Source organism: Natrix helvetica (assembly GCF_964273705.1).
Source record: "Natrix helvetica genome assembly, chromosome: 2".
NCBI classification, from domain to species: Eukaryota; Metazoa; Chordata; class Lepidosauria; order Squamata; family Natricidae; genus Natrix; species Natrix helvetica.
Window position 1 is genome coordinate 253624568 of NC_138552.1, and position 288358 is coordinate 253912925.

At 40.0% G+C, this 288358-nt stretch overlaps 1 protein-coding gene and 1 long non-coding RNA gene across 5 annotated transcripts; one reads left to right on the forward strand and one right to left on the reverse strand.

The window, feature by feature from the left end:
• The first annotated feature begins 831 nt into the window (after positions 1 to 831).
• LOC309385673 lies at positions 832 to 214371 on the forward strand. Its single transcript, XR_014174272.1, has 6 exons — positions 832 to 952; positions 16669 to 16712; positions 78696 to 78778; positions 126551 to 126677; positions 210047 to 210123; positions 214239 to 214371. It is a non-coding gene; the product is annotated as an uncharacterized lncRNA (long non-coding RNA).
• BCL2L11 (BCL2 like 11) lies at positions 201931 to 241023 on the reverse strand. 4 transcript variants are annotated; one of them, XM_081940336.1, is made up of 4 exons: positions 240928 to 241023; positions 232495 to 232923; positions 214296 to 214408; positions 201931 to 204559 (listed from the first exon to the last, which is right to left on the reverse strand). In XM_081940336.1, exons 2-4 carry the CDS (start codon positions 232898 to 232900, stop codon positions 204470 to 204472), a joined length of 609 nt encoding a protein of 202 aa, XP_081796462.1. In that variant the 5' UTR covers positions 232901 to 232923; positions 240928 to 241023; the 3' UTR covers positions 201931 to 204469. The 4 variants fall into 4 exon arrangements, with proteins under 4 accessions (XP_081796462.1, XP_081796464.1, XP_081796463.1 ...); XM_081940338.1 differs by lacking the exon at positions 240928 to 241023 and adding an exon at positions 234352 to 234515; XM_081940337.1 differs by lacking the exon at positions 240928 to 241023 and adding an exon at positions 234352 to 234475 and having other exon boundaries at positions 232510 to 232923.
• Between the last annotated feature and the right edge of the window lie 47335 nt (positions 241024 to 288358).

The window sequence follows — 288358 nt, forward strand, 5'->3', positions numbered from 1 at the left end:
TGATAGTGGCATGAAACTGGCTTGATGCTGCCTTCTTCCAGGATGTTTTTCTAACTGCCCAATCTAATCTACAGTCCTGATAATTTCATAGTGTTTTCCCTTCAAATGCTAACAAACAGTAATCCTGCTTAATTTTTTCAGTTCAACCAAGGTTGGCTGGGTACTGCCATCTAGCTGGGTATACTAGGTACTGTGTACTTTGAGAAAAATGAAGGAGAAGCAAGTATCTCCTGAATTTTCAATATTTGGTTTCTGCACAAATTATGAGTAAGTCTTCTCTCACACAAAGCCCTTAAACTGCTGTTCCAAAATCAGAAGAAACCATCCCAAGCTAGACGTACTCATGCCTTGTTTCCATTATACACAGAGTACATTCACAGCTATATTTTCAGATTTAATCTGATTAATATTCATTTTTCTGATTCTCTTTTTTTTCCACAGTAGCAATATTTTCTTTATTGAAACATTTATCCCAGATTCCACAAAACTAAGAATTTGATGCCGACTTCCAGTGTGGGAAAGATGGATTCTTAATGTTCCCATGGAGGGGGGAAAAAAATCCCAGACCTCCTTTCTATGAAAGGTCTCCAAGTTCACCAAAAAGGAGAACCATTTGCTTATATTTCTCAGTTGGTTTTTCACTCCCCCAACCTCTTCTTTAAAACACACACACACACAAACAATTAAGCTATTTTTGGTCTCAAATAATTTGGTTCAACATCTTTACTTTCGTATCAACATATATTTCTGTCTCTCTAAAGGGACAGTATTAATGTATATGTGGGAATGATGTGGGAAAGTATTATCCTTCTGTTTCCTTTTCTGCCATCATTCTTTTTCATGCAGGATTGACATGAGACTTGGTTTGATTATTCTCAGGACAAGAGGCCAATTTGCGGTTACATTGTGCTCTGTGTCGGTGCCCATGGAAAAAACTGGGAGGAAATGAAAGGTAAGGAAAGAGCAAATTGCTTTTTATCAAAGTAAGGGATATGAAAGAGCATAATCAGAGGGTTTCACATAAGCTTACCACTGGTTTGCCGCACGCACACATGCTCGTTTCATGAGTGCATGTGCCTTTCGTGCATGTACTTTGCTCTCTCTCGCAGCTTGCTTGCATGTATGTATGCGGCTTAGAAAACATGGCTAAATAGTACGGCACAGAGTCTGGGCAGATGGGCTGGCCCACCCGCAGGTCGTCACTACTACTAGTTTGCCCAAACCAGCTGAATACCACCTCTGAGCATAATGTGAGCACAATACCAAAGAAAGCAGGCTCAGTTGCTGTAACAAATTCTGAAAGAGGAAATCTAGCAGCCCAGCTATTACTTCTTCACAACATTGTCATAGGAGGATCTGCACCGGTTGAATATCCTGAGAACTCTTTTAAAAAGTCAGGCCATAAAGTAGCGAAAACATGGTGGTAATAATTGGTTTACTGGCCATGCTTGCTGTAGGCTGTAGCTGTTGCCAGGCTGCAAAAAGCTGAGCTACACATTAAAAATTGGAAATAACAAATAAAAATACGCATTACTTAGTAGTGTGAGACTTACCTACCCTCAGCAGTATGATTCAATCAACCCTTCTATTTACAAATATTTGAGACTAAGCAAGGACATTCTTTGCATAAAGGAGATCTTGCATTTACTCACTGTTGAAAAGAATAAGGTAACAGCTACTAGGAAGATAACTGTTCGAGACCTTGCTAAATTATCATCAATAAATATAGATAATGTTGGACTACAAAATGTTAATATTCAGACCTGAAATAGCATTTTGCGTGCAATGAGAAATTATCACCCCTTTGAGGTAGACAAAGTCAGAAAATAAGCACTGCAGGGACCACTAAAATCTACTTGATTGTTGTAGGACAGGGGTGTCAAGCTCAAGGCCCGTGGGTGCTTAAATCTGGCCCATGGGGCCAGCCTGGAAACAGCAAAGGACTGGCCCACAGTCCCTTTGCCAGTGAACACAGAGCTCAGGGGAGATGTGTGTGGCGCCCCTTGCCCTGTTTTCACTGGCAGTGGGTTATCCAAATAAACTAAAACCAAAACAAAAGGAGAAATGTTTCTGCTTTTACATTTAAGCATGCAAGAAGGAAGAGGAAAGGAGAAAGGAAAAGAGGAAAGACAAAGAAAAAGATGGGAGGAGAGAAAGGAAGGAATAATAAGGAAAGAGGGGAAGGAAGAAGAAATGAGAATGAAGAGGGAAGAAAAAAGAGAAGGAAGGAAGGTTATAATGAGTCTGAGGGAGGGTCTCAGGGAGGTCTTGCCGTAGGTACCCCTGACTTGAGTGACAAGCTGGCCACACCCACTATGGCCACGCCCATCCCGGCAACGACCCCCCCCTGCCCTCTGAGGTCAAACACAATCCTGATGCAGCCCTCAATGAAATCGAGTTTGACACCCTTGCTGTAGGGCTGGGATGGCGAACCTATGGCACGCGTGCCACAGATGGAACGTGGAGCCATTTGTTGGGGCACGTGAGGCGTTGCCCTGTCAGCTGGCCAGTGCGCATGCGCGCTCTGGCCAGATGAGTTCAGTCTTTTTTAAACCTATTTTTTGCTCTCCCCAGGCTCCAGAGGCTTTATAGGAGCCTGGGGAGGGCGAAAAGAGCCTCCCCGCCCTGAGGCCCTCCAGAGGCTTCAGGAGCTTCCCGGAAGCCTCTGGAGCGCAAAAAAAGCCCCTATGGGCAAACTGGAAATTCGGGAACGGATTTCCAGTGTGCTCGTAGGGTCAGTTTAAGCCTTCCGGAGGCCTCAGGGACCTTCAGGAGGCTTCCCTGAAGCCTCCGGAGGACTAAAAATGTCACTACGGTTTGCTTGTAGGGTCATTTTTTGCCGGGGGCAGGGGAGGCTGTTTTCGCCCTCCCCAGGCTCCTATAAAGCCTCTGGAGCCTGGGGAGGGTGAAAAAAGCATGCAAAAAATGGGGGGAGCGCCTCTCAAGCGCCCTCCCCCCCTTATGGCATGCGAGCCAAAAAAGGTTCGCCATCGCTGTTATAGGGTATAACAACGGAATCCTGAAAGCTTACCAGAACTTCCCTCTACTCCCTCTTATGGCTTATAGAATCAATACTTTGACTCTTTCCCATGCTCCCACCTTTCCAGGAATGAAATGCCATTTACTTTATTTCGCCATAGAACATCCAGCTTTCGAATAACTGTAGTTGGTAATTCAATACAGAAATAAGTTCTGCAGAAGAGTTTTGGAAATTGTGAAACAATTACTAATATACTATAAAGGTTACTCAAAGCAGTAATTTGATAGCCTGAATTATAATAAGTACTGCGGTTAACTACATTCATATCTGACACTTTGTTTACTAATGATAAAAATGCTATTTTTTAAAATTATTTATTTATTTATTTACAAACATACAAAATACACACATACAAAACTTTAGACGTACACTACATTTACACAATATAGTATGAACAGGAAGTTACTGTTCTTTCTAATAGCAATTGCTAATCGATACAATTCTCCTTATGATATTTCCCCTTCTAGTATATTTCATTTGCATTTCACCATTTTTAATCCTCTTATTTTACTTATCTATCTGCTATATTGGGTGATTACCTCTAGTAAATTAAAACTCTCTAGAAATGCTATTTTTAAACCCTACATTGAGGTATCCTTGTAGTCATCATGAGATCAAAAGAACATATATATTCGGAGACAGCAGTCTAGAAGATTTATATGCCTGAATTTACTCCCTGTTCCTCTTCAATACTTGTAAAAGGGATGTGGAATTTTATCAGAATTTATCTTTTATTAAAATTCAGTAGCTAATTGAATTAAAAAATAGGTAGCCATTTAGGCCTCCATCTAACATTCAATGGGAGTCCCTGATATGCAAATAGATTGTTCCTATTCCTTTATATAAATATTCACAGTACAGATAACAGTCTTGTGCCACTTTGAAGATAACCCAGACTGTCACAAACGCTATACCTACGCTTCCCTATAACTCAACCCCGAACTTACATTTTATTTTAATTAACTTTTAAAAATTTATTATTATTATTTATTAGCGTTTATATACCGCCCCCTCTCTTTGAGAATACTAGTTTTAAGAATGGGTGTATAGCAGTGTTTCTCAACCTTGGCGACTTTAAGTCCTAGGAACTTCAACTCCCAGAATCCCCCAGCCAGCTGTGAATTCTGGGAGTTGAAGTCCACAGGACTTAAAGTCGCCAAGGTTGAGAAACACTGGTGTATAGAATTCTCTGATTTCTGTCAGGAAATTATGATTCATTAGACTTAAAACTTCCCAAGACTTATTTTGGCCACTATTTCGTTCATCACTTTTGTGGTAGGCTGATTTGTGCAAACAGAAGACAGTGCTAGTATAGTTCAAAGGAGAAGGACTACTAGTAGCTAAATATATTGTTCAAGCTTCTATTGTAACTGAACTACACATTATACTAAGTTTGTAGGATCACTCTACATGGGAAGGAAATTTAGATCCCTTTCTAAGCATGATTCTACAAGCAAAGGCTTACTCTTATGTTCCTATAAATTCTACAATGCTTAGCTAACCAATAAATGAAACAAATCCATTTTGACCTTTTGAAACTTTTTAAATTTTTCCAACCCATGGAATGTTGGAAAGTAATTATATCAATGGATTGCTGGAATTGGCTGTCCATTTTTGCCTGTCTGTCAGCAGGAGATCCTTGCGGAAACAAAACATACTTGGGAGAGGGGGAGAGAAAATATAGGTAAAAGAAAGACCCTTTGAAAATGGACTGGATTAGGCTAGGAGTGACTGAAAAAAACATCCAGAAATGTCACTACCAACAATGGAACCTGGTGGAAGAGGCAGGGGTTAAATGCTACCGGTTCGGGCCCATTTGTCTGAACTGGTAGTAAAAAATGCTACCGGTTCGCCCGAACTGGTAATAGAAAAATACTAAGTTTGGGTGATTTAGGGAAAAAAATGCTAAAAAAAGTTTTTAAAAAGTTCTGACGATTAGCTGTGCATCAATCAGCTGTGCCATGCAATTTATTTTTGCTAGAAAGCAGGAAATCCTGTTTTCTAGTGAATCTAAAGGGTGCTGCGTGGCTGTTCTCCCCCCTCGCTGTTCTCCTTACCTTTGCAGTCTCAAAAAAGGCTTCTTAACACCTGTGGTACGCGTGCGCGCGTGAAGCAAACTGGTAGCAGACTTCAGAGCATTTCACCCCTCGGCAAACTGTTTCTAAGCCATCCTTCCCTGCTGCTTGCAAGATTCAGATTGAAATATGAAAATCCCCTTCGTTGTTTCAAATACACACATGTATCTAAGCACAGATGCAGCGTGTTACCTTGTTATTCAGTGGAAAATGCTGCCCTATATGTCACAATTATAGGTAGACCAGTTAGAGAAAAGGTTCTACATACTTTCTATATACTTATGAAGTCAGTAGCCATGAATGACAATGGTGGGAGAAGGAGAGACGTGGCTGGAAAGGGAGAGTATACCAGAGAGGTGGTAATACTCCTTCCTACCTACAATTAATTAAAATTAAACAATAGATCTGGCTACATAGTGTACATTGAAAGATAACATCGTATTTGGCCTTTGGTGACTCAGTAACAATTTTAAACTCAAAGTGTGTTCATTAATTAATTTACTTGAACAGACCTGGTCAGTCTAAGAAGCAAATCGGATAGTTTGGCCATTGTGGTGCTCCAGAAATGAGCTGTTTGGGCCTTAACTTTAATCTCAAGCACCTTTTAAAAATAATTCAGATTTCTTTCAGAAATACCATTTTCCCCTGGTAGGTGACTTCTCAGGCTTGGAAAAAGTGATGAAATCTTTCAGTTGCAGCCCTGCTCAGCTTCACCCAGATCAGTTTGTATGAGTCTTCAGAAAAAAAATGGAGCATTTAACAGGTTTTCCATCCCTTTAAAGGAGCGATTCACTTCACTGCTTATTATTCCATAAAAACCTTTGTGGAGATAGCAATAGTAGCCAGTTCATTCTCCCATTAAGCTTAATATGGTCTTCAGCAGAGGTTGGAACAATGGTTGGCTCAGGAATTCTGGGAGCTAATGCCACAAGTCATAAAAGGGCCATCATTCCCCTGATCTATAGTTATCAGGAGTGGTTTCTGCATTTCAAACAAAAGTCTTTCTTGGATATGCTGCAATTGAAGTTGGGATCTTTGTCCACCCTCATGTGCTTTGGACTGTTGGAAGAAATGTCCTTCTGGGTTCAGTTCCAAGTGGGGGAAAAGACACTGGAAACATGGTGGCTGTTGGAAAGATGGTTTAATGGTGGACAGGACCACATGGTTTGAGGTCCTGGGGAAAAAGGTGATCGCATGCTTCCAGATGTTGGGTGAAGAAGAAAAGAGAAAGAAGGGCTGAAAGTTCCTGTGTAAGAAATGTATTCTGATTGGTTGTCAGACTCCCATGGGGCCATGCAGGGGCAACTCTTAAGGTTGTGCTTTGAGTCCAAGTTTGCTTGAGCATTGCTTTTTCCCAAGAAAAAGTGAGATGGGTAAAAGGCTAATGCTATCTTGCCTTAATCCTATCACCCTGGAGCTGAAGGGGAGGGATCTTTGCTATGTAGAATAGCCTGACCCAGGCTTTTTTTTAAGGCCCATTAACAAAGGTGGGGGCTATTAATAATGAGTCTGTTTCCTGCCCAAAAATATGTTTCCCCATTTCTTATCCAGGGAAATATAATATTGTGCCTTTTCAATATTTCCCAGGATATTTCATTTTTCTAGGAGAGGGGTGGATGCTAACTTCCTACAGGACCAAACTGCAATTTTTAGATTTGCTTTGAAGGCGTAAACCAAGTGAAGTTTGATGAGATGTAGTTTTTTGTCTTATTTCTAAATGCCTTCCTTTTGTTGATGTTGTTTTGTTTGTTTATTGTATATTTTAATTCTGCAATGGGAATGAAAAAGTCTAAATTGATTCAAATCAATGAGAATTTGCTTCCACAGCAGTGGAGACATGGGTTTTTGAAAAAACTTTGATAAGTTGGATATTTAAGGTTCTTGTGTTTCCACGTCAAATAATGGTGGAGTATCATCAGAGGCCAGAGGAAAATTCCCTCCTATATTTTAGGCTTTAAGTAATCAAACTTCAATGGCGTGTGGACCACTGACATACATCTTTCAAGAATAAATAGTCCAAAGAGTTTATCCCTGATAAACAGGACTATAGGCTAAAGATACAGAAGGATCTTGACAAACGTGAACATTGGGCACTATCTAATAAAATGAAATTCAATGGTGAAAAGAGTAAGGTTCTACATTTAGGCAACAAAAACGGAATGCACAGGTACAGTATAGGTGGTACCGTGCTCAATAGTAGTAACTATGAAAGGGATCTTGGAGTCCTAGTGGACAACCATTTAAATATGAGCCAGCAGTGTGCAGCAGCTGCCAAAAAAGCCAACACAGTTCTAGGCTGCATCAACAGAGGGATAGAATCAAGATCACGTGAAGTGTTAATACCACTTTATAATGCTTTGGTAAGGCCACACTTGGAATACTGCATTCAGTTCTGGTCGCCACGATGTAGAAAAGATGTGGAGACTCTAGAAAGAGTGCAGAGAAGAGTAACAAAGATGATGAGGGCACTGGAGACTAAAATATGAAGAATGGTTGCAGGAACTGGGTATGTCTAGTTTAATAGAAAGAAGGACTAGGGGAGACATGATAGCAGTGTTCCAATATCTCAGGGGTTGCCACAAAGAAGAGGGAGTCAAACTATTCTCCAAGGCACCTGAGGGTAGAACAAGAAGCAATGGGTGGAAACTAATGAAGGAGAGAAGCAACTTAGAACTGAGGAGGAACTTCCTGACAATTAGAACAATTAATCAGTGGAACAGCTTGCCTCCAGAAGTTGTGAATGCCCCAACACTGGAAATCTTTAAGAAGATGTTGGATAGCCATTTGTCTGGAACGGTATAGGGTTTCCTGCCGAGGCAGGGGGTTGGACTAGAAGACCTCCAAGGTCCCTTCCAACTTTGCTATTGTATTATTGTATCACCTGAATATAGAACCCAGTAACATTTTATTTATTATTTTAGTTTATTTAAAACATTTATATAGCTATGGGGGAGGGGGAGCGATGGCTTAGTGGATTCAAGACCCGACTGCCACATGACAGTATGAGCTCCCGTTACTTGCCTCAGCTCCCGCCCACCTAGCAGTTCGAAAGCAAGCAAATGCAAATAGATAAATAGATAAGAGATGGAGAATAGCAATGTCGCAAATTATCTGCAAGCCTTCATCCCTCAGTAAGTAGAACATCCTGTTGAAAATATTTTACACATATAAATTAATATAAAGAAATATTTATAAATAGAAGTAATAAGAGACAATCATCATTTTGACACTTGCAATACTTTGTTCTTTTGTAATTTATCTGTGAGTTAATTGCTAGATAGACACTAAATTAATTACCTGTCCCTTGTAAATGAGTACATTTATTGCAGGTGTTCTTATCAACAAACAAGGCAAATGTGAAGGTCATTTGAACCAGCATGTATCAGCACATCGCGGTGACCAGTCTGCTGATTGGTTTTATACAAACCTGCACTTTCTATTACTTTGAACAGAAATTATTTACTGCAGCAGCAGGAAATGTGACCGTTATGGCTTTTTCTGTTGTATTAATTGTTTGGTATAGACTTGTCACTCTGACATGCTGAGACATGCTGGTTCAAATGACCCTTATTTGTGGCTTGTTTGTTACCCTAGCAAAGGCTGATCAAAGAAGTTCTGGTAAACCAATGTCTGTAAATATCGATACTTAACGTAGATAAAGAGAAATATTACATATTCTGTTTCAAAGAGAACAGACAAAAGGTAAAAAGGCAAAGAAGAAGAAAAATTAAGACTAAGATACAATCAGTAGGTAGGCAGAGAAGTTACTGACTTACATTGTGGGTGAGGGATTAACCATAAAAAACAGAAAACATTAAATTACTTTTAACAAAAGGGGAAAGGGTTTTAAAGTCTTTTTTAAATCTCTTGACCTGCATGTCAATTATCTCCACTATGCTGTTTTTCAAAGATAAATCACCTAACAGGAAAAAACAGAAGAAACAACTATTAAAACATTTAATGCTAAATATTAAGGCTCTAACTTCTATTTTATTGTACTCTGATATACATAATTATAAACATTTAATGACATGTATTTTTGATTTCAGTTCTTTAATGAATTCTTTTCCCTTTTAAAAACAATCTAAATATTTGAATTTGCCTCTGCGTACTTCTGTTATGATTTTATACAGTTGGTTTTTACCATTGTTGCATATACACCAATTTTAAGTTCCCAATCAGGTAACATTGGTAACATACCTCTTTTTCTAATATTCTGCTAATTTTATCCCTTATCCAATATCTATCTTATTAAATTTTGTTGTTGATTGCCCTCGAATTATGCCTAATAAAAGAAAAGTGATTTCAATTCAAATTTGGTTTCTAAAACTCTCTCAATTGTGCTCTATATTTCTTTCCAGTACTTTTGGATTTTTTTTTTCATGTCTACTGCATATAGCATAATTCTTTTTTCTGTATCATGGCATTACCAACATTTATTATATTTGATTTATCTTGAGGATTATTGACAGAATTGTATACCATCTGCAAGGAATTTCTATTTACAACTCTTTGCTTTTTACAATTTTTTGGCGTGGCCATTTATTTGGAAGAAATTTTATTACTAGGAACAAGTAGTAAAAAGATAAATTATTGTTGTTTCTTTTCAAACTTTTCTTAATGGTTTCATAGCCACAATATCTGGACATAAGCATGTAATTACCGAAATTACATCTGACTCAGTGAAGTCTGTACAATTTTGTTACACTGGTAATACTTTGATCTGATAAGATTAACCATAGGTACAGTACAGTTCAGTTTAATTCCTAGAACTTATGAGAGATATCCAAGCTGAGTTTTTTTGGCAAAATTGGAAGAATTTACTATTGCTTTTTTAGATGTTTTCCCCAATTTTGCCAGTCTAGTTATAGAAAGACTAGAAATAGCAGTTGTGATATTCCTAGTTTATCTTCCATTTATTATTATTTTTGGTTAAATTTATTTGCTGCCTATGTCATCATGAGACTATTCTAGGCGTCTTACAGCAATAAAAAGGAAGAAGTGATAAGAGTGTAAGTAGAAGTAACAAAATAGAACAATAAAACAAACAAAAGAAACAATGCAAAAAAACATGAGAATATATCAATACGATAACAAAAAGATGGAAATCAGAGAGGAAGGTATGGAAGTGGAGTCTGGCATTAGTTTAGCAGCCACCTTGTTAGATCGGGCAATGAGAAGGCAGACATTGGCTTAACGCAACAACAGCTCTTTATTCAGACAGACAAGTATGTACAATCCAGCAACTGTTCGATCTGACAGCAACCCTTTTATAGGGAGCTGTCAGACCTCTTAGCCAATCAAGTTAAACCTCTGTTCCCGCCGGAACAGAGGACCAGAGTGGAAACTCTGGTAGCTAGTGTTAATATCTAACACCCCTCCTCTCTTGGTTCGGATGTTCCTATTGGTCACATAGTCTTTGAGGTAGGCGGGTCTTTGTTTCGCTCTACCAGACCTGCGCAGTTCATTTGGAACCGGCTTTTCAGGCAGGTCGGATGGACCTGTCTGCTCTCCAGCTCCTCTCTGTGGAACCTGCTGGAACTTACCCCAGGCCGCGGATGGAGTTCCCTGGATTTGCTCACTTGGAGCTCGCTGTGGGCCTGCAACAAACTCAGATACGTTTTCCGGTACCCTCGGGTTTGAGCTGGCTGTGGAAGGAGTGAGCGTTTGCTTCCTTTGGGTAGGGCCTTGGCTGATTTGTTCTGGATTTTCATCTGGTGTTCTAAGTTTGGAGTAGCTCCTAGCCAAGGATTTCATCCTGACCATGCCAGGATGCCCCACATGTAATGCCTCCAATACTGCCTTTCGCAGTTTGCTTGGAACAACCACCCGGTCCCCCCACAGTAAACAGCCCTTCATTACCGACAACTCACCGCGTTTAGTAAAAAACATTTTAAATTCGGCCCCAACAGGCCCCTTGGGCCACCCCCTCCATACCCAGTTCAAAATCTGCTTGATAGTGGAGTCCTTAGGAGAAAAACGGGTAACGTCATTGGGCGAGACAGGTCCAGAGTCCAGGCAGCCAATAAGTAGGACTGGTGTCTCGGGAGTGGGGTCAGCCAGCAGTTCAGGTAGGGGACAGCGGCTCAAAGCATCAGCATGTCCCAACGTAGAACCAGGGCGGTGAACCAGTTTGTAGGAGTAAGCAGCCAGGAACACAGTTCACCTGGTCATGCGCGGAGACAAAGATACCGGGGTAGGTCGGTCCCCAGCCAGTAGCCCCAACAATGGTTTGTGATCTGTCACAAGTTCGAAGTCTTGTCCGTAAAGGTACTTGTGGAACCTTTTGACTCCTGCTACTGCAGCCAAAGCCTTTTGGTCCATTTGGCTGTAGTTTCCTTCAGCGGAAGATAAGATTTGCGAGTAGAAAGCAATAGGGGCTTCCGCGCCATTGGGCATGCGGTGGCTGAGGATAGCGTTGACGCCAAAGGGGGATGCGTCGCAAGTTAACACCACCGGCAGTGTCTGGCTGTACTGGACCAGCAGGGAGTTAGCAGTCAGAAGGTGCGTGACCGCGGCAAATGCAGCGGCCTCGGCTCGGCCCCAGGACCATTTGGTGTTTTTGGACAGAAGGCAATGCAAGGGCTCAGCGACAGTTGCTTTCTGTTTGAGAAAGACCCTGTAGAAGTTAAGGAACCTGAGGAATGCCTGCAGCTCGTCCTGATTGCGAGGTGTAGGGGCTTCCTGGATAGCTTTTACTTTTTGTGATGTCAAGTGAATCCCAGAGCCATTAATCATGTACCCCAGAAACTCAACCCTTGGCATGTTAATTTTGCATTTTTCTTTTTTGGGCCGGAGGCCTTTTTTGCGAATTCTGGTCAAAACGGCTCTAACTCTTTTTAAAAGTTGTGCCTTGTTTGCAGCCAATACCAAGATATCGTCGAAATAGGGGACAACTCCTGGTATCCCCTGCAAAAGCCGTTCCATGACGCTTTGGAACAGTCCAGGGGTGATACTAACTCCGAATTACAGGCGGTGGCATTTGAATGCACCCCTGTGCATCACGATGGTTTGAGTTTCCGCTGTGGTGCCATCTACAGGCACCTGCTGGTATGCCTGTACCATATCTAATTTTGCAAAAAAATTTCCTGGGCCTAGTGAATGTAGTAGGTGCTATACAATGGGTACAGGGTAGGCGCTTTGTTGTAGCGTGTTATTTATTGTGCATTTATAGTCCGCGCAGATGCAGACTGACCCGTCTGACTTGACCGGGGGTCACTATAGGGGTCTCCCAGCATGCATGGTCGACTGGCTCTAGGATCCCCTGGCTCACCAGCTTATCAATTTCCCTATCGATTTTAGGGCGGAAAATGAAAGGTACTCTCCTGGGTTTGAGCCTGATAGGCACTATGTTGGGGTCCAAGCTAAAAGAGATAGGCGTCCCCACATACTTACCGAGACCGGAGCCAAAGACGTCCTTGAACTCCTTAAAAATCACCTCGGCGCCACGTCCTTTACGGAGTTGATTCCGGTTACTTCCAATCCCAGGGCTTCAAACCAATTGAGCCCCAGGAGGCTCCGAGGCGGTGCGCTGGCTACGGTCACGGGAAGCTTGGCGCTGATGTCTTTGAAGTGCACTTGGAAGGTGCCTTGGCCCACGATGGGGACTCAGTTCCCCTGGTAGTCACGCAAACTGATGTCTGGGGTGCAAAGGTGCCGTCTTTTCAGGCTCGGGATGGCCTGCTTCAGGATCAACCAGGATATGATCATTAGGGATGATCCAGTGTCGACTTCAAGCTCGCAAGGAGCGTCCTCAATGAGGACTGTAACCTTCAGCTTTTTTGGCCGCCTAGTGCGGACTTGCCCTATCGTGGTTTGATAGATTACCTTAAGTTCTCTCTCTGGGCGTCCTTGAGTTTTCCACCAGGCCCCTGGGTTGGGCCTCTGTTGGCGGTTTGGAGTGGATTTTGGCTGCCAAGTGGTGGCAGGGAGTTCGCTCCGGCACACTTTGGCAATGTGCCCCTTCTTGTCGCAACGCTGACAGGTCGTGTCCCGAAACCGACAGATAGACCGGGCATGGTCCCCTCCGCAGCTAGTGCAGGGCAGCAGACGCGAGTTGAATTTTCGCACGGCTACTGCGCATGCGGTAGCTGTCATCTTCTTCGCTGTCAGAGGGTTCTTGTTCAGCAGCCTCGTGATGTATGCGCATTTGCTTCTGCGCATTGTGTTGGCACTGTAATGTTTCCGTGGACTTGTCTGCAGATTTGGACGCCCTGGCCTCATCAAGTGTGATCTGCAGAGACATATTTGATCTGGCTAGCAGACGTCTTTGCAGATTAATGTCCCACACGCCGCAGATTAAGTGGTCTAATATTTGGTCGTCCAGGTCACGGAATTTGCAATATGTTGCTGCCTTTCGCAGGGCCGCGACATATTGGTTGATGGATTCTCCCTCCTGTTGATTTCGCACGTTGAATTCATGGTAGCGAACGTGCCTGCAATGGTTTGGGCGCGTAGTGAGTTTTCAGAGTCTGTTATAACGCTGCCCAAGGAACCACTTGGATCGGAGTTGGCTCCGATAAGTCCTTCATGGTCTCAAAGACCTCTCTGCCGCAGTATCCCAGGAAGAGCTTCTCTTTGTGGGTGTCGGGGATGGCCATAAGGTCGTTTGCCTCGAGGAAGCATTCGAACCTTAACATATACGATTCCCAGTGTTCGGCCACCGGGTCATATGGAGTTGGCGGGGCATGCATGGCCATTCTTAGATGAGGTGATTCGAACTTGCTGCTCAAAATGGTAGCTTGATGCTGCGCCAAAGCTCCGGGCTGGATTTACTTGCTAGATGTCTCGTTGTTCGTTTCTTTTCCTATCTGCCTCTCGATCCCACCTTCGTTGTCAGTGTTAGATCGGGCAATGAGAAGGCAGACACTGGCTTAACGCAACAACAACTCTTTATTCAGACAGACAAGTATGTACAATCCAGCAACTGTTCGGTCTGACAGGAACCCTTTTATAGGGAGCTGTCAGACCTCTTAGCCAATCAGGTTAAACCTCTGTTCCCGCCGGAACAGAGGATCAGAGTGGAAACTCTGGTATCTAGTGTTAATATCTAACACACCTCCACAGTGAAATGCCTCCCATCTGGTCCCCAGACCAACTAGCATAGCCAAATCTTCAGGCTCTTGAAGAAATATGGTGGTGGTGGGGGCAGATCTTACCTTAGAAATAAGATTTCCAAAGGGTGGGAAGTGCAGCAGAAAAGACTCTTCTGGATTCTGATAGCCAGAGTTCTTTTAATGTAGGGAGGCAGAGAAATTGCTTTGGAGAAGGAATCCAGAAGCCATTAAGGAAACATCAGGTACAGAAGGAAAAGTCCAAAGAAGTAGGAGAATGTGGCAAAAGGCTCACATTAGACCCCCTCCCCCCACTAGACTTCCTGAGGTATAAGCGGGAAGAAAGGGAAGACATAGGCAGAAGACTTGCAAGATTCTGTTACTGTTTCTGGGGTTTTTTCCTTAAGAAAAAAAAGGAGGTATACATACATACATACATATATACATACCGTATTTTTTGGAGTGTAAGACTTACCAGAGTATAAGACACACCAAGGTTTTGAAGACACAAATAAAAAAAAGTAGGTAGGTAGATAGAGGGATAGAGAGAGAGAGAGCGAGAAAGAGAGAGAAATACAGTAGGTAGGGAGAGAGAGTAATTAGGTAGGTAGGTAGGTAAGTAGGTAGGTAGGTAGGTAGATAGATAGATAGATAGATAGATAGATAGATAGATAGATAGATAGATAGATAGATAGATAGATAGATAGATAGATAGATAGATGATAGATAGATGATAGATAGATAGATAGATAGATAGATAGATAGATAGATAGATAGATAATAGATAGATAAGGGAGGGAGGGAGGGAGGAAGAGAAATACAGTAGGTAGGTAGGGAGAGAGAGAGAGTAGGTTGGTAGGTAGATGTTTCCAGTTGTATTTATCCATGTGCTAGAAAAGGAAATCGCTGACAATCTGCAGCACCTAAGACTTTGTTTCTGCTGGCACAGCACTTGATCAATGTAATTCTCACCAATCACTCTAACTAAAGAGCTTTCTGAAAGGGAAAAAAATAGTTTTTGCACTCTGCAAACCCCCCCAAAACGGCCTGTTTTTCGTGAAAATGGGCCCCTTTTTTTCCAAAACAAGAGAGGCATGAATAGCCTTTGTGGGGCTTGCAGAATGCTCCTGGGGGGGGTGGGGGGGCAAAAACGAACAAAAAACTGCCTTTTTTTTGCTCATTTCTGCCCTCCCCAACCCCCAGGAGCTCTCTGACAGCCTCCTACAAACTATGCACAGCCATTTTGGTGAAGGGATGGGCTTCTGGAGGCAAAAAATGCTGTATTCGATGTATAAAACGCATCCAGATTTTCAGCCTCTTTTTTGAGGGAAAAAGGTGCGTCTTAAAGTCCGAAAAATACGGTACATACATACATACATACATACATACATACATACATCTAATTAAACAGAACCCATTCCAACATACTGTGCAAGCTGATTGTCAAGTAAATTCTGCACTTGCCCAGTCTGTTGTTGATAAATAACCTATCTCAATACGGTGGTTAGAATGCAGTATTGCAGGCTAACTCTACCCATAGCCAGGAGTTCGAGCCTGACCAGCTTAAGGTTGATTCAGCCTTCCATCCTTCCAAGGTGGGTAAAATGAGGATCCAGATGGTTGGGGACAATATGCTGACAATGTAAATCACCCTGCTATGAAGCACTGTTGGATGATATTTAAATCTAATTCTGATTTCTGATTTTTTACGCTTGACAGAAATTGAGCTATACACCCTTTCAAATAAAAGATACTACCACAAATGAAAACTTTTATTTAGTTCTTGGTTCTAATGATCATGTTTTCATTAGCTATTGCTGATATATTTTCAATAACCTTTTTGCAGTTAGGAAAAGTTATTTTTAAAAAAATATAGCTCACAGTATTAATTTAGATGTTTTTATCCAGTAAATGCCTTGCCTATATATTTCTTTGTTATTATGACATTACAATAATATGAATTTTCCCATTTAAGCTATCTTCTTTATATAAATCAAGAAAGCATAAACTATCTGCTGCATGTAAATATTTGAAGCACATTCACAAAATACTGAACGTTTCCTGCGGTACCTGTTCCCTGTGAACCAGAAAAAAATGGGAAGCAATCACTTCTTTCAGATGTAGGGTTTCAGTGAGAGAGAAGGAAGAGAGCAGGATGTCTTTATTTGAACAGTGATGGGAAATATTTCTCTCCCACAGTATGGATTAAAATGCCTCCTTCGTGGAAGAATTTGAGATCCAGAGATCCTGAGAAGTTGATTATTCAAACCCTAAAATATGAATAGAATGTAGGGAGAGGAAGTTGTGGTTGGTGAGTCAGCATGAGTAATTTATTTCAGTGAGCAGGAAGGCTGAGTTGTGTTTTTTTTCTCTCTCTCTTAATCATTTCAAGAATTATATTTTTTAAAAGAAGGGAAATAAATGATATTTTGCAGTAGTTTTAGTTGCAGTACTTTTAATAAAATGCTATCATTTCAGATCATAATTTCTATCTCTATAGATATATTTTTCAAGAACATGGAAAGAAGTGGATAGCTGTCACTGGTAAGCATGATTCTTTTCTTTTTTGCAAACTGTTAAGTATAGAGAATTCTTAGAATTTAGTCGCTCTGTCTAGTTAGCAGAAGTGTAGTTCAGTGTAATGTTTTTATATATACATGCAGTATGGTGTTCTATTGTATATCAGCAATTTGATAATCTAATTTATTATTGTTCCATTTTTAAGCTGATCTCTTTCGCCTTTAAGATCTTACTTAACTGTGAACAGGATTGCAAATAAGTTTGGTGAGCTGAACACAAAACAGATGGTGCAGAATTGCTTCTCTCCTGTTAGGAAAACCTGAATTCATAATCTAGTTTTTGTATATACATTTAGATATGAGTTGGGTTTTACTTGTAGATGTCTCTGATTTTACAAGAACATTTCTTTTAGTCATGTCCTATCAAAGATACAATACAACACAATCCCTTTCACTATATATAAGAGAATGATCTATATAGGTGCACCTGTGATCCTGACATCTTATTTATACAAAACTCAACACTATGCTTCATTAGTAATTTAATTCAATAGGAATGTTACATGTGTATGTTGCAGTGAATGTATTCAACTAAAGAAGTACTATACTGACTGAATCTAGTCTCATATCGGAGCTTTACAGAGCATCCAATCAGATCAAATAGATACTTCCTGGTTTGTGCAGAACAAATCTTGTATACAGTAGTTCACGTAGCTAATTTTATCTTTGTCTTGAAATTCCGAGAGGTGGTTGGTTAAATAAAAACCTTTACAGAACTGTATTTTTGGTTTGTATTTGACACCTTGACGTTGAGTAAGATGCTGAAACTGAAAATATTTTATGTAGTTTGGCCGGAGAACCAGGTGTAGCACCAAGATTTGTGATCATCTTCTCTACTGTAAAGTCTAAATCTTATCAAAAATATGATTAAGTGGACATATTTGTATATCCAGTTTTGCAATTAATTGTCTAAATGTGTGTTTCTGTGGAGATTCTCAGTCTTCCAGGTCATGGTTGTCAAAACATCACCTGGAAGGTGCTTGTTCAAAAGGCAACTGGACTTTGTTTTTCCTCGAAGATGTTTCACTTCTCATCCAAGAAGCCAAGAAGTGTCAGAAATGGAAAAGTTTCTTGAATGAGAAATAAAACACCTTTGAGGAAAAACAAAGTCCAGTTGCCTTTTGAAAAAGGACATTTGGGTCTAAATATTTGTGTTTCCCCTACTTACCTTCGTTCATCAAAGAAGTTTGGGATATAGGATGGAGACCGGCTTCCAGCATTTCATTCCTGTACATCATTTAGCAGATGCTTTAGCCTGAAGAGTTCTTAACTGGGTTCTCTCTTCACTAATGGATAGCATTATAATTTTCAGTTCATTAAACAAGGCTTGGTGTTATACTATCCCTTTTCAATATCTCCTGCAGTTAAGAACCTGTGGCTTCAAAAATGCAGCTGATTAATTCTATGGTTACAGAAGTACACATTTTGCTATTTTACATTCTTGTTCTGAGCAAGAATTTCTGGTATTCGTTATTGCAATATAATTTCCTCCATGAATATGACTTAAACAGAGGAAAACCTCCATGCATCCTGAAAAGTTTATCCGTATTGTTTTTATAAATGAAAGCTATCTTTCATGTATAAAATAACTCTGGAGGAAAAGTATTTTATATGAAGTGCTTTTCTGAGAAGTGATGGGCCTGAATTACAGAACTTGAATCTACATCCTTGTTGAGTCATTTTTATGAACAGTTAAGGGCTCAAGTGCCTTTGACTACAGAGTCACTTTAGGATTTATAATTGGTATTAGTTACAAATGGGCAAACACTTCCAAATAAAATCTGCTCCTAATTTTCTCCAAACTATTTTTTCTTGTTAGTCTGGTTTAGGAAGAGAAAAGTGTTTTTTTTTAAAACTGTTGTTCTTCAGTCAGAAACTCTTATTGATATTCTGCATATCACCCAGATAGAGATACCTAAGTAGCTTCTACCTTCAGAACAGAAAGAACAACAGAGTTGGAAGAGACTTTGGAGGTCTTCTAGTTCAAGCCCCTGCTCAGGCAGGAAACCCTATACAATTTCAGACAAATAGTTGTCCAATAACTTACAAATTTCCAGTATTGGAGCATTCACGACTTCTGGAGGCAAGTCGTTCCACTGATTAATTGTTTTAATTATCAAGGAAATTTCTCCTCTACTTCCCTGGGAGATAGGGCAGTGTGCTATGTAGGTATTTCCAACATGCTTCCTTTTAGTTTCTAAGTGGAATCAGCCTAAATCAGGGGTGTCCAAACTTGGCAACTTTAAGACTTGTGGACTTCAACTCCCAGAATTCCCCAGCCAGCTCTGCTGGCTGGGGAATTCTGGGAGTTGAAGTCCACAAGTCTTAAAGTTGCCAAGTTTGGACACCCCTGGCCTAAATGCTGATGGAAATACATTGACTATCTAGAATTGTTAGCTCACAAGGAAAAGTGTGTTCACATTTCCTCTCTCTTCTGTGGTGCCACTGCTTATAGCTAAATTCAGAGACTAAACCATTTCTATCTTGGCTCATAATAGCTGTGCAAAAAGTCAGTCTCAATTGCAGCACATGGTGTGCTTTGCAGGGGCTCAGTTGATAAGCAGAGGAGTAGCTGACTTGCAAACCAATAATCCAGAAGTGGTTGTAGGTTGACTGCAAAAATAGGAAGGGTGTAGAAGCTACGGTGGCAAAATAGATGAGATGAAAGTTGCCAGTTAGCAAATGATTACACATCATTTTGATTTTCTGAGTGTGCGGGGGTTAGTGGTATTTTTTTGTTGTTTTTGTATTCTTTTTTTAATACAGGTGTGCTTTTTAACTCATGTGGTCGTAGATTATAGTAAATGAAACTAGATTCGCAAGATTTTTGTATGTCAAGTGGGAGGGGGATGTCATGTGGCTATCTGTAAATTCCTGATGACTTAATAAAATGTATTGCTGTTGCCTACACATTCTCATTCCAGTATGTTGCCTTTCAGGCTAAAATGAGTAAGTAGAACATGTTCTTTAAAATCACCTTATTTATCAGCACCTTATTATTGCTGATAGAAATAAAAGATAATATTTCTTCCTACTCCTAAACCACCACCCCCTTTAGTTTGTTTTTTTAAAACAGTGCAATATTACAGTTCTGCATATAATATAAAAGTTATGTTGCAAAGAAAAGGCCACAAAACTTTAAAAATGGATTGATTCATATCAAAGAATTACACATCGGGTACTTTAAATTATATTTTGTATTTATAAGAAATAATCAGGGAGATTTAAATAAGCCATGTCAATTTGAATTTAAAAAATAATGACTTTATAATTAATTATATTGAATGTGTTTATGCTCCAAATACTATAGTCTGGGCTTATCTAAAAAGCCTCTTTTATTCGTGTTTGTTTTGGGAAATGCTTTTTAAAAAACCAATGTGACCAGAAAGACATTCAAATATTAGAATCTACAATACAGTCCTTCAGTTTTGGGGTTCTATAATCTCCCAGGATTGAAATGGACGTTTAGAGCCATCCATAAAAAGGCACAACAATGAATGTTTTTCCTGTGGCAGCTCAGAAAGTTGAGATTGGTCCAGGAACTGTTAATACAGTTTTACAGAGGAATTATTGAGTCTGTGATTTGTACTTCTATAGCTGTCTGGTTTGGTATAGCAATCAAACAGGACAAGTACAGATTCCAACAGACAGTTAAAACTGCAGAAAGAACAATTGCAATCAGCCTGCCTTCCCTATAAGATCTGTATATTGAATTGAATTGCGGGTCAAAGAAGGGCTGAGAAGATACCTACAATACAGATCTTCTCATTTCCTGAACATAAGCTGTTTTAATGTCTTCCCTTGGGACGACACTATATAGGGCATTATGTATTAACGCAACTAACCACAAGGACAGTTTTTCCCTCATGCCATCACTCTGTTGAACACCCAGTTCTCACAGTGGTCCCTAATATACATGTACTGTATACTTACTCATGTAGTGTGGCTGTAGTATTATTTATCTTTCTTATTAAATTCTTTACTTCCCCTTTTATTGGTATTATTATTAATATTGCTTTGCATGTACTGTCAGGTTTGGAAGCCATCCGGGGATAGGGCCTCAAGCCTGCCACATATTCAAACATAGTTTCTATGGGAAACTGGGAGGGAGGATGGTATGGAGCTTGGGAGATGTGTAGCCGTAACAACATTCCTTCTCAGAAAGTCAAGGTCACCTCATTCCTGCACATGGACGGATGTGGATGGGAGGAATCTTCATCCACAGCAGTGACTGACCATTTTATGCACTTGTGGGTGTTGGGGCAGGGTCTTGAACTTTCAAATGGGTGGGGAAAACCTGGAAGCTTTCTGATTTTGGTTTTCCCAGATGTGCCAACATGGCTCTTCTAATAAATTGGTGTTTTGAGGAACTTCTTGCCTTGAGCTATTATTTCATAGAGGATGCTATTTGGAACCCTGACATGTACACCGAGAGCTTCCATACCAGAGATAAATTCCTTATGTGTCTAATCACACTTGGCCAAATAAAGTATTCAAAAGAATTGAAAGTATTCAATTCAATTCCATCCCCCCCCCCCCCCAATTCCTTTTTCTGTTACAACCTGTGGTTTGGCTACATTTTTAAGTGAATCGTTTCTTTAAATCTTGCCAGATTTTCACAAATAGGTGAAGGAAAAATCCTTCATTAATTGGATTGGCAAATTTCTCCTGTTTGATCACATCCACATATAAAAACTTTAAGGATTTACTTTATCTGGACAATTGATTGAATAAAACACATACACCTAAGTATTTAAGAGAAGACTTATTTCTTCTCTCTGTCTTTTAATGTATCAGAGCCCAGTGCACTTTGAATAGTCATGTATATCTTAAGGAAGTTGTTTTACGTAACCCTCTAATTGGCTAATGTGTTAAGATTTTTTTAGCGGTAAAATACCGTCTACAGTTTTATCAATGACACTGACTATAGAACTTTATCTAGTTCACCAGACCTTGAAGTGCACATAATGGTTAGAGCTGAGTGAAATGGAAATATTTCAATGAGAATGGACTTTACACTTTGAAATTGAAAAATGAGCAGTCAGAAAAGCACTCTGGGCTGATGCCACAAGATTCAAATATGTGATATGACTAATATTTTCACAACCCACTGTCACAAGTTTTTCTTTTGCGGGCCTATCATCAAACATGGGTCCCAAAAAGATATAGTCTAAATGGATATCATTGTTTACCTCTGTAGCATTAAATACATCATTGCTATATTTTATTCTATCAAATAGAATTATATTCTACCCTCACAAAATTGCCCATCCAAGAAATCTCAATTTTGTTTTGCAATCTTTCCAGACCTATGAAGATCAAGCAGGGTTTTGTAATATAGTCTTGCTTTGAGTTGCCAGGGTCAGATGAGACTTAAGGGGGAGAAGCCAAATTATGAATCTATGCAGAGGTATGCTTTGTATATGTGCCAGGAATCAGTGACTTTGCTGTGATCTTTTTAAACAGGAATAAGGCTCTGGTTTATATTTTCCTTCCCAAAACTAAGATTTGTAGTAATGGGAGAGATGCTCTGCTGAATATTCATTAACCTCATCGACTGTTAAGATCCTTTGACAGTAAAGTAATGACACTGTACCATACAATAAATGATAGATCAAACCTCCTAGATATAAGCAATATTTTGGAGACCTACCCAGTGGCGGGTTTCTACTGGTTCGGACTGGTTCAGCTGAACTGGTAGTGGCTTGGTGGCCTTGTTCGCTGGAACCGGCAGTGACCCAGGCTGCCACGTCCCTGAACCGATTCCCCAGTTGGTCGCCCTGCCCACCCGCCCCACGCAGTCACTCCTCACCTCCCAGGCGGCTTGCCTGCCTAAGGTGTTATGTGGTGCCTGCCCAGCGCCCCAACTGAGCTGTCTCCTCCTGCCTACAGGTAAGTTTTGTTAGTCCCCCCCCTCCCTGGAACTTGCTGCACCCCCCACCATCCCTGCAACCTTCCCTTCCCCCTCCCCTTCCAGGAAGCCCAAAATAGGGTGTAGGGGGTGCCCAGCAAGCTTCCCTGCAGCTCCCTGGGAGAAAAAATAGGCTGCGGGGGGGGGGGACTTCAATGGAGAAAGAAAGAAAGAAATCCTCACCATTTGGGGATCTCCAAGTGCATGGAGCAAAACTTGGCAAGTTTAAGACTTGTGAACTTCAACTCCCAGAATTCTCCAGCCAGCAGAGTTGAATTCTGGGAGTTGAAGTCCACAAGTCTTAAAATTGCCAAGTTTGAAGATCTCTGGCATGGAGCTTGAATTGAGAGCTTATTGGAAGTGCTGCTAGCTATCCTTGCTGAGGCTAAGCTAATCAATAGTGGAGCTCTAAGAATGCCAGATGACCAATGGGCATGTTTTCAGTTTTAAAATGTCTGGCTTTTCTTCCGCCTACCAAAGACCTGGGGTTCTTTCACAGGAAGGGAGAAAGGAAGGAGGGAGGGAGGGAAGGGAGAAAGAAAGGGAGGGAAGGGAGAAAGAAAGAGAGAGGAAGGGAGGGAAGGAGAAAGAAAGAGGGAGGGGAGAAAGGGAGGGAGGGAGGGAGGGAGGGAAGGGAGAAAGAAAAAAGAGGGAGGGAAGGGAGAAAAGGGAGGGAAGGGAGAAAGAAAGAGGGAGGGAAGGGAGAAAGAAAGGGGGGAAGGGAGAAAGAAAGGGAGGGAAGGGAGGGAAGGGAGAAAGAAAGGGCGGGAAGGGAGAAAGAAAGAAAAAAGAGGGAGGGAAGGGAGAAAGAAAGAAAAGGAGGGAAGGGAGAAAGAAAGAAAAAAGAGGGAGGGAAGGGAGAAAGTTGGAAGGAAAGGGAAAGTGAATGATATATAGATGGATGGATGAATGGATGGATGGATACAGAGAAGGAGGGAGAGAAAAAGGATAGGAAGGGAGGACCACAAACCTGGCACTAGTCGCAGCTTCAGAGGATGCTTTGAAACAGCACAGCAATCCAGATTTGGAAGGGTCCTCAGAGGTCATTGAGTCCAACCCCTTGCTCTAGCAGGAGACCTTACATCATTTTGGTTATTTTGGTGGCTCGAACACAGAGGAGAAATCCCCAGAAATCCCCAAGCATTGCCAACCTCTCCCCCCTAGTAAAAAAAACCCTAGAACAAAAACTTCATGCAGTATTAAAAAGGATAGATAAGGGAGTTGCTGTGTATTGTTTAATGGAGTGTTAAATTGGCAAAATAGATGGCTAAATTGGCCAAATAGATGGCTAAATTGGCTACGCCCACCCAGTCGCATGATCACCAAGCCATGCCCACCTGGCCACATGATTGCCAAGCTACCAAGCCACTCCCACCCAGTCACATGACTGCCAAGCCACACCCAGAAAATAAGCCGCGCCCACAGAAATGTTAGTAAAAAAAATTGAAACCCACCACTGGACCTACCTATATATAAGCAGCAATATTTGGGTGACCCATGAACAGGAAGTTCTGATGTTTCCAACCTTCCTCAGCCTATATTTATTGGAATCCCAAACAATTTTTGGCATGATCTTCCCCCCAGACATACAGTTGTCCTCAATCCTACAGGTCCTTAGGTAAGCATTAGGCAGATGGATGACAAGTTGAACAGAGTCCCAGTGGATAAGTTAAGGAAGTTTTCAGTTCTGTTACTATTTTGAATGTGTTATGCTATATTGTGTTTGAACTGTGTTGATAAAAATTCCTACCTGGTCCATACAGCTGGAGTCTTTGACAACACTGTGCTTATTTTCTACCAATACAACTCAGGATGTACAAATGGGAAAAATTAAAATGATAGCAGGGTCATATTTCTTTTTATGGAGCTAATGTGCCAATCATTGATGCATCTGACTCATTAGAAGATTTTTCCAGTTGCCAGGTACCCGAAGAGGCAGTGTTAGGAAATCCTCAGCCGGGCAAAGAGGAGGGATCAAATGGGGAGTTAGCCTTGTATCATTGCACAGTGGCAAGAGACCTAAAACTGACACCGTCCCCTTCCATGGCACCTTATCTGTTGGTAAGGTAAGGTGAACAGTCTGGGGAAATTCTTGTACTATGGGTAAAACACAGTAGTCAACTTGAATCTTTCACATGCGGATCTGGTTGCTTGAGCCTGTCAGGCAGTCTGGTAAAAACAAAGGCAACAGAAGCTTCTAGCACAGGGGTGTCCAAACTTGGGAACTTTAAGACTTGTGGACTTCAACTCCCAGAATTCCCCAGCCAGCATAGCTGGCTGGGGCATTCTGGGAGTTGAAGTCCACAAGTCTTAAAGTTCCCAAGTTTGGACACCCCTGTTCTAGCATGTTGCTGGCTCTGTGCAGCTGGGATTATTTCTGCTGTCATGGAGTTTTTCTGCTGTGCAGTCTCATACATACATATGAATACCATACCTGAATTAAATTAGCATTACATGGAATTGTGCAATGTCCTTTTGTTAATGTTAGGTTGATTAAAAAAAATAAGGAGACACCTGTAGCAATGAATCATGCTGTGGGTTGACGCCAAGCTTGGCAGGTGGTCATCCTCAACTTTTGTGACTAGATATGTGAAGTCCTCATTACTTAACAGACACGAGTGAATCCTCATTTTAATACTGCCAAGAAGTGTGAAAACAAAACACATGCCACTTGCGGTTCTGTTGTGAAATGTAAATGAAAAGGGCTTATGTCCCCTGCTATATAAAAAACAAATTCTAGAATCAAAACTTGGCATGAAGTGAAACTTGAGCTTGAATTGAAATTTATTGCTGTTTTTCACCAGATACTTTTGTGGGGGTGGGGGTGGGGGTGGAAGCAGATTTCAGGCCTTTTTAAATTTCTCAGCTTATATGATTGTTTTACTGACAGCTTCTGCGGGTATATGTCTATTTTGTTCCCGTTCACAAGCTCTAAAAAATATATATACTATTTAGGATTCCATGGGGAGGATGTTCTTAGATTTCACAATCCCTGATATTTATGCTGAGATCATGCAACACTGACTGTTTCGAGAGGGAGTTTTTTCTACTGCTGTCAGATTGCCCAGGAGATAGGAAAGCTGGACGAGGTGCAACTGTTAATAACGAAAAAGACTTAACAAAAACAATAAGAAGTTTTGGTTTATTTATGACATTGTGCTTAATGTTTTCACCTGAACATAAATACGTTCTGGTTGTCAAATGATAATTCTCATTGAAATTGTACAGAAGAAAAAAAACTGGTACATATTTTGGCACCTCAATTTTGTTCCTGGCACTCAAACTTGCACAGTGGCAGAACAATAGTGTAAACATTTTGCTTGACACAAAGGAATATGATTAGATATAAAACATTAACATTGCCATGTATATTTATTATTATTTGTTCCATCTGACCTGGCGATATGGCTTCCTGGAGGGAGACATCAGGTTACCTACATTTAAAATACACGGTATTGTGCTATCTATGTGCTATGTATCCATGAAGGAGAATGTGGTTTTAATATTAACGCTCTAGAATCAATCTGTAACATGTTTGTAGTAGAAATTGATCTATATGAGATGGTTATCTTATTATATGTTTGTGAATTTAAAGGAAGAACATGATAAAGTGAATAGGTTTGAATTGTAGAATGTTCTTTGTTGCTTTGGAATTGATGTTGGGTTGTTGAATGCAGGAAGAGTATTATACAATGGAAGTAAATCATAAATTCACTACAAATGGAATGTTTAGCAAATGGTTCAATACCAAGTAAAATTTAAGCAATTTTGCTTACATTTTAGCTTAAGTAGAAACCATGTTGTTGACTGAAAACCTAAATGATTTGTAGCAAATGTTAAACTTTGTTTTATAAAAACAATTTATATGGTCACCCGTCTTGCAAACAGTGATTGTAGATGGCTAACAGATTTAAAAGCACAGTTAAAAACAACCAATCATAATTTACAGGTAGTCTTTCCCTAATGACTACAACTGGGACCAGCAGTTCTGTTACTAAGTGATGTGGTTGTTAGGTGAGTCATCACATGACCACAACTTAAGGATTTTACTGATGGTGTCTCCATTGACTCTGCCTGTCAGAAGCTGTGTGCAAATTGCAATCACATGAATATGGGACCCTGGAAGGATCAAAACTGAAAGGACTGGATGTCAAGTTATTTTTTTCAGCATCAGCACTATTGTAACTTTACACAGTTGCTAAATAATGCGGTTGTTAAACAGTGACCCTCTGTATATATAATTGAATTGAGCAAACAATTGTCACATCTGTAATAACTACCTCGTGGATTTGGTTAAACTCTTCACCCTCACACTTGGTGAAATAATCAGTTTTTTAAGGTTTTGTTTGTTTGTTTCAATGCTAGTACCGGTAGAGTTGGGGGCAAGTCAGATCTTCAAATAGAGTCGTAGGGTATTTCAGAGGGTAAGCACCACAGCTTTCCCTCTACACTACAGATGGGTGAATAAAGACATTTAAAGATGTGTAAATACAGATAGAAAAATAGTGAGCAATGTGTGATTTAAAAGAGGATAATAGGGCTGTGTAGAATGTGCATCTTTGCTAAATAGATGTAAGAAATAAAAGATTAGATGCAGTGGGAATGAGTTATATAAGTGTATAAATAGAAATAAGGTAACAAATGAATGGATGGCGAATGAATGTGGACAGAATACAACAGTGAGGGACCATACGAAAGAGGTATGTTGGAATGGGGTTTTTTTTTCCAGTAGAGAGAATGTATGAGGCTTGAATTGCAAAACCAATAAATTTAAAAAGGTGAATGGGTCCAAAGAAGGGGAAAACCAAGAAAGTTGTGGTTAGGTTGAATATATTGAGATTCTCAGAAAGGGAGTTTTGTTTAAAGAATAAAAGATAGCACACCAAGCAAGGAATGCATATGGTAGAAGAAAGGGTTGCTTGCAAGAATAAAATATGTAGAACATAGAATAATGAAGTTAGTAAATACATAAATTTACATACAAAAATATGAAAAGATGTAGCAAACAGTATTTGTGTAAATTAGAATATTTTTTTCTTATCTTATGCACATAATTTCTTTGACCTGTTATGCCTTCCATGCATAATGTTTTTTAGTCTAAAAGGAAATGCATGATTGGTATTTCTGCCCCCTCTGCTATTTTGTTAGTGTCTGCATTTTGCTGCCAATATCTGGTAGCACTACCAAAAGGAGAATGAATCATTGGTTAAACTTTATCCCAGTATACATTGGTTGAACATGCTCAGTGTAATTTGCTCCTATTACCACAATGTGTGTTACGGTCTGGGTTCAGAGATAGACTGAAAGTGATAATCAGGAAACCTTTTATTTATTATTTTTTCCATTCATATAGCCACTCATCTCACTTATGTGACATTATAGATTATTCTGACAGGGGTGTCAAACTGGCGGCTATTTGCATCACATGCACTATTTGATTTGATTTTTTGACAGTCACTATGTGATTTGCGTCACATAGGCTATTTGCGTCACATACAGGCCACGCCTACCCCAGCTCCGCAAAGGGGGAAAACATTGCGAAACATCACGTGACAGCAACATGACACCGCAAGTTTGACACCCATGTTCTAACACAATGAGACGTGAGAGGACTTTAAGAAGAAGTAGGATTATAATTAGGGTTCTCTACTGTGTGCCAAGTTAAACTATTGTTCTGCTGATCTCAACTTTGCCTACGGTGATTCAGAATAATTTCTGGATTTCATATGGGAGTTTCTGAGCCCTACTTCAATATGTCGAGATTAAAGCTTGAACTTTACCTTTATTCTGATAATGTGCTTTAGTTTTGAGCTACAAATCATGCATGTATTTTGAAGGTAAGCAAAATAAAGTTTGTACAGATAAAGATTTTATTTATTCAATTCATTTATTAAATTTCTATACTGCCCATTTCACCAAGGTGACTCTAGCCAGTTTACACTCATTCAATAAAATACCATATAAAACCCATACATTTAAAATTCAGTTAAAATTAAATTAACCAAGATGGAGAGGAAAGGAATGAAGTGCCTATAGGGAGAAGGTGGGATTCGGTCTAATCCATTAACCATTTTCAAGATGTCACTCCCCACCCACCCCCCAAAAAATTAGGGCCCCAGGCCAGCTGATAGAACCAAATTGCAAGAAATTCAATAAAACTTTGCTTTTACAGTGGAAGACAATTTTTGCTGCAGTAGGTTTTAAAAATATGTTTGCTTCCTGGTTAAGTTACTTCTTTTGGCAAGAAAAATTACTAGCTCTTACAGGTAACAATTTAGTAATAAGTTAATAATCTGCCTGCTCTGAGTCAGCTAGAAAAATCTGCTTCCGACATTGTATTTAGTACCACAATAGATATTTTTTTTGTATCAGATATAGTGCAATCAAATATCCTGTATTTTTTATGCAATGTATTTCGTTTCTGCAGTAAATAAAGGCATGGGGTGAGTTGTCAACTTGTAGGAAAAAAGAGAAAAATGGTTTGTGGCACACATTTTGAACAGAAACTTGATCTGCTTAGTTTAGAAACTAGAACCTTAAATATATGGCTTTACACACATTTAGCCAGCTGTCGCTACATCAGCCTATTCCTATAGGTAGAAATACAGAATCCAGTAAAAAACTAGCTACGTCATTTGAAGGGAAGCAAAACCACAATGTTTTTAATGAATTTCTAATTTAGAAAAAGGTTAAAGATATAGGAAAAAAACCTCTTTGAATAAACACTAAGCAGACAAAAAGCCCTAAATATAAGTAAGTAAATTGCTTAGAAAAGAAAACATGAACTGATAATCACTGTACAGTACAATAACCAATTAAAAAACACCTCAAAAGTCTTACTGTGCTATCTCATCATGGAGGGACATGGAGTTCCTGGGAGGAATGAGTAAAAAAACCATGGGAAATGTATGTCAAAAGTAGATGTTCCCAGCAGGATCATTGACTATGTAATGTAAATCCCAGTTGTCCAGCAGCAGCAGCAATATAGGAAGATGCTGAAGGAATCATAGCCAAGGGACTGATGATTTTGTTGAGATTGATGAGCAGGAATTTAAGCCCCTAGAATCTAAGAATAAAGGGCATTTACTAAATTCAGTAGTGCTTTTTTTACTATTTAAGTCAGGACGATAGGAATTAAATATATAGAGCTATAGATTAAGAGAGAATATTTCATTGTATCAGTAAATGCTTCTATATATCCATAGCAAAATAAGTAGATTGTGGCCTCCAGATATAGCCCCCCCAAGGAGATGGCTCTCCAAGGAAGGGAGAGAGAGCAAAACCAGCAACAGCGCAGTGCTGAAAAACTGTTGCTTACTTAGAGGTTTTTAGAATATAGAATAACAGAGTTGGAAGGGACCTTGGAGGTCTTCTAGTCCAGCCACTGCTTAGGCAGGAAACCCTACACCACTTCAGACAAATGGTTATCCAACATCTTCTTAAAAACTTCCAGTGTGGGAGCATTCACAACTTCTGTTCCACTGATTAATTGTTCTAACTGTCAGGAAATTTCTCCTTAGTTCTAAGTTGCTTCTCTCCTTGATTAGTTTCCACCCATTGCTTCTTGTCCTACCCTCAGGTGCTTTGGAGAATAGCTTGACTCCCTCTTCTTTGTGGCACCCCCTGAAATATTGAAACACTGCTATCACGTCTCCCCTAGTCCTTCTTTTCACTAAACTAGATATATCCAGTTCCTTCAACCGTTCTTCATATGTTTTAGTCTCCAGTCCCCTAATCATCTTTGTTGCTCTTCTCTGCACTCTTTTTAGAGACTCCACATCTTTTCTACGTCGTAGTGACCAAAACTGGATGCAGTATTCCAAGTGTGGCCTTATCAAGGCATTGTAAAGTGGTATTAACACTTCACGTGATCATTTTTTCATTGTGGCGACCAAAATTGAATGCATTATTCCAAGTGTGGCCTTACCAAGGCATTGTAAAATGGTTTTCTCTTACTCCTCTGGTACAATTTTTGTAGTCTATCATATTGCCTTGGCTAGTGCAACCATACTTGTAAATAGAGCTTGATCCAATTTTGAAGAGACTGGTGCCACATTTTAGGCTCTTTTCTTTAGGATTCAAGAACATGAAGCAGAAATACTATTGTTTTCAGATTATCTAATTCTTAAGTTTTAATGACACAAAATTGCAAACACTAAGTACTTTTATATACTATTCCTGAAACTAAGAATGCATAACACTTTTCTCTCCTTGTCTGAGTAACCTTACTCTGTGAGTATATAAACTTTAAAGTTAATCAGCAGCTAAATTTGGCATTCCCCAAGCAATTAGTCCATCTGTAGTTTCCAGATAAAATAAAATAAGGCCTACCCTTACAGTACAAATCAATTGACTGTTGCATCCATCTGTGGAAACCTTCAAAGCTTTTGGCAGTTTAAAATTATCGAAATTCACCTAGAAAAAAAATGATAATCAGATAAAAGATTAGTTTTGGCTGCCACTAGAATTGCTACAACTTTAAAACAACTAAAAATAGGCCCTGAGTAATCGGGCATGGCTAGCCCTGAGCTAAGCAGTTTTATAGAACAGAGTCATGGCTACTCATCTCAGCAAGTAACTCTGGGTGACACACAATCTTAAAACCATTGATGATCCATCCTTGCTATATGCAATTTATCTCAGATTCAGAATCCAAGAAATGGAATGTCTTGTGAAGTATTTTAATCTAGTTTTAACCCTCTTTTATTGTGTCTTAATTTTATGCATTTATAATAGTTGTAGCATGCTTTGGAAAGCTTAAAATAAGAAGTAATAATAAATATAGCTCCCAGTTTGACCTATCAGATATAGCTAAAGAAAGTGGTACTTAAAGTAAATGTGCTGATCCCATGGTTTATATTCCGTAGCAGTTAATGACATTCTTGCCTCAGTCCTTAGCTACTGGTAATTACCAGTAACATACATTTAGAAAATGTAAGAAAAATCTATCTCAGCCTTTCATCTGTTTGTTTTTTTTAAATCGATTTGATGCTTTCATTTTCTCAGGTTTTCTTTTGGGCTTCATAAAAACAGTTCCTGTCCAAAGTCTGTAGGGGGTGTTATTAATAAAGGAATTACGTTAGACAAACATACTGTAGCCTGACTCATATCTGAATCTAAAGTGTTTTATATTTTTGTGTAGCATATGCGTTCTTGCACTGCATGTCTAAGAACAGTTTATATTTAGATTATTAATTTTAAATGTTAAAAAGGCTTGTTCGTGTTTTCTGTTTTAAAGAATCAAGGTAATATGCTTGCATTAATAGCAAGCAAAATGGGAAATTTGGACCATTAAGAATACACAAAATTATAAGTATATGGCAGGGGTGTCCAAACTTGGCAACTTTAAGACTTGTGGACTTCAACTCCCAGAATTGAAGTCCACAAGTCTTAAAGTTGCCAAGTTTGGACACCCCTGGTATATGGCATAAAATTTGGTCTTGAAAGATGTCAGTATGCTGATCACCTACCAAAGCTGTGCAATCACTGGACATTATTTACCAAAGAGAAGAGTTTCAGTGTTATTAGTTCCACTGATTCTCCCATTGGGCAAACAGTTGAATCTTCACCAAGTTGAGATTTTTTTTCCTGGGGAAGAGGCTAATTTATATTGGGAATTTCAAAATATTCATTAGCAGCATGTTTTAATTTATTTATTGACTGGTTTGTCCTCCTACCTTACTTTGTTTGCAGTTTTGGTTGTGGCTGATCTTTATTAGCCTTTTCTTCTTTTTAGTATTACCATTATGACAAGGGAAGGCATAAAGTAATTCTGGGTGCATTGGTGGGTCTCAGGATGATTTTGAAGTATGCTAGGACTTTATGCTCTGCTTGGCAACCCTCAGCCAACAGATCCAGGTTGCCTGGATTGTTACCAGGGCAGTGGGGAAGTGCAGACTACAGGCAAGACTGGAAAGCTGGAAAAAAAAACATCCTGGAAGGAGGCAGTATCCAACCACTTCCATATCATGCCAAAACATTGCTTGAGCTTGACTCAAAGGAGTTCTTTTTACTTTTTAAAAGTGAAAGCAGCTGTGTTGACCCTGAGTAATGAAATCTAAAATCCATATGAAGGCAGCACTTTTATGACACTAACTGAAGGTCTGGAGAACAGCATTGTATGCAGTATTTTGAGTTTTCAAGAATCTTTCTTTAGGAAAAAAAAAACCCACCTCCTCGAAGAATGAGAGGTGGAATTATAAAAATTTTAATAAGCAAACTAGAGTAGAGAAAGTGTGACCACTACTTAAAGTTGTTCCTGCCTTAGATTACCATTTTAGAGCTCAGCTGCATGTTCTGTTTGCCTGGCACAAAGATGCCCCAGAAACCATTTCTTGGGGACATAAACTCATGACCATTGTCCTCAACTTACTTCCAAGATGCCACCATGAAGACATCCTCCACTTGTCTTTTATTACAATGCTTCAGAAGTACTGCTTTTCAATTTTGTTGACAACAGTCAGATCAGTCAGTCAAATTGTTCCAATTTCTGTCCAATTTCTACTGCGGCTACTGATGATGTATCCCTTGCTGGGCAGCCAAGAACTCTCCTGGTGTGCCAAAAGATTTCTGTCTCCTCCTCTTACCATGGGTGGCTGGAAAAGGGGAAGAGGAGAGGAAGGAGGCCTGGTTGCCCATTCTCACTGCACTAGAAAAACCCACTTCTTCCCTGCTTCCATTTCCACAGAAGGAGAGAAATGGGGTGTAAGACACTCTTCAGCTCTGGGACTTCAGCACTGTCACACAAGGTAGTACACATATTGTAGAGAAACATCTCTCTAGCTTTGGCACAGCAATGGCCAGGGCATGGGGTGTTTTACTCCTGTCCTTTAATTGCCTAGAAGGCTCCTCGGCAAGGTGATGAAACGACTTCATAATCCCAATGCAGGCTAAGCCTTATAGACCTAAACCACAGGAGAATGGGGAATGAGTAAGAGCAAATAACCTCACCATGAATTCCCAGCATAAACTGTAGTCAGCAGCCCCAGGGTGCTGGCATAAGCAATAGATTCCATTGCATTTCTCTCCCACCACCCACCACCCCTGCCCAAGAGTAATGGGGAGACGTTGATCGAAGTTGATCTACTTCATGCTGGGAGAAGCAGAGTTAAAAACTCTGCTCCTCTCTCTTCTCCCTTTCTATAGGTTCAGAGAATTGATAGTAGGAGGAGGAGTCTCTTCTCTTCCCCAATCTGTCTTGCTATAAAATGGAGAGAAAGACATTAGAGAAGGGCCCCATGGAGGGATTACAAAAGGAGGACTTCCCCACCCTCCCTCTCTCTTCCCCTCATTAGTTTTGCTGAGTCAGTGTAAGGATTGCTCAGTCTTAAATCAGCAGTTTTTTGTTGGCTCCCACGCCAACAAAGTCTGACACCAGACTTTAAGTCTACTGTGTGGAAGAGCCCTTAGCCCAGGGCTTCCCAAACCTGGGTAAATACCAAGAAAATTGGGTAAGTGGGGGAAGTTGGTCTAACCCATTGCTTAGTCATAGCAAGGACATTTAAATAAATACTTTCTGATAAGTGGTTTTGAGTAATGAAAAAAAAGGTTTGGGAAGCACTGCCTTAGATAGATCTGAATATTAAATATATGCCAATTAGGTCTTTTCTGTTACAAAAACTACAAGAGAAAATAGCAAGAAAATATTTTTTTGTGAAGAATTTCCTGCAAAAAAAATCCAGTTAAAAAAATGAAACCCATTCATATTTTTAAGGAAATACATAGAACCTGTAAAAACAGAAGAAATGTTAAGTAGGAACTTTTTAAGTTCTTAAACAAGGTGAAAAGTTTCAGTGGAAAAGAAATTAGGTAAGATTTAGAAGGACATGTTGTAAATGTATTTTCTTAAGGATAAGTCCATATAACTCTGTGTTTCTCAACCTCAACAAATTTAAGGTGTGTGGACTTCAACTCCCAGAATTCCCCAGCCAGCAAACTACGTCCCAAATTCTGCTTCATCAGATTGTGGGGTTTCCAGAAAGAATGGAGGCATTTTTACATCCTAGAGAGGGGATGTCTGAGTTCATTTATTGCATTAAGTCATAGCTTGTTTAAGCATCGTTTATTAAATGTAATAGTATGAGGTCACATATCACTAAAAGTCAAGCATTACAGTTTACAGATTATAATGGCTTATCCCATACAACATTTACCCTTTTTGTGATATATGTCAAAGTCCTTGTGCACTCTGATTTCCAAAGATGTCTTAATTTAAAATTTCATTTATGTTTATCTTCCTACATATCTTATAGTCAAATGTATTGTGTATGTGAGAATTTGTCTATGAAATAAGAGTTCTGAAAACATGCATCCAAACAATAAAAGCATTAAGTAGCCAGCCACTGAGAAACCCATTTATTTTCTCTATTATGTTTTCTCTTCTAGGCTAAGTGTTGTGGAAACCGATTTAATCTCTGCTTAGGAGGCTGATGGTGTACAGTGTTCTGCTTAGCTAAAGTGTATAGCCCAGGGGTGTCAAACTCAATTTCATTGAGGGCCGCATCAAGGTTGTGTTTGACCTCGGGGGGCCAGGGTGGGTGTGTCCAGCTCTATGTCACTCCTGCTGGGGGCGCCGATGGTGGCCCGAGCACTCTGCCACTCTCCCTCCAGAGCTCCATTTTCACTGGCAGAGGGTTGCAGGAGGCCATGGCAGCCAAAAATGAAACCAGGGAGGCCATTTTTGCTAGCAGAGGCACAGCGGGCTGGTCCTTCACTATTTCCAGAGTGGCCCCACGGGCTAGATCTACCGTATTATAAGATGCACTGGAGTATAAGACGCAGCAAGGTTTTGAAGAGGAATCTTTTTTACAAAAAGGTTTTGCACTCTGCAAACCTCCAAAAACTGCTGGTTTTTCACGACAACAGGCTCGGTTTTTTTTTCAAAAAAAGGGCATGAATAGCCCTTAGGAGGCTTGTAGAGTGCTCCATGGGGGGGGGAACGGGCTGTTTTTTACTCATTTCTGCCCTCCTCAGCCCCCAGGAGCTCTGAAAGCCTTCTAAAAGCTATGCACGGCCATTTTGATTAAGGGGACGGAGTTTCGGGAGGCCAAAAAGGCTGTATTCAGTGTATAAGACGCACCCAGATTTTCAGCCTCTTTTTTGAGGGAAAAAGGTGAGGGAAAATACTCCGAAAAATACTAAGTACTCTGCAGGCTGGATCCGGCCCCTGCGCCTTGGGTTTGACACCCCTGGTATAGTCTTTGTCATGCATTTCCTCTCACATAATTCAGTTCAGATAGGTTGGCAGTCCAACTTCCCAAATTCTAAACCAGCGTAGCCAGAGACAGTTGTACTTCTGGAGGACACCAGCTTGAGAATGGCTCTTCTAGTTGCATAAACGAGGAACACACAGTGTGCCTGTTGACCTTTCTCTGCTACCTTTAGACATCCTATTTTTGCTAGTCTCTTATGGGGTGGAGCCCAAAGTTCTTGCATAAGCCTCTGACATGGAGTGTCACTGACATGTGAAAGATTGTAGGATAAATCAGTGAGGAACGTGATATAAAAGGCAGCCCAGTCATTATGCTCCCCGCACTGCCCAGAAGTGCATTTAGAAACATCTGAAGGAAAATTACATATTAGGGACCATGCTTCCATGAAATTTCTGACTTCTAATTCTGGATTCATTTTTTTAAATCAAGGGGGTGGGGATTGAATGTAGAGGATCAATCTGCATTTTAAAATAATTGTGTTTAAAAAATAAAGGAGAGGCAGTTATTTGGAAGAATTAGAGAAACAAGATGGTCAAAATAGTGTTGTTGTTATTATTACAGAGGCAGAAAGATACTGGATCTACCCCACACAAAGAGAGGAGAAGGAAAGATGCATTGAAAATTTGTCTTTATCTTGCCTTTACTGATTTTATAAATAAGGCAAGTGGTGAACATACCTAATATTCCTTCCTCTTTCTGTTCTCCCCACAACAACCTTGTGAGGGGGGTTGGGATGAGAGAGAGTGACTAGTCCAAAACCACCCAATCAGCTTTCCTGCCTAAAATGGATCTAGAACTCAGTCTCCTGGTTTCTAGCCTAATGCTTAACTATTAGATCAAGTTCTATTTTTTATGTATACAACTTGGCTTCGCCCATGGATTTGGTGTTCTGATTGTGTTCCCCTCAATAAGTAAAAGAAAAATGAGTTGCTTTATTGTAGACAAATGTTTTGAAAGGTGTGAACTCTTAGCAGAGTGCGGTAAAACATCAGCTTTAACCTGAGATTCCGACCTTGCAATTATTTGGGCCTCCTAAGCTGTATAAATAGAACATTAGTCCTGGGCGGTGCCCACAATGTCTAGTACTACGTGCGTCTCAGGGATAGAACTGTAAGATCTGTAGGTAGCCTAAAGTCCTTCTAAGGACAAAGTTGAGGCAAAGGTTTTTGAAAACCCGCAGGGTCCAGATTACGTAGGAGCAAAGCTTGATCTCATATGTACTTGCAACATACATATAAACACATAACACAAATGGAAGTTAGATGAGGCTTATTAAGCAGGACAAAAATAAGTCAGATGGCAACAGTTTTATTTACGTTATAGCGCAGTAGGGAAATTGCAGAGAATAAACTTTGATCCAGGAAATCACCCAGTTCCATAGCTCAAAGTTAACCCAAGCAAGCCATTGTCCTCAGCTTCTGTCCCATGTCTTCAATCGGCCATTAATAAAAGTGCTTTGCCTGGTTATTCAGACTATAGGAATTCAGTGATAGTGTATAGGAAATATTTTGAGTCAAGCAAGTATTATTTAAATGCAAAGTACTAACTTTGAATCAAATCATGAAAGAATGACATGAAAGAAGTACATGAACTCATAGGAAAGAGAATAAGTGGCCAAAACCACAAGAAACTGGTTGAGATGTAATGTTAAAACTGTGGTTTAGCTTCTTAACCATACATTCTGTGCTGATTTTTTTCCCCGTTTTGTTTCTTTGGCTTTGAATATTATAGTATATGCAGGAAAACAAGTGCATGTAGATATTTGTGCTCTTGCATTTTCAGTGGAGCGTTCTAAATATGACGGAAGTGTAAACTTGCATATTTACATTCTTCTATAAAAGACTTTAAATTATAGGAAGGTCCATTATAGGAAATCTTACATGGAATGGGGTTTCACAAGATTAGCACAAGTGTTTGTTAAGGTGGTGGTATTATAACACCAAAGAGAATGTTTCAGGTTTTCCCACCAATTTACAAAAACATGTTGGCCTGGAAACTTTGTAAATTTTTGGAAATTTATAAAAACAAGAAGTCTCCCTCAGCATCTTGTGTAAAAAAATGCTTCTTAAGAAAGGTCATTTCAAAAGTTTTTTCCTTTCCTTTCCCATGAAGCACTTGTTGCAAAATTCCATTAGAAGAATTCGCTTGTCTGATAGACTTCCTTTCATGAATCATGATGGCAAGATGAATCTTGCCTATGGTTAGGAAAAATGCTTTTGTTATCTAGCTTTCACTGGGTATTTTTTTATATATTACTTTTATCGATACGCATTTCAAAACATCTGCTTTGCCCACATATGTGAGTAACACAACCTTATAGATGTCTTTTGTTTCCTTTTTGGTTTGACTTTTCTAGTTGTTCCTTATAAGAAAATACGTATTGAGTTTTCTAACAACAGTTTTCTGATCAATTGAGGGCATTGAATATAACATTACTATACTGAAAGCAATAGAAGTTCCAATGAAAGACATTCAACTCATTCAGCATTATGGAAATGTCACTTAAGTGGGATTCTAGACACAGCTATATTTAATATGAATGTCATTTTAAAAATTTACCATGTCAACTGTTAATTTCATTTCAAAAATTATTTGATTTGGGAAGCACATACATTATTTTTTAATTTGTTCTATTGTAATTCTGATTTTAACTTCTTTTGAAAAAAAACTTAGAGGGGTAAATAATGTCTCTTGAAGGAAAGTTTTCATTTTTAAAAATAAACTATCTCTGGTTCTATTTTGTTTTTTTATTAGAAATTTATTTTAATAGTAAATAAAAAGGGCCCTACTCTGATTTTAGAGACTATATGCAAAAAGGATAATTTCCAATTTCTTACAAGGATTAGTTTTCTTCTACTTTCCTTGTTCTGACAATTGCTAACAGGTATGACCATAAAAGTATGTCAAAAAAAGTCAAGGCAGTGGCAGCTACCATGTGGTCAGAGCCCTGCCCCCTTATTAGACGCATTGCTTGTTTATAAATATTAAAAGAATCAGGGCTTCAATCACAATTTATGGACATTTTCTTGATACCTCACCTTTGGCCATCCCAATCACGGGTGTAATCTTAAGACAACTAAGCGATAACTTTGATTCATAGCGGATCAATTTTTTATTTAAGGACATTTTATTAATTCAGCTATTTTAATGTTTAGATAGGACATTTCCTGAGTACATTTGTCTCTCTGAACCTCCACATGCTGATGAGTCTTCCGCATTGCAAATATCTTTAAATACTCAGTTGTACATGCATAAGATATTTCACTACTATTACTTAAAGTATGCCAAACAATATATGATAGCATGAGAAATTGAAGGTTAATGACACGAAGAGTAAAAACATTGTAAATTGCTTTGTAAATTGAAAGCTCCAGAAAAACAAGCAACAGTATTCATAATTTCAGAATTTTGAACTAGGGCAAATACAGAAGCTTCTTAATACTATGACAGCTGTGATCCCAAAGTTTGACTGTTATTTCTACACGTTAAAAAAAAACCACCGCAAGCTGTTTAATTTTTCTCCCACCTTGTCTTCTAGCTGTTTATGTAATCTGAGCCTATACGCTTAATATAATATAGGGTAAAATATCATACTCTCTGGCATGAAAATGCAGCATGTTGTCACATAGTGAATGTTGTTGCTACTTTCCTTTTTATTGTTTTTTCAATTATATGAAGTCAGCTTTAACTATTGTAGATTATCATTTGCCTAATATACTATAAAACAGATTGACTTTGGACGTTGGTTCATGAATATGTTGTTGCTTTGTTTCACTTCGTGGACTCTTAAAGTGTCTGGCCTTTCCAGAGGTGGTATTCAGCAGGTTCTGACCAGTTCTGGAGAACCGGTAGCGGAAATTTTGACTAGTTCGGAGAACTGGTAAATACCACCTCTGACTGCCCCCCCCCCAATCTATTCTCTACCTCCCAAGTCCCAGCTGATTTTGCAGTAACCTGGGGATTTTGCAGTAACCTTCTCCTGCAGTGGGGAGGGAATGGAGATTTTACAATATCCCACCCCTGCCATGCCCACCAAGCCATGCCCTCAGAACCAGTAATAAAACTTTTTGAATCCCACCACTGGACCTTTCAATTTGTTATTAAACAAAATCTAAACAGCTTATGCAATGTGCTTAAACATATTTGTAAAAGGTAAAACTGCCATAGGACAAGAAAGCTTCATTTTAAAAAAGAGAGACCTGCATAAAATATATAATAATTACACAACTCTTTCAATCTAAACAACTTTATGTAGAGCAGAGAAAAAGACTAAAAATACAAAGCCAAATAAAATATTAAAATTAGAAAAATGAATAATAACTGAAATTAATTTATGCCAACATAATTCACTATTGTTTCCCTTGTCTTTCTCTCCTTGCAAACTATCCTTCTTTCCAACATGTACATCCATCAATTAGTGGATTGCATCCTCATCTCTCATCTTGCCCTAACCCTAACCCTGGGATCCATTCACATATCTTTCATATGTATCATCTGCAATGCAGCCCTCATTTATTCTCTGTATCAGACAAATCTTCCTCAATTTTTTTTTTAAATGAGGGAGGGGAAGGTACTTGAAAAAGTTGTTTATTTGTTTGCTTGTTTGTTTATTCTGTCAATCTCTTTCCCTATTCCTGTCACTCCAAACATTCTTTATACATTCATCTGTAAAACTGATCCAAGGGAACATCATATATCTATGTCTTGCTCCCTATTTAGCGATAAACCATTCATTATGCACTCCATTTATTCTCACACATGTACTATATATGATTTTTATCATATTAAGTATCCAAAATTCAGCTTCATATGCATGCAAAGATTACATAAGTGGTTAAGACACCAGGGTAGAAGGTGGGTGACCGTGGGTTCAGTTCTGCCATAGACATGAAAGCTAGTTGGATGAGTTAGGTTCTACATTTAGGCAACAAAAACGGAATGCACAGGTACAGTATAGGTGGTACTGTGCTCAATAGTAGTAACTGTGAGAGGGATCTTGGAGTTCTAGTGGACAGCCATTTAAATATGAGCCAGCAGTGTGCAGCAGCTGCCAAAAAAGCCAACATAGTCCTAGGCTGCATCAACAGAGGGATAGAATCAAGATCACGTGAAGTGTTAATACCACTTTATAATGCCTTGGTAAGGCCACACTTGGAATACTGCATTCAGTTCTGGTCGCCACGATGTAAAAAAGATGTGGAGACTCTAGAAAGAGTGCAGAGAAGAGCAACAAAGATGATTAGGGGACTGGAGACTAAAACATATGAAGAACGGTTGCAGGAACTAGGTATGTCTAGCTTAAGAGAAAGAAGGACTAGGGCTAGGACTAGACATGATAGCAGTGTTCCAATATCTCAGGGGTTGCCACAAAGAAGAGGGAGTCAAACTATTCTCCAAGGCACCTGAGGGTAGAACAAGAAATAATGGGTGGAAACTAATCAAGGAGAGAAGCAACTTAGAACTGAGGAGAAACTTCCTGACAGTTAGAACAATTAATCAGTGGAACAGCTTGCCTCCAGAAGTTGTGAATGCCCCAACACTGGAAGTCTTTAAGAAGATGTTGGATAGCCATCTGTCTGAAACGGTATAGGGTTTCCTGCCTAGGCAGGGGGTTGGACTAGAAGACCTCCAAGGTCCCTTCCAACTCTACTATTGCATTGTATTGTATTGTATTGTATTGTATTGTATTGTATTGTATTGTATTGTATTGTATTGACTTAGGGCCTCTCTCAGCCGAACCACCTCAGTGGGTTGCTATGCTGCACTTTCCAAATTTTGCTTATGGTCACCCTGCATACCATTTCAGTCACAGTTCTGAAAGCATCTTCCCAAGCAGGTTTAATAAACCAATTTCCTGATGTACATCCATCAGCTGAACATTTCTGGCAAATGGGTCAAATTGAATGTAGCTTAATGGTATTAAACCAGACATTTAGGACACTGAACTAACCATCCAATAAGATCCGTGGACAAATTATCAGAGCCAAATCAATTCCCAGAGAGGGCCTATTACAGTAAAGACAGATCTTAGAAATTGAACAACAGAACATCACTTACAGTCACTTAAAGCTCACAGCTCAGATTATTCAAACATAGTAACTAACTGCAGTCCATGCTGGACAATGATACTGCAGACAACTCCTTAATTGGAAGCAGGTTCTTATGAGCAGTTAGAAGCAATAGGACAGTGATGTTGAGACTCTGCTTCTATTTTGCCCCCACATCTACATTAACAGCACCATCACAGGACCCAACAAGAAAACATGCATAACATTAGAGATGCGATCACCTGCAAGTCTATCACTGGTCCCAATCCAGGGACTCAAGATCTCCTCAAAGGTGGGCAGCTTGCCTCCACATACTAGCTGCCAGGAGACAGTGGTGGATGGCAGCATATTCCCACCTTCTGCTTTTCTCTGCACTAAAAGCTTTTGGTTGATTACTGTAAGGAACAAAAATGCTGGACTTTTGATTGGCTTTGGATTCATCTAGAACAGGGGTGTCCAAACTTGGCAACTTTAAGACTTGTGGACTTCAACTCCCAGAATTCCCCAGCCAGCTCTGCTGGCTGGGGAATTCTGGGAATTGAAGTCCACAAGTCTTAAAGTTGCCAAGTTTGGACACCCCTGATCTAGAAGGATGGTTCTTATAATAAAATTCCCTTTCTTCAGGTATGTGCTTCTGTGAATCAGAGTATATCTGATACTCAAGAGCTCTGGTGGCACAGCAGTTAAGTGCAGTACTGCAGGCAAACTCTGCCCAAGACCAGAGTTCGATCCTGATGGGGTTCAAGTTTGATTATAAGTATAAGTATAATCGTTATTGTCATTGTACTTAAATACAACGAAATTGGTTATGATTCAGCCTTCTATCATTCTGAGGTTGGTAAATGAGGACCCAGATTGGGAGCAATATGCAAATAATGCTGACGTTGTAAACCTCCCAGAGAATGCTGTAAGTGTATGGGGCAGTATGAGAGTGTATGGGGCAGTATATAAGTCTAAATGGTATTGCTATTGGTATATCTGTGATGTATGTTGCCTGAGGCTGAAGCTCATATCCAAGAAAGGTGGTGGGGTGGTTGGCAAACATGCAGGAGTTGTTGGTGTCCATAGTTTGGTTTTGGTTTTCTTTACTTCCTTAGTAATCTACTGCCTGATATTTCCAGCTGTTTCTTATCTAAATAATACTTAGGACAAAAATCTAAATATGATTAAACATTTTAAGCATAGTTTTACTATTGTGCTAATTTGCATTAAAGTATAACCATAAATTTTAACTTATTGTTTTGAACTAAATATTTTACGTTCTGTATTGGGATGGGATATATAGTTGATCATCCCTTTCTCTCTATTGCTTGTTGGGTTTTTTGCTTTGTTTTAAAATACATGAAGATACAAGTATCAGCATCACGTTTGAGCAAACAGAAAGATACTATTGGCATAGCACATGTATGTAAATATATAGCACAGATGCTTTGTAGTTTGAGCAGAAAATAAACCTGCACTGGAATAATCAACTTATAATGTAGAGCTATTGCTCTCTGTCTTAGAGTGAATGCTATCAAATACACCTCCCATATATGCCTGTTCCACAACATACTGCTTTTTTGGAAGAATGGAAGTAGTTTCTTTCATAAAACAAAAGAAATAGGTATGACTAGAACAGTGATGGCGAACCTTTTTTGGCTCGCGTGCCATAAGTGGGGGGAGGGCAGGGGGGGTAGTGTGCGGGCCTGCTGCACCCATAATGCAATGCACAACCCTCCCAGTACGCATGCGCGCACTACAGACGTGACCCCCCCCCCCAATTTTTGCATGCTTTTTTTGCCTTCCCCAGGCTCCAGAGGCTTTAGGGAGTGACTTCCGGTTTGCTCGGAGGGTCGTTTTGAGCGCTCCGAAGGCTTGAGGGACCTTCCCTGAAGCCTCCGGAGCAGTCAAAATGACCCTCCGAGCAAACCGGAAGTCCATTCCCGAAGTTCCGGTGTGCCCCTAGGGCCGTTTTTTTGCGCTCCGGAGGCTTCAGGGAAGTTCATGAAGCCTCCGGCGGGTCTCTGGGGGGGTGGGGGGGCTTTTTTCTCCCTCCCCTGGCTCCTATAAAGGCTCTGGAGCCTGGGGAAGGCGAAAAATGGCTTTAAAAAGGTAAACTCAGCTGGCCAGTGTGCACATGCGTGCTGGCCAGCTGACAAGGAAGCGCCTCACGTGCCCTGACAAATGGCTCCACGTGCCACCTGTGACATGCGTGCCATAGATTTGCCATCACTGGACTAGAGGTATTTCCAGATGAAACTTTCATTGCATAGTTGTTCTGCTATCTTGATAAAATTTCACAGGGTAAAAATTATATATTGCCTTCTTACCATTTGCAATCTCCCGGATTCATAGTTCGTAGAGCCCCCTGTGGTTGGAATGTACTAACAAAATTAACAGGGTGCCACTCAGATATTCCACATGTAACTTCATATTAGTAGCTGTGCTGAAAGTGGTGTTTTTTTCTACATCCTGCTCCCTCCTGCTATTTGTGCTCCCCCTTTCATGCTCTTCGAGGCGTGTCTTGTTTTATCCACCAGGAGAGAAGATGATTGAAGCAATAAATGCAGTTGCAGCAGTTATGAATTTACAAAACAAATGTGCAATCTGGCAACTTTCTGTAAAGGGGAATTTTCTTGTAACACTTCTTCAAAAATGATAGTTGTGTTTTCCTTATAATTTCTCTGTAACATTCCCGCTCTCCTTTGTAGTTAAGAGAATCTATATTATTCAGCATGTGTTTGTTAAGAAAACCAGCTGTATTTGTATTCATTTGTATTTATTTGGGATGAAAAACCATCCTGAAAGTGCTAAATCACCAATACTTTTAGGGCACATGCTTCACAGATTCCGCTATTAGCTGTCTTGTATATTGTTGTCTGGATAACCTTTTGCGTTTTCTTGTCAAGAATATTGTAAACAAAAAAAAAGTAATTTACATTTTCTTATCTTCTAAAGCAAGAAAGATGTTTATTGATGCAGTTATAAGAGTGCAACTATTCAAAACAGAATAGAATTTTTAGTAAACTGCAAAGGAATCTTATGACAGTGATATAGATTTACTCAAAGTCTCTATAATAATTGCAATCAAAGTCATTTTAATCTTAATCCCATCAGCAGTAATGGGTGCACCGTTGGAAAACCTGAAAGACCTGATTGGAAACAAATACTCCTGCAGAAATTTTGTGTGGTTGCTATGGGTCAACACCAACTTGATGGCACATCATAGCAATTACTTATTGATGCATTAGAATTAAAGAGACCATGTTAGGGTTTCTATTTTGGTCTTTACACTTTAGGCTTTCTTCACTAAACAATTTTTATTTGAAGTATGCTAAGCAAAAAAACTATGGAAACTATTAGGGGATCTGTTTTTGAGGGCTTACAGTATCTTAATGCAATGTTCTGTTGGTCTCATCCTTTATTGACAGTTTTGAAGAGATTATTCCTGTAGATTAGTTGAAATATATAGATATTTTTAGTATGGTAAACATAGATGGCCTGGAACTTGCATAGAGTGAGTAAGACAGATGACTGTGTATCTTTACACTTCCTGGAATGGAGTTCTAGGATTAATTTAACTTGTACAAGAATTACATATGTTTGTGTGTATGCTGCAAAAAAGCTTTTTTCTTGGCATTCTATATTTTTGTCATTATTTTGGCATTACTTTTTTCTGAACTTGATAGCCATGGTGATGAAATAAGAACTATGAATCAAGGCACAGAATCTCTTCATCTGTGGGAATGGGAATTTTATTCATGCATCTCTTTGACTTTGAATATTTCAACAATCATTGCCACATTCTTTCAAACATATATTAATTCAGCCACAAGACCTAGAAACCTGCTTTTAAAAAAGAGTGAATCCACAAGTTAACATTTGCACTTGCACACTTGACTAGAAGTGGTTGAGGGCATGTTGTAGCTATTCATCTTAGTTCTTCCTTTGTTGGATTATCTGTCAACAAAGATACTTCAAGTCAACCACATAGAAGCTGTGAAAAGAAGCATGTATGAGAAAGTTCCTCTAAATCGCTTTAGCTGAACACACCTTGCTTTGGAAATGCTGCTTCTCTCCCACCTTAACCCAACAGACATTCCAAAATCTGAATGTTTGAGGACACTTTGGACTTTTAAATACAGAACTCACATTAAAATAGAAAGCTGGAGATTTTGTCAATTGGAACAGCTCACATTAGTCTTCCTTTAATGCACATATCCACATTTTTAGAGCCCATGAAATAATATATAATTTGATAAACTATTGTGGTAATTTCAAAAGTGTCTGCCAGCCATGAAGTCTGACTAGTAAAATGGTACAAGCTGGAGACTGACTTAGTGTTCCAAATGCCAGACCACAGATTTGACCTCACTCTGCTCAACCAATTACATAATAATAATAATAATAATAATAATAATAATAATAATAATAATAATAATAATAATAATAATAATAATATTTTTGCTGATGCTTATAGAAACATGTTATCATTTATCTCCAAAACATGAAAAATACCCCCCTCTCCCCAATTTCTTTTTATGAGCTGGGAAAACACACATAGACGCACCAAAGACAATGTATCCCAAATCTCTGGGAATATTCTAGAAGAGAAAAATGCACAAAAAGAGGAGGGAAGCAAGCTGTCTCCCCCCCCCCCCCAAATTTCTTCTAGGCACACAGGAAGCGGGGGATTAGGGGTTTTTTAGTAAAATGTTTTTTAAAGGTTTTAAGGGGTTCCAGGGAGGGGGGGAGGGCTACTTTGCCTTGGGGTATGGACATAGCCAGGTCAACAGGTGGGGTCAGGACGGAAGGGAGCGGAGTGAGGGGGGTGGGAGGAAACACCATTCCTACAAGGGGAATTCCAATTGCGACGGTCGTAGGGAGGGGTGGGCGCGAGGACACTAGAAGAACATACAATCGGTTGGGAGACCGGGGCCGCTGGATACGCCCGGTCGCTTGTACCAACCCCCGCAGGCTAGGTGGACAGGATCGGCAGAGCCTGGGCCTTAGGCTGATGTTATGTAACGCGAGGTCCGTGATTAATAAGGCCCCCCTCATCAGTGACTTGATCACAGAGGGGGAGCCGGACCTCGCAGGAATAACGGAAACCTGGCTGGGCCCAGAGGGGGGGTTGCCCCTCAGGGAAATGTGCCCTCCGGGTTACCGTGTATTCCACCAGCCACGGGCCCAAGGTAGGGGTGGTGGGGTAGCGATAATCATCTGGGAAGATTTGGCACCGAGAGAATTCACTGTGTCGCAGATATCTGGTTGTGAGTCTCTGGGTGTGAAATGGGGCCCAGGGAGTCAGCTGGGCCTGTTGATAGTATACCTGGCTCCCCGCCATACATCAGCGGCCCTGCCCGGGCTCCTCGAGCGGATCACGGAGATGGCGGTTGAAACCCCCAAGCTATTAGTGATGGGGGATTTTAACCTGCCATCGACGGGAGAGGCATCCGGGGCAGCCCGGGAATTCATGGCCTCCATGACAGCCATGGATCTGACTCAAGTAGTTCAGGACCCCACACACGAGGGAGGCCACATACTGGATCTTGTGTTTGTCTCCGACCAGTGGACGAGTGATCTGGGAAGAGGGAATTTAGTCATCACGCCCCTGTCATGGTCAGATCACTCACTTCTCCAGCTGGACTTCCCTGGCGCTGCTCCCCACCGCGGGGAGGCGGAACCAGACTATCCCAGATGGTTCCGCCCCAGGCGTCTGATGGAGCCAGATAGGTTCCAGGCAGAGCTTGGGCCACCTCCTGCAGACCTGCCCCGCCCCCAGGCAGAGGACCTGGTAGCCGCGTGGAATAATGCGGCCGCCGGTGCCTTAGACCGGGTGGCGCCTTTGCGGCCTCTCCGACGGCCACGATCTACCCGGGCCCCCTGGTTTAACGGGGAGCTAAGGGCAATGAAACGCCTTAGGAGACGCCTAGAGAGCAAGTGGAGGTCCTCCCGCTCCGAATCCGACCGAGCACAAGTAACAACCTACGTAAGGACTTACCTTGTGGCAATAAGAGTGGCCAAACGTCAGTATTGTGCCACCCTTATAGCGTCCGCAGAGAACCGCCCTGCCGCCCTGTTTCGGGTGACCCGCTCCCTTTTGTCACAGGGGCAACGGGACCCCCCATTGCTGGGCCGGGCAGAGGAATTTGGAGAGTTCCTGCAGGATAAAATCGATCGGATCCGAAGGGGATGGACCCACCTCAGTGCTCCAGTGGGGACGTCTGAGGCTAGTCTTGAGAGACCATGCTGGGAGAAGTTTGACCCTGTTGTCACCGAAGATTTGGACAGGTTGCGCGGGCGACTGTGAGCCACTACATGTTTATTGGACCCGTGTCCCTCCTGGTTGGTACTGGCCTCCTGGGAGGGCTCACGAGGCTGGCTACTGGGGCTGGTGAACGCTTCGCTGGGTGAGGGCCTTTTACCAGCCGCCTTGAAAGAGGCGGTGGTGAGGCCCCTGCTCAAGAAGCCTTCTCTGGACCCAACGGAGCTAGCAAATTACTGTCCTGTCTCCAACCTTCCTTTCTTAGCGAAGGTTGTTGAGAGTGTGGTGGCTCAGCAGTTTCCGCACCACCTGGAAGAAGCTGATTATCTAGACCCGCGCCAGTCCGGCTTCCGACCCGGTCACAGCACGGAGACAGCCTTGGTCGCGTTGGTGGATGATCTCTGGAGGGCAAAGGATGGGGGTTGTTCCTCCATCCTTGTCCTATTAGACCTCTCGGCGGCCTTCGATACCATCGACCATGGTATCCTATTGCGCCGTCTGGAGGGGTTAGGGGTCGGGGGCTCCGTATTACGATGGTTCCGCTCCTACCTCTCTGGCCGGACGCAATGTGTGTTGGCAGGAGAGGAGAGGTCGACCGCGAGGCCCCTTATCTGTGGGGTCCCACAGGGGTCGATCCTCTCGCCTCTCCTGTTCAACATATATATGAAGCCGCTGGGCGAGATCATCCGTGGTTTTGGGGTGGGATACCATCTGTACGCTGATGACACTCAGCTGTACATTTCCACCCCAAACCACCCCAACGAGGCTGTTGAAGTGATGTCCCGGTGTCTGGAAGCCGTACGGGTCTGGATGGATGACAACAGGCTCAGGCTCAACCCCTCCAAGACAGAGTGGCTGTGGCTTCCGGCTTCCCGGTTCAACCAGCATATGCCATCGCTGACCATCGGAGATGATCAATTAGCCCCGGTGGAAGGGGCACGCAATTTGGGCGTCCTCCTTGATGCCCGGCTGTCTATGGAAGATCATGTGGCAGCCGTGGCGAGGGGGGCGTTCCACCAGGTTCGCCTGGTGCGCCAATTGCGGCCCCTTTTGGACCGGGAGGCCTTGCGTACAGTCACTCACGCGCTGGTGACGTCTCGCCTGGACTACTGTAACGCTCTCTACATGGGGCTCCCCTTGAGGTGCACCCGGAGACTGCAGTTGGTCCAGAATGCAGCCGCGCGGGTAATTATGGGGAGATCGAGGTTCTCCCATATAACACCTATCCTGCGTGAGCTGCACTGGCTTCCTGTGGCCTACCGGGTGCGCTTCAAGGTGCTGGTTATCACCTTCAAAGCGCTCCATGGCACAGGGCCTAGTTACCTGCGGGATCGCGTCCTGCCCCATACATCCCTGCGACCCGTCCACTCACACAGAGAGGGACTACTCCGGGTGCCGTCCTCCAGAGAGTGCCAGAGGGCAGCGCCCAGAAGTAGGGCCTTCTCTGTAGTGGGCCCCACCCTTTGGAATGACCTCCCCCCAGACATCAGGACTACAACCGACCTTCGCTCCTTCCGTATGAAGCTGAAAACCTACCTGTTTCGACTAGCTGACCTGGCATAATTCTACAACCTCTCCAGCCCAGGGCATTTTTAATTGGTAATTTTAGTTTTTAAGGGTTAATTTCACTGGGGTTTTAACTTTTTTAGGTATTGTAACTTATTTATTTATTCTTACCTCCTCTGTACGCTATATAATACTTTTGTACGTCGCCCCGAGTCCCTGTGGGGAGAGGGGGCGACTAATAAGTTCAAGTAATAAATAAATAAATAAATATGAAATGAAAAAAAAAATACATCCACAAACTGCCCCCTTCAAAAAGGTGAAGAAAAAAGATCCATTCTTAGAAAAAATACACAAAAACACAACCTTTAATAGCACATACAGTCACAACAGGCTACACAGAACTTTGAGATACTCTCTAAAGCTCTAGGGACGCAGTGACTAAGACACTGAGCTTGTCAATCAGAAGGTTGTCAGTTCAGCAGTTCGAATCCTTAGCGCTGTGTAATAGAGTGAGCTCCCGTTACCTGTCCCAGCTTCTGCCAACCTAGCAGTTCAAAAGCATGTAAAAATGCAAGTAGAAAAATAGGGACCACTTTGGTGGGAAGGTAATAGTGCTTTGTGCGTCCTATGCATTTAGTCATGCTGGCCACGTGACCACAGAGAAGTCTTTGGACAGTGCTGGCTCTTTGGCTTAAAAACGGAGATGTGCACCGCTCCTAGAGCTGGAAACAACTAGCATGCAAGTGCAGGAGAACCTTTACCTTTTAACCAAATCCCAGACAGTTATGCCTTCGTGCTCCCTCTCCAAAACTCACACAAAAAGTAGACAAGCAATGCCCAGTACACAAAGCTTCAATACACACAGCTTCAACATCCAAACTGTATAAAATATCCCTTGCCTCTGAAACCAGGCAAAAGTCAAGAAAACATAGAAGTGCTAACTACCCTCCCCTTTTGAGATTTCCCCCCTCACCCCAGCTCTCCATTCTTTCCTCCCTCCTCTTTTTTTCAAGTGATTTGTGTTTATCTAGAAAGCAAAGCACCCTGTTCCATCATCATCTTCCTTGTTCTGAATGCCTTGCAGTCAGTCTGGATCTCAAAGCACATTGAAGAAAGGAAAGTGTGTAGAATGCATTGCAGGATCATGGTTTTACTCTGGAATACCAGCCTGTGCACAACATTAAAACAAAGAATGGAAATTACCCCAAGTTTGGCACATAAAGATCACTGAATTGACATGGTTTATAATAAATGTCAAGATTATTATTGTATACTTAATTGTCTCTGACAACAACCCATCCTTTATCCCGCTTCTAACAATAAGTTATAACAGCCTTCTCCAGCCATCACCAGCAGCAACTCCCATGATTTCTCTCCCAGGCCACACAGTGTGTGTTTTATATTGCAAGCTGCTGCTTCCTCTTTTAATGCTGCTAATTTGCTGCCTTAAACTTTGTTGCCAACTCTGTTTTTGGAGCACTAGATAGCTCTGTCAGTCATTGATTTTTTTTCCCATGTGAAGTTGCATTTGCACTAGATTGAGCTGTTAAATTGATTTTGTAGGATGCAGTGAATTTGATTTTTCTTTTTCCTTTTCATCAGAATTGATGGTTTATCTTCCTTTTATGGTGTTTTGTATCATCTTATTATTCAGAGTATTTTTGAGAAGCCTCAGAACACTTAAGATATTGTAAGTGAATGTACAGTAGTGATCATTATAATGCACAAACTTTGTACTGAGAACTTTCTACCACTTAAGAAAAAAACTGCAGTAATGCATACACAAAAGTTGGTATTAAAATAAAATGAATTTTACTGGGGGAGAGATACACCACCTCTTTACTGTGGCACATTTATCATTGTATAATTTGCTGCTACATAAATCATAAGACATTTTAGGAAAAGTCAACCAGCCCCCAAACACACTTGCTTTAATGAGATGAATTCATTAAGCTGCCTCTGAAGTGCAGTGTTAATCAGCTGCAGTGCGAATCCATGCGAAGATCAGCATTCGCTTCTTCAAAGAGTTAGGTCTAAGCAGAAACCAAATGTTTGTGGTGGATGACAGAATGGGGTTTCTCAGAATCCCCAGTGGATTGCAAGTCAGGGGGAGGAGATTCCTAAAGGTTGTACTTCTGCTTTATATACTGTCATATATCTCAGCAAAAGGTTGCCAAAACATGGATAAAAGAAAATGAATACATTTTAGAACAATTAGAATTCGGTGAGGAAACACATGGGGGAATATGTTAACAAAGCATTCCAGATCTTTCCAGTAGGCAATAAAATTGCCTATGAAAGAAACTTTACTGCACTGCCGAAAGTTTTTAGGACAGTGATATTTACTAACCACCTACAGACCTGTTTGTTTTAACTTCCCACTCAGTAAGGCAGTGTTTATACCATTGCCTTTCAAAATCATTCATCCCTCCCACATAATTTTTTCATATTAATAATCTTTCAGCTAGTCTTCAGAATGGAATACAAGTTGTAGAGATTTGGAATTCCACAAAGGAAAGAGAAACCAGGACAGTTTATTTATAAGGTGAGAGAAGAAAAGTGTCATTTGTAAGGGGGTGTGGTAAGACATGCCTAGTCATTTTTGTTCTTTATACTTAAACATTGAGCCTAGATCTTTAATTTTTACTAATCAACCAAAAATGTGGCCTTCACAGAATTGGCTAACAGATTTTTTTTTAATTTTTAAAATAAATTTTATTTGAAAAAACAACAGGTGATAGATACTATTGTATATGAAGCATTGCTGCTCTTTTCTTACCCCAAAGGAATTGTTTATTTGACTGAAACAGGTCCACCAACATGCATACACATAATCTCACAGCAAATCTCAATGTTTCTGATGCTTCTTACTTTGGAGGTTTTCATTAGTTGTTTGAAAAAATATGCAGCGTTAGCAAAAATATTAGCTGATATAAGGTATCCCTTAATCTTGTGGCAGTAAATTAAAACCTTTATTCTGATAATGCCCTATCCATCAATTTATCAAAGGGTAGGGAGTGTACATTTATTAGTTTGCTATTCTTTTAGCTTCCAAGATCTATAAGGTTGTAGTGATAATGCAGTGATGTTATTGGAGTGGCCAGAAAAGATATGGGGGGCAGGGGAGGATGTTAATGACAAATAGAAGTATTGCTCCAGAGGAGACTAACTGTCTTGCTTTGTTACTTTATTTTCATTAAAGGGGTAAACAGAGAGAGAGAGAAATTTTTTGCTGAAAATTGATATTTTTGTTACCAAATTTTGTATCAAATTTTTACTGGGTTTCAGGGGCTACAACCATGGTTTCAGGCATGCATATGCCTCTAATTGTCTATCCCAATCTTAAACTTTTATTTATTTAGTTTATTTCTAAGCCAAATGAGATAATTTAAATACAAATAAATAAATATAAATACAATAGCAGAGTTAGAGGGGACCTTGGAGGTCTTCTAGTCCAACCCCCTGCCTAGGCAGGAAACCCTATATTTCAGACAAATGGCCATCCAACATCTTCTTAAAGACTTTCAGTGTTGAGGCATTCACAACTTCTGGAGGCAAGCTGTTCCACTGATTAATTGTTGTAACTGTTAGCAAATTTCTCCTCAGTTCTATGTTGCTTCTCTCCTTGATTAGTTTCCACCCATTGATTCTTGTTGTGCCCTCAGGTGCCTTGGAGAATAGCTTGACTTCCACTTCTTTGTGGCAACCCCTGAGATATTGGAACACTGCTATCATGTCTCCCCAAGTCCTTCTTTTCATTAAACTAGACATACCCAGTTCCTGCAATCGTTCTTCATATGTTTTAGTCTCCAGTCCCCTAATCATCTTCGTTACTCTTCTCTGCACTCTTTCTAGAGTGTCCACATCTTTTCTACATCGTGGCGATCAAAACTGAATGCAGTATTCCAAGTGTGGCCTTACCAAGGCATTATAAAGTGGTATAGTTAGTGGTATTAATTCATAGTTAGCTGATGGAATGAGTAGAAACCCCTGCCCCACTCGTATAATTACATTTATATGTTGACATCTCACAGTCAAGCAATTCTGGGTGGCTTATTTATTTAGAGGCCCATTCAAGCTTTTGCTAATTGTGCAAATGACTCTGGGTTTACTTTGACTCCTTATCCCACAATGCTTTGTATCAGAAACTTCTTTTCTGGAAGAATATTTTTACACACAGAGAATATTAGTACACAGAGCAAATGCCAGTGAAAAGTATTTATTACTTACTAGTTTCTTTTGTGGTGTTTATAACTAATTCTACTGAGTAAAGGTCAAAACATTCTTTAGAAGAAATAACATTTCACTTTTCAAAATAGATTTGATCTATATCCTTTTTGTCCTACACTAAGGAAGGATAATGAGATAATAGGAACACCATTCCAAAACTGCATATACAAAACTATCTGTCCAAGTGAGATGTTATTTTTTTCTAAGTGGTTTTTTAGAAGAGATATATATTTCATCATACATTTTAAAGCATTATTTTAATTATATTGTTTTACTGATAACTAAGAATTTCAGTTATCTAAATTCTTATTAAATGTGTTTGAATTCAGTATATTTGCCACATTTTAGAATGTCATCATGTTTTCTCTCTTTTATCCTGTTATATCTGCATTTAAGGATGGTTTGCCTAATTTTATTAAATTTGCAGTTTGAGGAAAACTGGCCTAATTAGTATCTCCTATATCAGCGATGGCGAACCTTTTTTTGTTCGCGTGCCACAAGTGGGGGGAGCGCAGGGGGGTCGTGTGCGGGCGTGCCACACCCATAATGCAACACGCGACCCCCCAAGTGCACATGCACGCACAACGCGCGAACCCCCCATTTTACATGCTTTTTTTGCCCTCCCCAGGCTCCAGAGGCTTTATGGGAGCCTGGGGAGGGCGAAAAGAGTCTCCCCCACCCCCTGGAGGCCCTCCGGAGGCTTCAGGGACTGTCCGGAGGCTTCCCTGAAGCCTTCAGAACGCTTAAAACCACCGTTCGAGCAAACTGGAAGTTGCTTGGAGGGCAGTTTTAAGCGTTCCAAAGGCTTCAGGGACCATCCGGAGGCTTCCCTGATGCCTTTGGAGCGCTTAAAACGACCCTCCGAGCAAACCGGAAGTGACTTCCGATGCTCGGACGATGGTTTTAAGCGTTCTGAAGGCTTCAGGGAAGCATCCGGACGATCCCTGAAGCCTCCGGAGGCCCTCCGGGGGGGCGGGGGAGGTTCTTTTCGCCCTCCCCAGGCTCCTATAAAGCCTCTGGAGCATGGGGAGGGCGAAAAATTGGCTTTAAAAAAGGTGAACTCAGCTGGCCAGCACGCGCATGCGCGCTGGCCAGCTGACAGGGCAGCGCCTCGCGTGCCCTGACAAATGGCTCCACGTGCCACTTGTGGCACGCGTGCCATAGGTTCGCCATCACTGTCCTATATTAATGGAGCAGATTTTGTAATATTATATAAGGCTGTGTTACTAAAGAATGGAGATAAATCCTAAAATTATGATAATGGTTGATACGGTTTGATGCCAGCGTCCTCGGTATCAATCAAGTACCTTCTTAAAATATAAGATGTTCCGAGTAGCATAGTTTTTTGCAGTTCCGCTGGTGTTATTGCAGGAAGCTGCAATTTGTTGATGTATCTTGTAAAATTCTTGGACATGGTGCCAAGTGCCCCTATGACAATGGGTATCACTGTTACATGCTTCATCCATAGCTGTGTAGTTTCAATGGCCAGGTCGCGATATAATTTTTTCTAGTTCTTTTTCTTCAACTCTGGCATCTCCAGGAATAGCAATATCAATAAACTGTACATTTTGGCCCTCTAAAACCATGATATCTGGCATGTTGTGCTCCAAATGACGGTCTGTTTGTATTAGAAAGTCCCACAAGATATTATTGTTATTTTTTTATATTATTATTATTATTATTATTATTATTATTATTATTATTATTATTATTATAATATTATTATTATTATTATATCACAGCGGCCAGTTGTTTCGCCGGATTTGGCATTGATTACTAGTCGGGCCCCACCCAGGGGCCTAGAACGTTGTAACGTATTTTTGTAATATATGTGCAGATCCAAGCAGTGCAGCTTTTTGCATTTGACTGATGGTGATTTTGTCAAGTTTTAACTGTTTTAAATGTAATTCCAGTGCTTTTGGAATAGCACCCAGTGCGCCGATTACCACTGGAATTACCACTGCTGGTTTGTGCCATAATAATTGAATTTCAATTTTTAGGTCCTGGTATTTCGCGATTTTTTCATGTTTCTGCTCCTCGACCCTGCTATCACCTGGTATTGCGATGTCTATTATTGTAACCTTATTTTTCTCAACCAGTGTGATGTCTGGTGTGTTATGCGCCAGTATTTTATCCATTTGTATACGAAAATCCCACAGGATCTTGACCATCTGATTTTCGGTGACTTTTTCAGGCTTATGTTCCCACCAGTTTGTTGTTGTTTTAATATTATAATTTTTGCACTGAGTATGTGGTCAACAGTTTCATCAACTTCTTTGCAGAGTCTGCATTTGGCATCATCAGAGGATTTTTCGATTTTGGCCTTAATGGCATTTGTGCGGATAGCTTGTTCTTGCGCAGCCAGGATTAGTGACTAGGGTTTCTTTCTTTAATGTACCTGCTGTTAACTATAACCAAGTTTTTTCACTGTCCACTTTATCTTTTATGTTTTCCAGAAATTGGCCATGCAATGCTTTGTTCTGCCAACTCTCCATTCTTAATTTTATCACATCTTCTCTGTATTCTTGTTTCGTCTGTTGGGCCTTCAGTAGATTTTTGTTCTTTACTTCGATTAATAGATGTTCTTGACTTTCTTTTATATTATTATTATTATTATTATTATTATTATTATTATTAATTTGATTTTTATTTTTACATCAATATCAATACATGAACAGTGTGGCCTCTGGGAATAATTCATTTTGATACAAACAACAATGATGGTGATAATAATAATAATAATAATAATAATAATAATAATAATAATAATAATAATAATTGTTACATTAATCAAACTTATATAATCCTAGCATTGATATACATGATTGTTTTAGAGTAGTTATTCAATATTTCAATGTTCCATTTTAATGCCAATGATTTTATTAAACATACATAGTAATACCATCTTTCAATCTTTCAACATTGATGCGTCTTTTATATATCTTTATAAAATGGATTGCAACACCCCCCCCCCCAAGTAGCAATGCAGCATTATGAAATAGACTATGTCATACAAGTTTGGAAACTACTTAACTGTTTAGCAACGAAAGAAAAGCAATTCCTAGTGAACAAGGAGAAATGTGATTCAGATTATTTTTATTAAAGCTGCTTAAAAAAAAAAGGAAATGGACTCTGATGGAATAAGATTGGTTTATTCTCAATGCAAAGACTAATGGGAACATTTTTATCTCTAATCTGGTGCCAGTTTTTTGTGCTGTAGAACTCAGAAGTAGATAAAGGGTTAGACTATTTTAGTACAATAAAGTCCCAATTGCCCAGCCCATCTTTATTTGTTGCAGGTACAATTTTATGCAACTGTTTGTCTGAATATAATATAATATTACATCCCAGAAATGGCAGTTACCGAACAAACAAACAGTATTTTATATCTTTGCTTCAAATAAAAAAAAAAAAGCTGACAAGCCTTTTTTGCACTAAATACAGATCTACAAGATCTCTTTTCCTCCATGCCTTTCCTTTCCATCTCTTTTTTTCATTTCAGTGGGGTAATGTGGAGGCCTTTTCTAAATTTGAAACTGGCAGGAGCTCGAAGTGAGGTTTCATCTAAAGATAAATATAGACATTTGGGTGTGTCGTTTTAAATGTCAGGTACATATAGCTTATGCTCTAAAAGGCTACTACTCTTTAAAACACAAAAGTTTTTGAAAGAAAGAAAGACATTTAATATAACTCTAGTCAAGCCACAAGGTGTTTTTCTCAGTTTTGTTTTCAGCTATCTTTGATTAAAAGATTGACAACCCGTGCATTATTTGACAGTTGTCCAACAACAGATTTAAAAATAAGTTACTCACAGAAATTGCACTTGAAGCAAATTATATTTTTTTGACTTCCAGGTTAGCCTCAGATATCTTGATTGAGAGGAGCCTTCCATAAGCAACATTTTTTGATTGGCCGAAGCTGAAATGAATCAGTATATCAGCTCTAATAAAGAAATAGATAATAAATAATTGCCAACCACAGTTAGCATTCATTGTAATATTGAATATGAACTTCTATTCTTGGAATATTTATTCTAGAGTCGGCTTATTCATATTTGGTATAGCCAAATATACAGTATATTATTTGTTACATCTGTTTTTTAAACTTTCTTTTCCATCATATGGTCTTTAGCATCTGAACAGTATCTCACTGTCTACTATTAGATAATAAATAGAGAAAAGTAGTGGTCTACCACACACAGGGTTGGTGTGGTAAAGAATGAGTAAGGTCTGTACAGCATATTACTATAAAGCTACCGAAGTGAGTAAGAAACTTTTAAAAATACTTTTTCAATATAGCTTCATGCCACTGCTGTTTTCCAAATGTATGCAAAAATGAAATTTGGCTTAATAGAAAAGCTTTTACATTGAAAAAAAAATTCCTTTTTTGATAATGCAGTTAGCTTTCATTTTTAGATATTTAGATACCTACAAATCTTGATCTTTCTTAGAATGTATTAGTGTGAATTGAGTGAAGTCAGATAGTATTTTAAAGAGATTGCTTTTTGTTATGTATATTATATTACATAATAATATAACAAATATATTATTATATATTTATTATATCCACAAGCATTTCATATATCCCCTATTAACTGATTGATATTTAATATAATTGATTGTTTAGGAAATCTAGGAATGCAAGTATTAGAAGCAAATAAAGGATGAATTATATCTACATACTTTCAAACTGCCTAATACAATCTTAAGCAAATTTACGTGAGAGAAAAACTCACTGATTCCTTGGGGTAGTTATTGCACATTTATGTAAGCAAATGCTTAGTTTATTACTATTTTTTCCTTAATGTGTTTGTGGCTAGATTGGGACAAAATCATTTAAATGTAAGCTTCATTGAATTCAGTGTGATGTACTAAATTTAGTTAATTTAATGTGCCTGTAATCTTTATTTTGAATCACTCTTTGATTAAATCTTTCTAGTGCTTATTGTTGAAACCAGGACATTATAATTGATATCCAGATGGTTGAATTATCTCTCCTGATTTTGTTTTTCTAATCAAGCAATTTTATATCGAACTATGTGGTTAAATGAAAATAGTAGAAAAAATTCTATTCAGTTTACAGTGATCAAATTGTGCTCCCTTCCAAAATAAAAGCTGTATTTGAAAGTAAACAATATCTTTAAAAAGGGATTCCTCTCTCATGTAACAGGGAATGCTTAATGTATCAAAATACTGGTTTTAAACATATTTGGGTGTGACTTATTAAAAATTCATGTGGATCGTAGAACAATAGTGCAGCCCTAAACATTGCTACTCAGAAGTAAAACCTTCTGAGTTCAGTAGAGATTAGGTAAAACCAAGGATAATTAGGGGGTGTTTATCCTAATTAGGCTAATCATCTAGTATTCATATGTTTTTGTGCATATCAATTATTATATATGTTCCACTAATATAGCCATGTTCAGAAATCTCTGGTCTTCTTACTTTTTAAAAATTGTTACTCTTAATAAGCAATTAATAAAATTGTTCTTTGTTACTGTTCTGAATTTAGCTTATTCCTAGAGGTATTCTGAAAAATGGAATAATATTTTAAGTGGAAATTGATGTTGACTTGAAAAATAAACTTCACTCATTTGTAGTTTAGAGCATAGCTATTTATTATTTTCTCCCCTGTACTTCAAAGTGTTGAAATTTTTCTGTAGCATTTCAGGTTGACAGCAGAGCACTTACACATATTGATTATGCAGTCATGCTGAGTTCTGTTCTTACTAAGAATGGGGGTAGGTAAATTGCGTACAGTATGTGCAAAGTAATACATTCACATTTGCAGTACATGTTTTAAGAAACATGAGTCGAAACAATCTTCACAGCGTTTCACAATTTTAATAATGTGGGATGTTCAAAAAAGGGTAGAAGAACTCAGAAATATATTAAGATACTACCAGCTTTCACTTTAAACTGTAGGACTTCGCCTTTGCAGTCACTACTGTTGATTTTATTACTTCATGAATATAGTTTTCTAGGAGCACTTAATAGCCTAGCTTCTGTTTATTTAACTATGTAATGCAGCATTTATTTTCATTGTATTATAATTGTATAGATAAATCCTTTGTTTCCCTGGCTTATCGGTAACAAAAGAAAAATAGGCTTTGGCTAAATAGTTAATAGCAGCAGCAGAAGAAACATGAGGGAGTATAATATTACATTGCTTGTCTTTATTTTTGAGGCACGAGTAGATAAAATGTATGCATAGTTACAGTCATTTTGCCCCTCTGTATCCAACTTGCACCTTCAAGCTCATGCATACACTTACAAAGTTTGTCATTCAGTTAATTTTACCTTGACAGACCGCTAATCTTTCATTAGTAATAATCACAAGAAAAAAAGATAGTGATTGGAGAATTAAAAAAAAAATCTTTCCTAAACTCAGCAACAAAGAAAAAGAAATCAGATTGTCGAATACCACGATTTCTGGGTTAGCGTGCTCTGAATTTAACTGCATTCACTTTTAGAATCCTGTTTTGAACATTTCAGAGACAGTTTAATTTAATTTTAACTTTAGTTATTAGAGAAATGGGAGCTTTAGTGAATAGTTTCAGAATGTGTCATTTTGTCTTACTCACTCCAAGACAGAGCGTGGGAGACCAAACTGTTTTAAAGAGTTGAATTTAAAAAAATAATTATTGCTTCAAGTGTTGCTTAGCTGGGAATTGGATTTTCATAGTAGGTACTTTTCTTAAGTCATTGATTGTCTTTTTCTCAGTAATATTACTTCTAAGTTACAAAGAAAAGTGGTTATTTAGTTTATTGTATTTTGGTTACTAATATAGTTGTTTAGTGCAGAAAAAAAAGAGATCAGGTAACTAGAAGTTAAATAGGGAAACTCTTTGTTTCAACTGGCCAAATTATTGTATCATTTTGTATTTGGTTTGTTTGATCTTTATTTACCTTGAAATAATATAATATTTTTCCATACTTGATTAAAAGATGTTTGTTTCTAAATATACAGTACATGTATTACTTCTCATACTAATACGAGTACTGTGAGTAATTGTAAAATTACAGTAAAAATAGATTTTGAGATGTAGCTTAATTTAAAATGAAAACTCAATATGTTGATACTAAACTACTAATGATTATATAAAGGATACAAATTGAATCAAACATTTTGAACTATTCAGGAAAAGGGACAAATTATGGAAGTGCAAATCGCTTAACATTGATTTGGAATGCAAAAAATTAAATATGCAATAATTTAGATTTCTTTGGATCCAGAAATACATTATCTACTTCTTATTTCAAGACTAAATTAATTTTGAAAAATTAAGCTCTTGAACTGTAGCAGCTTTTTCCAAACTAGTACTTCCAGATGTGTTGAATTCAAATCTCATCTACCCAACCTTTTCAAAAGTTGTGGCTTTCCACCGAATGAGTACACTGTACAGTACATCACATATTGCAAGAAGTTTAGGAACACAGTGTCTTCTGCTAAAAGCTTGAGAAAAGTGCCCACAAATTATAGATAAAACCGATAAGAGAAGCAAACAATAGAATTACAACAAAAACAGCACATTAAAAGCAGAAAGACCACTAGAGGTAGATATGTATATAGGTATGTGACTATTTTCATGTTGCTCTGCCTCTTCACTTTTCATGTGTGTGCGTGTGTGTGTACATACCCACACACAAATAAACGATTCCCCTTCTTGCTAATCGAACTAACCACTGAAAAGAGTCTCTAGTATTTAGATGTTGTTTGATGAATTGCCCTTATCAGAAAAGAAATGAATTCTGAGAATTTCAGTTACATATTCAGCAATCTCCTTTGCACTCAAGTTCTTTTTACTGAATATTTTAAAATGCTTCAAACATATTTATATTGAAGTTGGATATCATTCCTGTACTCTGATTTAAATGAAACATTTATTCCACTTTTAATTGTACAATTACAACTGTGATTGCTTACAAATTTAATTATCTAATATTTATTTTGGTGTCCTCACATATTGTCTGCTGTAATTGAAGGAAATAGCTAGTAATTAAAATGAAAAACTATTGGTGTATGATTAAAGTGTATTAATTATATATTTACATAATCAAAAACAGAAAACACGTTTCTAGTTGCTATTTTCCCCCATTACAAATCATTATCTAGAAACAAGGACACAGATATTCCAAACTATAAAGAAACAATAGTTTTCAACTAAAAGTTTGTAGTATATTGCTGAAATAAAATAGTTGTAGACTATAAAAATCAATATTGGATTTTTGTTTTCATTCTTCTACTTTTATCTTTGTTTTTACAAATAAATACAAATAACTGAAACCGAAACTTGATGACTTTTGGTGATACTAAATGAATAGCCCTTGGGGAAAATTTTCTTCATTTAACATGAGTCTTTCACAACCCACACTTGGTTTCGCTAGGAAAATTGTTTAACCTTTTCAGAAGCAAGAAGCCTTTGAAGTCTAGACATGTTGCAGCATTGGCTCAGAATTCTGAGCTCTTTCCATGATATGCCCATGAAACCCCCTAAAAACCAACCAAAGATATTCTGCATTGTCTTTAGGATGTAGGATGGCAGATGTTAACTCTCATAATTCAGCACCCGCAGTGTAGAGTGTTATCCCAGATAAAAGAACAGTCATGCTGCAGAGGAAAAAATATCTTCTTCCCAATTTCAAAACACACTACTGGAAAAAATAAAGAAGGAAAAATTAATCTCCCAAAGCTTCATGAAAATGATAGAATATTGAAAGATAAGGAAGACTTTTCTTAAGCATAACATTTTCTTTCCCAGACTCTCTTCACAAAGAGTTTAATGAGAAAGAGAGAGGGAGAGAGATTATGATATTCCACAATTTACTGGGAATGAATATAACTGTTTATTTCATTTCTAACCCATTAAATGTTGGGTTGTCCTATCCGTATTATAAAATAAATTCTTATTTTTCATTTAGACTTCCCCTCAGTTTGGAAACTGATATTAATGATCAATTTTATCCTAGCAACAAAGCAAGACTTCATTGATGGGACAATGGCCTTTCTTCACAACAAAACCTAACAGGGCAAGGTGGGGCCATTGTTCTATTTAATACCAATTGTATTAAATGCACTCAATTCTCGAATAGTACCTTATTATTAAGAGTTATAAATACATTCCTTTGTGGGAATAAAGTCAATGTGAAAAGTGGGTTCGTGGGATCTTCAGTCGGCTACTAAAACTTTGCTGGATTTTGGGGTGCTTCTGAAACCTGCAAAACTATTTGATAAGAGATAACAGCACTCTAACAATTCTCTCTCTGGGAATTATTCCTGTATTTTCTCTGCCAACTTCAGCCCTTTAAACATGTTATCTGTTTCAAATACAAAATAATGCAATTGTTATTTTTGCCCTGGAGAAAGATATACAGCTTCAATTTCTTTCTCTTTTGGTGCCTCCCTATCCCATATATGTCTGTCTCCTTGGAATGTGGGTTTCTGATCATCATATATATGACTTTTATCCTTTTTGTTGTAATTATTTGTTCTTATGGTTGCAAAAAATTATTTTAAAAAATGAAATTGAGGATATCCTGTTGACAAGAGAGGGAAACAAGCAAAACTAGTCTGAGCAAAGGACAACATCGTGTTTTGTAACAAAAATAAAATATTAAGGATACTGGAAGTTGAGTTTAAGCTTCTTTCATCAAAAATACTAGTGTGGAAAAAATCTAAAATCCATCAAAATAGAAACTTAAATCATGGGCTTTCTGGTGATAGAAGTGTTCCCTTTTTCCTTCAGAAGTAAGCTGCATTTTTTTTCTTCAGTTCTTTTTAATTAGATTAGCTTAGTATGAGATCATGTTTAGTTTGAGGTCATAAATATATTTAGATTTAATGGATTTAACTGAATATAAGCCAGTGAGTGATGACCACTTTCTGCCTCAACCCTTCTATGGTTTAAATATGTTACATTTTATTATTAGTTGATATGGTATAATCAGTTGATTTCTTAGTTTTGATGACCACACTTTTGAAATCAATATTTCAAAGTCATACATATTTTTTTGATGCAAGCAATCAATACAATTTAGATGTGTCTTTTCCCAAAACATTAGAGTTGTGCAATTACATTTAGCATTAAGAAATAAGACACACAGGAGCCGTCCTGAAAATAATTGTAGTATGCTCTTTTAAAAGGAAGACACCCACAATAAGTGTGGATATTCTTGAGGTACCTACGATCTTTATTACATTTTTCTCATATTTTGAAACTTCTCTTGCAACCATAGGGACTTTTTACTTCTTAAAAAAAGAAAGTTGCTTAGGTCCTCTGCAGGCTGCTTTGCTATAATTTTTACTGTTAGTGGCTTAACAATTCATATTAGAAATTGTTTGTGGCTTCTTGGATGCAGCACGAGATACTTTTTTTAGTTGAAGTGGGAGGTTTGGAGAGGAGGTTTTCCACCTACATGTATCTCAAATATACAATTTTTCCTTTTTTTGACAAAACTGAGATATGGAAGGTAGACTTGGCATTTATGCCACATACACAAGATTCCATCTTTGGGTCACAGAATTTCCAGGTGAAATTTCCACACTTCCTCATTTCTGTTTTCCATTCTGACTCTGCTTACAAAATATGAAGAAATGAAATGTATTGTTTATTTGAAGCCACATTAGGGACACAAGACATGCTGGTTTTGTATCCAAATTGTTTATCATAGATAAACCTATGTGCAAGTAGTATGAACATTGAGGAAAAACTATTCCAGAGAAAGAGTTCTCTTAAGAAAGGTTCTGCATGGTGGTGCAGTAGTTAGAGTGTAATACTGCAGGCTACTTCTGCTGCCTGCCGGCTGCCTGCAATTTTGCAGTTCAAATCCCACCAGGCTCAAGGTTGACTCAGCCTTCCATCCTTCCAAAGTGGGTAAAATGAGGACCAAGATTGTTGGGGGCAATAGGCTGACTCTGTAAACTGCTAAAAACTAACATGTCTGTCAATGGAATAAAAATCTTCACCCTGGTGAATAGTGATTTCTTTCTTTTTTATGTTTTTTTAAGTCCAAATGGCCGTTATTAATAGAGACACAAAACTCTCATAAAAATAAACAAATGTCTGTTAAGTAGATTAAGTTTATATGCAAAGTTTAAAGGAGCTGCAAATTCGAACAAATCTAACATTAGCTCTGTTCATTTCCTAAAGGTATATAGTTTCTTCTTTCTTGTCTATAGAATGGGAAGGGGCAATTTTCCCTTTTCCTATGTGGATCTTCCTCCCCCATCTGATCTGGATGTCTTGAAGGCAGCAGGGGAAGGAAAAGAGGAAGCTGACATTCTGTTGCATTGGATTTTGTTTCTTGTGCCTAGTTTTCATTATATATAGATGATCTAACTTTTCTCCTCTCACGTGTAAATACATTCATTGTAGTCTTATATTTGTGTATTCAGTTCTTTAACTTACTAAAACTGATACTTAAAAGGGTCTACTCCCAAGAGCCTTGTGTGACTGTGGAAATAACCATTTTATAAGAATGCTGTATGTTTACACAACAAAATTAGGGCTTCACCAAAAATCTTACATGTTGACTTTCTGCGATTTGCTCCTCACTCATTTCCTGTGAGGCTGAGTTTGTTTATCATGAAAACTCCTATTTTTAAACCTGTTTCTGCCAATAAGTCATTTGAATGTTAAAGCCAGTTATTTGATGGCGTTTCACTTTGATACATATTAAGGCTCTGCAGCTGCTGCTTTGTGAAATAGGATGTTCAGAAGAACCACAATTTACAGAGATGGGAAAGGAAGACAGCAGACATGTCGCCGAATGTTATTTGAGAGGAAATCACATTTTCATGGGAAAAATGACATCCTAAGGCAATCTAAAGTCAAAATCTGTGCCAAAGGATCTTCTCTGCTGCCATTTTTATAAACTAATGTGTGGTTTACAATACATAGTATGTTTGGCTTGAGTCTTAACTGCAGTACACTTGGCAATTTTTTAGATTGGGACAGACAGTTCTCCTGTGCGCTGCTTGGAAAGTCCAAGTGTGGGTTAACACAGCCTATCTGCCCAAGGACTGAGTTGATTTTTCCCCTGGTCATGCCTCCTTTGCCTCCTTAGGTCCAGTTTTAAAAACTCAGTCCACCCGATAGGACTAGTTTTGGGGAGCTCTCAGTCATTGGACAGATAGGCTGGGCTCTCCAGGAAAATATTATTAGACAAAATTAGTTTAGAAATTATTAGGATTTTTCCCTTTTATTTTATTTTTGTTTTGTTTAGTTACCCTTTGAATTTTAACCTTTATTTTTAACAATTCGCATTGCTTGTAGTCTTCTGAGGCGAGGATCGGGTTCCACCAGCTGCATTTAGTTCGCAGAGGGTGGGACGATTGAGACCGCTGGTCCGGTGACTGCTGGCGAGCGTGGAGATGGCTGCGGCTTTCCGTGTGTCTCCGGCCGGTCAAGAGGAAGGAGTTAGGCAGATCCCTTCCTGAGCGTGTCTCTGCACGATCTGGTGGGTGCGCCAGCCATTTTGAAAGTGACGCATTGGCGCGCTTTCTAACGGCCGCCAATTGGGTGCCGGCTGCTTCCCGGCCTCTCTCTAAGCGCACGAAAAACCGCAGTGGCCATCTTTTTTGCTCGTTTTGGCCATCGACAGCAGCAAATCATCGCGCCTCTCCGCCTCTCTGCACATCGCCGCCAAGGGTTGTGAGGGCTTGTCCGGGCCGCCAGCAAGCCTAATCTGCCCTCTCAACGACCCTCACCCCGGGGGAGGCGGCAGGGAGTGTCCTGGTGCCCACAGCCAGCCTCCAGCTTCAGCTCGATCTGCGTCCGGTGCCCTGCCTGCAGCTGCCTCATCTTCTACCCGGACCAACACCTCTGACTATGGAAGATGAAGGTTTGGAGCAGCGGGAGGAGTTGGTAGGACCACCTGCAAAGCGCATCAGCCCAGATCCCTCAGACCAAGGGAGAAAGAGAGCTAAGGGCACAGGGGGGAAGGCTTCCCATAGCTCTTCTGGGAGCAGGGGCCCCAAACACCACAGGGAAAAGGGACAGGAGACTCCAAAAGAGAGGCCTGCTAAACCCCAGGTCTCTCTGCCTCCTCAGGCCTGTGAGGCTGGATCGAACTCTCCTCCACCCAGACATGAGAGAGTGGAATCTCTCTCTAATCAGGGGTATCAATCCCCTTCCTTCTGTGATAGAGATTCGTTGTCTGGTTCCCCTGTAGCCTTCCCTGGGTTACCCAGATTCTCCTAGCTCTTCTGTGGGAGGGGAATTGGAACCATTCCATAGTTGCTTCCACGCGGAAGACTCCAGGTTCCCCATTAGGAGTGAGAGAGGCCATCCCTCTTCCAGGTCTAGGCCTGTAGAGGATAAAGGCCCAGCTCTGTCAGTTGAGATAAAGGAGGTCTCACTGACCTCCAACTCAACTCTTCCAGCTGATCTATTAGAGGGATTGAAGGCAGAGGATAAGAGGTCGGAAAAGGCCTGTCACAAAACGCATCAGGCGGCCACCTGGGCAATTAAGGCATCCACCTCCACCTCATTTTTTACGAGGGCCTCCCTGCTCTGGCTGCGCCAGCTGAGATCTAAGCCTTCTTCGGAGGCGTCTTGTTGGCGGCACGATCTTAACAAGATCATTACAGCTGTAGAATACTCAGCGGATGCCTCCCTGAATGCAGCAAAGTTCGCATCCAGGGCACTGGCTTCCAACGTGACTTCACGCCGCTTGCTGTGGCTTCGGCACTGGCAGGCAGACATGAAGGCCAAAAGGAAGCTGGCCTGAACTCCATTCAAAGGGGGCTTTCTCTTTAGGGACTCCTTAGAGAAATTCCTGATTGAAACAAAGGATAAACGGAAAATCCTTCCGTCTACCTTCAAGAAAAATGAGAAGAAAGGTTCTGGTTCCTTCAGGAAACAGACCTTTCAGGCGCAAGACAACACCCAGGCCTCCACCTCATCTTATCCCTATCAGAGGTCTTACAACCAGGCTAATGACAAGACACAGGACCGGACCAACTTTACCCCCAGGGGCAGGCAGCATAACCAGGGCTCCTTTCGAAAACCCTTTCGAGGGGGTTCCCACAACCAGCAGTTCAGACGCGGTAAGTGACCTCCAGAGCACCCCTCCCTTCAGAGGCCACCTGAAACTCTATGCAGGCCGCTGGGAGGGAATCACCATGGACTCGTGGCTCCTAAACACCATCAGGAGGGGGCTGACACTAGAATGTCTATTCTTCCCGCCACGAACATTTGTTGATTACCCCTTGGCCAAGAGCCCTGTAAAAAGGTCCCTCATGCAGTCAGAAATCGACCATCTTCTGCAAATAAACGCCATAGAGCCAGTTCCCCCGGAACAGGAAGGGAAGGGATTCTTCTGGGAGAGGGGGCGGTCTAGAAGCACAAAATAAATTGAAATTGGTCCCCAAGAACTCAGAGGGGTGGAGGGCCATACTAGATCTGAAGCACCTGAATCAACATCTGGCCTACAAGTGCTTCAAGATGCAGTCCCTCCAATCCATCCTAGGTTGCATAAGGCGAGGTGACCTGCTCACTTCCATCGATCTCAAGGAGGCGTATCTGCATGTGCCCATCCATCCGGCCCACAGGAAGTTTCTACGGCTGTGCTACAACGGGAAGCACTATCAATACAGGGCCCTGCCGTTCGGACTATCGTCCGCCCCCAGAACCTTTACCAAGTTCCTTGCGGCTGTAGCAGCCCATCTGCGTACTCGTCCCATCCGTCTGGAATGTTACCTAGACGACATCATCATTCACTCGACGAATCGTCTACAGGCGGTGAGAGACGTACAGATCACCATTTGCACCCTGCAGGAGCACGGCTTCTCGGTAATCGTGGAAAAAAGCCATCTAGACCCAGCAACACGTATCCAACACTTGGGCACCATAATGGACTCTGTCTCATGCCAGGTGTTCCTGTCTCCAGACAGGCTACGCAATCTCAGGGGCAAGATTCGACAGTGCCGCCGGGCCACCTCCTTGCCGATCGTCCAACTCTCCCAACTGCTAGGCATCATGATATCCTGCCTCAATGTGGTTCCCTAGGCCGTCTTCACTCCAGGGAACTGCAGTGGTTCCTGCTACCGATGCAGAGGGCGAAGGCAAGCAATTCTCCCAGAAGGGTTTGGCTTCCACTGAAGGTGTCTCGTTCCCTGGGATAGTGGCAGTCAAAGGCGGTGGAGAAGGGCTGTCTGTTCAAGGAGCCCGACAGGATCGTAGTGATGACGGACGCTAGCCTCTACAGTTGGGGCACGCATTGCCAGTCAATTAGCACAGGGCAGGTGGTCGCACAAGGAGGCAGCCCGGAACATCAATTGGCTGGAGCTAAGAGCAGCCTGACTCGCCCTGAAGAGATTCTTGTGCCAACTGGTGGGTCGCCACGTTCTACTGCTCATGGACAATATAGCTACGAAGGCCCACATGAACCGGCAGGGTGGCACCCACTCCAGATGACTCATGGCAGAGGCAGAAGCCCTGGGCCGTTGGGCAGAGATCCACTTAGCGTCATTGAGAGCAGATCACATATCTGGCTCCAACAATGTGAGCGCGGATTGGTTGAGTCATCAGACGATCAACAACTTGGAGTGGAGGCGGCATCCATACCTGTTCAGCCAAATTGTGAGGAGGTTCGGACTTCCGCAGGTCGACCTGTTCGCTACAGTGACCAACACTCAACTCCCGTGATTTTTCTTGCGTTACCAATCATCGCAGGCGGAGGGGATGGATGCTCTAAGGGCCAGGTGGCCTCCGGGACTCCTGTACCCATTTCCGCCCCTTCCACTCATTCTGCAGGTGATCAACAAACTCCTGGCGGAAGTGGCGGAACTCATCCTGGTAGCTCCGCATTGGCCCAGGCGGTCCTGGTTTGTGGACCTGGTCGATCTCTCCGTGGAGAGGCCGTGGAGAATTCCTCAGGAGAACGTGGCTCTGAGCCAGGGGGCCATCAGTCATCCAGAGCCCCAGTGGCTCCAACTAGCCGTCTGGCACTTGAGGGGCAGCTCCTGAAGAACCAACATCTCTCGGACAAAGTCATCCAGACGATCCAGGCTTCCAGACAACCGGCCACGACTCGCATCTACGACGCTACCTGGGCTGCGTTTTCTAATTGGTGCAAACAGCGTAACATAGTTGAGGTTGAGGCATCCATACCTCAGCTGCTGGACTTCCTCCAAATGGGGTTGGACAAGGGCCTGGCGCCCGCCACTCTCAGGCGTCAGGTTGCTGCCTTGTTGACCATTCTGGCCAGAGACTATCACCAGTCCTTAAGTCATCACCCCCAAATTAGGAGTTTTTTGAAGGGGGCTTCCAACCTACATCCTTAGACGGTGCACAGGTACCCATCCTGGAACTTGCTCTTCGTTCTACGGGCTTTGACCACTGCGCCATTCGAGCCACTGAGAACGGTCTCCCTGCGCCACTTGACTCTTAAACCGCCTTTCTAATAGCAATCACCTCTGCTAGAAGGGTATCAGAGATAACGGCTTTTTCTGTCAGGGAGGAGCTGTGCATCGTCCATCCGGACAAGTCATCTTGCTCCGTGACCCCTCCTTTGTACCGAAGGTGAACACGCATTTTCATAGGTCTCAGGAGGTGATACTCCTGAACGTTTGTCCCAAGCCTCGGCTCCCTAAGGAACGCACTTGGCACAAGCTGGACGTGCGGCGAGTGGTTCGCATTTGCATCAAGAGGACTAAGGATCTCAGACACTCGGAATCCTTCTTTGTGTCCTTTCAACCGGGGTCATTGGACCGCAAGGTGTCTTCATCGACCATTGGTCGCTGGCTCAGGGCCTGCATTAAGATGGCTTATGAGCAGCAAGGTAAGGCCGTACCAGGTCGGGTGACAGCGCACTCCACCAGAAGTGCTGCTGCAACAGCGGCCTGGGCAACCCAGGCGCCCATCATTGACATTTGCAGAACTGCTACATGGGCCTCCCCCACTGCGTTAATTAGGAACTATAAGACTGACACCTTTGCCTCAGCCTCAGTCTCCTTTGGAAGAAGAGTTTTGCAGAAGGTTATAGAGGTTCCAGAGACTCAACAGACATCCCGCCCTGAGACACAATAGCTTGGGTATGTCCCACGCTTGGACTCTCCAAGCAGCGCACAGGAGAAAGACCGTTGTCTTACCTGAACAGTCGTTCTCTGGGTGCTGCGGGAGAGTCCAAAACCCACCCAGGGTTGATATAAGAACCAAGACTGTTCTGTAGACTTAGGGGCCTAGGGGCATCCTACACCGGACAAGACCTCGTTTTTTAAACTGAACCAAAGGAGGCGTGACCAGGGGAAAAATCAACTCAGTCCTTGGGCAGATAGGCTGTGTTAACCCACGCTTGGACTCTCCCGCAGCGCCCAGAGAGCGACCGTTCAGGTAAGACAACGGTCTGTCTATATGGCCAATAGTCCTGCTTTTTAAAATTGGATTTTGGAAGCAACCAAGAACCACAGTTACAATAGAATGCTAATATTTTGAGTGAAGCCCCCGCCCCCTTGGATTGGATATATCTACACATTAATTGTAAAATGATTAATTGTATTGTATTCATGGTATTCTTTTTGTGACATGTATTTTTTCACTGTAACACAAAAGAAAGTTTGCTTTCTCACAGATTGGATGACTGTAATGTGACTCGTGAACTTCAGAGTCTTCACCCTCTGTTTTAGACCAATTTAATGTATTATTTGTTTCTTATTTAATGGATATTATCAAATATGGCATGACACCTTCCCAGGTGTAATGTCTTTCAATAGGCCTGTCTTAGGACATGGCCCTGCCTTTCAGCTCTGTAAGGTAGCCTTCCTCAGGGAATAGATTTTTCAGGTATTGAAAAAGAGCAGGGAGTTCACATTTTTATATATATTTTAGCAACAGAGAAGATACTACTTGACTTTTCCTCTTCAAGATCCTAAATATTTTGGGTTATCTGAGGCTCACTAGGTAAGTATACAGTATCAGGTGAAAGACTTGTGTTGCAGGTTACAAGTTCAATGCCAGAGATCTCCATTGAAAAAAATCAGGTAGCAGTAGATCTCAGGTAGAAGCCATAGAAATCTAGTGTCACTTACAGGTAATCCTTGACTTCTGACCACAATTGAGCCCAAAATTTATGTTGTTAAGTGAGAAATTTGCTAGGTGAGTTTGCCCCATTTTACAACTCCTCTTGCCACATTTGTTAAATGAATCGCTGCGGTTGTTAAATTAGCAACATGATCTGACTTCCCCATTGACTTTGCTTGTCAGAAGGTCATAAAAAGAGATCACATGACCCTAGGACAGTGCAACCTTCAGAAATACAAATCAGTTGTCAAGCATCTGAATGTAAATCACATGACCATGGATATGTTGCAGTGGTCATGTGTGAAAAATGGTCCTAAGTCACCTTTTCAGTGTCATTATAACTTTGAACAGTCACTAAGCAAACTGTTGTAAGTCGAGGACTACTTGTATTGTGATCAATAGAAGGCTAGACAGACAAATAGATTAATCTATATGATACAGCTTTCTGTGTTCAATCCAATGGTGAAATTCAATTTTTTTTTACTACTTGTTCTGTGGGCATGGCATGGTGGGCGTGGCAGGGGAAAGATATTGCGAAATCTCCATTCCCACCCCACCCTGGAGCCAGTCAGAGGTGGTATTTGCCAGAGGTGGTTCTCCAAACAACTAAAATTTCTACTAAACTACCAAAATTTCCACTACTGGTTCTCCAGAACCTGTTCAATTTCACCTCTGGTTCAATCAATAAAAACGATAGTATTGTGTTCCAGAAGTTAAGTAATCAGTTGATATGAAATGAAGTTCAGCTTGGATTTTTCTCCCTAAAAATAAATGGATGAACGAATACTCCGATTGAGAATTTTTAAGGGAAATCTTATTTTCTATTCAGGCTTGTGATTTGTATATTACTGTAATATCTTTTCCTAGATCTACAAATGTTCTATCTTAAATTATCATATACTTCATTAATCTCTGTATATTATTTATAATTGGATTCAATAAAAAAAAATAAACTACTGCATAACTTGTTGAATAATAAGCAACTGTAAAAACATTATGCTGTTAACAAAGTGTTCCAAATTTTAAATGTCTTCATAGAATTTTGGATACTGGGTGGCTGAGACGCAAACTAAATTAGAATGTGGAATTATTTTCTGTTGGCTTAGAGCATTTCCACTGCAATATTTTTCACTTCCCCAAGTCCTCAGAAGAAGTTTGGAGATATTCCTTTATAGTCTTCCCATCTCTGAAATGCTAGGGACAACTTCCTGGAGAAAAATATCTTTCCATACTCAAAGAGAGAAGGCTGGAGTGCCTAAATTTTCTAGTGCATTGCACTAAGATTATTGTTGTGAATTTAATCTTTCTCCTTTGAGCTGAGGAACTGACGAAGAGCTTCAACTCTGTTAAGGTACATGCCCCTTTCAAGACCTGAAGACCGGTTCCCTTCAGTGGGGAAAACCCTCAGTCACAAAAACAGACACACACAGAAATTCTTTTAAATCAAAGCACTTCCAATAACAATTCCTCTTGAACTAGAAAAAAAACAGTTCAACTATTCTGATGCTGCTGACATCCAATAGAAGGAATATCTGTAGCTCTGGATTAAACTGTGAAATTGTCTCAGCTTGGTTGTTTATTTGCAGTTGTTTCCTTATTGAATTAGGCAACATCAGTGAATCAATGTACTGACAAGTACAGCACTTGTACCAGTGGTGGGATTCAAAACTTTTTTACTACCAGTTCTGTGGGCGTGGCTTAGTGGGCGTGGCGTGGCTTGGTGGGCGTGGCAGGGAAAGGATACTGTAAAATCTCCATTCCCTCCCAACTCCAGGGGAAGGTTACTGCAAAATCCCCAGTTCCTCCCGATCAGCTGGAACTCGGGGGGTAGAGAATAGATGGGTGCGGGGCCAGTCAGAGGTGGTATTTACCGGTTCTCCGAACTACTCAAAATTTCCACTACCAGTTCTCCAGAACTGGTCAGAATCTGCTGAATGCTACCTCTGACTTGTACCAATCTAAACTCATTGCTAGCTATCTTCCCACTTTGTTTTCTGTGAACTAGCAAAACTGTGGTAAAATTCAAAGTACAGGTAGTCCTCAACTTACAACAGTTTATTTAGTGACTGAAGTTATGACGACACTGAAAAAGGTGACTTACGATTGTTTTTCACACTTATGACTGTTGCAGCATCCCCATGGTTACGTGATCAAAATTCAGATTCTTGGCAACTAGTTCATTTTTATGATGGTTGCAGGGTCCAGAATCATGTGACTACCTTTGTTACCTTCGGACAAGCAAAGTTGAATGAGAACCAGATCCACCCAACAATCCTCTTACTAATTTAACAACTGCAGTGATTCACTTAATAACTGTGGCAAGAAAGGTCATAAAATGAGGCAAAATTAGCAAGCATCTCACTTAGCAACATAAATTTTGGACTCAATTGTGGTCGTAAGTTGAGGACTACTTGTACAACTTTTCTGCTTTGTGATCCTGGAGCTGAAATTCTTTGAGACTTAGGCCTGGACCATTTTTTTCATTTGTAGGACCTCTTATTTCATCTCCCCTCCATCGGACCTTGAAACTATGCAATAGATTTAAAAAATGATAGCAAACTGGACTTCATTCCTTATAGTCAGCTTCGTAGTACCTATTTGGCTCAGTTCAATTTATGCATTCAGAATACCCTAAGCTCTTGCTTTAACATGCTTTCCGGCCTCTTGATTAAAATTACCCCTTATTCTCATCATATAAATTGATATAAAGAAATAGAAAAGTATACATCCCCATTCATAGATAGAGACTCTAGACTGCAAAGTACAATTATGGTTGCAGCTGTTGATAAATGCGCATAGCTATGAAACTCTGCTATGCCATGGTCACTCAATGGGACTTTATATGCATGAAGAGTTAAGCTTTGGTGGCTGGGCAGTTTTAAAGGTTGCATTAAAAAGTGCCACTCTAATAATTCAATTCATGTAATGTATTAACATTCTGGGGATGAGATGGGGGAGGACTCATGAGGCAGTCTGAAAAAGTCACAGCTATTTAATTGGGAGCAGAAAGGTACTATATATAGACAAAGTTCAGAGCACTTCTGAATTATCTTTTGAGTATGCAGAGCTCAGTCAATATGATGCCTTGAGAAAAAGATGGTTGGGACTGAATATGCTTGTATGCTACATATACTGGAAGGCTGTACCTCTGACCTGGTGAATACAAAATAATGACCTTAAGTTATAAGAAGGCAGATTCCAGCTGAATGTCAGGAGAAAAAACTTTCCTATTATAAGAGAAATTTGATATTGGAACTACTTGCAGGATCGCATCCTGCCCCACACATCCCTACGACCAATTCGCTCACACAGAGAGGGACTTCTCCGGGTGCCGTCTGCCAAACAGTGTCGGGGGGCGACATCCAGGAGCAGAGCCTTCTCTGTGATGGGCCCAGCCCTGTGGAATGACCTCCCCCGTGACATCAGGATTATTTCCGATCTCCGCTCCTTCCGTGTACAGTTGAAGACCCACCTCTTTCAATTATCCGGCCTGGCTCAACCGTAATTTTTTCATATTCCTCCTGACTGTCTTTTTTAAATTTTAAATTTTTATTGTATATTGGGTTTTTATTAAACGGGGTATGTTAATGGTTTTAATTTGTCTAAATGTTTTAATCTATTACCTCCTCCGTGCATGTATGTCTTTGTATATATGTATGTTTATATATGTCTTAGTGTACGCCGCCCCGAGTCCTGCCTGGAAAGGGAGCGGCTAATAAATTCAAATTTATTATTATTATTATTACTTATTTAAGCAAGTGCTGAGTTCCCTTATATTCATAGCATTCAAGGAAGGCTGGATAGACATCTATCAGGGATGTCTTAATTTTATTTTTTTTATCTGGTACAGTAGATTGGACTCAAGGGTCTAAAGAGTGTCTTTCAACTATGATTCTCTGTCTCTGTCTCTCTCTCCATCTCTCTGTCTCTGTCTCTCTCTCTCTCTGTGTGTGTGTGTGTGTGTGTAAAAGCATCTCTGACTACTGATGGGAATGGGATATTGGAATAACGGACATTTGGATCTAAGCTAATAGCAGGCAACCTCATTTTGTCTATGTTGTTTGCTTTTTACTGTTTTTATTGCATTTGGATTTTATAAGTCTAAAAGTCTGTCGGAGTGTGCAAGTATAACAAATTTAAATAAACAAATCTAGACATAATTTCTTCTAAGGAATTCTGAAAATAGAATGATATCTGTTATCCTTTGTATGAGCAGACATTGCAGTTCCACTGAAGATATTCAAAAGCCACTACAAAGCTTCACAGCTTTGAAACTACGTTAAATTATGCCCACAATTTGCAAGATGCAGCTCTAGTTTTTACTTGTAACGCAATTATGTCTGTAGTGTTTCTATTTCTATCAAATAATCAAATCTTCCCAGGAAATCTTTTGACTAACAAAAGTTATCTTTGTATTTATTTCTCATTTTTAAGAACAATAGTAAATCTATCTTCAGTTAAACTTTGCAGGTTGATGACCAAAACAAAGACTTGACTATATTCAGTTATTAGTGTGCAAAATGTTTTAAAACACTTCATTTAGCATTCAAGACAAGGCTTTGAGTTCAAAACAACTGATTTTGCATTGAAACAATCCCTTTAGAAGTCTTGAATGGGTCAGTTCTAATTGTATGATAGCTGTGATAGGTCAATTCCAATTGTGTGGTTCTATAATTACTGGATATTGTTTACTCACCCAATAAAAATTGCATGTTTTGAAAGATCTGCCACCAAAAGGAAAGCTTATTTTCAGCAGGAGTGGAGAAAGTAAAGAAACAGGAAATCTACCAATCAGAAGCCATAGTAACCATTATGTGTATCAGTGACAGTGTCATTGCCAAAACATCATCTCCTGATAGCTTTTTCTTAAGCTGGATTCATTTTCTGTCAGCATTGGAAAAGGAGACAAGCTGTTTAAAGCCATTGTGCAGAAAATTGTCCTAAATACTGTAGAGATATTCCATTTAGGTAGTAATCTTTGCAAATTTCTTCTACTACTAATGGAATAGTATATAATGGTAGGATAGAGAACTTCCATCATAGAACCCTGTTAATAGAGAGAAAACTACTATTGTTTGATAGTTGTCAGTATCAGATAGGATGACCTTATGTGAAACATTCCATGATGGGTTTCCTTTAGAAGTAACCTGATTTTGGCCCTTTAGTAACATTAAACTGTAGCAGAGATCCCTAAAATGTTCCGCTCATTGACTCCTTTATGAATTTTTGGATTCTTCATCAACGCCAAACATTGATTATATAAAATATATAGTTCAATAAATAATACTTTAACTTCTACTATTAACAATACTAATAATAATCACAATCCTGGGAGTCAATATTGTCCACTTTGGAGACCTCTGTAATGGTATATGGCCGTGATGGCGAACCTATGACACGCATGCCACGGGTGGCACATGGAGCCCTCTCTGTGGGCATGCAAGCCATCATCCAGCTCAGCTCCAATGGACATGCAGACACACCTCCCGCTGGCCAGCTAATTTTCGGTCTTTGTGGGAGACATGCACGGGGGGTGAGGGTCATGTGCGCATGTGCAGGAGACGGGGAGGTTGCACACACATGCACAGGTGAAAGAGGGAGCATAGGTGGTGCGGATCCCTCCACACTCCATTTTTGTCCCAGGAGGCTGGAGGGAGGCCTGCTAGGCCAAAAGGAGGGCACGGGGGGGGGCATGCACGCATACACGGGGGAGCATGGGGGTTTGCATGCACAGGGGTGCGGGGTGCACAGGGGGGTGTCATGCACACATTGTATTATGGGTGTAGGCACGTGCACATGCTTTCTGCAAACGAGAATAAAAAGGTTAGCCATCACTGGTATATGGGAATGATTTTGAGGGATGAGTGGAAGAGATTCTTCCTAGGGAACAATCAGACATGAGAGGGAGGAGCTTGCAAGAGCTTATCAGTCAGAGAAAGAAATTTAGGAAGGACCCGCTCTAATTTATCAGGCTGTTAAAAGTAATGGGAGGAGATTTGTATTTTCAGACTTGCAAGATTCTGTAATGCAGCCTTAGAATAAAATAGAATTGGCTCACCTGGTCATATGTCCTGTCTGTTTATCTCTGAGGCCTGACATCTATCTGGCAATTTGAAAGTACTAATCTCCTTTGAAGAATGGAGAAGGGGAAAAAAAGATTACTCAGATGAAAATAACTACTATCCTGGTGACAATAACTCAATTTATTATTTATTTATTTATTTCTTCGCACTTCTAGACCGCCCCCTCTCCCAAAAGGGACTCGGGGCGGTGTAAGCCCCGGTCAAGCTTTTGTAACCTCTGAAAAACACTTTGCAAAGTGCTAAACACAGGAGTGAAAATCATCTCAAAGCTATAGTTGGTTTGAATGAAGGAACCCAGGTTTTGGGTGAGAGAGCCATTAAAATGTATTCATGCAGTCTGAACTTCCCAGGCAGGGAGGTCGGAAGTTTCCCCTGTAGAGTTCAGTGGGATCTAAGGGCCAGTGCTTTTCTATTATGGTATTAACCTCTATGATGTCATCCAGGTATATTTGTTGGCCTATTTCCTGAGGGTTAGGCAGTAACGAAGGCCATGTTGCTTCACAGAACTTTCATTTATTTATATTGCTGGAGGAAGGACACAAAGCAAGATGTTACACTATTGTGGATTTTAATTGCTGTGATTATAGTACTGTTGTTTTGGGTGATTTTAATCTATATTGTAAAACTTTTGGAAGAGTTGTAGAAGTATGGTGATCTATTAATTAATGTTTCCCCTCTTCCCATTTAGATTAAGGCAATACAACACAGGACAACAAAACGTCTGTAAATGTACCCAGATGGAAAAGGAATTCTCTGCAGGGACATACAAAGGTGAGAAAGAGCTCTACCTGCTCTTGCAACGTGCACAGAATAAATATCATTAGAAATGTGCAAAACAGAATTGCTGGACTCTGCAAAGATTAGTTTTTTTCCCGCGAGTGTTTCAGATATTGCTTCATGCATTTCTAGCAGTGTGTTGACTGGAACAGCAAGTTGATTGTGGTCCTCCAGTTACTGTCGGGCATATCTTACTCATTTCAGCTGAATGTGTTTGAGGATGTTTTTGAGTAAAGTGGAAAATTACCCAATAGCCTTTGGCAATTAATGCTACTGTGGGTTTAATAATCATTTCCTGGAGTCTTGTAAAGTGGTTTATGGTTGGTTGCTGAGTTTATTATGGCAAATATTGAAAAAATATATCTTTCTTTGGATTAGTGATATTTAAAATACAGAAAACCGCAATGCTTGAAAATTAACAACAGAAAAGAATCCTGAAGAACTTTTCAGTTAAATTCTGTTTTATTCATATTTGCTCTCTATATTTACAGTAATTATGTGCTGGGGAAACTGTTTCTAAGATATTACTTCCAGCCATGTATCATTTGGGACACAAATATTAAATATGGATGTTTAGAATGTAAATCTTCCCTTGATATTGAAGATATATTTTCTTATACTTTCAAATGTTGTATATGTGTTGCTTTACTCTCGGATTATTTTTATTTTCTGTTCTGGGCTATGTTTTTTTTACATTTAGATTTTATAGCATTTATTTAAATAATTTACATGGCAGCCCAACTCATAAAATAGTGACTCCAGGTAGCATACAACAATAAAAACAGAATAAAACAAAATCAACAAGAACAAAGATAATACAACAATACCACAGGCTCCATGCCAACATCTATTATACCTTACAGGTGAGCTTTTCTAATAGCCGCAAAATCTGAAGGGACAGCCAGGTCTTAAAGTCTTCCCAAAGTCTAAGAGGGTTTGGCCAGTCAAGCCAATTTTGTTGAGTACTGTTTTCTTAAGTAAGCATTAAGTATTTAAAAAAATGTAAAAGATTTGCAACATACCCTGAAACGGTGTCTGTAATAATTTGCTAGAAGCACATATGCTTCATTTAACATAGTCTCTATTAGTTAATGGTAAAGAACAAGTGTAGTTATTTTTAAGGAGATAATGCACAATTAATTCATGTTCATGTGAATTGTTTCCAACTTGAAAAATAGCATCACTATTGCAAAATGTATTTCTTGTTCCTTGCACAATCTGAAAACACCTTCCTTTATTTCAAGGCAAAACCCTACGAACAATTTCTGAGCGTGCACTTCCTAATTTTTTTAAAAGTGTCCTGGAATATAGCTCGTAGTACATATTCTGTAGCAGGTACATTGCCAAGTGAAAGTTAATTTGGGTAGGGGTGGGGGGAAACTAGAGATGAACAATTGCATTAGCAGAATTTTTTACAAATATATTTTTATTTACATGCTGAGAAGTTAGTAATTCCTTATGGCCGGGCTCTCCAAATTTGGCCACTTTACGCCTTGTGAACTTCAGCTGCAGAATTCTGGGGATTGAAGTCCAGAAGGCTTAAATTTGCCAAGTTGGAGACCCTTGCCTTAAGGTATTGCTCATTTCTCACTCCGCTTTTACATAGACTTTTATAACATGTTTACTCCTAAGCTCGCTTAATAAAGCATAGTTGGTAGGTTTTCAGGGCAGGCAGTGTAAAATTTATTGCAGTACAATTTAACATGAAGGCCTTATACCACACAACATATTAGCAGTTGGTGTCCCATAATATACTGAATAATAAAGTTGGAAGGAATCGCTAGGAACTGTATTTCAATAGTGCCATAGATATGCCCAAACGCAACTCCCACTTCCTCAGTGATTATCTGATGAAATGCATTACCTTTTTGATGCATATATTATATAAATCCACCAGGCTGAGGAATGCATTTCCTTTTAATACTCATCCCCATGGTTCAGAACTCGTCTGAGGAACAGAAAAAAATTGTGTTCAGCTAGGTTTCCCTATTGCAACAAAATTTGGCTCATGTTTTTTACTAGTGTAGCAAAAATCAGGAGACTTGTTTCTGTTTGTTTAGGTCAGTGTTTCTCAAACTTGGCGACTTTAAGTCCTGTGGACTTCAACTCCCAGAATCCCCCAGCCAGCATAGCTGGCTGGGGAATTCTGGGAGTTGAAGTCCACAGGACTTAAAGTCGCCAAGTTTGAGAAACACTGGTTTAGGTGGTGACTTAAGTGCATGGAACCAGTCTTGTAGGAATTCAAATAGTGATCCAACCAAAACTTCATTCACTTCTGTTTCAAAAAAAAAAGTTCTGGCAACAATAATTCATGCTTAGAGTTACAACAATCTTGTAATTTGTTTCATTAGAGGCAATCTTTGAAGGCAGTTTGGAAATTACACCTGGTCCAAAATGCAGCTGTCTACTGATGGGTGATGATATAGAGTAATCTTGAGGGAGCTGTACTGGCTAAGTTAGGGTTCTGGGTACAATTCAAGGTGTCAGTTGTCACTTGCAAATCCCTTTATGGCTTGAGCCTTTGTTACCTTCAGGACCATCTGTTTGTAGATTCCTTTGTCCATTCATGCAAACCAAGAGAGCAGGGTGAGAATCTCCCTCCCATTAGTTGAGCTGGAGGGAATCAGGAAGGAGGCCTTTATGGTGATAGCTTCTTGACTGTGCAAGAGTTTCTCTCCCCCTCTTTCCGCAAGCTGAAAATGTCTCTCTTTTCTTGTCCTTTTCCTTTTGGAAAGCACTTAAGACTGCATCTCCAACAAGCATTTAAAGTAGATAGTACAACCATTTGGAATGCAGGTGACCCAGGAACTAATTAGTGAAGAGGGGGAGTTGTCACATACAATACAATAGCAGAATTGGAAGGGACCTTGGAGGTCTTCTAGTTCAACCCCCTGCCTAGGCAGGAAACCCTATACCGTTTCAGACAAATGGCTATCCAACATCTTCTTAAAGACTTCCAGTGTTGGGGCATTCACAACTTCTGGAGGCAAGCTGTTCCACTGATTAATTGTTCTGTCAGGAAATTTCTCCTCAGTTCTAAGTTGCTTCTCTCCTTGATTAGTTTCCACCCATTGCTTCTTGTTCTACCCTCAAGTGCCTTGGAGAATAGTTTGACTCCCTCTTCTTTGTGGCAACCCCTGAGATATTAGAACACTGCTATCATGTCTCCCCTAGTCCTTCTTTTCATTAAACTAGACATACCCAGTTCCTGCAACTGTTCTTCATATGTTTTAGCCTCCAGTCCCCTAATCATCTTTGTTGCTCTTCTCTGCACTCTTTCTACAGTCTCCACATCTTTTCTACATCGTGGCGACCAAAACTGAATGCAATATTCCAAGTGTGGCCTTACCAAGGCATTATAAAGTGGTATTAACACTTCACGTGACCTTGATTCTATCTGTTCATGTAGCCTAGAACTGTGTTGGCTTTTTTGGCAGCTGCTGCACACTGCTGGATCATATTTAAATGGTTGTCCACTAGGACTCCAAGAACCCTCTCACAGTTACTACTATTGAGCAAGGTACCACCTATACTGTACTTGTGCATTTCATTTTTCTTGCCTAAATGTAGAACCTTACTCTTTTCACAATTAAATTTCATTTTATTAGATAGTGCCCAATGTTCAAGTTTGTCAACTTCTGTATCTTAAGCCTGTCTTCTGGAGTGTTGGCTATTCCTGCCAGCTTGTGTCATCTGCAAATTTGATGAGTTTCCCATTTATTCCCTCATCCAAATCGTTGATGAAGATGTTGAAGAGTAGTGGGCCTAAAACAGAGCCTTGGGGTACTCCACTACATACTTCCCTCCATGTAGATGCAGTTCCATTGAGGACTACATGTTGAGTGCGGTTGGTCATGATGGATTTTATTTTGTTTTATTTAAACAATAATGTTTGGTTGTATTTTGCATATTTTTTATTTTATTGGGATTTATCTAGATCCCTAGGAGGAAAAGACACATCAATTATTAGAAATTTTAAAAAGGCAGCCAATGAGCTGCACATGGTTCTGAGCATTCTGTCCCAGTTCAAATACATTTTAAAAGATTGTAATGATTTAATTCTGTAGAAGAAGTCATAGGAATTAAGGGTCATTGGGTTCAAGTCCCTGCTCTATACAAGAATTCAAATTAAAATATCCCTAACAGATGACAACTCTATTCCTATTTGAACATTTCAAGTAAAAGGAAGGCCATTTCTTTTTGACTGTATTATAAAAATATTCTTATGAATGTTTTTGATATCATTCACATAGAAGCTGCCTTTCTGCAACTTAAATCTATTATTCTATATCTTGCCCTCCTGAATGATAGGGAAGAGCTCTCAAATGATTAATTCCATATTCAGCTAAGCTGGCAGATGCAGCAATGAATGGTACTTTATACATTCAATGATTGTACACAAGACATTATCCTCTCCATGGATTGTATTAGTAAAGAGGCTTTGCACTTCCCAGTGAGTCTACGATATATATATTGGGATCTGATATGAAATTTTGAGTTCTCCTTCACTAGAGTGGTGATCAAATTGAGATTAGATCATTATTTATCAGAGATGCTGTAGTAGATCCTTTACGGTCCTTTTCAATTTTGTGATTGCATTGACTTTGGTACTGGAGAAAAATGTTGAGAATTCCTTACTCTGCAAGTAAAATAAAATATTCACTACTAGTTAAAGTAAACCAGACTATACACTGAAAGCTCTAATAAGAAAAGTAAACCTTACATATTTTGCCTATACAATGCAGAAGTAAGACTCTGGAGAAACCCCATAAAATTTGAAAGCAATCATAAAAGAGGCCAAGAGCAGACAAGATAGTTACTATCCCTGATGACACAGGCATAAGTTTTAGGAACTCAAAAAAGCAATTACTGACAGACAATCCTCAGGAGATCATCTTCTTTGAGATCAAAAAACTTGGAAGCAATTGAACAGCAATAATCCATCTGTCTTGGGGCTGCACTTTCTGAAATGACTTTGCATAATTAAAATGTACAACTTGTAATTTACCAAGTGGATGAGTCTGACAACAATGTTTGGAAGACTCATGGAGTGGTAAACACCATCGTACCTGCTGTTTAGGTTATTAAATACCAGACAAGCCAAGATATTTTGGTGTCTGACCATGTTTAAATAGGCAAGTGACACGTACAGTTCCTTCGTAAAGACAGAAAGACTCATTTTTTTATATCCAATTTCTGGCATTCTTAACAAGGCTTAAGCTACTGAAATTAAATCCATCTGTATAAAGATATCTAACCTTGCTTTGGATGGCAGTCTGGTACATAAATTACGCATCATTGGTTGGCCAAACGAATGAGGATAGGGGATGCTTTGGTTGGAAGCACAAAGTTATGTTATTCTTCTTGCATTACTGATTTTCACCTAAAATGTTCCCCAGATTATTTTAAAAGCTCCCAGCCCACTCAAGCTTCAAAACAGGAAGTGACCTTATCAAGTAAAGGCAAACAAACCTGTATTTTGTAAGGTACAATCAGTACCGAGTTTAGAACTCCCTTTTGTCTGTTGATTTTTCTCTTCATATGTCTGTACATCCTCAGGCTCTGATTTGAAATATACTATTATTGAGATAATATGCAAAGTCTAGCTCTTAAAGTGCACTTTTAGGTAGAACTTTGTTTACATGTCTCCGGCATCTCCCCAACTGCTGCATGAAATGATACTGGTACATATTTGCTCTTGAGATGAATGGCACTATGTGACCAAGACCTCAGAGAATTATCATTCATCTTTTAAAATAGCCAGTTAGAATCATATCACTTGTTTGTATTTTGGGCTATGTTTTATGTACATTACAGTTGTGTCTGGGATGAAAGCAATAGTATGGGGAAAGTAGAGATTACTGTCAAAATACATACGAAAAAGTGAGATGCTGAGTTTCAATTTAAATGTGGGAAGATGTGACTAGAATATTTCACCCCAAAAAAATCCAGAATGTCGAACTCATGACAGAATGTGGAACCACAAAGCCGATGCGATCTCCACTTAGTATGCTCAATATTTAGGTAAGCAGCTCAGCTCATGCCTCTATTTTAATTATTTAAAATTTGATTTTGCTGTTATTTGTGAGGTTCTAAATTGTAGGTGCAAATTCTGTGTGAGGGCAAGTTGCTTTGTAGTAAGATTGCTTTGTATCTTGTGCAGCTTTCCCATTTCTCTCTCCTCAGTACATTTCCTGTAATAGGGTAAAAGATTAGAAGAAATCATAGGGAAACAGAGTACAGCCTGAAAACAGGGCAATTGCACAATAAAAGCTCATCTTAAAATGGACCTTTGGCTTATCTGGTCCAGTTCTATCTATTCTTACCACCAGCAGCTCTCCAGAGAGTTGTTTTTTTCTTCAGAATTGTCTTATAAAATCCTTTTAGTTCTCCCTGGCAAAGCACGTTCCCTGCTTTTGAAAGGCAACAGAAAAACGAAGAGCTTGTGCCAAGAGACTGGCAAGCCAGCACACCCACAGCTTTTGAACCCAAATCATGTGGGAGTTACTTTGTAGAAAGATAGAAAGCTGTCTCATTTTGACTCAGTCCTTGTAGTGGTTTCTCCATTTTCTAAATTGCCTGGCCACATTCATACAGTACTCATGAAGGAAAGACCCTAATCTGAATATAACAATGGTAGTAACAATATTAAAGAGGTCATGGGACTCCGTTAACTCCCACACCAATGCACAACGAAGATATCAGGAGTCTTTTCATATCACGCAAGTATCTGAAACTGGAATTTGCTATCATGAGACTTAGGACTGTCCCCATAATATAATTACCTTGATTGGCAGCGCAAACATTAGCTGGTTCACTTAATTGCACTGAATTGCATCTGTTTTAATCAGAATTTGTTCAATAAACTACAGCTGTTTGTGTTCACCAGTTACAGTAAGCCATAAACCATGATGGTGTCTGAAATCACACAACATGTTCAAACAAAACAACCAGCACGACATTTGATTCCGGTCATTGTTAGCTACAATCCATAAACTTCGGTTTTAATTGAGACAGAGATGAACTGACCTCATTTTAGTGATAGCAATCTGCTTAATAGAAAGGGAGAAAAGGGTGCCAAAAGAGATAGGATCCAAAAGTAAAAGGAAGCTGAAATCCTATAGCAAGGTTTCTTGCTACATACTGTCAAGCATTCTCTATACTGCATATACTTCCAGTTTGAAGAGAAATGAGTAACAGTCTCTCATACCCCAATCACCTCTAGATTGTACTCCTGTAATGCACAGGGGGCTGCCCTTGAAGAGTTTCTGGATGCAGTGGTGAAGGATGCAGTGAAGATAAAAGATGCAATGGTGTGGGCCCTAAGACAGCATATGTTACACCTCTGCTTTGTGAGCTGCATTGTCTGTCAGTCTGCTTCTGCTCCAACTCAAAGTGCTGTTTTTGACCTTTGAAGGCTTTCCTGGCATGGGATCAAGTTATATGAGGGATTGTCTCTCCTCGATTAAATCAGCCTAGCCAATTAGATCTGGCAGAAAGCTATGGATTCCATCAGCCAAGGATCTCAATTTATTGTGTCTCAGAAGGCAGGTGCTATTTTACCTCCTTATGAGCATTCTGTCATTCCCCAAGTCAGGCTAATTCCATCCCTGCTATTGTTTAGGAAGTCCCTCAAGACTTAGTTATGTCATCAGGCCTGCGGATCACAAGGAACTGGAGACATTCTTAGATAGTTTCATTGGAGGTGTTATTCTTGCTCTCTCTCTGTATATTTTAAATGTCATTCTTGTTTTAATAATGACTTTTTAATATTTTTATAATGATTGCTTTTTATCTGTTGTTTTATTGAATTGTTGTATGCCATCCACTGTTGCAAGTGTGATGCAGGTTGCAATGTAACTATCATTCTTATTTGGAATAGCATGAGCATGCTTGAGTTAGAAGTGAACCTCGGTCATATTTTTGGTATATTGGCACATGCTAATTCTAAGCTTCAACAAGACTTCTTCTGAACAGTGCATCATAGCTTTGGGGAAAATCCCAAGTTCCCTCTGAAATCACACTTGGTTAGTTCATCAATTACAATAATGATTTAAGTGCAAGAAAGAGAAAAACAGGAAGGGTGTTTTGCATCTGAATATTATGTGATCTTATGGGGTAGATTTGATGAATATACTTGGGGAAGTCAAGCTTTAATTATGAATGGAAGTGTTTATGTCAAAAACTATGAATTGATGTCTTTGGATTCCATTGTAGATATACTGCTTAAGGCTGAACACATACACCAAATTGATTTGCAAATATTTTAGGAGCAAGTAGTAAGCAATTATAGATAAGGCAGGCCAAGAGCCAAAAGGTGCAAATCCACACATATTCTAGTAATATTTATAGGACAGCAAGTGCTTGTTCGAAAGTGTTCAGCCCAAAGTCAAAACAAACGACCAGTAGACATAGTCCATAACAATCCAAAAGTCCATTTGATAGGGAGGTTCTTTCGCTGGGCTAGGGTTGAAGAGCCAAGGTTCAGAATGCAAACAGGCACAGTTTCACCACAATAAGAAGGTTTAGCTTAACTAAAGGTATGTGCATCTCTGCTTCCAGAGATGCCAAGCAGAACACCCTTGTTCAGCATTTGGCAGGATGGCCTTTCAAAATTGGGGCTCCTGTCAGTTGTTTTTTCCCACACCAGCTTCAGCTGATTGCTGGCTGGATCAGCCTGACATGGTTGATTGCTAAAGTTCACTACTTTTAGGAGCAGGCCTTTCAGTCTCTAAGTCAGAAGAGATAATAAATTAAGTTCATAGGACTATAGGAATTCATGCATTTTGTGATAGATAGATATCACCACCACCACCATCCCATCATCAGAGTTGGAAGGGATCTTTGAGGTCTTCTAGTCCAACCCCCTGGTCAAGCAGGAGACCATGTACCATTTCAGTCAAATGAATCCCCAATCCTTTTTTAAAAGCCTCCGGGGATGGAGCACCCACAACCTCTGAAGGAAAGCCATTCCACTGATTGATAGTAGCTCATAGACACACGCTATGCATCTATAGTGCATTCAGAAAAGATTCAGACCCCCTTCACTTTTATCAGTTTTATTATGCTGCAGCCTGATTCTACAATTGTTGAAATTCTTTTTTTCCTCATTAATCTACACTCACTACTCCATAACGACAAAGTAAAAACAGAACTTTAGAAAGGTCTGTACATTCATTAAAAAGAAAAAAAACTGAAATATCACATTGGCATAAGTAATCCTTTGCTCACTACTTTATTGAAACGCCTTTGGCAGGAATTACAGCCTCAAGTCTTTTTGGGTATAATGTGACAAGCTTTGCATACCTGGATTGGGGAATTTTCTGCCACTCTTCCTTGCAAATCCTCTCAAGCTCAGTCAGATTGGATGGCAACTGTTGGTGGACAGCCATTTTCAGGTCCTTCCAGAGGTGTTCAATAGAATTCAAGTCAGGGTTCTGGCTGGCCTACTCTGGGACATTCACAGTTCTCCCTAAGCCACCTTGTTGTCTTGGCTTAGGATCATTATCATGTTGGAAAGTGCCCAGTCTGTGGTACCGAGCACTTACTTTGTTCCATTCAGCTTTCCCTGAACTCTGACCAGTCTCCCAGTCCCTGCTGCTGAAAAACTCCCCCACAGTATGATGCTGCTAGCATCATGGTTCACTATTGGGATGATATTGGGTAGTGATGAGCTGTGCCTGGTTTCCACCAGACTTAACATTTAGAATTGAGGGCAAACGGTTCAATCTTGGTTTCACCAGACTAGAGGATCTTCACAATCTGAGAGTCCTTTAGGTGCTTTTTTGCAAACTCCAAGCAGGCTTTCATGTGTTTTGCACTGAGGAGAAGCTTCAATCTCACCACTTTGCCATAAAGCCCAGATTGATGGAGAGCTGCAGTGATAGTTGTCCTTCTAAAACTCTGTCCCATCTCTACACAGGAACTCTGGAGCTCAGTCAGAGTGACTATCAGATTCTTAGTCACTTCTCTTACTAAGGCCCTTCTCACCGATTGCCAGTTTGACTGGATGACCAGTTCTTGGAAGAGTCCTGCTTGTGCCAAACTTCTTCCATTTGAGAATTATAGAGGCTACTGTGTTCTAAGTGCAGCAGAAATTTTTATTATAGCCTTGCCCAGATCTGTACCTTGCAATAATCCTATCTCTGAGCTCTGCAGGCAGTTTCTTTGACCTCATGGCTTTTGCTCAGTTACAGTTTGCATTGTCAGGTGTGAAGCCTTCTATAGAGAGAGATGTATGCCTTTCCAATATAAGTTCCACAGCAAAAAAGATAGCTGCCTAGATAACTGAATCCATAACATGCCTGTTCTATTAGATCTGGTGGGATGGGCAGATGAAATAGGGAAGAGATGGTCCCTCAAATCCCATGCTGTATAGGCCTTAAAGGTCAACATCAGTACTTTGAATTAGACCTGGAAGCAAACTGGTAACCCTGGCAGCTCATGCCGCAAAAGAATAACATGCATTATATCAGAATACACAAAACTGCTCATAGTTGAAGAAACCAAATCCCAAGGGCCAATCCAAAAACCAGGTAGTCCAGTTCAGGTGAGTGCTGCAAAAATCACTCTACTAATGAGACCACTAATGAGACAATCAAGCAGCTCCTGTCTTCTACCATCTTACCAGCAGTTTACTTTAATTAATGGCTTTAATTAAATCAAGTCCACATACCTTAAAGTTAATAAGGTTGCAAATCTAGATGATAAGAGGATATTAGGTGCAGAAGAACCTTAGGTCAGTTTCAACAACTGTTTTGTAAGCCATAAATCTTTAGTGTAATCTGTTTGAAAAACTCCTCCAAGGACAATAGTGGAAAGACTTCTCTGCCCAAAATCCTAAAGCTATTTCTTATAAGTGGATAAACCTAGGCTAGATAGGTTGGATATCATATACTTTCTTTTTTCTGTAGGATGATTGTTTTTATTGTACAAGTTATCTTTCTGGAGATCATTTTTATTTTTAGTAGAAGATAAAGATAATATACATGCCAGAGCTTTATTTATACTAAGGGATTTACCAACAAAACAAAATCCCTGGGAAAGGGACAACATATTTTACAGCTGTGTATTTCACCAACTGAGCATAGAATATTAACTTAGATATATAGAATGTTTCCATCTGTCCTATGAAGTTGAAATATACTTAAATTACGAATGACAGGCGTGATTTAAAAAATGACAACATTCATTTTCATATGTTTCCTCTTCTATGTATTGAAATAACATTGGCCTTAAATGTTAGCTTGGTGTAATTATGGCCTGAAGTACAATGTTGCTGTCTCAGCAGTCTGATTTTCCAGATGGAAGTTTTCAACTAGTTATGCTTTTGTAGCGCCACAGATGGAGTTAGAGAGACTAGATTGCAGACAGCAGAGATGATGGATAAATTAGGCAACAACTGGATCCTGAACAGGTGCTTTTAGATTGGCAATGACAGGTGCCTCCCACAGGGTTGCATCTTTATCCTTATATTGCCCACCATATTCATCAAAGGCCAAATGAAGACAGGGAAATTCAAAACTATTTCCCACTAACTAGGCTAAACTAGTTTGGCAGCCATTTTGGCAGCCATTTTCTTACAACCAGAGCATCCTTGTACACCCTTCTCTTCAATTGATATGATGGGTCATCTAACGAAATATAGAGAAGGGATGATGTTTGATTTTGCTTAAAAAGTACACTGCAGGACAGATTATCTTCCACAGCATCTTTGTCACTGTTATGTCCTAGCCTCGGAGACGTAACCATGTCTTCGAGTCGCGCCTATTGGTCAAGGTGCACGGTGAGAGTGGGAGAGTTACTGAGCAGTGATTGGCTGTCCCGCAGACAGATTGCTTATAAATAGCTGTCAAGCGGGAACTGTTCTATGCTTGTTGGTTCTGGAGTTGCTGTTGCATTAGCTGTGTGTAATAAAGCCTTGTTATTTGAGTCACTGTTTCGCCTCCATCATTGCCACCCATCAAACTTAACATTTGGCAACAAGGATGGGATCGGCTGAGGCATAGGAAGACCTAGGTCACATAAAAATGCATTTTTTTTACACAAGGATATTCGGCTAATCGCTGAGGCAATCTCCTCAGAACGCATCCTTTTCAGGATGGCTAATTCAAACAACTTCACACCATTTGCGCCAGGCTCAGAGTCCTGGGAGGCTTACATTGAGCATTTCAAGTGTTTCCTTGAGGCAAACAATCCGACTGACTTGCCTAGTGAGTTGCCCAATTTCTGAATGCTTGTGGGCGTGAAATGTTTGGAACATCCAGGGCTTTGGCCGCGCCACAACCTGTCCAATCTCTATCATGGGAGACCCTGCTGGCAAGACTGCAAAACCATTACACCCCTGCTCCATCGTGCATAGCTAGGCGCTATGCATTCTGACAAAGGCTGCAGAAAGAGGGGAAGTCTGTGAACCAGTATATGGCTGGCCTCAGGGCTGCGGCATTGCACTGCGACTTTTCTAATCTAGATGATTCCCTACTTGAACAATTCGTGTGCAGTGTGACCGATTTGAGGCTTTAATTTGGACCCTCAGATCGCTCCCATCTGTATCAAGCCTAGGTGGGTTCCCTTGGCTCTGCGTCCGAAGGTGGACGCTGAGTTGGACAAGTTAATTGCCCAGGGCATTTTAGAGCCCATGGATTATTCAAAATGGGAGACCCCCATTGTAATTCCCTTGAAATCTGATGCCTCCATCAGATTGTGTGGTGATTTTAAATGTACGATAAACAAGGGTCTCCAATCGAACCCCTACCCTGTCCCTGTAGTACAGGAACTACTTCATACGTTGGGGTGGGGCTCCATTTTTACCAAACTGGACCTTGCTCAGGCGTATTAGCAGCTCCCTCTGGATGATGCTGCTGCTGAAGTGCAGACTATCGTCACCCACAGGGGAGCTTTTAAATGCTAGCGGCTCCAGTTTGGTGTGAGTGTAGCCCCGGGTATATTCTAAAGCCTCATGGAGCAATTGCTCCATGGCATCTTGGGAGTCGTCCCGTACTTCGACAATGTGCTCATTTCCGCCAGGGACAGCACTGAGCTCATCGCAAGGGTGTGTGCAGTTTTGTCAAAGTTCCAGGAGATGGGGTTAAAGCTTAAGCCCTCTATGTGTCAGATCGGGGTACCCGAGGTTGAGTTCTTGGGGTATCTGATTGATGCCAAGGGCATCCATACCACCACTTCTAAGATAGCAGCCATTAATAAGGCTCCTGTACCTACCAATAAGGTCCAATTGCAAGCCTTTCTGGAACTCTTAAATTTCTACTGTGTTTTTTTGCCCCATAAGGCTTCTGTAGCGGAGACTTTGCATCACCTCCTAGATAGTAAGGCTACTTGGAAGTGGGGTCACAGGGAAGCAGCTGCTTTTGTGGCTGTGAAGGAGCTTTTGACATCCAACTGTCCTTGTGCAGTATAGCGAACACCTTCCCCTGATGCTGACTTGTGACGCATCTCCTTTTGGGGTAGGTGCCGTCCTGAGCCACAAGTTTCCCAATGGGTCTGAGGCGCCTCTGGCTTATTTTTCGAGGACTCTATTCGCTCCAGAAATAAATTACAGTCAATTAGACAAAGAGGCGTTAGCAGCGGTAACTGGGACTAAACGATTCCACAACTACCTCTATGGACACTTCTTTGAGTTGGTGACAGACCATAAGCCTTTATTGGGTTTATTGGCAGGTGATAGACAAACTCCCTCTATTTTATCATCACACGTGTCCCGTTGGACCGTATTTCTCGCTGCTTACAATTATAAGCTGATCCATCGGCCCAGGAAAACAGGTAGGACATGCAGATGCCCTCAGCCGTTGCTCCTTGCCCGTGAAGGGGGCTGACCCAGATCCTGAACCCATGTTTCTGCTGGTAAAGGACCTCACGGTCCCCTTAACAGCCACAGATGTTGCCATTCATTCAGCTAGGGATGCTACTCTGGTTCAGGTTCTGGATTGGGTGAGGAGGGGTTGCCGCAGGAACAGTTTCACTCGCAGTTCCTGCCGTACAAGCACAGGCAGCATGAACTGTCAGTTCAAGGAGGGTGCCTACTGTGGGGCCATAGAGTGGTAGTTCCTCCTCAACTTCGAGAACCTATCCTCCATTGTTTGCACGAGGGGCACCCTGGAATAGTCAGGATGAAGGCCCTAGGCCAGAGTTACGTTTGGTGGCCTGGCCTGGATCAGGACATTGCGCATTGGGTGGCTAAGTGTCAGGACTGCAGCAGTCCCCACCACCTCCCCCTGTGGCAAACCCTAGGAAGTGGGAGGACCCCAAGACTCCCTGGGCTAGGATCCATCTGGATGGTAGAAATTGGAGGAGGCATGTTGATCAACTCCGTGGTCGCCTCTCCCACTCCAATCTTAGAACACCAGACGAAACTCCTGAACAAATCAGCCAAAGCCCTACCCAAAAGGAGCAAACACTCACTCCTTCTACAGCCAGCTCAAATCCGAGGGTACCGGGCGACTTATCTGATTTTGTTGCAGGCCCACAGCGAGCTCCAAACGAGCAAATCCTAGAAGCTCCAGCCGTGGCCTGGGAAAAGTTCCAGGAGGTTCCACTGATCGGAGCTGGAGAGTAGACAGGCCCATCCGACCTGCCCAAAGAACCAGTTCCAAATGAACTGCGCAGGTCTGGTAGGACTAAACAAAAACCCGCCTACCTACGTGATTACGTGACCAATAGAAACATCCCCACTAAGAGGGGAGGGGTATTAGATATTCACGCTATCTGTTATGGTTTCCACCAAGGTCCTCTGTTCAGGCGGGAACAGAGATTGAATCCTATTGGTTCCCTATAAAAGGGCTGCTGTCAGACCAAGCAATTGCTGGATTGTACAGATTGTTCTACTGTTAATAAAGAGCTGTTACCACAAGCCTGTCTCAGCCTTCTCAATACCCAATCTAACAAGGGGAATGACCTGGAAATCCTAGTATGGCTGGGCCTCCCAGTCAAAATCATCAGAGAAGAGTCAAAAAGATAAAGAGGAGAATTTAGTGTATTGAGGAGAAAAGTGCTCTTTGAACCCTTATTGCTAGCAATAGTACACTATCAATAGCAAGAAAATCAGGCCTGAATGTCATTGTTTCTTCTGGGTTTTTTAAATGTATGATCTAATAAGAGGTACTGTTTATTTGTTTTAATTATTTATAATGTACTTTCAAATGATATAAATTATTCCAAGTCTACAATAACCAAATAAACCCCTCTGGAATTTTTTTGTGGGGCAGTTATCCACCATGTTATTGGAGCAGCCAAGCTTATTTATTTTATTATTCGTATTTATAGACCGCCCCCTCTCCCGAAAGGGACTCGGGGCGGTGTACAGTCACTAAAATGCGTTATAAAATACATACATAAAACAGTTAAATAATTAAATACGTAGGTGGAGGAGGTTGCAAGACTGTATATAGAATAATAAATATAGTACATTAAAAACTCTAATAACCCAGGAGTTAAAATATTACCCAAAATTACCCATTAAAATATATCCACCGGGAGGTAAAAACTAAGAATGTGCCAGGCCAGCTAATCGAAACAGGTGAGTCTTTAATTTTTGACGGAAGGAACGGAAGTCAGTGGTAGTTCTAATGTCGGGGGGAGGTCATTCCAGAGGGTTGGGCCCATCACAGAGAAGGTCCTACCCCTAGGCGTCGCCCGCTGGCACTGCCTAGTGGACGGCACCAGTAGTAGTCCCTCCCTGTGAGAGCGGATTGGTCGTAGGGATGTGTGCGGGAGGATGCGATCCCGCAGGTAACTGGGTCCTGTGCCATGGAGCGCTTTAAAGATGGTAATCAATACCTTGAAACGCACCCGAAAATGATGTCGGCCCTAACACTTCTTTGCTACCTCCCATGCTCCCCTGCTTCTTCCATGGGAAAACTAGCATAACTTGGCTTCGGATAATTCTTCTAAGCATTTGCAGCTCCAGTCTCCCTCCTCATGAGTTGTTCTTCCACATGGATACTTAGATTTTGACCTAATTTCCATTGAGCAGAAACTGACTGACATCACCTAGCTAGCCTTGTCTGGTTTTGGAAGCTTTGGACCTGGGTAGTTTCTGGATGTGAGATTAGTAGAACATCTCAAGGTTATAGACTAGATTGGGAAATAGAAATACATTCTGGAAGAAGGTGGTGGCAAGCCTCCTCTATAGCGTTGCCAGGAAAACGATGATTGCACCCATGAATTCTTCAGGAATAGAGCTTGTTTCAAAAGATAATTTCTTTTATTTCAGCTTAGTGAAGAGATAAGTTGACCCTTCCTTGATGCTTGCTAGGCTCCCACACAGACAAACAGATATTTTAGAAAATAGAAATTGTCGATGATACAGTCAAGTTCTTTGTTTGAATAAAGGCCAAGTAAAAAAACCAAAAGATTAAAAAACAGGAGTGATAAAGAGCATTGCAGGATATTATGAGTATTGCAGAGAACAACCTCACCATGACATCTTCTCAAAATTCCAAAGAGGCTCAGAAAAGACTGCCTTCCTTTAGCTTAGTGTGTCTATGGTAACTCAAAAAGGCATATATCAGCGTAAATCCAGACAAATAAGAGCATAGCAGCCTGAATGATCTGAACCAAAATCTATCTAATCTCTCAATCTCCTTTCCTGGAAGTTCCAGTCCCAACTCAATTTAAGGGAAAGACGCTCCTAAGTCATTGGCTATCCCATGTGTTGTTGTTTTTTTTTACCAGTGTATTCCTTAAATTCAGCATTAAGTGTTGTGACTTAAAGGTTTTGTAGTCTGTACAGGGGGAAATTGCATGGGCATAACAAAAACAAAATTATCATGATAGTGAATGCTGTAAAAAACAATGTCAAGAGTTATCATCCCTATGTCTTAATATATCACATTTACAGTACAGTTGCTGATGGTGGAAATAAAGAGTATTTAAACAATGAGTCCTGTAAATAGAAAGAGATTTTGCCATTGTTCTTGCTTAAATTTGACAATATGTTGCAAAGCAAGTATATTTAATTGGCTTTCAAAACTCCAGATAATGCTGTTCTCTCTCATCACACCAGGTTTAAACATTACTGAATATCTTTCAATTATACAAACAAGTTCATGAAGAATTTACATTTATGTCTAAACCTGAGTGAAAGAGCAACATGCATCAAATCATCTTCTTCTTTCCTTCTGCAATGCTTTTTCATACCTGTTGCTTAAGTTAGCAGTTTCTTAGAAAAGGAGATCCAAGTGGATGAAATATATCAAATTTGAACAAAGCATACCTAGGTATCTCAGAAGGCCATAACTCTCTGGTTTTTACAAAGTTTTTTCTGCCGATCACATTTTTTTGAGAGGTTTGGTTAGAACTGTTTGTAAGGGCTGAAGGGCTGAGATATTAAAAATTCTATATTCCATGAGATTAGAAAGAGCAATGCACCAAAGCCAAACCGTAGATATGATCAGAGTCGCAAGCAATCACAGCTATTTAGTCGGTGGATAATCCACCTGATGATTCTGGACCACTGAACAGATGCTAGACTCTTTTCTTTTTGTAAAATAGAAATCAACCCTGGTAGTCCTCATGAAACTAGTTCGGATGGATGGACGGATGGACGGACGGACAGACAGACAGTGTTATCTGATATAATGAAATGGGACTTTCCCACTTACTCAGTACGTCCACGATATACTCCATTGTTGAGTAAACAGTCATACATCTGTTGCAGATGGACAAGCTACATCTACTCAAAATTGCCTACTGCTGCAATTTCAGCTTTAAACTTTAATGCCCAAAACATGAATAACTTTTTGCAAACAAGGCACAGAACTGATTAATGGTGCTGGCTTGCCAATTGCCATATTTAACAACTACTCCCCACCCTGGCTCTTAAACTAACAAAATAAGCAAATTTCAGCACTAAATTATAGAAGAGCGTCAGAGCTTAACAAACTGTAGTCTGAAGGATGTGGTAAATAAGCTTTCATGGCCCCACTGGATGAAGAGATTCAACAGACGTGGTATTTGCCAATGTTTCATTTGTTAATTCATACACAGGAGGAATGAGTGTGGTTACTTGGTTAATTAACCATCTAAAGTACTGCTGCTTTTATAGACAGATAGGGTCTCCCAAACTTGTCAGTACAACGAAAAACCGTGCAAATCTGGATTAATGGTTCTATTAAACATGCTGTAGAATGGAGGTGCACAATGTTAATTATGGGAGAATATCTATGAATGTGACTGCATAATTGCTTGCTTACTTTAGCAATAGCACTTAGACTTATATACTGCTTCATAGTGCTTTATAGCCCTCTCCAAATGGTTTACAGAGGCAGTATATTGCCCCCAACAATCTGGCTCCTCCTTTTACCAACCTTGGAAGGCTGAGTCAACCTTGAGCCGGTCAAAATCAAACTCCTGGCAATAGACAGAATTAACTTGCAATATTGCATTCTAACCATTGCACCACTACGGATGGCTCTTCAGCGCAATTAAAGATGGCTTTTCTTCTGACAGAATCCTTATAATTAAATAATAAGCAAAAAATAGTCTGTTTAAAACCTGTGTTTATGAATGTTTCCATCATAGCCATCCCCCTCCAAAATATGTTTAGGAGCAAAAGATATGAGAAATTACTATCTACCCCAGCTCAGGTCTTAACAATAACAAACAATAACAGAATTACTAACAGGTCCAAGACTATGCTGGGAGCTACATACCAGAGCAATGAGCTAAACGCATTTAGATGTAATCATCTCTCCATTAGTCTCCCCTGTGCTGACTTCCCAGTTGCCATACTATATTCAACAACTACTTGTCTCCTTATGCACATACATATACACATAGCAAGCAGTTTTCAAGTATGGAGAATCTTTATATTTGATTAGGTGACCTCCCAGTTCCCCTTTGATTTATGTTATAGTCTTGCCCGTTGCCTACCTACCAAGAGCTTTGAAATCCTTGTAATGTGTATGATAAGATCAATCATGCTGGATTAGCCTAATGACTCATTTTGTTTCTTAGATTGGCCAACAGGGTGCTAATTGAAACATTCAAAATAAGACTGAAACATCATAACCTATCTAATCTTCTTATTGTAATGATAGGCCTTATAATTTGTAATAGCAGCACCAGTAGCTTATAGGAATCAGCAATAAATAAAAGTGCAGGTAAACTTTCAACAACATTGAGATTGTAGACATCTGTGTAGGGCATGAGGGGTGATAATAGTATTGATGAAGCTTAATCTTCATCTTGACTATTCTTTTTATTTCTTAGTCTACCCTGTAGTTCTGGTGGACTCCTGGTGGTCTCCCATCCAAATACTAATCACAGTCAATCTTCCTTAATTTTTCCATTAAGGGAAATATTTCCTACATCACCATAATTACAATTTATATACTATTACCAGTTTTCTTTTTCCTTAAGTCTTCTTTTATTTTTAGCCTTTGATGTTTTCTATTATTCTTTACTTATCTGTTCCATGTTAACAGCAAATGTTTTCGTTGTTGCTTTGTCATTTTGTATCTACATCAAACTGACATATATGCAGTACAATTTTAATATTAAAAGTAACCCCAACTATCCATATTGTAGTTGGCTAAATTAGCTTTGACATTGCTTATGACAAATGTTCCATGTCCTTTTGCAGAGTTGTAATTTATGTTCCCTTAGGACCAGTTCATACATTCTAAAATTGGCTCTACATTTAAACTGTTACTTTATTATAAAATATATGGTCCAGCTAGAAAGAGATTTGAGCAACCCCATGTACAAAATATAGTGTGCTTATCTTAGAGAAAGACCAATAGAGACCTTCTCAGACAGGAATCTTTAATTTTAAAAAAATGTTTTAACACTTGCTATATAGCACATTTAAAGTATTTATTTATAAACAGGATGTAAGAAAGAAACCGTTATATATAAAAAAGTAGGACTGATATTATTTTAGAGTCATGTTCTTTGCACTTGACTTAAATTTGAAGCTGCTTGGGACAGTCACATACACCCAACTCTCTAAAGTGTTAAGTTTTAAGTTTTCATTTGTGATTTATTTTTCCCCGAGATTGTTCAAGTAAATACGGAACGGTAGAATTAATTCGAAAGGAAACTGGTTCAGATCTCTAGAGATCAGCTGTTTTTCCCTAAGGGGAAGCATCCTTTCCATTTGAGAAATGTACCTTTTCCTTGATGCATTTTTCATGCATTGCATGTTAGCAAATTAAAAGGCAGCAGATTTATAGTTGTTGCAAGAAGTAAATACATAACAGAAGTCAGTTAGTTTATGTCCATGTTTATTTGGGAATGGTAATTGGTTAATAAAGATGCAGTAATCCAGCTGGCAAGCTGGTTGCATGACAAGTCTCCAAAATATTGAAGCGTGTCTTTTTTGTTCTGCCAAGCCCTCATCTCTAATCTCCAACACATGTTATAGTAATAAAAGTCTTATCCGCTGAACACCAAGCCGTAATGTAGCCTTCCCTAAGCTTGTGCCTTCTAGATGTGTTGGGAGCACAATTCTCACCAATCTTGAATAATGGATGTTGTAGTCCCAACACATCTGGAAGGGACAAGCCTGGGAAACTTGGCACTGCTTTTTAACTTACCTGCAGGTGGGGGTTTTTTTTAGTCCTTAGCACCAATGTCAGATCTTATACATGGAAGCTGATGAATGATCTGTGATGCACATCTTTGCTGAAGGCATTAAAAATTATTTTGTTAGGTTAATTTACAATTCTTTTTTCCTCACTGTAAGAACTGGGGCCAGCTTATTCATGGGACATTGTGAAATAGTCTCCATTCCCTTTTTTAATTGAGTAAAAATATTGCTGGTTTCCACATCTCCACTCCATTCATTGAGTTTGTAAAATATTTCAACAACAGAAGAACTATGAAATAAATACTATACTATATTTATTACAACTACATTGTTTGATTTCAGACAATGCCTTTGATTGAACAGATGTAATGGTGAAGTTCAAGAGCCATAGTGGCACAGTGGTTTGTCCACTGCCAGTATTGCAGGCAAACTCTGCCTATTCCTGACGGACTCAAGCTTGACTCCGTCTCCCATCCTTCTGAGGTCAGTAAAATGAGGACCCGTATTGTTGGGGGCAATATGCTGACATTATAAACTGCCCAGGAAGTGCTGCTAATACACTATGGAGTGGTTTATAAGTTTAAGTCCTATTGCTAAGTTGAGTCCATAGCGCAGTGCTGGAATACTTTGCCTGTTAACAGGGCCAGGGTTCCAGTTCTGACACTAATTATTAAAAGAATCTCAGGGAGAATCTAAACATCAACCATGCCTGAATACAGTGATCTAGATGGATTAATGATCTCACATAAGAAAAGGATCCTCATATGTGTTTCTGAATGACAGTTTTTAAGATTTTTGTTTGGCTGCTCATTATTTTGTTTGCTTATTTACCTCAAAAAATGGATACTTTTAAAATATCTCTTTTAATTATTTATTTTGAGGTTGTGTTTCTCAAAAATGAGTTAGTTAAAAACAGAGGCTTATGAATCTGTGTCAGAATTTTTCAAATAAAAACAAAAGCAAGCAATTAAGACTGTTAATCTAAAAGATTCTCCAGGCAGCAGAGATGAGATATAAAGATGCAGGCTGTGAAATTTAGATAAATGTGAGATGACAGGAAAGGGATTAAGAAAATCCTTAGCCTTTGTTGTCATTTGATGGTCATCCAGATGTTTGCTAGACCATATCTGGTAGCTATAGATGAGATTAATTAAAAAGCATCATGGCAACCTAAATAAAGGTTGGGTTTTTGTTAGTTTAAACATAAAACTCCATTAAGCTATCCTCTGATATAATTTCCTCTGAGTAAACATGGTTAAGTAATCATACTAATATTTACTTCAGAATAAGAGAAAGAAGCTTGATAGGTCTTCTATGTAAGTGAAAAATACCCAGGAACAGTCAACTATGTTTTATTATACAATACAATATACAATACAATAGTAGAGTTGGAAGGGACCTTGGAGGTCTTCTAGTCCAACCCCCTGCCTAGGCAGGAAACCCTATACCGTTTCAGACAAATAGCTATCCAACATCTTCTTAAAGACTTCCAGATTATAATGTAGAACTCATCAGCTGATCATGTTTAGTTTATCATGAGCAATGCTTTTATTGGTCAGGGTGTTTTCCTCCAATCCATCTATTTAATCTGACATTTGAAAACACATACAAGTACTTTATTTACTATGGAAATGTAAATCAAAAGTACATGCAGTTTCTGAACCAGAGTTTAATGCTTAGTTAGCTTCCATTAGAAGTGTTGATAAACCCTTATATTTAATGAATCTTTAGTACTTATGTTGATGAGTCCTGAAAAGCACTTCTAGTTTTGGTCCTTGAAAGTTGAAACTGCAGACTTTAAACATTTTAGGAGGCTGGACAGAACACCTCCTGCAAGTTGTTACACTGTAATATGATGATTTAATAAAACAAACTGCTGTGTGATTGTTTTATTACTTAATGTTTTGTATTACAAGTCTGCTGTAAAGCAAAATAAATAATGGAAAAATAATTTGAAATTTGAATGAATATTTTGATCACAGTAAATTTTGCAGTAGATACTAAAACAGTGTATTAGATTTTATTTAGTTTGTTTGGTGAATTTATAAATTAAAAGCTTGCAGAACGCCATATGCTTTTAAAAATATAGACTTCCAAATAGTGTTGTATAAGCAGCTGGACATAAAATAATATACTGGAAGTACATTATCTGTGCCAAAGAAACAAAAATGCCTCCTTTCCCCCAGTTTGGGATAATGAAAAGTATACTCTTGGCATAGACTCGCAATGTTCTTTGCTTGTCCCTCCCACAAGTGTTTTCCATGTCTCTCCCCCCCCCACAACAGTGAAACAACATAGGACTTCAGGATGATGATTTTAGTATCATCACAAAATGGTTCCTGTCAGTCATGCCTACCATCATATTGTAGTTCCAGTATAGGGCTGACAAAGATCAGACCACTAGATAATCACATATTGCGAAGGGAGAGATCATATTTTTCTTTCCTGCATACCTTCAGGAAAAAATAGTTTAGTGATACAGGGCAATTGGGAAGTACACTCTCCTAATAAACGATGAAATAAAACCATCCAAAATTGGATGATGTTATCTATCCTTTCTCTTCCTAATGCACCATATGTTACCTCTTATTTTTACCCTCTTTCTGACTCCTCCACAACCGGTCGTCATAAAGAAACTCTTAGCAAAGATCACAGTTGCTGTTGTTGTTAGACCAATGGTTGCAGGCAATTAAGTCAAGGACTGCAAGTGACCCATGGGTCACAGGTGGTTGACCCCTGTCCTATGGCCTAAGGAATGTGATTATGACAGAACTAGTTTTTAGTCTGCTACCTATATTAGGTTCCCAAATCTGAAAACTCTGTCTAATATAAAACATAGAATGGGTGTAATGTTCATTCCAAAGCGTCTTGAGAAATATCACCCTTAGGAATACATTAAATAGGATTTAGAGACTGGATACTGCCTGTACTATGTCTTGCAAGAAGACCAACAGAAAGCCTGAAAGAAAGATAACAAGCTTTCTTTTTTTTTTTACTCTTTTTTTCTGCCTGCAGTTGGTAGATCAGTTCTAGACCAGCTCTCAGAAGGAGAGTCCTGCCAGGGATCAAAGTGAGCTCATCTGCCTGTCATATTATTGGTGTCATCTCCAAAAGGTTATTGAAATAAGTGTTCATGATCTTTGCAAATAAGAGTAAGCAAGCAAATAATCCAGAATAAAAGTAAGCAGGCAAATATACCAAAATTGTCTCTATGTGTAAATGGTGCAGGGAATTGTAGTGGAGACGACTACAAATTATTCTGTATATTTTGTCTTGAATGTATATTTTTAGCATTTGAGGTCCTAGAATTTTGGAGTTAACCACAGTGACAGTTTCACATCATAACCCAGACAAGCTAAGATATTCATATTTGTAGCAAGAAAAGTCCCTCCCAACAGCCTTCTAGACCTGAGAGAAAGAGGTCATGTAAAGACAGCTTATCCTTGGGATCAGATGGAGAATTGTCTGAACTTAATAAATTAATTACTTTCTGGGAGGGGAGGAGTTTGAAACCTTTGACTCACTCAAACATCTCAGTCGCATAATATTTTAAAGTTGGCAGCTTAATTTGACTACCTGATTGTTACTGGGTTACTGCTTTATATTTGCAGCTGCTTCTGGTGTTAATTAAGTGTAATCTATTTGGTATGAAGTTAGTTTTGTAATGGTCCTCGAAATGTTATCAAGAGCATATTTAAGCTAATCTGGATCAGAGTCATTACTTCAGGTCAAGTAACATAACTTTTTGTTGGATTCAATTTTGATTCATATGTACAAGAAACACCCACTGCCATACCTACATTGGGGCATATCTATGCAGTAATCAGTCTTTTACTTCTTCAATCATAATGGCTTGCTCCAAAGATACCTATCAATTGTCACTATTCTCTGCTTTGGAGGGGGCAGGACAGAGAATTTTCGGTTAAAATTTTTCTCCTTCACCCTTCCCAAATCCAGTTTCCTGGGAAATGGAATTAGTTTTAAGCTAGCTAGTCTGTGTGCAGACATGTCTTTTGTGTCTCTAAAAAGGAGGAGATTTGTTATGCTTTTCTGCAACAGGAGATACTCAACTGTGTCTTTTATTTTTGTCATTTTTTTTCATTCTGTAACACCCTTCCCCCAAACCTAAAAAAACTGGAAAAATTGATTTTATGAAAACTGTTTTTAATACTCACCTGAAAGAGCTCTACGTAATTAGGGGGGAAAGCATAACCATTTCTTAATCAACATACAAGCTTACTTTCAATCTCTAAACAAAATTTGATTTGTGAAAAGATAATCTTTTCTAGATTATCTGAGGGTTTATTTTATGTTTGGCAGGAAAATCCTGATGCACATAATAATACAGAGAGAGAAAGAGACAGAATATGATTTAAAGCTCTGGCAGCTTTCCACAAATATAGGGCTAAGCGCCAGCCCAGATTACCCACTGCCAAAAAGCTTTCTACTACCTTTCTTAGTCCTCAGATCTGACATTTCAGGATAGGGAGAATCTAAGATAAGCTTTGTTGGATTTGGTAATTCCTGGCTCACTGGGTAACTTTCAGACTCAAACAAAAGTCCCTTGAGTTCAGTGAGATTGGCTTGCCAACCTGGTGATTTGGGGAGCAAATGTGCAAAATGATGAGCCCACAGTTCCAAGGTGGGGTGGCAAGGCTCCACAAGTGCATTAGGTCCTTCCCTACTTTGTATCAGAAGAGGGGGGGGGAAAAAACCTTCAGAAAGTCACTCTGGTTAATCATTCCTGATCAATATAGAAGAAAGAGTTTGCACACTGAAATTAAAAAGGGTTTTATTTTAATCAGCCAAGCAGGAGTTCAGCCAGAAGTGTCATGCTCAAGAGGACTTGTATGATGTCATTGAGCTAACAAAGAAAAAAAAAGGCAAAATTAATGGCACAGAGTATACGTTGCAACATGTAAAATGTTGTTGAGGATTTTATCACACTTCTTGTGAACTGAATTGATGGTAGGGAAAAGGCTGCACAGTTTAGCTTATGAATATTTTTCTCTGCCTCTCCCAAAGAAAGATTTTGGATTGTTATATACTGTTAAGGCTTACCTGACACAAATGAAGACCATTTTCATAGCTGTAGTGCAGAACCACGTCACAGTATTAATACATTGGAAAAGGTCTCAGAGTCCTTCTAGTGTCCAATCCTCTGCTCAGCATATGATCAGCTAACCACACTTCTTGTTGTTGTTGTTATTGCTAATACTGTAATAATTATTAGATCATGTGATAAACTGGTTGGAGTGTCAGATTCAGAATCTATGCTTGAATCCCATTTTAGCTATGAAGGCACCTTGTGTGTTTATTTCTTAACACAATCTGCCTCACATGTTTGTTGTGGGAAAGAAGAGGCTGAAGAATCAATATGAAGTTATAGCTTAATAATCTTCATGAAGATAGAATGTAAATCAATATTGTATAGCAACAAAGGCAAACTGATTTTGAATTTTCTTTGGTTTTCCTCTCACTCCCCCCATTTTTCGGATCATTTAATTCATACATCACTCATCTACAGAGTCATCCCATCAGCCTCAGCTTTGTGACCAATAACAATAGATTTTGGGAGTTGTAACTCAAATCTTCTGGAAGTTGCCAAATTGCAATTTTCTAGTTCAAACGTGCTAACTAACCAAATATCTCCGTAGCACCACTGCTTCTTATTGTGATTCTGAGTTATTAGTAACAGAGATTTCTGTGTGAAGAAATATTTTAAAGCAATTAACGCTTGCCTGTGGCAAAGCTGATTTAAAAATTAAGCATAAAAAGTTGGCCATCATTACTTACTCTGGTGTAGTTGAGCAGGTATCCAGATCATCCAAAGCATTCTACTCTCAAAGTCTATATTTTATTTTATATTTTATATATATATAGTTTTCATGCAGAGGTGAAACTTGGCCTATTTCATTTTATGTAAGTGCTCTCCTTTTTTTTTGTAGCAGAATTTTGTTTTTCTTGGAAGTTGAGATATAGCCATTGTACTCCACTTTCTGTGCATAAGCTCATGATGCTGTCAGGTTTTACATTAACTTTCTCAGCAGTTAAGAGTATTCAACATCCTATCTTTGCACTTCAGCCACTTTAATCCTCAAGAAAGGCTTGCCAGGACTGAGAGATTTCAAAATCTGCCACATGCATTTAATTCAGGATTATTCACACATACTCCCTCCTCCAGGTTAATCTGCTATTGAAGGTAAATTGGCAAATGAAAATGTTCTGATACTAATTCTGATACTTTTCTTTCCAAGTACAATGTAACCTAAAAGTTTATAAAAAGTTACATTTTATATAATAGTAATACAAAGCCAAACTTCATTTATACACGCCTTTTGGATTGACCTGTTTTCTATATGATATCCCTCAGGACTTGGACCAATTTTATTAACTTTTGTTCTTTTAATTGGTAACTAAACAATTTAAGTCTCTGTCATTGAGATCCTGTCCCTTCTGCATCAGCATGCTGGGCAAAGAAGATGGGTGAGAGTGACAGGAAAGAGAGAAAAGGATTGAGCTGCTCACTTTAGCTTCACCATCCATCATCATGTATGTCCTGTCAGTTGGAATCTCTGTGTAGTACTTGAGATTTTCATCCCAACACATATGGAAGATGTCAGTTTCAGGATGTCTAAGGCTAGATCCTTTATAAAACATCATGTCAACTTGTTCCAAGCCAACAAAAGAATTGTAATCTAAAGACTTAATGTTTTTCACCCTATCAACATTTGATATGTATTTAAGATCCCTCTAATCAAGTTTTTACTGCTAGTTTTATTTTTGTTCCTGACAGTTTTGCTATTTCTAATGTGTTTATCATTTGACTTTATGCTGAGGTTTCTAACTGTATTCTGTTTTTAAGCTAATCTGTTGCGAAGTTTCCTTGCGAGCTTTTAAATTCAAAAGATGGTAGATTCATCTTTAACATTAAGTTTTTAAAAAGTAAATATTGGCATGCCTACAATAAAAAAATAGATTATTCAGCAGGCAAGAAGGGAGGTATGGACAGTGTGACCATAGAGCTCAATGGCTACATTGTCATGTCTTTGGAATTCCTGTTTATCTCTTCCCCATTCATTTTCTTGCTGTGGCTTAAGATAAACATAAAAATGAGAGAGGGAAGGAGAGAAATAAAATGTTTTAATAATAACTTAAGCCTCTCTGATGGAGATGGAGCTGCTTTTCCTAATTAACATTGCTGAAATGGTTAGATGGATGTCGCCCATATAGAGGATGGTGGCTTAGGGGTCCTAGTCTGCATTTCGATTATGGTACAGAAGTTCTCCAAGTTCACTTATTCAAATAAAGTTTATCAGGCAGCAAGGTTGCTCCTATGTGTGTTTAATTTTGATGTTTTTAGAGTTTTATTGTTTTTATTCTTTTAAAATGTTTTTAATTTTAACTGTAATGAATTGCAAGCTGCCCAGAGTCATTGACTGAGATGAATGGTCATAGAAATGGAATGAAGGAATGAATGAAGGAATGGTATAGGACAGAGATGGCGAACCTATGGCACATGTGCCACAGGTGGCACGCAGAGTCATTTGTCAGGGCACGCGAGGCGCTGCCCTGTCATCTGGCCAGCGCGCATGCGTGCACTGGACAGCTGAGTTCACCCTTTTTAAAAGCCATTTTTCACCCTCCCAAGGCTCCAGAGGCTTTATAGGAGCCTGGGGAGGGCGAAAAGAGCCTCCCCCGCTCCCCCCCCGGAGGCCCTCTGGAGGCTTCATGAGCTTCCCTGAAGCCTCCGGAGCGCAAAAAACAGGCCCTATGGGCAAACCGGAAGTTCGGGAACGGACTTCCTGTTTGCTTGGAGGGTCGTTTTGACTGCTCCGGAGGCTTCAGGGAAGCCTCTTGAAGGTCCCTGAAGCCTTCAGAGCGCTTAAAACAACCCTCCGAGCAAACCAGAAGTGACTTGGAGGGTCATTTTGACTGCTTCAGAGGCTTCAGGGAAGCCTCCTGAAGGTCCCTGAAGCCTCTGGAGGGCTTCCGGGGGGCGGGGGAGGCTGTTTTCTCCCTCCCCATGCTCCTATAAAGCCTCTGGAGCCTGGAGAGGGCGAAAAAAGCATGCAAAAATGGGGGGGTCATGCCTGTAGTGCGCGCATTGCATTATGGGTGCAGCATGTCTGCACACGACCCCCCTGCGCTCCCTCCACTTATGGCACGCGAGCCAAAAAAGGTTCGCCATCGCTGGTATAGGATTTCCTGCCTGAGGTTGGACTAGAAGACCTCCAAGGTCCCTTCCAACTCTGTTATTCTGAATGAATTAATCAATAAAGGCAAATGCTGCTGCTGCTGCTGCTTCTGACCAATTCCCTAGACCTGACAAAGGTCACACTTAGTCAAATAGTTGAAATTGGACATGCGCTTCTACTATAGCAATACAATAGCAATAGCACTTATATACTGCTTCATGGTGCTTTACAGCCTTCTCTAAGCAGTTTACAGTGTCAACATATTGCCCCGGACAATCCGACTCCTTCTTTTACCAACCTTGGAAGGATGGAAGGTTGAGTCAACCTTGAGCCGGCCAGGAATAAACTGCTGCAATATTGCATTCTAACCACTGCGCCAATACGGTAATCCTATGGCCATCATTCACTTTTCCTCCCTTTGCTCTCCACCCCATATTAAAAAGAAAGAGTCTTTGCTGACTTCTTTTTATATAAGACAACGGCATGGTGACTGAAAATGACAGGAGTGCATGATTCATGCTCCCTCCCCTTTGTTTTCATTTCATGAATTTTCTAACATTAGTATGGGGAAGTGAGGTCAAGAGGGCAGAATTCGCAAGCACATTTGTCAAGGAAGGAAGAAAACATTGAACCAGCCCATAGGGGAAAAAAGAACCTTTGCTGTGTCCTGAGTGTATCTCAGAAATTGACATTTTACAGCAAACATAAGGTGGGCCAATATTTGCCCAGCCAAAAGGACCCAATTTCACAGCTGCAGGTGGGTCAGGTTGGGGGAGAATTAATATTTGTTAGGATTAAGGCCACTCTGGTCCTCTGCGACGCTGGCAACCACAATTCTTATAATTCAGAATTCTGCTCAGAACAGCATACGCAGTGGTGGGATTCAATTTTTTTTACTACTGGTTCTGTTGGCGTGGCTTGGCTTGGTGGACGTGGCTTGGTGGACGTGGCCAGGGCAAAATCCCCATTCCCACCCCACTCCAGGGGAAGGATACTGAAAAATCTCCATTCCTTTCCCACCCCACTAACCTGCTTTTCAGCTCTGTTCTCCTGTGCAGGGCAACAAAAGAAAACCCAGTCGAACAGCTGGGACTCGGGAGGCAGCGAATAGATTGGGGGCATGGCCAGCCATAGGTAGTATTTGTCAGTTCTCCAAACTACTCAAAATTTCTGCTACTGGTTCGCCGGAACAGGTCAGAACCAGCTGAATACCATCTCTGAAATTGAGATGCTACAATTCCGAGAATGACAATCTCCTGGAAAAAGTTTGCTACTACTCTGAACCAGCCAAGGATAAATCTGAGGCATGTTTTGCTCTCCCAATTGCTGAGCCAGAGAACTTGCAACTCTGCTTTAAGTTGTGAACTCCAGGGAGTGGAGGACACATGGCTTGCTTGAGATGACTTAGGAATTAAAACTAAAATCAGAACTCAGCTTACAAGTATGGCATTGGGGGTGGGAGGAGGGAGGCATAGCTGTCAGAAAGAATAGTGGTTGGTCTAAATCAGTATTTCTCAGTTAGCAACTTTAACTTGTGTGGACATCAATTCACAGAATTCAGAGTTCAGTTGAAATCTACACATCTTAAGAGTTGCTGATTCTGAGAAACTTGATTGGTCTAAATCTTACTGGTGATCACCATGTAAGTAGCTGCTGCAGGAAGGAAGAATGGAAGACCTTTTCCCAATGGCTCGAGCCTGATCTTCATTCAGCTCTCATTTCCTTTACCCCCACCACCCAGTGCCTGCTATACATGTTAGAAAATTTATTGTGGTGTCATTTTTATGATTTAGGTATGTGATGAAAGGCTTGCCAAACATAGGGCAGTGATTCTCTTTTTTCCCATTCAGTGCAAACGCAGTATATTTCATGATATATCTAGCTTGGTCTAAAAGAAAGAAACCTCCTATTCAAAAATGCCAATAAAGAAACTAGAGGAAGGGGAACAGCCAAACCAGGTAGAAAAGAACAGAGCAGTGGGATGGGGACACCCAGCAGCTGCATCTTTTCTCAGATGCATCAAATTTTGGAAGACAAGTAGCATTGTCAGATGAAAATTTGGAACTTTACATCTGTGCCTCTTGTGTGAATTATAACCAGTTAATTTATGAGAAGAGGGGTTCCAAGGGGGGAAGGCTATGAATTATGGACTGAGAATCTACCTCTTCCCTCCCCTGATTCCCACCTCTTCCATGTGCTGCACAAGATCCAACTCTCTGTTCTGTTTTCATGCTTGGCCCTTTTTGTAGCTTATGTCCTTTTAATTATACTGTTGGCAAAAGCCTTTCTCTCCACAGGTCTGCAAGGGTGAGTAGGTGTGTTTGTGTAGCTGTCAACCATGGGAATGCTTCATGTAGCCTACAGAGCCATCTGTAGTCCGTCCCCGTCGGACCAACACATTTTATCATCACTGTCAGCCACAAAGGAACCCTACTCTGCCTACTCTAGCAGCCACCCCTCAGGTGTGCTCCCTCATTAAAAGGCAGGAATGTGGTTTGCTTTAATCTGCTGGTTGATTTGCACGCTTGTGTATTTGAGTGTGCAAGATTTCCTTTGCTCTTGCTGTTCTTTTGCCACTTTTCAAGTTCCAGGCAAAGCCGATGACTGAAGGCTGTTGTCACATTGTCCACAGCAGCTCCAGTTGATTAGTTTGGGTTTAGACTGGAAGACACGGTACATTTCCTTTCTTTTATTTAGCATGCTATTTGTTCTATTGATAGATCGATCTGCCTGTGGTTTTGACCTATAGGCTATTTCTAATAGGCTGTTATTGACTCCCCTAATATCCGAATCCTCGGGGCAATACAAGCTGCCTTGTAATATGACAGAGGCAAAAGGTGGTGAAAGGTGAAGGATATTTTTAGGCTGCTAGAAATCGAGAGGAGGCTGAGTTTTAAGCAACAAACCTTTGGTGATGGGGTTGTGGTTTGGAGTGGCTGAAGGCCAGAGGACGGCCAAAACTGGCTATTGCTTTTCTCTTATCTTATCTCCAGCTTCAGAGGCAATGAGGCTGTGAATACCTGCCACAGACAGAACCACAATGGTGGGAGTCTCACCTTCAGGCCCTCTTTATGGACTTTTGCAAATGCATTGAACTGTGACTGCTGAAGAAATGTGATGCTGCTGAGCGTTTCGTCTTGTCCACAGGGCTCATTTTAACTTTTTTTCTTCTCCCCAAAGTATGCTGGCTTAAAAATTCTGCTTCTACAGAATCTTGATTTTTGTCCTGTTCTAAAAGCACATGGCTAGTTTTGCTGCTGTACCTTGTTCCGAGCGATGCTTTTACATGATAGGGAGAGGAGATTTGGGATTCAGAATAAGAAAGTCTTCTGCTCACACCCCAAAGAGGAAATTGGCTTCACCAAACAACGGGTATGCCTTTCTGCCACAAAACCATGGGAGTGGATCTAGTCAAGAGCACTATATGGTATGAACGTATTCTCTCTCCTTTCTGCCCCTCTCCCTCCCTCTCCAGTGTATGTATGCGAATATGTGACACAGAGACCAAATTTATGACCTGATAAATCAGCTGCCCGTTTACAGTATATAGTTCTGGTTTGAAGTGCTTTAAATGAAAAATTCAATTCAGACATACAGAGAATAGTCTTTTAGATAAGCCATTGCACGGCATCTCAGACATAAAAAAGATTTTTTTATTACTATCCGGCAGTTCTGGAATGACCTTCCTGACTCTTCAGTTGATTCAGTAGGCATTAGTTAGACCAGGGGTGTCCAAACTTGGGAACTTTAAGACTTGTGGACTTCAACTCCCAGAATTCCCCAGCCAGCCATGCTGGCTGGGGAATTCTGGGAGTTGAAGTCCACAAGTCTTAAAGTTCCCAAGTTTGGACACCCCTGAGTTATACCCATGGAGATTTGTCTCCTCTGGTCATCTAAGCTGGGTATTAACTGCATTATCAATTGGAGATCCTCTGAGTAGGAATCATGTTTATGTTCCATATATCACGACTTTTGGTTAGAATTGTGTTTATGACATGTTCAAAGTATAGAATTGGGTAGCATTGGGACATTTTTATCTATTATATCGATGTTATTCCTTTACTAGGAATGTTACACTATTATTGGAAGTTTACATTTCAATTATTAGAAATGTAGAAAGCTGGATAGTGATAATGGCAAGATGATTTGCCCCAGGCAATAGAATTTATACGGTATATTACCCTTTGGATACTTAAGTATGTGTTGCTTTGAATTGCACATGGTTTGAATGTATGCAACTTGCAGCTTTTCCCAATCTGATACCATGCAGATGTGTTGAATTACATTTGGAGATTCACCATGTTCAGAAAAGACTATACTACTTATTTAAAGATTAAGTATGCATGCTAACCCTGCTCTGGAGGTGAGGGTGAGCTGATTGTGCATAATAACATCTCTTCTGTGCCTCTTTTGGCACTTGGAGAAGAAAGATCAGCTTGCATCTGTTATCTGCAGCATCTGAGTATCAGTAATTTACATTTGTCCTCCAAGTCTCCTTAAGTAAGATCAGAGATACATAAACTAAGGCACCAGGCCTTGTATGAGTCATAAAAGCTTTGGATGCAAGTCCTCCCCCGCATAGTGACTTCCATTTTAAATATTCATTCTTCAGTCATCAGTGTCTGGAAGGGAACATGGGTGGGCATGGAGAGTAAAAATCTTTATTTCCATTCTACATGGATAGGTATTTGGGGGTCTTATCTCCCCATAGACAAAGAACAATTAAATGTGGCAAATCTATCAGAAGAACCTAAACTTCATGCTGAAAGGCTTTAGAATTTTAGTTACTTTAAAGCAGTGCTTCTCAACCTTGGCAACTTTATGTATAGATTTCAACTCCCAGAATTCCACAGCCACCATGCTTGGCTGGGGAATTTTGGGAGTCGAAGTCTATACATCTTAAGAGTTGCAAAGGCTGAAAAGCACTGCTCTAAAGAGTGTCCTATTTGTATGCTAAAGTGTGAAACTATCCCATTTGGCACAGGATGGACACTTTCTGCTGAGTGAGAAAAAATGGCTAAAGCTCTGCAAGCTGGAACTCTGAAGAGAATACTCAGATCTATATAAGCTGAATAAACTTTGCAATCTCTTCCTCAAAATCCCCCATCCCAACTCCCCCCCCCCAACCACAGGCTACACTCTTGATATGAACCATGTGTTTCAAATATTGAAAACAATACAGATCACGTCTGTATCAACAAGAAGAATGTTGCTTTATACTACTTCAATTACTGCAAAAGAGAAGCAGTTCCAAAACTGGCAGAGCACTTTTTAAATGCAGAAATAAACTAGGTGTCACCTGGCATGTGGCCAAAGCAATGACTGGTTAACATCATTGGTGTGTGTTTGCATTATCCTAATCTGACCTGTTTTACAACAGTTGGGGAGCTTAGCAGTGCCTTGTGCTTGGAGCAGCCTGTGCTTTCCTGGTCTCCGTGTTATCTCAATGATTTGCTGTGTACTGACAGAGGCTCTGGTCCAAAATGTAGCATGTGGAGAACCAGAGCTTTGAAGAACGAATGCTGCCTGGTTTGCGCAGTAGAAGCACAGCGGGCAATGAGGACCAGGGAAGTCATTGATCCAACTGGCCTGATGGGAATATCATTCACATTGATCCCTGAAGAGTTTGACATGGGCAGAAACAGCTGGGGGATGGCTTTAGCTTGAATAACTCAAACCCAACATTATGGAGATGACTTCTGAAGAGGTCAGGGAAGGGGAAAATAATTATAAGGAAATTTAGCTGTTTGTTTCTTCTTCTTCTTCTTCCTCCTCCTCCTCCTGCTTCCTTTGCTGCTGCTGCTGCTGCTTTCACTGCTGCTGCTGCTTCTTCGGCTTTTGTTTTTTTTGGCTTCTGCTTTTTCTTTTTCTGCTCCTTCAGCTTCTGCTCCTGCGGCTGCTTCTGCTTCTGCTTCTTTTGCTGCTTCTGCTTCTGCTTTTTCTGCTCCTGAGGCTTCTGCTTCTGCCTTTTTGGCTTCTGCTCCTGCTTTTTCTTCTTCTGCTGCTGCTGCTGCTCCTCCTCCTCCTCCTTCTGCTTCTTCTGCTTTTTCTTCTTCTTCTTCTGCTTCTCCAGCTTCTGCTGCTGCTGCTGCTTCTTCTTCTTCTTCTTCTTCTTCTTCTTCTTCTTCTTCTTCTTCTTCTTCTTCTTCTTCTTCTTCTTCTTCTTCTTCTTCTTCTTCTTCTTCTTCTTCTTCTTCTTCTTCTTCTTCTTCCCCCTTCTGCTTCTGCTTCTGCTTCTCCAGCTTCTGCTTCTTTTACTTTTACTTCTTCTGCTTCTACTTCTTCTGCTTCTTCTGCTTCTCCAGCTTCTGCTTCCTTTACTACTACTACTACTACTACTACTACTACTACTACTTCTTCTTCTGCTTCTGCTTCTGCTTCTGCTTCTGCTTCTTCTGCTTCTCCAGCTTCTTCTTCTCCTTCTCCTTCTCCTCCTTCTTCTTCTTCTTCTTCTGCTTCTTCTGCTTCTCCAGCTTCTGCTTCTTTTACTTCTGCTTCTGCTTTTTCTGCTTCCTCTGTTTCTGCTTTGTCTACTGTTTTTGCTTCTGTTGCTTTCTGATATGGCTTATTCTGTGGCTCCTCCTCCTCCTCCTCACCTTTAACAGGAGCCTAGTTTGTAAAATCAGAACTGAGTTAAGCTTTCTCCATCCACATTTTCCAGGTATAGCCAGGTATAAAAAAAATCACCTCCTGGGGCAGAGAACTGTTGAAGGAAGAGAAGAAATCTTAAGTTAGCACATCTGAATATTTCAAGTTTGGAAGAGTTAGAGTTAAGGTTTGTGAACACCCTGATAGAGTTTAAGAGAGTTGTTTGCTTTATATAGTTCTCTCTTTGGTTCAATTGCTCTTTAATTTTGCTGCCTTTGGTTGTTGTATGTTAAATATATATCCTCCCATGACTTTGGTTAAGTTGTTTGCTTGCTGTGGCAGACTAGTAACATGCAGTGCAGATATACATGGAAGATATGACTGTAGATTATGGAGTCATTCTAATTATCATCTGGCAACAGAGCAAATGCCAGCATTTGCAGAGTTAAACCAGCAATCTGCTGTAAGTGAGAATGTGTTCAGAATGCCAGTGGTCATGGGACATTTAAAACCTGCCCTTCGTCTTGACCTAAATCCATTTGTGTAAATATTCAACTTGTAAACCGAAGGCAATAATGCAGTAAAACTCAGAGTCAAGGCAATAAATTGTGAAGGAGAGGATTGTGCAAAAATCTAGTTTTCTGACTATTCCTTACCTATAAAATCTACTTGGGTCAGAAGAAAGCTCACTTATCCAGAAATGTAGTAATCCACTAGGTACTTCTTGAGAGCTTTTTAGCACTGCCAATCAGAAGACTTGTAGGAGCATTGGCTTTTCAAGGGAAAAAATAAAAGCTGGCAGAAGGATCAGGAAAAACCAAGATAGCTATAAGTGTTGCAAGATAAAGATATTCACATAGGCATATACGTATACTTGATTCTGCATGTAATTCTATGAACTTGCACAGAAGCTCCCTTATTTTCGAGGAATCATGCTAAGAATTAAAATATTAGGCCTTTGGTTTGGCATTGTTCATTTGAACCATTGTGAAATTAGTTTTAAAAATGAGGGTATGCATTAATTAGTTTATTTTGCATTGATCCAGCTTGTATTCCTAAAGGGATGCTAAATGCAAAATTACAATACAAACTGGCTGAACAGCAAGTTAGGTCTCTTTGTCCCACCCGTATGTATTCTGATCTAGACATTTTTTGGTTTAGCTCATCAGCAAAGAGGTAGTGAAAGGAATTCTACTGGCAAGGTTTTTAAATTAGAGAGCTGAATTAGTGGTAATGAAGAAGCCCACACCACTGCATCTTTTTCTTTCACCTTTATTTCTTTGCCTAGAAAATACAGCAGAGTACAAAACAATCACTGCTGTGACCTCATTGCACCGATTAATTTCCTCTCTTCTGCCATACCTCATTGCTTGCAAGAGACAAGGCTGATGAAATGAGCAGAACAATGCTGACACATCATTCACTTGAAACCGTGACATAACATGTTGATGATGTCATGTCATGCCATAACATCAAGATGTGGAGAGGGCAAAGGCATCTTATTCTGCCCCGGACTAGTATGAAAAACAACTGTCTTACAAGGAACATGTATCAACCACCCAAAACATTGTATGGCATTGCATCATAATTACTTTACTGAGAATTGATCACATGCACACAGATGGAAGTTGAATTCAAGTAATGTGAGTGCAGAACCAAGACCTAGAATCGAGTCACTCTTTAGGAAACAATGCCCATCATGTCTTGAATGGCAAATGAGGGCTGGAAGACTTGGCGACTCCAGTTTGCTACTTGCTAATCATTATTTGCACTCTGTGCAGCCATATTTGGAGAAAGCCTCCCTCAGCTGAAATCTATGGCAAAACTCCAGTTAAGTCACCCATTAAGTCTAGACAACAAGATTGAGATCTCTTCTACAAATAAAGTATGAGCAGCCACTAATGAAAGCATTTACTTCTAACAAAGGCAGCACAAAGTGCAACAGTGAATGGCATTGGGATTCTGCTAGCAGCAACAGCAGACGCTCCACAGAGATTTGTGGGGGAGAAAGGCTGCCATAGTTATTAGAGTGGTTAGTGGAATGGAACAGGAAACATGAGGAGGTTATGACATCACCATCTCAACTTGACGTGCATCATCTATCAGGGATGGCTTAAGGATAATGAAATAAATCATAGCCTGATGCAATGAGATGGACAAGATGACCCTACTGCTGCTTCCTTTCAGCAGTAACGAGTCTACAACGAGAAAAGAGTAGCTGCGTCTATCAGACGTGTAGAAATCTGGTGAGCTACAGTTCATCGGTTCTGAGGGCACCATTCTCACGGGTACACAGTTACTTAGTACCTTGAGACAATAAAATGGCTATCAATCCTTTTTGACCTACTTTTCCGATTTTTACATTTTTAAAGTGTCTTTCAGATTTCTCACTTCCCCCACATATTTTCTGAAACGATTCTCTGCAGAGACATCTAGGGGAAATGTCTATGGCAAATATATACAATGGATTCAGACAGTAACTATCAGCAATAAGGAAAGTGGTTTCGGAATCTGTGCTTCTTGTGATAAACACGAGTTTTCTCTCCTGCTACCAAATCCAACTAAACAGGTTTGGCAGGTTTTTTGAAACAAAAACTCATAGAACCTCCTTCAGAGGTTCAGAAGGAAAGTGAGACACTTTTTTTAAGGTGCTTATTTCCCAACTAGCTCCCACTTCCAGGGTTTGGGGTGAAAACTAGTCTTGACTCCAAGCAAAAGTGCTCTTACTTCTCTAATTGTATGTTGTTGGGAATTATTTAAACTCAACTGCAATATTTTTTTTAAAAGCAAAATAAAACCATACAATCAAAGAAATATCACTGAGTGGGAAAGATACCAAAATTAATTCTGTAAGAAAAGGAAATAATATACACTCTCTGCTTGCATCTGGAAAAAAAAATTCCAAATCTAATGAAACTTGTCATTCACTATTGTTTTCTGCTGGTTCACTTATTAAAAAGAGACTTTATGATTTAATAAAACAGGTGAAGATACGCAGCAGGGTGTAGTGGGAAATGAAAAATCTGCTGTGGTTATGTCAGACCTCCTTAAAGGGTTTGTTGGATGGCAATTTAATTTATTGTCTCTGATAGCACAATTTTAATACCTCTGCTTCATGTGGCGAATTTGTATTTTGCAGTGCCAAGTTCTCTATCTCAAGACAGAACATTATATTAACCCATAGTTTTGGCAGAGGATGATCTGAGACAGTGAGGGGAGAAGCAGCAGCATCTTAAACCCATATAGCAGTGGGGGCTTCCTCACAAACAGCTATGAAGTTCATAATTTGGGGGCAGGATACAGAAAACTCTTTGTTGAAAAACATTTCAAGCTGCTTTTCCTCAACAAGGTACCCCACAGATATGTTGAGTGACAACCTGCTTTTTACTCTTAGCATATATAGCCAAAGGGGATTATGGGAGTTATCATATGTACCTTAAGGATACCAGGTCTAGTAAAGTCATTAATCCAAGCAGGCTGCTTAACATATTTGATAAGCTACTTAAAAAGAATGTAAAACTGTAGAAAATTGGAAGCAAGAACCAGGATCTTTCAAGACAACCAAAATAATTGTTTTTCAGCTATCCCTTGAAAGTTAAATACAGTCTCCCTTGAATTGGGCTCAACACCTAGCAATGGCATGGACATTGTAATGATATTTTCTTAACAACAGTTTAGAAATGAATTGCTATTGCCTTTTAATGGGATATTTTTTCCATTTCCCCGCTTAGCATGCTGTCTTGAAATTTCTTGGTGTCTTTCAAGTTATCAAGTCCAAATATGGTTTTTAAAAATCAACTAAAGTTAGTTAGATGCCCTAAAACCCTTCTTTTAGTTTTGAGGGTCCAGTGTTTTGCCTGTTTTAAAGTGTCCCCCTTAGCTTTTCAGTCATTCCAGCAGCCTTTACAATGCATAATATAATACTTTATATATTCTTTATATATATATGTTACTGTGAAAGTCCGAAATCTGGTGAATGTCGACATTCACCGGTGAATGTCGACATTCACATAGTGGCTTGGTGTATGTCCGAAATATATACCCTTATCCTCTCGACACCCTTACCCTAATACCCTTATCCTGTCGACACCTTGGCTCCTCGCTTCCTTTTAAGCGTCTTCTATTCGCGGACTTCTTTTTTTAAAAAACCTGCGATCCTGCGCGGTTAGAACGAGTAGTTTCCAGGACCGCGAATTGAAAAGCAAAAGTAAAGCGTTACGCTGACTCGTTATATATATGTCACTGTGAAAGACCGAAATTGGTATGTGTCGACATTCACCAATTTTGGTCTTTCATTCACCGGTGAATGTCGACATTCACCAATTTCGGTCTTTCACGGTGACATATACATTCTGAAACTCTACATGATGCCACGTTGCTACCTTCGGGTCTAGCTCCTCTACTAGAATCAATTTGCTCAAACCTGATCTGTAGATGCCCATTCCGAGACAAATTAAGAGATCTGAACATAGAAATGGCCTTCTCACTGGTAGCTCCCTCACTCTGGAACAACTCAACCCTGAAGGTAAACTTACCTCCATCCCTTTATCTTTTAGGCAATAGGTGAAGGTCTTCCTCTTTGCAGGCTTCTGGAAAAATGAGAATTATGTTTTAATGTCACTTTAGTTGCCTGAGTTTTATGAAAGACCACAGCATTTTTAATCTTTTAGATTTATTTGATTTTAATGCACTGTTGCAGAATTGTCCAAGTAGGCAGCGTACAAACAATTATAATGAATAAATACATTTCTAGAAACAGGCTATTCCATCCAGCAGCATCTAAGGGAGGAATGGAATGAGGGGGAAAAGTAGAATGATTAAACCAGTGTAAGGCTACCATAGTACTACCCCATCTCATTGTGTAAAAAAGCCAACACAATCCTAGGCTTTATTAACAGATATAGAATCAAGATCACATCAAATGTTAATATCACATTATAATGCTTTGGTAAGACCACACTTGGAATACTGCATCCAACTTTGGTCACCACGATATTAAAAAGAAAGATGTTGAGACTCTAGAAAGAATGCAGAGAAGAGCAACAAAGATGATTAGGGGACTGGAGGCTGAAACATAGGAAGAATGGTTGCTGGAATTGAGTATTTCTAGTCTAGTCAAAAGAAGGGCTAGGATAGCAGTGTTCCAATATCTGAAGGGCTGCTATAAAGAAGAAAGGGTCAAGCACCAGAAGGCAGGACAAGAAGTAATGGGTGGAAACTAATCAAGGAGAGAACCAACCTAGAACTAAGGACACATTTCCTGACAGTTAGAACCATTAATCAGTGGAACAGTTTGCCTCCAGAAGTTGTGGATGGTCCAACACTGGAGATTTTAAAAATATGTTGGGCGTCTATTTATCTGAAATGGTGTAGAGTTTCCTGTTTGAGCAGAAGACTTCCAAGATCCCTTCCAGCTCTGTTATTCTGTAAGTGCATTTGGGATATCACACACAAGTTCTTTAAGGGTGGAGCTTGTGATGCAACACATAGGTCTGCTTATGAAATTTTGATGAAAAGCAGAAAAGCTTCCTTAGATACCCAGGCATTCTTTTCAACACCATAGCAGCTGCTCAACTTAAGGATGGTCCCATTCTTTATCGTTAAATAATACAATATAATCTACATCTAATCCATATGGAACATATGAGATATTTACAGACCCTAACATAATGAAGACATTTTATTAAGGAATTTTTCGTGTTAAAATTGTTTTTGCCCATATCCTTCAGGATCTTTTTGATTGAGCAAAGTTGTCGCTCACTAGGAATTCAGTAGACTAAGGAGTTAAGTCTTGGCAAAAAGTTGCTGAAACATCTTGAGTTTGTTTGATGCTAATCTGGAAATGCTGAGATTTTCCTAATTCTCAACAAATTTCAGTCCCCCTCAACAACATATGTGGTAAAATGTTACAGCCATGTGTAGAAAAGAAGTTTTAGCAGGCTTATTTTTTCCATAGCTAAGCCCATTGTTATCCTCCAAATTGTAATCTTATCATGTATACAAGCTGTTCCATATAAATAGCCCATGTATATTTTCAGTAGTTTCAGCTGAAACCCGTTAAGAGCAGATGTGCCTACGGTTTCCTGGCAAGGCCTCCTCTGAAAAGTATTTTTCCGTTAACAGCATTCCCCCCATCCCATTCCAACCCTTTTCCTTTCTGTTCTGGGAAGGAGTGGGAGAGAAGAAAGGAGGGAAAGAGTTTCATTCATCATTAGAATGATTCTTAAATGTTTTTGAAGCTGGTGTGATTTATGACACTTGTGTTCTGGCCTTTAAGAACTTTGAGTGCTGGGCAAAAGATACCCAGAAATTTGCTAGGAAGGTCTTTTCTCCACTTTTCCCTTTTATGTTGCAGTCTCAGTATTCAAGGCCAAAAGAGATTTCATGCAAAGGAGATCATTGATTTGCAGCTTGAAGATTTGGTTCTCTCTCTCTCTCTTTCTCTCTTTTTTGAAGCAGAATTATTCTCCTTTTCTCCCCTCATCTACACCAGGAGTGAAATCCTCCTGGTTGGGCCCAGTTCAGCCGAAATGGTAGGAACAATTGTCCCTGGTTCTGCGAAGCGGTAGTAAAAAGCTTCCGACCTGCGTGATTGTCGTAAGCTCTTTTTTCCCACTTTTTAAAACATTTTTTCCCCTGCTGGTTCAGGTGAATAGGCAGGAAAAAATGCTTTAAAAAGTGAAAAAAAGAGCTTCCGGCGATCACACGCATCAGCTGTGAGCCATGTGATTGTCGGAAGCTCTTCTTTTCACTTTTTAAAGCATTTTTTCCTGCCTTGAACCGGCATGAAAAAAATGCTTTAAAAAGCGGAAAAACAGCTGATCTGCGCAATTGTTGGAAGCTCCCCCCCTCTCCCCCGCCGGTTTTAAAAGCATTTTTTCCTGCCGGTTCGGTTGAATAGTCAGGGAAAATTGCTTTAAAAAGTGAAAAAACCATTTCCGACGATCATGTGGCTCAGCTGTGAGCTGCGCAATCATTGGAAGCTTTCCCCTCCACTTTTTAAAGCATTTTTTCCTGCCTATTCGCCCAAACTGGCAGGAAAAAAAAATGCTTTAAAAAGTGGAAAAAAAGTTGACCACGCCCACCCAGTCACATGACCGCCCCACCAAGACACGCCCACAGAACCGGTGGCAAAAAGATTAGATTTCACCACTAATCTACATCCTTCTGCTGGATCTGTTGGATCCAGCAAAGAAAAACGGCCACATTTCACATAGCTTGATTAGCTAGTTTGTGTTTCATTTTATTGCACAAGCCAGACTCTTGCCTTTTTTTGAACAATTCCTAGGTTTCCTTCCTTTTAAAACTACTTTTTTGCCCTGCATCTTTGCAGATTGGTTAATGGATTAGGACATAGAAACCAAAAAGACAGGAAGGAAATTACACCACAAATATCCAAGTTTGCGTTCCAAATCAAACCTTGATTTCATACTGGCTTGCTATCAAAACCAAGCTAAAGTTTGTTTAATTACATGGTCACACTATGCTATGCGAAAAAGACAAATTCATAGATTTTAGCACAGTATATGAATGTAGTCAATGTCGATATAAAGCTGACACTCTTTCTTCAGTCTAAATCAGTGGTTCTCAACCTGTGGGTCGGGACCCCTTTGGGGGGTCAAACGATCCATGGCACTGTGTTAAAGGCTCGCAGCATTGTTAAGGTTGAGAACCACTGGTCTAAATTAAGGCATTTGCACTGTCTTAGAGTTAACTCTATAACATGGTTTATAAACCTAGTCAACAGAACAGAATAAGAGTTTAAATTCCTCTTTTCTCTAAAAAGAATGCTCTATGTGTCAAAGCTTATAGTACTGGCTTGATCCCCTATTCTTACAACCTATAGCAATTTGAGAGAATAGGCATTTCAGGTTAGAAGTGTGATTCCAATGTAGCTGTCTCCTTGGGGAAATAGATATAAGCAAAGAGTGAAGGATGTAGGGTTTTTTTTTTTTTTTTTGCTTTGCTTCCCCTTCACTTTTGTCTATCAGAGGCTATAAGAGCCATGGCGGTGCAGTGGTTGGAATGCAGTATTGCAGTCTACTTCTACTGACTGCCAGCTGCCAGCATTGGCAGTTCAAATCTTACCAGGCTCAAGGTTGACTCAGCCTTCCATCCTTCCAAAGTTGGTAAAATAAGGACCAAGAATGTTGGGGGCAATATGCTGACTTTGTAAACTGCTTAGAGGGGGCTCTAAAGCACTATGAAACAGTATATGAGTCTAAGTGCTATTGCTATTGCAATCTCTGGCTCTTCTTTCTTTGCTACCTAGAAAGGCCTAGAAATGCACATACATATGGAGCCTTTTGCTTGCTACTATTCTCATGAAAGGATTTATCTTACTAGGTGCTAGACTTGGCTTTTTATATATATTTATGTGTGTGTGTGTGTGTGTGTGTGTGTGTGTGTGTGTTTTCGTAGATTTTCATGGGTGTAGGTATGCTGGTCTTGTTGTATTTGGGTCTTTTCCCATGTAAGATTGAGATTGTCTTGGCAACGTTTCGGCAAGGTCTCACTTGCCATCTTCAGGCTGGGTTTTGGGCTTAAAGCGTGGTCGGAGCTGCCATCTTTCTGTAAATCTTGGTGAGAGTGTGTGGAGTGCTGGCTTTGTTTGAGTAAGTGGAATGATTGGTTGTGTGATTGTATCATGATTGGATTGGTGTTGATTGGTGCTGGCTGTGTGTCCGTTGTTGTTTCGTGTTGTAATGGCCTGGGTGGTGGGTGAGGCTCGTTTGTTGACTAGGGCTGGTTTCCAGATGTCTGGTAGGTGGGAGGTATCGTCACGTTTATTCACGTTGGGGTGTTTCTCTATTTCGATAGCTTCCATAATTATTCTCTTGTTGAAGTGTTCAGTTTTGGAGATTAACCTGGTTCCTTCAAAATTAATGTCATGTAGCTTTAAGGTGCTGAAAAGGGAGGAAGTTTTTTCTTTTTTTCTTACTGCATTCTCATGATCTGTGATGTGTGCATTTATTCTTCTGTTCGTTTGTCCTATGTATGTTGCAGGGCAGATTTTGCATGGTATTTCGTAGACTCCTTGGTTTTCTAGCTGGATTTTGTCTTTGGGGTTTCTTAAGATGTTGGCTATTTTTTGGTCAGTGTTGAAGGCTGTCTTGATATTGTGCTTGTGGAGAATTTTGCTGATTTTATCTGTGGTGCCTTTGATGTAAGGGAGGAGGGTGATGCCGTTGTCCTGTTCTGTGTCTCGGTTTGGGGGGGAGCCTCCCTTTGGATTAGGTTGGTAATTGTTTTTCTTTGGAATCCATTGGAGATTAATACATTTGTGAGTTTGTGTAATTCAGTTTTCAGGTGGTCTTTGTCGGCTAGGTGTTTGGTTCTGGAGATGAGGGTCTTGGCTACAGAGTTGATCTGTGCAGGGTGGTGATGGGATTGTGCGTTTAAGTAGCGGTTGGTGTGTGTTTTTTTCCGGTAGATGATATGTCCTATGGAGTCATTGGGTTTTTTGTAGATTAGGATGTCCAGAAAGGGAAGTTGGTTGTTTGCTTCTATTTCCATGGTGAATTGTATTTTGGGGTGTAGGCTGTTGAAATGTGTGAGGAAGTTGTCCAGTTTTTCTTTCCCGTGTGGCCAAATCACGAAAGTGTCATCAACATATCTAAGCCAGAGTTTGGGTTTGTGTTCAGATTTATCTAAGGCGTTAGTTTCAAAATGTTCCATGTATAAGTTTGCGATGATGGGTGAGAGGGGCGATCCCATGGGTGCTCCTTCTATCTGTTTGTATCTTTGTCCATTATGGATGAAGTATGTGTTGGTTAGGCAGTGGTTGGTCAGGTCCAGGATATGCTTAGGGGGGGTTGTGTTTGTTCTGGATATCTGTCATGGCTTCTTTTATAGGAACTTGGGTGAAGAGGGATATGACATTGAAGCTCATGAGTAGGTCGCTGGATTGTAGGTTTTATTTCTTTATTGTTTCTATGAAGTGGAGTGAGTTTTGTACATGTGAAGTGATGGATTCTGTGTAGGGTTGAAGTTGTTTGGCGAGGAATTTGGCAAGATTCTGTAGAGGTGAGCCTATGGAGCTGACTATGGGTCTGAGTGGTGTTCCTTCTTTGTGTATCTTGGGGAGGCCATAGAGCTTGGGGCATCTGGATGATTTCTCTCTAGGGATGATTCTTTGCTGGATTTCTTCACTGATGGGAGAGGCTTTTATTTTGGATTTGGTGGTTTTTTCCAGGTAGGTGGTGGGATATGTGTTTAGAGGTTTGTAAGCGGGGTTTTGTAGTAGGTTGGATAGTTTGGCTTGGTAGTCAGACGTGTTCATCACCACTGTGGCGTTGCCTTTGTCTGCTGGTAGAATGATTATGCTGTTGTCTTTCTTCAAGTTGGTGAGTGCTTTTTGTTCTTCTTTCTGTAAGTTGCTTCTGGGTGGATTGCTAGAGCAGAGGACGTTGGTGACTTCAAGTTTGATTCTATTGGCTTCATCTGGGTTGATTTTGGTGAGGGTAGCTTCAACTCCGCATATGATGTTTTCAGTGGGGATGCGTTTAGGGGCAATTGCAAAGTTGAATCCTCTGGAAAGGACATTGGTTTCAGCTGTGGTGAGGGTCCTGTCTGATATGTTGTGTACTGTTTGTTCCATGAGTTGCTGTGGAGGGGGGTTGGGTTTCTGTTGTTTTTCTAGTCTGGAGTTTGTTGGTAAGTGTGTCTGTCTTGTAGGAGGTTTCTGTTTTGGCTCTCCAGAGGGCTAGTTGTTTGGATTTGTCACAGAGTGCTGGGTGGATTTTGTTGCTGAGTTTGAGGTGAAGAGTGAGTAGGTCCCAGTTGGTTTGATCTAGTAGGAATCTTTTTCTGTGGAGTTCGTTTCTGATTAGGGCTAATTCAGTTCTTTTCAGGATCCTTTTGGTGCCTGAGGTTTTAGAATGGAATTTTAGTTGGAAGCATGTGGGGATCACGCTTTTGTCTCAGCAGTTGCATAGGAATGTGAGGTCACATAACATGGTGGCTCTTTGGATTTCAAGTTTCTCGTAGGTCCTGGTGACAGGAAGGTTTCCTTCCCGTAGAGGTAAGATATTTGTTTTCGTAGATTTTCACGGGTACAGGTATATATATAAAAATCTGTGTGTGTGTGTGTGTGTGTGTGTGTGTGTGCGTGTGTTGTATTCGTGCTGATAAATAAATAAAGGACAAATACAACACAAATATAAAAAGGCAACATTAAAAATATGGTTTTCTGCCTGGATGGTCTCCTGCAGTGAGCCGATAGACAGAAAGGGGGAGTAGTGAGTTCCCTCCCATATTTGGGCATACCAGGGGTTGTAACACAAATACATATATGCATACGTACATGCTTGGCATTACAAGATAAGATAGAAAGACCTGCACATGCTTTAGAGAACAAATAAAAGTATACAGTATTGTCAAGAGAGTAAAAAATTGAAATGGAAATGGGCTGGTCACATACCATGTTTTCCCCAAAAATAAGACCAACCCAGAAAATAAGCCCTAGCCTATTTTAAAGCATGTACCTAATATAAGCAGTACCAAAGGTGGTTGCTGCCAGTTCTCCCTGGTTCTCCTGAACCGCTAGTGGAATTCAGGCCTGGGTCGCAGAACCAGCAGCGACCCAGACCTGACATGCCCCTGAACTGGTTCCCTTGCCACCGCTGAACCACTGCCATTTTGGATTCTAGTGACTGCACGTGCGCAGTTCACTATGAATTGTTCTGTGCATGTGTGCAGAAGAATTTATATTGAATAGCGCAAATGTAGCACGCGTCTGGTGCGTGCAGCATGTGTCTGGGCAACACGCAGGTTGCAAACTGGTAGTAAAATTGGCAGCAACCCACCCCTGAGCTGTATCCCCCCAAAAAAGCCCTAGTGAAGGGATGGGCATGGCCTGCACAGGATGCGGTGAGCAGCAGATGGATCGCCGGCTCTCTGTCTGCTGTTGGTCCTGCCATGTGAAGATGAGCCTCCCACAGCCATCCATCCATTCAAGCCCACCAACTCTCAGCTTTCCCACGCCCCACACATCGCGTCCAGATTGCCGGCCTTCCCCCTGCATCTCTGCCTCCGTCTGCTCCTTGAGCAGGGAATCAACTCATCTGTGCAGGCTGTATAGCCGCAGAGGCTTTAATTCTACAGTGAATAGGCAATGGCTAAAATGATGATATAAATCTTCTTCTCTCTCTCTCTCAAATGCACAGCAAAATAGCTGAGAATTTACAAGTAGAATTCACTGGGACCAGGCTGGAGAAAATTGTGATAGTTACCTGTGCAAAACACATATGATGTAGCTTGTTCTTAAGAGGCACACTTGATTGAACAATTAGATTGTTGAATTTAGTAAGCAAACTGGCTATTGGTAAACTCTTTAAAATGTGGGTTTTTCTTCTAAATTACAGTGGTACAAATCAATGACATTTAGATTTATAAGTAGTTTTTTGATTAGAACGTTTCTTTTCTTATTTCCAGATTTCCCAGATGACACACAGATCCATTTCCTTCTCTTGCATCATGCAGCCTCTAAAGTATATGCTTTCACCTAGAACAAGCGACTCCCTTTTTTCACTGCTTGAGAACAGATGATATTTCAAAAGAGGTACTTCCTTATGTCTAAAAATATAATAAAATGTGCAAAGATACGTATGAGTGCAGTAATGTGGGGAACATAGCAGAGGTGCTTTTCCTTGTTCAAAAAACTCAGATGGTGTGTCAATCAGAAATGAACCTGGGTCTAATTGCTTCCAAGGAAATTGTGATCCTATTACTAATGGCACAGTTTCAGTTGTGTTCTATTATAATAGAATGAAATCACATAGTACATTATATGCACTCTATGTCTTTGAATAGTTGGTACCATGAGATTTTGCTTCAACTCTATGTTCACATTTTGGAAAGTTATAAAATTACACTTTGTTATTCAGTTGACAACTTTTTTACTCTGTTTCAAGTTTATAGAAGAGTACTTTCTGTTTTTCAGCTATAAATTGGCACTAACTAATACATGCTTGTGCTTAATGATATGGATGAGATGGAAGGTAGGATAGAATTCATGAACCTTTCTTGAATATTGAATGTTAAGAAAAACTGATCACAGAGATTGTTATCTAAGCATTAAATCAACAGTTCTTGCTAACACGGGAATGGATTATCTAAGTGATATACTATATACTCGAGATCACTTGGCATGGATTAGTTCTTATTAGCACACCATAATCTTAAAGCTAGATTACTCTTTTGTAGTTGTTATTTTAAGTCCTTGAAAAATATCAAGAGCTGGGTAAATAGTAGCAATGCGGAGAAGTAAAATGCTGGTGGTAGCAAGAAATGGAGCAGGGTAATGAAGTGTTCTATTTCCTCTTCACAAATTTGTTAAATCAACTATCATGTTCTGGTCCAATAGAATCTCACCCATTTGGTAAAGTGGGATAACTGGAGGAGGGGTAAAACTGCTGCATTTTTGTTGTTTTACTGCTTTATTTAAGATTTACTATAATGTACACTGTTTAAAATAAAAAGTATGCAATTTAGGAATTAGATTTTGTTATGTTTATCCTGCAAGACTGCTTCTTGTCAATTATAAAAGGTATCTTGCTTATGTTTAAAACCACTGCTTCAGCTTGGCAATATGCCCATTGTCCTTTGCCCTTGACTCTCAAGCTGAAGTATGAGTGTTTTTTCATCTGAAGGTGACAACTACAAGGCTCTATTGGGGAAGCGGCAGTTTATACTTTTCATCCTTTAGAGCCCCAAAGTCTCTGATAAGAGGTATCTGTTCTTTGCCCCAGGCTTCAGTTTTGATAAGACAGAAGGCCTGTAAGAAAGAGGGGGGCAGAGATGGTGGTATAGTGCTTTTTGCCGCTGCAGAGTGCTATCCTCCTCTCCTTTCATTGGCAGAAAACTTTCTTGACGTAAAATTTACAGTCCCATAGCCAATCCCTATCCTGCCTCTACTGCTAATTCCAGTTACTGAATCACTTGACTCAGGACAAGGTCATGAGTAACAAAGCTTAACAGGTTTTGTACACTGTGAAACTGCTGTTAGATGATATCAGAATAAAGAGGAAAAACATTAGCACTGATACAACTAAGAACTCAAGCCTATCTCACAGTTTGAAAATGGGTTAAAAGCAACATCATAAGAACAAGGCAACTTCACCAGAAGTCATCCACAACACAGTCAGTGCTATCTGTCTACTATGCCATGATCTAAAACCTGACCGAAAATGACCCACATAACCTGTTTCCTCCAGGCCTTCTGGAGCTGCAACCTACCTTCTCAAAAACCTTTCCTGAAAGGAAGACTGGATGGAAATTGTTGAGTTCAACAATTACTTCCTGAAGAAGGATAATATATAACCACCTCCTTCAAGGCAGGACCACTCTTTCCTCCAAGGAGGATAACACCACTGTATGGATTTAATCACACTTCAACTCCCAATTCTCCTTCCCAAAGCTATGAGGGGGATACATCCCAATCAGTAAATGGCTGAAAACAATGCTAACTGTTATCCAATATAAAATGCTGATATATTGTGTGTGTGTGTGTGTGTGTGTGTCTGTGTGTGTAGTCTCTTTGGGTTTATACTGTTAGTCAGAACATCTGTGGATATGGAGGTGGAACCTTTGCAGTTCTAGCCTGGAAGCACACAGTTCTAGTAGGACCAGTAGAAGTACATTTTTGTAGTAACTATGGTGCCAATCATGGTTTTCTGTCAATTTTCTATAATACGCAGGCAGCTAGCTCAGAGCCTGGCTAGCTTTGCTGATACTAGAGTCAATGTTTTTGTCCAAAGAGAGAGCTACACTTGAAAACAAAGGGTAATTCATTCTTTCCCATTGAAAAATGTCTACCTGTAGAAAGTGTTGACTTCTATCGTTCTATCAATCCACAAAATCAGTGATGGGTGTTTGATTTTGTTTTTTTGTTTCAAAGGCACTTTTCCTGAATATTTCCAAAAAGAAAAAAAGAAAAAAAGGATAATTCAGCCAGGGGCAGGAGCCAAAACATCACTGTAGAACCATCAGCAGCCAATATAGGCCCCTGTAGCGTATGACAGGAATGAACAAATTACAGATTTGTTTGGCTCTGTTGTGCTAGTTTTTAATTGGCTCCCGGAGAGGTCGCAACTACAGCCAGATGAAAAGTAGCCCATTTAGAATTAAAGCCCAGAAGATTGCTCCGAGTCCCAAAAATAACACTTTCATACAAAAATTCTCTACCTCATTAGCGTTCTCATTTTGTTCATAGTATTCTGATACAATTTACAATCCCAGGTGATCAACCAAGGGTCTCCAATTTATCTTCTTCCCATCCTTGATGCAAAAGGCATATGTAAGATATACTTGGTCATGAATGTTAGGGGAACAAAGTTTTGGCCTGTACTTGTAGTTTGGGTGTTCCTGCAGTTTAACTAGTACTCTTCCATAAAGTTGTATTTGTCTATAGGTCACTGTTTTGAACCTTAGCCTCTTTAAGATATATAAACTTCAACTCCCATCTTGCTGGCTAGAGAATTCTGTGAGCTGAAGTCCACACACCTTAAACAGCTACGGCTAATAAACACTGCTGCAGGTTACAGTGAGATCAGAAGCCTAGGATCATATTCTAAGAGATTAATCACTCCGATCTTCTTTATGATAACATCCTTTCCCTCACCACATAGTCAACCTACACTTTTCTCAGATCTTGAAGTGTGAAGGGCTTTTTCAACGTTCAAATTCAAAGAACAAAAGAGGAGGGGGGGAAATAATTAAGAGAGGAAAAACCTCAGGGTGGGGTATTTAAACTCTTATATGTTTTGTTGTTGTTGATTTTAGCATATATGTTTTTTTAAGTGGTTTGAACTTTACAAATACTGGTTCAAATTTATTTAATGTATTTGTTTAAGATATATGTATACCTGACACAAATCATAGTATTTGTATACAATATACATTCTATACATTGTATACATTAATAATTATATTTAAATTATTGTATAATTAATAGATTTTAAAAATATACTATTGTATCCAACAATAAATGATAATATTTATAACTGAATGGAAAAGGAGAATAGGTATTCTTTCATTTAACAACAACACTTTAAATATAAAAAATTCTGGGTAGAGTTACACTGGAACAAATATTACTTGGAAAAGATATGAACCTAGGATACAGAAACAAGAAGAGGCAGCACATGCCAATGTTTTCTCAAGTAAAAACTAGTCTGGGTTTGGGAAGCTAGCACATTGTAGATGTCTTACTTTAGAGTCCTTCAAATAAGTGTTGATCTCTTTTGAAGTACTGTTTAAACTCTAACTATGTTACTTTAAAATTAGCTTCATGTATTGCCAGAAAGTAGTTAGTTTCAGCAACAACACAGTCACTGTAATGTACAAACCATGGCTTAGGGCTCAGCATACTGTGCATACAGTCAGGTGTGGTTTATCTGAGATTTAGCAAAATCTGTGTAGTACTTGCTGAGAGTTGACCGCCAGTCAAACTGTACTGTTTCTGACCAACAGATCAACAGAGATGTCAAAGCCAGTCAGTGCTCAGAGAGTTCAGTTATTGTCCAGTGACTGAAATCAAAGCAAAACCATCTGCTTTTGTTGCAGTGGTTTTTGTTTGCCAAGGAGAATTCCCAGTCTATTTAAAGGATGTTCTGAACTGATATGGTAATACATGCAGATTGATGGCACCAAGAATATGGGGTTGTGGTGGAGCCTTTAAATGGGAGTGCCTCCAGATATAATTAATACATTAATAGAACAGAATAATTAATAATAATAATAATAATTTTATTTGATTAGCCGCAACCCTCTCCCGAAGGACTCGGGGCGGCGTACAATCAAAACAGATAAAATACAGATAAAGACAAACATACATACATAAAGAACAAAGACATATACATGTGCATGGAGGAGGTGGACTCATAAGTGAAAGACAATTAAAAAACACAATTTAAAATCCCATTAAATAAAATTACTGAATTAAAAAACCCATCAGGAGCGTTATGAAGTTATGATTGAGCCAGGCCGGCTATTTGGAATAGGTGGGTCAATTGTAGTTCAGGGTTGAATTGCGGGGTGCTTAGTACTCTCTGAACTTGGTTGTTTTCTTGCAGAAATTTCATTACCAAGGTAACATCATCAGTGCTAGTCGGAAGTGGGATTGCTCTCATTTTATATCCTAGTTGCTAGCCCTGTCAGGTGGGAAGTTCTTGGTGGTTCCTTGATTGGACTGTTGTTTATTGTTAGCTTGTTTGTCAGAGTTGGTAGGTCATTGCCTAGGGTATTATTTGATTTTTGATTGTTAGACTAATGTTATTCTTTGTGTTAATCTCTGTTCATCTGGGTGTTGATTGCTGGGAGATATTTTGGTCTCTTTGTTTCCTTTTCGGCTTTTTGATTGTCTCTTAAATGGTATGTAGATGTTGCTTATCTCTATGTGCCTAGTGATGGCCTATTTGTGAGAGAGCCAAACTTTTAGGAATTCAGTAGCATTTTTGGATTAGCTTGGTCTAGGATGCTCACAGTTCCCAGTTGAACCTATGGTTGAATCTGTCCATATGTTGTGAAATTAAGGAGTTCTCATAATGTCTCCTGATTGCTGGTTGATGTTCATTGGTCTAGTCATTTCTTTCAGACTTGCTTACATCTATGTGTCTGTGTAAAGTTGCTGCATTACTCAATTTATCAGATAAATCAGCTTGCAAACATAGTGATTAAAGTTATGTGAGGTAGAGAAGCAAATTCCTATAAAAGCTTTAAATGGTCCATGTCAACTTAAAAGAGGAATTCTTTTAAAATGGTGCAATATTAGTGTGTTTTATTAAAACCAAAGGAAGCAAACATTTTTATCAAACAGTTGTTTTTCCTTCTAAATAATTGGTTACATTTAGGTGATTTTTCAGCTGGCCAAAATGATTGAAAATGGAAATTATTTGTCATATGTCTTTGATGGCCAAAGAGGAACCTGCAGATTGAGAAAAGGGAACTAGTCCTTATCTTGTGGAATTTACAATTCAGGCATGGTATTCGCAGCTTTGGATTTATTCAGGGAACTAAGAAAATGAGATGATATTACTCATTAACAAAATAACACTTTCAAAAGGTACAAGAAGCTACATTTTGACTTCTGGTTCTAGAACCAAGGCGTTTTTGATTCTGAAAACTGAGTAGCTATGATGATAGACTTGACTGGTTCCTTAAAAAAAAATACAGTGTTCCAGGAAACTGATGGAAAGAAAGCTAACGGAGTACCATTTCTAAAGCTCAATAAGAAAAAAAATATGGATCATCTGGAAAGAGAAAGGAATGAGAAAAATTTTGTACGGAACATAATTCATAATATAAATTCTACTGTCTGTGTGTGTGCAAGTACACATGTGCGCACACACAAACACATGCTTCCATAGAACAAATATTGTTATACTTGATTTTGAAAAATTCCAGACTTGTTTTTATGTGAAGGATTTGCAGTGACTAATAATTTTAGTTTTTAATCCTAACCTTAATCATTCATAAATGTCCATTATCAATGCTATATCCTTATTATTTAAAGTAACATTATAAGAACCCCAGTGAATAGGGTCTCTTACAAACAGTCAAGAGTTTACTTGATTCCATGGGTCTCAGAACTTAAAAAGCAAAATACACATTCTTCCTCCTCGTTGGCATTGTATCTCACAATTTTTATTTTGAAAGATCTAAAGTTACTGACAGAAAACAAACTGGTAAATATGAATACAGAGAGTCAAGATTTACTTTAATTTGGTCCAGAAGGAGGCATACAAACCTGAATAGTGGTTCCAGAAAACAAAAATAATTCTTTGTGAACTGTCAAAGCAAATGTTTGGCAGCCACTGCAAGCCGTAGTATAACTGCCCAATACTCTAGCAGCATAACACTGGGAAGCTGTTTCTCTAGATGAGTAATGAACTGCTAAGTGAAGAGCAGGGAGTAATTATTTTGTCAATGTACGCATAAGCATATGCATATGTATGTTAGTTACACAGATACACATACATAAACATATGCGTGAGTATGTGTCTATCTGTGAGCTGCGGCCAGAACTATCCTATTCTACATGTGGAGATGCAGCTGTGATATGCTTGGCATGACTCCCCATTGGGGGTGTGCCTGCAGAAATGAATTCAAACTCCTTTTACACTTCCAGAATCCAACCTACTCAGTTCCTGCTCATAAATCAGGAAAGGGCTGTGCTGTAGGAGTTGCCAGTGGTACAAAAGAACTACTCTGACAGTTCTTGTAGAATACAGATGGCTGTGCCAAAAGCCTCTTTACTCACACCATGTCTGGACTGTTACTTAACACACTTCTAGCTGACACAGGGTTGGCTCACATCACTCACACTGCATTTACAGCACAGTTTTATCTGATTGTCATCTTCTGTTCCTGCAGTAGTTATACAATAGTGCTACTGTATTACAGGTGCATCCTGCATCACATACACTGAATTGTTCTGAAACAGCTGATCTGTCCCTTTGGGCAGGACATGGTTTCAACATTTATTAAGATGCAGATTAAAATTAAAAAGAACCGAATTGTATACTTTACAGTAGCAAGTGGGAAAGGCCAATGCTAAGTGGTATACACTACATTTTGTATATCCTGAATTCTTAGGATTATAGTTATTGTTATTTATGTATATGTTAACATTTCACTTGTAGCTGGTGGCAGAGCATCTAGTAAACCTTGATTATTCTCAAAAATATCAAACTCGGTCAAACCATTTGGATTTGAAATCATCAAGATTGACCATTTTTCCATACTGTTGCCAAAAAGTTACATGGATAGATCCAACAGGCACCATGATTCATACTGAACTTAAAGAAAATATTACTTTTTCTGCCTTTTGCTTTGGACAAATAGAAGCTGAATGAATTAACGAATAAATTAAACTGTTGCATTGACTAATAACAGTTTGGATTTAGTCTAACACAGTGGTTCTCAACCTTCCCAATGCCGCGACCCTTTAATACAGTTCCTCATGTTGTTGTGACCTCCAACCATAAAATTATTTTTGTTGCTACTTCATAACTGTAATTTTGCTACTGTTATGATCGTAATATAAATATCTGATATGCAGGATGTATTTTCACTATTACAAATTGAATATAATTAAAGCATGGTGATTAATCACAAAAACAATATGTAATTATATATTGTGAAATGGTTTGCTAATGAAAATAATATAATATAATATAATACATTCTCTAACCTTGTTACAAAAAGTCCATGAAACATTTCAATTGGTAACAAAATAAAAATAAAACAGAGAAGAAAGACAGTAAAAAAATTGGGTCAAAGATAAATACAGTACTAGGTTGGATATCCCCTCCTATTTTTCATCTTGTCCTACTGGTTCTTTATGATTTATCAATTGTTGTTTGTAATGATTGTAACTATTATTATGACCTATGACCTATTACTTGCTGTTTATATGTACAGTGAGTTAGTGCACTGGGGACAAATTCCTTGTGTGTCTTACCACACTTCACCAATAAACATTTCAATTTCTATCTTATTCTATTCCTATTTCATTCTATTCTATTCTATTCCATCCTATTCCTATTTCATTCCCATTCCCATTCTATTCTATTTTCCTGTTCCATTCCATTCTATTCTAAGCATGGGAGCTTAAAACTTAAAACTAAAAAGATGTAGTGCTTTATTTTTTTTTCAAAGCGGCTGCTGAAGATGTTTTGTGACGGCTACCTTTTTTCCCCTCCACCCCTAAACTCCTGGAATCCTCTTGATCCCAAGTTTTCCAACCATTCATTCATTCAAAGATATTGCAGGAAGAAAACGAAGGCGGGACTGCTTGTGGATGGACAGAGGTTTTTACCGAAAAGGGAAAACCCGAACGTCTGGAGCCAAACACTCTTGCTGTGCAGCAAATCCAAGATATACCATATTTATAAACATCCTTGATAAAGGTATTTCAAAAGATATTAGGAAGAACTCTAATCTCTGCAGTGGTTCCTTTTTTGTGATGGCTTCTCAATTAATTCTCCAATATGTAGAGTGAAGCTGTGGATAGAAAGGGTAGGGCCAGAAGGGATGATCTTATTCTTTTCATCCTTTTCGGTCTTGTGACCAGCACTCCATTCTCGCAGGAAGACAAGTGGCAGAGGTGAAGAGGTTGTTCTGACCTAGGCTTCCCAAGAGCATGAAGCAAATTCATTGTCCCGCAAAAAACCCCTTTATTAATTTACTGTGAATTCTGCTCATTCACATCCATTGAAGTCTTTCAAAGGAGGATTTATGGTCACAGGCCTTATCTGGCTTGGAGAGCTGCCAGTCCGATATCTGCAAAACCTGGCAAGGAGTGTCAGAGTCATGAACCAATTAAGTGAACTAATTGTCTCCTGCAAACTCCACTCCCCTTTCACTCCTATTTTATTTCCTCTGGGAGGGCCATTCATTATCCAACTGTGGCCTTACTCCCAAGTCGCCCCCTGTTCTTTAGCTGTTCCCTTTGTCTGGCAACTGTGCATGCGCACAATGGGAACTGGCTCCAGCTGTTCATCTGCCTCACTGATGTCTGACTCTGAAGGCAGCTGATAACTGGCATATGGCTCTGGCCCTCTCTCTGCCTGAGACACAGAGCCCTCATCAGAACCTTTCCTAGACTTCAGGACTGGCCCATGTTCCTCCCCAACCTCCTCACTGTCCACATCTGCTGCCAGTTCCGCTGGCCTCTGGTGGGTCACAACAGAAGTGTAGAGGGAAGCTTATGAGTAGGAGGGTTAGGATGCTTCTTTTTGGCAATTTCATTCTTTGCTCCTGCTTGGTAGTTTGCTGCCAGGGTTCTATCCTCTATTTTAGGAAAGTTCCCTGGAGGCTTGAGATGGGAGGAATTGTGAATTCTGCTTATTCAAAACCCACGCTGTATTTGCTGGCTAACAAACCTACGGTGACATCAAAGGCATCCAGAACAAGAAACCGTCTCTTCCTGGGTGGGAGGGGAGTATTTGATGGAAAGCTTTTGAAGTGGGTAGCAGCCTGTGAGTAGGGGGGAGTCCCTTTCTATTAACGTACTTTTCTGTATGTAACAATACAGCCTTCCAATATTACGTCTGGAAAGTTTGGAGGCAAGCTGGGTATATTAGTAAATTGCTGACCTTTTTGCTGCTGATCAAAGAATCCCTGCAGGGTGGTTTGGGTTGGAGCATTTATAATGATGTTATCCGCTGATACAATAGAAGAAGTGCAAAAGCCTTTTTCTTTAGCCATAGAATCAGGAGCACAACATATCTGTTACGCTGCATGCTGGCACATAGTAAGAGGGAATGTCCAGTTTTGTAATGGTGAGCTTTTTATGAAATACTTTAGCTTTTTTTTTCTTCGTAAGAAAAAAGGCCTGGGCCTGATGCCTTTCCTATAAGGGAGTACCAATGACACTTTGAAAAATACAGAATTAGGGTGGATTGCATTTGATGGGCATGAGGGCATCACAGACTTGCAAAATAGAAAATCCTCAACATCCAGAAGGTCCCTCCAAGTTACTGGACATTCTAAATTCATGCCTTCTTACCATTCAAGGACCCATTCCTGAAATACAAGGAACTTCTAGAACAGATTTTAAAATACTAGGACAATGATGGTGAACCTTTTAGCCACTGAGTGCCCAAACTGAAAAGTGTGTGCGTGCAAATGCGTGCATGTGCGCACATGGGCAGCAGAGACCTAAAGACCAGCTGGCTGGCGGGAGGCGGGGCATCCCAACACTGGCAGCGCAGCAAGAGGTAAGATCCTTTTCTTTCACGAGCTTCTGTTTCGTTGTTTGCAGAGAAACAGAAGCTCACAAAAGAAACGCCATGGAGATCTGACCTGGGGCAACGGTGCACGTTCCAGCAGAGGGGCTCTGCGTGCCACCTCTGGCACGTGTGCCATCATGGTACTAGGACCTGGAGGCTGAAATTGTTTGTTTTACTAGAATTCTATACTGCTCCAATCATGCCTGACTCTGAGCAGCTTATAGACTTCCTACAACAGTAAAAAGATTAAAGTTTTTTAAAAAATCACAGTAAAAAAACATGACATAAGAAAATAATATCATTAATGTTCCACACCCTGACAAACATCCATAATGTCATACAAATCAGGAGAGATCCAAATGTAAGTCTTTCCAGCCCCAGCATTATGACAGAGCCATGTCTTACTGGCTTTCCAGAGATAATACAGTTGGGACCCTTCTGATATTGGGGAACCACTTTTTCAGAAGAAGAGGATAAGGATTGAGAAATCCTGATCCTGAAGGACAGGACTGAGAGGGAACCTTCATTTCTAAATCTCATAAGAGGGGCAGCAACCATTGTGAAAAGAGAGGCCTTGGGTTGAGGTTCCTGTGTACAATAATACAATAATACAATAGTAGAATTGGAAGGGGCCTTGGAGGTCTTCTAGTCCAACCCCCTGCCTAGGCAGGAAACCCTATACCGTTTCAGACAAATAGCTATCCAACATCTTCTTAAAGACTTCCAGTGTTGGGGCATTCACAACTTCTGGAGGCAAGCTGTTCCACTGATTAATTGTTCTAACTGTCAGGAAGTTTCTCCTCAGTTCTAAGTTGCTTCTCTCCTTGATTAGTTTCCACCCATTGCTTCTTGTTCTACCCTCAGGTGCCTTGGAGAATAGTTTGACTCCCTCTTCTTTGTGGCAACCCCTGAGATATTGGAACAATGCTATCATGTCTCCCCTAGTCCTTCTTTCTATTAAACTAGACATACCCAGTTCCTGCAACCCTTCTTCATATGTTTTAGTCTCCAGTCCCCTAATCATCTTTGTTGCTCTTCTCTGCACTCTTTCTAGAGTCTCCACATCTTTTTTACATCGTGGCGACCAGAACTGAATGCAGTATTCCAAGTGTGGCCTTACCAAAGCATTATAAAGTGGTATTAACACTTCACGTGATCTTGATTCTATCCCTCTGTTGATGCAGCCTAGGACTGTGTTGGCTTTTTTGGCAGCTGCTGCACACTGCTGGCTCATATTTAAATGGTTGTCCGCTAGGACTCCAAGATCCCTTTCACAGTTACTACTACTGAGCAAGGTATCACCTATACTGTACCTGTGCATTCCATTTTTTTGTATTATTACCTAGTGTATTATTCCCTAACAATAAATAACAGGTAGGGCTGTGGTCTTTGCCTGTTGTATCCTAGCAGTAATGTTATAAGATGGATTGTTTTTCTAAGACACCTTTTTCACAATTTGTCTGTAGATATTTATGCTGTGAACATTAAAAATGTAACTGAGCTACAGCTATAGCTGTTGTAATAGCAGTAGAATTATATCCAGAATTTAATTAGTTCCTTGGGCAAAACTTGCTTCTGTTTATCCTTAAATTACCCATGATGGAAAAGAAGTTACTGCTTTCACATGTATAATCATCACTCTCCCTTAAATAATTCTAATTTCAAAGCAAGCTTTCTAAAATAGCCTTAAAAGACACAGTGTAGTTGCTTATTCTCCCTGAACTCACCTATATTTTTGACAGCTGTCCTTGGTGCAGTCATTATGCACTGTACCAATGAAATCAGAGCAAGAACTTCTTGGGCTAATTTGGGTCTTCCTGAGCATATGGCATGAATGATGCCACTGTAGACTTGAAAGTATTATCATAAAGAGCTGAATTGGGAGCTGTCATGACTGAATGAAATTTGAAAATCTTTAGCTCAGCTGAGTGCCAAAAAAGTGGTTTGAAATATTTTCAAAAGTTTGGATCTTGCTGTAGGCAATGAGCATTTGAAAATCTGGGCTAAAGCCCAGCCTGCAGTTCTATTTGTTTAAATCCCTTTGAAACAAATGAGGTTTAAACACGATTAACCATGGCCTGGATTGCAGCCTTGGCCCGTACAATCAAAGCGAAAAACTTATTAGTTGTTTGTTTCATGGAAAATAAAAGACTGTTCAAAGAATCTCTCAACCTATTTTTGTTACAAGGTGAACAATCCATTTCTGTTCTCATGAAAACCACCTTCATGCCTTTTCCTAGAGATCAAATATCTTTGCCGCATACCATGCCATTTTAATGCTTTTCAATCTTAGCATTATTCTTCCTTTTTCGCTACATCCATTTCTCTGCTACAGACGTCACTGAAATTATTTTGACTATGGAAAAGTATCTCATGCAGTGATTCCCTTGAAAATAGTCCAGAAAATCTACCAAGAATGGAATGTTGCAGTCCAACTTTAATTAATGTGAATTTGGGGGGGGGGGGGATCTTTACACCTGTTATAAAACAGAAGCATTGAGCAAGCAGAAAAACTATCATATGAGCCAGGTCTTATAACGAGATGAGTAACAGCCCAATTGAAGAAATAGTGATTAAATAAGAAAAAAATTCTCATATTCCAAGTCCAAGAAGTTCTTAAAGAGAGGGATAAAAGTTATGAACAACTTAGTAACATATTCCACAACTGTCCTTTGGATGTCTAAATGTATTTCGTGTCTTGATATTTCAGGACAAACTTTGTTACATCCCTAACATTCTTTAGATATTAAACTGCCAATCTCTGTAACATGAAGTTTTCTCTATTCCAACTGCTTGCTACTTTCATTAAGCAGTCCAACCCAAATTCTCTTTTTTAAAAATCTGTAAATGCCTGAGTAATCAGGTTTTTTTTGCATGCAGAGTAGATAGATGGCCACTCTATCATGGTCTTTTCTTATAATTGCCTGTTCAGCCTTTTCCACTATGATGGCCAACTTCTATCTGAAAAACTGTCCAAGCTATGTTTCCATTAAAAATAATCAGAAGAAATGAAACAGTAAAAGGATTTCCAAGTTGCCCGTCAAAAGTTAGTTCTTGAAGAGGAAGATTAAGTTGGCGCACAAGGTACCTTACTTCAGTCTTCCCTGATACAGTGACAGGTAATTATTTATGAATTTATACAGTATTTATACATACACATCAGCAGTCCGTTTCTAAGAACATCTCAAAACATGTTTATCTCAGCAATTATTTGAGAACAATGAGTTGGGAGATGGCATTGAGGGATTGTGCTATGCAGTAGATTTACTTTTTCTAGAACATTAATACTACTGGTATATTTATGTTATTAAATAAGCTGAAAATCACTTCTCTTTGGTACTTTGATTCCATTTTTAATATCTCCGATAGCCAAGAATCTTGAAAGATAAGTTGTCATTTATTCTAGCAGAACTCTCCTACTGATTTTTCTTTTATAAGGTCCTATTGATTTTTTATCCCACTGTGGAATCAAGTCTTGTTGAATGCCAATGTATTTGCTGTTCTTTGAAGCATTCTGTTTCATTAAAAATTCTGTAATTGTCAGTTATTCGTTGTTGCAGTTTTCAAATATACTCAAAAAATAAAATAGATTCCACTTAGAATATCCTGCATTTTGGACTTCAGCAAATTTTTCAACTATTTTCCAAGCTACTTTTCTATTCTTGATTGGGAAGACCCTTGATATCCAGCAGGTAAAAGTAATTTTTTCTTCCAAAATTGCTCCAGTCTTCACTCTAAAAGTTCCTTATTTAGTTTCTTTCTGTTAGTGGAGAAGTTATGAAATGCAAGGATGCATAATTTAAGTAATATCATTTTCAACAAAAAGTATATTCTAAGACTGGTCTGCTAATAACTTTAATTTTGGTGTTCAACTCCATTTCAAAAAATTGTTGTACCCCTAAACTGCATCCTCAATACTTTCATATTCTAAATTTACAGATAAGGGTAGGGATTTTTTTCCCCTAAGTGCAGAAAGGAAATAATGAAATCTCTTTGGAACACAGTAAATGCCCTTATATCAAACTGTCAGTCCATTTAGCTTCATACTCTTTACACTGATTGGCAGGGGTAGCTCAAAAAGGAGTCTTTCCAAGCCATTCCTAGAGAATACAGGTTTGGAACAGGGCCCTTTTGCATGAATGGCTAGTAATTAATTGAATATGTTTTTACATTGATATTTTGAAGAGTTCTGAAATTGCATTCTTAATGCAACTCTAATAGGATTGATGCAGTTTCCAAATAGTTTGTCTGAGGCTAGTTTGATACATAGCTCAAGCATTCCCCTCAGTATAATTTGGAATGTGTACTACAATAAAAGATACAGCTGGACATGTGGTTTCTGATAGAGGAAAATTTAATCCTGGATTTGAGGGATTTGTGATTATCTGAAAGCTTTAAAATTTAGGATGCTTGAAACCCCACAGAGGTCTATGCAAGAAAGAATATTAATATTAAATGGCCATTGAGATAGGTTCCTAAGAATAATTTCTTTCTGACATACTGCCTGACCAGAATCCGGAAAAACGCTATGCTCTGAACAATTTTACCCTTTCTGTTTCCTTAAACATACTGTACTTTATTACTAAGAACATAACAACTATATCACATTACATCAATTATGTAATGTGATGTAGTTTTTAATTACCAAGTTATATAGTAACCTGTTCCTCACAACAGACAAGCAGGTAGTCCTTTGAAACGTCTACAGATATGGGCCTGAATAGGAATTTGTTGAACTCTATTTTGGATTCATTACTAGATGGTTCTCTATATCTATTTTTCTATAAATATACCAAGGTCAGGATGGAGCAAGTGCAATCAGTCAATTCCATTATACTAGTATTGCAATTAACAAGAATGTAGACTTAGGGAAGAGGTGGAACCTCTGAATCAGAGGTGGTATTCAGCAGGTTCTGACCAGTTCTGGAGAACTGGTAGCGGAAGTTTTGAGTAATTCAGAGAACCGGTAAATACCACCTCTGACTGGCCCCACCCCCATCTATTCTCTGCCTCCTGATTGGGAGGGAATGGGGATTTTGCAGTATCCTTCCCCTGGAGTAGGGTGGGAATGGGGATTTTACAGTATCCGTCCCCTGCCACACTCACTAAGCCATGCCCACCAAACCATGCCACCCCACCAAGCCATGCCCACAGAACCGGTAGTAAAAATTTTTAATCCCACCATTGCCTCGAATGTTATAAAATTAGGCAAAATCAAGCACTTAATCTTGGAAAGAAATGCAATTAGTTTGTGTAGACAGAACTTGTAATACTGGGGATATTTTGGGGGAGTGTTATTCATTTCTTAGATAGACAGAGATAAATTTAGATACTGCTCATCACTCTGACCAGAGAATATGCATGTGGCATAATTGTGAGCTCCAGTCACAATTTGTGATAATCAAATTCCTAGAAGGAAGAACTAGATGGTTCAAAATTTGAAATGCACTAAGGTTGTACACCATCTTCTTCTTTATTTATCTATACGCAGAATATGTGGAGGAATTACTGAACTAGAAAAAAATAAAAATTAGAAGTCAAATTGCTTGGAAAACTTCAATAACTTTGAATATGCTGGCGTTACATTTTGATGGCTGCAAGCAAGCAAGAGTTAAGGTATCTCTTGCTGAAAGAATAAAGGGAGTACATAACCAGTCTATTGCTCAATATTTAAATATTAAGCTTATATGAGGCAGTGTAAATCTAATGCAATTCTGCAGAGAGGAAAATTGAGGGAATTACAGACTGCCTTCTTAGACTCAAAGACACACAAGAATGAGGACTGTAATTGTGGAATAAAGAGACAATTGCTGCTTGAAGAAAAGACTAACAAGTCAAGACAAAATATTAAAGAGACAATACATTGACACATATATGATTTTTGCTGCTATAATATATACTAGATCATCAGAAAGTGTGTGAATAAATGTTATGTTTTGAAAAGATATTTGAGAATATCTTTTAGATACAGAATAAATTGTTCAGATGGGCTTTTATTGTTTTTATTGGTTATATAGGTAGATTTGCTCCACAAAGACCTGTCCCTAACCTGGTCCTTCTGTTCTTCCAATGTGTATTTATCACCAATACAACCAAATCTTCTATCTACTTGCTCCTGGTCATCCTTTTCTTCTTTTTTCTTCCACTTTTTCCAGCATGTCTCACTTTCATATGAGATGGATGGCTATTCAAATATGATAAATAAATTAATGTCTTCTCCACAGAGCTAAACCTTTGCCTAATGTGTTCAAAGTAGGATATTTTAAGCTTGGTCATTTGTCCTTTAAGTAAGAACTCTCTTCACCATTAGGTGAAGTAAAAACAAAGTGATCTCTAGAAGCACCAATAATGAAGCTGAATACAAAGTGCAAAAGAGTTACATTGTGGTAAGGCAGGTGGTCAATAAATTTAATAAATAAAATAAAAAGAGTTATTGGAGAAGATCCTGATATTTGGAAGAAAGTGAAGGCGGTCAGAAAACCGACCAATTGTTACCTGTTATCACAAATGACACAAGCATGCATGAACTTAGAACTCCAGGAAATAGTTATTAACAGAAAATCCTGGAGAAAAGTTGTCCATTGGGTCACAGAATTGGAAGCAACTGGTTGGAGTGTTGGACCAAAGACTAGGAAAATCTAGATTCAGCTCTTGAAAGAGCCAAACAATGCACTGAATTACTTTTTCAGTCTTTATTCTTTGGGACCAACCTAAGTCTTGGGTAATTGTGAGGCTACAGCAAAGCAGAAGAGAACATATGTGTCACCTCTGGGGGTGGGGAATGGGGTGGGGGGCATAAAGAAATAAAATCTATTTTTCACAGGCTCCGGCTTGTGGATCTCCTAGTGAAAGAAAACAAAGCAAATCCTGCAAGACTGAACTCTGCTGATCCCTAAAACAAACCATTGCCAATCATATGTTGCCTTTGCTGATGGCCAGATCCACAGGAACAGGGAGGGTAGTCCTGCCAGCATCTATTGGACTGAGGAGGGTGTGGCCTTGGCATTGGTAGATGGGCTTTCAATAACAAAGGAGATCAGCGCCTGAGCTTTTGGCTTCCAAGAAAGCAGCGTGCCTGACTGTGTGCTTTGTTGGATTTTATATTCAAATTGCCTCATTTTAAAGCCTTTCCATGAGCTCCTCTGGGAACCAACTTATCTTTCACCCTGTCGTGAATTTCATGGTCCTGCCATTGATGAGTCTTATTTCAGATAATAAGATAGTTTCTATAAAACTATCTAAGGATTTATACTGAGGCTGAGCCTATTGCTCTAACTCCTGCTGTTGTTTGCTTATTAATTGCACCGGGCTTTCAAAACAGCAAGTGTTATTTTTGAAAGTTCCATGGCATTTTTTTTTTCATTCTTTCAAGCTTGTTTTGTAGCTCATTTTTTTCTACCCAGTTACTTTCCCTAGAGAAGCAAGATCAGGGGGGGAAAAGCTGCTGGTAACTGAGAGCCATAAAACGAGAAGCTTTCTTTAGTAAGTAACTGCTGTCTTTCAAATGAAAGCTGATTGTTGTTTCCCCAAATCTCTGCTGATACTTAAAGACTTTTCTAGCTTCTGAACAAATATCTGTACTATGCTGGCATGATCCTCCCTGGTTCTTTCTTCCCCTTTTCTCACTAAATTCTAGGTTTTTTCAGTTGTTGCAATCAACATCTATAAAAAGTGGCAGACCAAGCGGTTTCCAAAAGTCTATTCATATAGTTTTGAAATAGGTTAAAATGTTAAATGCTTAAAATACAATAATACAATACAATAGCAGAGTTGGAAGGGACCGTGGAGGTCTTCTAGTCCAACCCCCTGCCTAGGCAGGAAACCCTATACTGTTTCAGACAAGTGGCTATCCAACATCTTCTTAAAGACTTCCAGTGTTGGGGCATTCACAACTTCTGGAGGCAAGCTGTTCCACTAAAAATGCTGGGGCACAAACCAGTAACAATTCTACATACATCAGCTTGCTCTTGAAATGAAAGTCTGTATGAGATTATTCCTTGCAGCTCTTGCCTAGGTAAGAAAAAAACACCTACAAAAACATATGCAAATGTAATACAATACAATACAATAGTAGAGTTGGAAGGGACCTTGGAGGTCTTCTAGTCCAACCCCCTGCCTAGGCAGGAAACCCTATACCGTTTCAGACAGATGGCTATCCAACATCTTCTTAAAGACTTCCAGTGTTGGGGCATTCACAACTTCTGGAGGCAAGCTGTTCCACTGATTAATTATTCTAACTGCAGGAAATTTCTCCTCAGTTCTAAGTTGCTTCTCTCCTTGATTAGTTTCCACCCATTGCTTCTTGTTCTACCCTCAGGTGCTTTGGAGAATAGTTTGACTCCCTCTTCTTTGTGGCAACCCCTGAGATATTGGAACAATGCTATCATGTCTCCCCTAGTCCTTCTTTCTCTTAAGCTAAACATACCCAGTTCCTGCAACCGTTCTTCATATGTTTTAGTCTCCAGTCCCCTAATCATCTTTGTTGCTCTTCTCTGCACTCTTTCTAAAAGAGTCTCCACATCTTTTTTACATCGTGGTGACCAAAACTGAATGCAGTATTCCAAGTGTGGCCTTACCAAGGCATTATAAAGTGGTATTAACACTTCACGTGATCTTGATTCTATCCCTCTGTTGATGCAGCCCAGGACTCAACAGAGGGATAGAATCAGGATCACGTGAAGTGTTAATACCACTTTATAATGCCTTGGTAAGGCCACACTTGGAATACTGCATTCAGTTCTGGTCGACATGATGTAAAAAAGATGTGGAGACTCTAGAAAGAGTGCAGAGAAGAGCAACAAAGTAATGTATTACTTTCATAAAAACAAAACCGTGAGTTGCCTAAAACAATGGTCCCACAACCTTTCCAGCTCCATGGACTAGCAGGGGGGGGGGGGGGGCGGTAGTTTCGCACACATGCAAACCACTTGCAGAAATGGAGCTTCCCGCCCTCACCAGCTGCTTGCATGGACTGGCAGTGGTCCATAGATCAGGTGTTGGGGACCCCTAGACTAAAGGAAATCCTAGAAGTTGTCACTATCTAGGTGCAGTTCCAAAGGTGTTTTTTCAAGAGACAACTGGACGTTCTGGTTTTTCTTTGAAGATGAATGGATGAGAAGTGAAAGATCTTTAAAGAAAAACCAGAATGTCCAGTTGCCTCTTGAAAAAAACACCTTTGGGACAACCATGACCTGGATGCCTGAGATGCAGCTTGCATTAAATCTTCTGAGGAAGAATCACAGAAACATGACTCCAACTTTCACTGTCACTTTCCCCCTTGTCCATGCCTGAATTTGTCAATCAGACTCTGCAGACCCATTCTGTGGCTGGGAAACATACAGTTAAATTTTAAGTCAGAAGCTATTAACTCTTCTCTTGGAAAGAAGGGGTAACAAAACATTTTAGTTCTACCTCCAAAGATCGAAGTGCTCCCAACACAGCCACTCTTGAAATATTATTCTGGGAACCTTCGTAATTATAGAATCTGGATTTGAACCCTGAAGTTGAAATAGTTTTAAACTGTAGCATATAAAGATTTTTATTTATTTTATTTATTTATTTAGTTTGTCAAACATGTAAAAAAAAACAGGTATAAGTATAAACAAACATGAACACAGTAAATGGGTATGAATAAATGGAGACAGTAGGACAGGGACGTTAGGCATGCTGGTGCGCTTACACACGCCCCTTAAAGGCCTCTTAGGAATGGGGTCCATGAAGTAAAAATGTAGAGATAGGAGTATGCATACTTCTTTCATTAAAAAACATAGAATAAAGATGCAAAGTATTTGCTCAATCCATTCCTTCTGCTCAGAGAAATTGACCCTCAGTGTATCATATCTTAGTAGGATCTATGCTTTAGGGACTGAATTACAACTAAGAAATAGAATAAGGTCCCAGTGGAAAAGAGCAGACTCTTCTGTGCAGAACATAATCTTGTGTGGATTTATAGCGCTGCTTAAGCAGCTTGTTTATCTATCTTTACGCAAGATTAGAGTCTTCAGAAACAAGGTGAGCTTCTTTTTTATCTCCAGCAGAAGCCACGGCTGTTCCCCCTCTGCCATTGCAGACTAATTGCGTTCATTAGAGCAGACGGCGCAGCAGGTTGCCTCCTCTCTTTGACTGGACTCGTTGCAGCCTCCCGCTGTTCGTTTACTTGATGTGGCTGGAGTTATTAAATGGTTGTTTTCATAATGACATCAGCTCTGAATTAGATAAGGCCCATCCAGAAAGATAATTAGCTCAGCTTCAGAAAGAGCATGCATAAATACTTGGCACAAGGCTGGATTCTTGAAGGATAGCTGATAGCAATCGGAACTGCTAGGTTTCACGATAAGGTTGTAGTTGCACAAGTATTACAAAAGTTTTAAAATTGTAATTTGAATGGGAAAAATGTGTCACTTGGAGAGCACTTTGGTTTTAAAATATTTTAAAATAATCCATCTTTTTCTCTATGCCTGATAGCATTCACATGGGCACACTAGTTGAATGATGTGCCTTTTAGTGCTTACAATCTTAGCCTGCAATATTAAAAATCATGGCAAGAGGATTTTATGGTTAGAAATCAAGGTTTTCATATTCTTCATCAGCAATTAAAAAAAAACGATATAGCTAGGCAAAAAGGCTATCTAGGAAAATGATTCCAAGCTATCCCAGTTATTTATCTACTATGCATTAATTCTGTTTCAGTAATCAATTGCTTGCATTGCCTTTGTATCAAGCATTCCTCCATACTTCAATTTTTCCTGTAAATGCTAAACTGTCCTGGAATAAATGTTTTTCTTTTCACAAACTGCCTTCAGCTGGATGCACGCTTATATGGGGAAAGCCTCCTTGTTTGCAATACACAGGAGGTGGGGTGTTGGGGGTGTTTAAAATGTTCACACCAGAACCCATGAAAGCTGTTGCCCACTGCACATTGTAGTTGGGAGGCTGGAGGTAGCAGTGCTGGTTCTCCAATTTAGCTCTCTGAGCTTGGATTATTAGGGACTCATTCATACAAAGATAACAAACACCATGTTATGTTTAGCTCTGATATTATAAAATTAGGAACCATATATGTATGAATAACTGACAGTTAAAATAAGATAGATGATAGATAGATTTGTGTGTGTATGTGTATGTGTCTGTAAATATATATATATATATATACACACACACATACATACACATACATACATACACACATATACATATATACATACACACACATATACATATATACATACACACACACATATACATATATCCATGTATTTACTGACTGCTTCAGTGGCATCCTAAATTGATGAGAAGCAAGACGCCTGCTTGCAGAAACTTTGGGGTTTATTTTTCAGCAAGGTTGCTTCTTCGAAGGATTAATCTAGACATTCTGGCACAGATTAATGTACTTGAATCTATCCTATTATAGACTGCAAATTGTCTATTCCTCTCACTATATAATACTCCCAGTGTCATTATTAATGTAATACAAATAAGAAGGCTGCAGTTAAATTTTATCCTTTTGAAAAGAATTTTCTGTTGGAAGATTGCAAGAATTCAAGCTGCAGTTCTTACCTTTTATCTATATTGGTACATTTTCAGAATTCTCTACAGCATATGTAAGTTATTTGTTTATAGCCATAGCTTTTGGATGTTTAGCAATAGAATAGATTAAACCAAATAAACTGAGATAGGCCTCTAATTTCCTGAAATCAGCTTAGGTACCTTTTAAAGGATGTGTTAAGTGCTTTCAAGCCTCTGGTAAAGTGAATATATTGAGCCGTTGACAATTTAATAAATTAGGGAGTGCTTTGCTGGAAAAAGGTAGGCTGTAAATAAATTTTGAGTACCTCATCAAATACATTAAAGATAATATTATTTTACATGTATAATCAAATTAATAAAAGATTGAATGTCTGTGTGTGTGTGTGAGAGAGAGTTTTGCCCCCTTTCTTGCCTATTTTCTTGTTGTTAAGTGAATCCCTGCAGTTGTTAAGTTAGTAACCTGGTTGTTAAGTGAATCTGGCTTCCCCATTGACTTTGCTCGTCAGAAGGTTGCAAAGGGGGATCACATGACCCTGGGACACACCAGCAGTCATAAATATGAACCAGTTACCAAGCACCTAATTTTTGATCACATGATCATGGGGATGCTGCAAAGGTTGTAACTCTGAAAAATGGTCATTAAGTCATATATACATATATATAGTGTCACAACCCCTGGTATGCCCAAATATGGGAGGGAGTATACTGCTTCCCCTTTTCTGTCTTTCAGCTCACCCTAGGAGCCATCCAGGCAGAAAGCCATCTTTTTAATGTTGCCTTTCTTACATTTGTATTGCATTTGTGCTGATAAATAAATAAAGGGAGACTAGTATAGATCTATTTCAAGGTATTTATCTCTCATCAGCTAGCTGGATTCAATTCCCAGTAAGGATATGGCTAGTTGATGAGAGCTAAATAGCTTGAAATAGATCTATACTAGTCTCCCTTTATTTATTTGTCAGCACAAATGCAACATATACATGTGTGTGTGTTTGTGTTGCATTTGTGCTGATAAATAAATAATATTTGAATATCTATATCCATCTATCTATTTGAATTATATTATATTATATAATTATATTATATAATTATATATATATATATATATATATATATATATATATATATATATATATATATATATATATATATATATATATATATATATATATATATATATTATATATTATATATTATATATATATGTATTTATGTTACAACCCCTGGTATGACTAAATATGGGAGGAAGGTCACTACTCCCTCTTTCTGTCCTTCGGCTTATCACAAACACCATGCAGGCAGAAAACCATATTTTTATTTTTACTGTTGCCTTTTTATATTTGTGTTGTAATTGTACTGATAGTCTCCCTTTATTTATTTATCAGTACAATTACAACACACACACACACACACACACACACACACATATATATACAGAGAACTGAAATCTTAGTAATGCCATTTTCTTTGATACTGTAATCAATTGTTATTTACCATTATGAACTGTCATATTTTACCATTTTTATCATCTTTCCATTATTTCTACCCCAAAAATACTTTTGTTTTAGTGCCTGCCTTTTATATATTTTGTGGTACTTTTATACTTTGCTCTTTTAGTTTATTTATACCTTGTTCTTTTAGATTCTTTCTACTAATATATTTCAAATTAGTTTCTATTCATGTTCACATTTTACTAAATGATTCCCAAGTTTCTTCTTGACCTGCTTTGCTGTAAATTTAACATAAGGTTTTTCCAGTGTGTATTTATCATCAGATAAAGTAGAAGGTTGATGAAGTATTTATTTTATTTATTTCTCAAATTTATTAAACTCCCCCCCCCCCGCATCTTACCACAAGGTACAAAGGATTCTCAAAGTGGCCACTTCAAATTTAACACTTGTAGTAAGTAAGCAAAACGTTTTACTAAATAGCACCAAAAAGTGCTGATTCGTTCATTTATGGCATAGAATATTTCCAGAATTTGCATTGCCTGAGGAGTCAAAGAGCAAATTATATTTGGGGGGTGGGGGAACAAACCTTTTCCCACTATGCTTTCTCTTTCTAATGCCACTCATAGACCTGGAGACCTATTTATATACCTTCATGTGAATTGCATTCATACTGGAAATGCTGTCGCTGCTGGTCTCCCTAGCTTAAACGAAGTGAGTGACTGTCAGGGAGAATGCTTTCCCAGTTTTAAAGCGCCACTTGTGGGATGCTCTTCCCAAGCTAATATCTTTTGGCACTAGATTGGGACATTCTGATTCTCCTGGGCATTTTTTGCAGCCTTGCATTCAGTTTGCTTTTAAGTACTCTTCCTGTGTTATTTATTAATTGCATTTTATTGTTTTGAGTAATATTATCCTCCGGAGAGCTATAATTATGGGCCCAATTAGAAGTCATTAACTGAATGAATGCATGCATGCAGAGCCGAATCTCTGTACTAGATAGGATATTCAGTCTTTTCCCTGGGTACCTCTGAACATATTTTCTTTTCACAGAAAGTGAGCTTAGAAGCACGGGTGTGTCATTAATTGTGGAGGGTGAGGCAAAGGACGTTATGACAAATGCGCAGGGTTCTCCCTGTGGGAATAAGCAGGAAATCCAGCAGATCTGGCACACTGCTTTTTGAAGTCAAGTGGTATCCATGATCATCTAAAGAATCTCCTATTGCTGTAAACTAAAATTATCAGAGCTACTGAGGCAATATCCACAAGGACAGCCTAAAGGGTGACTGTTTATCACTCTCTTTCCAACTCTGACAAAATACTCTCTTTGTCCTTCCTAAGTTGCGGGAATCAAGGTACTTGTCTAGAATAGATGATAATATGATATGAAGATTTGTCTAGCGGATAGCACAGCATGTTCACAAACACACTTAAGACCATTCTCCAAGTCATAATAGAGGGAAGGATTCTTTTATTCATTCTGTTTATTGAAGATATGTTTTTATGGCACTGTGCGGAAGGATCCATCTACTCACCATCCCACATACACAAATATTTGCAGCCACAATTTTGTACATATGCTAGAACTGGAACAAAAGAGAAAACAGAGATAGAAAGGCAAATAAATCTTTACTATTCATTGTATTTTGGATACATTCTTTAAGTTGGCCCATTTGAAGTACCTTGATTCAAAAACTGTTGCCCTGTGATGCACTATTTCACCCAATTGAAGATTACAAACAGACAAAAAAAACAGAAGAGGTTTAGTAGTATACAGATATGTGTCACCACAGGAAGAAAGTTGAAGAGAAATCAGGCTTACAACACAGCAGAAAAATCTGCATCCATTCTTGTTTGAGAAGACCAGATGTACTCAGCAATATTCCGAGTAGTGACTTATGCTTTTTTAAAAAGTGTGACTAATTTGTCCCCTTGTCTTTTAAAGAAAAACAGCCACTTGAATTCATCCAAAGAACTTGCATTTATTTCTTCATGTGGTGGAATTTGTCCCAAAAGGTTTTGTTTGGCAGATATATAGCCAAAAAAATGTGTTCTGTATTCTGAACTGAGCCAGAGCATATATTTAAATGTGAGCTGCCTTTTTATTCAAAGCATAGATGACCAGGATTTTTTTTAAAGTAAGTATTGTTACCTATTATTTGGCATATGATGGTAAGAGGGTACTCAGCATCCTTTAGTTATATTAAATCAATAGTCTTTGAGGTTAATCAGATTTCCAGGCTACCAGAAAGTTACCACTTTAATTTTTTTAAGAGTTGTACCAAATAATGCAAATTATTTATTTGGGGATGTAAAAACTATCTTACAAAAAATCTTCTACAGTTAGTGTCATATGTGGAACCGGATATACAGTATTTTGAAATACTACTTTTTAATCATTGTTTTCTTAAAATTATTCTCTTTACTGTACTCTCTGAATTAAACTTGCATTGATGGGACATAGCAGATATCAACATTTTAAGAAGAATGGGATCTGTATCTTAGCTTGAATTTATTCAATAGCTGCAAAGGAAGGAAATTATATTTTAGTTTTCATTTTAGAGTTGATCATCTAGACATCATGTTCCATGTGGATATATCAAATGTACTACCAATTGTGCTGACTTTGGATAAGCTTCAAAAAAGCTTTATATTTCAAAGACAATTCTACTAAGATCAAAGTGCTGTACTAATTCCATTTGATGAGCAATGAATTGGAGCTGCTGCAAAAAAGGAATATGAATGTTCAAATCAAATAGGAGGGATGATACCACATTAGAACAACATTAAAAGAAGAAGAAATCCTGATTTTCTTCCTCTTTCCCTCCCACAGTCTTACTTTTTGGAATAGCTTAAAAAATGTAATCTTTTGGGTTCATCTCAATGCAAAAAGGCTTTTTTTTTAACATGGTGGAAAACAACTAAAACAATTAAGCCTCAAATGTGTAAATGTGACCCTTTCCATTATTTTATATCTGACTAAACTAATTGGGACATAGCTCTGTGTGAATTAATAGTGCAATTGGTTTCCTTTTCAGTTGTTCTTTTTTTAAATACCCCATTGAGGGACTGCATCTTATAGAATTGCATAAGCAACATTGATAGATGCCTGACATCATAAGCTAATATTAGGCTGTGGGGGGGGAGGAACAGTACAGTAGGAGGGAGACAAAGCTATAGTTAAATGTCATATTGAAAAGACTGGATTCCCTATGAATCTCTACCAAAGAGGTTGGGTGGTTCTTAATTATTTGGTTGGGGGGGAGGTTACTCAGCATAGCTGTTAGCTGGATATACTAAAACCAGCCATGACTCATGAGGCTGTACACAGGTAAATTCAGGATGTGTTGGAGGAAGCCAATTACAAAACCCTCAGGATTGTTTATAGACTACAACCAAGGGCATGACAGCTGCTGGATTGAATGCATGCTTTCACCTAGGTAATTTCCAGTCTCATATGTAAATAGCCTCAAGAGATTATGAGCAACCCTCAGTAGCCTGTGTTAGTTTCACCTGAGCTGAACCAGCCAATAGCTCTTCTTGTCAGTATTACTTGTTCTTTAACAGGCATTGGGCCAGCCTGACTGTTGGCCATCGGAGCACTTCTTACAATTCCATTAGCTAAATTGTCAGCTGCAAGGTGTGCTTGGTTCTTAGTCCACATGTCTCTCTTTGGCAAAAGCATCCTCTTCTGGATTGAGCAATATAACAATTAGATTCAATGCAATGGAGATGATTCCGAAGGTAACCTGGAACCAAGACATACATAAAGACTAAAATAGGAATGCCAGAGTGGTATAATAATTAAGGTGCCTGGATAAAGAGTGGGGAAACCTTCAGCAGCACCAATTCATCAGATGGCTTTGAGTTAGTCATTCTCTCAGCCTAAATGAACCCATGGAATCTTCTCTCAGTTTATGCTCAGAGAAGATCATGAGTGGCCCAGAACAACCAAACTCCAGCCATGTTGATATTAGAATCTGGGATTCCTAATTCCTGACCAACACATCACTTGATAGAAGTAGTCAACACCCAAAATATTATTAGCTCAAACAACCCAATAACCCATTATCTATTGCCCCTTTGACTCAAACTGTATTTTAACTTTCTTTTCATGTCTAAAATTGAAAGATTCCTTTTTGCAAGTATTTCCTAGCCATTCATATATATATTGAGAACAATCAGCCAATCTCTCTAAGAAATCTTACTTACAATTTCACCAGTGCTCTCAACTCTATCAGTACCCACCAATGAAAATCTTACAATAATATTGTGACTTTGAAAAGATATAACTAGCTCCCTCCACCCATTATTAATTTCTTGGCACCCCATTCCTTCTTTCTGAATGAATGGAATGTAAGTATATCATTACACTTATCATGATCAATAACTGAACTGTAGATGTTTATATATGGCAAGACAAATGTCAGTTTAATTTTTAACATGTACTAACTTTATTATTTTATCTCAAATATTTGTGGTACAGATCAAAACCACAGCAGAACTATAAAAGTAAAGCCAAAAACTGTTCATCATCCATTTAAAGTGTCAAGAAATCATAAGTTCCTATTGCACATTGATCTGCTACCCTTCTTTCCAGAAGATTGAAGGAATAGACATTAGAAGGCTGATTTTATTTTCCCATTAACCCACCATCTTGCAAGGTAGATTTATGCTGAAAGAACATAATTGACTACAGTACTGTACAATACTGTAATTCAGCATTAGAGGAAATGCAGACTCAGCTCTCCCCTCTCCATAACCATTCCTCCAATCACAAAGCAACACCTTGATTCTCAGTTCTCTGTTGGCTATCTGGTGCCATTGGCTAACTGATTCTGACGTTACACAATGTTCACATAAATATTCACACTTGTGAGGGGAAGTGTTCTACTGTAAACAAAAGTACAGCTTCTGTGACAAAGCCATTGTGGCAGAAGGAAAAAACTCACCAGATGTGTTGTGCTCATCCTGAAACAGGAAACGAGAGGCCTAATGTCTGAGATGTCTCTCATCAGATGGGGGAAGGGGCTGGAGATGAAGTAGTTATTTTAGCGTATAAGCAAGGCTGTTCTCTCTGTTCCAATAAAAGCCTTCGGGTACTTCAAGTTCAAGTGCCCACCCATTCATAGCAGCATCATGTTCTTGGGAGGAAGCACTGGGTGATTGGGCCTTTGAGTGGCCTGTCAGGACAAGTTGTGATAAATGCTTATTTGGAGGGGGATGAAAAAGCGAGAGCTTTCATGAAACCACACACTGAACTCTTGACACCATTCTTTTTAATCCAGTTACCCCCACCCCTTCCCTATTACCATAATCTTTTCAGAAACCATAGAAGAATGTCTCAATAGGTGGGGTTAGGGGACAGGACCCATTCCCTTTGTAATTTGACCACTGTTTTTTGAAGAAGTTAAGTTACAGAAAATAGGTGACGTAGCAGAATAGCTATATAGATGTAAGGCGTAGTCCACTCTTCACTTGTACCTAAACAACTCTTCTTTCAGATTCATCTGCTTTTGTAAAAGGACATACTATTGGTTTGTCTTACAATGATTGACTTAGTGTTCTTATTAAAAAGTGTATTGAAATGTATATAAATGCAAGACATCCTTATATAGGTCTCACACGCCTGAGGACCTGGTCTACTTTGTTTAGGCACAGAAGCCCAAATTCTTCCTAGATAACAAAGCAAGACCCCTCCTCAGTCAACTCCATAAGGCCTGTCCCATCAGAGTCCAATTCTGAGTGGATCCCATAACATTGTACATCAAATGTCTTGTGAGAATATTGGTAAGTAAGTTTAGATAAGAACAGTGTCCCCAAGATCTTGAATTTAAACACAAAACTAGAAAGTAGACCACATTTATACAGGATAAGGCTAAAATGGAGTTAGATAGTTGCTGTGTGTTGTGGAAACTTAGCCATTTTTTATGTTTTGTATAATTAAACCATCAATTAAGCTATAATATGGATTACTTATTAGAATGTAGTATGTTATGTGAAAACAGCAACTGTATTTCTATTTTATTAAATGAGGTTTGGACTTTAGTATGTTTGACTCTTGCCGGGGAGAGGCTATGCTATCTTTTATGTTTATTTACAGCTGGGGAAATCCAAATGTTACAGAGATATCCCTCAAAAGAGAAGGGAGTTTTTATACTTCCTTCTGTAACTATAATTATGATCATCTTTAAAATTGTTTTTAATGCCACAGATTTTTCTCTCTCTGTTATTTTAGAAACTGTTTAAAAGAAGAGTTATTTAATAATTATCTGTTAGCAAAAACAATTATAAGGCTTATTTAAGAAGCATAAAAATACACCATCTTTCTCTGTGATGAGTTTTCTCTGAGACAACCAGTCCCAGAGTTCCTGGTGTACATGCAAGTTAAGGCAATTACTGGTTCCTGTGATCAGGGATATTGCTCCCAAGGATAATGAAAACCAGTGGTACTGGTAGAATTTAAAGATTCAAAATCTAAATTAAATGTTACATATACAAACACCGAACTTCCATAAATACTTGTGGTTAGAAATATAAAACAAATAATCAAAACGTCAGATTAAATCTAATAAGATAAAGAAAACTAATTCTCCAGTTTTTCAGAAAAGACAAGGACTTGTTGTCATTTGTTGTTGTAGGCTCCATAATACTGTTCTGGAGGTTAGTACATGGAGGACTTTGTACATATAAATTTGCCTTATACACAAGGATATCTAAATCTAGGATGGAAGCAATATTTCCATTTCTGTTTGCCTCCTCACATCCATATATCAACTTTAATATTAATTTTTTAGTCCAGCAATGCTGAATCCTGACTCCCAGTCACAAGGAAATAGCTCAAATTACTGGTTAAGTCCCATCTCTCAAGTCAAAAGATGATTTTCTTCCTGATGATCTGTTTGAATGCAGTCTAGAAGGGTAGAGTCTTATTTTGGGCAAGATATTTAATTATATACATTTCACTGGCCATTTCGTAGAAGACTGGAACCTAACAATTGTAATCCTAGTTTTCAAGAAAGATAAGCGAAATTCTCCAACTAATTATATACTAATAAGCCTCTTTGACATCACAGGTAAGCTATATTCCAAACATGTTTTGCGGTTGGGTTGTTGATAACAGATTTCTTGGCAAGGAATAGGCTGGATTCCTTTTAGGCTATTCCTCTATTGATCATTGTTTTGCAGTGTTCCATCTGAATAATAAGTAAACTAGCATTGCTAAGATAAAACCTTAGATTGCATTTGTAGACTTCCGTTCAGCTTTGATTCTCTAGACTGAGAAACAATTATGGCTTAAACTCTAAGCATTATATATGGATATGAGTCTGTTGGATTTGGTAATGAGGCTTCACACACATTCCTTCAAGGAATTCATTCATTCTTCAACAAGCCTTTCATCTGTCTCTTACAGTATTTCTGTTACACTAAGGATGTTAGTGTCGTGTTCTATCTCTTCACATTCAGTCTCAATGATATTATGACACCAAGTTTTTCCAGCCAAAATTGCTGACAGTGAGCTGTCTGCTTTGCTCTATGCCAACAATCTAAGCTTACTTTCTACTGTATCCATCGGTCTGCATAGATTGTTCTCTCGTTTATATCAATACAGTTTAAAAAAATAATCCCTATTTATTAACTTGGAGAAAAAACCCAAACATCATGGTCTTCAGCCAGTCTCCCCATAAATAAGTGGAAAGAAGACACTATTTCACACTGGTTAAACAAGTAACCATCTATTGATAACTCTCCCTCTTATATATACATTACCAGGTATTTGGCTGGTCCAAACCAAACTCCTCAAATTAAAGCACCTCAGCAACTAAATGTACTGCTCAAATTGTGATACTCTGCTGATGGTCATTTAATTCCCTCAGTACTTCATCTTTTGAAAATGAAACTTGCTTCTTCTTCTTCTTCTTCTTTTTTATGGAGCAGAGAGCTATGGGGCATTTCTCCAACATTTAATCTTGAATCATTTCAAAACAAAAATTTTAAATCCATGTTGGCAATCCCAAAAGGTATTTTCGCAGCCTTTCTTTGAGCAGAGACGGGCATTCAGCCTATCACAACATTGATTACTCTTAGAGCTTTCAAATATTGTATAAAACTCTTGACTACCCAGGCTGTGTCTGATTGAAAAAGGGACTTTTGTCCATACACGGATACTCATCAGATGTTCTCGCCCACAAGAACAATTTGATAGCCCCCCAATCCTTTAAGAGGGTACCATATATTTCCATACAAGTTAATCTAAGTTCAAACAGTAAAGTTGACTCTTAGTATGCCATAATAGAAACCAGTGTGGAATGTGAGCCATATTTAAAATATATCCTTATCCTCTCTTCAATCACCTTTAACGAAACTCCAGATGCAGCAAATGGCCTCTGGTGTATTTGAAATCAGCTACAAGAAAATGCCTCTATACTCAGTGACTGTGCCCACTTCTGACTACTCCAAATATTTGGATTCTCTCCTTCAAAATGTTGGAAGAAATGTCCTTCTGGGTTCAGCTCCAAGTGGGGAAAAAGACACTGGAAACATGAAGGCTGGTTGGAAAGATGGTTTAATGGTGGACAGGACCACGTGGCCTGAGGTCCTGAACAGAAAAGGTGATCACATGCGTCTTCACATGTTGAGTGAAGAAGAAAAGAGAGAAAAGGGGCTTGCTGGGTTTTTTATACTCTGTTCGGCCCCACCTCTCTGTTTCCTGTTCCTGTGTAAGAAATGTATTCTGATTGGTTGTCAGACTACCATGGGGCCATGTAAGGGCAACTCTGTAGGCTGTCTTGAGTCCATGTTTGGTTGAGCATTGCTTCTTCCCAGGTGCTCTGTGATGAGATAGGTAAAGGCTAATACTATCATGCCTTCATCACATCATTCTGGATCTGAAGGGGAGGGATCTTTGTTATGTAGAATAGACTGCCCCAAGCTTTTTAATGGCCCATTAAGGAAAGTGGGGGCTATTAAGAGTGAATCTGTTTCCTGCCTAAAAGCATGTTTCCCCATTTCTGATCCAGGGAAATATAATATTCTGCCTTCTTAATATTTCCAAGGATATTTCATTTTTCTAGGAGAGGGTGTGTGTGTGCTAACTTCCTACAAAAGAAAAGCATGCTGGCCAGATCACTATAAGATAGCATTTTTACTGAAATTCCAGAAGAGAGCCATTTTCTGGATTTTGCGACTTTTGCCTGCAAAGCAGCTCACGTTTTTCACTCCCTATGTAAATCTAGTTTCTTTGATTTTATTTGCCGCTTTTAAAACTATTGTTAATGGGTAATTTTAAAATCCTTTTAATTTGAATTTTGCCCATCAATCATAGTTTTGCCTTTTTATTGTATAATTGACATATAACTAAGAGACAGGTATTCTTACGCTCCATGGATGCCATAAATCAAAAAATAACTGGGGAAAAAGAAGTTGTGTGCATGCTTGACACAGATACAGGCATATAAGCTAAATCTCTTGGAGTTAATGAAAAAGCATCATCTGATTCTAAGGATTTCAAAAGATAAAGACTTGAGAGAATAAGGTATGATTATGAAAAAAATAAGCTTTAAACTGAATTGCTCCATTTACAGGTAGTCCTTGATTTATGGTCGCAATATGTAATTAGTACAGGATATTTGTTACATTATGATCTCTTTATCTATCAATATAGCTGAAATGAAGATCTGTATGTTGGAACATTTTGAAACATTTCATCAGGGTGTAAATACTTCTTCACACGCCTGAATTTCGATCTTTAGATATAAATATATTCAAATTTTATGTAGGTTAACTCCCTAGTTCTCTTTTGTAAAATGACGGTTAAGTTCTACCGGATTTTTTTAATACTAAAAATGGATTACCAGATATCATGCACCCAATCTATGAAGTATTTTCTATCCTTATGCCTTTCATTCCTGAGACAACAGTTTGCTATTTTATCTCTCTCCCTCTGTCGCCAAATCCTCAAATCCATAAACAAAATAATAATCAAAATTAAAACTCAGGTTGAAAAGGTGTGGGGAAAGATGAGGCTTGACACGGAAAGAACGTCCAACTCTATTTTATTCGCAATTAACCAACAGTGAGCAATACAGGAGAGAAGCACGCGTTCTGTAGCCTGACAGCTATTTAAGGGAAAGCTGTCAGGCCGAGGAACCAATCAGAAGAACAGATCAGCCCGCCTCAGCCATGCCGCGCCTGATTGGCTAAGGCGCAGCATGGCTGTTGCTGGCTGACAACAGGGGGAATTCCCCGGCCGTAGGTCGGGGAGGAAAGGATACAATACTCCTTCCCCCCCAGCGAGTACGCATGCGTAGCAGTGGAGCATGCGTAGTCGCTAAGGTAGGCTGGGCGGCGACGGACACGCCCAGAACGCCTCAGAACTGGGCAGACCGTCGGAGAAGGAGGTGGTGTCCGTGGAAGCTCCTCCCGGAAGGGAGTGGAGCTCCGGGCGCCATCTTGAAGGCCTACCCCAGCCGGAGGAGGAGGAGGCGGAGACTCTGGAACAGGTAGGCAGGGCCGGGGTGGCGCGGCCGCTGACGGGCTTGAGTCAGGGAACTTTGAATTGTTGCGAGGGACAGGCTGGCCTGATTGAGGGAAGGCCAAAGTCGGTTGCAACGGCGGAGCTGGTAGCCCAACGGGGGCTGAAACGATGGAGGGCTGTGGAAGGCGGAAGGCGCCTGGAACAGTCTCTGGCGAAACTTCTTGCGGCCTGGGCAACTGCCACGGCTGGGGAAACGGGTGCGGCGCCAACCCCAGGGCCTCGGGTGGAATTGGCGAGGCCGACTCTGCGGGGTTGTCGTGTGGATCCAAAAGTTCGCGGCGCCTTAATTGATCCACGTGGCGGCGCCAGTCTGCACCGTCGGCGGTCCGGACCCTGTAAGAGCAGGGGCCGGTTACAAAAGTGACGGTGGCAGGCACCCACTTAAAATCCCCGGAGAAAGCCCTAGCCCATACTGGGTCGCCCTCACGGAAGGAACGGGGAGGGGGCCCCAGGTTGCTCGGCTGTGCCTCAGAATAGGTTGGGTGCAACCTATCTAAGGTGGTCCGCAGGCGCCGGCCCATCAGCAGCTCAGCTGGGGTTTTGCCGGACAAGGGACACGGGGTGGAATGCTGAACCAGGAGGTAAGCAGCCACCCTCGTGGGCCAGTCGCCCTTGTCCATTCGGCCAAGGGCGTCTTTGGCCGAGCGGACAGCGCGTTCCGCCCGGCCATTGCTGGCCGGATGATAGGGAGCGACGAGGGCATGCCTGATGCCTTGGGAGGCCAGGAACCCCTGGAACACGGTGGACGCAAACTGAGGACCATTGTCCGACACAACGACGTCTGGCAAGCCGTGGGTGGCAAACAGGCGCGTCAGAGCTCGGACAGTGGCCTCGGCTGTGGTGGAGGTCATGATGATGAGCTCCACCCAGCGCGAGTAAGCGTCCACCACAACCAGGAAAACCTGACCTCGGAAAGGCCCGGCGAAGTCTAGGTGGAGGCGTGACCATGGGCCGCGGGGAATCTCCCACTCCCGCGGCGGGGCCGCCGGAGGCGCTGGACGGGAGACCTGGCAGGTCGAGCACCTGGCAACCCAGGTAGCTATCTCGTCGTCCAGGCGGGGCCACCAGACATAGCTGCGCGCCAATGCCTTCATGCGCGCTATGCCAGGGTGGCCCTCATGGAGGCGAGACAGCACCTGGTCACGCAGAGTGGGTGGAATGATCACCCTGTCCCCCCACAGGAGGCACCCACTGTGAAGAGACAGCTCTAATTGCCTGGCCTTGTAGGGGCGGTGGCCGTCGGGCACCGGTCCCCCAGGCCACCCCCGCAGAACCCAGGTCATCACCTGGGAGAGGGTGGGGTCGGCCAGAGACGCTGCTGCCACATCGCCCGCAGAGAGCGGCAAGGCGAGGTCTGCAATGGCCAAAACAGACATGCAAGGCACTGTCTGAGGGTTGGAAACGGGCAAGGGGCAGCGGCTGAGGGCATCAGCATGCCCTAGCTGCTTGCCAGGGCGGTAGACCAGGGCATACGAGTATGCCGCTAGGAACTCCACCCAACGTGTCATCCGGGGTGACAGAATGGGAGGGGTCGGACGGTCACCGGCCAGAAGCCCAAGGAGCGGCTTGTGGTCAGTGAAGAGCGTGAAATGCCGTCCGTAGAGGTATTCGTGGAACTTTTTAACCCCGGACACGGCAGCCAGAGCCTCCTTGTCGATCTGGCTGTAGTTCCTCTCCGCTGGAGAGAGTGTCCGGGAATAAAAAGCTATGGGGGCTTCTGAGCCGTTGGGAAGGACGTGGCTCAGGACAGCCCCCAAACCCACGGGGGAGGCGTCACACGCTAGAGTCAGGGGCATCCTGTCACTATATTGGACTAGGACTGCCTCTGACGTCAGCATGTCTTTGACAGCCGCGAACGCATGCGCTTCGCGGCTGCCCCAGCGCCAGGCTGCCGATCGGTCGAGCAACCGATGCAGCGGCTCGGCTAGTGACGCCTTGTGTGGCAAAAATGGCGCGTAGAAATTTAAAAGCCCCAAGAACGACTGCAGCTCCGCCTTAGTGGCGGGGGTGGGGGCGTTCTTGATGGCTGCGACTTTTGCAGGGGTGGGGTGGATTCCGTGGGTATCTATGGAGAAGCCGAGGAAATCCACTTTAGGCACAGCAAATGAACATTTGCTGCGCTTTAATTTGAGACCCGCGCCCCTAAAACGGTCGAGGACCTTCCCCAGTACTTCGAGGAGTCCTGAGCGGCTGGATGCAGCGATCAGGACGTCGTCGAAATAGGGTACAACGCCAGGGAGCCCATGGAGCAAACGCTCCATGAGGCTCTGGAAGATCCCCGGGGCCACGGAAACGCCGAATTGGAGGCGGCGGCAACGGAAAGCCCCTCGGTGGGTGACGATAGTCTGCGCGGCCGCCGCTTCGTCATCCACCGGGAGCTGCTGGTAGGCCTGCGCCATATCCAGTTTCGCGAAAATACAGCCCTGCCCCAGGGAGTGGAGCAGGTGCTGTACCACAGGGACTGGATAGGGGTTTGCCTGAAGGGCCAAATTGATGGTGGATTTAAAATCGGCGCAGAGGCGTATTGAGCCGTCGGCCTTCACTGGGACCACTATAGGGGTCTCCCAACGTGAGTAGTCTACAGGCTCCAGTACGCCCTGCGCCAGCAAGCGGTCAATCTCCTCATCCACTTTGGCCCTTAAGGCAAAAGGCACCCTGCGGGCCTTCAGCCTAATGGGAGCAACCTGGGGATCTAAGTTAAGAGAGATGGGGGTGCCCCTGTATAGTCCCAGCTGGCCGTCAAAGACGTCCGCGTAGGCGGAGATGACAGCCGCTACGTCAGGGGGCGTGTCTGAGATGGAGTGCACCCCCTGCACGGAGAGACCAAGGGCGGGGAACCAATCTAGACCCAATAGAGCGGGGAGGGGCTTTTCCACCACTAGGATTGACAGGCACCCCGAAAACCCCCCGTATTCCACCCTGACTGTATGGCAGCCCAGGGTTGGGATAAGTGACCCCTGATAGTCCCTTAAGGCCACGGGGCTAGCAGACAGCTGGCGTTTAAGGACGCCGGGGCATAGTTTTTGAAAGTCTGCCCAGGCAATCAAGGAGCGGGACGAGCCGGAGTCCACCTCCATCACGCAAGGCGCGCCCTCAATGAGGACTGACGCCTTGATTCTGTCCGCACCTGCGGAGGCCTGGTAGATCGCCTCAGCAGGGGCAGCTGCTGGGCCTGGCTCCACTGTGTAACAGTTGGCTTTCGAGCGCGGCTGGCGGCGGGGCTGCTGCTGCGGTCCGGCTGTCATCTGCTGGCCTGTGGCTCCCTGGGATGGTGATGGTGGTAACACAGCACGGCAAACTTGGGCCAGGTGCCCTTTTTTCGAACACCGGCGGCAGATGGATGCCCGGAACGGGCAGGCTGACCGGTCGTGGCTGCCACCACAGCCAAGGCAGGCTGTCACAGTCTGGCGCGGAGGTCGCGGATTGCGGCGTCTTTGCAGTTCTGCCAGGCGAGCCACGAGTTCCTCCTCTTCCTCAGCCGGGCTCGGAATGGGCACCAGCTGATCTATGAGGCAGGTCTGCGCTGTGGACGATTGAAACGGGTGGCGGTCCATCTCAGCAACAGACTGCTCCGACAACTCCGCCGCCCGTGCCTCAGCGACCGCCTCTGACAGGGTGATTTCTGGCCGAGCCAGGAGACGCCTCCTCAGCCGGCGGTCCCTGATGCCGCTCACGAATTGTTCCACCAGGTTGTCCTCCAAGTCTGGGAACTCGCAGGGTATGGCTGTGGTCCGCAAGGACTGGAGGAACTGGCTGACGTCTTCGTGCGGCTTCTGGACGCACTGACGGAAAGCGTATCGCCTGGTGATCTTCGATGGGGTCGGGGCGTAATGTCCCTTCAACTTGGCCATCAGCGTGTCCCAGTCGAGGTCGTGTACTGGCACTGGGGCTGCCAACGCCCGGGCGGCGTTGAACATCGGGGTTCCGCAGCTACTGAGGAAGAAGCTGCACTTCTCCTCCATCGGGATACCCCGTTTCCCGTTGGCTCGTAGGAAGCATTCGAATCGTTCCAAAAACCCCGTCCATCCTTCTCCGTCGGTGCCGAAGGGAGCGAACGGGGGAAGTGAAGACATAGCGGCTTGGAGTTGTGCGGCTCGGGGAGCTAAACTCAAGCGGCTGTGTAATAGAGGTCGGATTCCGTTAGGGTCGTCGCCTCAGCAGGATCCCACCTTCGTCGCCAGTGAAAAGGTGTGGGGAAAGATGAGGCTTGACACGGAAAGAACGTCCAACTCTATTTTATTCGCAATTAACCAACAGTGAGCAATACAGGAGAGAAGCACGCGTTCTGTAGCCTGACAGCTATTTAAGGGAAAGCTGTCAGGCCGAGGAACCAATCAGAAGAACAGATCAGCCCGCCTCAGCCATGCCGCGCCTGATTGGCTAAGGCGCAGCATGGCTGTTGCTGGCTGACAACAGGGGGAATTCCCCGGCCGTAGGTCGGGGAGGAAAGGATACAATACAGGTCATATATTGTAAAACCAAAATTGGTACACCAAGAGTCATACATTTTAAAACCACAATTAAAAGTACTTATTTATCCCAAGGATAGTCATAGAAGCCCTCACTTCCAAGGCTTGGTGAAATAGTCAATAGGGGCATCTGAGTATCTGCTGTTCTAGAGAATAGGACCAACCATGGAAAAGACTGGGCCCAAAAGCCCACTCTGGTAGATCTTACTGGTGTGCACAGGATACAGAAGAAACCAGTACAACTCTCAAAGAGGTATTATATAGATGCCCCACAACAAACATTTGTTCTCCTTGTGCCTCCCTGGGAAGTGTACTTGCATAATTAAGTTTTGTTAATGTTTGTGGGTGAAATCTTCACAACTGCGATGAAGAGCAAATCCTAAAGATTTGAGGTTTTGGGGAAGTTCATTTTCTTCATCTTATTGCTAGCAAACAAAAATACATTTGTGGTGTCACTGATGTAACATAGACTCCTAGTTGAAATTAAATGACTTGGATCCTTGGAGCCATTTCTTAGATAATAGTATGAACTTTTTTAAGGATTTAGAATATTATCCATTTTGAAAAGTTTAAAAAGCTTTTTAAAAACCATAGACCATACTATATTTTTGTTCATCATAAAGTAATAGTCATTCGTTTTGAAAGAATACACAACTGACATCATCAAGCTGTTTAATGTCTCCAGATTCGTTTGCTTACCATAGGAGAAATACTTTTACTTTAGTATTTCTTCCACAGGAAATATAAGGAATCTGAACTATTTCTCCTCTTAACACCACAGTTGCTGTTTAATCATATTGATTAGATGTACAGCTGAACTTACTCATTTGCTTGCTTGGATGTACATCAGCTGTTCTTTGTCGTTCCTATCTGCAGTCTTGGTATATGTAATATTAATTGCATGAGTGAATCCAATAATCTTTATACTTTTCTCATTTTGAACCAATCCACCTTTAATCCAAATACGCCTTTGGGAAGGCTGTTTTACTTTCCACCATATATCATTAACCAGTGCTGCTGCTTATGGCAACCCATTTCAGGGATCAAAAGACCACTGAATTAATCTTTAGGGGGCCAGGAAATAGCCTACCCCACTGCAGATGGATATTTTTGTGGTTACATCCAACCCTGTGGTTTTAAGAGTATTGCATGCATGCATATTATATCCACTTTCCATATAAAAAGTTCAAAACAATTTAAAAGTTTACAGTTTAATTTATCTCTCTCTCCTTCCCCTCCTCCCCCCCTGTCTGTATTAATGCATGTCAGTAAAAACAAAACTTCAATAACAAGTTTCTAAAATCCTCTCAAATAGACATAACAAGATTCTAGTCAGTTAAATTAAATCTGCATGTTACATATTTATCTCAAAATTCCTTACAACTCTGAAATCAGGAAAGAGCTTACTTTACTGAGTTACTAATGGACAACTGAACCAATACATAGAATTGTTTGTATAAATTTTATTAATAAAATTGTAATCTCTTAAAATTACATTTTGGAATGAATCACATAATTCTCACATATATACAGCAGATATGATAACATTTAATGTATTTGTTTATTTACTTATCTATTATTTATATTTCATATTTCTAGACTGCCCATCTTCCTCAATTTTATTTTCTAACATAAATGCCCATATTATTTCAAATAGGAAACTGATATGAAGTATTGCCATTTTTACAGCTTTGTTCCCATCTGCTCATTTTCCACATCAGAATCTTGCCTCAGTTAAAACAAAATGGAGACCCTGTTGTAGATATTTTCCATCTAGGCCCAATGAGAGAAATTCAAGATTTTTTTAGAAGCCTGCTTCAATAAATGTATGTGAAAGTTACAATTGTTGGTATTTTCTCTGATCTGAATGCTGCAGTTGGGCAATTTATGTAAATCAACAAAGAGTACTGTTTGAGCTGAGATTACAGAAGGTATTTTTGATAAGAAAACTTATGGAAAGAGTGCAGTTAGAGTACAATATTTTTTAAATCTCTTAGCATTTGATATAATCTACCGAGCATCTTTCCAAAGCAGTTCTGGTAACATGATGTCAGAGTGATTGCTATTTGCCCTGTCATTTTTAGAAAGTTGTGGTGAAAGAGTTTAACAACTTGATATTTTTGCTATAGAAATGTTTAATGTCTATAAGAAAGTACTGAAGGAGGTCACCTAGGGACTTGATATGAAGGAACAGCAATATGTAGATGACACCCAACTTGATTTTTCCTTGTCATCAATAGCAGTGAGATTGAAAAAGTGTTTGGATTCAGTAGCAGATTGGATGAGGCAAGATGCAGTTTTAATTTCTATGGACTGGAAGATTATATTTAATCAATTTTAATGGAGTTGAGCTTCTTCTTTTGAAACCTGGATGAACTTTGTGGCATGAAGTGTCTTTCACCAGATTCCATTGATGTTAGCCATGCTGTAATAACATCCCATCTGGACGACTGCCATACATTTTATAAAGAGTTGCCTCTAAAAACAGTTGGAAACTATACATAGTGTTGAATGCAATAGCTAGAATTCTGATTAGCACTACTTGCCTGGATCATGTCTTATCGGTCTTAAAATAACTTCACAAACTGTTGCTTATTTCTTTCCAGACCCAATTCACATAGTGTTGCTTATTGTCAAAGCCCCATGAAGAGTTAGGGATTAAGTACTTGGAGGAGAGTTTCTTCTGTTAGCAACCTGTCTGGCGCAAAGGTAACTCAACAATATATTATCTACCATCTTCGTCTGATTAAGAAAATGTTTTTCTCATAGTGGTGTCCCAGTTACAGAATGCCCTTCCCCAAAAGAGATACCCAACACCACTTTTGCTTCTCTTTAGACTAGTTTTCATTATTTATTCAGGCACCTCCAAACATACGTATGGTCTTGAGTGTTTTGAATTCTCCATTTTTAATGCATTTTGGTGTTCTAGTTGTCCTGATGTAATCATTACAGATTTTTACTTGATTTAATTCTCAATATGAAATCATTAATAACAGCAATAAAAATATAAATGTTGCCATAATAAATAGCATGCATGGTGTGCAGTTTTTGCTATTGGTTAGTATAATCAGAATGGTTATTGTCTGCCTAAGATAGCCTTGAAACCCCAGCTGAAAAGCAATGCTGGGCATCCTTCTTTGGGGAGTGACATTGCCTGCGGCAGCTGATATAAGCCCCTCTTGTTCTCTTTCCATGAGCCTGTGGAATTTCACCCAGTTGTACAAATAACATGGAGTGTTTAAATCGCGTGTTGTCTTCTATTCCCAAGAGTCTGAAATAATGCATTTCAGATTTTCTTTTGCCCTCTGACTTTAACTATGTGCCTGCAAAGAAATCCAATCAATCATAAGGACCAATGTGACATTCTCCCCTGATAACAGAGGGCACTTTCTGGTCGAGTCATAGCACCAGGTGGTGGACCCATGGCAGCCCTGAGGGTTCCAGTTACATCCAGTTAATGGCCAGTCCACCCATGACAAATTTGCACACAAAGGCGACTCAAAACCCTGCCCCAGTTCAAATTCTGTTGAAGTTAATGGGGCTTGTGCTTTGATGGTGGGGCTGTCCAGCAGGGAACGCTTAATCCCAGCTTCAGCTCTGTTTTATAGACTACACAGAAGATGGCGCAGAGAGATAAGGTGGCATTTTGGGGGCAGGCAGAGGGGGGAATGAAAGCGAGGAAGCTGTTTTGGAAAACACAGGTGCTGTGTGTAAACAGAGACAGACTCCTGTCTAGACAGTATGCTGCAGGCCTACGAAAGGGAACTGCCGAGAGTACATCCACGTCCCTTGAATGATGGCTATTCATGAATTTTAGCATTTCAGCATTTATATAGGAGCTGAACTTAAAAGAGACCAAACTGGCTAGACCAGTAGGGTGACTGACCCGACCTCTTCCAAACACTTTATCAAAAGGGTGTATAGTCAGGGAGGATGAAGTCACTGGTATTTTTATCCAAACATTGTCTGCGATAAAAGTGTTTTTTTTTTAAATAATAATAATCTCATGTTTCTTTAGCTTTGGGCCAAAAGAGGTTCCTGGGAGAAAAAACAGCTGAATTATTGAGGCTGAGTGACAATGTTGATTTGTTGGGAGTTTAAAGAACAGAATACATTTTTTTCTTATTTTGTTTTAATATCTTGCTCTTTTTTTAGCTTTCGACCAAAAGAGGATTCTATGCTGAGTTATTAGGGAAGAGTGACAATATGATTTGCTGTACATGTAATACTTGGGATAATTCTAAGCATTTCTGCTTCTCAGGCTATGTAGGGATGATTTCACTGTCACACTCCTCCCAAGATGACATGGGCAAATATGGTATTTCTAAACCTGCCTTCCCCAAACTGGATAGAGATTGCCAGTCTCATCATCACTGGTCAACAATAGACATGCCAGTCCAGGATGACTGAACTCACAGTTCAACATATTTGGAGAATGCTAACGTAAAGGAAGGCAGCTGGGAAGCAGCAAAAGCAATTTCATCTTAGAATTACTATTTATTTAGCCATGTTTGGTAGAATGGGCATAATCCTGCCCTTATAGTGAGTGCAAAGAGGCAAGTGTTAGATGTTGCCCATGTACAGAAGAAGCCAGACACGACAGACTCTTTCTTCTTGCTCTTCCTCACATTTACCTTGAGAGTAAGCTTTGGTTTTCTATCAAATGAAACAGGTTAAAATTAAATAACTGTGTGTTTTCATAACCCTTCAGTGGTCTGTAATGTAATTGCCTGGCTCAAGAATTTAATTCCCACTAGCTGGAAACTCAGTGTCTAAGATTCTGCTTCATGTGAATCATGTAGGAGGGAACATGGCATCTTTTGGGTGGTGGCACCATAGCTGTGGGATAATCCTGCAAAGTTTCTCTGTTGACATTATTTCTCTAGCTGTTCAACCACGGTGTGAAGACAACTTTTACCTTCCAGGAAGTTTCATTTTACTCTATGTCTCTTTCTATTTTTGACCCTGGTTTTTCTGTGGCCTTTAGATTTGTTATTTTAAATCCAATATGGGATTGCATTATTCTTCATTGCTAGATCACTTTAAAGTTTTTGATGAAAAGCAGGATTAGAATATTTTAAATACATAAGGCAATAATAGGAAGAAAGAACAAAGTAGGAGACATCATCACCTTATCTTCTTCTCCATCACAAAAATAGTGTGCATCTCTTAACAAATCAAGTCAAGGCGAATGAGGCAAATGGTAATCAACAGATCTAACTTGGGGACCTGGCAATTTCTTTTAAGTAAAAATAATGACAACAAAAACAACAACAGCCAGATCTGATTTGTTTTGACTTCAGGCAGGCAATAACCACAGAACCTGAGCAGTCTAATTTCAAAAGGTCTTCAAAAGCAGCTAGTTTGAACCTCTTTTTGATCTTGAGCCCAGAGAAAAAAGAGAAGGGGTCGAGTCTATCTATTCTGGATTCACAGCATTTGCAGTTCCATGAACTTTGACAGAGAAATGTGTTCCTGACCCTAAACAAATGCATCCTGTAAGAGCCAATTCGATTGCATGTTCACGCTGATGTCATGGAACTTTTACCAAAGAACTTCCTCTTTTGTGTGCCATACTTAACAAAGTCCTGGTTTCACCCTTCTTCCTCCCAGGTTTTCCAAGTCAGAGTTGGGTTCTTCAAAGGCCTTTTTATCTGTAAGAAAGCAAACAAGAGAAACAAGCTCTTCTCTCTCTCTGCAGTAAAACCATGAGTCAAACTTTCTCTGTTATTTCTGAAGTCTGCAGTGCCATATTGTGTAAAATTTACTATGCTGAAACATCCAGATACTACATTTCTGTGACAGAGGGAATATTATACATGTGAAGGTACCTGCAGTTTCACATGTAAAGAGCTCTCTAGTTTAATCAGCCTCAATGGTTATCATCTAATTCTGCAAGACAGAAATAGCTGCTCTATGGCACTCTTCATTAAATTTGTATCCTATTAAAGTTTCATAAGGAACCCTCAGAAAGTAATTTGCAAGAAATTAAGAAACAGTACTCTTAAACACAAAGGCCATTTCAAAATCAGACTAATGCTTACGATAGATGATGCTAAATAGGACTAAATTATGAATTCATCATCATCATCATCATTATCATCATCATTATTTTATTGACTAAACATTAAAAACATTGGACATAGAGCGACCTTTCTGGCTTTGTCATTTCCATACATATTTTAACATAACAACAAATACAGTTTCTACTTATCATACATACCGGTAGCTACACTAAACTTATTAACATATCCTTTATCCTCCTTTATAATTTTATCTATGTATTATCCATTTCCAATTTTACAATCCTCAAAATTGATCATTATTAAGAACATTCATCAGTGAAATAAATACATGTGTGGGATAGTTCTAGCACTGTGCAACTACCAGTGCTAATATAGGTGCATCTGTTTAGAAATAAGTCCATTTAAGTTTCATGAGGTTTATTCTGAGTTATGTACAAGGCTGTAGCCTACAAGATTCAACTTAAAACAATGATAAATATATGCCTCTTCGTGGATAATGAGCAATTTAGAAATAGCACTTAGACTTATATACCACTTCACAGTGCTTTACAGCCCCCTCTAAGCGGTTTACAAAGTCAGCATATAGTCCCCAACAATCTGAGTCTTCGATTTACTGACCACAGAAGGATGGAAGAATGAGCCAACCTTGAGCCTGATGAGAGTCGAACTGCCAAACTGCTGGAAGCCGGTGATCAGCAGAAGCATCCTGCAGTATTCTAACCACTGCACCACCGTGGGTCTTTAGGTTGCATTATGTCACCATCAGGACTATAGAGATTTTTATTCCAGCCTTTCCTTGATTTTGCTTTCAAAGCTGGAAAATTTAGGGCCTTGGACGGAGGGGAGGCAGAAGTGGGAGGGATTTGCACTTCCAAGCCTGTTTTCAAATCCAACTGAATTTATTTTATCTCAAGGATAGGCTTAGCTGCACAAAATGAATGAGGAAGAGGGTTTTTATTAATGGAAAAAGAAGAGTTGCTGCTACAATATTTCTTCCTCCTTATTTTCAGCTTGATGCTGTCAGCATTCCTGAAAACCCCAACTACAATGAAACTCCCGAGACAGGCATTTTCTCACAGTTCCCATTTATTAGAGTAGGTATACAGGCACATCTGGGAAAACCCGAATCTGAGAGTTCCTGATTTTCCCTCAGTAAATCAAAAGTCCAAACCCATCCCATTCACCCATCAGTCCATCACATGGTCCAATCCCAATTCATCCCCACTCGAGACATCACCAACCACTCCTTCTCCAGATGCATGAATACCCTGACCTTGACGTAAAAGAAGAATGCTATTTTATCTAACTACACCCCCTCTACCAAATCTCCCCCTCCTGCTTTCCCAGGCAAAAGAATATGGCAGTGTGGAAGCATCCCGTGTTAATATAGCTTCCAAAGCTGACAGGCTTCCCCCGTTGAAGAAAACACCACATCCTGGAAAATGAAATAGATAAAATACAAAAGAGGGGTTAATATAATGCCCATCAAAACACTTAACCCCTTCTCCCCCCCCCCCCAGGAGGACCCTTTGGCTTGTCAGGATATTTATCATGGAATTGTTTCACTAATCTATCAGCCTTTACATCCCACCTTTTTACTCAGGTAGCTTCTGACAAAGGGTACCCTTTCCAGAGTATTAAATACTGTAACCAGCAGAATGTTGGAGACGCTCTTTGGCTTCAGTACAGGGTTGCATTGCCCCAAAAGAAAGAAAATTGGTGGGGTCTAGTCCACTAATCCCAAATATGCGATTTTCATGGTCTAGAAGAAGAGCAGCAGAGTTGGATGAACAACTGGAGATATGCAGGGGACAAGAAGAAAAAAGAAAAAGTGTGATATTGTTCCGTGTAGAATTGGGTTAATTATGTGCATAATAAATATTCTCTTTAATATTTTATTTTATCTTTGATGATTCTTGGATAGGAGAGGGGCTCTTTTCTTATTTTTCAAGTTCACTGAATAAAATTTGCCCTGGCCAATTAAAATAAGCCTAAAATGGTCCTTTTTCATGTGTGTTTCATTGCCCATCATAACTTAAGCAAAGGGGTCTTTGCTTTGTTCTATGCCTAATTGTTTTGTCCCTATAAACTTTGCAACATGAAAAATGTTCCTTTCCCCCCAGTTGAGCCCCTTATCCACATATTTCCAGTCTCCATTATCTTCTTTTCCTTCCAGCTCTTCTCTTTTGCTTGTTTGTGCCAAATGGTCCTAATTTATTTGTAACCTGAAACCAAGAACTGTTATCATACAGAGTTTATTTTATTCTAAGGATAGAACCTCGTGCATCTCATGCAAGCATTCTGCAAAATATAGATGGTTCTTTTTTTAGTCATGTGGAATAATTGCTCAGCTATATCACTCTATGATCATTTCAGCCCCCTCATTATGCCATTTAAACTGTACTTCCGTTTAATTGAATTGCTAGTTATAACAGCCACTTAATTTGGCCACAATATTTTAATACTTATATTAGAAATCTCAACAGAACTTTTCCCCAAATCCTAAATTGGTATTATCAGCTGTCTGCTACCATCTGTGATCTCAGGAAGCAGAAAGGGCAGGAGTAGTAAGAGACCAGAACTCAACATAATCTAATCTTGTATGTCTTTTTGGTACTTACTATGAATTATACCATGAAACTGTAGATCTAGCTCTTATTGTTGCACCCAAGAGAGAGAATCGAGGCTTAACCTGCTAAGGTGGAAATGAGGAACATAGATGACTGAAATAGAAAAATGACTTGCGTGAGAGGCATAAGAAAAACAGAGGCAAAGATCAAAATGATGAACTGGTTTCCTTTCCTGCCCTGGTTTCTGTCCTTTTGTATGTTAATTATTTTAACATTAAGCAATCCCTCGGGTCTGTTGCATTTTGCTACAGAATTCAGACCTTTCAGAATCTCTTGTACCCACAGCTTCCAAACTCTTCTCTTCAACTCTTTCCAAACTCAAACTTACGTGAACTATATTTTGCACAAAAATATTTTGACCCAAGAGTAAATGTCTTAAGAAAGCAAAGGATCCAAACTGGAAACACAATAATAGTTTTCTACCACAATACAATGCAATAGCAGAGTTGGAAGGGACCTTGGAGGTCTTCTAGTCCAACCCCCTGCCTAGGCAGGAAACTCTATACCGTTTCAGACAAATAGCTATCCAACATCTTCTTAAAGACTTCCAGTGTTGGGGCATTCACAACTTCTGGAGGCAAGCTGTTCCACTGATTAATTGTTCTAACTGTCAGGAAGTTTCTCCTCAGTTCTAAGTTGCTTCTCTCCTTGATTAGTTTCCACCCATTGCTTCTTGTTCTACCCTCAGGCGCCTTGAAGAATAATTTGACTCCCTCTTCTTTGTGGCAACCCCAACATTATTTGTTGTTTGCTCTGTTTCTATAAGCAATGAACTTTTACATAGACTGTTCTGTTGCTATTTGGGGAAGAAATAGCAAGAACTGAGTTTTAGACTGGTACCTGTGATACCTTCCCCTAAAACAGAACAGTCATGTAGGCATGTTTTAAGCATGAAGAGCATAAATGTTATTATTTTACTGATTTCTACTTCTTAGGGTACTCCAAAAACAGGTTTAAAATTTTAAAAATGGTTTAAAACAAAACAGTTGAACAAATAACAAATGCATATATGTTACCATATAAAGCCATATTTGTTTGCTGAATGTCAGTGCCATCTTTTCTTAAGAAGCTCCATGTGACATACAAAACAGATTGGAATAATCACTGTCTTTCCTAAACCACTCATCATGTCCCAAAGGGGCTTTTCAAAAGGCAACTGGACTTCCTTGATCTTTTTTTCTTTGAAACTGTTTTGCTTCTCATCCAAGAAGCTTCTTCAGCAAAACGTTTTCAAAGGGGACGATGACGACAGGAAAATCTAGTTGCCTTTTGAAAAGCCCCTTTGGGACAACCATGACCTGGACGTTTGAGACTCTTCATAGAGACTCCTCCTCTCATGGTATCAGTCCTTCTATGAATGCATCCTTTCAACCTTCACTATTGTTAGATTGAAAATATTTGCTATGCTTTAAAATAAATAACTAGTGTGTATTCAGAATAAAAATACAATCTGCATAGCGCAGGTCTAAGTGAACTGGTAATCAAGAAAGAATTAGGAGGAAACAGTTTCATATTTGATCAGACTGAAAATTGGTGGTTTTGCAGATAGTTTTTATACTGGAAAAAAATCGGCAAATGTTAAGCAGATGACAGAGATTTAAAACATTTTTATGTAACTTTTATTTACATCGCATTCTTCCTCCAAACCTCTGAAGGTGTCATGAGTTTTCCTAATCAACTGCCCCCCTTTTTGCCCATGAGAGGTGGCGTGGTTGAAGGAAAAGAGACCAAAGATACCATAAAATGACCTTGAATACAGACTCTAGAGCAGAGGTGGGTTGCTCCCGGTTTTACTACCGGTTTGCTTTGCACATGCGCAGAACAATTTACAATGAACTGCACACGCGCACTACTAAACAACATGCTGGCAGCAGCAACCGGGGAATTGGTTCAGGGGCGTGGCCAGCCAGGGTCACTGCCGGTTCTGCGACCCAGGCCAAAATACCACTACCAGTTCGGCCAAAGCGGAGCAGCCCACTTCTCTTCTAGAGTGATAAGGATCTTCTTGAAGTTTTTTTCTCTGCATTTTTCTCTCAGCCTTGCCTTGATATTGGAGTTAACCCTGGAGAAAAACACCCAAGGAACACACTGGAGGGAATTAAACAGTGAAAGGAAGGCTTAAAGTGTTCACCCACAGGTTTCTGTTGATTTCAAAACCACCTCTAGTTTATGTTTAATCAGGATGAGGCTGAACTTAAACAGCTTCTACTATCTTTTCTAGTCTCACTGTGAACCCCAGATAGGGGATGAGCAAGAACGTTTCTTAAATTTTTGCACGCAACACTTAACAAAACAATTAAGAGACATGCAGCTCCAGTTGAAAATCCTATCTTTCAGTCAAGTACTGTGCCATATAATTTGATGGGCTGTGTATCTTGGTCTTAAGTCACCCAATCATAGATACAGTAACAGTTACTAAATTGTAAAGCAGGAATGCAAAAATGTCTTGTCTATTAAGTCCCTTAATTAGCCTTTGCCAAGTTCCTTTCTCTGCGCCCTCCGCTGTTTCTGTGGAAGTTAATGCTGCCAAGTCTTACAATATCATAGGAATTTCTTGGATAACACATGAATGTCTTCAAACTGATTATTTTATGCTGCGTGTAAGTCAGGACTCTTTACATATAAGCTATTTTGTGGGTTGATTCAGTGCTTGAATTTTAAAACAAAAGTTACAAATGCCTACCAAGCCTTATGTTGCCTTTTTTAAAATCATTAGTAGGCTGGTACAAAAACAAGCCACCATCCTCCCCTGGTACCATCTAATTTATATTTTATATTGGATGAGCATCACACACATTTTTATTTGGATAAATGCTTTGGGGAAGAGTTTCCTATCATCTTAAACAAAAATATTAGATTTGGAGCTATTTTTACCTATTGGTTTATTTTCGCTCTTCTCCAGTGATTTTCCAGAAACCAGTGAAACTATTGAGGGGGAAATCAAACACAATGGGGTCTGAGGCACTCAGAGGTAGACACAATGGGGCAGACGAAAATGTGACAGAGGTCATAGACTCACGGCTGTTTAACTCACAGCTGTTTATAGGAGCACTCTTGGGAGTTACTAAGTAGAAAACGGGGGTGGTTTTCTTTGTTTTTGAGGTGAAAAATGAAACTATGTCTTGTTTTGCTCCTTTTTGTTTACTTGCAACTAGTTTTAGAGCTAATTGACTAATCTCTCCGGTGCAGCTAAAAACTAACTAATGAAACTCATTCTTTCAGTGCTGATAGATGATGGAAAGATAGATAGATGATAGATAGATAGATAGATAGATAGATAGATAGATAGATAGATAGATAGATAGATAGATGATAGATAGATAGATGATAGATAGATAGATAGATAGATGATAGATAGATAGATAGATAGATAGATAGATAGATAGATAGATAGATAGATAGATAGATAATTGACAGACAGACAAACAGAGGATAGTGTTTAAAACAGAAATTATATACAATATTACTAGTGAAATGCCTACCAAAGGAATGGAGCTGCTGTGTAAAATGATGCTTACCAGTATATGACTCATTACTTACCATTTCTATCCAGACCTGCACTCTGAGTTTGAGGCTTGCATGCAGATAGAGCCGAAATGTGAATAGGGATTGATGGAATGTTGGTTTCACTAAAATATTACTTTCTCTCTCCCCAGCTTTTGCAGGGAGTCAACCATTCTGGGCTCCTCCCAAACAAGAAGAACGGTTCCCAATTCCCAGTAGTGTCTGTTCTTCTAACTCCTGGCCATATGTTAGCGGTATTCCACATGCAGGAAAGAAAAGTACTGTAGTTAAGAAGGAGATCAGACAAACAGTTGCAAAGCAATAAGATCTTTATTTATAGAAGGTTTTTTTTTTGCATGACACTATTTTAATGAGAAAATACCAGATGTAGGGATGTTCTGTACATATAGTTTGTAGTCTGCCTTCTGCCTAGAAATGCTGGTGATCTGATTAATCAATGGGTGGGATTAATAATGTACATCAAAGGTGCTATTCAGAAGGTTCTGACCAGTTCTGAAGAACCGGTAGCGGAAATTTTGAGTAGTTCAGAGAACCGGTAAATACCAGCTCTGACTGCTCCACCCCCATCTATTCCCTGCCTCTCAAGTCCCAGTTGATGAGGATTTTGCAGTAACCTTTCTCTGGAGTGGGGAGGGAAAGGAGTTTTTACAGTATCCTTCTCCTGCCATGCCCACCAAGCCATACCCACGGAACCAGTAGTAAAAAAATTGTGAATCTCACCACTGATGTATATGTTGAGATGTAGGATCTCACCATAATTCCTACTCATGGCCACATTCACAGACATGCATTCAAATAGACAGATAGGCTACATTCATGTAACAGAATTGGCAGAGCCAGTTAAGGCTTCAGCATAAAGGTAATCCTTGACTTGCAATAGTTCATTTAGTGACGATTCAAAGTTCCGATGGCAGTGAAAAAAGTGATTTATGATTGTTGCAGCATCCTCACATCATCAAAATTCAGACACTTGGCAATTGACTCATATTTATGATGGAAGCAGTATCTCGGGGTCATGTGACCCCCCTTTTGTGATCTTCTGAAAAGCAAAGGCAATGAGGAACCCAAATTCACTTCACATCCATGTTACTAACTTAATAACTGCAGTGATTGACTTAACAACTGTAGCAAGAAAAGTCATAAAATGGGGCAAAATTCAGTTAACAAATGTCTTACTTAACAACCAAATTTGGGGCTTAATTGTGGTCATACATTGAGGACTACCTGTATAAGGAACTCTCTAATTATGGCAATACAGGGTAAGATGGGCAGTTTTAATCCAAATGTTATTGGGGCAATTGTGAGTACTCTCTCTTCTCTGAGTTACATGATCCTAAGATTCATGGCCAATTATTTAAAGCAATGTTTTTCATTTTTAGCAACTTTAAGGCGTGTAGACTTCAACTCCCAGAATACCCCAGCCTGTTGAGTGAGAAATTCTGGGAATTGAAGCCCACGCATCTTAAAATCTAAAATATTCAAAGCATTGCAAAAAGTACAGTATTAATGAGATCACATACTTGTAGCTATGTTTACAGGACGTAGGTGTATTGCACTCAGTAATGCTTTTTGTGATGGCTGGAACTGTCGTAGGTTTAGACACTGAATAAGTAGTTGTTAAGTGCTGACCACCTGCATTATAAATGCAGACAATGTTGCATGGCTACCATTTCAACTGCTGGAGTGAGAGGGGGTGGGGAAGAATAGCTACCCTGTTTCTGCTTGTTTTCCTCATTCTCTGACTCATTCTGTGCCATCATTTCCTGGACCTTAGGAAGGCTTAAGTGGAATTCTGGATTGTGTAGTCTAACACTTCTTAAAAAAAACACATTCAGTTGTTAAAGGCTGCTTTGTACTTCTGTATCACAAACAATAGTAAAATGTGAAAATCTTGTAAATATTTTACTCAAAAGTACAATATACAGTTCTTTAATTATCCTTATGCTCCAGCGGGGAACATCATTGATGTTCTTGAAAAGATACCACCACCAAAATAAGATAGAGAAAGTATGCAGAGCATGGCTTCTGGAATTCCTTTCAGGCCCTTTTACCAGAAATAGCCAGCGGAGGCATCTTTATTTTATTTCTGAGTTATCTTTAGGTGTGGGCGTGTTTCTGCTCTACATTGCATCTATATGTGTTTGTGGGTATGTGTGCACAGAGGATTGCAGGTGGTCTGGGTGCATTCCAGACTGGGCCACCTGACTAAGAAAGGGGGAGTTCTTTTTCCTGAAGTATTTTTCTCCACAGCTACAAGCTGGATCAAGTCAAAATTTTTGGAACCCCAAATTTCTTTTGTTGGCTGTTTCCAACACACCAAATTCGATCCTGTTCTGTTTTTGGAGAGTTATCCTGTTCATGAATTGACTAACGGAGGAATAGGCATCCCACACCTCTTTCTTTCCAACTTGCTACTGAGTTGGAAATAATGGAAGAAGCCACGTAGATAACACAAATAGCACACGGAGTATCCCACTCCAAGCACCCCACACCACCACTCAGTTTAGCCAATCTAATTAATCTAATGCTCAGAGAAGGTCTTTGCTGGGTTAAGAGGAAAGGAGAGAGAGAAAAGGAAAGGGCAGACTTACAAGTTGCTATTCCAGAGAATAATTTATTACTTCGGGGTTTTTTTGTGTGTATAAAGCATCATCAGAGTTACTCTTGCTGCTCTCCATAAACCCAGAATAAATGTTTGTTTAAATGTAGCCCAGTAATAAGAACAAAGGCAAGAGCAAGCTGCCCTTCCCCTTGTGACCCTCTTGGAGTGCTGGGAATTTGCCTGCAGCCAGACCCATTCAAGCAGGAGGGAAGGAGGGAGACAGTGCAGGGGCCTCTCTCAGTGAAAGGGGCCTCCAAGAAGGGAATGGAGCTTTCTCTCTTTTCTCTCTTCTCTGATGAGGGTTTCTTGCTCGCCTCCAAGGTAGTATGTGTATTGCAAAAAATGATCCTATGGGATAAGTTAGGCTGAGAAAAAAGACTGTCGGCCCAGCAAACCTTATATAGGTAGCTCTTGATTTATGACCACAATTGAGCCCAACATTTCTGTTGCTAAGCGAAACAGTTGTTAAGTGAATCGCTCAGTTGTTAAATTAGTAACGCAGTTGTGGAATGAAATTAAGCTTCCCCCGTGACTTTGCCTTGTCAGAAGATTGCAAAAACTGATCACATGACCCTGGGACACCGTAACCATCATAAATATGACTCAGTGGCCATGATTTGATCACGTAACCATGGGGATGCTGCAATGGTCGTAAGTGTGAAAAAAATGGTCACAAGTCACTTTTTCAGTGCCTATGAATGGTCACTAAAAAAACTGTTGTAAGTCGAGGATTATCCGTACATGTAAACTATCTGGTATGTAAAATGTGTGTCATGCAACTACTTTTCACCTTTCATTTCCTCCAAGGCAGGGCTTCTCCCTCTTGGCCAGTTTAAGTAATCTGTGAATTTGAAACAGCCCACACTTTTCCTGGGGAATTCTGGGAGTTGACGTTCACATATCTTAAATTGGCCAAGGCGGAGGAACACTGCTCTAATGTAAGTACTTCTTTCTAGATGAGGAGCTGCTAGCAAGCTCTGCTTATAAAACGTCCGCTGCCCCCACTGTCACCTGCATGAGCTCAGCTCTTTTTCAAAAACGATTACTGGCACAAGTGGGTTTTCTTATTTTTTTAAAATAATTCTCGGCCTGTGCCAGGACGCTGTTGGAATGTTTATAAACAAAGAGGCTGGCGGGAAAGAGGATGCTCTCCTTTGAAGTGGCCCTGATTTGGATCAGGCCATTGTGCATTTGTGTGACAGAACGGGGAAACATAAAAGCCAAAAGGGCAGTGGCACAATGCTTATTTTTATGTATTGTATAGTTGGCCCCTGTGGGGATTTAAGTCTAAGTAGTCACTCCAGTCCTAATTCAAAAGGCCAACTGTTGTGCCACCTTGCCTTAATACACACTGATATAATGAAGTTAATGTTTTAAGGAGTTTTATTAATTAATGTTTTGTCAGGAAAACTGCATATCATAACAGCAGCAAATAATTTAAAAATGGGGTGGATTGGAGTATATTGCTGTGGTAACTGCATACATTTCCTCTCTATAACTCATCACTAGCCCCCAATCCCCAAATAGGCTACTTTGGCAATATGTACCTTTGAGGTTCTCAAAAGCTATAATTCTTATTCTAACTTGGGGTCTGCCTGTGTTCTAATGGGCGAAACCTATTGTAAGAGGAGTAACACCCACATTGCAGATGCCTTATTTGCTATGTAAATGCTATGATACAATTCTGAATGTTGTTTTTGATCTTTAAAACCTTTAATAGCTCGAGTCCTTGGCATCTGTGGGATTGCTTTCTTCAGATAGAGGGGACCCATCCTCTACCTGAACAAGGCTCAGCTCAGATGGAGCTGTGACCTCTTCCCAGTCCATGTGGGATGAGTCCAGTGGGGCTGTGTGACAGTGTTTTCAATGATGGAAATAGCAACAGCACTTAGACCAGTGGATCTCAACCTTCCTAATGCCGTGACCCTTTAATACAGTTCCTCATGTTGTGGTGACCCCCAACCATAAAATTATTTTACGTTTTCCATATTTTTTCAAAAATATGTATTTTCCTATGGTCTTAGGCGACCCCTGTGAAAGGGTCGTTCGACCCCCCAAAGGTGTCCCGACCCACAGGTTGAGAACCACTGACTTAGCCTTATATACCATTTCATATTCCTGTACAGCCCTCTCTAAGCGGTTTACAGAATCAGCATATCACCCCCAACAATCTGGGTCCTACTTTTACCAACCTTGGAAGAATGGAAAGCTGAATCAACCTTGAGCTGGTCAGGATCGAACTGCTGGGGGTCGGCAGAATTAGCCTACAATACTGCATTCTAACCACTGCGCCATCACAGTATGAATGGCCCCTGCTATATGGAATAGTCTTCCCTTGAAGTTAGATTGGGGATATTTCTTATGATTGTCAAAATGCCTTCAACAAGGGGTCTGAAAGTTGATAACACCTCATGCTGGTTAATATTATTAATAATGGAATTATTATACATTATTTTCTATTGTTTTTGTCCTTTTTGCTTGAATTCTTTTTATTTGTTTTTAAAGTTGTAAATTACCAAGAGTCTTTCATATTCTGGCAATATATGCATGGATATATCAAAGCATTTTATATAAGATATTTAGGTAAATTATATGTTATACTAAGATGTAGAATATTTACTGAGCAGTGACCTATTTTGGTTACCCTAAGAGGGAGACAAGCCTTGTTCTTGTTGAAGAATATATAATGTTGCCTCAGAAATATCCTATTACCTGATGCTGCAATACAATCCTAATTAAATTTCATGTTCCCTTTAGTCCAAAATATATCATTTTTGCTCAGTGCCGAATCACACATGCTTATTCGGGATTCAAGCAGAGATATCCCCTTTTCCTTAATTCAAGTTGGAAGCAATTGTGGACATTTTGTCCTTTTATGCCACATGTGAGAAATTCTACCAAGCTTTCTTTTTTTTTTCTTTTGGAATATGATTGTGCGCTCATGTGAAAATGGTTAAGGCTTCTCTGTTTCAAATAACTGTGCACAGCCAAACACTGATGATTTCCTGTCCTACCCAAGAATTGGGTTGCTTTCTACTTGTGCCAGCCGCATTCCTCTGCCCATCCTCTCTGGCACTTAAGAGCCATTATTTGCTTCTATTTTGTGACAGGTGGCTACCATATATTGGATCCTCCTGCTCAACCACTCCAAATTCAGAGCCAAGTATTATTTGGATTTGCCTTTGGGGATCTGTAATATGGCAGCCAATTCCTGCACACTAGAAATGAATGTCAATTCAGCTCCCCTAATTAGCACTAAAGGACTGAGGTTTTTTTTACTATTAGACAAGAAATGAACTGGAGAATGTAAGCCTTTACCTCAAGCTAAACATGAAACACAGGGGTGAACAAAATAGTTTCCTTCCTCTTGAAGGAAAGAATGGAACTGCTCATGGCAAGATAGAACTTGAAGGGGTTAAGCCAGGAGACAGTTATTCAAACAGAACTGGGTAGCGTTTTTATCATTTTAATAGCTTGTATGCAAATGTACTGAAATGCTTCTCATGGTGATTTACAAACGCCCCCTTGACTGAACAATGTCAGTACCCTATTACTGGGGGCAAAGGGAAACAAATTTTGGTCATAGTATTCTCTTCGGTTGTCAATTCCAAAGTCCAATGGGGGGGGGGAGCATCAAGAATGCTATGTATTTATTTAAAATTTAAAATCTGCAAAATGTTTTTTATTAATTTCCAAAGTAGGGAATCAATTAATAAAAATCTCTAATAATATCAGGAAATTCAACTCCAATCATCAACTACTGTCTACCAGCTACTACAGAAAGTTGTGGCCTTTCCTGGATCCGTAGTCCCTGCACTCGGTCATTCAAGCCCTAGTCATCATACAGTTGGACTATTGCAGTGGCGGCTAACTTTTTTGTCCTCACGTGCCAAAAGCGTCCATGTGCGTGCCCACACCCGTAATGCAATGCATGTGCAACACCACCACCCCTGCACATATGTGCATGACCTCCCCACGCTCCCCACGACCACCACCTCATGGCCCATTTTGGTCCTAGCAAGCCTCCCTGAAGCCTCCTAGGACCAAAAATGGGGCAGGGAGGGCACCGTTCCCCCTCACGCTCTTCCCCAGGCTCCCCCCGCGCATGCATGCGTGTCTCCTGCATGCACGGCAGATACCTGAAAATCAGCTGGCACGATGGAGCTGAGCTGGACGATGGCTCATGTGCCCTCAGAGAGGGCTCCGTGTGCCATCTGTGGCACACATGTCATAGGTTCGCTATCACGGGACTATTGCAACACACTCTACATGGGGCTATCCTTGAAGAGCATTTGGAAACTACAACTGCTGCAGAGCAAAGTTACACCGGCAGCTTTTAGGTTTTGAGAGTGGCCCATGAAACACCGCTGCTCTGCGAGCTTTACTGGCTGCCATTTTGCCTCTGGGTGCAATTCAAGATGCTGATAATTATCTTTAAAGCACTTCATGTCCTGGGTCCAAGATTACTGGAGGGACTGTCTCATCCCAAAGGGATTGGCCTACCCCACCCAGCTGGCAGAGTCAGCATGCTGTGGGCCTCATTGGCCAGGGTGGTCTGGCTGGCAGGATCCAGGAGAAGAGCCTTCTCTGCTCCTGCCCTTTGGAACATCTCAAAGCCACCTGGAATGAGGCTGGCTCCAATCCTCCTGACCTTCTACAAGAGCTTAAAGACTTTGCTCTCCAGTTGGCTTGGTGCCCCAATAGGGGAGCTTTGCATTGGAGGTGGTTGATAGATTGATAATAGATCCCACCTCCCCCTTGCCCCTCCTACTCCCTCCCTCCCCATCTTTTAATTAGGGTTGAGAATTTGAATTTTTATAGTATTTTATTCATATTGCATACATGTTTTGCATTGTTTTATTCTTTTTAACCATTGTAAGTCACCCAGAATCAAAGACATATGATGAGCAAACAATACCTTTAAAAAATAAATATAAATACTGCCTACCCTTTCCTAGACCTCATTATGGTTTTCTTACACTCTGGAGATTTCACATTTCGATTAAAGATTTGTGCAAAAGCTGTGACTGATACAGAATAGTTATTTTTAAATAAGTGTTGAGGGTTTTTTTTAATGTTGGAGTTAGTCCTAGCTAGTGGCACGAGAAGCGCTATGAAGTTTGTGGACAATTCAAAAATACTGCATAAAACACAGTTGCCTCTTAATATATGAATTACTGATGGAGTAAATTTAGCATTGTGTTTCTGCAAGTAAATGGTTGGCTTTTTCAGCACTGTTTAAACATCTGTGAGGTTCAGATTATCCAAATGAATGCTTATGCAGACAGTCCTTGATTTGCAACCTTGTGATTTAGTGACCATTCAAAGTTACAATGGCATTAAACTTACAATCAATCCTTGCACTTATGTCAGTTCCAACATCTCAGGATCACATGCTCCCATGTGCAACCTCCCCAGCTGGCTTCTGACAAGCAAAATCATTCGTGGAAGGCAGATTTTCTTAATGACTATGTGATTCACTTAACAACTACAATGATTCGTTTAATAACCAACAGAAAAAAGGCTGTAAAAATGGGCATGACTCACTTAACAACCATCTTGCTTAGCTATGGAAATTCTGGTCCCAGTTGTGATTGTAAGTTGAGGACTACCAGTATTACTTAAAATAACTTATTTAGAAAGCTTTATTGAATTAATATAAAATCATTCAGTCTTTTTACACCAATACATTATTTTAATGTTGTTTTTAACTTCTTGTTATAGTGCATATTGCTGTGTAGTAATTGCCTCAAATATGGTGGCAAACAGTATAAAATAGGTACCCACAAATATCTACTGTATTATATAAATACGATTATACCGAATAAATGAAAAATAGCTGAATCTGCAGACAACTTAGCTTTTCTGTGTTAAGGAAAGAGGATTTTAAAGACTGGCAGTATCTCGTTATGATAAATTTAGAGAACAGATTAGCAATTCTAGAGTTTTAAAAGTACAACAGAGTTGCTCCTGCTGTTAACAAATCCAGAAGAAATTCTCTTGCTCTTGTTTAAATATAGCTTTATAATAGGAACAAACGCAAGGGCAAGCTACCCTTCCCCTCCTGACCTCTCCTGATGAAGTGCTGGGGACTGCCCGCAGCCAGGCTCATTCAGGCAGGCGGGCGGGTGGGAGGGATCGCAGGGGCCTTTCTTGGTGGAAAGGGGCTTTGGGCTGGGCACACTGTGCTGAAAAGTTGTTTTTCCTCTTTAGAAGTTCTTGCAAATTTTAATCCTACCTTTCCATTACTATCAGAACCTGCACTTTCTGCAGCTGCACAGAAGCTATAGTGAACTGTGCTTTATAAGCCAGCAGTCCCTCAACACATAGGTTAAAACAAAATAGAACTTATGCTTTGTATTTAAAAATAGGTCTGATTAGCATAAAAAGAAAACACAGCACAAAAAAGATAAAAGGCATGGATTCTGCTTAATTGTTCTTGGAGTGTTATACTTTTATAATTCAGGGGTGTCAAACTGGTGGCCCGAAGGCTGGATGTGTCACACACAGGCCACACCCACCCCAGCTCCACGAAGGGGAAAAAAATCACAAAACGTCACATGACAATGTGATGCATCAAGTTTGACACCCGTGATTCTATATCAAGGATTCCACGACAGTAAAGTGGATTGGTTATCTTGACTATTTGTTTGGATAACAAATGTGTTAAATTACATAGTAGTTATTAGTTATACTGCCACAAAGATATAAGAAAATCCTCTTCAAGTCAACTTTAACTTCTGGTAGGTGGTCTCTGTTGTTTTCTTGGAACAATATGAAACTGGTTGCTATTGCCTTCCTCCAGGATATTATTTACTTATTTGAACTGTCCTTGTTTACCTTTAGCCAAGGTCAGTGAAATGCTGCCATTTAGTTGGAGCAAGAAACTAACTAGGATAAGAGTAGCAAACTTTTTATTATAATCTTTTAGGAAAGTATGGTCATGTAGTGATGCTCCATAAAAGTAGAACTGGAATTATATTCATTTTAAATTTGGGATATGATGTGGTTTTAAAATAAAATAAAATCAGAAGATTTATATTATTATTTTTTAGAATCAAAAATATCTAATACATAATTCAATCAGCAATTGAGGGATGCTAAGAAAGTGACTGATGGTGCATGCAAGCCATATGTAATTCAAAGAAGCTCTTTAATGGAATAACCAAAGACTCATTAATTTTGAAATTCCTGTATTAGAACTTTTCCTTTGCTTCTCCTTCACACCAAAGCATTTTCACACTGTGTAGTTCTTGGAGAGGGTGTGTACTCTTTTCAGGTTGCTGTTGTGGATCCTTCTGCTGTGCACTGACTTGATCCTTAAATTGATCCTATGACAAACATTATGAAGGACCCAAGGCCAAGAGCTTGTGAAGATATAATTCATAACACTTTCCTGGAAATCATGTGGCTTAACTCAGTTGTTTCTGTGATGAAGTGGTAGCCAATAATTATTCCATATGGCCAACTTAAATACTGTCTCCACTTAAGAATTTTAAGAGAGGGACATTTTGAGGTTTTGGGTGGATGCTGAAAAGAGACCAGCTCTATTTCCACAATTTATATCTACTCACATTTATAATTTTATTTATTTGAAAATTATAATCTGCTTTTCAGTCCAGAAGAATTGGAAAACAACAGTGAGGGTAAAAACTTAAACTTTAAAAACTTTGGCTAGTTGTAAATTTAAGCATACTTATGTAGACTCAAGGAAATGACTGGGCCAAGGCCAGTATGAGTAATTTGCACACGTCTTAATGAATTAAGGCCTAAATTTGGCCTAGGTTATTTTAAGTATGATTAAATGTGGTTCAGCTTAATGCTAGTAATTCCAATAGTGGAATCCACAAATTTCTCATCACTATAAAAAGTGCAGCGGTTACAACTCCTATAACATTAAATAAATGTTTACCTTTTTCATATATATATCAGTGCTTCCAGAGCTATTACTCTTGCATAAATGTGAACCCACAACCAAAAATGCTTTGTTAAAGGTTGTAGACTGTCATCTAGCTAAGTTGGTCCTTTAATAGATATATGTAGTTAGAAATATCTGCATGTCAGCAGACCCTCCTTTGGGTATCAGATTCAGGACCTGCAAGTCTCACATTCAGGATCTCCCTTTTAGCTGGAATTGAAATCCACATATCTTAAAATTGCCAAGTTTGAGAAACACTGGTTGAAATTGTTTTTTGCCTGCACAGTAGAGAGAGGTCTATTTATTGGTACCACAGCATCTGAAATGTAATGAGAGCTCCTGGATTGTATAAACAGTTACTGCTGCTGTTTCCTTAGCACCTGTGGGATATGAGTTGCTCTGGGCTTGGAAAGACAGCTCCACTCTGCACCACAGCTGTTGTGACTGTTGTAGCTAACTGTAGCGGTGCTGGGTCATGAAATCACTCTTGACAGGGCTTAATGGAATACAAATGCTGTTATTACAACTGTCCAAAGAATAGATGGCTGTATATATGGCCCTCCTCAGGAGGGGCTGCCCTATTACATTGCACCTCAGCTAAAGTGTTTTATGATACTTTTTAAGGAGCCATGGCAGTTTAGGTGGAACACAGCACAATGTATAATCAAGTTTTCCTCTGAAATTCAAGTATGCTAAGATGATTTTGCATAGTTCTCTCCCCTTTTAAGTGAGGAAAGTTAAATTAACCCACTCTGGGTATGATTCGTTCTGTCTGCTTCTCACTATGTCTAAAGCCTACAGCAAAAAAGAGAATTGAACCAGGATATGTAATTTACAAGTTACACTGGTAATGATCATCCCTCCTCCTCCTATATACAATTTGGAATTAATGGGGGGTGGGGGGGAATGTGCTAATTTAGCTAACATCTAAAACTGATCAAAGGATTACAGAGATCACTGGATTAATCCTCAATTGGCTGGGCTGGCCTGACCCTTTTTTATAGGGAGCATGTTCCATAATGCCTTGTACAACTTCAATCAACTCATGCAAAAATTAAAGCTAATATGAAGAGGGAGAGTCCATTGGAGGGAGGCTTTTTGGTGCGCTATCAACATTATTATTGAGAAGATGAGTTCCATGACTCGATCAGATATTGTCTCCTTTTCAAAATGTCACTGTAGTGTCAGACCATGGAAATCCAATTTCTACAAATGGTCTTGGTGGCTCCAGCCCTGATTTCTCTGAGACGATCTTAGGTTTAGGAGTCTTATTAATTTGAAATGCCTTAAAAAGTAGAACCTGTCAAGTCCAATGTTGACCCAATGGATTTTTTCCCCAAGACTGTTCCAGCTAAATGGGATGTTGTCCACATATTTGCATATTACATTACCTGTAAGAGTCTCATGCATAAACACACTCCATTTACTTATAACTACTGGTAGACAGCTGATCCAGAGTGCATGCTCAGTATCAAGCACATTTTGGGTTTGGTTATGAATTCTACACAGAAATACCCATTTTTCCCTTTGCATCATTATAAATTATCTTTTTGAGTTAAAATATCCAGGCTCATGCTTTCACCTGGCCATATTTTCACCCTTGGGATCTGAAGCAGGGCTGCCTGGCAGGTTGCACAAGGGGTAAGGGAGCCATGGAGGCCCTTCAATGAAGGCATAGTGCCAGGATTCAGGCAGCCTGCTGATTCAGCACAGCATGCACAAGCTGATTGAAACCTTATCACTTTCTGTTTCCCCATCAAAATGCAGCTGCTTGGAAAGGCAGACTGTTTATCAGTGTGTCCACATCTAGAAATTCAGCAGCAGCACATATTTGCCTTCAAGCAATGACTGGATTAAATAGACTTTTTAGGGGAGCAGGCTTTGGATATGAATATCCAATAATGTTCTTCAATTTTAGAAGGATTGGTAATATCTTTGCTTGTGCCCAAGTTGATTTACCAAGGACATGAATGGACACTAGATCAGGGGTGTCAAACTCCCAGCACGTGGGCCAGATGCTTCACGTGCTTCCCACACCCACGTCCAGTTTAGTGAAGGGAGGGAAAGTCGCGATACATCAAGTGATGCTGCTGTGACGGCACAAGATTGACACCCCATAGGTCGGCAAAACCAGCGCCTCCATGGCCAGTGTGGGGCAATCAGTACCACCTCTGCCCCCTCCCGTAGGATTTTTTGTATGACCCTGGGGATCAGGGGCAAGGGTGGATAGGCATAAAGGAGCCCCGGAAGCCAAGGGCAGTGAAGAGCGTCTATCCCCTCCATCCCCCGTGTCTGGTACCTGGAGTAAAACCACAGGAGCTGAGCATTGAGAGGAGGGGCGAATAGATTGACCTCCGGGCATCCAAAGCGCTCTGCCAGCTTCTCAAAGATTGCTGGCTGCAGCTGCCACTCCAAATTGTCCATTTCTGTCTGGCTGAGTCAGTCGGCTCTGATGTTGTCCACCCCTGCTATATGTTCTGCAGTCAGTGAAAGAAGATGCCTTTCGGCCCAATGCCCCAGTCTTTTGGCCTCCTGCATGAGGGACTTTGATTTGGTGTGTGCCCCCCCATCTGTTTATGTGCGCCTTGGTGGTGATGTTGTCCGTGAGAACTAGGATATGATTGCCCCTGACAGAGTGACAAAACTGTAGTAAGGCTCGGCGGACTGCCCTGAGCTCCAACCAGTTTATGTTGTGAGTCAATTCCGCCCGGCTCCATTGTCCTTGCGCCATCTGGGCCCACAGATGGGCACCCCACCCGGACAGGCTGGTGTCTGTTGTTACCATCACCCAGTCTGGCGTTCTGAAGACTTCGCCCTTGGTTATCACTGGGGATGTCCACCAAATCAGTGAGCGGGAGACCTCTGCCGGTAGAATGACTTTGATCAGGGAGCAGCTCGTGTGCCTTTGCTGGAAAGGCAAAAGGAACCATTGGAGATCTCTGGTGTGGAAATGCGCCCAAGGGACGATGCAAATGGCGGACACCATGGTGCCTAGCAACTTGGACAGCTTGGCTAAGGACACCCTACACTCCTGGGCGGCTAGCTGCCTAAGAGCGAGCTGTCTTTCTGATGACAGCAAGACCGTGCCTGCCTCCGTATCTATCAGGGCTCCTAGGTGGATCAGACTAGTGGAGGGGTGAAGGTCACTTTTGGCTAGGTTCACTAAAAACCCGTGGTCTCTCAAGACTGACATGGTGATGTCTAGATCCCGTAGGGTACCCTTAAAGGAGGATCACTGTAACAGCAGGTCATCTAAATAACATTGAATTCGCACAGGTATCCACCTTAGGTGCGCTGCCAATGCTGCTATCACCTTAATGAACACCCGGGGGGCAGAAGACAACCCGAAGGGTAAGGCCCTATATTGGAAGTGGTGCCCTAGGTAGCAGAATCTGAAGTATTGACGGTGTTCTCTGACTATGGGTATATGCAGATAAGCCTCCGTGAGGTCTATGGAGATGAGGAAGTCTCCCTTCCAAGATAGAATGCTGTGAATGCATCTTAAACCTCCAGTATCGTATGAGTCGGTTCAGGCGCTTCAAGTCGAGGATCGCTCTCCAACCGCCCGAGGCCTTAGGGATCACAAAAAGAATGGAGTAATACCCCTGACCCTGCTATTCTAGAGGCACTGGCTGGATAGCCCTGATGTCCAACAGGTGTTGGATGGCCTCCTGCATCAGCAACCTCCGGGTCAGATTGCTCGAGATAGGGCAGATCCGGGAGGAACTCGGGGGGCTGGAGACGAACTCAAGTGATAGGCCATTCTGAATGGTGTTTTGAACCCACTTATCGGAGGAGGATAAGTCCCAGCAGTCAGCAAAGTACGCCAAGCGATCCCCAATGGGGGGTGAGCTAGGTCTAGATCCAGTTTTTGCGGAAGGAGCAATGCCTCCTCCACCCCCTTGAAAGGGTCGCTTTTGCTGTCTACCCCTCTGCTGTCTGTCTGGGTATCTCTGCCTGGAAGAGAAACCTCCCTGGTACTGCTTGGGGCCCGAATACCCAAAATCTGACCCCCGGAAGGAATCCTGACCCCGGAAGGAGGACCCAAAGTCCTGGCCCCGAGGGTATGACCGTCTGAGGTATGGAGCAGCCCTGAAGCTGGCCTTCCTCAGGGCGGTGGGGAGCACCTTCCGCTTGTCCTTGTTCTCTACCAGAAAGGGGTCAAGAGCTGCTCCGAAGAGGAATTCCCCCGTGAAGGGAGCCAATGCCAGGCACCACTTGTGGCATACATCCGCTTGCCACTGTCGTAGCCAAAGTAGTCTGCGAGAAGCAATGGACAAGGTGATTGCCCTGGAGGCTAATCTGGCTGCCGTCAAGGTGGCGTATGATGAGAATTGGATGGCTGCCACCAGCTTGTTGATGTCTTGGTGAGACCTGACATTCGATATGGGAACTCGCTGTTGGAGGTCCTGCGGCCACATTAGAGAAGACCGGTTGAAGAAGAAGGCGGTGGTGGCTGCTTTCACTGCCCAAGCAGCCGCTTGGTGACCCCTTTGTAAAGCGATATCCACCTTCTTGTCTTCCTGCTTCAGTGCATCCTCTGGTTCCCCTGGCATGTTCGTGGACGTATGCAGGGCCGTAACAGGTGCATTGATGGAGGGTTGTGACAGCGCCTGGGCCATGTCCTTATCCACGTTAAAGAACGTCTTGTCTGTGGATGAAGGCAAGGGCCCCGCCGTGGGAGATGCCCATTGACGCTTGACCAGGTCCAGAAAGTACTTGTGTGTAGCCCCGTGTTGACATCGATGGCCTGCTCCTCAAAGATGGCCTCTGCCGAAAAACCCTGGGGCTGAGGTGATGCTTCTGTTGCTCTGTTGCTTAGTTTGGTGGCTGTCTTGGCCTTGAACAGAAGTGATTTGTACAAAGAAGGCTGGAATAATCCAGAAAAAGTTGGCTTGGGAGGTGGCATGCCTTCATCTTCAGAGAGTTTTTCCTCTCTGATTTCACCCTCCTCTGATTCCAAGTCACTGTCCTCCTGGGACGAGCCCAGGGAACTTGGAGGGTCCTCCCCCTGGGTCTCCAGCCCTTCTGGTACCATAGGCAAGGTTGCCCCTGTGATTGTCTCTGTGGTTGTTGAAAGGCCTCTGCCATGCACTGCTGGAAGGCCTGCATCATCATGGTCTGGAAGTTGGGTACCTCTATGAAGGGTAGCTAGTTGGCACCCATGCCCACCGGTACAGAAGAAGTGGCTTGTGGCAAAGGCCCCGTGGGCGGAAGTTGCCCCAATGATGCTGCATGTGGGGGTGATTGCCACCCTTGTGCAGAACCCCAGAGGCTCGAGGTGTCAATGGGGATCCTTCCTTGTAAGGCTGGGTCTCCCTCTGTGGCCTTGCTGGGTGAGGAAATCTCTGGGGCCCTCCCCTCTGTTCCCAGCCTCGAGCTGGTGTCTTGGCTGCCCGCTTTCTTGCAGAGTTGCTCCAAAGCCCTATGCCTCTGCTTTTCAAATTTAGAAGTGGGCTTGGAGGGCTTGGGGCCACCTTCAGCCTCTAATTCCATCCTGGGGGGAATGTGCCTCTTCTTGGCTTTTGCCTTGGACCCCCCCCCTCCTGGGCCGCCTCAGGGATGGTCACTGACCTGGATTGCTTCTCTCTCCCTCCGGAAGGGCTGCTGGAGATTGTTGGGAGGGCCAGGATCCTGCTGGCCTCCTCGGGTGTACTGGGGGCCGCCATCTTTTATCACATGGTCCCTCTGGCTTCAAAATGGCGCTTCGCACCAAAGAAGAAAGGGTGCTACCTTTGAAATTGCGTCCAAGGAGCTGCCGCACGCCCTTGCAGCCGGGATTCCTCTCTCCTGCCTCCTCTGTGCTGGACGACTTTGCTCATGGCCTCTTCCCTGCCGGGCCACGTGGAAGTGGCGCGGGCGCTCCATGACATTTTAAAAAGTCACGGTTTGCCGCTCGACCCCTGAGGGGAGCGACGGAGCGCTCCGGCAGAGCCTTCTGGGCAAGGCTCGCCTTCCATAAGGCTCGTGCCCTCACTTTTCGGCTTGCCCGGTCACTGGTCCTCACTGAGTGTCCCTGGACTCGCTCAGTGACCTGGGCAGTGCGCCGTTCCTGAGCTCTAGTGGAGAGCGCTTCTGACTTGCGCCAGCAGGAGAATCCCTTTGAATCTTTCTTGGTCTCCCCCCCCCTTTTTTTTTTCAGGAGTTCCAGGATGGTCTAACTGTCCAGTTGGGGACTGAATCGATAACTGGGTGCAACCTGGTGATCAGGGCATGACCCAAAGAGCTATCTGACTCAGTCCAATCAACGAGAGGACAAGGTCAAATCCATCCTGGATACTCCTCCCCCTCACTATGGAGAAGAACTGAGTCTCAGAGAATTCCTAGATTGTAAACCTTGGAACCACAATTTCTTTCAGATTAGAAAATAGTAGTCTTGGAATCTTCCGAGTTAACATTAGGGTCATTCTTCATTGTTCAGCTTGAATCTGAATCTGTTTCTTCTCATTCATCTTACAGACCAGGTTAGAACTTTTATTGCATCACCTATCTGATCTGAAGTAGAGCTATACAACAGTATATTGATGTCTCATCCCAAACAAATGGATTTCCTCTCCATGCAAATTTAGATGTGATAGAGAAGACCAAACTCTGTAGCATCCCATAATAGACCTGTGTCTAAGGATAGTTCCTCTAGCCCAGCGATGGCAAACTTTTTTTGGCTCGTGTGCCATAAGTGAGGGGAGCGCAGGGGGGCCGTGTGCGGGTGTGCTGCACCCATAATGCAATGTGCGACACCCCCCAGTGCACATGCGCGCACTACAGGCGCTCCCCCCCATTTTTACATGCTTTTTTCGCCCTCCCCAGGCTCCAGAGGCTTTATAGGAGCCTGGGGAGGATGAAAACAGCCTCCCCCGGATGCCCTCCGGAGGTTTCAGGGGCCTTCAGGAGGCTTCCCTGAAGCCTTCGGAGCAGTCAAAACGACCCTCCGAGCAAACTGGAAGTGACTTCCTGTTTGCTCGGAGGGTTATTTTGAGCACTATAAAGGCTTCAGGGACCGTCCAGAGGCTTCCCGACGCTTTCGGAGCGCTCAAAACAACCTTCCGGTTTGCTCAGAGGGTCGTTTTGAGCGCTCCGAAGGCTTTAGGGACCACCCGGAGGCTTCCCTGAAGCCTTCGGAACGCTTAAAATGACCCTCCGAGCAAACCGGCAGTGAAGCCTCCGGACAGTCGCTGAAGCCTTCGGAGCACTCAAAATGACCCTCCGAGCAAACCAGAAGTCCATTCCTGAACTTCCGGTTTGCCCGTAGGGCTAGTTTTTTACGCTCCGGAGGCTTCACGGAAGCTCATGAAGCCTCCGGAGGGTCTCCGGGGGGGCGGGGGGGTCTTTTCACCCTCCCTAGGCTCCTATAAAGCCTCTGGAGCCTGGGGAGGGCGAAAAATGGCTTTAAAAAGGTGAACTCAGCTGGCCAGCGCGCATGCACGCTGGCCAGCTGACAGGGCAGCACCTCGCGTGACAAATGGCTCCTCGTCGCCATCACTGCTCTAGACACTTAGATTGTAGCAGAATCATTATAACAGTGCCACCAACTCCCAATCTTTGTAGGCAGTCCCGAATACTGTGATGAAAAGCATCAAATATCTAGGACAAGAATAGTTGTCTTTCCTTAATACAAGTCTCACCGATGGTCATTTGTAAGAGTTTGAAGCCAAGAAAGAAGTAAGGGCATTCAGCAAATTGTGGGTCCTATTGCAGATTTATCTAATAGCATTCTCTTGGTTTGTCATGCAAACAATCTGGGAAAGAAATTTCAAAGCTTCAAAGAGACCTTGTTTTAATGAATTACTAAATGAGGGTTGGAGGGTTCCTAACTCATCTCAAAACACTACTAATTCTTGGTATTAAAACTTACATCTCTGAATTTTGGTTCCTTGATGTGTAGGTAAAGACTTAACAATGAGAATCCAGACTTCCAGCTCCCGATAATCTGCTTCTCCAAAGCTCTCTATAACTATACATACAGTATGTTCCCACTAACCTTCTGCAAGTGGGAAAGATTGAAGATACAATATTTTCTCATTTCCATTGGATTCGGGCTTGATTTGTTGAGAATCAGGGAAATCAGCAGGTTTGATCACTGATGCTGGAGTCTCCAATTCCCACAAAGCAACATTGATTACAGTCTTCTTGGCCACTTTCCCCAGCTAGATCAGGTAGAGATCCAATGCAAATAATGGAGGGAACTCTGATAATTTCCCTGACATCTACAGGCTTTAAAAATCTCTATAACGTAAGATAGGATCCCTGTCATCTCACTATATTTTATCAATCAATTTCTAACCAAGAGCAAATAAGATTTTATCCACAAAATATTTGGCTCGAGATTTACAATTTATATGAATTGATTCTTCCAGCATCTCTTTTCCTAATATCTTGGAGAATTCCAAGTAGTTGCCATCATTCCACAGATTCAGTAAGAGTAGAAAAGTGATGTATTAGCATACTCTGGCCCATTTCTGAATCATAGTTTGATCTTACTTATCAAAAGGCATGTGAAAAATAGTGACTTTCTACTTTGGTCTAGAAACTATTTTGAGTGTCTGAAACAAGAAGTTAGTCCAGAAAGTTCTTCAAAGAAGTGTGTTGTACAGGAAGCAATCCAAATGGAAAGAATTGCACTGCTCTGTAATTAGGTATGTTTTGCCTTCTACTCTTACAGTGCCAATACAACAGCATGCTCACTGAATCAGAGTTCATTTTTCCATATAGCAGAAAGTATGGCGCTCTATAGTGACGCCAATGGTCCCTCTCTTACATTTATTATGGATGTAACTATTTCTTTTAATTTTGAAATCTGTTTAGAATTGCATTAGAACTTTTAAGTACTTTGAAGACATAGCTCAAGAATCTTCTGCTAACAAAAAAATTGCATAAATTATTTTTACCCTCCCCGTATATCTTTTAATAATTCATGTTATGCTATTTCTATTCACCCCATGCCACAACTCTGCATGACTTATCAATAAAAATGTTTAAAAGCATACTACTACTACTACTATGAAAAAATGAACCCAGACTGCAAAATATAGTAACAAAATTACTGTAAAAATTAAGATCCAAAAGTATGGCAAAGGAGAACCATCTTAAAAGGTCCTTCTTAAATGGCAGCAGGGATAAGGTAATTCCTACCTCAGGACCCAATTCCAAAAATGAAGGAGCAACGAATTACCCAACAGATTCAACCTTTTGTATTAGAAAGGAGAGTTTAAGAATATATATTAAACTAAAAAAATAACAAATAGTCAACATGTGAGTCATATTAAAGCTATTAGAAGCAGTTTGTTGATCTTCCAAAATGGTTTCCTTGTTGATTATTTTGTTTCCAAATTTGGCGGTGTGGTGCACATCTCCCTCGGGGTAGCTCATAGTAGCAATCCCTACTACTTGTTACCTACTAATCAAAAACATTCTAAATATACATATTACATTTAGTCATTGAGGTTAAAATGTTGAGAAAACAAGGAGAAATGTAAGCTTCTGAAGGTGAGATATAAAACAATATTCCCTGTAGCGGTTTGCTGAAGTATTCCTTTTGTAAAAAAGAATCACTTAATTAATTTGTACTAACCTGTTTGTTACCCATTTGCCCAAAAGGAAGAAACTTTTGGATTTTAGAAAATCTTCCCTCAAAGAGATCTGGTACCATGCAAATATAGTACACTCTTATGTTTTTAATTCACTTTTTCCTATCTTTACTTTTAAAAAACATAATCCTTTTCTCAGATTGAGACTCTTGTTTTAACTCCCCTGTTCATTTTTCTGCCTCATGGATTACCACATTTTTCGGAGTATAAGATGCACCCCCCCCCCCAAAAAAAGAGGGTGAAAATCTGGGTGTGTATACATCGAATACAACCATTTTTATCCTTCCAAAACCCCGTCCTGCACATCCCATTTTTGGCAAAATGGATATGCAGAGGGCACAAACAAATGAAAACTGGTTCATTTTACGCAAAAAAACAGGGTGTGCAGAGGGTTTGGGAGACCTGTAGAATGTTCCTGGGGGCTAGGGAGGGCAAAAAAAAAGTGAAAGCGGCACAGTTTTTCACAAACATGGGGGTGTTTTGCCCTTCCCAGCCCCCAGGAACACTCTACAGGTTTCCCAAACCCTCTGCACACCCCATTTTTTTCACCTCCCAAGCACCCCCCACATCAAGTTTTTGCCCTCCCGGGCCCCCAGGAGCACTTTGCAGGCCTCCTAAAATCTCTGCATGCCCTATTTTTCACGCATTCAGAGGGTTGGGAGGCCTGCAGAGTGCTCCTGGAGACCGGGGAGGGCTAAAAAAATTTCTTTTAATTTACCTCTTCAAAATCATGGTGCGTCTTATACTCTCTGTACGTCTTATAGTCTGAAAAATATGGTATTTTACAGGTATGGTTTTGAGATGTTGACATCAAACTGCATGGAGATTTATGTAGTGCAACTATACATATAAGCAAATCGATGTAGAAATAAATTTAAAAAGTACACAATAGTAGTTGAAAAGTTTTATTCATATAAAATTCATTATTAAGAACATAAAGGATTGCATCTTAAAAAAAGATCTGCAGTTATTTACAGCAGTATTGCACAAGTAAAGTGGCAATTACCCTGTCAAATTTTCATCAGTGCAAAACACAAGCCAGGGAAACTGCAATAAAAATGCTACATATGCTGGGTTCTATGAAACAAATTAGTGATTAATCAGTACAAGATCAGTGCTACGTTGATGTTTGTACCTGATGACGAGGTCTGTCATACAATAACTAGTGGTGCAAAATTTCACTCTACTAAAAATTTAATAGTTCTTGAATAAATTGTAGGTACTTCTTGATCATGAGGTAACAGCCATATCCTGTGCTACATAAACTGAGGTCAAGGGATGCAGTATTAACAGCCCTTAATATTAGCACAATTCAAGAAAGAAACAGGAAGCACCAACAAGGTTGTCATCTGGTATTTCATGAATTTTCCAGAAACATTGATTTTTGTGGTGAGTTGCTAGGGTCTTCTGAATTCTGACTGAACACAACGTGCCCATGCAAGTCCTTGGATTATGTCTATCATTTTTGAAGACTAATTCACTGCTTGTTGCTTTAGTAAAAATTCTTTGAAAACCACCATCAGTCCCCACAAGAACGTATACAAATGTTTCAACGCTTGAGTATGGGGCTTTCCTAATGACACAATGGAATTGTACTCTCTGCTTGCACTTTATACTTGAACGCTGTAACAAGACAGAGAAGGAAGCAAGAGCAATGAGAGAAAATAAGGGGGTTAATATCTAAAATAGCGCCAAGTATCTCAAACTAGTAGACAGTGCTCTAAACTGATCAATCACTATTTTCATATATGCTAAGTAAAATTTAAAGAAAAAAAAAAGACTTTACAAGAACTTAAATAAGCAGAAAATAAATATACAACATTTCTACAAGTTACAGCATTATGAAACAGTAGAGTGCATTAATTACAAAGAAAAGGGAACCTACAGTATTTAACAAGTTCAATTTTACAAAAAGAAGTTTAGAGAAATTTCTGCTGCTATACAAAAAAAATCTTACATGAAATAGTAAGAAAAGAGGAAACATTGCACACAGGTAACATTTGGCTCAGATGAGAAGAACTGCTCTAATCTAATAAATATTCAAATATTTACAATCATTGAAAGAAAATAAAAGCATTGAAAGTCTCAGTAATTCTCTGGGAAGAAATTTATATCTGGTTTCTCCACAACCAAAGGAAGTTCTTCATAAAAATGTTTTGGCAGGACTATTTAAAAGGGAATTTTATTTTTTAAATCCTCTAATAGACAAAAAGGTTATATATGTTAAATTACATCAAGATTTTAAAAACCCACAAGTCTTACTAAGTTCACAGTGGGGCTGTCAAGGCACAAAACCTGCAGTGAACTGGAAAACCAAATGGGTATTATTTGATTTAGTTTTTAGATATAGGTATCTATATAGATAAATGTCTGCGGAAAAAAGAAAGCTTGGGTTTGGGCCACACAGTGCCAATATCGTGTCATTTACTGTTTATGTTATAATTCACAGAATTTTTAAAATATGTATTCGGCTTATAATGCTCGCCTAAAGCCATGGCAGCAAGCTCATTGCGCGTCCATGCTATCAGTTAACACATATGGATGTGTACACATCTCAAGGCACTGGGCCAGCCAAGCCTTTAAAGAAATTGGGGGAGAGGGGAGGACAAGGGATGCAAAAAGGCAGCACAGACACCACTGCTCATGCACTGGGCTTTTCAAAGCCCCCCCCCTTTGTATAGCAGCTCCTTATTTCCACATACCCATCCCTAAGAGAAAGCCACTGCTCAAATTAGGGTATCCTAAGGAGCAGCATTTGCTCCAATCCATGTAAGGAACAAAGGATTCTTCCAACATAAGCTGCATGCATGGAACTCCCAAGATCCCAACCATGGTTGAAGTCTACAGAAGGATTTAAATTTAACACTGGAGTGCTCCAGGAACAGAAGCAGGAGCAAAGTTTCATTCATGCTTTGGTGAGTAAAGAAAGATGAAGTCTAGGCACATTATCCGGGGTCCATGTTGGCAACCAACATAAGCCAGTTTGTGCTAAAAGATACTTGTGGTAATTATTTCCATTTAAAATATGGTCAAATTCAAATACAGGATCTTATGACACACTGAATAATAGCAAACTCTTAATCAAAAAGTAGGTGTCTAATGTTGTATATCAGCATCACTGTAGTTGGAACAGAAAGAATTTCTGGCATTTTGCACAGTATCAATCTGAGCAGCATAATGCTAGCTGTTAAATCCATTTCCTTTCCTCTTCCAATAAAGCAGATTTTGCAAGCAACATGCAAATATACAGATCAAATTCCTATTAACAGCATTGTCATTTCTATTTTGAAATTAAAATAACAAATCAAATTAGGAAAGTTATGGACCGACATTATCAAACAAGGAATCTCCCTCCTGTAGAGTTACCAAAGAAACGCTTGATTCAGCAAAAGCAAAGCATGTAAAGCAACACCATGTGTGCTTCCCTGGCTAAATCTATAGCTGGATGTCAGCAGTGCTTCAAATACAATTCCAAATGGTGCTTCAAAAAATTAGAAGGTCTCCAATAGCACCTTTTTTTGGCTAACACATTATATTAAAAGTCATAAGCTCTTCTGAGTTGCAGGTCACTTCATCAGATGCACAGGTTACCTATGAGATAAAACAGTTTCAGCATAACCTGTTTTTTCCCTCTTTTCTCATCACCTCACTCTAATTTAAATCCTGTATCAATCTAGTCACTGATGCATCAGATTAAGTAACTGCAGCTCACGAAAGTCAATGTCTTTTAATAACATGTGATATTCAGAAGTTTCTACTTAGAGCTCTTCCGAGTTTTCGTTACCATAGACTAACATGGCTTTCTTCCTAAAAATGTGCTACAGAATGCACGGGAGAATGCACCTTAGCCCTCCTGAAGGCATCTGCATCTTTTTCAATAAATCTCACACCTGTCACATGATACAGGCGACGGATGCTTTAAGGAGTTGCAGTCAAGGGCAATGTTCCTCTCCCCTGTGCATTCTCAAGCATTTTTTGAAATTGAATCTGAAGTGCTGCACAGCCCTATAAAAGATGGGACTAAAGAAGATTGCATGAAGTTGTTGAGATTGTTCTTAAAAATGAGAGCAATGCACACAGCACCAGCTAATCAACCCTGTCATTTTGGGAAGACATTTGCTTGTTGAGATGGGTAATAATACACTCTTAACATCCTCATTTCCAAAAGATGGTTAGCACTTTCACTGCTTTCGGTCCTTATGTCTCCACTATCAGGCAGTTCTGTGGACAACTTTCACCAGCATGTGAAACATTTTGCTTGTTGGGAGTTCTTGGTGTGTGTTTTATAATTCACTAGATCTCTGAAACAATGGGTTAAAAAAATAATACATACAGGGAATAGGTGAATCTCCACTAGGTGGACTAACATTCCACATATTACGGACAGGCACAAGAATTGAACATTTATGGAACAATAGAGAAATCACACAGAAGTGGTGTTGATAATACAGAGAATCATAGTCCAGATTCTACAAATGCACTTTAGATGGCTTCAAGAGAAGTCAAAGCCTGCAACTTTTTGAAGGTTAGTTACACATTTTTAGTGGTGCTGGTGAAACCAGAAGTGGCACAGTACTTGGAATCATGTTTATAGTCTGTACCAGTCGATATAGCTAATCAAGGACCAGATAAAATTATATGGCAAAGAGAAAAAGGGACAGATTCTGTTATACCAGGGGTGTCCAAACTTGGGAACTTTAAGACTTGTGGACTTCAACTCCCAGAATTCCCCAGCCAGCCATGCTGGCTGGGGAATTCTGGGAGTTGAAGTCCACAAGTCTTAAAGTTCCCAAGTTTGGACACCCCTGTGTTATACTCACTTTCAGTTGCCTCACATGGCCAATTAAAAATGACATATGAACTACCTGACCATAATGTGGTGCAGCACAACTTTACTGCTCATTTAATTCTTATGAAATCACTGTTGCTTTCAGTTTTGAGTTTTCCCAAGCTATATCTATTATTTTACATTTTACTCTATAACCCACAACATTTTAAACATTTTATATTTAATAAACTACGATGAGTGACAAAATATTTCTCAGAAGCAAAAGCCTTTTTAAAACAAGTCAGCATGCACGTCTGCTAGCCACCATTGTCACATTAGAAATTTACTTGCTATATTTTGATTCATTTTCATTCAAGATTAAGCTTAATGTGCATGTCATAATTTACTAATTTTATGTTCAATATTATGAACTTTTTCTTTGTTTTAAAGCAAAATTTTAATCCTTTTGGAAGCAACTGACTTCCCTCCAATTAAAAAAAAAAACTAGAATTGTTTGATCATCTCTCCCGTAAACATTAAAGGCAAGCAAAGCTAAAGATTTTCATTAAGCCCTTTAATGGTCTGTTTAAACTTTTACATTATTTCAAGGGTTGCTCTCTGGAGCACCCAGTGTGTTGTCTTTACTGGGTCCAGTTCATAAATACTTAGGTTTCCAATCAGTGCCTAAAGTAACAAAGAGGTATCTTCCTTTCAACTAGAGAAAATGCCATAGAGAACTGGACCTGCTGCCATCATGCTCAGGCTTTGAGACAGAATGGTAAATCAGTCCAGCATACACTGTGTGCGTGTGTGTTGTACATCTCTTGAGAAGGCTGGCAAAGACCCTGCCAACAACCACTAACCTAAACAGACCAGTACTCTGATTCAAAATGAGGCAGCTTCCTATATTCATGAAGGCTTCTGTAACTGGCAAATGCAAGAGAACCCAAACCAGGAACTTTATGCGAGAACCCTTATCCTGAGAAGGATATTTGTTTCCATCTCTAGGCACACAAAGGGGACAAAGCGACATCAAATATGGCAAGTTTCTCTTTTTGCAGACACCCAGTCTCTCCCATGGCATACGACAAGCTTCAGTCTACAGTTAGGGAATCACTATCTTTACTACTATCTCTGGCTCAGAGAAACAATTCGCTTTGATTATTTAGGTTGCACAATTCAGCTTTTTGGAATTAATTACCCTCAGTTCAAGATTTTTTCTTCTTCTAAGTAAACTGTAAGTAGTCCTCACCAACATAGTAGGTAAATGCAGCTACTTTCTCACATGAGGCTATGGAGGCTGCACTTGGGGGTGGAGGGTGGGGAGAAGGTTTCAGAAATTCTCCTGTTAAAACTTAAAAGAAAAAAAATTGTTTCCATCTCTTTTGAAATTTTTACCCTCAGAATCAATTTGAATACTGTGCTGCTATCAACCCCAAATCCACGCACTGAGTCAGTAGTCCTTGTACATTCCACATTATGGTTACTAACTCATCCCTCCAGATAATTTATTTTAAGAATAAATGCAGCAATAACTAAATCCAGAGTGCTTGTTTAAAAAAAAAACTACAGACAAACTGGATTTAAACAACAGTAAAATACCATAATGAGGATCAAAACAGTGCCAGAAATCATGCAGTAGGACCCTGTTCTAACAACTTGGGGCAATATTGCACAGGTGTAGGAACTGCTTTCACCCACATGCAAAAACTTATTGCTACATTGCCCCCCCCTCCCTCCCCACATCAGTTTATGCTATAGTATATATACAAATAACATAGGAAGAAAATTATAAAAGGCAACCTGGTGTCATTATTTGGACCATTTAAACTTTCACAGTTTAATTTCAACTTTCAAAGCAACTTCAATATTTCTTTCTCTGGACTGCAAGAGGCAGAAGCTCTACACAAAGAAAGATCCAATCTGGGACTTGCACAGCAGACGGGTACATGTTCTGTGAAAATTCCTTCTGGTGTAGACGCACAAAGGCAGCTGATTTTTATGGCAGAAATTTGGGGAGGAATAACCGGAAGTATCAATTCCAATCTTTCCATCTTGTCTCCACCAACTTCATTTAATGATCATGAGCTCTTCTGCGTGGAAGTCATCTGGAATGAATGGAGGACCTAATACCAGAGTCTGGCCTCTCACTACTTGGGAAGATTTGTTCTTTAAAAAGCTGTACAATATGTCTTTAATATAAAAACTAAGGCAGCTTTACAAAAGTAGCTGGCTCAGTCAATTCCGTTGTAAGGTAGAGGAGCAGCCTACATATTTCCTAATGTGAACACATGATTCAATTACTTTTCTTAAAAGCTTTATATAGCAGTTTTTTTAAAAAAAGTTTCATCAACAAAAAATGGTGTCACCTCTACTGTCATATGAAATCTTGTTTCTAAAAATGTTGACCCATTTCCAAAAGTCCATCACAATTTGTTAATTCTCTAATATGGAGTCCTCTTGCTCCTTTAATTTGCTGGATGTCCCAAAGTCAGGAATGGCTATTGGCTGCACCCAGAGAGATTGTTCGTGGGCTTTGTTGCTAGAACCAAGTAAACAATCGTCATGGCCTCTTGAAGCACTAGTCACTGCATTCTCCATATGAAGCGGACGATGTAATGCAAAAGGCGCAAAATTATGATCTGATGATTTACTCCCTGGTAATCCAATAAACCCTGAAAGAAAAAAATTAAGTTATTTTAAAACAAGGACCTTTCATATGAGGCAGTAAAGATTATCAAATGTATAGGCCAACTTAGGAATTGCAGTACCAACACATGAAGTTCTTTGGGTAGATTTAGCAAAGCACAAATGAAAATAGTGTCAAACTGACCAATAAGACAACTATTAGGGTGAAACTAAGATTGTAACAAAGCAGGATCTCCTATTGGTTTTTGAGGTTTTTCTATTGCAATCATATGGATTATAGTTGTATCTTTACATCTCAAAGGAAACAAATATGTATATAATGACAAAGCTTTAGTCAGATTACTAGATCAGTAGGTGTTTGCATGCACACTAAACTTCTGTTCATAAATACATGGATACTTCTATCATTTGTGTTTAATAAATGATGTAAACAAGAAAATGTTCTTTTTTATGCTTCAATTTTTCTTTTTCTTAACAGGCAATCCTCCATTTTTTTAATTTAACCATATAATTGCTAGCTGATAGCACAGTGTAAATTTGTGTAAATCAACATTTTCAAGGAAAGAGATGAGAACATAATGGCAGGATCTGGCTTCTAGAAGGATCCAGTCTGCTTAAGCCCCTCTAGAGCCCCTGTAAGCCAGAAAGGGACTGAATAGGCAAACAGCCTGACTGAGCTGGTGTTAAGACAGAGGGAGAGTATCATTGTTTATTGGCTGCAAATCAAATATAGCATGGTTGCTATTTATGAATGAGTTTCTTCAAGTAAAAAGACAGTCATATTCTTTCTATATCTCTATTTACTGGGATGAAAAAAATAAATAATAGTAACTGTTCTAACGCTCATTGGTTAAATGCTGTAAAAACAACTCCACAATAATTAATGGTACTATATAGAGTATATGTTGGAAGAAATTATTAATCCTTAGACTAGATTGTGTGTATCTCATATTCAACTGAATATATTTCCTTTTGGCCTTATAGAAAGATGGAGTGTAAACAACATTACTATACCTCAACCCAAAGTCATCCTTTCTGAGACATGTATTTTTATAATTTTTTATTTAAGGCCCATATGAAATAAGAGTCCAAGTGGCGCAGTGCTTAGAATGCAGTATTGCAGGCAAACTCTGCCCACACTCTGGAGTTCAATTCTAATGGGGCTCGAGGTTATTTCAGCCTTACATCCTTCCGAGGATGGGGCAATATGCTGGCATTGTAAACCGCCCAGAGAGTACTGTAAAACACTATGGGGTGGTTGTCCCAAAGGTGCTTTTTCCAAGAGGCAACAGGACTTTCTGGTTTTTCTTTGAAGGTGTTTCGCTTCTCATCCAAGACAAGTCCACTTGCCTCTTGAAGAAGTACCATTGGGACAACCATGAGCATGGATGCCTGAGAATTTCCATAGACTACGGGGATGGTATATAAGTCTAAGTGCTATTGCTACTGCTTTGTTAATGTGATGCAAAATTACTTGGGGACATTCAGCAAACCATGGAAAAAATGATTAACTCATAGCATTTTATATTTCTAGCTAATTCTTTTTCCTATGTCCATTTTCTGTCACTGATTGATGTCCTCATTGTCTGCCTCAATCATGCTTGCACATTCACTGTAATTTATTCATTCAAATGTATTCTCCCTATCACGGTATATAGAACTCAACCCATCTAACATGCTCTAAAACTCCTGTGAGATGAGAAATTAACAGCTTCAAAAAAAAATTCTATAGACAGCTTAATTTTCCTCATGAATGGCATTTTTTTGACATTTCACCTTCTAGGTGAAGAGAGACTCCAAAATCCATAGTTTTCAGATTCCAGTTCTCTAAGAAATATAAAGGCAGAAGGAAGTCTTGTGAATGAATTGTATCTTTAACATTGTGTTTGGAGTAACTGTCACTATATTTAATCTTGTTCTGTGTTGCTTAATGTGAGGTTTGTTACCAGAAACCAATGGTATATAATTTATGAGATCTGGTAGAGCACACAGAAAGGGGAAAAAACAGGAGATGCCAAAACCAGGATGGTATTCTCAGAGCATAATTGTGTCATTGTCTAAATTGTTGACTCTTGAAAATGTTACAGAGATTCCCAAAGGATGAAATCTGGTAGCTATAATTTATCTGAGAAACCAGTGATTTGGTGCAATGTATGCCAAGAACCTAAATAAAGCTATTGGCAGTCTGTGCCAGAGCTAATGAACTAGTGAACCTCCAAATTATTCTCAAGTGACTCCACCTGTATAAACACCCACTGCTTTTTGAGTATAAATACATGCAGATACACTTGAAAAGATGCAGTCAGTCATGTAAGAAAAAGAAGACATACACATTTGTGTGCTGCCTGACTTCAACTTCCACAAGTCACATTTGATGAGAAGAAATAAGGCAGATAATCCAGGGGACAATCAAATAAATTATTTCCCTTTCAGCCATTTGTTTAGAAAAGGTTGTTTTAAACTAATTAAATACAATTAGCATATAAATTAGAGATTTTCATTTATTTGCATCAAACAAACACTAAAAAGTCTCAGAAGACCAGCTACAGTATATATAATATCTTGGGCTACTTTAGATTACTAGATTTATTGTGGTAAAGTATAAGCTTTCCTGTAGTAAAACCGATTAAGTCAAATGTAGTCATAAATCTGTTTCAAAGATCTTAAGTCTAGCAAGAAGGTAAATTATTTTATAGTAAGAGATGCACAATTTAAGAGTTCTCCTAAATGCTATTACAAAATTGGGAAGTTATTAAATTCATGGAAAGTAATTATAACTACCCTTAACTCAGATTAAGGTTAAGAAGAGATTGGTTTGCTGCCTATAGTCATTTCTTTGTCCTAACCCACCAAATTCTTGCACCACTGCAGTTATCTTTGCTTTAGCTGGAAAAAGTCATATAGTGTAGCTTACCTAAAATCTGAACTGTTTACATCTTCCTTCAGTTTTCAAACCAAACAAAGATAAAACATTTCTGATATTTCTAAAAACAAAGCAAGGGAAGGACAGCAGCAGCAGCAAATTCTTGATTGATCCACCTGACATTATGGGATTCTGGCAAGGCTATGGCACTTCCATCCCTACATAATAAGATGAGAGCAAATCAATTCATGCCTGCAATTCCTCTAAGGGCATTCTAACAACAACTTGTGATTTTTATCTTGGAAGTACAGAATTCTTCCAAAATTAGCCTTTCACAAATTTACTTTCAAAAGAATAAGGCTTATATTAGGTTGTTGTTTAAAGAAATTACTGTATTGTCTTTCAAGACAAACTTAACAGCAGTATCAATCATAACAGAGAGAATGCATAGGTTCCAGGGGTTATATTTTTCCCCCATTGCTAATTATGGTTAAGCAGATGGGAAACCACAAAAGATGGCAATGTCTCCAGAACCTGACACAAACATCAATTCATGAAGTATACAAAAAGCATACTACTCCAACAAAATCCCCCAAGAACCAATATAGACATGAAATGACAGGCAGTCTCTATGAAAGGGCAGAAGCAGACATGCCCCTTGCTCCATTCCACATATGCACTGGCACTTTGCACAGACTTCTCATTCGTATGATCTAACTTTTCAAAGGAGAGGGAAGAATACAATCCTTTCTGGGGTGTGCTTAGGGGATGCATAATGAAATGCACAAAGAAAGGTATGCTCTCTCTATGGAATCTTCAAAACACAAGATACTATTTCTGTGGTGGAAATTGTAACTACTTACAAAACAAAGGTAAGTCAAAAATGACTGCAGTGTAATAGATTTATTTTCTATATTTTATTTTTTTCCCGTCTGCCAGAGGCTTGTTAAAGCAAACCTAGGAGAGTGTTTTGCATATAGAAGCTTTTTTCAGTTTAATAAAAAGGGTCCCACCTTAGTGTGCCCATAGCCTGTGTTCTAAAAATATTAAAATATAGTAAAGCACGTCATGTTTTCCCTAAATAACCACAAAAGAAAACATGTGTGGGGGAGAAGTTTGATATATAAATAACAGAATCAAAACTATTTAGCCTGTGCAAGAACTAGGAAACTGGTCTGAGATAAATTTATCTTAGAAGCCAAAGTTTAAGATTTAAGATAAAAGGAGATCATCTCTTGTCTGTTACAAATAAATGACCATCAACTCTATTAAAAGAGACTGGCTAATTTACCACAATACACTGCTCAGTTTTAAAGAAAGACTGAATTCAAATGTTTAAAAAGTCTAGACAAACGTCTTCCTTTCACCAAAGCATATCAGTTAACATTTGTTATGTGACTACAACATAGTAAAACAGGGGCCAGAATCCAGATGCTACTTTAAAGCTACTGGGCAATTTCATTCAAAACAGCAAGTAAATCTTGAAGTTTGAATACTTGCACGCAGAGAGCGATTCATCTTACTGTGTGCTTCAAACATTGGTCCAAACTAAGTAGAAGGCCTCAGCTAAGCCACACCTTTTAAAATATTTGGACTGTTTTAAATTACAAAACTATGAGATTAATGGATTGGAGATTAAGGAAGTGAAAGTAAATAGCCAAAAAAGGGGCCAAAATATGCAATGTAGGTGAAATAAGCAGCTATATTTAAGGGTCATTCCATGTCAAGTGGTCTGTTTTCAGGAAAGTGCCCAGGTCAACCATCATGGATTTTGATGAAATTTGGTGTGAACATGCACCCACATCCCCACTGAACATTGGATAAGTGTTACGTTTGCCGATGCAATACTTGCGGAGATATTTGTTTGACCCCATGCCGCAGCCTTCTACAGTATGACACTCTGAGATTTCAGCAACTTTGAGACATAATATCTCCATCAATATTTTGTTGAGAGAAACAAAACTTAGCCATCTTGTACAAAATTGGCCAAAAATGACTGCAGCGCGAAAAAAGGTAGTTTACAAAATTGAGTGTAAAGTTGACAATTTTTGTAAAAACGCCAAAAACGGGGTATTTTCAGCCCACTTTTACAAAAAAAGACCTTCTGGAAACTCTGTTAAATCATTCTCATTATCTCACTTTGCTCCAAATTATCTAGATGGAGATCACTCATGAGAATGTTTTTATTATTTAGTTTAAATAGAGCAAACAAGTTGTACAAGATGACCAGGTTTTGTTTCTTTCAATGAAATATTGCCAGAGATATTACGTCTCAATGTTGCTGAAATCTCAGAGTCATACTGTCGAAGGCTGCGGTACGGGGTCAAACAAATGAGTATATCTCCGCAAGTATTCCATCAGCAAAACGTATCCAAAGTTCATTGGGGATATGTGTGCATATTCACACCAAATTTCATCAAAATCTGTGATTGTCGACCTGGGAGCCCCAGACCATTTTACATGGAATGGCCTATAAGAAAGATGTACAAGGAAATAACAACAGACCAAGGTGTAAATTCTAATGAAACTGTCAATGAAATCTAATTTCTGTCTTAGAAACACTTGTCTGTCATGAAAGTGTGACATACTGTACAACTATATTTGGAGAATACTGAGTGACATTAACTATATGTTTCTTATATTATTGCAGTATCTCAAGAACAGTGCTGCTTTTGCCAAGATCATCACAACATGAACTTTACTGATGCTTTTGGAGATTCCAAGGAAGTATGTACTTGTTTCCTCAACTTAGTGGTTTCCTAAGGGGTTAATTTCTGCACACTTGTCACTTCCAAAAGCTTGATGTAATACAAATGTCTGCATCGGCACAACAGTGGAACGAAGAAATATCCAAATCAAAACAATCTGCAAGTTCAATCCAGGGAAGCAGGTGCATAGGAAACAAAAACAGACCTTGACAGGCACTTGCTCTTTTTGAAGTCTCCTGTGAATTTACTATTGTTATCAGTTGTAACATTTAGCTAGCTGAACATTCTACTCAAGTTTCCAGATATGAATGAGGAAACTAAAAATTGTCTAAAATCCAATTCACATATAACCTAAATGACTCATCATAACATTTCATTACAGAACACCCTTCTGCACGTTATTTTCGTGTATGACAAATCAGGTGTGTGATGCTTTGCCAGCTGAACAAGAAGGCTACATAGTCCAAAATAAAGGCGTTAAAAACCAGAAGGAGCTAAATATAAAACTTACTAAACAGCCAAAAAAGTTTAGCCAAAACAAATAGCTAATGGGAAGCAAAACAGTATTGAGGAAATATTTCTCAGGCTGAAAACAGCAGCCTGGAAAAAAATGGTACATGGCTGGGGCAAGTTTAACCAGTGATGCAAACGACATGGGCAATCAAAGGAGAGAAATGGCAGTGGGAAGCTTAACCCTTTCTTACCTCCTTCCCCCTGCCTGCGGCCCCTCAGGGCGAAGATTCAGCATCACAAGCCCACCACCACCTTTCCTACGCAAATGACTCCTTCCCCCTTCTCATGCATTCACTTTGAATAGTCAACCTATGAATGCTATACAGACACTATAGGAAAACCAAAGAGGAATCTCTCCAATGTTGCTATCACAATTTAATTTGTGTAACAATACGTGAACTTCTCAATATGAGTATTAGGTCTGTCAACTAAAAGCCAAAGACCCATACCATATATAAGGACAGCAAGAGGATAGGATGAATGCCATAGTAATAGAAAAGGCATTTAAAGTATAGTGGGAAATGAACAGTTTATATGTACATTTAAGGCATACATATATTGCATACACAAAATTTCAGCAGAAGGATTCAAGCTGCAACTATTTGTAATTGGACACATCGAACCCCAAAAAAAGGATCTACTTATGTATGACCAAAAGCAACACAGAGCTTCTATTTATCCAAAGTTGCCACATACAATACAAATTTTCCATATAGTGGCAGAATGCATGGAACTATGATATATTATTTGTCATTATTTTTAAAACAATTAGAACTACCTACAAACCCTTAATTACTACAAAATTATGATCCATAAGCTATTCCATTTACAAAACTCACCAAGAACCAGCAAGGAGCCTTAAAGTGACATGCAGTGCATGCATCAATTGTCAAGATGCTACCTCTGTTTTGTCTCTGAAAGGCATTTATCAATTTATTGGCCAGAATTGCCACTCCAGACATTATGCTCGGAGCGCAGCAGCGGAGGCGGCTGCTGCAGGGAGAGCTGGGCCCGGACATGTTGAAGCTAGGAGGCATGCCTGCTGGGGGCAGAACAGGTGCTCCCGCAACCCCCTTCTCCAGCCGGGCAGAGCTCCATGCACTAATGTGCATGGTATCCCTAATGTGCCAAGGTATCCCTAATGTGCCAAGCCGCGGGAGCTGGGGAGCGGGCAGAGCGCCATGTGGCTTGGCGCCTTAGGGATACCCTCTAAGTCAGTGAATGGTGCTCTGCCTGGCTGGAGAGGGGGTTTGCTGGGCGGTTGCTCGTGAGCTTGGTCACCTCAGGGTTCCTTCGCCCCTGAGGCTGCGCCCGGCTCTTCAGGAGCCAGTTCGCAAGGGAACAGCCACCCGGCAACTCCAAAACAATAAGCCCTCCCCTATAATAAGCCCAAGGCCATATTTTGTAAGTACAAAGAAAATAAGACCCTCTCGTATTTTGGGGGGAACACGGTAACAAGATATAAGGCATTACTTTTACTATTAATATTTAAACTACTTTATATCTAAAATATCTATTTATATCTAAAATAACTAAGACCTCCAAGATCTCTTCCAACTCTGTTGTATCAGCTCCCAGGACAATTATGTCCCAACTGAATGCACTTTCAAGTTTCCCTCATAGGAATTTATTTCATTCATCAGATGGTGAATATATTTTATAAATGCTTATGTGTAATACAGTTGATTATCCTTTGATTTTTTTAATAGAAAGATTTCCTTGTTTTTCTCCTTCACTACAGATGCCAATGATTTACAAAACATCATACTGTCTCATACAATATAGAATTAGAAATAACAGAAAACAGAATTACACTGTGGGGTTCACTCCTTCAAGACATGATGACAACTTCAATGGTTTAAAATAGAAATTAGTTGCATTGATTGATGACAAGGCCATCACGGCCATTAGCCATGTACACTCAATCCTAGGAAAAGCTGTGAATTTGATCATTACAATAAAAAGAGTTGTGATTCCCTAGAAATCTTTCCATCTAAAAGAGAGAAAAAAATCCCTATAAGTTTTCCCTCATCAATGGAAAAGTATCTAGGGGCCCCTAAAAAAGCAGCGCTAGGAAAGATTCAACATCCTCTCTCTAAATTAGTTTGGTCCAATCTGCAAATTTCTGTAACTGCTTCAAATAAAATCAGGTTTTCAGTGCTTTTTGAAGAGAGTCTGTGTTTTAACATTTCAAAAATCCAAGAAGAGGGAGAAAGCTAAAACACTACCTCCTTATCCAAAAAGATGATATGCCATTTATCTTTTTAAAAAAACATTTATTTTAAATCTGCTTTCATTGTCTCCAGACTGAACAATTGCTCAGTTCCTCAGTTTTTAAACTGAACAAAGTTGAGTTTAAGGAAGCCAAGCTTGGTCCTAGGTTCTAAACTATAACTTTCTCTTACCTTAGTTCAGTAGCCTGAACTGAATTCTACATGATCCACTGCTACTTGGTTTAACTTTCCATTCCCAGCAGGAACAAAAGTCAGTTCCAGTTGCTGAGCTAATCTTGGTATGGTCTTAGAATTAAATGACAGTTAAGTACAATAGTCCTTGACAAGTAATCCTTGATTACTATCACAATCAATTTCCACTGCTAAGCAAGACAGCTATTAAGTGAGTTTTGTCCCATTTTACAATCTTTTTTGCCACAGTTGTTAAGTGAATCAAGTGCAGTTATAGCAATAGCACTTAGACTTATATACCCCTTCACATGCTTTACAGCCCTCTCTAAGCGGTTTACACAGTCAGCATATTGCCCCCAACAATTTGGGTCTTCATTTTACCCACCTCAGAAGGATGGAAGGCTGAGTCAACCTTGAGCCTGGTGAGATTTGAACATGCCAGTTTCAAGCCCCCAAATTTTGATCATATGATTACGGGGAACACTGCAACAATCATAATTGTGAAAACCGGTCATAAGTTACCTTTTTTCAAATTGTCAATAAATGATTATAAGTCAAGGACTACTTGTAAATGCCAAGCTAAGGATACTGGAGGATGAAAGTTAAATTAAATACTAATAATGCAGATCCTTATACTGTTCTAAAAGAAACTATGTAGGCAGGAATATATAACAATTGTGCAGTAAGCAGTTTCAAAATGTTCACCAGTTCACAGTTCAGTAAGTTATATCCATTAGATATACTACTGGTTTGCATATACATCATTAATATATTACACAATGTAATTAAAATTAGTTGATACAGATTGTGTAGAAGCCATCCAACCAACTATCCAACCATCAATCTTTACCGCAGTGATTGACACAGAGTCTGTGTCAATCACAGACCATTTTCTTTTTCAGGCATCCCTATAAGCCTGAAAGTAGTGTCTTTTTTCATTGTCTCCACTGAAGCCTGAAAAAGGACAAGGGTGTTTTAATTGGTAGAAGATGGGTGCTGAGCTTGCATGAGGTCTGGAGCACAGGCCTACTGTATAAGATGTGTGTGCTCCTTAAATTGCAAAGACACTACAAATAACTAAGTGTGCTTTCAATATAAAAAGGCAAAGTATTCAAATATGTCATGTTTTAAATAAAATATATTTGAGTAACCAGTATTTTAGGAAATGTTGAAATACTTACATAACATTTGCTTTCCCCTTCCTTTGTTTAAGTAGAGCTACATCACCGGAATAAGCAAAAAAAATTAGAAGAATAAAAATGTTGAAAGTTACCCTTCTTGGACAGTAGGAAGCATTAAATTCATCTCCAATGCGCCGTAATTCCTGTGCAATCCATATTTCTGGCTGCATATCCTCAGGTATTGGCCGTGACTGCCATCTGGAAGCTGTACCAAAACAACACATTTTTTTTTTAATATTTCCAAAAGGTTTTCCATATCCATTCCGCACTGTACCCATGCACTCAATGATTTTACTACTTCTTTCTCTTAAAGCTATAATAATCTTTTAATAAAAATACAGAGAGAAAACTACATAATTACGCTAAAAATGTCATCATGGTATCTGCAATTATATTTTATATTAAAGCTACTGTATATGATCTAACTCTATTCTTTTATTAATTATTATCAACTGAATCTAATATATTGTATTTTTTTTCATCTAAAGTAGCAGTAAATTGTGTAAAGCTATGTCTGTGGATTTTAACATACTTTTCACTCAGCTAGGATCAGACTCTTTTGCAAACAATTCAAGAGTGCTCCCACAGCTACCTGGGAAATCAAACTCTAAAATACTAGTATTTTAGACTAAAATAGTATACAGATAGTTCTCGACTTAGGACCACAATTGAGCCTAAAATTTCTGTTTCTAAATGAGACAATTAAGTACATTTTGCCTCATTTTATGACCTTTCGTGCCACAATTGTTAAATGAATTCCTGCAATTGGTAAATTAGTAACATGTTTTTAAAGTGAATCTTGACTATGCAAAAGGTCATCACGTGATCCCAGGACACTGCAATCATCATAAATGAGTGTCAGTTGCTAAGCATTTGAATTTTGATCATGTGAGCATGGGGATGCCACAACAATAAGTGCGAAAAATGATCGTAAGTCACTTTTTTCAGAGCTGTTGTAACTTTCAACGGTCACTAAATGAGCTAGTGCAAGTTGAGGACTACCTGCATAAAGAATCACCCAAAAAAATCCCATACAATTAAAACAGAATAAAAATACCAGAGGATTATCTCCCCCAAATGATGAAATGAATCTACAACTTGGACTTTACATTCTGATGTCATGCTTATTTATATCCCAATTCTCTCACGAGTTAGTATTAACAGTAGCACTTCTATCTGTAATTTCTCTGATAATTTCCAAACAGCACATTTTAACTTTATCTCTGAATTAAACATTAGGGGATTGTGATTTAATTTATGATTGTTCGCGGCCCATGGCCACTTGTTTGAAATAGGCAGCTATAGAAATAAATATTGATGCCAGGCTCTGTAATCATGCAAAATCTGAGGAATAGTTTCTCATATAAGCCAACATTGCAGAGATGCTGTTAAAGGGCTGCATATCACATTAATCCAAACACTAGCATGTACTAAACTTCACTCCTTGCATATAAACGACCAAGCGAGGTTTTGCTATAGCTGCCTATTATTAGCAAAATATGAGATGTTTGGAACCAGGTTTACAGCTGTTTTCCAAATTATGTTTAAATGCACTCTTTTCAAAGGTCAAGAAGCATGCTGCTTTCTGCTCTCAAGTAAATTTACTTTAGAAGATGTCAAGCAGTGTCAGCTCAAGCGGTATATAGTCCTTAGCTTATGACCGTCGTTACTTGTTTCTTAACAACTATTTGAAGTAATGATAGCCTCCAAAAAAGTCACTTGCAACCTAGATTTGAACTTAACTGCACCCATAGGCATAGGATCGCAATATGATCAAATACTGATTGAGCACTTGGCAACCAGCTTACATTTACAACTGGTGCAGCATCCCAGTCATGTGATCACAATTTGAGTTTTTTGACTATTTCTAGCAAAAAAAAAGCCCCCTGCCATTAATTAAGATAGATTCACACTTAGGACTGTGATGATTCCACTCTCAACTGTAGTCAAGTGGTCGTAAAATCAGGTCTGGTCATGTGGTGAGTTAGGATTACAACAATTTATGGAAATTCCAGTCCCAATTGAGGTTGCAAGTCAAGGATTATCTGTGAATCTGTACTTACAAATACACTGAACACATGTATTCAAAACAAAAAGGGAAGCAATATAGTGCTAAGTACCACTTGAGGCAATTCTTTTTTCTTTTTTTAAGATGTGTTGAGTGTAAGGAAACATCTATTTTAAGCATGCAGGCTCAGGTAACTTATTCGCAAATAGATGCTGAAGCAAACCATCAAAACTCATATACATGATTTGTTTTTTTCTTTACAAATCCATCAGAACTCATCTTTTCTGTGAAGCGGTTGGCATAACACACTGATTCCTATGCCCAATTACTAACCAAGGCCAAGATGCATAACAAAATAATGTATATTTCTCCTCGTATGTTCTGCTTTATTCCCCCCCCTCCTTCCTCTGTTTCTCCAATAATATCGGGACCCTCTGTGGGTATTACTCCACTAGTCATAGCCGACTTTAGGAGGTGGAGGTCATTTCTGCTTCTTTAAGCCATTGAGCCAGGGTTGTCTGAAGATGTTTCTGCCAGCATGTGGCTAGAATGACATCACATTGCAGCACAAAATGTACAGCAAAACATGGAATGTTATTACTCCAATAACATAGTAGTTGCAAATTTTTCAGAGTGCAGAATGTGAAGGGAGAAAAAATTGACATGATAATTTAAGAACTGCATTAGAACTAGGTTGCCCCTAGGTTCATACGTCACACTAACTGTGGTCCTTTTTTTTTCTGGCTCAATACAAGTTATCCTTGTTCAGCAACTGCAATTGGTTTGTGATTCAATCATTAAGCAAAGCAGTCATTAAATGAAAAATCACATGATTTTTCTTTACTTTAATTTTCCTTTGCTTTGCAGTGTTGGAAACATACAACTCGTAAATAGCTGGGAGAGTCCAAAATGGTGGTGAAGGTTTCCAGAACTTGACTCATGAGGAAGCCAGGTAAAAGGGAAATCTTACAGCTCTTTCCTCTGCTCTTTGGAATGCTCAACCTGGGGCTGGGATAATTAGCAAGGAGACAATTAGTATCTATATACATTAACTGGAGAGGAAAAGATTACCTCAGGATAAGCTGATACACAATGTGGAATAGACATTGAAAGGAATGTGGTAGCTTTCTTGAAACTGCAAAACACCAGTCACTTAAGAGCCTTTAGTATGAAACTGATTAAGAGTCCTATTAGTGTTAGACACAGCCTCAATTGGCTTGAAGGTTGTCATCAATTAATTAAGACAACTGAACCGAGCTTGTTAACCTGTGTAGTTAGCACTTTTTAGAGATGTGCTGGAGCACAGAGGAAAGCAGCTCAGGAATAGATATCCTCTTTAGGCAATCTCTCAGCTCTGTGGAGGGTGAGGAGAAAAAAAAGGGGTCAGGTATAAGACAACAGGTACATGTGACTGAGTGATGCTGCAAAGGCTATAAATGCAGGCACTGGTCACAAAGATAATGGCTGCTATCTGAAGCAGTCCCTAAATGAACATTAGCTGTTCAGGAATCAGCTACCATTATTTGTAAATTATGTTTTATGCCTGTTTTTATTGTTTAGTCATTAAGCTATGTCTTTTGTGACTCCATGGACCAATGTACCACAACACACTATAGGCCTCCACCGTCTCCTGGAGTTTGCCCCAAATGTTTCATGGGTACTGTATTTGAATCTAGTCAATGGTGTACACCATACCTAAACAACCTATGATGTACAAGAGGCAGTCTTAATTGTTTTGAGATGCATGTATGTTTTTGCTAGACATCTGAAAAACAGCAAGGGGATCTCCAAATGAAAGTATGTACTTTTAATTCTATCATAGCAGAAGACTTTATCATTTACATTTGTAGGAAGAGTTCCACACATCAAGCTTTTGGATCATTTTTGATGTAGGTATATAAAGGTTTGTATCTTGCTTAGGACAAAAACACTGCTTGGTATCTGTTTGTCATTAGATATAAAGAGGAAGAAAAATACTGCCTGGCAATTACAAGCATGTATTAATGTAGGAGTACTGATAACATTATCATGAAGCTGCAGTGTCCATAACAAATCTCAAAATGATACTTGTGTCATAATGCAATTTCATAATTTGTATCATAACTACACATCTTGTCATTTGCTCCTATGCCTTTGAACTCTTCTTAGTTCTATGATTCTGGTCTAACGTCTTCCGCCAACAAAAATGAATGGAGAATATAAGCAACTATTACAGCTCTTTTTATACAAATTATATTCCACAAACTTGGCATTAAAAACTTTAAAAGGATCATAAGGGAATAACCATAACTCTCAATCTCACAGCAATCACTCGCAGAGCAGTGAAAATGTTAAGCAAATGTGCCTGGCTCCAAACTGGGTGGAAAATATATTTCAGAGCCAAACTAACATTTCATTGGTCTACAAATGTATTGTTTTCACATTATAGTTGAGAAAGACTATTATCAGGTTTCAAAATAAAAGTTTATATCAGGCTCAATTTTAGTGAGTTGCTTAGTAAGCTGAAATTCATTCAACACTCCTCTTGCAATACTGATTGACTCAATTTTTCAATCATTTTAAAGAAGAACTAGTTTAATTCATCATATCTGAGGAGAGGCTTTCTACAATTATATTACAATGCCATTTTTGCTGCCTAAAATTAAACTACTTGACTCAAATTTGATTATCATACTTGTGCATGTAATTGTACACTAATAGTTCCATCATAGAAATCAAAATAGTTATCAAAATGTTCAACAGCGGAGAAATGGAAAGGACAAAGCAAAGTAGTATTCAGCAGTGTTTGCAGGATTACACTGTTTTTGATGTAATGAAAAAACCAGCATCAGTGCTGCAAGCTCTGCTTGTTTTGTCGATTCATGCAATATAACAACATGTGTAGAAAGGGGTGGAGCTTGCATCACAACAACACAATGTGACATTTTTTGGTCTGATTCTTTTTGCCTCTCCTGTGGGACGCCTGTGGAATACTTGTAATCCTTGAACTACTTCAGAGTATTCTTTTCCAAGTTCTGAATGTATTCAGTTGCACTAGCCAAACAAATACGTTATTTATGAATGAAGAGATGTTGGCTGAGCCATTCAAGATCATATTGAAACAAACAACATCATCAGTAGACTTTTGGATGAAAGTGCACAGAGAATAGGAACTTTAAGTGAAAGGACACTGGAGATCTTAATAGCTTTTGTTTCAGCACGTAAAATAGCCAAACTTGCATAAAAACCAAACCAGTCTTATTGAAACAGGCTGAATGTTAGGCAAACTGTTAAAGATTTTCTTTAAACAAAAACACTCCAAACACTGACAAAATATACCAACATATGCAAATTCATACTTCCCACTATGCTGCATAACCAATGGATAATGGAGGGGAAAGCATTAATGTTTTATTTCAGTATACACTTTATTTCCCCCCCTCCTTTTTTAATGAAACCATCATAGAGTTACTTCACTAAAAATAATCCTATTTGCTGTTCTGTTACTCACATATGAATTAATGAAACATAAAAATGATTCTTCCCAAATCTAATCCAAATATATCACATCTACTAGTACATTCCCTGGTAGTACAGAGCTACGTATAAGAAAATCCCAAACTATAAAATGCCACTCAAGCAAGTTCCAACACCAATGTAGTATTCAAGTTACGTACGTGACATCTAGTGCCAGCCAAAATATTTTGATGCCTGAGGCAGAAAATTGGCAAAGTAGAAATTAGAGTAAAATCAAATCTTAAGAGCAACCTTGGCCAAAAATAATACTACTATTTCTGCCAATGGGAATGTGTATAGTAATAGGTGCCTCAGCAGTCTGAGAAATAAAGTATAGCTTCAAAAAATTTCATCCCATGATCTGTTTATAAGCAACTCAGAGATTTCTGGATGAAATCAAACTAACTAGACCAAGAAAATAGTATCACTTTGTATTTATTAACATGGCATCTAATTTAAGTGGTAGAAAGGACTCTTCAAAAGGAACAAAAATTTTAAAATTAAATTTAAAAATGTTATAGTATACAATGTTAAAATATAAGAACAATGCAGGTTGTTTCATTAGATTTGGGCAAAAACTAACCAGTGAAGTTCATTAGAAAAATAAGGCAATGATTTACACTGTCCTCAATTATATAGTGAGATTTCTGGATATTACACAGAAATCAAACTATACCAAGAACTTGGAGGATCAGAGATTGAGAGCCACCTGTTTAAGCTTTGTATGTCACTTAACAAGATGTTAGTTTCACATAATCAGACAAAAGCAGAAGTGTTCAACTAGCTACCAAAATCTTATAAACATATAATGGGACCTATGGGACTACAAAGGTATAAAAAAACCTTAATTGATTCTAAATGACAGTTTCTGTAAGTCAAGAAATTAATATAAATGATTCATGTGGTTAACCATGAAATCAATCTGAGGTTTTCATAAAGGACTTTCTGTTGGGCTGCAAGATCAAAAAGATTAGGAGTGTCAAGTCATTTAGTTATGCAAAATAGAAATATATTTTCAAGTCATAATATCCATTTAAAATACTGAAGCTACATTTAAACAATGGATATGATGTCAATGCAATCATTACTGTAAAGATGTCCATCGTGCACTACAATGTATCTCTGTTCTAGTACATACATATTCTTGCTAGTTCTCAGGATAATCATAATTTTAAAAAAGTTTGAAATATGTCTACATCACTACTCTCATAAAGATTGTCATCATAATAAATGTTTTAGTAAAATTCTGATTAATTTTAATAAATGTTGTTTTGGCAATATTTAAGCATCTATTTAACATACCGTTCTGCCAAGCATAATTAACTTAAATGACCATTGGCTTACCTGAAGGGTTCTTTTCTGGGTGCTGCGAAGGAGAGTCCAAGCATGGGTTAAATACAGCCAATCTGCCCAGGACTGAATTGAAACTTTAAGGCACGCTTCTGGTGCCGAATAATCTTCAGATTTTCTTCAATGAAGGCATGGACAATGCGCGCTGAGAAGTTCAGGAACAAAGTCAACAAAAGTCATAACAAGTATCCATAAGTTCCACAGAACCATATGACAACTGGCGGAGCAGACCCCCAGGGCGGGGTTGGACTCTCCTTCGCAGCACCCAGAAAAGGACCCTTCAGGTAAGCCAATGGTCATTTTCCTGGGTGCTGCTCTGGAGAGTCCAAGCATGGGACATACCCAAGCTAAGTGTCACTAGGGCGGGAAGCAGAAGCATCCAAGGTCTCTCCGCTGGTATGAATGCCCTGGAGAACTTGCCTCCCAAATGCCCCCCCCCCCGTAGAAGCGAATTTGTCCAGTCTGTAGTTTTGAACAAAGGGAGACAAGGAAGTCCACGTTGCAGTCTTGCAAATCTCTTCTATCGGTGCCTGGGTAGCCCAGACCGCCATAGTGGCGGCGCTTCTTGTAGAATGTGCGGTGATATGGCGTGGCACCGGAATAGATTGAAGAATGTGGGCCGAGGTGATACAGGCCCGTAGCCAGTGGCCAATAGTCTGAGAAGAAACTTTGCGGCCCAGGGAGGCTGGTTGAAACACGACAAAAAGTGATTCAGAGTGACAGAAGGCAGCCGTGCGTTTGATGTACCTACATATTGCTCTACGAACATCGAGTATGTGCCACTTTTTCTCCTTGGGATGTTTGGTGTGTGGACAAAAATCCGAAAGTACGACCTCCTGGGCCCAGTGAAACCAAGAATTGATCTTGGGTATAAATGCCAGGTCTAAATGGAGGATCACTCTATCAGGTTGAATCAAGCACAAGTCCTCGCAAATTGACAGTGCTGCCAATTCGGGAATTTGCCATGCAGACGTGATGGCAATCAAAAAGGCTGTCTTAAATGTTAGATGTTTGAGGCTGGCCAAACGGAGGGGCTCAAAGGGCGAGGCACTGAGAGACTATAACACTACATTGAGATCCGATAAGGGGTATCTCAACCGGAGGCCAGGAAGCTGCGAATGATGGGATGACGACCAGGGGAAGAGTGCTCCTCTACCATCAAAATCATGGACAAGGCCGCCACCTGCCATCTAAGAGTGTTAGGGGCCAGGCCCTGGTGAAGTCCATCTTATAAGAAATCCAAGATCTGGGAAATCGTAGCCGTAGTCGCCTCCGCCTCATGTTCTCTGCACCAGCTGTCGAAGGATTTCCACATGGCATTGTATATTCTGGTTGTAGAAGGCCACCTGAATGGTGTGAATGACCTTAGTGGAAAGGCTACCCCTACTTAGGAGGTCCCTCTGAAGTGCCAGACAGCTAGTTGTAGCCACTGGGGCTCTGGATGTTGAAGCGTCCTCTGGTTGAGAGAGACCTCGTGTTGTGGAATCCGCCAAGGAGGATTGACAGACTCACCAGGTCAGCGAACCAGGTCCTTCTGGGGCAGTAGGGAGCCACGAGCAGAATTTCTGCCTCCTCCAACAGTATTTTCTGAATTCCCTGGGAAGAAGAGGCAATGGGGGGAAGGCGTACATCAGACCCGGTGGCCACGGAGAGTGGAGAGCGTTGGCCCCCTCGGCTTGCGGGATGTGGAACCTGGAGAAGAACCTAGGGAGGTGTGTGTTCTCCGGGGAGGCGAACAGGTCAACCAGAGGATGGCCGAACCTCTGAGACAACTGGTGGAACAGGTCCTGGTGCAGGCGCCACTCCGAGTGACCGACCGTGGCCCTGCTCAGACAGTCCGCCTGGATGTTGTGGACCCCAGAGATGTTTTCGCTTGGATCTTTCTGCCCACCTTCCCAGGCTCTCTGATTCTTCCATCAGGGACCTGGAGCGGGCGACCCCTTGGTAGTTTATGTGCGCCTTTGTGGCTACATTGTCTGTTAGGATTCTCACGTGACACCACTTGATGAGGTCTCGAAAGTGAACGAGTGCAAACCGCACAGCTCTCAATTCCAACCAGTTGATACTGTGGGACATTTCAGGTGGTGACCATCTGCCCTGCGCAATCTGGTTGGGGAGATGAGCGTCCCAGCCAAATAGACTGGCATCCATTGTGATGGTGAGACGGTCTGGCTCTTTGAAGAGGATGCCCTTCGCCAGCGCGAGGGGCAGCCACCAGTGGAGGGACTGACGTACCTTCAGTGAGACTCGAACCAGCTGTTGAGAGTTGCTCATGTTGGCCCTCTGGTAGGGCAGGAGGAGCCATTGTAGGTGCTGAGAATGAAGGCGTGCCCAAGGAACTATTGATAGGCACGAAATCATCTTGCCGAGTTGTGACAGCTGCACCACCGATGCAAATGACGAGTGTAGTACCTGCAACACCTGGATTCTGATGCTTGCCAAGCGTTCCAAAGACAGAGAGACCTGGCAGCTGGTGGTGTCGATGAGGGCGCCCAGGTGCTGCAGCCTGGTGGTCAGATGCAGATGACTCTTTTCCTTGTTGATGGAGAACCTGTGATGTTGGAGGGTCCGCAGTGTGTGCTGCAGGTCTTGTACTGCTTGTTGCCGTGACGATGACTGGATGAGGACGTCGTCCAGATAGCAATGCAGGCGCACTAGGCGAGATCTCAGAAAAGCCGCCACCACGGCTAGGATCTTTGTAAAGGTTCGAGGTGCCGAGGACAAGCCAAATGGCAGAGCCCTGTACTGGTAGTGGCGGCCTGCATAAAAGAATCTCAGAAACCTGCAGTGAGCTTTGCGATGGGGATGTGGAGGTAAGCCTCCTTGAGATCTATGGATGTTAGGAGATCTCCCAGCCGTCGCCACATGCAACCCACCTAAAATGGCCACCCGCATACACTGGAGAGCTCTGAGGCTCCGTGCCAACAGCAAGCTCACTCAGAAGTACGGTCAGCAGCAATGGAGGGCTCAGCGGGGCTACAATCGCAGTGGGATCACTGCAATCACGCTGGTGTCGGCACGCCGACCCATGCGCCTTCCCTCACTGCTGCCTGCAGCCTCAAGGTGCCCGAGTGAACCCAGGACACCAAAGAGGCTGACATTGGTGAGAACCAGGGAATTAAATTAAAGGGAGACCCACCACGCTTGCTCCAATAATCAGGAAGTAGAATAGAATCTTTTTTAGTAAATAGAAAAATAGAGAGTCCAGGCAATCAATTAGGAATGAAGAGAAACTGGAAGTGCGTCCACTGGGCTTAGCTAAATTGAAAAAATCTGAAGATTAGTCGGCACCAGAGGCGTGGCTTAAAGTTTCAATTCAGTCCTGGGCAGATTGGCTGTATTTAACCCATGCTTGGACTCTCCAGAGCAGCACCTAGCAAAGGGGTTATTTCTAACTTATCTTCTCTATTGCAATAATCCCTTCCCGATCTGCCAATCTCTAAATCACTTTTGTGCAGGGTATCTTGAATTAAAAACATTTGCACTGTATAATATATAAACCTGTGTCAAGTGAGGAATTTCCTGGAAAGATCAGTAAATGGTCCTTGAAATACTTCTGAAATACTTCCAGTCTCATGCAACAGAAAGGCAGAAGATAATACATAACCATCTCATTTGCATGCTATTAAAAATGACAATCGTTACAAAAATTAGAATTGGAATTTACACCCTGTCAGCAATTTAGGAGACTTGTGAGCATTTATATTTTATTTTGAAAGTAGCTTAAGATTTCATTGATATAGTAATACTAATATAGTGGAAAAGAAATGAAGATCCTACATATAAGATCTTTTATTTTTTTAAAAGTGTTATTTCCTCCCACCCCCAACAAAAACCCCAAAACTGCTGCTGCTGCGGAGAAATACAGGTGTTCAACACACACAAGGCATTGCTAATACAAGCTCAGAAAACCCAATAGGAAAGCAGTAAAACCTATTTGTGCTAAACGTATAAAAAAAATTCAACAGTTTATCCATTATAACCAATCTCTCAATGTATTTGTAACAAATAATACAAATACATAGTTCTCAATCCGATTAAGAACATAACAAGAATGGATCAGGTATGCAAGTAACTTGGAGAAAAGAGAGGGCAGGAATCTTTCAACATTCTTAGCATAATGAATTGCTATACACATATGGGCAACAGTCGCATTAATCGGAGGCAACATACTGAACAGCTGCTGGAATCTGATGCCACAGTAATCTGAGAAATGGAGCTGAACTCTTCATGCTTTGAGAATGAATTCCATACTTGCTTTTACCAACCCTTACAGGTTATTTACATCACTTTAATAAACATACTTCAATCAAAATATAGGGGACATAAAAAGCAGTTTTTACAATATTCACAAAATATTAATAATATTTAATAAATTTCACTTTAAAGTTCCTATCTGGAAACAGATTCTTTCATTCAACCAAATAACACTCTAAGAGCCAAAAATATGGTGGAGTGATTTAAGAAACACAGGAAACTAAATGTAAAAATTATTTTAAACACATTTGACTCATTTCAAAGATAGCATGAAAAGCATAAAATCAATATGAAACTAGCCTACTATTCTAGAAAGCCCATTATACCATATAGGACTAAGAGATAAAATTCTTAGAATATATCCATATCATAAAGTGGTCTGTTTGAACAATATTGTGAACGAATCAATGTCTTAAGAAAACAAAATGCTCATACAACAGCTTCCCTGGCCTTCAGCTGCTCTGAAATTTTTCTTTACTTATATTCTCCTCATAAATGTTACACTGATTCTGAAAATATACATGATATCTTGAAACACCAAGAAATGCTACCTACTAAAAGCTCATGTTTTCTCATCAGAGTATAGGAATTAGTATCCTTTACAGCACTACTGTATATAAAGCAAATTCTTTATCACAAATATAAAGATAATGCAAAGAAATAAACATTATAACCAGCCAAGTATTATGTATTCAAATATCATTCTTTTGTTTCTTTGCAAGGATTCTTTTATTACAGGCATAGCCACATGTACTTCATTTCACATTAATCTATATACTACTAAAACTCTACTAAATGTAACTTTTAATTGGGTGAAACAGTACATCATACCATTTTAAGCTAAGGTTATCTCAAATGGGCTAACTTACCCAAAGTGCTCAAACTCCAGGACCCATAATTCCCATGCAATAGAAATTTGGAAAATTTTATTAAGCATTTTATGACATAATTAAAAATAATATATTTCCTGTAGTCAACTCTTGAAGTTTGACTGTGCTATACAATTCAACATGGGCTATTTTTAAGACAGATATATCTCTAAATATCCCTCTAAACTTTTATGAATTTCACAGATACATTACAAGTTCTGCCACTGTTGAAGGCATTGAGGAATCTGGTAAGGAAATATCTCTGGAACGATGACCCAAGGGTCACAGATTATCTAGTAATCATATAAAAGCACTGGGTGTATTAAACTCTTCAACTATTCAAACAGTGAATGTTGGCTGGAATGTTTGAAGTGTTTTACTATGTAACACTGTTGCTGTAGAAATAGCTAATTATTATACTGAATTTGAAAATGACATTGTACAAAAAAACATAATTATGAAATTTCCATAACCAAGCACAAATGCTGGATATAACTGTTTGCTTTTTGTTCACTTCTAAGCTATTATTAAGCATCTAAATCAAATACAATGCCAGTCATTTCAAAAACTTGAGAAACTGGAGCATCTTCTTTTCAGGATGAAAATCCTAGTAAGAATCTAATTATATTGTTCTGCAAGTCAATTAGTCAAAGTAGATCAGCTGAGATAAACAGGTAAAATAAATCACCCACTTTTTCCTTTACCCCTTCTCATTTTTCACCTCTACAAAACAATTCAAGAAACAAGAGTTGGCACAAAGGTTCTTCAGCTATTACCCACAAAGCAAGTACGGTTTGCGCTTCCAATTGTCAACACAGACTGGATTGGAGTCAGAAGGACCTCTAGTGAATTTCAGGAAGTGTAGCAACAGCAACCCGGGAAAGAAAAAAGAAAACCCTGCCATGACTTTCCTTATGCAAGACATAACCCATTAAACCAGAAGCAGTTACTTCTAACTGCAAAAATGTTTTTTTTAAGACAGGCAGAACTATGAGGGGGAAAATATGACAAAAGGATTATCTATAATGCAAAAATCATTTATGTGTAAATTTTTCACCAACTTGAAATCTATGCCAATACTTTGGCCATTTGAGCAAGGGTGTTACACAGAACTGAATGTTGAATAAATATATTAAAAAATATTGTATCTTTCATGTTTTTCACAGCACTTGCATAATAAAAAGTTCAGTGCCAATTTTTTGAAGAATATAATCTGTATTCACCAGATATTATTTAGGCAATCTACAGAAATAAGTGCATGTAAATAGTGTCCATCTCATAGCTGTTTTTTTTAAAAAAAAACAAGTTATCTTTCCCCTTGTTTATCATATATGAAATTTTGGATATAATTTGGCATAAACAGTATGTCATCTTGATGTGAAAATTGCTCCTTCTGTGAAAGTAGGCATTCTTTTTAGGGTTAGGGTTAGGGTTTTAGTGAGCTTGTTACCAAACTTGCAATAATCTCAGAAAACAAACCAGCCGGGCAGCAATATAGAACACAAACTTCCTTTTTTGTCTCAGTTAATTTACACCTTCAGCATAATTGTGTAGTTTTTTTATTCTTTCTTGTGTCATTTCAAATGACTTTTCAATATTCAATTGACTCATAATATATTTGTATCTCAATTAGGATCATCATTGCGAAGCACTATTTCCTATTGAAAATAGGAAAGCAATGTTTTTTTAAAAGAATTCAAACATAAGATCAGTTTTACCTGAAATATGAAGATTATATAAGCTGCACAATGCAAATATACCTCCCCCTTCATCATTTTGAACCCAGATAAAACTTTGCCTGAAGTTGCAAGAAAAAGATGATATTCAGAACTTTTTTTAAAAAAATGACACAAGAATAAATGTTTTATTTAAACTCATCATAAATGAACATGATTAAAATTCATAATCCCTGTTACTTAAGTGAAAGAAGCTGTGCACTTAACTTGGCTAGTTAATTCTAAATGGTTTATTGTGCATAATTTCTCATACATAGGTAACAAACAATAAATTGTGTTTAAGATAATCACAAGTCATTTGTTGGAGGTTTTCTGCAATATTTTAGCACAGATAACTTTTAAAAAACTTTACATTAAAGCAACAAAAAATCAAGTTGTAGATTTAAAGGCAGAAAGAAATCCTAAGAACTGGCTCTGAGTAATAAAACTACATATAAAAGCTAGGACAAGAGCAAATCTGTCATTTTGTAGTTCTAAGCTATCTCCTTTGAGGTTTTTAAAAACCACACTGTAAGACTTGACAATCTTCACAAATCATTAGACTATGGCAAGTTTGCACGGCTTATAGTAATCATTAGTTTGAAATTATTTACAGTCATTATTTGAATTTCATAAAAAGATGCAATTCTTTTTCACTTAATGTTTTGAAAACTCCCTTGCCCATATTCATTTTTAAAGAAATTTGTAAACTAAAACATCCCTTTGAAGAATAATTGTTGATTGCCAGGATCCATCCAGACTATGTCCCATATAGGTCTTACATAGTCTATAAATCGTATACTGATGGAAAGCCATTTTCCTAGTCTGCTGAACTTTAACAAACACTAATTTTTGTTCTCCTACACTATTTCTACAATATCTGTAGAAGGTGGGCTTGACATCACGGAAGCCCTTATATCTCCCAAATAGTTCTCTGAAACTATGTTTATGTTCTGTTCTAGTGCAGTAACTTACTTTATCAAGAATATAAAACTCTTCAACTTGGAAAATAAACTCTTACATCAAAAACAGTTTACATTAAAAATCCTACGTGTACTGTCTACAGCATACATCTGTACAGTATAATCATAGGACAATGGAGTTTGAAAAGTCCATGGGGTTCAACCCTCCCTAATGTGGTGGAAAACCAATTAGACCATCCATGAGAGTGATTCATCCAGGGATGAAGAATCCACAACATCATAAGTAAACTACTTCTTTAGTAGTAGTTCCTGGCAGGGTCCACTTTTTTCAGATCAACTGAGTGCTGATTGATCAACTGAGAAAAGAACTGACAGACCGGCTTGTCACCTGAGGCAGACATAAGAGTACTGGAGAAACTGACCCAAAATCACCCAGATAGCTTCCCCACCTAAGGCTGAACCAGAACTCACAGCTGCCTGATTTCTAACCTGGTGTCTTAACCACCAGACTAAACTTGCTCTCCAAAGTAACTATTCCACATTCATACTATTTCACCATCAGAAAGCTTTTTCCTTATATTAAAATAAAGCTACCATGTTTTCCCGAAAATAAGACAGGGTCTTATTTTCTGACACTCACACACACACCCCGGAAATAAGCGCTTGGCCTTATTTTCAGGGAGGTCTTATTATTTTTGAGGTGCAGGAGGTGGCGAGCGTGGTCACTCCATGGCTTCTGCTATGTTGCAATATTTTCAGGGAGGGCTTATTTTAGCGCATGCGCTCAAAAGCCCGATTGGGCTTATTATCCGTGGAGATCTTGTTTTTGGGGAAACAAGGTAAGTATCTACAATTTATGCCCATTACTTCTGGATCCAGTTTCTGTGGGAATGAAAATTAATTCCTGACCAGCTTCTATATGGTACCTTTTTATGTATCTGAACAAAACTGAAGAATAGCTATAACATTTAAGCAACAAAGAAGATAATATAGCATTGAGTATAGCTGCTTAAAATTGGATTTTTCTCCTTAAGAGGTTGGATAAATCTATCTTCTACATTAATACTTAATATATTTTCATTTAATAGCAGAATTTAAGATGATACATTATATTTTCTTCTGTTACTTTCACATATTATATAAAGTCCCAACTCCTAGGAAAAGGGCAACAAATGAAATAAAACAATCATTTCTAGTGGAACCACTGGCTTAACCAATTCAATACAAGCAGGCTGCTTAAAATACTCAGTAATGTACATATTTGACCTCCAATAACATGCAATGCCCCTTTTCTACTTGTTAACTTCATTCTTTACTACTGTTGCCATCTCTCCCCAAACAAAGCTCCTCTGTTTTAACAGCTGTAGGCAGAGATTCAGTAAGTGTAATTTTCCCCATTACTGCACTTCCTCACCAGAAAAAGCAATATTTTAAAAATGCTACAATACTTCTATAATTAAAGGTAACAACTGCTTGCACTACATTTATCTGAAATAGAAAAAAATCCACTCATTTTATAGTTTACATATTGTGTGTGTATGTGTATACATACACACACAAACACATCACCATCTACCACCTAATCAATAGGCTTTACAATTTCCTGAGATGCATTCAATATTCTATTCTTTCAGCTATGCCAGGCAAATTAAGCCCCAGCAGAATCTATTTTAAAAACCAAGGGATTTTTTTCTCTCTCTAGATTCTGATTGGTGGAACTTTCAGGAAGTACCTTCAGTTTCCATGGTAAAAAGTGGAAGGTAAACATGCCTGCAATATAAGGCTAAGATGCCTAAGCCACTTTAAAAAGGATATATGCTCTTGGGAGTACACTGGCTTAAGTGCATATCTGTGCAAAGTAGCTTCTCTTACTCCTAGTTTAATGCTATATAAACACTGCACTCAAAGCAGGAAATCGGCTATGCTGAACCACAGGGAATAGGATGCACTACAACACCTCATGCATATATACCCCAAATGGGAATCAAGTAGGAACATACTTGAATCAATTGGCAAAACACCTAATTAGTGTTAACCTTTTAATTTTTCATTAGACAAGAACCTCTTCTTAAAAGACTATTGGACTGGACCATCAAACAAACATGCTCTTTTTCCTAGATGCGTTTGTGTGCCTTATGGGAGGTTATTACATGACCTAAAGATACTTAGCAAACAAAATTAAACATTTTCATTTTCAAAAAATATATATAACCAATTTATTTATTTCAAGAGGAGGGGAAGATTGGTGCAGTTTAAAGCAATAATGGTTCAACATCCCATTCAGGAACTGTGTATAGTTACCTGAAAGCACACATCCACCATTTTTTCAGGAAAAAGAAATAGAAGATTTAAACAAAATCTTCAATATAATAAAAGAAAATTTAAAACTCAGTAAGTCCACACGCCTCTACTCAAATTATTCAAAAATGTTTCAAAAACCAATTATTCACTCAGAAGCCAATTATAGTTCATTTTAACTAGGAAAAACCCATTGGATAAGTATGGAGGAAAGTGGAATGAGTAAAATTCAAAATCTCTACATGGAATAAGGCAGATATATCCTCCTATGTTTCTAAATGATGCAAAGAAAGGACCAAGAAGCTCATTGGACATTTTGATTATAATCCTCATCATGAGCCAAACTATAGAGACTATAAACACATTGCTTCCCATTTCTTCCAGTTTTCAGTAAGGGAATGAATAGGTACAGCAGGCCTACTCTGGATAATAGCATTGGCACTCAACGCTGTATGCCCTAAGTTGGAAGTGCTTTTTGGCATCAATGGAAACTTCCATCCTTGGGATAATAACTGTGAGACTGTGATCTTCACTTGTGATAAATGAATAAAGATTTAAAATAAACTTCTGAGCGTACTATGGTCCCGATGTTGGATAGCCATTTGTCTGAAACGGTATAAGGTTGGACTAGAAGACCCCCAAGGTCCCTTCCAACTCTGCTATTGTATTGTATTGTAATCCTTGACCATTATCTCCATTCTACTGTGTCATTTTCAAACACATACACTGCAAATGACATTTACATGCAGTAATACAATTTAGATCTTACTTCTTCCAAAGCCACAAACATTTAAAATACCTTCCAAACAAAAGGACACTATTATATTTTCAACAAGCTCTAAATCAATTTGATTTATTTGGATTTTCTCTTTTTTTTCTATATCACAAAAAGTTATCCTTATGAAAAGTTATCTTTATTTTCATTCTAATTACTTTCATTTTGTCAAAACATTTCATTTTACCTGGTGAGCCTTACAAAGAACTCCATAAATTAGTCAGTACTCTTATCCTTAGTCATCATTATGAGGGTTCACTGCAAAATTTTCAAATGCTAGCATTTATTACATTTGTATCCACCTTTCCTTCAAAAAGCTTCATTTTTTTATTTGCCCTATTTTTATGTCTACAAAGTAAGCTTAAACTGAAAGAAAATGATGAAATCAGGATCACCCAATGAGCTTGAAAGCTGGGTAGGGATTTGAACCTGGATCTCCTCCATCCAACATTTTAATCAGAATAGCTCACTTTGAACTGGAAGTCTAGTACTACATAAGACAAATTGTTTCTTAGACCCAAGTTCCAAACCACAAACACAGCTTCAAAGGGGAGTAGGAAGCATTGACTGTATTTCAAAGATGAGTGTAAAAGTTTCTTACCATGCTCTTGCTTACCCATTGCGCTTAGATAATGATTGATAGCTTGACACGGAGGACTTGGAGTCTGTGTTGCTTTGTCACAATTCATAGGTGCAGGACTCCTGTCGATGTCAAAAGAGAAATACCCACTGGAGGATCTGGACAGCAGTGGGGATCTTCTTACAAACATGAACAATGGGGATCTGGTAGCAAATGGACTGGGACTGGAGGGTGGTGCCAGTGGTCCCTGAGGGCTACTGGGTGATGAACTGTCCCGTTCACCCAAATGATTACCTTGATATTCAGTTTGTAAGGAGGTAGGGGCCCCAGGCCGAAGGTGATGAGGCTGAGCTGGCCTTTCAGTAGGCTGCAATTGTTCACCTTCCCTCTCACATTCAGAATTTAAATCAGAAGATTGTTTTGCCATTTGGTCTTTCTTTTTCCCCAACCCTGGAAGAAGAAGAGGGAAAAAAAAAAAGGGGGGGGGGAGAAAAACATCTCAAATTACACAAAGTTCATTCAAACTTGATAACAGTGATGATGACTTGCAATAGATAGAAACCACTATCAATATATTAGCAATGCAAATTCCATGACATTTTACATTCACCACAGGGTTTCAAATCTATTAATTAGCCTTCCTTCCTTGTCAAACTTTAAGAATAAAAGACTAGTAATGGATAAAGGTGTTTTTGCTATAATCCAATCCAATATCTCTCAGGGGGTAAAAAGGCTTGTTGAAAAGAAAAGAGTAACAAAAGTTTTGTAAGACAAAACCTGGGGGCCAACTAAGCAATATTCCAAGGTCTGATCTTTTGAGGGGGGGGGGGAGAAGCCAACTGACTTTTGTTGTGTTTTGTTTTTAAAAAAGGGGGTGATGGTGAAATATTTAAACTCGGGATCCGCACCCTCCAGCCCTCCAAGTTCTATACAGGAGGATCAGATACAGTGTTGAAATGTTAGAAGTAGATGCGGTGATTGTGCAGGACGGGGAAGTCGGCCAGGCTCTCGCTCCATTGTTCTATCGAATATGCTGATCACAGCAAGTCTGGAAGGTTTGGCAAGAGCAATCAGTTGTAAAAGTGCGTCACAATAGTTTGTACACTGCAAAGTGCTCCTCCGTTCACTCCACCTCCCCTCATCCTTCGACGGCTACGATCAAATCCTTCTCTTTACTACACGCGGGGGGGGGAGGAAACGTCTCACTTGGCACCTTTAGAAAATCCACTCTTCAATGAGTTTGTTGTTCAGCAGGCGACGAAATCAAGAGCAAAAAAGGCACACGCGAGAAACGATAGGTCACCCCGGTCGCAAGGCAAAGGGTCGCAGGCTGCCTGCCTCCCACCCACCTACCGCGCTCCAACTCACCTTTTTATTTACTTTCGTTCAAACGCCCGTGTCCCGCGACTGGACTCGGCGCTCACGCAAGCCACAACAACAACAACAACAACAGGTTGTAGAAAAAGCCGGCGCAAGCCCAGCATCCACCACCAAGTTGGGGAACCATCGCAAGCAGGGGACAAAAAAGGTGATGGTGCGGGAAGGGGCGAGTGGAGGGGGTGCGGGGGAAACAGCCCCGCGCCGAGACTTGGAAAGAAATCCACGGTCAAGTCACCCCATTCGCCTCGGGAAAGCCCCTCCCTCGCTGCTGAACGACACCAGAGGGAGAGCTGCGGCGGGGCCGCGGGAGACAGGTCGCTTCCCACCGAAAACCCAACAAAGGGAGCGCGAGTGCAAGGCAGGAGAATAACAGAGCCAGAAAGAGACACGCAAAGGGGGAGGGGACAGCCAGAGAAGAGGGTGGAGACACCAACATACCCCCGGCCCCCAATCCCGCCCCCCGCCTCCGCCCCCCCCCCCCCCGCCGGCCGTACTTACGCGTCAGGGTTTCTGAATCATCACGGAGGCAAGAGCCGGACTCTTCTTCCCCGGGCGCCCAGGGCGGCTGGTGAGCGACACGCTCGCGCTCCTTTCGGAGATTGCTGGCGTCTGGCCGCGCGGACCGAACAGCAGCCAACCGAGCGACGGCAAGATCCCCGCGCTCTGCCTCTCCGGGGGAAAGGGAGAGAAAGCCCTCCCCGTCGCCAATAAAAAATAAGGCAGCAGGGCCAATCCGGGCGCGTTAGAGGCGGCCCAGCTCCGCCCACAGCGCGAGGGCACTGTTTACATTTATATGCTGGGGGGGGGGGGAGGCACACACATACACACACGCGCGGCCTGCCACAACCCCTGCGCTGCGCCGCGGCCCGCCCTGCTCCTTCCCTCCTTATGTCCTCAGGAGCTTCCTGAAGCCGCCGCGGTGACGACGGCAGTCGCGCTCGAGAAAGGCTGCTGACTTGCAGCAGCCACGCTGAGCTCTGCCTCGCGTTCTCTATGGACGCCCACCTTCCAGTTCCCTTCTTAAAACGTGCCAGCAACAACGAAGAAGAATCCGAGAGCCTGACAACTGGCAACCCGTTTCTGTAGAGAAAAATGTTTTCGCTTGACAAAAGCAGAGAGGCAGCCGCACCCCGCGATATTTGTTACTCCCTCCACAACAAGCTTCGTATATACAAAAAATAAACCACCAGACTCCACCTCCTCCCTGGTATAGAAGCTTCACACCCCAAGATGATTCATTCTGTCCAGGGAGAGAATTCTAGCCTTGTGGAAGAGTAGACATGACCAATGAACATGATTTGTATTTAGATGACTATCACCTAAACATTGGGAAGAGCTTGTCACACAATAAAAGCACAATGCAAAATAGTCAGGAGCAAAGGCTTTCAGAGGCCAAAATATAATCATATGGATAATGAGGTGCAGATTTTGAAATGAACTACAAGTCATGCTTGAGGGTCGAAGCAGGAGGATTTCAACAGAGAAGTTGAGTGGCAATGATGGCACCATCACCAAATAGGCCCTCATCTTCCTGGCATCAGCTAAACACAGCACCAGAACTTTTGTCCCCCACACTTCTCAATACCACGATCTTCATTGCAGAATATATATTTTAAAAATTCCAACCTAGGTCTAATGTTGCTTTTAAGGCATTACATATTAGCATCAGTATTTTGAGGTAGGTTCCAAAATAGACATCAGAGGCAGATCACTGAGAATGTAATTTTGACCACACAGTACCAAACCATAACCAGGCATTCTGCACTAGCTGAAACCTCCAAAACATTGGGATGTCCCATAACGTATTTATGTATTTATCAAATTTCTATGTTGCCTGACTCCCAATGACTCTGGGAGGCTTACAACAACCAAAATTACAATAAAGCCAATTAAAAAGAAGAGGAGGGAAAGATGGAGGAAAGAAAGAACAGACTGAACTGAAACAAAACAAAGTCTCACTCTTCCTTGCCAAAGGCCTGGGTGAAAAAAGTATCTTCACACTCCTTCTAAACACCAGAAGAGTGGGGGCTATCTGGATCTCAGGGTAGCCTGATTTCACAGGGTAGGTATTTCTACAAAGAAAAAGTCCTTATTAGATGACACTGCTTAATCAAAGAAAATTGAAGCATGCCAATCCTATTCAACTGAACTGGCAAGCAGTATGATGAGAGACAGTAGTTCCTCAAATAACCAGGTCTTGTGCCATGTAGGACTTTAGAGATTATGATCAGCACCTTGAATCACACTCGGAAACAAACTGACAACCAATATGGGTCCCAAAATGGGGGTGTTACAGGCATATCAATTTGCTGCTGTGATCTTGACCAGTTGGAGCCTCTTGTTTTTCAAGAACAGCCCTACACAGAATACATTGCAGTAATCAAGTCATGAGGTGACCAGAGCAAAAGTGACTGTCTGAAAAGTCTCCAATCTAAGAAATGGTACAACTGATACATGACATTAAGTTGTGTAATAAAGGCCTTCCTAGCCAACTGCTCATTGTGCAGAAGGTATGAGCCAGGCCAGTCCCCAGATTTTGCATTGTTTTTAAATGGAAAAATGCAACCTAATGTGTAAATTTTAAAAAAACCAGATTTAGGTGGTCCTAACACTTATAGACCCCTGGTCTTCAGTTGAAAACAATACCTCCTCATCCAAAACTCACAGCCTCCAGGCCCTGGAACAGAACGGTGACAGCCTCATTTGGCCAGCCCATGGTTGAAAAATATAGTGAGGTATTATCAGTATACTGATGATTGCAAACCAACAGCTGAGCTCACCCAATGGTTTATGCAAAAGGAGGAGAGACAGTAAAACCCACAAGGGGCTTAGGAAGTGATCTCATCCCTCAAACCAAGACCAACTGGAACTGGCTCCAGAGAAAGGAAGACAACCACATAGAACTAGTTCAAAAGGAAACTGGTCAATAATATTGAAAGCCACTTAGAAGTCAAAGAGCACAAGTATGGATGTACCACCTCCATCCTATCTCTGCGACAGGTTATAAACAAAGTTAAACAGGTTATAGACAACCTGAGACACAGGTTGTCTCAGTAATAACTCCTGATCTGAAACCAAATTGAAATAGGTTTAGATTATCCATTTCCTCCAAGTTTCTCTTCAGCTGCAGACAGACTACCTTCTCTATAAGTGCCCTCCCCAGGGGCAAAGTTGTAGACTGGTCAAACACTGTCCAAAATTTGTGGGAAAGTTGTTGGATGACCTCTTGAGGAGGGGTCATATCACTGCTGCTTTCAAGGCATGAGGTACCACTCCCTTCAACAAAGAGGGAAATACCATAGAATGGATCTAATGGCAGGTCATCTTCCTGGCCATCTTTATGGCCCAGAAAGATCTGGGTTCAGAAAACAGGTGGCCAAACAGACAGCACAGAGACCCCTATCCACTTCCACAATAGTCAGCAGTTCAAACTCATCCAAGATCATACTTCCAGATTGAGCCCTATGCACCTCAGCCTGCCCAACCCAGTCAGTGTCCAGTTGAAGTGAATTTTGTGTTATTTACTAGAAAGCCTGAATAATCCTCAGAGCAGCCCACAAATATTCTAAGAGGGCCTCCCTACCCAACAGGGTCCAGGTCACCTTAAACCTGGCTGCTGGATAGCAATAAATCCTTCCTTGCTCTTTCTGAAACACTGCAGATCATCCAGAGCAGGGTGTGTTCTCACCTGTGAGCCTGGGAATATCTCATCATTAGTACCTCAGCATGCTTTCTGGACCCCTGCTCTGCCTTATCTGATTCAGAGGGAAAGTAAAAAACGGTCATCAGAATATTGATGGTATTGTGGCCTAAATCTTTGAATGACTTTCCCAACAGACAGATCCCTGCAGTATTCTGCAGCTTGAATGCCACAAGCTGAGCAACAGCGTTCTGCTGCTATTTTGGAAGCTGCCTGACAGAAAAGACTATAATCCCTTTATTACAGTGCTACAAATTCTCACTTAGACTCACTCCTGGAGGATACTACAGTTAATATTTTCAAAAATAACTGAGAACCAACAATCAAAAGGCCACCCTCCTCCTTCCTCTTCCCAGCAGAAATCATCCAGCAAATTAGTTGAGATACTTTTAAATTAGATTGGAATGATCTAGCCCAATCCAATTCTTTTCCCTCTCAATATGGAATCTCTGTCACTTTTGCTGTTCTCTGTCTTAACATATTCTCTGAACCTCCCCAGCTCAATTCATCTTAACACATTACATTCTTACCAAGATTACATCACTCCATTGATCAGCAAACACTTCATCAAAAAAAGGGGGAGGGAGGAAATCCAGCTTTCCTCATAGCAACTCCTTGTCCTATATTACTTGTTTTGTATGTAGAAATTTATAAATATTTTAATGTTGATTTACATTCTAAAATATTTGACTTTATTTTTAAATTGTTCCTTGCTTTAATATGATTTTAACAGTGTGAAAGTCATAAATTATATCAATTGTAAAAGTAAAATGACTGTTTGGCATTGGTGGCACTGATTATCCACCAGCAACTAGTATGAACAACCATCTCATAATCTCCAAACAAGACCTCAGCAATTAGCACATTGACTACTCTACATGGTAGCTGGGTTCACATAACAAGTTAACATATAGTCAACTGAACAGTGGTTTACTGAGCTACACTATATCGCCAAAAGTATTCGCTCACCCATCCAGATAATCAGAATCACGTGTTCCAATCACTTCCATGACCACAGGTGTATAAAAGCAAGTACCTAGGCATGCAGACTGTTTTTACAAACATTTGTGAAAGAACGGGTCGCTCTCAGGAGCTCAGTGAATTCCAGCGTGGAACTGTGATAGGATGCCGCCTGTGCAACAAATCCAGTTGTGAAATTTCCTCGCTCCTAAATATTCCAGAGTCAACTGTCAGCTGTATTATAAGAACGTGGAAGTGTTTGGGAACGACAGCAACTCAGCCACGAAGTGGTAGGCCACGTAAACCCGTCCAACATCAGTGTGTGACCTCACAAATGCGCTTCTGGACAAATGGTCAAAAATTCCCATAAACACACTCCTAAACCTTGTGGACAGCCTTCCCAGAAGAGTTGAAGCTGTTATAGCTTCAAAGGGTGGACCGACGTCATATTAAACCCTATGGATTAGGAATGGGACGTCACTTACAGTAAGTTCATATGCGAGTAAAGGCAGGTGATCAAATACTTTTGGCAATATAGTGTACATAATCCATTCATTCGTTCCTCTACTACAGCTAACACTGTTGAGATTCAGCCATACAGTACTTCAGAAAGTGTCCTTTTCTCCCATCCTGTCCAATTTAAGCCCCTCAAAGACTTGTTGTGACATACCATGCCATCTTTCCTTCTTCCAATCCTTTTGCTTTTACCACATCAGAAACCCTCTTCATCAGTCTTGCATTTCATTCTCACAACTAAGAGTACAAACTTCATTTCACAACAGTATTCCACCAAATTCATCCAGCCTGAACCCCACACTTTATATTCTGTTTTCACACAAAGTCAAGCTGTGCTGATCTTATCAAGACATGCCTTGCCTCAACATATTTAAATTTTACTTGATTCACACATTACACCAAACCCTTATTTGGTTTTGCATGATAAGTAACCCAGATAAGATTGCAGAAGTGCTATTTCTCAACATAAGAAACTCAGATTAATTACCCCCACCCCCATTCAACTACAAACTTGAGGGTTGGCTTCAAATATTTCTCAGCCTTACTTTCTGCATGGAATTGTACTGTTACGAGGTCTTTGGAAGATGTGTAAGATAAAAAGTCTACTCCAGCATTTTCGTGAATTTGTTTAATCCCTTCTTGAAATAATTTAAATTAGTACCCATTATTACATTTTGTGTCACAGCAGATGGCAGCACCTAGACAAACTGGATTGGGTCAAGTCAAAAAAGCTAAGCAAGGTCAAACGTGATTAATATTTGGATAGGAGACTATCAAGAAAACACAAGGATGTAGACTGGGCTAAGAATTTTAAAAATCCTACAAGGAAATTGCAAATTATTTCTGCATGGTTACCAATAAAACTACAAGTTCATATAATTGGAATAGAAAGGCTTCTCCTTTCCACCCTAACATTTCCACAGTGCTACACGAAGCAACACAGAGAAGATAAGGTAAACAACCCCCTCTCTCCCTCTGTCTCTCACACGCAATCTTTTGAAGAACCGTCTTTTCTCTCCACCCAACTTTATTTTCCCCCCTGCTTTGAAGATCGTAGGGAAGTACCCTACAGGGGCAGCACATGTGCCGTTAAATGTTTAAACGAACTTACATTTCTCCCCCACCTCCCCATACCTTTATCAACAGAATCAGCCCACCTACCAAATCGTTTTAACTTCCTCCCTTAGAGAGATGGGCAATCTGGGATTCGCCACATTCTGACCAAGGAGAAATGCCAGCGGCTCTCACTCAGCATCGACCCCGCGGGCCAGCACGGCAAATACTGTCCGCTAGCAACATCTGGAGAGCTACAGTTCATCCGCAAACTCCTGAAAGTCTCCCCCATCCGTTGCACTGTCACGCTTTTGAAAGGCCCCTGACCCTCCTCCGCTTCAGGCCGACTGCGCCTAGCAGGGAAGTCGCCACCGCGAGCCTCGGTAGCCGGCGAGAGGGACGGGGGAGGGAGGAAGAGAGAGACAGACCACCTCTCCTCGCTGCTCGCCTCCAATCCCAATGTGGCCAATCCTTGCTTCGGATTTGGGACTGAGAGGAGGAGATTGGGGTGGGGGGGTGACGAGGGGTGAGAGAGCTTGGCTTCCAAGCCGCTGGGACTCCCAATTGCAGAGCTTGCTTGGCTCTGTTCCCAGCCCTCGCCGCGCGCGCAAAACAACAACAGCAGCAACAAAAAGCTGCGGTCGAGACTTTCCCGCCTGCCTGGCACCCGGCCTCGGTAGCCAATCATTTGAAGCGAGCAGCCTCGTCCGGAGAGAGAGAGAGAGAGAGAGAAAAAAGAGGCGAGAGCGAGGGCGGATGAGCCGGGTCTGTGGCGGGGGAATAACAAGGGTTCGGGAGACATTAGCGCGAAAGTTTCCGCCGAGGCGCTCCGGCTTTTCCCTTACCTCGCCTAGTCCCCCCACTGGTTCTTCGCGAGAAAAAGAGTGCTCCTTCTTTTCAAGGGGGCGCGGAGTTTCTCCCTCGCATAGTCGGGCTATTTGGTTTGGAGAGCCGAAGAGCCTGGCCCGGGACTCGCCGCTACCTTATAAGCGGCACTCACCCCCTTTCTCCCCCATCCACCTCCGGTCAAGGTGCTCCTCTCACCTGAGGCAGGAATCTCACGAGCGCCTCCCCTTCCTTCACAGGACAATGCAAGTGTAACGAGCTAAGTAATTAATAAATTGTTGCCTCGTCGGGACAAGAAAAGCTCTTGCACGAGGTGGTGCTTTCTATATGTCCTAACGGAAGGACTGGCGTGTAAAAGCGCACGTGCGGATACACACACAAACGCACGCACGCAGTACAGCATAGAACTCTCTTTGCCATTGTCTAAGGAGGTGACTTGAGGATAACAGAATAACACCGTTGGAAGGTACCTTGAAGGTCTTCTAGCTCAATCCTCTGCTCAAGCAGGAGCCCCTACACCAGTGGTTCTCAACCTGTGGGTCGAATGACCCTTTCACAGGGTTTGCCAAAGACCATCGGAAAACACATATTTTTGAAAAAATACGGAAAACATAAAATAATTTTATGGTGGGGGTCACCACAACATGACGAACTGTGTTAAAGGGTCTCGGCATAGGAAGGTTGAGACCCACTTCCCTACACCATTTCAGACAATCTCTTCTTGAGGAAGGATCATCTTAAATAAGGATGACAACTGTGAACTAATAGGTTCAAATACTGCCTCCCTTTGGGTCCTTCTTCTTTCCCCAATTCTCTAAAATTATGAATTTAAATTCATGCAGGATGTCTGGGTAAACTGAAGAGCACAAACCAAAAATGCTAAAAATGAATTTGTGTATAGATATGTATATTTTAAAGGAAGTTAAATACTGGGTTTCTAGGGTTGTAATATTATAAAAAATATTCTCCTAGTAACTTGGTATGTGCACATACTTTTGTTATCAAGTAGTTACAGGTAGTCCTGAACAGACTACCATGATTGAACCCAAAATTTCTATTGCTAAGCAAGGCAGTTGAGTTGCGCCTCATTTTATGCTCATTTTTGCCACAGTTGTTAAGTCAATCATGCAGTTGTTAAGTGAATCTGGCTTCCCTCTTTGACTTTGCTTGTCAGAAGGCAGTTTGGAAGGTCACAAATGGTAATCACATGATCCCAGGACACTGCAACTGTCATAAATAGAGGCCAACTTTCAAGTACCCAAATTTTTATCACATGACCAAGAGGATGTTGCAATGGTCATAGAGGTGAAAAGCAGTCAGAAGTTATTTTTTCAGTGCTGTTGCAACATCAAATGTTGACTAAATGAATGGTTGTAAGTCAAGGAATGTGCTTGTCAGGTACATGGAGAGAAGCAAGCAGTGCAGTACCACAAGGTTCTATCTTAGGCCCAGTACTCTTCAATATCTTCATAAACAACTTTGTTGAGGGAATAGAAGGGGAACTTACCAAATTTGAGGATGATACTAAGCTGGCAGGAATAGCTAACACCCTAGAAGATAGGCTCAAGTTCCAGATGCATCTTGACAGACTTGAATACTGGGCCCTATCTTACAAAATGAAATTCAATGTAGAGAAAAATAAAGTCTTACACTTGGGCAAGAAAAACCAAAAGTACGCATGGGTGAATCCAAGCTTAATAGAAGTAACTGTGAGAGGGATCTTGGAGTCTTAGTGGACAACTAGTTAAATATGAGCTAGCAGCGTGCAGCAGCAGCCAAAAAAGCCAATACAATCTTAAATTACATTAACAGGGATACAATCAAGATCAAGTGAGGTACTAATACCACTCTATAAAGCCTTAGTAAGACCACACCTAGAGTACTGCACAAACTTTTGGTCACCACACTATAAAAAAGATGTTGAGACTCTAGAAAAAGTGCAGAGAAGAGCAACCAGGGTGATTAGGGGACTGGAGACTAAAACATGAAGAACGGTTACATGAACTGAGCATGGCTAGTTAGTGAAGAGAAGGGGAAGGAGACATGATAGCAGTCTTCCAATATTTGAGGGGCTGCCACAGAAAGGAAGGGGTCAAGCTATTTTCCAAGGCACCCGAAGGCCAGGCAAGGAATAATGGATGTAAACTGATAAAGGAGAGATTCAATCTACAAATAAGAAATTTTCTGACAGAACAATCAACTAAAGGAACAGCTTGCCTTCAGAAGTTGTGGAAGCTTCATCACTGGAGGCTTTCAAGAAGGGATTGGACTACCATTTGTCAGAAATGGTGTAGGGTCTCCTGCTTGGGTGGGGAGGAGGTTGGAGTAGATGACCTACAAGGTCCCTTCCAACTCTGTTAATCTGTTAAAAATCAGAAACTTTTCAAACTTGTTTCTCAGTGGAAAATGTAAGATTAAAAACATGGATATTTCAGGCAACATTAATAGAAATCTATTATGATTCCATACAGATAAATCCTAAGCAAAAGGTTTTGTTAGAGCTATTTCATCACTTCCCCAATACTGTGCCTCTCCAATTGCCAAGAATGAATTGAGAAACAAAGAATGAATACGATTAGTTGTATAGTGTTAGCCTTGAACATTTGTGGAAATAGAGAATCAAGAATCTACCAGGAAGAATAACTGGGTTTCTGTAGGTTCAAAAGTAGTTCAGGGTCAGCTGAACCTCATTTTCAGCTTGAAGGTAATATAGCTTAGGTTGTTAAACATTATCTTTTTTTCTGCAATGGTGAAGCTCAGTATATCTTGTGAGCAATTCATTTTCTCATTGAAAGAAACTTTTGTTCCCAATTGCTCTGGGAAGTTTTTTTATAAGGTGATGTAACAGGTAAAATCAGTCCATTTCTCTCTTTCATTCCCCAGTACCTGTAGCTTGGAGTGAGTAATCCAGTTTGAAAAGCCCCTGTTTGGTATTGGAAGTTTGGTATTGGAAAGCATCTGATAAATTGACCCTGTGCTAAAAGAAGGGAATTCAGTTTTTATCACCAGAATAGGGATAGAATCTTAATTATTGAACAAATCACTTCAAGAGCAATTACCTTATCCTTAAATCTCTATGTGGCTTGGAACTGGGGTACCTGAGGAATTGCCATTGTCCAAGAGTCTCTAACCATACAACCCAATCTAGCAGAATGGGCATGCTGCAGATCCCACCAGCCAAAGAGTATCAGGTGGCAGGGACTACAAGATGGCCTTTTCCCATAGTGGCCCCTATTCTGTGGGACATCCTTCCTTTGAGATTAGAATGGCCCTAATCCTGTTAGCATTTCTTAAGGACCTAAAAGCTTGGCTATGTTCCCAAGCCTGAGATGCTGAATGTGTTAAGGGTCCCATTTCCTGGTTGTATTGCTAACTGGCTGAGTTTTTCAGCTGTTATGTATATTTATTTTGGATATTTAAATTTTGTTTCTAAATGTTTTTAGCATTTTAATTGTAATATATTTTTGACTTGCAAGCCACCCACAGTCACTGACTGAGGTGTGTGGCCACAGAAATGGGATAAATAATACATAAATTAGCCTTCCTGGGAGGCTTCTTACAAGGGCATTCAAAGTTTTATTTTTCACAGATTCAATTATTTCTTCATTATTTTAGTAGTTAACTACAACAATGGTCTGCTGATTAATCCAATCTTTAGTTTTTGAGTATCCTTCTAATCCAATTGTTTTTCATCATGAACAATATTTACCAAAGAATAGGTCTTATTCATTTTATGTCAGTAAGGTGAGGGTGAGTGGAAATAAATCATGCATATCTGGAATGAGGAATGATAATAAATGAGAACAAAAATATAAAAAGTCTGCTACGCCCAAATAATTCAAGCCTACAGAGAAATAAACACGATGAAAAAGCTATAATCTCTTTCAAGCCTTCTTCTGGAATCTGCAAACACTCAACAACTGGGAGTTTATGTTGTCTGTCTGTCTGTCTGTCTGTCTATCTATCTATCTATCTATCTATCTATCTATCTATCTATCTATTTTATCTATCATCTATCACTATGTCAAATTTATGTACCTGCCCATCTAACAAAAAGCATACAACAATTGAATAAAACAATCAACATAAAAAATACAAATCCACTTTAAAAGACAAATATTATAAAAACATACAAGCATAGGCAGAGTGGATAAAATGAGTACCTTAACAATGCGCTTGTCTAAGTATGTTTGTGGTTTCTTGGAGCCCTGTGCCTAATAACAGTCAGGTTTGAGGGACTTCCAGAATGTAAAAAGAGATGGAAGTAATTCAGTTTCTTGGAATAAGTTACAATTTATTAGTCAACATTTGTTTCTTGCAGAATAGCGCTAACAATGAAATATATGGGGGATTGTTTGTTTTAAGCTTCCTATTGTCTAACATTACCACTCTTATTTCTCTCTTCTAGGAATCTTTCTATTCTATATTCTATTCTATTTAATACTTTAGCTTGAAACAAAATTAGTATCTCGCCATACTATTTTTTCCAAAGTATCTTGCATTAATATGCACATTTCCTCAAAAGTAAATCCAACTGTTTTAATGAGGCTTATTCCGAAGTAATTGTCAACAAGATTGTAATTCTTATATAGAAGTGGAAACTGGTGCCAGCACAAAAAAGTTATTATGATCAATGTTTTGTCTGCATCTTTCTTCTACAATTTGTAGATTCCACTCACACACAATGGCCAACTAGTATCCATAGCATGATATAGGGGAGTGTAAATGGAGAACAATTTAATCTTATAAGTGCCAAAACCAGAATAATCAGGAGGGAACCCCTTTTTAAACTTTGTCATTATCAACTGGTTGCTGAGTGTCTGCAATTAGTCTGATGGAAGGTAAGAGTATGGTAATCGTACTCTTAGAACAGCACTGTTCTTTGTAAACAAACCAAGGACTACAAAGATAAAGTTTATAAACTCCAGGGCTATCTCTTATCCAATGGAAGTGAAATTAGAATAGGGGTAATCTAATAATCTAATCTAATCTAATCATGTTATTGACAACATATTAATTAGAGCCAGGCGTGGCTTCTTTAGAAGCTACTTTCAGCTCTGTGCATACCAAAAAGAGGTCCTGAGGCAGCTGTTTGAGCTTTGCAAAAATCATGGGTTCTCTAAGGACTACAACACCCATGTTTTCTCCATGCCCTCATATGTTGCAATTCAAAACACCTACTTTAAATGTTGCACTCATATATTGTCCTAATGCTATAATAATACTAGATTAAATTGTAGCTTACTATGTGGAGTTAATTTAATTACTTCATTTTATTTTTGATGATTTAGAAAATATATGCAAGTGCTGGCTGATATCTGTGAGAATAAGCAGGGTCAGCTTTCTCTGTTAAAATGTTCAGTATCTGACTGGGATGAGGCCCCATAGATCCATTTTTGTTTTGTGTTTTCTTTTCAAGTCCTGCCATGAGAGAGAGGGCTTACATGGCTCAAAAGAGCAATGACTCACCAGTTCTCCTCCTGGTTCCCATGAAGTGAAAAGTCACTTCTGGTGTTAATATTGACAACTGAAAAGAGAAAAGGGCCAGTGAACAAAGCTCACATGACTGCAATGGATTCTAGGTACACTGAGAAAATTCACACAGAGATAGCTATACTGCATGCTGCTTTGTCTTTTCTGCTCCCAAGAGAGTTGGGCATTTACTACCCAAGAGAGTTGGGCCCCAAATATCAAGACACAAACTCTGTTCCATTTGCAGCTTTACTCTGGGGCCTTTGGGATAACACCAGTGTTCTAAGCCTTTTATTTTTCCTAGAGATTGATCCTACAGATAGCAATTAGCATTGTCATTGGCAATGCAACAATAAGAGTGAAGCTGATTAACATAAAGACTAAAGAAAGGGACTGGACTGATTTATTTGCAAAAATAAGCTGTACTGACTCCTGTCTTATTTACAGAAAAGTATTTTATGAGTGCAGAGTACAAAAAGTATAGAGAGTAGGCCACCTGCAGACCTTAGCCTTACTCAGAAACCCTCTAGAGTGCATTTTTGGTGATTTGAGGAGATTAATGGACAAAAGAGGTGTCTAAAGCTTTTAACGTGTCACATAATACCTGCTATAGTTCTTGTGAAGACAGAAGTTGGGCACCCCTGATTTAAGAGTTGCTTCTTCTTACCAGTGAGTACAAATGAACAGATAAATTAGAATAGTCAGCTGAAAAGAAAAAAGAAGACCACACCATAAAACACTGCATTAAATAACAACTGTTGGCTGAAAAGAATAGTATTGCACTTCCAGGATTACCTCAAAGAGAGATTGAAGATGCAAATATAAAAGATGGTAAATGGGATGCCACAAGGCTCTAGGCTTCACAAAAATGGGGACACATCCAAAGCACGATTTAGTATCTGGAATTATCAGCTTGCTGAAAACATTTCATTTAAAGCAGCATTATTTAAAAATACTAACTATGATATCAGCCTTGCTTTTCTCCTCCTCTCTTTACCTAATTTGCTAAGTTATTGATTTCAAGAGAGAAAAGCTATTGGGGTCAAAAGTTATATCACTAAAAGATGCTGTGGGAAGTTTTGACTCTCTGCTCCCATTTAGATGTTATCCAGGTCTCTGCATCTTAGATCAGGCAACATTAAAGTGACTCAAATGAGCTTGTGATCTAGCCAATCTCTCAGAAACTTAGAAAGTCATGAATGGTGATAGTATACAACACATGATTTGTGACCTGTATGAACAATTCCAAGGTACCTTATTACTATGAGTTTCTTTGATATATCAGAACATAGACAATATTATTTTGAGCCAAATTCAAACTCATAATTGGACTCATAAATAAAATCCAAGTTTACTTAGTGATATAAACTATGTTTCACCAAGTAAATGTCTATGGAGACTCTCAGTCATCCAAGTCATGGTGGTCCCAAAGGTGCTTTTTTTCAAGAGGCAATTTAACTTTCTGATGTTTCGTTTCTCATCCAAGAAGCTCCTTCAGCTCTGACTGGATGGTGGGAAAACCACCATCTTCCCCACCATCTAGTCAGAACTGGATGAGAAGTGAAATGTTTTCAAAGAAAAACCAGAAAGCCCAGTTGCCTATTGAAAAAAGCACCTTTGGGTTTCACCAAGTACTACTTTATCTTTGATTAGTCAAGCTACTTTTCTTGCTATGCAATAAACTGTACAGATGCACCATTTTTATCCCTTTTGAGGAAAATCAAATAAATGATTATGGGATAAAACTATCCATTATAAAAATGACCACTAATTGTAGAATTCTCATCACTGGCTATTAACTTGCTTTTCAGCACTGTATTTGCAGGATTACTGTATCGTATAAATGTGGACTGGTACATGAAATATGATGAAAATTCTGACTTATTGTTCCTTTTTTGTCTCCACCACTGATTCTGATGTAGACAAACATTCCAATAAAAATGCAAATGTTGAACATTTTTGTTAATGCTTTATTTCTAAAAAGTGGTCTTGTAATGTTTGCCCAATTAAAAAGCACTATAGAGCCACATGAGTGGGAAGAATATTAACAATATAACCTGAGGTAGTGACTTATAATACCTGACCGCCTAGTTTGGCTTTTGAAATGATGCTTTACTAGCTGTTAAGTCCAAGTCCTTGAATTTGTTATTAAAGAAAAAATTAATGGAGTTATATATCACGCACTCTTCTCCAATGATTTATGTATTTGGGTAAAATTCATGGTGAGTGTAAGCTCTAAAACCAGTAGATTCTTCACAGTGCATAAACTTAAGTTTGCATAAATGAAAATCAGAATAAAGAAACAGTGCTGATTCAGACACAATTAGATATTGTAGTAAATAGAAAAGTTGAAGCAAAATTGCATATTCTTGGAAATGCACAGCTTTCTGTGATTGTTCCAGATAAAATAGATAACAAAAGTTATGAAGTCACATGGATGAATGCTGGCAAGCCTAAATCACTAATATTCAAACACATTTCAACCAGCATCTATCTACCTACCTACCTACCTACCTATCTATTTATCTATCTATCATTCTGTGAATTAATTTATGTGCCGCCCATCTCATTCAGAGGCCAAATAGATCTAGAGAAAAGTAACTGATTACCAGTTATCTGCTGCCAACACAGAGATCACTTCAAAAGTACCCAAAGGTTATGAAACTCAGTGATTAAGGGAGCATAGATCCCACTGATACAGACAAGTTGGCACTGTTGTTTGAAAGTGCACATAGGTGGGGCTCAGTGGTTGGATTCAGCCAGTTTGCACCACTTTGGGAGAACCAGTTCTTAACTTTCTGAGCAGTTTGGTGAATTGTTTGCTGAAAGAAATCATTAGGGCAGAGAACCGATTGTTAAATTATTTGAATCCCACTAGAGGTGGGCTGCTGCCAGTTCACCCCTGATCGGGGAAACCGGTAATGGCGGTGGCAGGAGGCTCCGCCCAGCCGCCCGGACGCTTCTGTGCTTGTACGATTGGGCACGCGTGAGCGAAACAGTAGTAAAATAAATTGCAACCCACCACTGGTGGGGCTTATATCATAATACTCTATCTGCCATCTTGCCGTATTAATCCCCTATAGATCCCCCCACAAGACTATATCCTGATCAATATTGCATCAAAGGTTATTTTTTAAAAAACTGAGAAAGTTAGATTAACATTTCTTTTTCAAGGAAGACTGCAAGCCAAAATAGGGACTATGCAATCAGGTGGACTGTGGCACCTGATCCAGTGTGTGAAATATGGTTTACGACTGAATGTGATATGTGAAGGTCTTAAGTCAAGAAACTATTGTTAAGATAAGCCAGACATTAACTATATTATTGTCTTTAACATATCCATATCCTTTTTCCTTTGATGCAAAGCCATCAATATCTATTCAGGAGTGGAATTATAGCAGAACTATTTTATGCTGTAGTTTCTTTCCTGGGACTGTTATTTATTTATTTATTCATTAAATTTCTATAGCAGCCCAACTCAATCAACTGACTCTGAGTGGCCTACAATAATTGTATTACACTGTGAGGATGTTTTCTCCAAGCATTGTTTCGATAGTGGGAAGTTTGTTGTAGATCACGGGTATCAAACGCATGGTGTCATGTTGCTGTCATATGACATTTTGTGATGTTTTCCCCATTTGCGGAGCTGGGGTTGGCATGGCTTGTGTGTGACGCATCTAGCCCGCAGCCACCAGTTTGACACCCCTGTTGTAGATTAACTGAGATTTAACTATGGATGGAGGAGTCTGTTTAATCTTCCTTCAGGGCTGGCACACAGTCCTAAATTCATAATAACCTTCCTTATAGTAATATAGCTTCTGATTATTTCCTGCCACCAGACACACATACTTGCCAAACTTCATTTCTTGCTCTCCATAACAAATCCATTATATAGAATTTGTCTTGTGGAATACATATGACAGGCCAGAAAAGAAACAGTTTATCCTCTTAGCACAATCATTTGTTTTAATTTTAAAAATGGCAGTTCAGAGGACTATGTTAACTAATGAAATATACCTGTTCATTTGTAATATTTTTAATTCAAAACTCAAAATTCAAGTGTGCTATTTCCTTTCTTAAAAATGCAACATTTTCTGCATTGCAGGAACTTTAAAACCCAGTTAAATCTGTGCTAAGAGAGGAATTATCACTTCAATTACTTGGTAAATCTGATTAATGTCATGTAAGATTATTTATGGAGGAAGGAAGTCAAACTTGATGCGAGGCATTGCAAATATTTGGCAAGAAACCTGCTTCATCTTTAACGTAATGTTTAGTCAGAGGGCCTTATATTGAAACAATCACTTACAGGTCTATTCAACCATTAAAACCAAAAAACACAACTAGAAAAGTCCATTGTGGCATAAGTAATAGTGATGTGAAATTGTTTGCTGTTTGATTGTGGATGTAACTCTGCCCATTTGCAACAGAAGTAAAAACAACTGGTAAGGGATACTTATGCTAGCCTAACATTTTTTTGCATATGTCTGGGAGACCATCCAGATTATATTATCTACATTAATCCAAATTTTTATTTCTCTTTGGATCCAGGTTCCACCTCCAATGATACTTTCAGATACAGATGGCTTTCAAAACAAATGAAACTATGATTCACTTATCCAACTAGCTTTAATCATTCAGAAGGACACTTTGTTCTCAATTGGAAAGAAAGCACCAAAGCCTTCCCATTTCTCTAGCCCATGGCACAGAGAAGATTCCATTCTTGGACATGCCTATCTAATCTTTTTGTGCCATGGGGATTTCCTATTATTCCTTTCAGAAGCACAGCAGGGGAGGAAATAATTCAGTTCTCTTTCTAGACCTGCTCTATCAGTGTGGGGCCCGTTACTGCTGATATTATTTGCATTTTAAAAGATCTGTTAATACTTACAATACAATACAATAGCAGAGTTGGAAGGAATCTTGGAGGTCTTCTAGTCCAACCCCTTGCCTAGGCAGGAAACCCTATACCATTCCAGACAAATTGCTATCCAACATCTTCTTAAAGACTTCCAGTGTTGGGGCCTTCACAACTTCTGGAGGTAAGCTGTTCCACTGATTAATTGTTCTGTCAGGAAATTTCTCCTCAGTTCTAAGTTGCTTCTCTCCTTGATTAGTTTCTACCCATTGCTTCTTGTTCTACCCTCAGGTGCCTTGGAAAATAGTTTGACTCCCTCTTCTTTGTGGCAGCCCCTGAGATGTTGGAACTCTGCTATCATGTCTCCCCTAGTCCTTCTTTCTATTAAACTAGACATACCCAGTTCCTGCAACCCTTCTTCATATGTTTTAGTCTCCAGTCCCCTAATCATCTTTGTTGCTCTTCTCTGCACTCTTTCTAAAGTCTCCACATCTTTTCTACATCGTGGTGACCAAACCTGAATGCAGTATTCCAAGTGTGGCCTTACCAAGGCATTATAAATTGGTATTAACACTTCACGTGATCTTGATTCTATCCCTCTATTTATGCAGCCTAGAACTGTGTTGGCTTTTTTGGCAGCTGCTGCACACTGCTGGCTCATATTTAAATGGTTGTCCACTAGGATCCAAGATCCCTTTCACAGTTACTACTGTTGAGCAAGGTATCACCTATTCTGTGTGTACATTTCGTTTTTGTTGCCTAAATGTAGAACCTTACTCTTTTCACCATTGAATTTCATTTTATTAGATAGTGCCCAATGTTCAAGTTTGTCAAGATTCTTCTGTATCTTAAGCCTATCTTTTGGAGTGTTGGCTATTCCTGCCAGCTTGGTGTCATCTGCAAATTTGATGAGTTCCCCATTTATTCCCTCATCCAAATCATTGATGAAGATGTTGAAGAGTACTGCGCCCAAAACAGAACCTTGGGGTACTCCACTGCATACTTCCCTCCATGAAGATGCAGTTCCATTGAGGACTACACATTGAGTGCGGTTGGTCAGCCAGTTATGAATCCATCTGGTGGTGATGCTGTCTAACCCACATTCTTCTACTTTATCTAGTAGTAGGTTATGGTCTATCTTATCAAATGCCTTATTGAAGTCCAAGTAAACTATATTGACGGCATTCATCTGCCAGTTCCTTCAAGAACCCTGGGGTGTAATCCTTGATAATAGCTTCTGCCATAGTGGAGGTCATCAGGACTACCTCTAGCCATTTCGAGTAGGCGTCCACAACTATGAGGAATGTCTGGCCATGAACTGGGCCAGCAAAGTCAATTTGCACCCTAGACCATGGTGCTTGAGGTCGCTCCCACTCCTTAGCGGGCACCTCTGGGGGAGCTGGTCTGGACTCCTGGCATGGTGTGCAGGTAGCCACCCATTCTTCGATCTCCCTGTCCATGTTAGGCCACTACACATAACTCCTAGCCAAAGACTTCATCCAGACAATTCCAGGATGCCCTATGTGTAATACCTCTAATACTGCAATGTGCAGTTTGGGTGGAACAACGACCTGGTCCCCCCACAGTAAACAGCCATTTACAACCGATAACTCATCATGTTTGGTAAAATACATTTTGAAATCAGCCCCAACAGGCCCCTTTGGCCACCCCCTCCATACTTAGTTCAAAATTTGTTTGATGGTGGAGTCCTTTGAAGAGTCAAGGGCAACGTCACTGGACAAGACAGGCCCAGTCTCAAGGCAGTCAATGAGAAGGACTGGCGTCTCAAGGGTAGGGTCAGCAAGAAGTTCAGGCAGCTGGGACTTCCGGTTCCGGCGGCTGATGGCGACGGGCAGGGACTGCTCGCCCTGCGCATCCCCGGTGGGCTCCACACTCCTTGGGGGGCACAGGATGCCCCGCAGAGGCGTTCTGCCAGAGGAGCAGTGCGGCGGGGGGACCCCTGGATTGGCAGCGGCCGGCGGGGGGCCCCCGCTTTGCTCCAGGCACCGAGGAGCACGAAGGGGAGATGCTCCGGCGTCTTCGCTGTGAGGCTGATCGGAGATAAGAAAGCTGAAGGATGCAGCGGCGGTGCGGTGAGGCGTAAACTTCCCCCATTCCCATTATAAACTTTAAAATTTGTCAGCTGTGTGAACTTTATCTTTCGGCTTGACTTGGAGAGGCGCGGCTGGAGGGAGGGGGATTCCCCCCCCTCGGACAGGCGGTTGGAAACAACTGTGCTCTTAGCCCCAAGGGAAGGAGGAGGGGGAAAGCCAACCAATGATGTCACGCCCCTACTAAGTGGACTTTTGGACTCAAACTTATGATACAATGATGATCTGAAAACTTTGGGAATTTTGAACTTTGAAAATTTTACTTGTTGCCTCTAAACCTGAAGCTGGCAGGGCAAGATGGCACACTTCCGTTGTCTTCATGAAATGTGAAATTTGACTCCACCTTCAAAACTTCAGGCTTCCGGTCTTTGTCTCCGTGCTACTCAGACAAATCTCTTGTTGATTGATTGCTTTTGAACTCCCTGGAGTGAAAAACTTTTGCTCTTCTGCCAGGGTGACTAGAAAAAACCCTCTTCTGTCTGGACCCTCTGTCTCCTGGACTCTCCTGGCTGTTCTACCTTCCTGACTGATCACTCTCTATACTGACTAGACTCTTTATTCCTTAAACAATGCCACCTAAAAAACCACCTCCTGGAAAGCCAGGCTTTGCTGCCTCTGCCCCGACATCTGCAACCTCCAGTCCTAGTACACAATCGATGATAACAGCCTTAATGCAATCTAAATCTACGGAGCTGGAGTTTCATCAAATGTTCCAGCAACTTTTACAGGGACAAGAGGAAATAAAGCGACAATTGAAGGAGATGAAAGAAGAAATTAAAGAGAACCAGGACAAAATTAATAAGAATTCACAGAGACTAGATCTTTTGGAGGGTGGGGCTGCTGAGATGAGGGAGGGGATAGAGGGGGTGCAGAAGGGAAACAAAGAACTTGATACCCAACAAATGAAAATGGAGTTTGAGAGAATGTCTTTTTATCTTAGATTCCAAAATGTGATGGAGACAGATGATGAAAATATAAGGGACATCATGACAAGCATTTTGGCTGAGTATATCCAGAAGGAGAAACAACAGATGGGGTGGGAAATAGACCTGGCTTATAGAGTGAACTCAGCTTATGCTAGAACACACAATGTTCCCAGGGAGGAACACATTAAATTCCTTAGGAAAAGCACAAGAGATGAAATCCTGAGTGCACAAAGGGGGCAAGCTTTGACATACAAAGATAAGGAGATAACCATTCTGAAACAGATCCCCAAGAAAGTGAGGGAAAAAAGAAAAAATTATTCGCAATTGGCGAATAAATTATACCAGAAGGGTGTGTGGTTTAGATGGTTGATGCCTGAAGGTATGTTAATATTCTGGGAGGAGACAAGAGTTAGAATTAATACACCCATAGAGGCACAGACCTTTATGGAGAAAAACAAAGTACTTCTAGAAAAACCAGAAGATTCCCTAACAGGCTTACAAGACACGGGAGGGGCCGGAGCTCTGCCAGCGGGGGGAGATGGGGCGACATCAAGAAAGCTCAGATCACAAAAATGAGTAAGAAAAGTCACTTGATATAAACTGTTCAAAATTACCAATTGAATTTACCACACTGACCACATGTTACTACTTAACATTGAATTTTATGCAAATGTATACTATGAGCTTGGAGGAGGGGTGCACCTACTGCATTTCGCAACTGCCAAAATTTGTAACCTTTCCCTTACCTTTTCCCTTTGTAAAATACTAAAAAACTAATAAAATGAGTCAGGAAGGAGGAGAATGGGACCACGTGTGCAGGAGGCTCCTCTAGCCTTAGCCTCCCTCCTGCGCACGTCCCATTCCCCGCCTTCCTAAGTCAACATGAAGGGGACCGCGGCTCACACTGATGACATCACCAGCCTCACCAGCCATAAAGCTCACCGCACATCACTGTCATCTCATGACCTTGCCTTGCAGAAAAATCTTACTTTTCCAACGAATTTGTTTGTTAGAATTGGTTACATGTTGATCATATCCAAGGAAGATGACCTCATCATCATCCCCCTCCTTTCCTCACCCTCCTCTATAATTATAGTTGGTAGCACATTCAGCCAGGAGCATTTTTTGAATTTTTATCCATCTATCAAGTCTTTCCCAAGGACCTGAGTCAGGCAGATATTTTTTGATGGTATTAAATATATTATTGCACAATGTAAGTTGTTCCAATTAAAGCTGCCTTCTGAAATTAACTGATGATGATTTTGTCAATGCTCCTGGTGATCAAGTGGTGCTCCAGAATTTTTGGGATTGCACCCAAAGTGCCTCTTACTGTAGGTACTCTCTTTACTTTTTTTTATAACAGTTCTACTTTTACTGTAAAAATAAGTCAGAAAGCAAAGTTGCCACCTACGGTTTCCTTAGAAAATCTCTAAGAATCTATTACTGAAATCAGGGTTAAGTCTACTTGATAGGGATAGATTTTTAGCAGTTTTCTAAGAAAAGAGATATTGACAACTTTTCATTCAAAATAGTTTGTGGACCACAGTAAAATACACGGGAAAATCCCATTGCCAATGAAAATGAATCTAGGATTAGGGCATGGTTAGGTTTAGGGTTAAATCTACTTAGAGTCATGGCCAAAAAGTAATGGTAGGGATAGATTCTTAGAGGTTTTCTAAGGATGCTACATTGACAGCTTTTCATTAGGAGTTGTTTGTGAACCACAATAAAATACATGGGAAAATCCCATTGCCAATGAAAATGAATCTAGGGTTAGGGTTAAGGTTAGGGTTAGAGGTAGGATTAGGATTAGAATTAACTTACTTGGAGATATCACTGAAAACTAATGCTAGGAATGATACTTAGCGATTTTCTAGGCAAAGAGACCTTGGCAGCTTTTAGTTCAGAATTGTTTGTGGACCACCATAAAAAGCATGTACAAATCCCATTGCCAATGAAAATGAATGTAGCGTTAGGGTTAGTATTAGTATTAAGCTTATTTTTAATTTTAATTGGCAAGGGGATTTTCCCATGTATTTTACTGTGGTCCACAAACAAGTCCAAATAAAAAGCTGTCACCTGTACTTTCATTAGCGAACTTCTAAGAATCCTATCCTGACACCAGTTTTCAGCCCAGACTATAAGGAGACCTAACCCTAACCCTAACTTTTATCCTTATCCAATTTTCATTGGTAATCGGATTTTCCCATGTATTTTATTGTGGTCCTCAAACAGGTCTGAACAAAAAATTGTCATCCTTACTTTCTTTACAGGACCTTTTAGAGTGTATCCCTAACATCAGTTTTGTGAGCTGACTCCAAGAAGACCTAATCCTAGCCTAACCTTGACCCTAACCATAGTCTAATTTTCATTGCCAATGAGATTTTCCCATGTATTTTCCCAATTTTGACCCATTTTACGACTTTCTTGCCACAATTGTTAAGTGAATCACAGCCGTTGTTAAGTTAGTAACATGGTTATTAAGTGAATCTGGCTTCCCCATTGACTTTGCTTATCAGAAGATCTTAAAAGGTGATCACATCACCCTGGAACACTGCAATTGTCATAAATATGAGTCAGTTGTCCAGGAATCGGAATTTTGATCACGTGATCATGGGGATGATACAACGGTCGTGTGAAAAATGGTCATGTCACTTTTTTTTAGTGCCATTGTAACTTCAAACAGTCACTAAACAAACTGTTGTAAGTTAAAGACTACTTGTATTGTTTATGCCAGTGTGCCTGCTGGTGGCTGTTTTGTCTGAGTCTTTGTCTGAACAATAGTTGTGTGAGTTTCAATATAATATATGTAAGTATATACACTATCAAAATCTAAGTACACTAACATAATTAATCAAACTCTACTCCTTTATTTCCTTTACTCCTGATTCTAAGGAATTTATTTTTCCCTTTTTCTGTAACCAGTTACCTGCCTAAGCTGTTTACGTGACGGTCCACCAAAGAAGAAGAAAGTCTTTTGATTTTGATAGTCACAGATAACCTTTTTCTGTTTTCAGGCAGCCCATCCCTTTCCAATGTGTGCAGTAAATGAATCACTTCATTTCATCCATGAAAAGTTATACAATAAATAAATCTATTAGTCTAGCAAGACTCTTTGTTGTTTTGACTATAAAACTGTTTATGGAAGAATGGGATGAAATAACTGTCAACTCTAAAATCATTAACATTTCTTAAGTTCCATTGTTTCTAGCCACAAGGAACAACAATGAATTCTAACCTTACTATTGATTTAAAACGTATTAGATGAATTTAGAGAAACCTTTTTATCACACACTCTTGTGATCCTTTTTTGATACAAGGATAATATTGCTAACCTTACAGGATTCTTGGACAGATTATAATACAGTAACATGAAACTCTTCAAATGTTTATTGTATAGATTAGAAGTAATTGTTAAGTTTAGATATCTGATTATGCTTATAGGGGACTGGAGACTAAAACATATGAAGAACGGTTGCAGGAACTGGGTATGTTTAGCTTAAGAGAAAGAAGGACTAGGGGAGACATGATAGCATTGTTCCAATATCTCAGGGGTTGCCACAAAGAAGAGGGAGTCAAACTATTCTCCAAGGCACCTGAGGGTAGAACAAGAAGCAATGGGTGGAAACTAATCAAGGAGAGAAGCAACTTAGAACTGAGGAGAAATCTCCTGACAGTTAGAACAATTAATCAGTGAAACAGCTTGCCTCCAGAAGTTGTGAATGCCCCAACACTGGAAGTCTTTAAGAAGATGTTGGATCACTATTTGTCTGAAACGGTATAGGGTTTCCTGCCTAGGCAGGGGGTTGGACTAGAAGACCTCCAAGGTCCCTTCCAACTCTACTATTGTATTGTATTGTATTGCTTTTCTAAGCATGTTTTACTACTTTTTGCATGAGTCTTCTGCTCCTCTCTGATAACTTATTTCACATTTCTGCAAAATTGTCAGATGTGAGTGCCATATTTAATGGAAAAAAACCTCAGAAAATATACAGTCTTTTTCCTGAACAAACAGCTTTAACAATATATAGTACTGCTGATATCTAAAATTAAATTTTAGTGTCAGCATTTTCTCTGCTACTGTTAACTTGCACTTTCAGTGTGTTACCGGTACATATTTTTGTGGGTTGAAGAAGAATTGAATTCCAACATTAGATAGGAAATGTATAGGACTCTGTAATAGATGATTTATTTGCTCCAACATTTTATTTTTTCTCTAGGAACAAAGTGCAATAAGCTTCTCCTTATTTTATTTCCACAATAGAAGTCCTGTGAGCTAGATTAATCTGAATAGTCCCCCAATAAGTTACATGAACAAGTGAACTTGGATTTTTTTTCCTGTTGTTGCAAGTCCCTACAATTTTCTTGGCAAAGTTTTTCAAAAGCTTATCATTGCCTCCTTCTTAAGGCTGAAATATTTACAGTTAAATCCAACTCCTTAACCAGGATGATTTACAGTAATTTAAAGACTGATATTTCCCAAATGTCTATTAATATCAATAAAGATTAGTCTTTATGTATGCAAGCAATTTTGAATAAGTATAAATTCATAAGAATTAGTGGTTAAAAGCTTCTATTGCAAAAACCATGATTTCATATTCTTCCCCAGCTGTTTGTTGGAGAAAACTATTAAGTTGATTACTATATGATCTTGGATAACCATCCAGCTGTTTTAGGAATGAATATCACTGGACACCACTAATAAAAAAGAATTTGTAAAAAGCTAGACAGCTCACCAATAGTATTCATTTGTTTGTTTGTTTGATCTATATATCTTATTTTTATGGTTGCATACCAGTGGTGGGTTTCAAAAAATTTTAGAACCTCTTCTGTAGGTGTAGCCTGCTTTGTGGGAGTGGCTTGCCAGCCACGTGACCAGGTGGTAGTGGCTTGCCAGCCATGTGACTGGGTGGGTGTGACCAACTTGTAAAATGTGGTGAAACTCACATAACGCTCTTGCTTAGCAACCAAAATGTTGGCTCAGAAACTCTGGCATTTGAAGCACGCAAGTTTAAAGCTGTCAAGTTACAAGACCCTTTCACCCCTAACCCTTTAGAAAAAAAAAACCCAAACTTGACAGCTTTAAGACTTGTGGACTTCAACTCCCAGAATTCCTCCTCTAGCTCTTCATCTTGATGATGTGTGGATGGGCGGGGGGAGGGAGCTGGAACCAGTTCTAAAAGGCACTGTAGATTTGTGGAACCTCTTCTATAGAAGAGCTTAGAACTGGCAGGAACCCACCCCTGTTGCATACGTAGCACTTTCTCTATGAGAGAGAGAGAGAGAGAGAGAGAGAGAGAGAGAGAGAGAGAGAGAGAGAGAGCGCACTCTTCTATGGTCTCTGCAGACTCTGAAAACTGCATGAAAACATGTCCTACTCTCGTGCAATGCCCTCTTGTGTAACTTCTGGTGAATCTGGAGACCACACAAGAGCATACCCCATTCTTCCTTTGCCTTTGCAGCCTCCAAAAATGTGTGAGACTGGGACACGCTTTTGATAATAGCTGTAGGGTATTAGTGAATGCTGGCATGTATCCTAAAACGTAATTACGTGTGTTGGGAAAACCTAATTATTGAGCATAACTGCACTAGAAATTGAACAAACAGCACACCATAAGACATCTCACTTTGGATCCAGACTCAGAGTGCAGGTAAATAGGTCCTTATTAAAAAAACAAAGCTTTACATTAAAAAATTTCTAATTACACATGTCACATTTGACGCACATAGCATAGGTTATGGAAGAATGTTTATCATTCTTGCAATAAAATCACAACTGACACTCCCTTTATTTTTTAGCCTTGTTCTGTCAGTCTTTGTTCATATAAAATTATTTGATAGGTACATTCCTTAATATACTACTGTATTACCTGCATGTATAATACGATTAAATATCATATACCAGTTTATGGTGCTGTATTAGCAGCAGAAACAATTTGAAAGGTCACATACGTTTTATCACTTGTGTTTATAGCAAAAGCACATGCTGCAAGCCACAAGAGTTGAAATTGTGGGAGAAGTGGAAGTCATGTGGGTTGTTTCAGGTATCTTTTTTAAAGTCAATAAATGCATCTGCACAGCTATACATAACAGCATATTTTAAAGTATAAAAGCTTGTGTTGTGATTGTATACAGTCGTGCAGATGATCTGGCCTTTCAATGAAAAATGCCTTAAAATATGACTGATGATGTGCTATCATGGTCAATGGAAAGGCAAATAAGGACAAACATTAATTTCCTGGTTAAAGATCTCTGTCCACCCCCACTAAAGGTGAAGATGAGGAAAATGTTGCAGAACAGGTTCTATAGCTTTGAAAATGCTTCCAGAAGCAAGAGTCTTAATACAGATAAAACTGATATACACAACTGTCGGCCACTTACAAAACTACCATCAAAAACAAGTCATAAGAGGGTAATTAGTATATATTGAGGGAGAAACAACATTAGGATAACAAATTGGGGAAGCATCTCTTTTCCATGTGTATAAGCAAGAAAATATGGCCAGCCTGGTGTTCCCCACCATCACCGTCCCCCCCACTGTCCCCCGGTAACAAAACAACTTTCTTCAAACTGACATCTGCCTCAAATTAGAAAAGTAACAGGACTTCCTTCAATCAAGTTGGAACTGGAGTTGTGGAAGAATGGAGCTGGTGAAGAAAATCCATTTTTCTTTATTAGCCCTGATAAAACATAACTGTAAAAAAAATCCTCCTCCTCCTATTCTACATGTGTGAAATTTTCCTATTTGATTTATATGTCCTTCCTGCTAAACCTGGCCACCTTCAGCCAGCAAAAATATTGCCAAATGAAAATCTTTTTTGGTTATTATTAAATGCATTCAATATTAAATATTTTTTCACACGGCAGCAACATTATTATTGTAATTTATTTTATTTTACATTCCTCTTCAAGGAGACTCAAACTGAGGAAACAAAGAGTGATTAAAACAATATTCAATTAGAACAATTAATCACTAATACCTACTCAGAAAAAAGCCATCATAAGGAGAGAAAAAAGATTGTGGTGCAGAAATGAGGAGAGAAGAATATACTTCACTGTCTTAGTTTCACTTTTCCCTTAACTCTCCTTCAATCTTATCATTGCTACATAGTCATTGACTTCAAGCTATACACAATGCTAGCCAGTGGCTACTGCTGTAGGCAAAATACTCTAGATTGAGAGAGACTGACTTGCAGTAGAGTGTTTTACTTTATTCTTTCACTTGGTTGATTTGAAAAGTCCTCCCAACCGTCCCCTTAGCAGGTTTTGTGTTTGCACATCACCCCATCTAACAGGACACAGGTAGCCCTCGAGTTACGACCACAATTGAGTCCAAAATTTTTGTTGCTAAGTGAGACATTTTAAAGTGAATTCTCCCCATTTTACAACCTCACTTGCCACAGTTGTTAAGTGAATAGTTGCAGTTTTAAGTTAGTAACATGGTTGTTATGTGACTTTGACTTCCCCATTACTGTGCTTATCAGAAGGTTGCAAGAGGTGATCAGATAACTCTGGGACACTGCAACCAGAAATATGAGTCAGCTGTCAAGCCTCTGAATTTTGATCATGTGACCATGAGGATGCTGCAACAGTCGTAAGTATGGGGAAACGGTCATAAGTCGCTTTTTTCAGTGCCATTTTAACTTCGCACTATACCTTATGCCCACTAAAGGAACTTCTATAATTTCACTAAACGTACCGCTATAATTTGAGGACTCCTTGTCCTTTGAAGTGAAGCAGCAGGTATTGGATTACATTACATAAAGTATAGTTTGTCCTTCGGTAATTTTGCACTGGAAGTAGGTATGCTAAGAATTTAGATTTTCATGAACGGGCTGCATAGTGTTAGTTGTTTAATTTATATTGTTGCATTTTTACTACTGAAATAACAAGGTCTCTCTGGTAGTTTCTGCTTCAGATGCCGGAGGCCTTGTGTACTGTAGATTTTAACTTAAGGGGCAGATGAGTTTAGCTGGCTGTGCCTTAAGCAACAACATATCTTGGACCAGCCCAGAGTGGGAGACAGGAAACCTGGTTGGGTATTAATACTGGCCGGTAATCAAGCTACTGTCAGATAAATTTAAATAAAGAACCCACTGAGCTCTCTTGAGAATTATCTTCATTCCCTCTTCATACTGTTTACACCCACTTTCCTGTCATACCCAAAACTGAGAGACAGTAGTTGTGCTAATTAACCAGCAGCCCTCCTACTCATCAGTGACAAGTTTATCCTTGTAAAAGGGAAGAATTCAGCAGTGATAAATGTGCTTTTATTTTGCAAGTCTGGTTTTCCCCAAGAGCAATTAAAAATGTTACAGGCCCCGAAGAATAATTTTATTTAAATAACATTCCTTCATTAATAAGGTGTGTGCTCTTTTAGAGATTTTTTTATCTTGGTAAAAGAGAAAAAGAAGTATCCGGAAAGACTAAAACAACTCCAGTATATGTGTAATCATATAAATAGCAAGTATTTGTCTGTGCAGCTAGGCCAATGAAAGATCTACAGCTGCTCATCCGATTGGCAAATGTTTTGTTTGAAAACACATGACAACTATTCCTGTAGTATTTAATTTAAGAACTGTTGCTATGGGACTTGGCCTTCAAATCCTTCTAACTCTTGACTGTGTGCATTTATGACATCAGAGAGGCCAGGCCAATGGCAGAAGAGAAAGGCAGGGTCATCCGTAGCTTCCTAGAACTTCTATAGACAGTCTGTACATGATAGAGAGAGGGAGGGAGATAGGGAGAGAGGGGGGGGGAGAGAGAGAGAAAGAGAGGGAGAGAGAGAGAGAGAGAAGGATAAGCAGGGCAAGGAAAAGGCTCCAGGCTGAGATTCCCGCCCCCCTTTTAACAGCACAGACAAAAGGTACAATTGCATGAACTTACATTAAGATGCAGCACTTACCCAGCATTGATTTCCCACTGCATGCTGATTGACATTTAATATTTATTTACAGATATTCAAGCTAAAAGTAGAGGCACAGCATTAGAACCTCGCTAAACATCCAAAATTGACTATTACCTCACTATATTTCAAAGAACATCCAATACCTTAAGATATTTCCCAAACTCAAGCCCTTTATTTGCAGCCTGCCTTCTTCCATACTCTAGTTTATCTTCCCTCCCTCCCCATACACACAACCATCCATCCTTAAGGACATTTTAACAAGCCAAAAGGAAGGGTCAGGTGGTGGCAAGAAAGGCAGACCCCTTTCTTCCAAATGTCTGTGCTCCTTCCAGAAAAGTGTCTGGCCATTTCAGAAACATTGTGGGCTATTAATGTAAAATTTCCATAACAAGGAGATACTTGCCAGAGTCATTAAATCCTCTCCAGCATTAACTCTCCCTGAGCCAAACCCAGTCTTAAATCAATAGGATCATAAAGATGGAAAAAGCTCCAGGAAATCATCCAGCCCAAGTTCCATAACAATATTGTTCATTGTATTTAACTTCTGACAAGTTGACAGTCCGTATCTAGCCAACCAAGCCAGAAACAAGAGGTATCTCAGAGAATGAGGTGGAGGTCTGCTATATCAGCAAAATAGGAACTTGGGTCGAGTTGTGGATTGGCTGGAGTACCCAGAATAGTTGACCTGAGTATTCCATAAGATGAATTCCACATTGTCCAATTAAACTGATTCAAAATAGATGAAAAAAAAAGCATCATTCTTCCCACAATGTACAATTTGCTGCTACGATTTGTAGTGAAGCTTTCTCATTTAGATGGCTCTGAAAAGAAGTGAAAAATATATGGGAAAGGCAGAATTGCTTCCAGATAGATGGCTTGTAGACGTTTTACAGCTTCTTCCTTTCCTGGATTGGGCTGGATTTGTATGGAAGCAAAATGTTGGAAGGACTAGAAGCAAAACAAAGGAGGGTTACAAATGGAAGTCTAAGAGATGCAGTCATTTGGAGCCTGGTGAAATGCTTTGAATCAGTACAGGAATTGTCCCCCCCTCCCCCCAATACACACACACACACACACACCCCTCATCTATCAGTGATGAATACTACATGCGACTGTTGAATTCAGGTGACCTCTGTGGATATCAGGCGAAACTGTTTGGCAGAACAGAAGAATCATTGCCGGCTTCAGCAAGATTCTTCTTATAGTAGCCTTCCCCAGGTAGCTTGATCTCTTCCTTCTGCAGTGAAGAGAAAAATTGGAGGAGGGACTGCTGTGTATGCCCCTTTTTGTCCTTGAAGAAAGGCAGGGTATAAATCCAATAAATAAAGGAACAAAATCCTGCTTGTGCAAGAGGCTAGAAAATAGTCTTATATCATTAAATTTATTCTGTCTTTAACTTCAGTTTGTCATACATTTTTCTTTTCTTGTTTTGAATCCTTTTGCGGCAACATCTCATACCCTGCCCAAATTTGCAAGAGGACCTAGCGGCAATATCATCCTAATAATTTTAATTTTGTTTTCAACTTCACAATTGAAAGCTTAATGAAACAACTGTCTTGTTTTTCTACTTAGGATGATCAGACATTTTTAAAAAAATCTCATAATCAGACTTTAGAATATTACTTTGAACTTACTGTAGTAAGAATTTGCATCTGGGTCATTAAAAACATGATAAAACAAAACATAACCTCAGCTATGGATATTTGTCATTTGGTTATCTCAGCTGTCTAACTTTGTGGTCTGACATTAAGAAGCTTCCTATTGCTCTGGGATGTTGTTCAAAAAAATAGGGGCTTGCAACATTAGTAAGCTTGTTTGCAAAATATAATTCCAATTTCTCATCAGGATCCAAAAATTGCAAAATATTAGAAAAGGTGTTAAGGTACTAAAGTTGTTTAAATTTATTTAGAGGGGAGAACAGATATCCTTTGCATCTATTTTATTATTTTTTTCTATCTGTTTGCACTTCTTTTTCTATATTTTTCTTAGCTTATATTAGTCTTTCATCTTTGTAAACTCTAATAAAATTATTACAAAAAGACCAAAAGTTGCATGAAGTCCTTCCCCAAAATCAAGGCCCAACCACATTTTGTTTTTGCGCATATGTCTCATGATTAATAGTACACAGATGCACTATGTAGTATGTTTCTACTATCTGGGGAAACTTCACTGTAGAAAATCAGGCAACAAAGTTTTAATTGCCACTACTCCAAAGTGTTGTAACTCTCATTTGACCATAGGCTTTTCATTCTGCCTATCAAAACTTGGATTAAAAGCTTAGGAAGGAAGTTTATCTCCAACTTTTAGGAATGTAGTAGCTGGATTCCAGCAACATTTTACAATTAAATTTCTTGAGGAGCAACTAGAATTAATTTATAATAGCTATCTTTAATATTTTGTTTTAGAAGTGAATATAGCAACTGACCACCAAATGTGCTCAGACTTTTGCAAGCTGTATTGAGTAGAAGAGTTGTAGAAGTGGTTTGCAAGCTCGAGAGGATCTTTAGATACAATATATGTCTGAGCCATCAAGGCCACAAGTGAACTACAAATATCCATTAACTCTGAAAAGTGAGAGGAAAAGCCTGAAGTTTAAACTCTGGAGGAGCACAGACATATATACCTTTCCCAGCATTAAATGCTTTTCCAGAGACCTGGGTCTTTGCACAATTTGCATAATACATTAGATTAAAATGTGATTGGCCACTTTGTGACTCAGTATATCTTGCAAGTCACAAAAGGACAAATAGGAGTAAGTTATTGTACCTTGGCAATGTTGGCTCCGTGCTCTCTACCATGGACATACCAAAAAGGTATTCTGCTTCAATAATGGAAAAGAACATTGCAAATCCAAGAGCTCAGATTCAATCCATACCACCTCCAAGTAAGGCATGGGGGAAAATTATCTGTCTGAATTCCTGTCATTCAGTGCAAATGAGAACTTACCTGGTCAAGGGTCAATGTTCAGTCTAAGGCAACTTTATATGTGTAGTTAGAGATCCTCTGATCAAGTAAATTAGAGTATTTTGCATTACTTACTGAATATTGCCATTAAAACAGGTTTATATCCTATTACTTTTCCCCTCTTAGTTTCAGAAGCCTCCCTGACTATTCACAATTCCACTTCTATTCTTGTAGTGTGAGAAAAGATGGACACCTTCCCATATTTCTTAAACCTGTAGACCACTCTCAGACGTTGCCATATGTTCCCCATACAGTGGGGCAAAAAAGTATTTAGTCAACCACCAATTGTGCAAGTTCTCCCACTTAAAAAGATGAGAGAGGCCTGTAATTGGCATCATAGGTAGACCTCAACTGTGAGAGACAAAATGTAAAAAAAAAGACCAAACAATCACATTGGCTGATTTGGAAATAATTTATTTGCAAATTATGGTGGAAAATAAGTATTTGGTCACCTACAAACAAGCAAGATTTCTGGCTCTCACAGACCTGTACCTTCTTCTTTAGGAGGCTCCTCTGTCCTGCACTCATTACCTGTATCAATGGCACCCGTTCGAACTTGTCATCAGTATAAAAGACACCTGTCCACAACCTCAAACAGTCACACTCCAAACTCCACTATGGTGAAGACCAAAGAGCTGTCAAAGGACACCAGAAACAAAATTGTAGACCTGCACCAGGCTGGGAAGACTGAACCTGCAATAGGCAAGCAGCTTGGTGTGAACAAATCAATTGTGGGAGCAATAATTAGAAAATGGAAGACATACAAGACCACTGATAATCTCCCTCGATCTGGGGCTCCACGCAAGATCTCACCCCGTGGGCTCAAAATGATCCCAAGAACCATGAGCAAAAATCCCAGGATCACACGGGGGGACCTAGTGAATGACCTGCAGAGAGCTGGGACCAACGTAACAAAGGCTACCATCAGTAACACACTACGCCGCCAGGGACTCAGATCCTGCAGTGCCAGACGTGTCCCCCTGCTTAAGTCAGTCCATGTCCGGGCCCATCTGAAGTTTGCTAGAGAGCATTTGAATGATCCAGAAGAGGATTGGGAGAATGTCATATGGTCAGATGAAACCAAAATAGAACTGTTTGGTAGAAACACAACTCGTCGTGTTTGGAGGAGAGAGAATGCTGAGTTGCATCCAAAGAACACCATGCCTACTGTGAAGCATGGGGGTGGCAACATGGGGCTGTTTTTCTGCAAAGGGACTAGGACGACTGATCCGTGTACAGGACAGAATGAATGGGGCCATGTATTGTGAGATTTTGAGTGCAAACCTCCTTCCATGAGCAAGGGCATTGAAGATGAAACGTGGCTGGGTCTTTTAACATGACAATGATTCCAAACATACTGCCCGGGCAATGAAGGAGTGGCTTCGTAAGAAGGTCCTGGAGTGGCCTAGCCAGTCTCCAGATCTCAACCCCATAGAAAACCTTTGGAGGGAGTTGAAAGTCCGTGTTGCCCAGCGACAGCCCCAAAACATCACTGCTTTAGAGGAGACCTGCATGGAGGAATGGGCCAACATACCAGCAACAGTGTGTGCCAACCTTGTGAAGACTTACAGAAAACGTTTGACCTCTGTCATTGCCAACAAAGGATATATAACGAAATATTGAGATGAACTTTTGATACTGACCAAATACTTATTTTCCAGCATAATTTGCAAATAAATTATTTCCAAATCAGCCAATGTGATTGTTTGGTCTTTTTTTTTACATTTTGTCTCTCACAGTTGAGGTCTACCTATGATGCCAATTACAGGCCTCTCTCATCTTTTTAAGTGGGAGAACTTGCACAATTGTTGGTTGACTAAATACTTTTTTGCCCCACTGTATAGGGCCAAATCTAGATTGCAAAGAAACATTTTTCTTTTTTTTTGTGGGGGGGGGGGAGGAATGTAAATAAGATAACAGTCGAAAGCTTTATTTTTTTCTTCCAGCTTGTTCTGGTTTTTGTGTGGGTGGCTCATGTGAGCCAAAATGTTATGGGGTAAATGTTTTGTGAGCACAGAACAGAGTGTCCTTTATAAATTAAAATTTAAATATTTGCATTTTAACTGTATTGTCAAGGGTAAAGGAGAAAAACTACCTAACCTGTGTTGGAAGAAATGTCCTTCTGGGTTCGGTTCCAAGTGGGGAAAAAGACACTGGAGACATGAAGGCTGCTTGGAAAGATGGTTTTAATGATGGACAGGACTACATGGCTTGCTTCAATGTTGGTGGAGAAAAAGAGAAGGGAGGGCTGAGATGCTGAAAGTACCTGGCTTTATGCCCTCTCTGGCCTTTGATCTTGATCTTGTATTCTGATTGGTTGTCAGACTCCCATGGGGCCATGCAGGGGCAACTCTCTAGGGCCTAGGCTGTATTTTGAATCCAGGTTTGGTTGAGTTCTCAGATGCCACGTGGTGAGTTGAGTAAAGGGCCAATATTATCATGCCTTAATCCCATCCCCCTGGAGCTGAAGGGGAGAATTCTTTGTTATGTGGCTTGGCTACCTTAATGGCCCATTGACAAAGTGGGTAGAGGCAGGAAGCTACAGGGAGCTATTCTCTCTTTATAAAGCATGTTTCTTCCTTTTCACATCCAGAGAAATATTCTGCCTTTTCAATATTTCCTGGGATATTTCATTTTTTCTGGGAGAGGGCTGGGTGATAACTTCTTACAATCCCTCCTTTTTTTTTTTCAAAACATGTGAGTGGAACGCACATGTTCTTGACAAAAGATTAAAATTGGTCAGATCAGGGAGACTTAATTTTTCTGATGGAAAGGCATTGAGAAAGACAGCAGAAGGATTCCTTCAGTGGCTCCCAGAGAGCTTTCAACCATGAAGGTCTAGCAACCAGGGCACAATTTCTGAAAAGAAATTTACAGTATCCAATTTTCCATGCCAATTAATATCAGATATCACTTACTGTGAGCTTCCAGACAGGTTTCAAGCAAGCAGAAGTCCCAAAATTTTTCACAGCCATGCTTTTCCTTTAAGTTACAGGCTGCCCATTTTGAAGGGATGGTTCTTGAACCTGCCCTAGCTGTTATTTTAGTGAGGCCAAATTGAGTTTAGCTAGTGTACAATCCAGGCTATTTAGTATTTTTAAAATTACATACAATGAGCCCTGGGAATCCTACTCATGAGACCACCAGTGCAACATATCCTGCTTTACTGGGCAATGGAGCAGCATCATTTTTGAATTAGTCAGGGCACAGTTTTGAAGATTATTTCTGTTACTCTTCAAGTGGGGGAATTGCCTGAGGGGAATTGACCCTTCCCCATGGGATTAAAAGGGAGATATCACTGCTTAGGCTTTTGTGCCAGGACAAAAATCAACCTAGGAGAAGCTTTGTGTGGAGGTAAATCAAGGAGATAGTTTCATTCTGAATAGGTGTTCTCTCTGTGTGTGTGTGTGTGTGTGTGGCTGCTTCTACAATACAGAAAATACAGACATTTTGGACAAACTCCCCTCCCCACTAGACCGAAATCTAAAGTGTTCAGAACTGCTGTGCTAGCCATTATCAAATACAATTCTTACATGAATACATTAAACTTATTACAATATAAATGAGACAAGAAAGAAAACCTTACAGTGAATTTCTGTGAAGGAAGCAAAGAAAGAAAACCTTACAATCAATTTCCACCCTCACCCATAGTCTTTACAGCTGTCTTCTGGGGATAGAAGAGAGTCTTTTGGTCTTTACTTCTCCATCTCAGGGTCCATTCTTTCATATCTGCTGGATGGCATTAGGCTTAGCTTGCTGGTAAGAGTGGTCAGTCAGGCTTGGCAGAGTCTGTCCCAGGCTTGGCTAAGTTTCCCCCCCCCCCTCATGTCAGGTTTTATCAGGACACAATCACCAGCACCCAATTCAAGAGTTAGGGTTTGAACTAGCAGTCCTTTGTTTCTGAGGTGAACAAAAAATGGAGAGGCCAAGTATACAGTTCTTTACAGACATATCTTTAGTCTCATGTTGTGGAATTTCCCCCATTCTTTCCAAGTGTGGAAATCCAAACATTATTTCAGAAGGCAGACAATGTAAATTTCATGGAACATGACATTCCCACTGCCTCTATGATTGAAACACTTTTGCAATGATGAGTAAATTTCCAAGAGGGACAACAACTTGTGTTGCAAACAAAAAACAAGCAAAATATCATAGGGTAGAGCACCTTGACTCATAAGCATTTAAAAATGCACTCAGGCATAAAAGAGGGAGGGAAGAACAGTTTTTTTTAAAAATTGCAATTAAAAAAAAGGTACTTTGAGTCAACACTCCAAAATATCAGATTCCATTCAGATGGAAGTAAATTCTCATTAAGTATGTTAAAACATTTACAAATGTAAGCAAAATATCTCAAAATCATTTCTTTTTATAGGTTTAATTAAGCATTTTAAATCTCAAAAATTTCCAGAAGAACAAATCAAAATTGTATTCAGAGCAGACAAGGAACTGTAACTGCATAGCTTTTATATGCAGATGAAAAGATTATAACAGTGAAAGGTAAAGGTGCAGGAGCAGGTCATCCATTTATTCCAAATTTCTCAGGAGAGAGAAAAAAGTAGTTAAAGTGAGCAGAAAAACAGCAGCCCCTTTTAATGACCCAAAAGGAAGGAGGGAAAGAAGGGGGGGAATGCACAGAGGCATTCACAGGAATCACTGGGGGCATTTCATACACACACTCATGGTAAAAATGAGCACACACTCACACTTTCACCTTTCCTGCTTCCCCCCAAAGAATGAACCAGAAGAAAGAGGGGGGGGGGGGATTCATGCAGGCAATCACAGATCTCTGAATCCCTTCACTTATCACTCCCTGGGGCATCGGAGACACATACTCACATTCATACTGCAATCAGACCTTCATGCTTGCTCATGCCAACCAATCATAATAAGTATTTCAGGAAGCTTTTTTCACAAGCCACCATGCTTCATTTTCTTTTATTAGAGGATCTCACCCTCCCTTCAGATAACACACATGCATACACACACATACCATTAAACAACCTTGCAACTTACTGTTTCTTTATATGAAAGGGAATCAAAATACATTCATACCAACTTTTACCATCAACATACTCACATTTGCACTGCAATCAGACTGCTTGCGTAAATTAATTTCACATACAAAAATCCCATTTCATTCTTTCTTCATGCAAAGCAGTTATTACGATTATTTCAGGGAGCTGTACATAAGTCAATGAGCTCCACTTTCTATTATTAAAGGATCTCAACGTCTCTCCAGGTCTGGAAATGATTACACACACACACATACATGCACAAATACCATGGAACAACACTTTCAGGCCTGGGGGAGGTCCTATCCTTTAAATCTTCAATTTTCTTTTCTTGGGAAACATATGGCTCATTCTCCAAGCATGGGAAAACTCAGAGAGCAGTTTAAATCCTAACTAGACTCCCCTTCCCCACAGCTTCAAGCCTAAGCTGAGAAGCTTACTTATTTTGCCAGTTGGTCAAACATATCACAATCAATTCAATGCCATTCAATTCTACATTTTATTAGTATAGATGCACACCTAAGAATGTTTAACAGACATTACATCAAATTAATCAAGTCCAATTACCTAGGTCTTCCCATTCAGACAGGCTTTCCCTTATTACCTGCTAAATTTCTTACTTTTGCTCGAAGTTACGCCCATTATTCTATCTCCTTAAGCACTAGATTGTTAATACTGTCTCTGCCCTGGGGTGTTCCATGTCCTCTTCCTAATTTGGACCTGCCAGCGGACGCTGGCTAATTTTTAAAGAGCCAAACTCTTCTATCTTGATCTCCCAGCGAGTGCTGGCATATTTTTAAAGCTCAAGATGTATACAGACGATGTATAGAGTGATTTGTTCACACATTGTTTGCATTCGGCCAAGGTTCTAGGTTGGATCTCCCAGAAGGCGCTGGCTGAATTTTAAAGATCCAAAATCTTAGATCTTAGATCTGATCTCCCAGCAATCGCTGGCATATTTTTAAAGACCAAGATGTATGGAAACTTTCATTAACACATTGTTTGCATCTGAATGGGGCTCTTGAGCTCTACTTTTCTTTTCAAAGAGAACTATTACTGCTGCAACAGCTTTTTAACATATCCCTGTAGACTCCTCAGTCACTTTGGGAAGCTTTTTCCCTTTTTAAAGAAACAACAACAAGGAGACAAATTTTAGAAGAGGGCCTGGGACTTAGCCCACACGCTTTCTGAATATCTGGGCAACAAAGGAGATTGGAGAAGAAACTCAGGTAGAGCTTCTCTTCAGTTCATCTGATGGTGGCCAGAAATCAGCAAATTTGTTGACAAAATCTAAATCAAAACTGCCTTCTGGAGACCAGGTTTCTACTTTAGGACCAATAGAATAGGTTGGCCAGATAGATGTGCAGAGGTTTTTTTTGCTCAGGTCGAAGGTAAACCTCTAGTAGGAATTTCCTTCGTCTCATACATGCACACACAAAGCAACACTCTCCTCCTTCCCCCAAAAGGAAAACAATATATACTCACCTCAAAGAGTACAATCTTCCAGGGCTGAAAGACATGAGAAAAAGGTCCCCTCCCCCACAGAAAAAGCTTTGTTGGAGAATTAGAGGTAAGGGGGGCTAGATAGCTTGCAGGCAGAGTTTGAAAAATAAAACCATCAGTTACTAAACAGATAAACTGGTAACATTATGGGGATATCACAGATGAGAAATGGGGTCTGGATTCACATGCTTCAGGAAAGAAATGAACAGGTAACACAACACAATAAATGCAAGGATGAAACTTTTCTTGTAAATGAACTTAAAACATTTCCTGGGTTGTTACTTTAAGGTACAGGGAAGGAGGGAAGAAAGAATACTTCTCTTTACTCTGTTCTTGTTGGCCAAACAAACACAAAGTAAAGACTCCTCTCCCCCTTAATCTAGTTTTCTGGGCCCGACAAACTGAGCAAAGGCAATTTCTGCCAGTTTACTCTTTTCTTTCATTGAACAATTTAAAATGCTTGTCTTTTTGTATTGGAGACATCTTAGTTACAATTACCTTGAGGGTGCACAAACACTTAGACACACATATACACAAGGACAAGGAGAAAATAAGAGGGGGAAAAGAGAACTCTCAGGTTTACACATCCTAGTTATTCCCAGCACAAATCTGTTAAATTAGGGAAGGCACAAATCTTAACAAACCACGTAATTGCATAGAAGACAGAGAAAGAAACAAACAGACAAGAGAAAAAAGAAACCCCAACATTTTCCCTTTTCTTTTAAGTACCTTTATGTAGTCAAATTAGTTTTTCTGTATCATCTTTCAGCAAAGCCCATTTGCCACACAGTTTCCTTGCTCTCCATGCCAACCAAGATAGGCATGTGCCTGGCACCCCAGGCTTCAAGGAAATCTCCAAGGGACATTCCTGTCACCCACGGGCTAATGCTTCCCATGACCCTTTACATGTAGGGCTCACTTTGGCCTAGCCGGGTGACCAGCCGTAAGTTTTCTGGAAGAAAAAAAATTCTGGGAAGGACTTCGATTCCCTCAATGAAGTATTCGGCCCCATTCCTCATAGGAAATTCCGCTAAGGTTCTCCGGATCCAAAAAGGTGATCTGGGGAGGACCTCTGCCCCTCTGCAGTTAGTACCAGCACCTCCTTCTCTCTTTACGCACAATGGGCCTTTGCTTTTTTGCTTTCATAGGGCAAAAGCAACAACAACAACAAAAATTTCATTCACTTTTCCATCCATTTTCACACACAGTCTCCTTTCCCTAACAGAAGGTCCTGTGCTCTGGCCTGACCATAATACTTTCCAGGCTCTCTTGGTAAAACACACAGAGGAACCAAGATCCAGCTGTGATTGGGAGAAAGATTTCATCATCACTCCCACACATGCAGGCATGCACACATTTCCCATGCTTTGCCATGCTTTAACATTAAATTTTAGAGAATTAAAATTTAGAGGTACTCACCTTCTTTCCAGGCAGCCTTTGAGCTCAAACTCAAAACCCCTTTAAAACCTAGATCCAAACGGCTAAGGCCAAGAAAAAGTCCACCCACAGACTCAATGTCTGTGCCAGCATGGGAGGCTTATCTCGGCCATATCCATTGGTTAGGCTAGCTTGGAGACCCATCTGTGGGTCGCCAATTGTTGGAAGAAATGTCCTTCTGGGTTCGGTTCCAAGTGGGGAAAAAGACACTGGAGACATGGAGGCTGCTTGGAAAGATGGTTTTAATGGTGGACAGGACCACATGGCTTGAGTCCTGAACAGAAAAGGTGATCACATGCTTCAATGTTGGTGGAGAAGAGAAGGGCGAAAGAGAAGCTGAGTCCCGGGTTTTATGCCCTCTCTGGCCTTTGATCTTGATCTTGTCTTCTGATTGGTTGTCAGACTCCCATGGGGCCATGCAGGGGCAACTCTCTAGGCTGTATTTTGAATCCAGGTTTGGTTGAGTTCTCAGATGCCATGTGGTGAGTTGGGTAAAGGGCCAATATTATCATGCCTTAATCCCATCCCCCTGGAGCTGAAGGGGAGAACTCTTTATTATGTAAAGGGACTGGCTTGGCCACCTTAATGGCCCATTGACAAAGTGGGTGGAGGCAGGAAGCTACAGAGAGCTATTCTCTCTTTATAAAACACGTTTCTTCCTTTTCACATCCAGGGAAATATAATATTCTGCCTTTTCAATATTTCCTAGGATATTTCATTTTTCTGGGAGAAGGCTGTGTGATAACTTCCTACACCTACTTGCAGAAAGCCATGTTATCCAAGAGGAACTGGGAATACAGTAACAGTTAATAGAAATATAAATTGTATTTACAATAAAGTGGAAATACAATTGGTATTTGAAAATAGTTTTTCAGATGTAGGAGGATTGAAGTCAACCATTTGCAGTGTGAATGTTTATACAATCTTTTGTGTTTTATCTTCTGTTGCTTAGAAACATATTTCACTGACTGTATGCAAAAAGGTGAAACAAAGGTGGATTTTATTCCAACAGAACCAGCATAGTGTCATAGTTAGCATACTAGAATATTTAGTTGCGTGCTGTCTTTTTAAATCTCCCTTCATCCAAGGCTCAAGAGTACTGTAAAAACAGCATACAGTAAAACCTACACAGAACAAAAATTCCAAAAAAGCCGGGCACATAATATTGCAAATTGTGAAATGGCAAATGATTATAAAATGCTACAAGACAATGGAAGGAATACCATTGTTGTTGTTATTTTTAACACTTGCCCCACACAATTGGAAATTCTGCTTGCTCTGCCCTGTGCTTGCCTAGTTCTTACCGTGAGGCTTATCGATGCGCCATGTGACAAGGGCTTCTGTTTTTCTTCTGGCTTGTCGCATACTTTGATGCTAATTAGAACTGAGAAGCATTACAACCCAAGGTCACCCAACTGGCTTCTGTGCCTAAGGAGGACTAGAACCTGGGTCTCCTCAATCCCTGTCTAACATCCTCACCACCACATGACACTGACTTTCTTGACTGAAGCAACATCAACCTTCAAAATAACCGAGTAGAAAACTGCATCACAATTGGGTGCCAAAAGAATTAAATTTTCTGCATAAGTCATATATCTGGAGGATATTCCTGGGAGAGTACGCAATTGAGGAAAAGACCTTGACTATAAAAAGTTGAGCTGAGTTTCATTTCTTGTGACATGTTTTCCTGACAAAAAGCCTCTATTCAGACTGCTTTTATAACTTTCTGGCTTGGTCTGGAATCCTGAGATTCTCATTCAAGCACATACAGTCCTCGACTTACAATCCTTCATTTAGCAACCATTCAAAGTTACAATAGCACTGAAAAAAATGACTTATAACTCATCTTTGTATTTAACAACTGTTGCAGCATCCCCACAGTTACATGATCAAGATTTGGGCCCCTTGGCAACCAGCATGTATTTACCATCTAACAATTGTTAGAACCATCTGTACTTCCTTGAACTCTTTGCAGGAAGAACAAGGGATAACGACAAATGGCTAGGGATTCTGGGATTAGACCAGTGTTTCTCAACCTCAGCAATTTTCAGAAACTTGTCTGGACTTTAACTCCCAGATTCCCTAGCTAGTCTGCTCCCTTCTTCTGCAATAAAATAATATAAACTCAAAAATAAAAATTCCCCACCTGGGAATCTGGGCTGAGAGATTGTAATTGATCCAAAGATTTAAACTCAGGAAATAGTGAATAACGTTGAGGTGTGTGTGAAACATGGAATGAACTGTGGCCATTTATATCCCTTCTCCTGCATACTATTTTAAAGCTATAGCAAAGAATGACAATTGATTTGTGCTGAACTTCTTCGAATTTGCAGATCTCTTTCTGGTTTCATCTTCATTGTAATTGCTTTGGTTTTCTCAAGATTTCAACATTTTAGATATCATAGAGGTAAAAATGGCTAAAAATGTGTAGGTACTTAGACGTCATCCAGTGCCTTTTAGCATCTTCTGGGCACAAATGGTTATCCAACTGCATACAGCAAAAACTAACATGTCCAGCTGAATGCTAGATTTGACTACCTCGCCTTGATATCTAAGTCTGCTGTGTAAAAAGGATTTTCTGTCTGATGAAGTAATCAATCATATTTTTTCATAAAGCAATCTAAAATATTCCTCTAGTCACATTTCCGACCTCAGTGAGAACTAAGCCTTTTATTTGTTGCTGTGAGGTGGTGAGTGGTTATGGTGACTGCTGCTTTTGTCTCCTGCAATTTGAGGCTCAAAAACAGTAAGAAGAGGTCACCATTTTCTCACATCTGCAGTACATTTCAGTGGATCAGATCACTATTTTCTGATCACATTCTCTGATACAGTCATTCATGTTAGCTATTCTCTTGGAACAAATCCATTTCAAAGTTTCTCTGCTGGAAACTAATTCAGATATGAAGTCAGATGTTTATTTTGAAATGGAATCTCAAGAGTCACATGACTGAAACCAAGCTTTAAGCAATACGAAGCCAAAAACAGCAACAATTGCTTTTGTTTAATGACAAGATGGACCTTGGAACAATGTTCCTGGAGCATTTCCGGCTATGATTAAGACAGTTTTAGGAGATACGTTAGATACCTCTTGTCCTATACATGATCGGTGCACTTTGTTGACCTACAGGTTTTCAATGCCTCCAATATACTGTGAAGTGGAAACCATAATTTCTTTCTTTTTTTTTAAAACAAAGTTTTATTGATTTTTTGGTGTTTTACAAAAGGAAAAGGTATGGGGAAAATTACAAATTGTGGCAGCCGCAAACTGCGGTAGGTATACCCCCCCTCCAGACTCATGGTGTACATTTGCATAACATTCAAATATTACATAATAACATATAGTCAGTGTGGTAAATTCAAAAATAATTTCAATCAGTTTATGTCATGTGGATTTTCTTATTTATTTCTGTGATCTAAGCTTTCTTGATGTCGCCCCATGTCCCCCTGTTGGCAGTGCTCTGGCCCCTCCCGTGTCTTGTGCATCTACTGGGATATCTTCTGGTTTTTCTAGGAGTAGTTTATTTTTTTCCATAAAGGCCTGCGCCTCTATTGGTGTATTAATTCTGACTCTTGTCTCCTCCCAGAATATTAACATACCTTCAAGCAGCAACCAACGAAACCACACCCCCTTCTGGTATAATTTATTCGCCAATTGTGAATAATATTTTCTTTTCTCCCTCACTTTCTTGGGGATCTGTTTCAGTATGGAAACCATAATTTCTTGAGACTCAAGCTAGAAGAACTATAAATATACTTCTTGAGAGTTTGTAAAGAGCACTAGATAAGCTATTAATCAGGAAGTACTGTTTGTCGCTTGTCTCTGTGCCATAATATGCACTCTCTTTGCTTCACTCCTTTGATCATAGCCATTTTCACCTCAGCACAAATATGCATAGCAGCCAAATAAATCTGTTTTTTTTTAAAAAAAAGTTTAAATGCCTATCTTCTTAAGTAGAAATACAGTTCATCTCATCATAGAAGAGAAGATTCAGAAGACAAAATCTGGAGACACCTGACAATTATCTTTCAGGAGTCCTGGAGAATTGGGGAAGTGCTAGACAAATGAAGAAGAATAAATGTATTCCCCACCTCTTTAAGAAAAAAAAGAGAGGAGAATTTCAGAAATGATTGACCAATGGGTTTCAATACATTGAAAGATGTTAGAGCAAATAATGAATCAGAACATTTGTAAGCTTCTTAGCACTATGAGTGCTAAATGTCAGCATGGCTTTCTGAAAGATAGGTTATGTGAAATAAATTTTGTCTCCTGCTTTGACAAGATCATTATTTTAGTGCTGCTGATATAATGTATTTCAACTTCAGCAAAGATTTTGACATTTCTCATTTGACAAGCTGTTACAATGCAGTAGTTGTTTGACATTATAGTATGCTGGGTGCACAACCAACTGGTTAACCAGACTCAGAGGCTCAACATTACTCTACGTCAAACTGGAAAGCAATAATCAATAGGGTGTATTTGAATCTGTACCTTGGAGCCAGGATTATGAAACAGTTTCATTAATAAGCTGAATAACAGAATTGAGGGGCTGCTTATCAAATTTGTAAACGACATTAGATTGGGAGGTCTGACCAACATCTGATATGCAGTTGTTGTACTTCTATAGGGTATAGGGTTTTTCTATAGGGTATAGGGCTATAGGTATAGGGTATAGGGTACTTCTATAGGGTATAGGGTTTCCTGCCTAGGCAGGGGGTTGGACTAGAAGACCTCCAAGGTCCCTTCCAACTCTACTATTGTATTGTATTATTCTCTGTCCATTGGTAGTTTGTATAGTGTGATTTTAAAGTGATTTTAAAAATATTTTTTTAAAAATAATAATTGTCTATAATTTTTTTTACTGCTTTTATGTTACAGTTTCATGTGATGGTTATACGCTGCCCAGAGTCACATCTGGTGGGATGGGTGGTTATATCATTTGACAGACCAAACAAACAAAATGTCCTTCAAAAGAAAGAAATGTAAAGTATTGCATTTAGGGAGGAAAAATATAAGTCTGATGTAAAAGATTCATTACTTGGAAGCATGCCATGATGGAGATGAGCTAGAAGTACGAGAGAGCTGCTAGAAAGTCTAATGCACTTTCTAGAGATGCAAAAAAATAAAAAAAGATGATATAGAGACATGACCTATGAGCACAGGCTGATGAAACTTGAGATGTTCAGCTTGGGAAAAAGAAATTGAGGGAAGTCATGATATCAGTGTTCAAACACATAACAAGTAGTTATAAAAAAGTGAACTATTTTCTATTGACATAAAAATTAGGACCATAAATAATGGGTACAATTTATATAGTTGCCTAGATTTCATTTAAATATAATGTATTATATATCATTGTTTCATTTAAATATAATATATTAAATATAATTGGTTTTTTTTTTTGCAATAATGCAACAATATTCGCAAAGTTGATATAACGATGGGTTCTCCATTTCTGAAGAGGAGGCTGGATAAATGACTTCTGAGGATATGTTCTGAGGTTTTTCTACATGTTGCAGAGGATTGGACTAGATAATTCCTGTGGCCTTTTCCAAATCAACAATTCTGTCATTGTATAGTTTCCAATCAGAATGCCATCATGCCTGGGATTGGATGGTGAGAGTTATAGTCCAATATGTCTAGTAAATGCATATGAGTAATAGACAAATATTTGCATCAAATGCATCTAGGGAAAAATTAATTATTTTGTTTTCCCACTGAAAATATACATATTTGTTTTTTCAAGACAAGATACCTCCATGCATTCTTATCTGTTCTGGAGTTTAAAAAATCATTTATTCTTTTATGGTTAAATGTTAAACATTTATTGATTATTATTTCAATTGCTATAGAATATTTTGTAGGAGATGGCAAATTTCTAGAGAAATATGGTTTCCAATGGCAATATATTATTCTTCAGCTGTAAACATGCATTGCTAAAATGCAAGTGGGATGGAAATATGTATTTCTTTATCAAGTTTACCACAGTGCAATTTTTAAACTGACCACTGTTTGCAAAATTTTTGTTGCTTGATTATATGCCATCAATATGCTACTGACTCTCAGCAACACTTAAATAGATTTTCTCCAGGATGATCCATCCCTAATCTAGGCTTTCAAATCTTTTAACTGCAGTCAGCACCACTGTAACCAAGCCTATTCACCTTGCTGCTGGTTGTCCTCTTCTCTTTTCTTCCAATTTTCCCAGCATTAGATCTTCTCAGTGGTGGGCTTCAAAAATTTCAGCAACAGGCTCTCTGTCGGGTGTGGCCATGGTGAGCGTTGGCCTAGTTGCCCTCCTGCATCACGGCCGGGGGCGGGGGCGCATTTTCGCCTTCCTCAGGCTCCAGAGGTTTTCCTCGAGCCTCTGAGAGGGCGAAAACTGCCTCCCCTGGGCTCCGGAGGCCCGTTTTCACCCTCCCCAAGCCTCTGTGTGGGCCCTGCACTTACCTCACATCCAAAACGGGCTGCATGGAGACTCCTGGGAGGGGAGGGGTGGGAGGGGCCAGCCAGGGGTGGGATTTGGAGGTTCTCTGAACTGGACATAATGTTAGCTATGAGTTTTCCCGAACCCGGGCGAACCCATAGCAGCCCACCCTGGATCTTCTCTGTCCAAAGTAAGATAATTTGAGCCTGATCTTTTCTGCGTTGGAGGAAAACTCTGGGTTACTTTGTTCAATGATTCATGTTTGTTTTCTTGGCTCTCCTTGGTGCTCTTAGGAGTCTTCTTCTCGATACAAAAGTTCAGAAGCACGAATATGCCTTTTATCCTGTTTCTTTAACTTTTGCTTCCAAAGGGTGTCGCAGACAATTCCAATCACTTGCCCAGTTCTGATCTTTGTAGGTATAGACACATCACAACATTTGAATATTTTTTTCAAAAGCCTTCATGGCTGCTCCATTAACTGCTTGTCTGTGATGTATTTCTTGACTGCTTGTTCCTTTATCGCTGATAGTTGATTCTAAAAGACAGAAGCTATCCATAGCCTCTACAGCCTCATTGTCACTTCTAAGTTTGGTTGTCCTTAGTTTGGTCTTTTTTATATATTTAATTTTAGCCCCTTTTTTCACTGTAGTCTTTGAATTTTATGACTAGGGCTTGCAGGTCCTTTGCATTTTTGGCTACCAGGGTAGTGTTATCTGCACAGTGCAGGAAATAGATGATTTTGACCTCAATTTAAAAAGCTCTCCTCTCCTCTTCTTCTAATCCAGCTTCCCTTAATATATTCTCAGCATATACTGTAGGTTGAATAAATAAGGGGAGATGTTAATCTTCAAGGTACTCCAGACTAGGAAACCAAGGCTATGAATGCTAATATTTCTTTGATTATAAAGTTACCTTAACAGAAACTTGCAATTCTGCATGTGCCTGTCCTCTCCCTGTTTTTATGTTCAAGAGAACTAGAGAGAGTGAAATCTGAGATGCTTTCTCAAAACCCAAAGCTTTCTTGCCTTGGATTCAGATTTTTTTTTTTTGTATTCTTTAGCTTTCTCAGTTTTTATTTATTTATTTTGTGTCCAGATCAAACCTTGAACTGCCAAAATGAAGCCACCTTTTTGGCTGTTATCGTTGGTCAGAAACAAATAATTTTCAATGTATTCTACTGGAAATAATTGACAGACCAACAATGGGTTGGACTCTGCATCCCTCCACATTTGCACAGCATGTTTTTATCTGCCAACAACCCCCACTTGAGCATATTGGTCTTACACTTAGGCAGTCCCACCCTCAATTTATTCAATGTCCTTCCAAGTAATATAGGGGAGATTAGATCCCTCAGCCATATTCTCTTCTGGGATTATGCCTTGTTCCCTAAATTCTCTCCTCCATCTTCTAATTTGCTTTTGTGTGCCTTCAAGATTATTTGTCTAAGTCAATGAGTTTGGGGCACATATCCATTCAGAGGATGCTGAGGATCATTCTCTTGCTTGGACACTAAATCAAACTAAGGGGGCTTTCTCAGTTGTAGAGCATGCATCAGGAATAAAGTCTCATGTGCTTCAGTCTTTTTTAAATCATCTGGCATCTCTTGAACATTTGCATCTGTTTTTCCAACTGATCTATGTTGGATTATCCAAAGCATTATTTTGCTAGCATGTGAAATTAATAGTTTGTACATTCTCTTAACTCTCCTTTTTTGGGTATTGGAATGTAGACTGACCTCTACATTGGTTGGGCACTGGGTCATTTTTCAAGATTGCTTGCATAGTTTGGTTAGAACCTTTACTTATTGCCATATTGCTGTGAGTATTCCATCAGATCCTATAATCTTCTGACTTGGTAATGAGTATTTATCTAACTTCCTCTTCTAGTACTAGAGGTTTTTGTAAATAAGGAATATCTTGTAAGGCAGGGGTCTCCAATCTTGGCAACTTTACAACTTGTGATTTCAACTCCCAAAATTCTTCAGCCAGCATGATCATACATTCATCAGCATGGCTGGCTGAAGAATTCTGGGAGTTGAAATCCACAAATTGTAAAGTTGCCAAGGTTGGAGACCCCTGTTCTAAGGTACCTTGGTTGCTGTCAGAATTTCAGCATACTCCTTCCACCTTTATTTGATTTCCTTTGAATTGGTTTCTATTGTCCATTGGTGTCTAATAAATCAGTGAAATATATAATAGTATGACATGTAGTAACTCAAAGCTACATTCCATTAAAAAGATGGAAGACTAATACTAATAACCAGAAACAAATATTTTTGTCTGCTACTTCTAATGCAACCAAAACAGCTAGAAAGTCCTATTCCTTGAGTCACTAGTAATTTCTGGTATTAGACAGCAGTGCTTTCGTATTGCTGCTGGTGGTGTTGCTGGTACTGCTAGTGCTGCTGATACAAAGAAGAATCCTAGGTGAGATATGGCTTACTTCCCCAATCTCTATATGGGAAAGAGAGACAGATAACCCTTCAGCTCAGTGCACAAAGGCAGTTTGACTTCTTCTTTAGGGCCCTGGTGAATGGCCTAACTCTATCAGAAAAGAAAAAGTGTGTGTGGGTGTGGGTGCTTTGCTACTGTAGTTTCTGAGAAAGATGATTCAACCATGCTACCTCCTTTTGCTGCATATTAAATAAAGGAAACACAAGATGGAGGGAAACGCTTGGGAGTCGTAAGCAAGTACTTATATAGAAGTGCTGATTGCCGTTGGGGGAAATGTGTGCTTGAGTGGTTATTTAGTGAGAGATGTATAATCCCCACACACACACATTGGCTGAGGCAAGCACACTTTTCATTGCATTATATTATTCTAGGTATAAAGAGACTTGATCTTCTTTTACATGAGGTTTATACTGTTGCCATATCTTTTGTAGTCATGAAATTAATTCTTATCTATGAACTTTACGATTATAGCAATAAAATGATTGTCAGAAGTACATAAATTTTAGGTACTTAAAACATACCATAAATATAGTAATGGGGTACATATAAATGTACCAATTTACCATAAATAAGGTAACGGAGTGCATATAGATGTATAAATGTATGCCTTTTGTAGAAAAGCAAATCTTTTCTTTCTATCTAGATGGGAGTCAGTATCTTTGATAGATTGATGGCAGAACTTCAAAAAAGGTTGAGCACTATTATAGTAAATTGAACATAAAATTTTAGATTAAGTGTCATTTATGGATCCTTGGAGCAAAATAGTTTTTTAAATGTCAAAAATCTCATAGTCACAGTGAGATCATTATATTCTCATGAAATTTAATGATTTGATGAGCTTATGGGCATTGAAAATTTTATTTTAATTAAGAAGTACTGTCAACCAATTAGTGTGAGATCACACAATGATACCTGTACTTATAACCCCCACCCCACCCCCGTTCTAGATCACTACTAAGAATTATTGGTAATTTAAATATAAATTTATTAGGGTTGTAACATTCTACATAAGTAAACCTTTTCATTGGTTGAAGGGCTTCCTATTAAAATCCATCTAGACAACAATCCAGTGTCATCACCTGTGATGGTAGATGTAACATCCATTACCATATGGCCCTCCAATGGCACCTTATCAGTCCTTTTCTGGCTAGTTGTCACATTAGAATGACTCTGCAAGATATTTTGGAGAAGGGGAAAATAAAGTGTCACAGGCAAGTTGGTTATAGGCTTCACTATGTCAATTACAGAGAAGAAAGTGGATGAATTGAGCACTCTGGGAATTGAACTAAAAACACAGCTGTTTCTTCAGGGTTCTTGTAGACTCAGTGTCAAAAAACTCTGTGTTGTATTTTTCTAAATCCCCTCTGATGAAACTGACACAAGGCTGGTCAACTAAATCTGCTTTGGAGCAATAAATGGATATGCCTTGACATATATGAACAGATTTCAAAGCAGAGCCCAAGACTAATGGCCAATTAGAAGCATTCCCTTTGGATGTAGGTTTGCCCACATGATCATATCAAATGAAACTTTAGAAGTTATAGATTCCTCCAAGAGACTCTCTGTCTTCTAACGAGTGAAGGGTTGACAGTCTTATGTATTATGATTCTGTTCATAAAAGAAGCTGTCACAGGCCCAGCAATTGATCTGAATAAGATAACAGTCTTTTCAAACTCAGAGTAAGTTTGGAAATTATTTACATATATAATAATGTATGTTTGTATGATTATGTTTCTATGCTACTGTTCAGGAGCAGGTAAAGGATTATTACCATCTTTCTATTATAAAAGCCAAAGTCAGCAAATGACTTTGTTAATAGTACTAATAATTAACAATATACCTCCAAAGCCTTTCTGAGTAAACATGCATAGGATATATACACTTTAAAAAGTGACATACAATAAGATGACTGTTGATTGGGTTAATGAATAATTTAAGTAAAAGGAGAAATTGGCAGATACTTAATGCAAACTTTTCAGTGTGTTAAACAAGGGGGGGGAATTAAAATTCATTATAGAACACAACTATTTTAGATAGCCAGTCAGCATTCACAATACTGCAGTTTCCTTGCATATCTAAATGTCAGAAAATGTCTGATTTTGAATACATAATCTTTCCATATCTCCTAAAAAGGATTTAGCATTTATGCTCAAGAGATTTCTTTAACCCTTTCCCTCCTCAATAGAAAAAGAAGGTTCTTATTTTAAAAGACAAAGGCAGAACTCTAGAGACACAAAGATGGAGGTTTCTGGGCTAGAACTGGGAAAACAAGGGGCAAAGATCAGTTCATCAGAGCTCTAGTAAATAGTTGGAACTACGTTACAAATCTGGGGAAGATCCAGACATTCAGAACAGAGGTCTTTGCTTCAGGATGGAAGTATCTCTCTGGAATAACTAACTGTTCTAGTCAGATATTGCAATGAGTTTCTTTTGTCAGTCTGTGTTAGAATTCTTATTTGAGTGACGACTTTTGAATCCTTCAGTCTTTTACCCTATGAGCCCAATAATGTTGCTTTGAGTTTTAAAGGCAATGATTTGATTAAGCCAACTGATAATTTACAAAATAATAACAAACTATGTAGTTTTCAAAATCTTTTAATCAGGCAAGGTAAATAAACCAGGAAAGAAATGGCATGTAGCAGAATTATTGATATGCCTTGAACTCTAGCCTCATTTGTTCCTCTATTCCATTTTTGTACTGCTTGAACTTGCTTGATTAAGAGTCCATGGGAATAAAGAAGCTTCATATTAATTAAGCCATGATATAGTAAAAAAAAAATACTGTTATGGATATGGCAAGTGAAGATACACCAGGGAAAGTGAAGTAATCTGGACTGCATAAATCTAGATGGCCATGAGGTGGCAGCCTTTATTTGGTTGTCTGGATGTTTGCAAACTGAATATGGTATGCCTATTATTTCCTCCTCATTCCTTCAAAAAAGTAAGATTGAGGAGGGAAGCAAAATGACAAAGACAGTGATAACGGAGAGATCTACTTCCAGCACATAACAATTAATGCTGAACCAGTGGCTAATTCAAGAGCCACAGCAGAAGAGATGTTAGTGGTGGTAGTGGCTGCGTCCTCTCTTTCACATGTGACAGCTCTTGTGCTTGGCTTGCAAAATCCAGACAATCTTCAGAGATGGCAGTGAGGAGATAAGAAAACTCTAACTCTTGCTGCTCTCTTGATGCTCATTTAGGATTTTTTTCGGGCCAGATATAGTAGGCCTATCCTATATTTACATTATATTTAGCCCACTCATTTTATACATAAGGTAAAGATAAAGATCCCCCTTGCAGATATGTGCTAGTTGTTCCCTACTCTAGGGGGCGGTGGTCATCTCCGTTTCAAAGCCGAAGAGCCAGCGCTGTCCAAAGACGTCTCTGTGGTCATGTGGCCGGCATGACTAAATGCTGAAGGGGCATGGAACTTTCGAACTGTTAGGTTGGCAGAAGCTGGGACAAGTAACCGGAGCTCACTCCGTTAGGCGGTGCTAGGGATTCGAACCGCTGAACTGCCGACCTTTCTGATCAACATGCTCAGCGTCTTAGCCACTGAGACACCTTGTTTCTATTTTATACATAATATATTCTATATGGTTAACTGTACCCAGTGGCAGATTAAGGCTCACTGATGCCCTAAGTACTGACAAATCTTGGTGCCCCCCCCTCCTTTGTATATTCTGTAGAAATCTTCATTGGGCTTTTTTTTCTTTTTCAACTTTGTGGTTCCCCCTTTGGGTCTGGTGCCCCAATGCTTAAGGGTTACTACACCACTGACTGTACTAAACTAAAACAGTTTTAATCTTGAAATAAAAACAGAGAACAAGGTAAAATATTAGTAGAAAACACTGTTTCCCTTCAAGGATAGACCTCATTTCCCTTCTGAGTCATGCAGAAATTCTGTCACAAGTTGAGTCGCTTAAGTTAAAGATTGAAAAAGAACTTTCAAAAGGAAAAACTACTTCCTACTATTTTGCAAAATGAAAAAAACATGACCAACGGAATGATGCACTGAACATACTTCAATCAAAACAATTTCAGTTTGGAAAGCTACAGGACAGAGCTTTTAAGAAACGCTGAACTGCAAAATCTAAAAAGATGGTGTTGATCGTGATCACTGGATCTCAATTATCCATCATTCTCTAATGGCTAAACAGGGACATCTACAGAAGTGGGGCAAAAAAGTCAAGAGGTGGTTGCGATTATGCAATTGAAGCTGTGTCCTCTTTTATATGTGCTGCAGGGCCTCGATTGTGTAGTCACAGCAACTATCTTGAGTCTTTTTGACACTTTCCCTGTGGAAAACTTGATTCCATCAGATGTTTCTTGGAGACTCCTACATCTTATGGACATCTTATGGCAAGATGTCATTGGAAAGTATTTGGCATCTTATGATGGAAAGGGGGAGGGGCTTATTTAATGGACGGTTCCCGTGGGACTCCAATTTCTGTGGTTTGGAAAATATTGAAATGAAGCTTTTCTGATGACCACATTCTTTTGGAAGACTGTCTGTCTGTCCGTTTGTCTGTCCGTTTGTCTGTCCGTCCGTCCGTCCATCCATCCATCCACCTACCCACCCACCCACCCACCCACCTATCTACCTACCAATCTACGTCTGTCTGTCTGTCAGTCAGTCAGTCAACTTCTTCCCTTTCTCCCTCTCTTCTTCCTTCCTTGGCATCAGATAGACAGTCCTACCAATGAATTCAAATCCTTGAGGGCTAATGACTTCACTGGCAGTTGTCAGTCTATGGTTCTGCTTTCTTAGAGAGCTTTCATAGCCCTGGCTTGGTGCTATTAGCCCTGGTAGCTCTACCCTCCCCCTCTGCCCTACTCCCTGACCCCTGGCAGCTCTCCAAGCCTTAAAGGACAACTGGAGGCGATGATCATAAGCACAGGTGGAATTCCCCTAGAGAGGGGGCAGGTCTGACTTCCACTGTACAAGCATTCTCCTGACTACTTTTTATTTTTATTTTTAAAGTGAATGGTTGCTCTCAAGTTGGTTTTGCTGTTATCAACAGATAGTATGCTGAATGTACAGAATTTCTTTGAGATGCCAGGGCACTACTGTTAGTGTTTGAGTTACACTAGCAATTGGGGCCAGAATTTTTGTCCCCAGTGTGACCATATAGTGCGATGCCACATAAGTGTGTTGCTTAGTGATGGCAACTCCAGCACCTCCTGTTGCCATTGTTAACTGACTCCCACCAGTCATTAGCCAAAGACCCACCCTGACCCAAGTGATTTCCAGATTGCTCCCTGACTGAGCCTTGGTTCTTCCAAGATAAGGAAACACTTCCCCATATTCCTCTCCATCTCTGCCATTCTGGCTACCCTGCATCTTGCCTTGCAAGAAAG

What these genes read in the sequence shown, in the direction of transcription:
- BCL2L11 (XM_081940336.1), bottom strand. Translation starts at nt 232,900, where the DNA reads ATGGCAAAACAATCTTCTGATTTAAATTCTGAATGTGAGAGGGAAGGT. An exon ending in AATGGGTAAGCAAGAGCATG is followed by an intron (nt 214,409 to 232,494) that starts GTAAGAAACTTT and finishes GTTTTGGTACAG; the next exon opens with CTTCCAGATGGCAGTCACGG. An exon ending in CTTCCTACTGTCCAAGAAGG is followed by an intron (nt 204,560 to 214,295) that starts GTAACTTTCAAC and finishes TTTTTCTTTCAG; the next exon opens with GGTTTATTGGATTACCAGGG.